The sequence below is a fragment of the Carassius gibelio genome, chromosome B15 (genome assembly GCF_023724105.1).
Source record: "Carassius gibelio isolate Cgi1373 ecotype wild population from Czech Republic chromosome B15, carGib1.2-hapl.c, whole genome shotgun sequence".
NCBI lineage: Eukaryota > Metazoa > Chordata > Actinopteri > Cypriniformes > Cyprinidae > Carassius > Carassius gibelio.
The window spans coordinates 21,136,193-21,424,550 of NC_068410.1; the positions used below are offsets into that span (position 1 = coordinate 21,136,193).

General features: G+C 40.4%; 3 protein-coding genes and 1 long non-coding RNA gene across 16 annotated transcripts; 2 read left to right on the forward strand and 2 right to left on the reverse strand.

Annotated features, from left to right (window-relative positions):
* Positions 1-24,072: 24,072 nt before the first annotated feature.
* LOC127972824 (E3 SUMO-protein ligase ZBED1-like) lies at positions 24,073-26,758 on the forward strand. Its single transcript, XM_052576646.1, has 2 exons — positions 24,073-25,069; positions 25,246-26,758. Exons 1-2 carry the CDS (start codon positions 24,095-24,097, stop codon positions 26,140-26,142), a joined length of 1,872 nt encoding a protein of 623 aa, XP_052432606.1. The 5' UTR covers positions 24,073-24,094; the 3' UTR covers positions 26,143-26,758.
* A 33,906-nt stretch (positions 26,759-60,664) lies between these two features.
* Positions 60,665-133,304, reverse strand: limk1a (LIM domain kinase 1a). Of its 4 annotated transcripts, XM_052576640.1 has the most exons (16): positions 132,942-133,304; positions 125,249-125,348; positions 87,926-88,064; positions 76,613-76,722; positions 73,836-74,033; positions 73,272-73,377; positions 71,363-71,550; positions 70,920-71,106; positions 67,190-67,276; positions 66,567-66,698; positions 66,320-66,379; positions 65,826-65,891; positions 65,086-65,254; positions 64,796-64,851; positions 64,549-64,706; positions 60,665-63,446 (listed from the first exon to the last, which is right to left on the reverse strand). In XM_052576640.1, exons 1-16 carry the CDS (start codon positions 132,997-132,999, stop codon positions 63,293-63,295), a joined length of 1,968 nt encoding a protein of 655 aa, XP_052432600.1. In that variant the 5' UTR covers positions 133,000-133,304; the 3' UTR covers positions 60,665-63,292. The 4 variants fall into 4 exon arrangements, with proteins under 4 accessions (XP_052432600.1, XP_052432602.1, XP_052432601.1 ...); XM_052576642.1 differs by lacking the exons at positions 125,249-125,348; positions 132,942-133,304 and adding an exon at positions 108,493-108,625; XM_052576641.1 differs by lacking the exons at positions 125,249-125,348; positions 132,942-133,304 and adding an exon at positions 96,887-97,049.
* Positions 133,305-137,106: 3,802 nt separating this feature from the next.
* Positions 137,107-202,454, reverse strand: elna (elastin a). Of its 10 annotated transcripts, XM_052576631.1 has the most exons (51): positions 202,113-202,453; positions 191,617-191,694; positions 190,911-190,949; positions 190,338-190,403; positions 178,113-178,193; positions 178,011-178,031; positions 177,939-177,980; positions 177,811-177,837; positions 176,440-176,481; positions 176,238-176,333; positions 176,091-176,138; positions 175,403-175,465; positions 175,281-175,316; positions 175,059-175,130; positions 174,075-174,113; positions 173,893-173,976; positions 171,907-171,957; positions 171,674-171,745; positions 171,489-171,545; positions 170,904-170,948; positions 165,630-165,698; positions 165,491-165,535; positions 164,061-164,147; positions 163,929-163,964; positions 163,762-163,827; positions 162,813-162,878; positions 162,630-162,662; positions 160,982-161,059; positions 160,834-160,866; positions 160,493-160,576; positions 160,301-160,333; positions 160,082-160,135; positions 157,718-157,774; positions 154,681-154,713; positions 153,825-153,884; positions 153,603-153,635; positions 152,750-152,833; positions 152,627-152,659; positions 152,355-152,489; positions 152,227-152,268; positions 148,037-148,063; positions 147,919-147,939; positions 146,982-147,011; positions 146,818-146,895; positions 146,282-146,338; positions 142,180-142,236; positions 141,861-141,896; positions 141,129-141,176; positions 140,044-140,076; positions 139,517-139,573; positions 137,107-139,041 (listed from the first exon to the last, which is right to left on the reverse strand). In XM_052576631.1, the coding sequence occupies exons 1-51, from the start codon at positions 202,186-202,188 to the stop codon at positions 138,995-138,997; spliced, it is 2,787 nt and encodes a 928-aa protein (XP_052432591.1). In that variant the 5' UTR covers positions 202,189-202,453; the 3' UTR covers positions 137,107-138,994. The 10 variants fall into 10 exon arrangements, with proteins under 10 accessions (XP_052432591.1, XP_052432588.1, XP_052432589.1 ...); XM_052576628.1 differs by having other exon boundaries at positions 177,939-178,031; positions 190,338-190,400; positions 202,113-202,454; XM_052576629.1 differs by having other exon boundaries at positions 171,489-171,536; positions 177,939-178,031; positions 202,113-202,454.
* Positions 202,455-212,469: 10,015 nt separating this feature from the next.
* Positions 212,470-215,416, forward strand: LOC127972844 (uncharacterized). Its single transcript, XR_008157208.1, has 2 exons — positions 212,470-215,184; positions 215,286-215,416. It is a non-coding gene; the product is annotated as an uncharacterized LOC127972844 (long non-coding RNA).
* The last annotated feature ends 72,942 nt before the right edge of the window (positions 215,417-288,358 follow it).

Sequence of the window (288,358 nt, forward strand, 5' to 3'; positions counted from 1 at the left end):
CTGCTCAGCCACGCGTGAAGACTTCAGCGCTGTGAGTGAAGAGAGCTGATCTCAGACCAGAAGTCACACACTAACCCTCTCAAAGAGCACTATTCAAGCAGCTCAAAGACAAACCACAGCTGAAATCATTCACTAGGGCCATACTCATCATTTATGTGATGAAAAGAATCACATTTATATTAATCAGTCTCATTAAAATGTGAGTTAAATAATTGTTTATAAAGCTATCCCATACTAGAATGCTCCCATCACATCTGAAGGACTGAAGATGGGATGTTAGACAGACACAAACAACCACACATCTGCAGCGTGCCGTCCATCACAATACTCTCATCTCACTTTTACTGTTCGCTCAGGATGCTGTCTGCAAGGTTCTGAATGATAAAATACTATCTTGAAGTTATACGCAGTTGACCTCATAAAGAATGTTTCCTAAATGTCAATTAGTGTAAGATCCACCTGAGCAATCAATTAGTCTCTGCTGAGTCAAACCTCAGAGAAGATGGGTGTCACTGAAGAGATGTGCTGCTGACCGACTGTGTGTTTGCAGAGAGCTGTAGGTGTGAGTGTGTGTGTGATAGCAGCTGAGTGTGTGTCAATAGAGCTGTTGTGTACATCAGCAGTTCTTTGTGTGTGTGTGTGAGAGTGTGTGTGTGAGAGTGTGTGTGTGAGAGTGTGTGTGTGTGAGTGTGTGTGTGAGAGTGTGTGTGTGTGAGTGTGTGTGTGTGTGAGTGTGCCAAAGAGGTCAGGGCTGGTGGTTCAGACTCCAGTGAAAGTCCAGCACATGTGCACTAATATCAAGATGATACTAGGGCTGCCCTCGACTAAGGAATTTTCTGGTCAACTAGTAGTCTTTCATTTTAAGCATTAGTTGACTAATCACACGCTTATTAATAAACCATTTAAATCATTATAATGAGTCTTTAATTGCCTACATTGGCTAATAAGCATTGCCACAGTGCACCAGCAGAAGTAATTTTTATGAACGTGTCAGGGAAAAACAGTAAGGAGGATGCATTTACATTTTTATAATTCACTGATAGACAAGTGCTTTCTTTGTTCTCAGTTAAAGAGATCATCTCCGCAGTAGTGATGCGCCTGTGGGCATGTTTCTCATGGATTACACTGAGAATATTGGTTGTCCACTTGAAATGGTTCATTTGACATTTAACTCTCTATAGATATATCTTTCATGTCTGTAAAGCAAAGATATAAACAGAGTTTTGCACTCAATTTGACAGAGACCGAGGCGGCATAAAGCACATCCAGTGTTTTTCATTATTTTACAAAAGCGCAATTTTGTTATTGTGAGTGTGCACAAAAAAACACAGAGTCTTTACAGATTTAAAAGATCTATTACTTTTATCAGTATGACCAAAAATGGAGTATTTTAAGAGCAAGTGAGCGCACCGGCACCTATTAGAGGGCAGCCGTAAATGATACACAACATAAACGAGAGCAAATATCAAAGTGACAAATATACTTGCAAGCTGATAATAATAATAATAATAATAATAATAATAACAATAATAATAATACAAATTATTCTGAAAAGCCATAAGTATTTTGCTATAATGAGATTATAGAAATGACATCAGATAACTTTCTACTCCACCAATTAACAGAAGTATCAACTTCTTAATTTATTTCTTACATACATACTTAAAATATTCTATGTATTCTTATCAGCTGATCATTACTTAAAAAAAACACAAATAATTATGAATTTAAAAAAAAAGTGGATCAGTGTCTTAATCAGACTAGAATCTCTTTATCACATCCACATCTGATGAAATCAAAACAAAACATCCTCAGAGCTTGACTAAACCATCTGCAGACTTCTGTAGCTGCAGTCAGAAACCAGCTCCTGCTATTCAGTGTAGACTCGTCTCTGTCTCTGGAACTGCATTGTGCAAATGCCAAGTCAACATCCACAGATTCAAATAAGTGTGCAGACATACCTCAGAATCGCTGTTTACTTCAGAGTGTGCTGCCATTGTTACTGATGGAGAGTAAACGGCCAGTGTGTGCAGAGAGAGAGAGAGAGAGATGACCCACTGACTGTCTACCGCTCACTGCAGCTCATTTGCATAGCCACACCTACAATATTTGCACATCTTCTGACACTGCTGCATCTCATTTGCATAGACACACCCCCACCACATGCTGTCAGTCATATATATGAAGCCCATCACAGACTCATCCAGGACCTCACAGAATATCTGAAAAACCAGCAGCTAGAAACAGAAAAGTGTTCATTCCTCTCTGCAGTCTCTCGCATGTCTTGAGTCATGATGTCCTGCTAGAGGCTTTAAACCACGTTAAACAGCCACTGTGTCCCTGCAAAGCCTGAACACTCACTCACACTCTCACATTTCATACTTCATTTTGGCATTTTTCAGCTTAAATCCATGGAAAAAGATATGTATTATTAAATAATTTCCATGGCATCTAAGCAAATACCTTGATTCTCAATGTAATAAACACGACTACCATGCGAAACAGACTATCAGTAAGCATAACGTTCTTACAGTTTTTTACAATCACTTAGAAACTAAAAGTGATACTTGAGGCCCACTTAGTTTAACCATTCACTCATTTACCACATCTTTAGACCAAGTCTGCAAAACTATAAGCACATTACATGCTTTAAACTCTGTGTGATATTGTAAAACAAACTTTTAGCAAAACTCTAAACAGTTCTCTACATTACACACACCATTCGAAACTAACAGCTGTTTTGTTGAATTGGTGGGCTGAATGACATCACCATTGAGAACCGGTACCCTTTACCACTGATGTCATCAGCCTTCGAGATCCTGAAGGGGGCAAGGATTTTCACAAAGTTAGATCTCCGTAATGCATATCACTTAGTGCGCATTAAGGAGTGGGAAGAATGGAAGACAGTGTTTAATACTCTGTTGGGGCACTTTGAATATCTGGTTTTACCATTCGGGCTGGTAAACACCCTAGCTGTTTTTCAAGCACTTGTAAATGATGAATTGAGAGACATGCTCAACATTTTCTTCTTTCTGTACCTGGATGATATCCCCATTTTCTCCCCATCTCTCCAGGTACACACCCAACATGTGCATCGCGTATTACAGTGGTTATTTGAGAATCGCCTCTGTGTTAAAGCCGAGAAATTAGCTTTCCATGTCAAGTCAGTTACTTTCCTTGGTTTGGTCATGTCTGTGGAGGGCATAAACATGGAGCCCGCAAAAGGTTAAGGCGGTCACTGACTGGCCTGCTCCTGATTCTTGCTCGGTGCTTTAGCGTTTTTTGGGGTTTGCGAACTTTTATCGTCGGTTTATAAAAAAATTCAGTAAGGTTGCTGCCCCTTTGACTGCGCTCACATCCGTAAAGTCTCATTTTACCTGGTTATAGGCCGCTCAATATGCATTTGAGCGTCTTAAGAGATTGTTCACATCCGCTCCCATTCTGATTTCACCTGATCCTAAGAATCAGTTTATCGTCGAGGTAGATGCGTCTAACGTCGGGGTGGGAGTGGTTCTCTCACAACGCTCTGCTCTTTATCAGAAGGTTCACCCACTACTCGCATCGACTCTTGTCTGCCGAACGTAATTATGATGTGGGTAACCGGGAACTTCTATCCATTCGACTGGCCCTGGAGGAGTGGCACCATTGGCTAGAGGGATCCTCCAGTCCGTTTATTGTCTGGACTGATCACTGAAATCTAGAGTATATCCGCTCCGCCAAGAGGCTTAACTCTAGACAGGCTCGCTGGGCTCTTTTTTTCCCGTCTGTTTCAATTTCATTATCTCTTACTATCCCAGGTCAAATATCATTAAGCCTGACGCTCTTTCTCGCCAGTCGTCCTCCTCCGAGGGTCACCCCACCACAAAGTTTCATCTAAATTGGCCCTGTTTTCCTGTTCTGTGTTCACCAAGACGGCCTGTGATCAGCAAGCAGCATGTGTTGCATTTATTCTCTTTATTTCAATAAATCATTAACCAGCTTTCACTTTTTGGACTATTTCAAACTGTGACAAAAATGGCCTGGCTATGTGTCATGATATTTTGCACAACCGTTAAACTGATGATGCATATCCATTGTAGATTTTATAAATTAGTGGGTTTGACTCTGACTGGGGGAAAGGGGAAAATACACTGTGATCTGACCAAATGGCAATTCTTTATGTGTGTATATATTGTGACACATTTCCTGATCATCAGGACCATCATCAGCGTCGCCCTGGAAACACACGAGGAACACCTGGAAACCTCGTCACAGGCTGATTGGTCACGGCCGCTGACAATCAAGCGCCACCGACACACAAGTGAGTGATCACTCCAGGAGACTGGATGCTAACGCTATTCTCCATTGTTCCTCCATGGAGAGCCTGTGACTGAACAGCACCCCACGGATGGACACGCCGCACTCGGAACACTACCACTGATCACACGCCTCTCCTCGAGAAACAGGTCTCTTCCCCGTGTATGCACATTGGTGTCCTAGTAGCTCCAGGAAGGTTGCCACCAGAGACATGAGCTGCCGGACCCGTGGTCCAGATGAGAACCGCACCCGTTTACACAGCTATCAGGTCAGGATGCCAGGCCGTCTATCCCCATCAAACACCTGTTAATAAAAGTCATTTTCTCCTCCCGTATATATATTATCATTAACTTTTTATTTTGTATGTAGCTGCATCTCTTCCAGCAAAATTATATATATATATATACACACACACACACAATACATAAAAAATATTTTAAAGGTCTAGTAGTCATTATCTTAATCACTTGGTCCCCCCCCCATTGGCTGGTGCCCCAGTACATTACAAGTGCATTATTCTCTATGAAAGCAAAATAATAGAGCAAGTTATTCCAGTAGCATGGAACTTTATGGTATAACACTGCCTTACAATAACAAATCTGAACAAAGAATATCAAAATTGACATTAAGACAAACACAAAAATAGGACTGATGAAACATCTGCATTTACATATACAGAAACATCATGACTTACCTTTTGTTATTTTGAAAAAAAAAAGCCTGGCAATATATGTCACAGTACTCTGACTCAGAATGGACCTTTGTCCAGCCTCTCTAAAGGACAAGATATGAATGATTACATGTTCTATAATTGTTGCCTGAATTAAATTTGAAACTTGAGTTGTATTTTCTACTTTTACAGTAATGCAGCTCCTCCACCATGTATGCAGACTTCTTTCTCTGGCCCTCTGCCAGCTCTCTTACTCTCCTTTCAAGCCTTTGGTGTCTTTTATCCATGTAGTGTCAAATTCACATTCTGCAGTAAGTAACAGCTAACAAGCCAATAGTGTCATTCTACAGTTAAAGTCAGTTCAGTATTGATTCAGTTCAGTTGCATACCGCCGGTAAAAATTCATCAGTCATACTGTATATACAGTTTATATCAACAATAACTACACAGACAGCAGAGACACACTGAGCCTGTGGCAAACCATTCAGACCATCACTGACTACAAGTCCCCTCCACAGGCCTGTGATAACGGCACATCCCTCCCGGATGCACTCAACCACTTTTATTCACAATTTTACATGCAGAATGACACACCTGCACAAAAACTGCCCATATCTCCCAACAACCAGGTGCTCCGTCTGTCTCCAGCTGATGTAAAGAAGACACAAGGCTGCAGGTCCTGATGACATACATGGCCTTGTACTGAGAGACTGTGCTGCAAAGCTGACAGATGTCCTAACAGATATCCTCAACAACCCCATTGAGCCAGGCAGTCGTCCCCACATGTCTCAAATCCACAGCAATCATACTGATACCAAAGAAATCACCTGTGTCCTGTCTAAACGACTATCGTCCCATAGCACTGACTCCAATCATGATGAAGTTCTTTGAGAGGTTAGTCATGCACAACATCAAAACCAACCTCCCCAACACACTCGATCTGTTCCAGTGCAATTTCCTCCACCCTCCACCTGGGTGTTACCCACCTAGAGAATAAAGACTCCTATGTTAGAATGCTGTTCATCGACTTCGACTCAGCATTCAACACAATAATTCCACAACAGCTCATTAATAAACAAAACCTGCTGGGCCTAAATACCTCCCTCTGTAACTGGATCCTGGACATTCTAACTGGAAGACCTCAGTCAGCCACAACCCCATGAGCACTTCACACTGAGCACAGGTGCCCCACAAGGCTATGTGCTCAGCCCGCTGCTCTTCATGCAGCTGACCCACGACTGCACTGCTAATTTCAGCTCCAACCACATCAAGTTTGCGGATGACACAACGGTGGTAGGTCTCATCAGCAACAACGATGAAATGCACTACAGAGAAAAACAGACTTCCGGGAGCTGTTCTTGCAGCGACTTGCTGAGCTGCGTGTGTGCCTCAATTGTGTACGTTGGTTTCTGTCTTGTTTTAAATATTTTTTATTGTTCTAAATTCATTCTTATCACTTTCTAAGAAAATGATAAGTCTGTGGAAGTTGGTGCTCCTTATGTTACTGCTGATCAACTGGGGAAATGCGACCATCTTGGTGAATGGCGGAGTTTCTGTGGAGAGCGTGCTAGTGTTGACCAGGGAGTTCCTGATAGGTCTGCATTTTTTAATGCTGGATTTGTCGACCCTGCCTGGGCGTTTTCCGAAAAAATTCTCCAGTCTTTTGCAAACACTCAGGAATCGAAAAGGAAAACTAGGAGGAAACGCGGGAAGCGAGGTGGAGTTCGACGCAGACTAAAGAGAGCTCAAAGATTCATCCCGTTGCCTGGAGTACTCCCAAGCAATGTACGCTCGCTTCGCTATAAACTTAATGAACTACAAGCCAATGTGAGTTTTATTCACGAATACAGAAACAGTCACATGATGGTATTCACCGAATCTTGGCTGGATGATTCAGTTGACAATAGTACTTTAAAGATTGAAGGTTTTGGAACACCTATTCGACTTGATAGAGACAAACATACAACAGGCAAAAGTCGAGGAGGAGGTGTGTGTGTTTATATTAAGGAAAGCTGGTGTAAAACAGCAATGGTGAGTTTTAAAATTTGTAATTCAGATATCGAACTCATTGCAATATCTCTACGTCCTTTTTACCTCCCTCGTGAGTTCCCTCAGCTGTTTTTTATTGTGGTATATACTCACCCACGCGCCAACTTTGATGTGGCTTTTGAGACTGTTGAAAATACCCTAGAGAAACTTGATAATTTATCCCCAGATGCTTCCAAATTTGTTTTAGGGGATCTTAACAATTGTATTATGGACAAATATCTAAAACGCTATGATCAATATGTTTGTTACCTGCGCTACTCGCGGTGATAAAGTCTTGGATAGATGTTACAGTCCCATCCCGGGAGCGTATCGGTCTCTGTCTTTACCTCCTCTTGGTTCAGCTGATCACAATATGATTTTACTGACTTCTGGATACATTCCCATTGTGAAGCAAGTGAAGTTTTGAAGGGGTGTTTAGATTGCACCGATTGAAATATGTTTTTGAATACATCTTCTGATTTGAACGATCAGGTGGTTACCATTTCTAAATATATCACTTTCTGTGTTGATTCTGTTATACCTACGAAAAAGATAACCCTGTATCCTAATAATAATCCTTTGATCACGTAGGAGTTAAAATGCATATTGAACAAGAAGAAAAGAATATTTTTTGTAGGGACCAATGAGGAGAAAAAAAACAGATAAATAGGGAAGTAAAAAGAGCAATAAAAATCGCTAAAAATAATTATAAAATAAGATTGAGGATGTGTTCATGCAAGGTAATCTTAAAGCTGCCTGGAAAGGAATTAAGAGTATGGCTGCAGTGAGTACATTAGTACCAAAGATCCACATTCCAAGTGGAAACATTGACAATGATTTAATTCTATCTAATGAGTTTAATTACTTTTTTTCTCATTTGGATACATCCTCGGTCATTGATGAGGTAACCATTTTTAAAAAGACCTTGAGTAATTCTAATAATTTTAAAATTAATTAATCTAATATATCAAGACAGCCGAAGGCCACACCGCTTAACAAGGCCCCAGGTCCAGATGGTATATGTAGTAGAACACTGAAATACTGCGCTGACCATCTCAGTGAAGTTTCAATCGTCATTAGATCAATGGCACCTGATTTGTGAAAAAGTTCAATTATTGTACAGATACCTAAAAAAAACTAAACCAAGTTCCTTGAAAGATTACCGTCCAATCGCCTTGACCTCCTTAGTTATGAAGATTTTTGAAAAAGAGATCAAGAGGTATATAATGACAGTTGCTGGACCACTTTTAGATCCGCTGCAGTTTGCATATCGCGCTGGAAGAGGCGTAGATGATGCAAAACTGTTCTTGATAAATACTCTTAGTCGTCATCTGGAAAACAGCGGAGCTTTTGCGTGGTTTTGTTTGTAGATTTTTCATCTGCATTTAATCTTTTGCAACCTGTAACTTTGGGGCAAAAACCTATCAGTCAGTTTAATTTTAATCATGGATTAGTTTTATGGATTATGAACTTTTTATCAGACAGACAACAAAGGGTTAGGATTAGTGAGGTGTTATCAGATGTTGTAAATATCTCCTCTGGTACCCCACAAGGGTGTGTGCTCTCTCCTATTTTGTTTATATTATATACAAATGACTGTCAGAGTTTGCAAGATAATAGTTACTTGGTAAAATATGCAGATGATACGGTGTTGCTCTCCTTGCTTTCACATTCAGATCAGGAATATGGCTCTGTTTTGTACAATTTCATCTCTTGGTGCAGTAATATGAAACTAGATCTGAATGTCTCAAAAACTAAAGAGATGATTAATAATTTTAGCAGGAGGACATTAGCACTTCAAACGATAGTCATTTAATGGCACACATGTAGAAGAAGTAGAACAATATAAGTACCTGGGTATGGTTTTTGACAAGTTAAAGTTTGATCACAATTCTGAGGCAATCATCAAAAAGTCACATCAAAGATTGTTTGTGCTGAGAAAACTCAATTCTTTAAATGTACATAGAGTTGTTCTTAAGTCTTTTTACAATTCATTTGTTGAAAGTATTTTGTCCTTTTCTTTTATTTGTTGGTTTTCTTCATTGTCTATAAAAAAAAATTGGTTGCAAGGTAATGTTAGCACATGCTCTAAAATCATGGGTGTCCCCTTAAGAAGCCTTACTTCCTATTATGAACAGCAGATGATAAGGATGGCTCACAAAATATTAGGAGATAGTACTCACCTGCTGCACTTGGACTTTGAGTGGATGCCCCTGGGGCGACGTTTAAGAGTAATTAAATGCTCTACTAATCATTATAAATTTACTTTTGTGCCTGAAGCAATACGGTTATGTGACACACATAGGTGACTTTATTTTTATTTTTTATTTTTTATGTGTTGTAATTGTATATGTCAAGTGTTTTATGTAACACTTGACATGTATAACACCATGTAAGCTTAAATGTATTACCCCACGAGTATCAATGAAGCTCTAAACTAAAAAAAAACTAAAACACTAACAACCTGTCCCTCAATGTGGAGAAGACAAAGGAGGTTGTGATGGACTTCAGGAGAAACTCTGTTGACCACCCCCCACTGACCATCGACAGCTCGACTGTGGAGAGAGTCATTTTTTGGGGTGCACATCACAGAGGATCTCACCTGGACCAATGACACCATATCACTCTTCAAGAAGACACAACAGCAGCGACACTTTCTCTGCCGGCTGAAAAGAGCAAGTCTCCCTCCACCCATCCTCACCACATTCTACAGGGGCACCATAGAGAGTGTGCTGACCAGCTGCATCACTGTCTGGTACAGGAACTAAGACCCAGGAAGTAACACCCTCCATCATCGGTGCCCCTCTTCCCTCCATCCTGGACATTTTCCTTACACAATGCTCCAGCAAAACCAACAGTATCATGAAGGACCTCACCCATCCCTCCCACAGTCTCTTCTCAGACTGATCAACAGCTTTTTCCCCAGACTGTGAGAGCCCTGAACTCTTATCACCCCACCTTCCTCTGAAACCCCACACAAACCCCCCTACCTCCTGAAACATGGACCATCTCACCTCCTCCACCCCCCAACACTACAGCATCACAGAAAAACTGCTGGAAACATTATTGTGTGTGTGTGTGTGTGTGTTTGTGCGTGTAATTTGAGATGTGCTACACACAGGTGAGTGGACCTGTACAAACCATCTTTAGTAACACACTCTCCTCTATGTGCACTAGACACTTTTCACACACACTGCTGTGTGTACATAATCCCAAAAAAGACTCTGTAATATGTGTGTGTTTACACATGCGCTGCTAATCACCCTGCACTGTTCCCCAGCCAGCTGCTTGACTTATTCTCTTTGCACATGTACAGTATTACGCAAAGCATTCGTATAGTCTTTTGTTTTAGGACATGTATAGGTGAACATTTATATATAGTATATTTATAGTCAAAATATGTCAGTAAGTTAGTTGTGTATAGGTTTATACTGTTTTACTTCATGTCTGTATTTAAGTAGCACCGTGGTCCTGTGAAACACGATATTTCATTCCACTGTATGATCACACATGTAGCAGAATGACAATAAAGCTCAACTTGAACTTAAACTTGAGCATATGTACAGTATGTGCGAGTGCTGTGACAAACTCCTGTTCTTTAATGCACTCTGAACAATAAAAGACACTCGAGAGCATGGTTTTACAGTTTTCACATCGATGTGTAGTTTGTCATTTATATGGTTTATTATTATTTTATGTTTGTGTGTAGAGTTACTATGCAAAAATGAACATTTAGAACAGTTTTCCAATAATTGTTTGCTTTTGCAAGATGTGTGTGTGTTTTGTGTTTAGACTTTTTTGAGAAATGGAGCCATAGTTTCAAAAACTGTGTGTAAACATTTAGAAAAACTGTAATAAATGATTTGATCTGTTTTGGGTGAGAAATGTGCTGCACACTAGCTCTGCAGTCTCAGAGAGGTTTGTGAAGCTCAGGGTTTGCGGTCAGTCGTCTGTGGTGATCGAGGCGTCTCTGACCGCAGTACCAAGCAAAGCCTGGTGCCGCTGCTGATCACGTCACACACACATCTGAGCCAGATACACACACACACACATGACAACCCTCAAACATCTCACATCTGCAGGAACACTCTCACACTGACCGCATCTGCTGAGAACAGAAAAGCATTCTGTCTCCATAACAGATGATAATCTCAGGACGATCATCTCACAGGATTAAGTCTGTCAGTGACAGATGTATACGTACACACACAAAGCTTTTATATTTATGTAAAGCTATTTAGTTCCATGGCACATCACAGCCCTGTAATATTCCTATCTAACACTGAACCAGCACAGCACTGATCTGGAGAAAGAAAAAGACTAACAGACAACAGAGATTAAATATTCATTTCACCACTATCTGAACAATTTCCAACAGATGTAATGGCCAACAACTAAAGGGAAAAGACACAGACAGACACACTTTCTGAAGGAAAGGTCCTCAAACAGTCAAACACAGCTCTGATCAGTGTTTATAATGTGAGGTGAGGTGTGTGTGTGCACTGGATGGACTGTGGATGTGTCTGGGCTCAGGATGATGATGTCACACACGGGTGCTGATGATGGGACCGAGCATCGCCCTCTGCTGGCTGCAGATCTACACACAAACACACTATACTGGCTATATGAGCTCATATCACAGACACTTTTATTGATATATTTGGTTTGGGACTTTTATATAATAAGGTATTATCTTTCCCATCCACTAACTCTAGGCATAAATCTAACCTTCTCAAAACCCTATGTGCACTTTTAGATATTTTGTACTATAGCCAATATACAGCTATATCTTTCCATGCACCTATTTTATGAACATTTGGGGATATCACATTAAAACTGGATGGAAATGCCAAGATGTACATAATTTCTACAAATGAGCATAAAAAAAAAAAAAAACTTTTGCAGACAATTAAGTAGAATAAACTTTATATCCGATAAGAAAAAAAATTGCATAAAATAGGTTGGAAACACATTTACCAAATAGACTCCTCCATACACACTAAAAAAGTCAGTAACACTTTCTATGAAGCCTGTATTTACAACACTTTATAAGGGTATTATAATAAATGCATAATGGCATTATAAATTGAGGCATTATAATAAATGCATAATGCATCATAAAAACCTTACAATATGTTATATCATCTCATGAATAATCATAATGCCATCTAGCTCTCATTAGAGTATTAGAGTATCAATTCAATTCCAACAGAATGGTTGAATCTAGTATGGTAAAATAAGTTGGTGTACTTGCAAAGACACTTATAGTCAGTTTATCTGTTGGTTGACCATCTAAATAAAGTGTTAGCATGTATTTACAGTAGCAGAGATGCTAATACTCTAATGACCGCTAGTTGTTATGTAGCTGCTGAGTTACTTACAGTATCAACAGCTGTCTAAAGGGTGCCATCAAAATAATCAAACTGATATTACAATAAAAATACAATAAAAATAGCTCAGTCATATTACACATTGATCTGATCTGATATCTGATCTTATGGCTGTCTAAAAGAGAGAGAAAAAAAGTTATTATGAATATTATTATTACTACTACTAAGAAGTGGACTTTGACCAATTTAAGTAAAGTAGCATCAGAAAAATGAAATATGAAATATAATACATTTTAAAAGTTGATGCAATGTGTCCATACTCTTAAAAGCTATAACCACAAAAAAAAAAAAAAAATTATAATATATTAAAACTGCTCTTATGAATATTCATGAGATGATACAACATATTATAAGGTTTTTTATAATGCCTTAAGAATACCCTTATAATGTGTTATACATACAGGCTTCACAGGAAAGTCATGTGGACAGGATAACTGGACTAACAGCATCTCAAATGTTGATTTGTGTTTCTGAAATGCCTGAACAAAGTCTGTCATCAAAGTATTTCTGAATAATTGTCTCACATGACTGCGTTCCCAAACAGAAAGCAGTGGCTGCATTCATAACAATATATGAAAATGATTATAATCATTGGCTTCTTCTACTTTTCTTGGTGATATTCAGTGTATGTTTTTCAGGAAGTGATGATTTTGTTTTCTTTGACTCGTTGGATGGTGCTTTATTTGAAATACTTCATTTTAGCAGTTAGATTAATCTCACACTCACCACACTATTTCTATGATAACACTTAACAAATCATTAGGTCTATGTGTTATTTGATCTGTTGCATACTGTAAATGAATGAACGTATTACATTAAATGGATATTTGTTTTAACACGGTATGTGAGAGCCCATTTCTCCAGGATATTCTGATCTCAGGTCCAAATACAATCCCTTAGTCCAGTAACAGTGTATGTCTCCTCAATTAATCATTCCTGACGAGTTACACGCCACAGCTTACTAGCATGTGAGCAATAACAGTGATATTGATGCTTGATTTAAATGCCTTCCACAGCAGAATCTCCTCATTAGATTGCATCTGTTTTCCTCAAAAGCACAAATAAGCAAACATATCAAAGTGTGTTCAATAGTTCCCACAGAGGTCTGAAAAACATCCCACATGCCGCAGACTGCACTCTCTCAAGAACTGACTGGCGCTGCCAAAGTACCTTTCCCAGACTTCCTGTCGCATTCAATTAGAGTCTTTATCTACAAGTCTTGTGAGTTCCTGTTCAGACTGGATGCAGATCTGCAGATGAAGCACTTCCCACAGCGGGAGGAAGGCCAGACGAGGTGCGGAGAGATGCTGTTATCATGCCTCCAGCACCTGTGGCTTTGACCCCTCGTTCACATCCATCTGCAGGCTAAAACAAATGAACATTATAGGCACTTGTGCATGCGGATTTATGGATCAGAAAGGCAGCGCTGACTTTTGCTGCTTTGTTTTGTGACAAGGAAATGAGCAAACACATTACACTTCAGGTCCTTGTACAATTATATCTGCTTAAGCTCAAAGAAATGAAACCAGTTAAAGTGACAGCTCACCCGGAAATGATCATGCTGCCAATTGACTCTTTTCTTCTGTGGAACACAAAAAGAAATCAGCAGCTGTGTGTCTATATTTATTTGTGGTGTTTTAATGTCACTTTTTGAGCAAGACAACTTCCCTGGTCTCTGCATGGTTTTATCATATAAAACAAGATCAGCGTGAACATTACTCATACATATTTTTATGAACTACACCTTTAACTAGGGGTGTGCCGGTTTCAGAATTGGTGATGACGGTTATGACGTGAGTCAAATGTGACGGTTCATAACATAACCGTCGGGGGGGCGGGGGGGCGGATAGCGTGTTTCATTTTGTTTCATATTGTCTCGCCACCATGCTAGTGGATCTGCCGTAGAGTCAATTGGTTGATCTTGGAGATAGCGGGTTAACTCCGTTTCAGCGCGCGCTCTGATCGGTAAAGGGGCAGAGATTTCAGACCTCCGTTTATTAAGGAGATCTGTCACAAAACTCATCATCCGCGCCAAAGTTTTTTGAGCAAATTTCAAAGCCGCACCCGCCCGCCATCCTCTGATTGCTTTGCCGTCTATGCTTTGCTGATGCGAGCCGCAAAAAAAAAAAAAAAAGCCATTGTCTGTTCTAGAAAGGATGCAGCAAAGATATTTAATGCTAGAGTATGAGGCATAGGCCTACGCTGAGTTTCATTTACAATGAGATCTAGTTCAGTGCAGTGCAGTGCAAGTGAACGCGGCGCGCTGGTGCTTCCATGTCACGGTTATCATTGTCTGCTATATTTGCTTTTTATTTATTAAAATACATGCAATTGGTTGATGAAACATCTATTAAAATTAAGATAAAATTTGTTCAAAACGAAATTCGTTTTTAAGAAAGGTTTTCTACAAAGCAAAATTTAATGAAGTGAATATCATGTCTGACCATTTACAAAACTTCATTAAGTGATAAAAACCATGTCTCCCGATATATTGCGCATCTGATGATCCTATCTAAAAAATGAAAATAATTTTTGATAAAAAATGTTTGTAAAAAATATTTTAGTGACACGGTTTGGCGGTTATAGAGTTCTAATGACGGTGTTCAACTATAACCGCCGGTCTCACGGTTATATACTAACCGTCACACCCCTACCTTTAACAAATACACAATCAGCTCCTGGAAGAAGTACGGTCAGCAGGGGAGGACAGTCACATCAACTGACCAAAATCAATGGTACATGAACAATATTTAACAATGTTCAGACCCATACACAGCAAATAGCAGCATTCCCACAGTCAACAGCCATGACTTGACTATTTGTTCATTTCTGTTGATGTTAAACGTTATACGGTTAATTAATTAGGTGGGAGTTTGTTAAAGTCTGAGAGTTTGAGGTGAGGGCAGATCATCTTGTGATTGTACAGACTGTCCTTTTGATATACTTAATAATTAGACATTTTTTGCATTCAATGAGAGAGATCCAAACGTCTTTTTCTCTTTATGTGAAAGCATAGCAGACGAACAGGATGGCCTGAGACCGAGCGTACAGTTATACTACAATCATAAAATCATCAAGTTTTAGTGAGGAATACTCAGAAGACGTGAATGGCACGATTACTTCTCACATAAAGAATAATGTGTCGGTCTTCAATGGTTCTTACACACAGTTCTCTGTGCCAACACAAGGGGTGGAGACACCTGAGACACAAACAACAGTTGTCCCACAACGACAGAGGAAAGTGGAAGGATCTGCTTGCTGCATTGTGAAAGAGCTTTAGTCGCTCTAATGGTGGTCTAATTCCAGCGCATGAGGTTCATTACCTACAGAATAGCCTGTCCAAACGACTACAGTGTGTGATGGATCAAAACAACAGTTCATTCATTTCCTCCTCATGAGTCGCCCGTCCTGGCTGCACGAGTGTTCGAGAGCTTCAAAGATTTAGTGATATGCTCATGCAAAGCGTTCAGAAACACATGACCACATGCCATTTGTAGTGTGTTTCTGTTCTTCTTAACACATTCCAGCATCTATGGCTATATTCATGGTGAGAACAGTTAATCCAGACACAGGTCTATCTAACGGTGCTTTTCCACGGCATGGTACGACTCGTCTGGGGTCGGTTTGTATCCACTGCAGTTTAGTAACACTTTAGAGCGGGTGGGATTATTCACGTGGTTATCGTTCTGCGCCTCTATTGCTGCGACTCGTGATGAACTTGTTCATTAAGCTCTCACTGGATCCGCACCTCTGCTATCAATAAGAGGAACATCTGTATTCTTCACCAGACAATGAAACAGACAGTTTTGGGTTGTTGACGAAGGTGCACCCGTTCAGAACAGTAGCGTTCGATCCTTCACTGGCTGTGCTGAATTAAATCTAGCCGTTCAGTTGTGTCTCTGTCACTAGTTCAGAGAAGATTCTCTCCGGCCAATCCGTGATCAGAGTTTACACCTCATGTTTGGTAATGGTACAGTTCACCTAGAACCTCAACCGAGGTGGTACTGAAAAAATGACCAGGTATCGTACCCAGCAGAAAACCCCGCAGAAGTGAACCGTACTGTACCATGCAGTGTAAAAGCACCATTATACACAAGTTAGGGGAGGACCAATGTAGAAGCTTCAGTTCACCAGAGTACCCAGAGTAAACACCACTGACACTGGGAGAACATGCAAACTCATCCCTGCCCGAGCTCAAACCACGGACCTTCTAGCTGTGAGAAAACAGTGCTGACCACCAGGCCACTGTCCCTCCCCGAGAGCTGCCGTGTAAACACTGATGCATCTCTGACCGTGAGTCCTGACGCGTCCCACTGGACTGACAGACTGTCTGAACTGACCGCTTGTGATCCAACCACCCTGAAGAAGTGAATCCAGGGCCATAGTCACTCTCTGGATCTCATAAACCTCACAAGTGAGCTGTTCACATATTTGAAGAAAACATTTGAAATGTGCATTTCACAACAGCAGGATCTCACACCTCCCTACAGTGTCTCCTCTGAACGATTATCCAGTTAAGCCATTAGAGCGCGCTGACTGCCAAACGACACACAGACTGTACATCTCAGTGTGTCAGTGACCAGAGTCTCCAGAGCTTAAACACACCTGAACCAGTTCCTCAAGGTCTTCAGGATCACCAGGATATTCCAGGCAGGTGTGCTGAAGCAGGACTGAACACCCCGAAATAAAAAAGCCTTTCTGGCTACACACATAACAGAAGAAGCTTCAGAGAGTTGTCTTGAGCGTGTACTCATCAAGACTGTGACTTATTAATATGAAGATATGGTGTTAACAGCTGCTGTGTGTATTTTTCTGCAAAAGTAATCGTGCCGAACAATTGTACAATTATTAACTTTTACCAAACATTTACAGCCATGCATTTGGGAAGACGGTTCATTGCATTCAAGGTACACATATGATCTGTTTTTGCTTTCCCTGAGAATCGAACCCATGATTTTGGCATTGCTTATGTGATGCTCTTTGAGCTACAGAAAGACAAACAGGTTTCCCCAAACATTCCTACCACACCAAAGGCTGATTTCAGTAATCTTGAGCATGTCAACCTATCGGTAATACCAATAGCAGTTGGAAAAAACAGCACAGGTCAACTGTAAGCTCAGTGCTAAAACTGGAAGGGTTTGGTTTGAGTCAGTATGTGGTGAGATACAGTGTTGCCACAGTTACTTTGAAAAAGTAACTTAGTTACTTTACAGATTACTTGATTTTAAAAGTAATAATTACTTTACAAGTTACTTTATTAGTTACAATCAGCAGCTGCCGACAAAATAAAAATGACAACCAGTTTTGCCAACACTCACTTTATTGCAAGTGTATTTTTAACAGTAACATCCACAATCTATCTCCTGACAAAGTTGAACTTAAAAACTATTTCCTGAAAAAAATACATGTTTTTACAAAAAATAAAGGCAGCCTTTCTTGACTTAACATTAATACATTATTTAATAAAAAATATTAGATTTCTCTCCATCACTGAATACTCCTCCATGTAAGAATAAAAAAGCTGTTCTGTGAGGCAGCGCGGCATTGACAGTGGTAGGGATCTTGTTTATTATGGCATGAAATGAAGGCGAGTCAACCGTATTTAATGGCATTTCCTCCACAACAAACTGCACAACCAACTTCTTCAACTCTCCCCCACTTACTGGTTTTGCGCCGAAGTCCAGCTTTTGTGTGTGACTTGCTCTATAAATTTGACTATGCAGTGCTGCGAATCCAAATGATTTTTCAAATTCGATGTAGTGTTTTTGTAGTTAGATAACACATTGTCACCGCCAGCACAGAGTGTACAACGGACCTTAATGTTGTCTTCTAGCTGACACAAACTCAAAATAGTGACTGTATCTCCATCTAGAAAACGCGCATCTCTTGCCTCCCTCCATTGTTTACGTTTGTGTGGCTGCGTGGCACATACACATGACGTGAACTTCATGAATGCTGAAAACGTGACTTGAAAAAGTGACTTCACTCCCTGAGATGCAAGAAGAAATAAATATATATTTTTATTAAGGAAAATGAAAAAAAAAAAAAAAAAATAGTAACGCACTGTGACTTGGTTAAGTAACTTTAATCTGATTACTGGTTTGGAAATACTAATGCGTTAGATTACTCGTTACTGAAAAAAGTGTTCAGATTAGAATAACAGATTAGCGTTACCGGCATCACTGGTGAGATATGAGCCAATATGGCCAGCTCCCTGCCCGGTGTGTGACTGATGTGAAGGCTAAGATTGTGAACCACACAACATTACTTGAGATTCAGAGGCTCATCAGATCTCATCACGTGCCAAACATTATTTCAATTTTTACTGAGAGACCAGGACAAGACTACAGGGAGAGCAGATGGGGAAACAGCGGTATTACAAACACTTCACATGCATCTTTATCTAAAAATACTGAAACATCACACACAAGTGCAAACATTTGCATATATAACATGGCCGTGCCCCATTAGAGAAAATGTGATGGTCATTTCCTGTAGCAGGAAGACACGGACTGCTTTAATAAGAGCATTAGACTCTCCCTGAGGATGTGATTTAACAATCAGAGACAACGGCCTGTCCTTTTCCGTCCGCTGTACAATCACTGAAGACATCAGCCTTCAAGGAAAAGTTCACCTAGAAATGAAATGTGCATTTCCCCTTATGTAAGGCAAACCCTACTACTTTTCCCATGGGAGACAAAAAAAAAAAAAAGCTGAAACTTAAAATCTGTAGTGCATGTGGAATGCAGCGCACAGTTCTTGTTTGAGAAGTAGACGTAAAATAATCTGTTTTTCAGAAACACAAAAGAAATATGAGCACTGCAGCCAGATGGGAAGACCGACTGACTGAAGTGAAGTGTATAAGGCATTAGACAGGTCTTCTAGCAGCCGTCTTAAAAAACTAAAAGAGTGCATGTCACACCACCACCAATTAGCACTGGCTACCAATAGCCACTTCCATACCATTATAATATATATATATATATATATATATATATATATATATATATATATATATATATATATATATATAAAATTAATACTTGACCCTATAACATTTTCCAGTACTATGCCTTTAAAACTATACCTTTAACAACTCATGTGTGTCTTTGCAAATAAATGTGAAGGAAACCTTTGCAAGAAGAGCACTGTGAAATAAACACAGCATGCATCTGTTCCAGCAGTATGAACAGGGCCTGTTGCTAAACATGCAGTTATTACTACTACAATGACTCAACACTTTTCAAAGTCTTTAATTTGTCCTGCTGGTGCATCTGCCCTCAATTTTCCCTATTAATTATAGCCATTTAAAATTACAGTATAATTGAAAGCCATTATTTTAAATATTTAATATGAAATATATAACAACTTTTAATTTAAGTGATTTTAAAACAATCTTCACAAAAACTATATTATATATGCATAACGATACAGACTCATCATTATTCAAGCTATAAACGTTAATCAGAGACTAGAACAGTCCAAGGATTTCACTTTTTCTTTTGTTTTACTTCCATGACAGACTTCAGCAGGTTTCACTTTAAAATCTGTCACGTACGGTGATACAAGAAGCACGGGAGAGATGCAAATGCAGGTAAAAGGTTTATTGAGGGGCAATCCAAAAAGCATAAACAGTCCAGGCAGGGTCAAAACCAGAAAATCCCAAAACAAAACCAGAACACACAGGAAGAGCAGACTCTGGAAGATATCATTCATACGACAATGACTCCGTGCCAAAGACTCAGACGGACCGGGTATAAATACACAGAAGGATAATGGGGAAACTGGAGACAGGTGGGGAACAATCAATTAACTAAAACAAGGAGGAAGGTGACCAAATAAGGGAACAGGAAGTGATAAGATGACAGACACCGTGGGAACGGAGGACACCTAGTGGACACCCAGGGAACACAACCCAGACACTGTGACAAAAATCATTATCAAGACTTTATAACTCATCTAAGACCACATTTACAGGGTAACTCATCATAACCGTGTATTTAGACATAATTATGTGTGTGTGTTAGTCCGTCTGATGCGGCTCAGCATCAGACTTTCAAACTATACTTCACTGCAGTGTTTAGGCGGTTTAACCCCAGGCATGTGTCGCTTCTGACAGAACAGATAATCACGCTGCTCGTCTTCAGAACATATCCTTTTTATTTTCTTATGTCAGAAGGAGTGAATCTCTTTAAAAACTCACTTCATTGCACCGTTAAATAATTAGTAAAAGTTGTACCCACCAAATGGCACCTGACACGGTTACATGGACTCGCCAATGCTTTACTCACATTTGGAGCTGGTGAGTGTTAATTTCAGGTCCTGAGTATGAATAAAAGTGCTATATGAGGGCAGATATCAGCAGCAGTTAGCGCTGAAGCACTCAGATCAAACTAGCACTTGTCTCATCTGAACACATGAACACACTCACACAGAAACATCTCAGATGAGGAGCTTTGCACAAATCTGCACAAACAGTTCAGAATAAAGTAGTTCTTTGTGACTGTTTGCATAATAAAAAAAAAAGAAAAAAAAAAGTGGTCAAATACTTTTGTGTTTTGCTCATGTCAGGCTTAGGATCATATGAATTACACTGAATTCAGTTTTTTTTGCGTTTAATGTTTTGTTTAAAGAAAGGGCTTTTGCGATCTCTCTGTAAAACAGATGACACTTGCTTTGAAATGATGTCATATTACAACATAAAACATTAAAATGTGTTTAAATACTTGAGTCACTGTGAATGTACACTTTAGAGGATGCAGTGCCTTATACAGCTGAAACTACTTGACTTAGAACGAACGTTTGTGTTATTTATTAAACAGAGCACTAGTGGACTGTACTGGAATTACAGATTTATTTAGAGTTCTAAGACAAATTATCTACAGCATGTTAATACTTAAAGAATGCCAAGAAATATCAAATTGCATAAAATGTGTCATTTGTAATGAAAGAATAAAATATATAGATAGCCTATGTGATTTAGCTCATGTTATACCTTCTCCATCCAGAGAGAGAGAGAGAGATAGAGAGAGAGAGAGAGAGAGAGAGAGAGAGAGAGAGAGAGAGGAAGAGAGAGAGAGAGAGAGAGAGAGATTATTTTATTTGTTTTATTTTTTTTTGTTATTTGTTGTTGTCTTTTACTTGTTTCTCATTTGAAGAAAAAAAGGAGAAAGTATACATATACTTAATTATTTTACGAATCTGTTTTTGTTTTATGTATTATATAATTGTTTATTCCTTATTCATGTAATGTACAATGCTTTGGCAATACTGTGCAAGTCATGCCAATAAAGCTCATTTGAATTTGAATTTGAGAGAGAGAGAGAGAGAGAGAGAGAGAGAGAGAGAGAGAGAGAGAGAGAGAGAGAGAGAGAGAGAGAGAGAGAGAGAGAGAGAGAGAGAGAGAGAGAGAGAGGCTGTGTTAGTTATAAAGAGTCAGGTTCAGTCTTGGCTGAGTCTGCTCTGTTAGCACTGATAATGATTGTGGCCATGGTCTTGGAGCTGGCATTTCTGTCCATAAACTCATTGACTTTAGTTTTTAGTCTTTAGTTTTTCTTGTAGGGTTAGGGTTAGAAACATAAGTAGTGAAAACGTATCTACTCCTCTTTCTCTCTCTCTGTTAATCTCTCTCGTCCTGGTGAGATTCTCCCTTTATATAATGATGCTGTATCTAATGTCTTAGAGGCTCTGGCCAATCTAAAGACCAAGACACATATTTATCAACCTTCTTAAAGTGCTGAGAATTCATGAAACTTACTCCTACTTTCAAACTGAAGTATAAAAGCAAGTGATCAGTTTTCTTAAATTGCTAACTTGATGTAAGAGTCACCTCCTCTCCCAGTGATTGAAGAGAGCTCGAGAGGTGTCTGGAGTGATCAGGAGCTCTCAGTGTGTGATGGTGAGGAGACAGATGCACTAAACCTTCAGGAAAGAAGGAATGGTCTTCAAATGTTTGATGGCGAGCAGTTCATTTTCTCAGTTATTATAACAGCAGCTACAGAAAACGACCAAAGCTATCTACTACGCCTGGGACAATCAATTCATGCATCGCAATTTGTGATAGATTTAAGATTTTCAGAATGCATCGTGATTCTCTCTCCAGTCGATTCTGAGCTTAGTTTTTAACAGCACACTCAAGAAGAAGTACATGTTCGTGCACATCGGCTTTTATGCTTTTATGATGTGAGATTGATGTAAACACAGCCCACTGTAGTCCGCTTCAACCTCTTCAGAACTCATGAGTGATTATTTTAGGTTCAGGTGGTGCGTAAGGAACTTAAAGCAAGCAGGATATGGCTATTTCTAAAGCACGCAGGGCAATCTGCTGTTAAAAACCGAGCTCAGAATCGATTAGACAGAATCACGATGCCTTCAGGAAATCTGAGAATAGATGGAAACTCTTGTCAATGCTTGTGTTTATACGTTACCAGTTCCTGAAGCGGCTCTGCATCACTAAAGATAGGAGCATACAAATAATAATCGTCTTGCCTTCATCAAAGGCACTAGCAACAGCCGATCTCTCGATACTGTCTTCTATCAGCACAACCCTTGAGGTTATGATGGAGCTCCATTTCCTTGCCGTAATGCATTCTCTTCAATTCTATATTGTCAAATGTGTTTTGAATGTAAGGAACTTCACTATTCAATGTGAATTTATCTGAGCATATTCTTAAATAAGGAAATCTACTCCGTGATTGGTCAACGTTGTCACTAAAAGTCCTGTTTGTGGCACAGAAAAGTGTTGTGAATCATCTCTAAGACTGACACTTAAGATTCAGTCCTACTATTCTGAACAGAAAATCAGAATAGAAAAATTTGTAATGAAATAGAAAAAAAAAATCTGATGACGTATTTTCTTCTTCTTCTGAATAGCCACAAGTATGTAAAAGAGTGTAATGTTTTTTATGAGTCAGATTCATTGTTTATGTTGAAAAGTTCATCCAGCCACTCTGTAAGCACAACACTTTCCTCCGGACAGACAGAAGTATGTAGGGTTTGGATTGACTCTGTCTCACTGTAAACTTATAGTCCATAAAAATGCACTTCTAGCCAATGTGACATGCATGGTTATGACATGACTGTTAAATCCAAACAGCCAGTACTTCTTTAGCAGCTCAGCATGGCATTATACGACAGAGCTGCTGCGGCTTCAGCTCGTGTGTGGGGTTAAAGCTGGATTTGACTCACTGATCAGTGTGCATTCATCCTCTGCTGTTTAAATCATCAGCTCTGACTGCAGTGTCACAGTGTCCTGCAGCAGAGATTCAACATTAGAGAACAGACCCCTCATGTCTGGAGTCTCCAGTGTCCCGCTTAGGGTTGGGCGATGTCCCTTAAATTGGCAGTTGACGATGTTTACAGTAAAACATCGGGATGGACGATGATATCGTCAGGGGGGGGGGGGGGATTTTAATTTTTCGTTATTATATAATTATTATTCGTTATTTTACTTTATTACTTTATTTATTTTATTTCCCAACTAATGACTCATTCGCGATTTCCAATAGGTTGCACATAAGGGGGACAAAGTAGCGTCCTACACTTAAGAAGAGTTGTGCAATTTTTAATATGTTTTTAATATATCTTTTTACATAAATATTTTTTTTTCTTTTTAAAAACTATAATTTCGTCATCCGGGCTTTCCAATAGGTTTCACGTGAGGGGGGGGGGGGGGGGGGAGTAGCGTCCTTCCACTTAAAGAGTTGATACAATGGCGTTGGTATTGGTTGCTAAAAAAGGTACTACTTCGCCTATATGGCATTTTTTTGGATTTAGACCTGATGAGAGAGGGCAGCCAAGGGACCTGACTGAAGCTGTGTGCAAGATCTGCTCATGTGTCATCCGCGCAAAAGATGGGCAGACGACCAATCTTCATGACCACTTGCGTGTTCGCCATCCAGCAGAATATGCCACTTTGCCTGCACGTGCTGGACCTAGCAAAAAAGCTAGCCAGGGTCAGCAGACGATAACTGGGGCTTTTGCAAAAGGCACTAAATATAAAACCGACAGTGACAGATGGAGGCAGTTGACAGATGCGGTAACTCGCTTCCTGGCCAAAGAAATGGTTTCGTTCAATACAGTAGAGAAGCCGTCCTTCAAGGCCATGCTGCATACCTTTGATAAACAGTATGAGCTGCCAGGTCGGAAATATTTCTCAAAGACGGCTATCCCAAACCTTTTCAACGAGGTTAGAAGTAACATCATGAAAGGGCTGGGTGATGTAGAATATTTGGCCCTGACAACGGACATGTGGTCCAGCTGTAATATGATGCCCTACATGTCAGTGACAGCGCATTATATAAATAAAGAGTGGACACTGCAGTCCAAATGCTTACAAACTTGTTTCATGCCCGAGAGCCATACAGCAGATAATTTGGAAGAAGCACTGCGCGAGGCAATAAATGACTGGAAACTACAAGAGAAACAAATTGCCTGTATAACTACCGACAATGGGGCGAATATTGTTGCAGCCATCCGGCAGTTGAAATGGCCATGGTTAAGTTGCTTTGGGCACAACTTGAACCTGGCCATAAACAACTCGCTTGCGCAACAGAGGGCCAGCACAGACCGAGCTTTCGGGGTTTGCCGGGCAGTCAACACTGCGTTTTCGCACAGCTGGCTAAGGCGACGTGAACTGCAGAAAGCACAAGTGGAAATGAAACTCCCTGAGCACTCACTGATCACGGTAATTTTTTTAAAACCGTTATCTAACAACGAACAAATTATTTAAAAACTATTTAAAAAATGTAAAAAACAATATATATATATATATATATATATATATATATAAAAAACAAAAAAAACATGATCGTTTAAATTATTTATTATTTATTTTATTATTTACTGCGTCTTTACTGACAGGACTGTGCAACACGATGGGGCTCAAAACAGCAAATGGTGGAGAGAATTCTGGAGCAGGAGCAAGCCATCAAACGTGTGTTAACCCAAGACAAAAGCCGCCGCCCACTCCCCCAGCTGACATGGCAAGACATGACTGTTCTGGAATCTGTGAACAACGCGCTGAAGCCAGTAGCGGACTTCACGGACATTCTCTCTGGAGAAAATTACGTAACGGTGTCCTCACTGCTGCCCATGTTGGCCCATTTAGAAGGTGTGCTGGAGGAGTCAGTTGATGATTCCAAACTGACAGCCGACCTGAAGCGTGTCATCCTGGAGCAGATGGAAGGCAGATATGGTGATGACACCATCCAGAGGATGATGCGTAAAGCAACGCTGCTTGACCCAAGGTACCGAGGGGACCATATGAAACCTCCAGAACTTCATTCTACAAAATCTGAAATAATGGAAGAGACTGTGAGAGAGATTGATCTGTCGCTGCCAAGGCCAACACCAGGTCCCTCACATGCTGGAGAAGATGTAGAGGAACCAGATGCCGGCGTCGCCACCGTGCCTAAGAAAAAAAAGTGGTCTTTAGGCAGCCTTCTTGCGAAGAGAGCAGCCACAGCAGCTGCAGCCAAGCCCACTGATGAGCAAAAGGTCGAGTCAGAAATGACCATTTACCTGCAGGAAATGGCCATCGATGGGGAAGAGGACCCACTGACTTGGTGGAAAACGAACGAAAAAAGGTTTCCGTTCATGGCCAGATTAGCACGGAAATATCTGTGCATATGTGCTACCAGTACTCCTTCAGAGCGGGTCTTCAGCACAGCGGGGAGTGTAGTTACTCCAATTCGCAGCTTATTGAAACCAGACAAAGTGAACATGTTGGTATTTCTGGCCAGAAACATCGAAATTTAAACATGGTATATGTATGTAAATCCCGCGTTTCGGTCTGATTGTCGTTCCCGTTTCTTGTTCTTTGTTGTTCTTCTGTGTTTTAATAAATTTGTGTTATCTGAATTACCTTCATTCTTTCGTTTGATTTGACATCATGGCCAAGGAAAATTGTCTTTAAAGGTATTTATTAACCAGACAAAAGTTAATTGACGTTCGCTGAATTCTGTGTTTAAACTGCCGCTTCAGTGCAGTAAAGCCACACATCTATGTAACAATGAGCACGATCTCCCGAGAACACTACAATAGGATACTTATAATTCATTAATAAGGCCTGTTTTCTTGTGCAAAATACAAATTTAAAATAAATGTACGGTGTTTAACATGCAAAAAAAGACAAGATTCTAACAATGTCAAGATCAAATGCCTCACATTTTCACATACTAACACACGTCACGTCTATGGCATAGACTACAGTGAGTATTTAAAATAGCATATATGCATTAGTAATATTCTCAATTTAATTTACAGAGCAATTCCTGCAAAGATTTTAGATTAACTATAGTCTATAGATGAAACTAGGATTAGTGTGTGTATTTTTTACAGTCTATGGTGTCGACTCGCAGCGGGGCGGGGGTGGGGGCGTGGCATCACGATGGTGTCTCTCCATCGTGATGTCAGTCAGCCATCACGATGGACGATGATATCGTCCATCAGCACAACCCTAGACTCCCGCTCCGTGGTCTGAACCAATCACAGTCAACCCATCAATCTTCATAAATCCTCCTGAATGTGCAAAGCCTGAGCCATTAGACTGAGCAAGTCTCCTGCACTTCAGACACTTCACAAAAAATATTCTGGATCATTTTCAGCCTGAATGTACCACATCTACACCATGCTGTCAGCCGCCAAAGGCAATAAATAAAGCTAGCAAAAATTAAAACACGTTTTCCCAATGGAAGTCTATGGGACAAGCTGACCGATGTGTAGACCAAAGGTTTTTAAACCGTTTTTAAACGAAGCTCCACCAAATATGATGCAAGGTTCAATATTAAAGCAGATAAATTATTGTTGAACTATTACCTGGCACATTTAGGTTGACAGTGGATCTGGCTAAAGATACACTCTTAGATGTGTATTTATCTAGAAGGATTCACAATAAGGGGAAGTTGTGGCCTAATGGTTAGAGGGTTGGACTCCCAATCGAAGGGTTGTGGGTTCTAGTCTCGGGCCGGACGGAATCAGGGGGTGGGGGTAGTGCATGAACAGTTCTCTCTCCACCTTCAATACCACGACTTAGGTGCCCTTGAGCAAGGCATCGAACCCCCAACTGCTCCCCGGGCGCCGCAGCATAAATGGCTGCCCACTGCTCCGGGTGTGTGCTCACAGTGTGTGTGTGTGTGTTCACTGCTCTGTGTGTGTGCATTTCGGATGGGTTAAATGCAGAGCACAAATTCTGAGTATGGGTCACCATACTTGGCTGAATGTCACTTCACTTCACTTCACAATAAATAAAATATTTGATATCAGTCTTTAGTAGAATCAATGATTTCATTACATTGTTAATTCAATTGCTATTATAAGCTCCCAGGTTATTGTTTTTAGTCCGATTTTCCACAGAGCCCAGGCTGCTCTCGTGCTTCATCTTTGCATTTCTGCTCATTAAAGTCAAAGTGAAATAAAAATTGACTTCATACGCATACTATTCAAAGAATAATGCAACCAATTTACAAATACAGGCACTTTTAATTACTCAATCAATAAAATCAAGACCCGAGCCTCATTCTTTGATAAATGTCACATTATCAAAAAACATTATACTCAAACACATTTGCCCACACTAAATTCTTCAGATTTCACCCAAAGCAGTGCAGCAAATATTGAAGGAGTTTGTATATTTCCTCTGGGTCTGTTCACGCCATGTTTAGACACACACATCTGCGTCGACATCATGGCATCAGCTGAGAAAGAGCACGGCACGACCGCGACAGACAGAGATCACAGTCTCAGCATCACAGCGCCCAGACGCTCCTCAACACTCAGACGTCTCAGCAGACAGACGCACGGATCCACTTACCATCCCACAGACGCTGATACACTCGCTCGGCTCAGCTCGAGATGAATGGAGTCTCACACACACACACACACACACACACGCCTGCAGGAGAAAGCCACAGCGCTCTGAGAGACCAGACGTGCCCGGCACAGTAGAGCTCAGGAAATACCATGAGATGCAGATCAACGGAGGATATGGAAACTGAAGGGAGGCTCTCCACCGGGAAAAACACCAAGAGATTTCAGCACAGCAGCTTAAAGACCACTAATCTCATCTATTTCTGAGTGAAGCGAGATCCGGTGGAAAAACTGATCTATGATGATATCAACCAGAACCTTGTCCTATAACCATTGTAAAATAAATAGGATTGAATCGAGTGACAGAAGTGAAATGCTGTTGGTTTGAGCTGATGCACACAGAACTGGACAGCTCTCTCTCAGCCTAGCCAGATTTAAACAGATTATATTCGATTCCAGGAGCACGAAGGTATGGTTGTGTTTGTAGACTAAGCGGCACTTATTCATGAATCAAACCATTGATGGGTCACTGTACACGGTCCTCCTGTCTCTAACTTGTCTCTCAAACTTTAGAAGAGATCTACAGCACCAAACACAAAAGCTGCAGGAAACACTCGTGAAGTCCCGTCACAAAGGAATCATTTAGTGTCAGCATGTATCGACATGCAAACAAATGCCTCGCTCAGTTAATGTGCTCTCATGAAAGTGCTCTGAACATATGAGACGGGGCTATATTCATGTGCGAAGGTTACGTTTGATACGGCAGATTCTTCTTCGGCAGACAGACTGAACCTGTTTCACTCCAACACATCCAGTAATGATCCTGATGTGGAATCACAGTTTACTGGCTGCAGTCGGCAAAGATTGTACAACTAATAGAGAAGGTGCCACATTAAAGTATTAAAGATCCCCAATCTGATGTTTCATGTACACAGCAGTATTTATTTTTGTTGAAACAAAAATCCTGAAAGGCTTTACTTGTTTAATTGAGGTAATACAGTTTGTGAGTTATGCAGCCTGGGCAGGATGCCATCAATATTTTGACAATACACTGTATTTCTGGAGAACCCTGTACATTTTAAATACACAAACCTACAGACGTGGACAAAAACAAAACCCTACAGAAACCTTTTTATATGATGTTGTCTTATTCAAAATACATGCACAATGAACGGAGTCATTAATGTAAAAAGCACACACTTACATATTTTAGCAACTACTGGAAGCTCTTTTCCTGGGAACAGTCTTGACTAAACGGCGTTTATCGTTGCCAAATGCAATAAATATGATGCCAATCAAAGATCGTAGTCTGGATATGGAAGGAGCATTTAAAAGGACATTTGAGCACCAGCAGGGCTTTAACTTCCCGTAGGACCGATCGCCGAGTGACATTTCACACCAGCAGTTTCACACGGCTGCTTAATTACAGGTTAATGGGTTCATTAGTTAACAAAAACACATCTAAACCAAGCATTAACACGCTAGACTCAGAGAATTTCTGTCTAAAACTCACTGTTCCTCAATGCTAGGGTTAGTGAGTGTTTGCCAGGTGGTTGGGATGAGCTTACTTCATTATGTCTGGAGCTTGGATGAATGAGTTATGCACCATTGTTGAATGATTAGGCTTTGAAAATCCCTAATAATCCTGATAAAGAGCAACAGAAAGCATTCTGCTCACCTCAGGTGCCTTCGGTGTTTGAGCACTCATTTCTCAGTTTGACCTGTCTGTACACCTACAGACATTTAATTGAGGCACTAGACACTAAATAATAATTATAGTTGAGATAAACACTGATAATTTATAAGCACTTTAAGCATCTTTGAGAATATTAATAATGCAGAATATCTCGAGGTTGTGTATGTAACCATGGTTCCCCGAAGGGAACGAGACGCTGCATTGAACGCTTTGGGAATGCCCCCAGCGAGACTCCATACTAAAGCATATGTGAAATCAGTCACACTAATAGAGAAGCGAGACGTCATGAGCAGGGTGATGTGAGCAACCGGGAAGCATAAAGCCCCATCTGACTAATGTGTGTTAGCTTCTGCAGACACAAACACCTGTGGGGACGCTGGGAGTATGGCAGGGGAACGCAGCATCTCATTTCCTTCGGGGGATCCAGGGTTACATACGTAACCTCGAGACGTTCCTCTTCAGGAACTCAAGTTGTGTCGGACGCTTTGGGATTGCATATACCCACTGTGCCTGTAACACTGTAACGTCTGCAGTCACAGGAAGTAGGAGGCGGGAACTAAACATTTAAATAAAACTAATGACAAAATAAACACAAAAAATGAGACAGCCACTTGCGGACGACTGTGGAGCACAAACATAATCAAAACACAAAATAAAATCCAGGCCTGCTCCTCTCTCATCTTGCACTGCCATCACTCCTCCTTTTATCCTTCCGGAGCTCCTCCATGGGACTCAAGACCGGTGAGTTGCACAGGTGTCGCTCATTATCACTTTCACTCTCACGGTCCACTCCACTCATCACAGCGTCATACCATCAAGAACCTGTCTAATGTGTGCCTGGTGAGCACATCAAGATGAGAGAATGTGCATCCGTGACAAAACAGTCCTCGGACTAATTTAAGACACAATCTGTTTGATAGTAAGCGTCTTGAAACAAAATCGTTTGATTGAATTGTCTTGATGAAGACACAGATCTATGATCAGACACAACCCCCCATCCTTATTCGAAGCAATGAAGCAATGGCTGTAGGACTCTGATTCTCTTGAGAGAGGAGGAACATGTTCTATGGCCTCGTTCCTCAACAGAGTTTCTAGCTCTTGTTCCAATGCCAGAGTAATGTAGGAAAAGGTGGATGAGAACCGAACTGGGTTCTGTAACCTTTCTCTACAATGTGTACCGTACCATGTGCCGTACCATCCATACCGTCTCCAGGCGGCAGCTGGGAAATTTGGACACTGGAGCTCACAGAGTCCTGAAGGACCGTGGGTGGCAGGGGTATCAGTGAAGCCCCCTGAGAGCACTGAGGAGGATCAGGCACCATGTTTTAAGGTGTGTTCCTCTCCTCCCCAGGGTGGGCTGCCCTCAGGGTCCTGACGATGGTATAGTCTGGACCACTTGGTCGAGGTCCTCTGAGACATAATAACGGTTTCTGCTTCAAGGATCCCGACCGAGAGTGACGCCCCACCCCCTTGTCTTTCTGGGTTTGGGTACGGGTCTCAATACTGTTTTTGGGTCTGACGATATGAGCAGCTGTACAGAAGGGATTGCTCCTAGTCAGCAGTCCTAAAGACCTGGGAACTGGGAGGGAAGAAGAGCTGGACTGCCACCTGAAACCTCTCGATGACAGTATCTACTATGTCACTGAAGAGGCCAGAAGGCAATGGCGGAGCATCCAGCAGGAAGAGTCTGTCCTTGTCTTGTAACTAAGACAGAATCAACCACAGATGTCACTCCGTAGCTCGATGCGACAGGTCTGTGGCCCGATGTAGTTCAGCGACTATGTCGGACTCCTCCTCCAGGTCCAGGTCTTTCAGCAGGTCGGCCTGGTATGCCTGAAACACCTCCATAGTGTGCAGACAGACACACTTACACTTACTTACACGTAAACCTGCCATCGTTTAAGCTTTCCCAACCAGGCTGGATGTTCATTTTACTGGCCTGGTGGGAAGCTTCGGGGGCAATGTCCTCACAATTGTCCCTTTGCCAAATGAAGCTTTGTGCTTGTGTATCTGACCGTTCACATTCAGCGCAAATACAAATATTCCAAAATACTGTTCCATCAGAGGCAGGTGCACTGATGTTTGGTTTACTGTAATACCAATAGTGTTTAAGTTAGTATTAAAGTACCAACATACCGAACCGTGACATATGTGTACCGTTCCACCCATAATGGTTATACAAATGGTAATCACTACGCCAAAAAACAAAAACAAACAAAAAAACACACGGTATATTACACTTTTACTGTAATAAAACCTTGGTTAAAGGAGCTGTATGTAAGAAATCTATTTCAATTCATCATAAAATGGCCCTGATGTGTCACTAGACATTAAGAAATGTTCATTTAAAATACTTATACCACTGACAACAGTAGTCCGGCCAGGATATTGTCATTTAAAAAGTGGACTTGCAGCCCTCAACTGATGTTGATGTTGTCATTTTGTGTTTCGGCCTGACGCGCCTCCCTCCTCCTATCTAACAATCATGAAGTCAGTAGTGTTTCGGGATCCGTGTTGCCAGCTTTGCTGTAACCTACCCTAACTCCAGCCGGATAAAAATGTCTAATGTTACCAAATCAAAAAGACCTCGTTATAATTCAGAAATTCGTCGTGACAAAGTATGAAATAAAACCAGAATTTGTATTGGAGATGCTTTTGGAAGATGGAGACGGCTGAAAACGGAGAAGAATTTGAACATAGATGCCAACATTGCTAATTTTCTACTGGACAGGAGAGATTCATCTATGCTTGTGTAGCGGTTGTTCCTCTGCGTTGTGTTATTTTGATGTTTGTAATAAAATTCTCCACACAAATCTGGTCGTGACAAAGGTGATTTAATTGCAATGCCTCTCCTCTCTCTCCTCTCTGTGTGGCAGAACACACAAACAAACAAGCACTTTTCAGCAACGTTTCTCTTTTGCCTCTCCTCTCTAATGACATTGCAGGAAAGAGGATGAACACACACTTTACAACACGCATACACATTATATATTATAATAATAATACAAAGTGTATATAAGAATAATTGTGTTAATTAACTAACATGTTATCCTTATATAAAATACTTCAGAACATCATCACAGTCTTTTTGGTTGTCAATTAACATACCTGTGTGGCAAAACACACACGCAAACAAGCACTTTTCAGCACTGTTTCTCTTTTGCCTGTTAACCACAAAATACAATGTTAAATAATACAAAATACAAGTACACCCGGTAATCATCACAAAACACACTGATGCATTGTCCATTATATCAATAAATATACCTATAATTATACATGCACTTCTATATATTTTATTTAAACAGTGTTAGCCACTTAGCCGCTAACACATCTCTTACGCATGACACACACACACACACACACCAGGTCGCCATTTCATGTACTATGCTATTCACCCATTACAGCACTCAAATAAACTTTGTTTAACAGATTGATAACTCAAACTAATAGTCAACTATAACATCACATGGAATACTTTTTCCACAATTGATCTTTTAAACAAGAAATGAACACCTATAAAACAATTTATCATCAGATGATCGGAGCTCATGAAGCCGTACCTCTCCTCTCTAATGACATTGCAGGAAAGAGGATGAACTTCAATTGCGCTGTGATTTGAACCTCTTACCTGCGCATGACATCAGAGCGCACAATAAGAGCGCACAACAGCCTTTCAAAATAAAGTACCCCCTAACAAACGATTATTAAAACAAATAATAACATAAAATAAATGTATAATCTGGTGTAACAACATAACCCTGCTACACTTGGCTAACTTGTACTTGATGTCAATGTACATTTCATATATTCATGACAGTTGAACAAAGTTATGCATGTTTCTGTAAAGTAACATAACGTTAGCTCACATGGACGTAAGCTAACATTAGCAATGCATTACAGGAGCCCGTTTCTCTGTCATTATGCTGAGACGCTGAGGAAAACAACATTAGCATGCCCATTATGGCAATTTGAAACGTAATTGAGACAGTGGCCTAATGTTACCTCAGTGAAAATGATTCATCATTTGTTCTTCACGTATATCGTGGACTAAGTTACACATGCTGCAAGTTGACCTGTATTACCATTGCTAATTTGGTGACAGGCTTGTGCTTGTACTTACATTAATGACAGATAAATAACGTTACAAGTTAGACTAACAGTTACCGTTCTGTCTGTCACATACGAGCATACATTTTTACGATTATATTTAACTAATGATAATTAGTACATTTTTAAAATACATAATTACTTATCAAACTATCTCTCATGAAGAATAAACATAATTAACAGAAAAAAAACTTACTGTGTACGTCTGTTCGTCACCTGCCATTGGAAGCTCATTGAAGCAGCAGTCGGGGGGGGGGGGGGGGGGGGGGGGCATACACTGCTCTACAGTATTATTATAGTGACTGCAGTACCAGTCCTACATACAGCTCCTTTAATTTTCGTAAGCATGGGTGGGGACCCCCGTTGTGGTCTGTTTCTGTATTTGGTTGAGTTGTGAGAATTTACAGCACATGTGATGTCAATCTGATGAAGATGTTTTCTTAATTTGCTGGTATTTTTTTCTGTTTCATGTATTTTCTTAAGTTGCAGCGTGTTGAGTTCTCTTGGCCACTGTATATTTCTGACAAAAACAATGAGAATGTCATTTACAGTGAAAACTAATTCATTTGACTACAAAGAAAGGTCAAATCCTGCAGATGTATTTTTAGAGGATGTTCACTACAGTCAGCTGAGGGAGGGAGAGCGGATGTGTGGCGAGGAGCTACTGAAGGAAGTGATGTCAGATAGAGGTGTGAAGGAGTATACAGAGGTTGGAAGACGAGAGCGAATGATGTGAAGACAGTAATCAGACACGTGTGACGGAGGAAAACTAATTTATTCAAACTGCGCAGCATCTTCATGAGTAGACCAACTCCAGTCCAGCTGTGAACGCTGCGAGAGCAACAGCTGAGACGGTTTCAGATTCAGTCCAGATAAATGAACTGAGATTGAAACACATCAGCTGGGTTTGAACAGCACACTGAGAAATGCATCAGCTGCAGGAAATAAAACGTCTGCAATTCACCACATCACAGGAGAATATATTTCATGACCACTTGCAAAGGCTGAATTTTTCGAGGTGACCTCCGTCTGAATTCTCAGGCTAACTCTAAAAATAGACCAGAAATCTCCCATGATGCAATGCCTCACTCTGACCAGCCTGGTTCAAAAGGAAAACAATGCTGCATCCTCTCAACCGGTCCAACACTTGACACCACCTCAGACTGAGCTCCGGTCCACAGCATCAGGGCCAGGTCTTGTGTGTCAATCCATCGCTTCTGACAGAAGACACAGACCATTTCCTCCAACATCCAGTGATCCCTGAGGAGAACTTGACTTTAATAAGTCAATAACAGTTCTATTGGTGGTTAAATTGAGGTCCCAGTGTGGTGCATGAGATCCAGAGATCCATGTGTCAAACAATGTGGAAGGAAAAGAAAGCCTTGATTTTGTCCAGAGGAATGAGGTAATGCTGTAAAGTGTCTGTTTGAGCCCAGAGCAGAGTCTGTTTGCAGTGGATTGTGGGGGATTCACCCTCCTCCTGAAGCACATCGAGGCTGATCTCCTCTTATTCCAGATGTTTGTTGTTATTGCCATAACCTTTATAACATTAGTCAGCATGAAATGACCGCTCTATCTATTGATAACGGATGTAACGCTACATAAACATGAGGCTTCGGTACGTTCCTCAGTTCTGACCTCACAGTTCGACATGGTTTCGGGTAAAAATACTAAACACGATTTTTCTTTTTTACATTAAAGTTTTACTAAACAAATTGCTCTTTCCTTAAATTAAATTAGAATTTTATTTTTAATCTTCCTCCTTTTCTTAACTAGGGAGCCCTCTTACATTAGGCCAACTATAAGGTTACAGTTTACAACAAAGCCTACATTTAAATCTAATTTATGGCATTTAATTTTAATGATAATCAACACTCAAATAAAAATAAAAGAAAAATAAATTGTATGCAAACGTAAAATGCACTCAATGCAATTTTTAAATTAACTTCTAAATTATACAATTTGTTTTTAAAATATAATCATTTACACAGTGTCTGTCATAACTTGTTTCATAACAGACTTATTAAAACATGCATTAATTAAGACATCACTAACAGGTAAACTATAATGGGTATTTTATAAACTATAATGGGTATGTAGTGTAATATTTCGAGTAACACTCTCCTCTTGACTTGATTTCTCTAGTGAACTATCGAGCCGTGGACACTGATGACTAGCCTGAGCTAAATGAAATGTTACGGGACATCTAGTTTCCAAGCTGATTTACTGAAACCCTGACTGAGTGATTACATGAGGCTTGACATGTCCATTCATCTTTATTCACCCCTAATTGCTAATATTTGAGAAAATCTTCAAAGACAAACACATTAAACACAAAGTCATCTTTAAGATAGAACGTTTAAAAGAAATATCCTTTTATTTTTATTTTTTTTACTAAGCACAAGTCACAGGGACTGTTCAATAAAAAATGTGGTCCATTTAAACTTAATGCTGAAAAAAATCTGAGGAAAAAAACTAAACACATAAAGTGTCATAAGCTTAAATAAAATGAAGTGTGTGTTTGCTTACAGCGGTGCATCTGAGATTTCCTGGCATTTCATTCAGGACACACACACACACACACACTAATCAAGGCACAGTACACAGAAAAATAATTAAAAAGATCACACTCTGTATTGTTTGGATGGGTGACGTGTGGCTCGACATCTTATTCCACACAGTTCCTCTATGTGAGATATTCACCTGATAGGGTCATTAACTACAACTGTTAGCAAGTTAATGTTTTTTGAGGTTTGGCTAATGCCCAAGTAAACCTGAGGGAAGAAGTGTAAGAGAACAGGCAGAGAACCTCAAAATCATGATCCTCCATTTCTGAAACTCACTTACAGATTCTGCATCTAACAAACCAAAGAAAACCCTCTTCACATCTACACAACACACTGACATTCACTGCCGCTAAAGACCCACGAGCTGACAAGAGTGATGAGAAAAACAACCAAAACAAGAAGTCAAACATGATTAATCAAAGCGTTTTCACTGCAACAACCTGCTGCTGATCAGCTAGAGATGATCAAATACAGAAGACCAGAGAGAATAAACTCTACATCAGTGTAGTCTCCTCTTCATCAGACTTACTTCAGCAGGAGAAGGCTGCAGCATCATCTGTCCTCGGTGAATCACGCAGCTTCACGAGCTGACGTTTGTAAAGTGTTCTGTTAGCGTACAGTGCCACACCAGCCTGGAGCTCAACCAAATCACGACGGGCTCGTTCCCAAACACACACGGATCTTCAGCGTCTGCAGCGCAGCGTGACCAGGGTGCTCAAAGTTCTCCGAGAGTCACGGTGCTACTGCATGAGTGTTCTGGCTGTTTCCAGGGTGTTGGTAGACTCTTTCCATTCATGTGGCATGAAGACATATCTCTCACGAGTAGGTCAGGGATATATCTATAGCAGTTATAAACCGTAGTGTTAGTTGTGTGTTTCTGGGATGTCCATACAGTACAAATCAATAAGAGTCAAGAGCATCTACAGTCTCTCTCTGCTCTGCTGAGAGCTTGAAACACACGCTGCTCAGTGTACTCCTCTGTTTCCCACTGGTTCAGTCCCGTCTGCATCACACACACACACACACACACACACACACACACACACACACACACACAGCCGGTCATGCATCTGGACATCTGTTAGGTGACCGAACCTCGTCTGTATAGCTGTAAGGAAATGTTTGATTCATGAGGTCGGGAGTCTCATATCCGGAAGTGTGATATCTTCTTTATAAGGATCTCTATATCTTTGGTTCTTCAGGGTCAAGGTCAAGTGCCCCCCCCCCCCCTTTTTTTTTTTTTTTGTCTATGAAGCTTCTGGGAGCCTTGACGCAAAACCAGAAATGTGATAAAGCCTGATAAAGTTGTTTCACCTACAAGCAAAGGCTTTGGTTTGACCCAAATCACAAGTAAAGACACAACACAAGACCGTGTCGATCATCAGACACAGTGGTGCCAGCCTCATGCACATCTCTGATGATCCTGTCTCAGTTTAACACAGATGTGAAAGCTCTACCCCTCCACCACCAAGATGGTTCCTCCCTCCACCAATTAGAAAGCTTCTTCTCTCCGTCTTCTTTATCACCGCAGGATGTTTCTCCCCCTCCAACCACCCCACCACCACCAGGACGGTCCCTCTAAAAACTTCACGGGGGTCGGCTGCGCCCCTGCCTTCATCTTCAGGCAGGAAATGCTGAATCCATACCCTCGGATAGCGAGTTACAGATGGGGCCTACGCCAAATACTTATCCTTTATATATAGCTTGCTGGGTCATTAATAAATGGATGATTGTTACAATATCTTCTCTGAGTCTTTCTGGTAGAACTGTGTTTAGAGAGAAGATTCGTTTTCCAGTAAAAACTGCAGGAGTGAATATAAAGGTCCTGTATATCAAGCATAAGATGTGATGATTGACAGTGAGGTTGAGTTTCAGCAGACACAGATATTTCTCGTATTCTGTGTGTGTGTGTGCGTGTGTGTGTGTGTGTGTGTAAGGTGACAGGAAGGGAAGCACTTTGATATCTGGATGAAAAACACATGTTGGGTCTCTCGCACACACGCACACACACACACACACACACACACACACACGTTTGTTTTTGTGTAAAGTGTGTTCATCCCATAGGTGTAATGGTTTTTATTCTGTAGAAACTGTATATTCTATGTCCCTTCACCAACCCTACACCTAACCCTAACCCTCACAGGAAACTTTGTGCATTTTTACTTTCTCAAAAAAACTCATTCTGTATGATTTATAAGTGTTTTGAAAAATGGGGACATGGGTTATGTCCTCATAAGTCACCCTCTCCTTGTAATACCTGTGTCATACCCATGTCATTATACACACACACACACACACACACACACACACGCACGCACGCACGCACACACACACACACACACACACACACACACACACACACACAGACACACACACACACACAGACACACACACACACACACACACAGGTGACACTTTTCTCTCGTTCATAAAGGCAAACATTTTTCTTGGAAGTTTAGAGTTATGTTTTCAAAAATGCAAAAACGAGTGATGATTTATAGTAAACGAATGGAACAGTACATTCCCACGACAAACAGCCCAGTATAACACAATTCATCTAATGCTGCTAAAGTCAATGTTTGATCAAACTGCCAGAAATCACTACTGTTGAAATGTGTAAAACACTGTTGAGAGGCATGCAGTGTATGCTGTGCAGACCGTACACTACTGATCCATTGCTAGCAGCGTTTATCAAACAGTCTGTAACTGACCTGACTGAATGTTTCTCTGATATGAGCTGAAAAAGAGACACTCAACAGAATGGCCCTGCTGCTCTTTTCTACACAACAGAAGTGAATGCAGACAGAAGGTACACAAATGCAGTAGCGTGTACAACTTGTGTGATATCCTGAAGCCGTATGGTAGCTTTGTGTGAGAAACAGATCCCTGTGTGTCTCTATTTTCAGAAATAATGACACAGAAAGTTCCTGTATGTATTTAGAGAACCTAAAGTACAGTGCATGCATCATATGATGATTTTACATACGGCAAAACCTCTGCTTCCCCAGTGGGCACCTTTAAATAGATTAATATCAGTTTGACGTCAAATGTTAGTCAAGACTCAATCAAGATGCTTTATAACATCATTTTAAGAAATTTCTTCCAGTGGTATAGGTGAAAATATGAAGTTAATACACTGAAATTGGTCAATGTGTTTGAATTTCAGTTTACACCAAATCAATGTCATATTGACATCAATGATTTGTGTTTTTGATTGATATTTATTGCTTAATATGACTTATTCAGCCTGATTAAGTTTATGTAGCATTTTGTTTTTCACTGGGGCATCGGACAGCATTGATTTCAAACATGTGCCAAAATCAAAATGACATCAGACACATGGGGCCGCATTTATAAAGTGTGTGTAGGCACAGATTTGCTCTTCAAGTGTGCATATGGTCTTCTCTGAGCAGACGTATGCTCTTTTCCTTGTCGGAGTATTGCAGGTTTCTGAAAAAGTAAGCTGTTCTTGCAGCTTGGTGATCGAAATGAAAGGATTTGGATGATGACTGGTGATCTTTTACATGTTAAAGACATTAACTAGTAGTCATTTACAAGACAAATTCAAATAAACGATCTTCCGCCTATCTTTCATTCATTCTTTTTTCTGGTGGATCGCTTCATTCTGTTTGTGACACTGTATGCTGCAAAACCATGCCGTGTTTTTACTACCAAGACGCAGTTTCCGACTGTGAGTTATTCCATAAGGGACGCAAACAGTTCTGTCGCTGAAGAAATGAAATGTAAACAAAGGAATTATGATCCATATTACAACGTTATTGCTTCGTTGGACTAAACGTGCTTCATGAGATGTTGTTCAGTGGACCCTTCCCTTCCAAACTGAACCGGGATTTACAGCTGTGGATGTGTTTATGACTCGTTATTACCACGGATCTGGTATGTACAGCGTTTCTAATGTTCATGTTTTGATGTGTATTGGCCGGCAGCCATATCACTCTGGAGCCCAAGACCGGTTGCCCACTGAAGCTAAGCAGGGCTGAGCCTGGTCAGTACCTGGATGGGAGACCTCCTGAGAAACTAGGTTGCTGCTGGAAGAGGTGCTAGTGAGGCCAGCAGGGGGCGCTCACCCTGTGGTCTGTGTGGGTCATAGCGCCCCAATGTAGAGATGGGGACACTATACTGTCAACAAGCACCGTCCTTCGGATGAGACGTTAAACCGAGGTCCTGACTCTCTGTGGTCAGTAAAAATCCCAGGATGTCTATCGTAAAGAGTAGAGGTGTGACCTCGGCATCCTGGCTAAATTCGCCCATTGGCCTCTGACCATCATGGCCTCCTAACAATCCCAATATCCGCTGATTGGCTTCATCACTCTGTCTCCTCTCCACCAGTAAGCTGGTGTGGGGTGGGCGTTCTGGCGCACTATGGCTGCCGTCGCATCATCCAGGTGGAAGCTGCACACTGGTGGTGGATGAGGAGATAACCCCTGACTATGTAAGCGCTTTGAGTGCCTAGAAAAGTGCTATATAAATGTAAGGAATTATTATTATTATTATTATTACTGCTTACACAAATGTAGCAAATACAGTCTTTATAAGCTTTCCATTGAAAAACAGCGATCTGTCGTCGATGCTTGAGGCTTAGATTAAATTTGTCCCGTTTCATTTAATCTATTCATAATCACTGACACGTGCGAGTGGTGAGGCTTTGAGGACGAGGACGTCTTTGTGCTGGCTTACCAAAAAATCCTCAAAGGTGAAACCTGTGTATTTTTATGGAAAAAGAAGTATCTTTGAACTATCTTTGATAGTACTTTAAAGTTCCAGCAGAACACAGAGGTCATTATTAAGAAAGTGCATCAAAGAATGTATGTTCTTAGGAAACTGAAGGTACCCCTTGAAGGTTTACTCTGAAGTTTCAGAAACATTAAATGTTCATCTTATAGATATTAATTCACTTTTGTTCTAGAGGCTATACTTTTTCACAATTTAAAATGTAACATTTTGTTTTAATTTTTTTATTTTGTAATTTCGAAAGGGAACTCCACGCTGCGTCCTCTAGAGGGTGATGGGGAATGCCTCCACATGCGTTTGACTCACGTGAGAGAAGGATGCGCTCTCTGTTTGCATTCGTGGAACTATGAGAGCAGAGGTCTGTACTCGATTTCTTTGTCAGAGTTTGCACGAGTGTGTTCACCTCAATGGAGTTGAACAAGCTTAATGCGATGCATTGGTGGTGGTTTCTGTTCTTGCCTGATTCTTGAGGGAATTTAGCAACTGAACGGAGTGTGCTTGGCTCTCAAAGGAGAAACAGCCACGCTGTGAGATGTGGTCATGCTGAGAATGCCTTGTATGCTTGATTCTTTTTGAGAATTGTGTGTCTCTCACCCACGTGACCTTGCGGCGCCGAGGGAGTTAATCAGACCGATCACAGGGATTGGAGGCAGGGCATGGAAGGAATCTGACAAGGAGTGCTTTCTCTTTCAGAGTTCCCTTTTTTGTTTTATTATTTATTATTTTACAGAACAGGAATTGTGTATAATGTGGAATACCAATTGTAGTTCAAAAACCTCTGATATCTACATTATTGGTGAAGAAGGCTCCTGACTTGGTGTAATATCAAGTTTTTTGAGTTGTTAAGCTCTTGTTTGAGCCTCCTCATCCTCTCAGCCCAGGTATGTGTATTTAGGTGGAGCATGGTTTCTGCTCCTCTCGCTTAGAGAATTATGCTGAGCATTCTGCTCCTTAGTATTTTTGTTTTGCAACTTTTTTCAGGTTGTGAGGTTTTTTTTGAGCCTCTCAGTCCAACAGTACTGAAGCCTCTGTTCTTCAGAGCTCCGTCTTTGGCAGTAATATGAGTTTGAAGGCTCTTTCTAGTTTTTTAGCTAGGTCTCCTCTTGCTTTAGGGAGTCGTTATACTGAGATCTCTACTTTTAAGAGCTCCTAAACTAGGACTGAGTGTTGTTAAGTTTCCTCTCGTTTAAGAGAGTCATCCTGCTGAAGCCTCTGCTCTTCAAATCTCTGTCTTTGGCAGAAATATGGGTCTGTAGGCTCTTTCTTTTTGAGCCTAACTAACTGCCTCTGGCGCTGAGTGTAGATAGGCCTCCTCTCGCTTTAGATAGTCGTTATGTTGAGACCTCCACTCTTAAGAGTTCCCCTACCAGGGTTGAGCGTTGTTAGGTTTCTGTTTGTTGAAGAGAGTCATCCTGCTGAAGCCTCCGCTCTCCAGAGCTCCGTTTAGGCAGTACTATTGGTACTATTGGTAATTTGAGTGTAGCCAGGTCTCCTCTTGGTTTAGAGAGTCATTATGCTGAGACCTCCATTCTTAAGAGTTCCATAATTTGGTGGGTGAGCTAGTCTATGATGTTGACAAGCTTTGAGCCTGCCTGTAGAGCTTTATATCTGGCCAAAGCAATTTCCCAGGGGCAGGGATGATGTTCCTTGAGTCTTTGACTTATGCAATCAAGTTATTTGGGCACTCATCCCTCAGCATGGAGGCGTCGGTATACTGTTCTCCTAGCACCCCCAAAAGAAGCAGCGTGGAGCTCCCTTTCGAAAGGCAAGGCCTCAGGTTACGCATGTAACCTGCCCTGCCATGCTTCAGGCATTCCTCCCCTCCTTCTGACAAAGAAGTGGATTGCGTATTCTGCAGTTGCTCTTTTATACCCGCAGTCTATTTATAGTTTACGTCTTCGGCTGCTGCCTTCCAATATCAAGTTTATTGTCGTTTTTACACTCATGTTTCAGACACCGGTCACGCTGGAGGCATTCCCCATCACCCTCTAGAGGTCGCAGCATTTTTAATTATTTATTTTTGTATTGTGATATCTCATGTTTGTATTAACCCTTGTGCGTTGTTGGGGACGTTTTTCAAAAACTCAACGGTACACTGTGGACAAATTCACTACCCTTGAAAACATCCACTAAATTAATCCACTCTCTCTTTCTCACACACACATACACACTCAATACAATATGCTGTTATACTCCATATAGCTTCATATACAAGTCAGAAACTAAGCTTTTTTTGCACAGGCCTATCTAAATGGTTAATGGTCCCACCTAGTGATCAACTGTAAAATTAACAAATTTTACCTCTTCCCAAAAGGGAAAACCACAAACAATCAAGAATGCATGATTACATGGTGTCATGGCTTTGCAATCAAAAAATGTCATTATAATGGAAGTCAATGGGGCAAAAACAGCCACCAACAACAAATTAGGGAGAAAGAATTAAAATATAATGCTGCACAAAAACTAAAACTGCATCAAAGCCAATGTTGCTACTAATCTTTGACATGCCCAAGACTGTTTTAAAAAGTAAACAAACAAAAAAAAAATCCAGCCACAATTACTTTTATATTGAAAAGAAGTCATTTTGTGTGTTTTTCCCCCCAAATCAGTGACATCATTTATGAACTTGGCAATTAAAGAGTTAAAATCTTGGATTTTTAAGAAAACATTTGTTAGTTTTGATCAGGACTGAGGTTGATTAACAGATTTATGCAAACAAAAACAAAAATATGAATCTGATATATTTTACAGCAGTTTAACTGAGTGGATGTTTTCATGCCGAACAACTCTAAAGGGTAGTGAATTTGAACAATCCACAAGGGTTAAGTTGTTATACAATGCTGCTACCCTATATTAATTGCCCCTTGTGGGATTAATAATGTTGTTAATTTAACTTATGAAATATTACTATGTTATTAATTATATTTATACGTACACTCACACGAGCATGAAAGTGATGAGCTCATTCTGGGAGGGAGGCAGAGCTGGAGGGGGAACAGTGTTAGGTGGTTTGTAATCTGTAATAGTTGGTATGCCTTGCCACATACGCCGGGCTGACTGAACTAATAACTGACTGAACCAGTTGTATTTATTTAGACAGTGACTATCTGGTGTAAATGCATGGAAGAGAATCAGAGAACATCATGCATTCTCCCTCTCTCCCTCTTTCACACACACACACACACACACACTGAGAGCAGTGTTACTTCATCAACATCCAGACAGATGTTAAAGTAATGAGAGTCAGCCAGAGGAAACACACAAAGTCTGCATGAATGTCTTTAAGTTCATTAAGTGTCTCAGTGTGGCTCCACATTCCACACACAGGTCAGTTGGAGGCTCTTGGTCAGATGAGATGAACACTAGCTAAAGCACCTCTCCTTATGTTTGACGTCTCACTGGCCTGTTGTTCCAGTCTCTATAGTGCCGAACACATCCACCGAGCAGATTGTGGATCTTCAGAACATCTAGTTCTGAACTGCACTGTTAATAAAATGATCCATTATACACTGGTGTTTTTTATCTTACTGTTGTTAAGGAGCTGTATTAATGATGTGTTTGTGTCGGTCTGGCAGCAGTCATTAGCGCTGGTAAGTAACTGTATAATGCTGAACACATTAATGGGGCTCTCGGGCCCCAGTGTCTTTCAGGGTTTGGGCAGTGATCTAGGCCTGTCGTCCAGTGTTACATCCAGCCGGTTTACTGCTTCCTGTCTGTGCCGGGCACATCTGGAGGCGTTTAGGGCACAGCTGCAGCTCCACACCCCGCCATAAAGTGTCCATGGAAATGGAATTGTAGTAAAAGGCAATGGCATACTTCTGGGCTTACGGGGTAATCTGTGCATGCTGAACAGTAGATCAGCAACATTATGAAGATTAGCTTTGACAATCTGAAACTCATTCTTAACCACATGTCCAGCCTCATCTAACAGGAGCCCTGATGCAGCGCTCGGAGCCTGCCGGATCCCCTGGGGTCGCACAGAGCCATGAGAACCAGGCCGGAGACTATTTATAGAAAAACCTCTGTAAGGCCAGCTTCTTTGGGTGTCATTCTAGAACACAAGACCCGGGCCGAGCCAGAGAGACCATGGCTGGAACATCCCGTACAGTCAACTAATCCATTTGCATTATTAGGATGTAATGTATTATCATCTCATATAAGGAGCTGAAGTACATCTCATTAACCCAGTTGCAGGACAATTCATATTATGTGATACACATTCAAATAAAGTGAAGATGAGTTGTCGTTATGGTTTTGAATGATGTCTACAATGTGACAAAGTAACAGCATTGTTATTTACTGAAGGCAGCACAAACTAGAGTGTTTAAGGAAGGACTGTTAATAAGATCTTTCTGTCTGTTCCTCACCTATCAAACTACATCACGGCTTATATTTCACTTAGTATTTACATTTCAAACATTTCATAGACGGAGCTAGAGTTCACGAGGTGCACAATGAGAAGTGTATGAGTAACTGCTGTTGTGAACTACACAGAAGCTTCCTAATAAAAGTGTGGAGGTTCAGTGATGAGCTCGTCTGCACGAAATGACAAAACATTATCAAACTGTGACAAATGAATGCACTGCTAAGCAAAATCTCACTCAATATGTAACTGGAATTCAGATCATATTTTGGGATTGTGGTAGCAGAATAGTTTAATTTGATTTATTACCTTTCTGTAGCTGTTAGGAAAGAAAAATAGTTTTGTTAATTACAGCAACTAAACAAAGGTCCACACACACACACACACACACACACACACAAGTACAGTGCCCTCCATACGTATTGGAACAGTAAAGACAAAATCATTCTGTTTGCTGTGGAGTCAAGAAATATATAAATATGATTCAAAGATGAATATGAGACAAAACTACAGAATGTCACATTTTATTATTGGGTGATTGAACACAAAAGATGTTTTACCAGCTAAGAAGATCAGCCTATTTTTACAAAAACTGCTTCTACGGGAACATAAAGTAAGATACAAGGTAATGGAACCTTTTATACATTGTCGTGTATCTTTAGAAATATATAATGGACACACGGAGTCTTTAAACGCCTCAGATGTAAAGTTATTCGCTGTCAAAGTGACGCCAAAACGAATGGGAGTCAATGGGAATGCTAACACAAGTGAAGTTCTGCTACAAGATGGCGGCACAAAGCCGGCTTCAACTTCCGGTCGACTTCCTTCCCGCCTGGTTTCATCCATTGCTTCTGCATTCTAAGTCTTGCATTCGACAATGACACACACAATCCAGGATGAAGACGAGGAAGCCGACTCTCGAAAAAAAAGCAAGCAATTTGGTATGGAAGCAGATTAGTCTCAAATATAATTCACGCAAAAAACACGATTCACACATGCGTAGACAATTTCACATGCATGAAACCTAATTCACGTACACACAAAAAAAAAAAATCACGTGCGTGAAAAAAAAATATATTCACAAAAAGCAATTCACATGCACAAAATAAAATTATATATTTATAAAATATGTTTCACAAATGCAAAACACCAATTTGTAGATATACAACTGTGCACAAAAAACTTTGAATGTTTAAAATGGGGGTGCGCCAACCCAGTTGGGACATAGAAGTGGGTGCACAGGAAAAAACCGCTGCACTATAACATAACGGTTATGGAAATTAGAACGACATTGAATTAAATTGCAATGAAGTCACAAACGATCCACATCATTAAAGAGAATAAGAAATATATAAAATAAATAAAAACGAGGATCAATCTGAAATTTTTCAAGTGCGACAATAAAATTAGCCTACACACGATCCACAACATAATTAAGTTGCAAAGAGCATAGGCTCAAACGTAAAATAAAATGAAAGAGGATGCATCTGGAAGTTTTCAAGTGTAGCGCAAAAGTCGCTCAGCCTGCAGCGAGAGAGGGATTTCCTCAAGGTTTTTATTTGCTCATTTTCTTTCTCTATTCTCTTCGTCTCTGTTGCCTCCAAATCCTCACTCTCTCTTGACCCCTCTCCTCCTGACTAACAAATTTATCATAAGATGTCCGACTTGACAGTTTCTCTGATTTCAGCCAGTTAAGCATATTTATAATATATATTATGGAATGAATGAAACAAGTTGGCACGCATATTAACCTGCAATACATAAAAGAAGAACAGTGTTGAAGACAGCATCTCTCTTTTACGTTTCCATAGAAAACTAATAAATTATAGTTTTTTATTTAAAATAAAAGCGATTACAAAGGAAATATTTACTGTTCATGTTTTTCTATTCTAAATCCCATTAAACAAAAAAAAAAACAGACCGCCATTACATTTTTCCTCTCGCAACACACTTTGGGAATCCCTGAACTAAACGATCATGAAGTCGCTGAAGAATATACTGCTTTAGATATTCCTCAATTATAAGAAGAGAAAGATGCATTTCAATGTACAGACAATATATTTACAAATTAAACAACGTTTCTAAATATCTGATGTTGTTTATCTTGATCGAACTACATTGCTTCGACTTAGTGGTTAACAATGACTAGGCTACATGTTTTAAAATGGGTTACTGTAAGAAAGTACACACTGACCTAACAGACATCAATTTCTAAAACAAGATTATTTAGAATTATAATTTCACAACTCTCAAAATGTTACTTTTGTCTTTACAGGTCTTTCTTTTTACTATCCTGATTGCAGTTTAATTTATAATTACTGTAACTGTCCTGTTACAACTGTATTTTTTTCTAACTAGTTTTCTAATTGAATGTGTAAACGATAAACTAAATAAACTAAACTCTTACCCGTGCTTCCCGTTCTTCATTCGCCATGCTGTATTACTGATGTAAAGGCTTACTTTCCGTTCTAATTAATCATATTGCACAAAAGGTGCGCAGAATCCTGCTCCTTGAATGCACTCAGTGGCTTATGATATGATTGGTTGAATGGTAAGCTCGCATCTGATTGGTTAAAGAGTACGACAGACCCACGTGGGAAGAGAGCTCTGCCAGGAAAGTCTCAAAAACACACACACACAAATCCGAGTGGATTCGTAGTAAATGACGATTCGTACATTCAAACACTCGTACATTTGAAACATTTAAAGGTTTTTGTGCACAGTTGTATATCTACTAATTGTTTTTTGCATTTGTGAAATGTATTTTATAAATCTATAATTTTATTTTGTGCATGTGAATTGCTTTTTGTGAATATGTATTTTTTTCACGCACGTGATTTTTTTTTTTTTTTTTTTTTTTGTGTACGTGAATTAGGTTTCATGCATGTGAAATTGTCTACGCATGTGTGAATCGTGTTTTTTGCGTGAATTATATTTGAGACTAATCTGCTTCTATAATTTGGATGCTATAAAAATTGAAAGTCAATTAGAACTAAAGGACTAACAAAGGGCATGGAGAAATCAAGAGTTTGGAAAGTTCGGTGACATCAGCAACCAACGACGACCTGATCGGCTGAGAAAAACAACAGCAGTTGATGACAGACAGATCATAAAAGCTGTGAAAATTAACCCTAAAATGTAAAATCAACAACAACCTACGCAATATCGCGTTCATTATCCGAGATGAATCGCCTTCGATAATTAATAATAATAATAATCAATCATTATTTAATCCTCCTGAGGATCTATAAATGCTCAACTCCAGTAACCGCTGTCAAAAAAGATCATATAATTTCACTCCATCTCACATTAACCTGGGGAAGAAGCAGTGCTTCAGTCTGACACTGCACTTGCAGCAAGAGTCTCAGCTACAGTGATGTGAGTGAAAGTCTTGCTCATAAAGCCTGCTCTAGAGATGCTTTTTCTGTGTGGTATTTAAAGCCGAGGCAGTAGTGGGCACGCAGGTCTGAGAGGTTCTGCGAGGAGGATGTTTGAGGACAGAGAAACACACAGACTGTGAGCGTGTGCGAGTCAGCAGGCCAGCTAAACACCAAATCTAGGCATCAAACACACACAGCTGTACAGTAGGCACATATCTGCGGTCAGAAGCGGCATGAGATGACATCATAACCTCAGAGTTGACTTCTCTGCCTCTTTCTGTTCATTGCACTAGAAGCACCGCACCCAGGAGAGACGAGCAGAGGCACAACCATCACCAACATCATCACAAAGAGAGAAACTGCAGATGCTGTGAGTAGCATGTTATTCTGGAGCGGCCTGTGGTGGGCTGGAAAACAAACTGCTGTATTCACAGACAGTATTCACAGTCTGTGAGTCTTCCGTCAGCACTACTAGTGAAACTACAACACTAGTGAAGGAAGTCTGTTCCTAGTGCATGGATCACTTTTATGGTATTTTTATGCTGTATGAGGGCAACCAAACAATACACTGTTTCTGTTCAAGGGCTGAGCTATTCCTTCAGCTATCTGATGTGGAGTCCTCCGTGATCTGAAGATCTGAGCTCTGTGTGCAGCTGATTCAGGGGTTTGAGGTGAAGCATCTGAAACTGCATCCGCAGAAGGCTGATATGAACCAATGCAAATAAAGCAGACACTCTTGACACCAAACACACGGTTTGTCTGCTCTTTAGCCACATATCAACATGTTCAAATACAGCTGCAGAGCCACGAGTCACTCGATGGCCCAGAGCATGCTGGGAAACAGAAGAGCGGATGAAGATCAGTGAGCTCATCCAGATCATCCGGCAGCATTCCACAGAACCGGATGGGAATGTTTGCAACAGTAAAACCAGTGACCCAACTCTCTCTTGAGCAACAGCAGGAATGAGAAACTGCTCAGACTTTATTCACAGCATGAGAACTCATCTCTCATCAGAAGAATGACCGTGACATCCCATGATTCATAGCGTGAGAAAAACTGCTTTTACTGCAGCACACAGCATATACCGAACACAGATAACCTCCAACATCCGCACAACAACTGCTGATGGATGGTTTGTTATTGTCTGTATTTCTGCAGCAGGACAGGTCATGTGACAGCACTGTGACCCGTCTGCATTGAGCTCCTTCATCATGTGTAGGACAGTCAGGAAATCAGCAACACTTCACTTAAAGCCTTCATGTATAATGCATCATGAAGGTTATTATTGTGCATTGTAATGCATTATATCTACCAGGCAAAATATTTAGAACAGTAAGATTTTTTATCTTTTTTTTTAAAGTGTCTTCTGCTCACCAAGCTTGCATTTATTTGGTACAAAGTACAGCAAATATGATATGATTTTTGCTATTTAAAAGAACTGTTTTCTATTTGAACATTTTAAATGTATTTTATTCCTGTGATTTCAAAGCTGAATTTTTAGCATCATTAATCCAGTCACATGATCTTCAGAAATTATTCTAATATTCTGATTTGCTGCCCAAAAGTTATTATTATTATTATTATTATTATTATTATTATATTGAAAACAGGTGACTATCTTTTTTTCAGGGTTTTTTGATGAATAGCAAGTTCAGAAGAACAGCATTCATCTTTTATGAAAAATGTAAAGCATCCTTGCTAAATACAAGTACAGATACAGATACAGATAGCTTTATTAATCCCCAAAGGGCAATTCAGTTTCTACAGTACACCGTCTAGACATACAACCATTCACACAGCCATAGTATGTATATAACAAGGGTAACATGATAGGGTCCGGCTCCAAGGACAATTTATAATTAAAAAGAAATCAAAGCAGAATAAAAAATAATAATAAAAAAAAGAAACAGAACAGATCAGTCCATAATTATTTGCTCAGCTCAATGTTTAACAGCATAATTGCTGAAGGAATAAATGATCTCCCATAACGGTTTGTCTTTCTAGGGGGCTGCAAGTAAGACCGACCTGATGGCATTAGAACAAATTCATCACCCAAAATATGATGTTGGTTCAACAGACTTTTTACTTTTTGAAGAACACGTTTCTCCCACAGAGAATTTAGGTCGCACATTTGGATTTAAAGCATCCTGCTCATTCTGAAATCTGAATTTATTTAGAGAAATAAATGACTATATACAGTACGGATTTAAAGACACAAAGCTTTATTTCCCATATAGTAAGTTAAGCCTTTCATTTACAGAGCAATATTAACAGCATAATTGTATTATCCATTGTAATATATTCAAATCCATTTCCGATACTAATATGTTCATGTTTAACAATTCCTGAAAAATTATGTTCATAAAGAAATAGGCTATATTTTGTGTGGGATCAGTTACCTGTGTCGTCAGTGCGCAGGAGACACACCCACCTAAACGATTTGAAAATATAGCTTATACTGCCCCAAAAGACCGTAAACACTGCAGATAACATCTGAAGTAAAGATGAATTTACATACACATAACATAAAAACAAATCCCATTTGACTCAAGTCATTTTAGGACAGCGGTTTGAATGTAACGCATTGGTGCTCTCTGCTGGTAGGGATTAGTAAGATGGCGGATCGAACACTTCCGGTGGCTTCACTGTCTGTTGGCAGTTTAGAACGCGATGAGCGATCCAGTTATATATATATAGATCAGTGGTTTGAACCCCTTTCGCCTTCAGAACTGCCTTAATTCTACGTGGCATTGATTCAACAAGGTGCTGAAAGTATTCTTTAGAAATGTTGGTCCATATTGATAGGATAGCATCTTGCAGTTGATGGAGATTTGTGGGATGCACATCCAGGGCACGAAGCTCCCGTTCCACCACATCCCAAAGATGCTCTATTGGGTTGAGATCTGGTGACTGTGGGGGCCATTTTAGTACAGTGAACTCATTGTCATGTTCAAGAAACCAATTTGAAATGATTTGAGCTTTGTGACATGGTGCATTATCCTGCTGGAAGTAGCCATCAGAGGATGGTACATGGTGGTTATAAAGGGAAGGACATGGTCAGAAACAATGCTCATGTAGGCCGTGGCATTTAAACTATGCCCAATTGGCACTAAGGGGCCTAAAGTGTGCCAAGAAAACACCCCCCCCCCCCCACATCATTACACCACCACCAGCCTGCACAGTGGTAACAAGGCATGATGGATCCATGTTCTCATTCTGTTTACGCCAAATTCTGACTCTACCATCTGAATGTCTCAACAGAAATCGAGACTCATCAGACCAGGCAACATTTTTCCAGTCTTCAACTGTCCAATTTTGGTGAGCTCGTGCAAATTGCTCTTCTATCAGCTTGAATCAGTCGGCCCATTCTCCTCTGACCTCTAGCATCAACAAGGCATTTTCCTCCACAGGACTGCCACATACTGGATGTTTTTCCCTTTTCACACCATTCTTTGTAAACCCTAGAAATGGTTGTGCGTGAAAATCCCAGTAACTGAGAAGACAACCATAACTGTCACCAACAACCATGCCATGCTCAAAACTGCTTAAATCACCTTTCTTTCCCATTCTGACATTCAGTTTGGAGTTCAGGAGATAGTCTTGACCAGGACCACACCCATAAATGCATTGAAGCAACTGCCTTGTGATTGGTTGATTACCCTATTTTCCGGACTATAAGTCACACTTTTTTTCATAGTTTGGCTGGTCCTGCGACTTATAGCCAGGTGCGACTTATTTATCAAAATTAGTTTGACATGAACTGAGAGATATGAACCGAGAGAAATGAACCAATATAAAACATTACCATCTACAACCGTGAGAGGGCGCTCTATGCTGCTCAGTGCTCCTGTAGTCTACACTGAAGACATAGAGCGCCCTCTCACGGCTGTAGACGGTAATGTTTTCTCTTGGTGCTTGGGTCTAAATAAATGCGACTTATAGTCCAGTGTGACTTATATATGTTTTTTTCCTCATCATTATGTATTTTTGGACTGATGCGACTTATACTCAGGTGCGACTTATAGTCCGAAAAATACGGTAGATAATTGCATTAATGAGAAATTGAACAGGTGTTCCTAATAATCCTTTAGGTGAGTGTATTTCACAATATCACTGCTTTGGCTGTATTTTGGACCTAATAAATGCTTGGTGAACAGAATTCTTTAAAAAACATTAACAATCTGACTGTTCAAAAACTTTTGACTAGTTGTCTAATTATAACCAAATTTAAAATGCATAGTGTAGCAATGAATTGATAAGTGTTATAATATATTAACTGTGGTTACAATTGTTCACAAGATTGTGCGAGACTGTCCTCCAACAAAAAACGACGTAGAGGTCGTTTGTGCGAGCACCTTATTACGACCTATGTTTACGTTTTTCAAGTTAAGCACCCTCTAGTGAGTGTAAAAATAATGACAGTATCGTGTTGCGTCTGTCATCAAGAAATTATGTATAATGTCATTACCAATCAAAATGTGCGTTTATTTAAATGGAATGTGTGACTTTTTACACTGATCTCACAGTAATTTGTACATATTTTACTAGGTGGCTTATTCACTGGAATGACCACACCTAACCCCGCCCCTAAACCTATCCCTCACAGAAATCATGCAAAATTATGATCTATAGAGCATATACATTTTATGAGCACATGCGTTCTTTGGGATCGAACCCATTATCGCATGATTACATATAGTTGTATAATTCAATACTCTACCAACTGAGTTACACAAAACTTTTGACACAATTGAAGTATACGCTCTGATGGGTCGTATTTCAGGGATTTTGACAAATGACCTATACGAGCGTATTGGTTGGAGGACAGGTTGGATTATGCAATGCATTCTAAGGTGCATTAAAAGACATAATTAATGTATTATACTACTTACTACTTTTAGTCCATGTGGCTCAATGGTAGAGCACTGTGTTAGCAAAAGGTTGTGGGTCCAATTCCCAGGGAACACATATACTGGTAAAAAAATTAAGGAAAAATAATAATAATAATAATCATAATATATATATATATATATATATATATATATATATATATATATATATATATATATATATATATATATATATAATTATTATTATTATTTTTCCTTTATTTTTATATATAGCCTGAATGCACTGTAAGTCACTTTGGATAAAAGCATCCGCTAAATGCATAAATGTAGATGTACTTGTATAATGCATTATACACAAAGGCTTTAAGTTCTTAACATTTGCATTTGGCCTCCCCAGTTTGGTTACGATGGTGAATACAAGTAAACAGCCTGCGTGCGGTATGCAGTACAGTATGAGCAGGATTCTCCATCATAAATCAGTTCTGCAGCTTACCTCATCATCTGATCAGCGGCAGGGTTCGAGCGGGAGGATGGATCCGACAGCACCAGCAGAGAGAGAGACAGAGAGAGAGAGAGAGAGAGAGAGAGAGAGAGAGAGAGAGAGAGAACACACTTCAGTGTCAAACTCACTCTAAATAAAAAAACAAAAAACAGACACAATAATACTGGAGTCAAACTGAGTGTGAGGCTGGAGCACTAAGTCTGCATTGCTGTGATGTGATGATGGACATGCTGTCACGGTGTCTGGTCTGTGTTTCCCTGGGTCTCCACTAGTGGTCTCACTACCCCATAGGCACCTCACCGCAGGCACTGCCATTCCCACAAGGCCTTGTCCCTTCATCACAGTAATTGCACACCTGTTAATTGCACTCAGGTGTCTATGGGGAAGTGAGACCACTAGTGGAGACACAGGGAAACAGAGACTAGACACCGTGACACATGCAAATGGCAGATTAGTTTTCCTTACACAAGCTGATCGTATTTGCTAGAACATTCACAGATGCACAACATATTCTCTTCCCGAGCTTATAGAGCGTCTTTTACACTACTTCAATGTTACTTCTCAATGTTACCCAGAAAACAGGATACAGGTTTAACTCTTTTGAAATACTTCTGCTAAATGTTACTCTGTCAGACATGCAAAAGAAATCTAATGTATCTCTTGCTCTGGCTACTGTGTATAGACCACCAGGGCCGTATACAGAATTCCTGAAAGAATTTGCAGATTTCCTCTCAGACCTTCTAGTTACAGTTGATAAGGCGCTAATCATGGGAGATTTTAATATTCACGTTGATAATGCAAATGATACATTAGGACTTGCGTTTACTGACCAAATAAACTCCTTTGGAGTCAAGCAAAATGTCACCGGGCCCACTCATCGTTTTAATCATACACTAGATTTAATTATATCGCATGGAATCGATCTTACTGCTATAGATATTGTACCTCAAAGTGATGATATTACAGACCATTTCCTTGTATCGTGCATGCTGCGTATAACTGATATTAACTATATGTCTCAGCGTTATCGTCTGGGCAGAACTATTGTTCCAGCTATAGACAGGCTCTAAAAACTGCCAGGGCAGAGCATATTCACAAACTCATAGAAAATAACCAAAACAATCCAAGGTTTTTATTTAGCATAGTGGCTAAGTTAACAAATTACCAGACGCCACCTGATTCAAATATTCCACCAACGTTAAATAGTAATGACTTTATGAATTTCTTCACTGATAAAATAGATAACATTAGAAATACAATACCGAATGTAGATTCTACAACATCTAACACTTCAGTTTCGTCCATCGCACCCAAAGATAAACTGCAGTGCTTTACAACCATAGGACAGGAAGAGCTAAATAAACTTATCACTGTGTTTATTAGATCCTGTACCCACTAAATTACTGAAAGAGCTGTTACCTGTAGCCGAAGAACCGCTTCTCAATATCATTAACTCGTCGTTATCTTTAGGTCAAGAGCAGGCTCTAAGATGGTTTAGATCCTACCTGTCCGATCGCTACCATTTTGTTAATTCATCTAATTTATCATCAGTAAAATATGGAGTGCCACAAGGATCCGTCCTAGGTCCCCTTCTATTTTCAATATACATGTTGCCCCTTGGTAATATTATTAGAAAATACGGGATTAGCTTCCACTGTTATGCTGATGATACTCAGCTATATATCTCAACGAGACCAGATGAAACTTCCCAATTATCTAAGCTAACAGAGTGTGTTAAAAATGTAAAAGATTGGATGACAAATAATTTTCTCCAATTAAATTCGGATAAGACAGAGATATTAATTATTGGAGCTAAAAACACTACACAGAATCTTGTAGATTACAATCTGCAACTAGACGGATGTACTGTTACTTCCTCTACAGTCAGAAATCTGGGTGTTATATTAGACAGCAATTTGTCTTTTGAAAATCATATTTCCAATGTTACAAAAACTGCATTCTTCCATCTTAGAAACACTGCCAAGCTACGAAACATGTTATCTGTTTCTGATGCAGAAAAGCTAGTTCATGCATTCATGACCTCTAGACTGGACTATTGTAATGCACTTCTAGGTGCTTGTCCTGCTTCTTCAATAAACAAGCTACAGGTCGTCCAAAATGCAGCAGCTAGAGTCCTTACCAGGTCAAGAAAATATGATCATATTACCCCAATTTTACAGTCTCTGCACTGGCTACCAATTAAGTTCTGTATCAGTTACAAATTATCATTACTTACCTATAAGGCCCTAAATGGTTTAGCTCCAGCGTACCTAACTAGCCTCCTACCATGCTACAACCCATCACGCTCCCTAAGGTCACAAAACGCTAACCCTGAATCAACAACAGAACCAACTAATATTGCTACAAGTGTGACTGCATCATATAATAATTGCTGTTAATAATGTTCATCGTGTTGCATCAGCTCTTATTCTATACAATAACTGGGTGATAAACAGCACAATTCATCATGCAGTTACCCTTGATTACTTCTGAAAGCTTCTCTTTTGAACCCTCCAGCAGGCTTTCTCTTCTGTTTCTACACCGCTGCTGTCTGCATGTGTCTGTGTGTGAATCTGCAGTCAGATGATGCTGAGCTCCACTCATCGATGACACACTTCTGTATCTGAAATCTAAGCAGAGATGTGTTTGAGCTGCCCCTCAGAGATGAACCCAGTCCAGCAGGAGAATGGCTCATGGGGTCAGTGCATTCATGAGTTGTGTGTCCGTGTGAGTGTTGTGATGATGACTGTGCTCAGAAGTGAACTCTAGCGTACTGCATCAGCTGCATTACTCTAAACACTGCTGCTAGTGAGTAAAACACTGTACACATTCTGCAATGAACACATTCAAACAGCAGTGAAAGTGTGGGATGCAGCATCTCATATGGTGATGTCACAATGCAGATACAGTACATGTGATATAACAACAATCTATTGTGAACAGAGTCACTGCAAACGTGTTGTTTGTGCAGGAGGCATGGATCCTGCTGGACAGAGCGGCTTACAGCAGCGTGACTGCAGATGGTCAACACTCTTCTCTCCACAGGATCATGATGTAACACCTCTCCTCTCCTCTCCTCTCCTCTCCTCTTATCAACCAGAGCTGCTGGAATCTCCTCCAGCTCCAGTGATAGAGAGTACAGTAAGAGCTGATCATGTGCCTCAGATCATCATTTAATTCATTAAGATTATCATCATTTAATTTTAAATCACAGCCACCATAAAACCAGTCTTTAGCACCTCTTTTTAAATCAAATCTTTTCATAGCTATGACAGGAAACACTGATATCTCACATTGCCTTCTTGAAAACAAAGCATATAAACCCAAATAGGAAATAAAACAGTTATTGAATGAGCATGCGTCCTAAACTTCTGAAATATTGGTGTCTGATATTTTAGAGCAATTAAAAAAAGTAATTATTTAAATCTGTATAGTTGTGAAAATATTCAGATGTGAAGATATGTAATCATTAACATTTTCATAAATAACTAATTTAATTACACTTGGGTTTTTTTCGCATTTATCGCCACTGATTACAAGTTACATTTATTTTATAATTAAATTACATAATTCTATTACATGTAACTTACTCCCCTACACTGATAAACGATACCCTGAGAGCGTATCAAATGGCTTCCCCTGTGTGAATCACTAGACGGTGTACATGAATTCAGGCTCCAGTAAGTGGCTCACTACGCATCAGGACACTTAATGCTGTTAAAGGGAACATAGTAAACTAAGATGCTCCCTGCTATCATTGTGCATTTTGGGAGAACCCCATAATGCCATGGGAGTTGAGGAGCTGCCAACACAAACAAAACAAAACAAAACAAAAACAAGGTGAGAGTCCAGTGAAAGAACAATAGCTCATGGCTGATGAAATATGTCTAGGAATATATTGACAGTCAACACCTGCATACCTGCAGATCACACATCACTCATACACTACACACTCTCTCAGTCTCTCAGCGCTTCAGCTGTGTAATAACTAGTCTCTCAGCGCTTCAGCTGTGTAATAACTAGTCTCTCAGCGCTTCAGCTGTGTAATAACTAGTCTCTCAGCGCTTCAGCTGTGTAATAACTAGTCTCTCAGCGCTTCAGCTGTGTAATAACTAGTCTCTCAATGCTTCACCTGTGTAATAACTAGTCTCTCAGTGATTCAGCTGTGTAATAACTAGTCTCTCAGTGCTTCACTGTGTAATAACTAGTCTCTCAGACCTCTGTGTAATAACTCCCTCAGTGTAATAACTCCCTCAGTGCTTCACCTGTGTTATAACAAGTCTCTCAGACTTCACCTGTGTAATAACTAGTCCCTCAGTGCTTCACCTGTGTTATAACTAGTCTGTTCAGATTTCACCTGTGTAATAACTAGTCTCTCAGCACTTCACCGGTGTAATAACTAGTCCCTCAGTGCTTCGCCTGTGTTATAACTAGTCTCTCAGACTTCACCTCTGTTATAACTAGTCTCTCAGACTTCACCTGTGTTATAACTAGTCTCTCAGACTTCACCTGTGTAATAACTAGTCTCTCAGCACTTCACCTGTGTTATAACTAGTCTCTCAGACTTCACCTGTGTAATAACTAGTCTCTCAGCACTTCACCTGTGTTATAACTAGTCTCTCAAACTTCACCTGTGTAATAACTAGTCTCTCAGCACTTCAGCTGTGTTATAACTAGTCTCTCAGACTTCACCTGAGTAATAACTAGTCTCTGAGACATCACCTGAGTAATAACTAGTCTCTCAGTGCTTCACCTGTGTAATAACTAGTCTCTGAGACTTCACCTGTGTAATAACTAGTCTCTCAGTGCTTCACCTGTGTAATAACTAGTCTCTGAGACTTCACCTGTGTAATAACTAGTCTCTCAGACTTCACCTGTGTAATAACTAGTTTGTTCAGACATCACCTGTGTAATAACTAGTCTCTCAGTGCTTCACCTGTGTAATAACTAGTCTCTGAGACTTCACCTGTGTAATAACTAGTCTCTCAGTGCTTCACCTGTGTAATAACTAGTCTCTGAGACTTCACCTGTGTAATAACTAGTCTCTCAGACTTCACCTGTGTAATAACTAGTTTGTTCAGACTTCACCTGTGTAATAACTAGTCTCTCAGTGCTTCACCTGTGTAATAACTAGTCAATCAAACTAGTCTCTCAGACTTCACTAGCAGCTCTGACCTGACAGTGGAGAGGTGAGGTGTTTGACCACAGATCCTCGCTGTGTTATGGTTATTACACGGACAGATAACGGTAGCCATGCCAACACTTAGTGCTTTTAAAGTAAATGCATCAGAAACAGTTCCGCACTTTTACCGGTTTCAGTCACACTCAGTTAGGTTTGCTGGTGAAGAGCATCAGCTCGGCTCACTGTGTGCAGTTTCTCCCGCAGGAAAGCGACGCGATAACGCCGAGTTTGAGACAGAGAAGCGTCACTCACCGTGGCTGAAGAGCACAGTCCTCAACCGGCGGCTGACAGTCGAGTTTTCCATCGCTCTCAATCCGAAAGACCCTTCCGTCCACCTAGAGACTCCTCTCCGGGGAATCCAGCTCCTGGAGCTGCAGCGCTAGCGCGGACAGACGGCTGGAGTCTGCGCAGAGCGCGTCACCGAGCGCTTTAAACCCAGCACCGCGGAAGGCGTGACGTCATGCGCGCCGTCAAAACAATCGCACATGGGCGAGCCAAGATTCTTTTGGAATGTAAAATGTTAAAAGGCCTGGCCAAATCTTTACACATTGTGTATTATGAATGAACAACGTTAAAGAAGCACATTTTAAAATACTTCACAAAATTTACTCATTGCTAATTTCATGGACATTGATGATTCGCGTTTTCTGTTACGCACACGAGGAAGACTTGTCTTTTATAATTGTGATTTGACTTTCAGATTTTAGTAATGCCTTTTTTTATTTGTGCAAACAAATGTTCTCTTTTTAAATTATGTTATTTGTACTTATTCACACACACACAAGCAAAATTATTATGTTGAGAACGTTTATATTGCACGGTAAATATGCTATTCATAAACAAAAATTTGCGAAATGCATACCACAATGTATTTTTATTTATTTTTTTTTATTAGAAAAGGAATCTTTGAAAAATTATCTAATGCAAATGAATAACAAAAATGCAAATGAATAACTGTCTTCAGATCAATAAATGACATTGTACTGCCACTGTAGCCAAAAGTGAATTATCTCATTAGTGGACAGCTTGTGTTGAGTTCGTGTGAGAGACAGTGACGAGGCGAGAGACAGCAGGAGCATCACTTTATTCTGTCCTGAATCACCTCCATCAGGGACAGTGCCTTTAAAGTGCAGAGTCATTTTCACAGCTTCAGTAAAACATTAAATCCCCGGAAACCATAAACCTAAAACATCAAACTGAACACGGAAACAAGGAACATGAAGTATCCAGAGCACAAAAGGAAAGCTCACTGGAACAGGTGAGCGATGACGTCATGAACTCGTCGATGGCAAGGCTAGCGTTAAACAAAGGCACAGCGATGTGGAGAGGTAAAGCATGGCTTCCAGAAGGAAAGCTGCAGCATTCTGTCATTTCTCTCTGATGTGTATGAGTTTGTGAACAGATATGAAGCGTGACATGACGTGACCTTCTTGGACATCAGCAGGACCCTGAGCTGGACGTATGTGTGTGTCCAGCCGTAGACTCACCACAGAAACACTTACACACTCAGCATCAACTCTGTAATGACCTTCACAGTATGGCTTTGAGTTAATGCCAATACTGAGATTGTTGTTTCCCAATATAATCAACAGGGCTCCAAAATTAAGAGTTCACCCAAAAATGAAAATTCTGTCTTTAATTACTCATCCTCATGTCATTCCAAACACACAAGACCTTCGTTCCCCTTCAGAACACAAATGAAGATGTTTTTGATGATCTCGTGAGCTCTCTGACCGTCCGTAGACAGCAAGGATCCTTACATGATCAAGGTCCAGTAACAGCAAGGAATCAGTACGAAGATGTACGGATATCTTACGGGTTTGGAACGACATGAGGGTGATCAATGACAGAATAATCTTTTTTGGGGTGAACTAACCCTTTAAGCCTATTTATTATCCTAATAAAGCAAGCCGGTGTTTGTCTGTAAGAGGCTAGAGGTCAGCTAGACTGATGCACACAGCTCAATATCTACGGAGTCAATATAACGCCTTATATATACGCAAAAAAATAAAGTTTTGCAAACAAAATTAAAGTATTGAGGAAAATACATTTTCTTTTTGCAAATAAAAATAATGAATTCCAAAACATAAACGAAACAGTGCGAAAGCAATGATTTTTCAATACATATTTTCCATGGTCATATCTATTAATTTATCAGCAGCGCTGCTTTTATTTTGTGAGTCAGTCTAGTTTAAGCTTGCGATGACATTTTCCCTTTGCGCTTCACTTTTCTGCACGTCTCTCTTTGTGGCACTGTTTTGAAGTGGGGGCGGAGTCAAGGGACGGGGGCGTGTACAACATGCCTCCCTGGAAGTGACATCATCGGCCCGAGGCGCAGCTCACTGATCCAGGTCCTGTCATGATGAGCAGAGACTAAAATGTGTATTGTTTCATTTGGTTAACTTCAAGTGTCTGTTTAAAATCTCTTAACTTGTGGCAGGACGCCAGCGCACAGAAGCTTAATTTTTGCATGTCAGGAAAATATGTATTGCAAAATCACTGCTTTCGTTTATGTTTTGCAATTCTTAATTTTTGTTTGCAAAACTTTATTTTCTTTTGCAAAACTTTTTTGCGTATATATATAAGGCATTATATTGACTCCATAGATATGTGTTTAGACAGTCAGATCCACACTGATAGTGAACACATCATCTAATGACGGCTCTGAGGAGGATCAGAAGCTCATTCATACAGTCACCAAACACAGCAGCCGCTGTCACACATAGTGCAAATCAAAGCATTTCAGCATCTTAGAAAAGAGAAAATAGTGGTTCTATTCAACAAGAGTTGTTTTGACTTTTTTCTGTCTGTACAAGTGCTTTCCTGGTGGTCCTCCTTTGTGTTTTCTTAAAAACATCTGTTGATCTGTAAGAGAACAGCTGGATCAGTAGAGGAGGACGTGACAGTGACACACGCAGCGCTTCCAGAGAAGAGATTTACACCACTCTCACACTCACTCACACACTCACACACACACACACACTCTCACACACACACACACACACTCTCACACTCACACACACTCACACTCACACACACTCTCACACACACACACACTCTCACACACACACACACACGCACGACGCTCCGTCCCAGACGTGTGTCTAAAATCAGGCTCTCTTTCAAACACAGGCCTGGGAACAAACTCCTCCAGATCAGTCCAACAGTACCGAGCGCTCTGATTGGCTGAGATCACTGCAAACCACAGGAAGTCCTGTCAACTCGACCACATTCATCCCCAAATCAAGAGAGAGAAATCAGGAATCTGATTTTGCACAAGAACATGAAGCCTGTGAAGATCTTTGAGAGAAATCACCATCAAATACATTCATTATAACAAATACTAACTTGCTGCATATTTAATTTACAATTTAAGAAAATAAACCATCATTAAAAGAAAAGGCTTCATTGTTTTCTGCAAAAGAGATATATAGATGTATTTTAGATTTGTGGGTAAGAGGAGAGTCCCATGAAGCTTAGAGTCGAGCTGTGAGGCTTCACGTGTTGGAGACGGACAGGATCTTCCTGATCTTCTCATGAGGACATACATCTCAGCAATATAATGTCTGCACATTTACAATATATCTCTATTTACACAAGCGAGGACTGTAAGTGTGATGTACCCGATGAAAACCCTGATGATGCACAGGTCTCCTGGAGCGTGAGCACATGGAGAACATCACAGCGCTTCTGTGTCACTCTGGGAGCGTGTGGAGGCTGCTCTTGCTGCTCGAGTGTTTCTGGCAGAAGTCCTGATGAATGAGCTCCAGCTCGGACACCAGGTGAAGACCCATCTCCAGGTGCATCTTCAGGTTCTCCAGCCACGACTCCAGCTTCACAAACGCAGGCCTGCACAGAGACTGACACAGTTTCACTCTTCTGGTATTGGTCAAATCAACAGTAGATCTTGTTTATACGGCTGTCGATTCAACACGTTTCTAGGGACACACACAATTATCCGAAAGGTTATCGGAATCGGCCGATAAAGACTGTATCGATTTAACCATCTGTAACAGCCAATCTGAAAAAGACATGCAGATATGTCTTGCAGATGGGGAGCTCTGGTGTGCTCAGGGTGTGCTAGCGATTACATCAGACTGATCAGATTCACTGTTCTGCATCGCTGCATGTATCTGGGAAAGCAGTACAGAACGACGACAGACTCAACAGTGTCTAGCGCCTACAGTAAAGTGTTTAATTTACTGAGGCATGCAGTCAGCCTAACTGTAATAACATTTAAGGAAAATAAACAAATAAAGTCTGAATAAATAAAGCAGTACTGATGGCATTACATCAAGAGTCAGTTTTGAGGCCAGAAGCTATAACATAATGTACTGTCATAAAAAAAAAGAAAATGTATAAGATAAAGTTGATAAAGTTTATTACTTCTAACTAGTAAGTTTTTCAATATTTCAGTATTTACCTAGTTATTTTCTAAAGTCCCATTAATAACCATTTGTTATCATTGTTTATGCAAAGCTGAATGAAAATATTCCTTTGCTACCTTACCTTGTCATGTCTATACAATGCTTTTCTGATGTGACAAGGATTGTTGTTATTATTGCTGTCAAACGATTAATCACATCCAAAATAAACGTTTTTGTTTACATAATATATGTGTATACTATGTATACTTATATATATATATATATATATATATATATATATATATATATATATGTATGTATAAATACAAACACATGTATGTACATATTTAAGAAAAATATGTTATGTTTATATATTAAATATGTATTATGTACACAGGACACACACATATATTATATCGTTTGACAGTGATCATTTTAAGTGATCTTTGATCTTTTTTCAGACAGAGTTGATGTGACTAGCAGTGAAATAATCAGCACATCATGTGATTGATAGATTAGGAGTCTGACGGATTTGACAGCTCTATCAGTTTATATTAGTGTCCTGATGCGCTGGATCATCTCACCGTTTCTCAGCGTCCAGATCGCAGCAGAGCACGGCCATGGGGAAGAAAGCGCTCGGGCAGTCAGACGGGCAGTGATCCGCCAAAAACTCTGTCACGTTCAGCCCGAAGTCCATGGCGCGGGGCAAGCAGTCGGGATCGGCGTTGACTCGGCCGATGATCTGAGCCGGAGAGGAGAGAGCACACACTGCTTCACAGCGGTCCTCAGGAAACACACACACACACACACTTCCAGCAGGCACACACTCACCTCACACAGCATGATGCCAAACGAGAAGATGTCCACCTTCTCATCGTAGCTCTTCCCTGAGAAACACACGGACACTTATCAACCTACAAGTTCAGCTTCATCAAACGGAAATAAATAACATGTTTGTTTTGAAATTAAATGAAATGAGGTGTGCACTTACATTCAAAGTGCAAATAAAGTTTTCATTTACTTTTACATTTAGGAGACAAACATGATTTGAAACATAGGATTCATCCTAAACAGCACAAGAGCGTTCTGTGAGAACATGCTGATTAATGACAGTCTCTGACCGTGGATCATCTCGGGGGCCATCCAGTAGGGGTTTCCCACCACAGTGTATCTCTTTCTCCTGTCAGGTTTCCTCACGCCCGGGATCTGTCCTGACATCAGCTTGTCCTGATTCTTGTCCTCCACCATGAGTCGGGACAGTCCGAAATCAGCCACCACAACACTGTTATTCTGTCAATCAACAACCAACACAATGACTGAGACTATAAGAGCAGAGCACAGGACATGAGAGAACTGACTTCACACACACACACACACACACACACACACACTCTCTCTCACACACACACACACACACACACACTCTCTCTCACACACACACACATACACACACACACACACACACCCACACGCACGCACACACACACACACACACACACACACACACTCTCTCTCACACACACACACACACACACACACACTCTCTCTCACACACACACACACACACACACACTCTCTCTCACACACACACACATACACACACACACACACACCCACACACACACACACACACACACACACACACTCTCTCTCACACACACACACCCACACACACACTCTCTCTCACACACACACACACACACACACACACACACACACTCTCTCTCACACACACACACACACACACTCTCTCTCACACACACACACACACACACACACACACACACACATGCGCACACACACACACCCGCACACACACACACACACACACGCACACACACACACGCACACACACACTGACCTCTCTGACCAGGCAGTTGTGTGAGTTGAGGTCTCGGTGGATGATGTTCATGGAGTGCAGATACGCCTGCAGCACAGAAGGAACTGATGAGAACATGCTGCCGATCACATTACATTCACCACACTGACTTCTGTCTGATTGTGTGATTCAAATTTTAAGTAGTTAAGTTCAATATTGTTTTAATCAAAGTTTTTTCAGTGTTTGTTAGTTTTTGTATGTTTTAAGTTTAGCTTTTAGCATTTTATAATACATTGTAATACATATAGCAATTCATAATTTATAGTTTATTTCATGTTTTTGTAAACATGCTAATGTTTTAATGTAGCTTTACTTTTAATTAATACAAAAACAAAAAATATAAATAAAAAAGTTTGAGGTTTTTCACCCTTTGAGATCATTACACATGAATGTAAAATAATTAGTGAAGTATTGGAGAAAAGGTTTAAAAGTCATGTGATGTGGGCTGAGTGTCCAGATGAGGGCAGCACACTCACCATCCCAGAGGAGATGTCCTTAGCAAAACTGACTCTCTGTTTCCACGGATAACCGCTGTCCTGCACAGAGCAGACACATTCACGTTCAGAAAGACAATATTCATGCTCACACTTGTACAACAGTACAGCACGACAGCATTCATGTGCACGGGACTGTGAGTGTCCTGAACCTGAGACATTATCACTTTAAACAAACTCGTGAGCATAGAGTTCACACACACACACACACACACACACACACACACACCATATTCTTGATGATGTCTCTCAGCGTTCCTCCTCTGATGTACTCAGTGATGAAGTTGAGCCGCTTGTCTTTGTAGAGGACACCGATGAACTTCAGTACATTCGGATGATCCAAACATCTCATGACCTTCACCTGAACACACAGAGCAATAATCACAGACACATCTGAGATAACAGAGCGTGAACTAAGCTTACACAAATCACACACACACACACACACACACACACACACACATGAATGCAGTGCATGGAAGCTCTAATACAGACAAGTCTTCGCTAGTGTCTCTGTGCTCCTCTGGGGAAGCTGAAGGTGCTGACACTCACCAGACTCCTACAGACTCATTCTCCTCGTGTGACCCCTGAGCATGCTGGGGAAATCATGTGTAGTGTGTGTGCATTATAGTATATTTTTATTTAATGCCATGTCAGCATCTTAGGCTACTTTTATGGCAAAACATATATATAAGGATAACAAACACAATAAATACCAGCAAACAAAGAAAAACTAGTTTTTAAAACAATTTTTTACATTAACATATGGTAGAAATTCTAAAACTTTCTCTGGCAAAATTATATTAAATAACTCTTTAAGTGAGTTGTGTGTGTGCTTTAGTGTGTCATCACCTCTTTGAGGAAGGTCCACTGTGTTTCCTCGTCGAATCGAATGAGTTCCTTCATCACCATCACCTCTCCTGTCTCTCTGTGAGTCACCTGACAACACACACACACACACACACAACAGCTCTCATACTCATTCTGTACTTGATCCCGCTGCCTCTGCCACAGTCTGCTGTGTAGAGCCGAGTACACAGTATGCTGGCAGTGTATACTGTATACTGTATACGACCTGCTGACATTAACACTAGTGTGTGAAGCAGTGCATCATGCAGCGAAGAGTGTTCCACTGCTGCAGTGTTCACACATCATTCATTGAGAATGATTCATTGATCTATCATTCTTTAAGTTTTTTTCATGTTACTTTGTATTTAACTGAATTTGGTAGACAAGTGGTCAATTGTAAAGACCGCAACTGTGGGTATTTGGACAGGCCCCAAGTGTCCTATACACGTCTTGAAAAAGTGGCGCCAAAGCATACTGATCACCCCCTGGTGGCTGGCTGCTGTTTAGCTCATAAACCCCGCCTTCTCCATGTAAACAAATGGAATGTAGGACAAATTGTAATTGAAATTTCACTTCAAATAAATGTTCGTTAATCTAATGAATTTGCTTTTAGCTAGTTATTTGATGATTTGAAAAATGATTCACTACTGCGCAGACTCTGGCTCTAAACTAAACGATTCACTACTGCACAGACTCTGGCTCTAAACGATTCACTACTGCGCAGACTCTGGCTCTAAACTAAATGATTCACTACTGCGCAGACTCTGGCTCTAAACTAAACGATTCACTACTGTGCAGACTCAGGCTCTAAACGATTCACTACTGCGCCGACTCAGGCTCTAAACTAAATGATTCACTACTGCGCAGACTCAGGCTCTAAACGATTCACTACTGCGCCGACTCAGGCTCTAAACGATTCACTACTGCGCAGACTCTGGCTCTAAACGATTCACTACTGCGCCGACTCAGGCTCTAAACGATTCACTACTGCGCAGACTCTGGCTCTAAACTAAACGATTCACTACTGCGCAGACTCTGGCTCTAAACGATTCACTACTGTGCAGACTCTGGCTTTAAACGATTCACTACTGTGCAGACTCTGGCTCTAAACTATTCAATACTGCGCAGACTCTGGCTCTAAACTAAACGATTCACTACTGTGCAGACTCTGGCTCTAAACTATTCACTACTGCGCAGACTCTGGCTCTAAACTAAATGATTCACTACTGCACAGACTCTGGCTCTAAACTAAACGATTCACTACTGCGCAGACTCTGGCTCTAAACTATTCACTACTGCGCAGACTCTGGCTCTAAACTAAATGATTCACTACTGCGCAGACTCAGGCTCTAAACGATTCACTACTGCGCAGACTCTGGCTTTAAACGATTCACTACTGCACAGACTCAGGCTTTAAACGATTCACTACTGCGCAGACTCTGGCTCTAAACTAAACGATTCACTACTGCGCAGACTCTGGCTCTAAACGATTCACTACTGCACAGACTCTGGCTCTAAACTATTCACTACTGCGCAGACTCTGGCTCTAAACGATTCACTACTGCACAGACTCAGGCTCTAAACGATTCACTACTGCGCAGACTCTGACTCTAAACGATTCACTACTGCGCAGACTCTGACTCTAAACTAAATGATTTACTACTGCGCAGACTCTGACTCTAAACGATTCACTACTGCACAGACTCAGGCTCTAAACGATTCACTACTGCACAGACTCTGGCTCTAAACTAAACTATTCACTACTGCGCAGACTCTGGCTCTAAACGATTCACTACTGCACAGACTCTGGCTCTAAACTAAACGATTCACTACTGTGCAGACTCTGACTCTAAACTATTCACTACTGCACAGACTCTGACTCTAAACTATTCACTACTGTGCAGACTCTGGCTCTAAACTATTCACTACTGTGCAGACTCTGGCTCTAAACTATTCACTACTGCGCAGACTCTGGCTCTAAACTAAATGATTCACTACTGCACAGACTCTGGCTCTAAACGATTCACTACTGCGCAGACTGGCTCTAAACGATTCACTACTGCACAGACTCAGGCTCTAAACGATTCACTACTGCGCAGACTCTGGCTCTAAACAATTCACTACTGCACAGACTCTGGCTCTAAACGATTCACTACTGCGCAGACTGGCTCTAAACGATTCACTACTGCACAGACTCAGGCTCTAAACGATTCACTACTGCACAGACTCAGGCTCTAAACGATTCACTACTGCGCAGACTCTGACTCTAAACAATTCACTACTGCGCAGACTCTCGTTCTAAACTAAATGATTTACTACTGCGCAGACTCTGACTCTAAACGATTCACTACTGCACAGACTCAGGCTCTAAACGATTCACTACTGCACAGACTCTGGCTCTAAACTAAACGATTCACTACTGTGCAGACTCTGACTCTAAACTATTCACTACTGTGCAGACTCTGGCTCTAAACTATTCACTACTGCACAGACTCTGGCTCTAAACTAAACGATTCACTACTGCACAGACTCAGGCTCTAAACGATTCACTACTGCACAGACTCTGGCTCTAAACTAAACGATTCACTACTGTGCAGACTCTGACTCTAAACTATTCACTACTGTGCAGACTCTGGCTCTAAACTATTCACTACTGCGCAGACTCTGGCTCTAAACTAAATGATTCACTACTGCGCAGACTCTGGCTCTAAACGATTCACTACTGCGCAGACTCTGGCTCTAAACGATTCACTACTGCGCAGACTGGCTCTAAACGATTCACTACTGTACAGATTCTGGCTCTAAACTATTCACTACTGCGCAGACTCAGGCTCTAAACGATTCACTACTGCGCAGACTCAGGCTCTAAACAATTCACTACTGCGCAGATTCAGGCTCTAAACGATTCACTACTGCACAGACTCTGGCTCTAAACGATTCACTACTGCGCAGACTCTGGCTTTAAATTACATAATTTGTGCAATTTAACAGCAGCCATATCTGGGGGATTGTGGCTTTTCTACAGTATATTGGACAGAGAGAGAGAGAGAGTGTGTGTGTGTGTGTGTGTAGTGAGGACATAGTGATAGAGTCTGTTTAGGAAGAACAGAAAGAGTGTGTGTGTGTAGTGAGGTGTTTTTCGGACTATAAGTCTCACTTGAGTATAAGTCGCATCAGTCCAAAAAAACGTCATGACGAGGAAAAAAACATATATAAGTCGCATTTATTTAAAACCAAGAGAAAACATTACCGTCTACAGCCACGAGAGGGCGATCTATGTCTTCAGTGTAGACTAAAGGAGCACTGAGCAGAATAGAGCGCCCTCTGGCGACTGTAGACGGTAATGTTTTCTATTGGTTCATTTGTCTTAGTTCATTTCTCTTGGTTCATGTCAAATTAATTTTGATAAAGTCGCACCTGACTATAAGTCGCAGGACCAGCCAAACTATGAAAAAAAGTGTGACTTATAGTCCGGAAAATACGGTAACCATATTTTGGGGACAAATTTGTACCTAGAAGTGAGCTAAATCTGACAAAATCTCCAAAAACCTCCCTAATAGAGATGTCCTCATTGGTAAAACTGTTATAAACAGTTTTCTTTCAATAATAAAAATGTAGTATTCTGTGAGGGGTAGGTTAGGTGTAGGATGATAGAAAATACAGATTGTACAGTTTAAAAACCATTACACCTATGGAGAGTCCCCGTTTAGAGTGTGTGTGTGAGCACGCTCACCTTTATGGCCTGTCCGAAGCAGCCTGCACCCAGGACCTCTCCGTGGATCAGGTCCGAGGCTCTGAATATTCGGTGTGTGCGGCTGGACACAACGCGCAGCGACTCGGAGCGGCCGATGTCTTTCCTCAGAGACACTGGAGACGGAGTGTTACTGGAGCACGGAGATTTATCAATACTGTAGCTGCGCCTGTGCAAACACACATCGACTGAGTTCAAATCAGCCTCAAATAACTTAAGTAGAATAACATGCATCTCAACAGCCGATGACAACTAAATGGAGCGAACACACACTGAGACGGTGATGCAGCACAAGAGACTGTGTAGCTGTTAGCATGCTGTTATTCAGTGTGGAGTTACATGCCAAAGTTTGGATACTTCTTTAAACACTAACAATCGATTCCTGACATAACAAACACACAACAAAAGCATGGTGTTTTACTGACGTGATGATCCGCGTGCGCAGGTTGTTAATGTCCTGGCTGGGGGGCCGTGTGATGGGTGTGATGGGACTGGGTCCCTCAGATGGGGGTGTTGGCCTGTCCACCTGGTCCTCCGAGGGGCCGTGATCATGAGGGTCATGTTCAATGGTCAGCTGCAGCAGACGACTGGTCTCTTGGATCAGCAGATCAATCTGACACACACACACACACACATCAGGCTTTGAGTCAAACACAATGTCATGAAGGCCAGAAACATGAATAAATTCATGAATTTCAGTCTGTATACAGTTAAATTACAGGTGCATCTCAAAAAATGTGGATATCATGGAAATGCTTTTTTTGTGTGTCATTTAATAAAAAAAAAAAAGCAAACTTTCCTATATTCTAGATTCATTGCAGACACACAGAAATATTTCAAAAGTTTTTGTTTTTTTATTCTAATGGTTAAGACTTCCAGCTTAGGAAAATGTAAAATTCAGTATCTCAAAATATTTTAATATTCCATTTTGAGCTAGATTAGTGTGATTCATTTTGAGTATAAATACTGGGTACCTCTCGGGCTAGTTTAGAACATGCAACTACAATTATGGGAAAGACTAATGAAAACTGACAAAATTCAGTATCTCCAAAAATGTGAATATTTTCTCAAAGATCAATCAAAAAATTTTTCGAGATCTCCAAAGCAGGTTTAATTATGCACTCTTGTATGAATGATTGCTTCAGTGTGGTGTCGAGGAGATCAGTCTGTGGCACTGCTGAGGAGTTTTTGGAGCCCTGGTTTATTTGATAGTGTATTGTTTGTCAGATGTTACTTCTCTTCCTCTTCACAATACCCCATAGACTCACTGTGAGGTTCATGTCAGGTGAGCTGGCTGGCCAATCAAGCACAGTAATATCATGGTCAGCAAACCACTTGGAAGTGTTTTTTTTTTCTCACTGTGGACAGGTGATAAAGTCCTGCTGGATTTACTTGTCAGCAGATGGAAGCATTAAGTGCTCCAAAATCTCCTGGTAGATGGCTGCATTGACTCTGGACTTGATAGAACACAATGAACCAACACCAGCAGACACCACCGCACCCAAATCATCTCTGACTTCAGAAACTTCACACTTTGGATTCTGTGCCTCTCCAGTTTTCCTCCAGACTCCAGACCTTGATTTCCAAATGAAATGCTAAATTTGCTTTCATCTGAAAAGAGGACTGTGGACCACTGAGCAACAGTCCAGTTCTTTTACTCCTCACCCCAGGTGAAATGCTTCAGATGTTTTTCTTCTGGTTCAGGAGTGTCTTGGTTCTAGAAATGTGACAGCTGTAGCTCTTTTCCTGAAGACGTCTGAGTGTGGAGACTCTTGATGCGCTGACTCTGGGTTCAGTCCACTGCTTGTGAAGCTCTCCCAAGTTCTTGAATCTGCTTTTCCTGACAATCTTCCCAAGGCTGAAGTCATCCCTGTTCCTTATTCACCTTTTCCTACCACACTTTTTCCTTTCAGTCAACTTTATGTGAATATATTTCGATACAGCACTCTGTGAACAGCAGCTCTTTCAGCGATGACCTTCTGTGGCTTACTCTCCTTGTGGAGGGTTATGATGATTGTCTTCTGGACAGCTGTCAGGTCACTAGTCTTTCCCATAATTGTGGTTTCATCTTCTAAACTATCCCAGGTGTTACCCAGCATTTATACTCAAAATTAATCAAACTAATCAAGTTCAAAATGGAATATTCAATTTTTTTTGGAGATACTGAATTTTTTTTTTTTTCATTAGCTGTAAGTCATAACCATCAGAAATAAAACAAAAAATTCTTTAAATATTTCAATGATATTCATGATATACCAATTTTTTTGAGGTGCACCTGTTGCTCTACAGAATAAACACATCAGTGTGAATCATTTACACAAGGGTTTTATTCACCTCGTCCAGAGGAACGTTCTGGATTGGGGTTCCATTGATCTCCAGGATCCGGTCGCCAACATGAATAGAGTTCTTGACGTCTGGACTGATGCACTCTGTGTCCACCCTGAACACACGGACAACACCACACAAGGACATGAAGGAACACACAATTACACGAAACACAAGACTGGCCAGACTCCTGCTCATCGCTTGTATCTTCAGTCTGGATACTGGCAGATCATCATCAGTCTTTATTTTCCACTTATTCAAATAGTTTTCTCTATCCCGATTAATTCTACACAATAATCTAAATATCAAACACATCTGATATGAGTTATCAGACATAACTATATTTTACTCCTAATTACTGATCTGAAAATGTATCAGTGTTGTTCTCATTAGAGTAAATGATCAGCAAAGAGCTACATGATCCTGATCATCAGGTTCTTACACCTACACAGTTACCTACAAATCAGAGCAGAATCTCTCACTCATCAGTTTTCTCATGTTCTGCACACTTAAATATTGTAATGTTCTGTTTGTGAGCAAATCTCAGCCGAGCGTCTGCGTTTTCACACTCACTGGGAGACTCTGACAGTGTGTGTGTGTTCGGGGCTGAAGCCGTTGGGACTGGAGTCCTGATTGACGGACACAGAAAAGCCTCGTTTCCCATCAGTGGAGGCTGGAATGGACACTAGAGTGACCGTGTGAGGAATCCTGGAGCACGGCGAGTCAGGCAGGGTGACCGGGGTCAGGATCGTCTGGTGATAACAGTGTCCACTAGAGGGAGACACATCAGACAGAGTTCATGCACCATCCTCACACACACTCTCTCCATCACAACATCACAAAACAGAGACCTGGATCAAACCAGAGGACACTGCTACACCTGCAGCACTCTCCAATAATTTCTCATTTTCCCACTCTCCCCGTTTGACTGGAAGAGGTGGAGGTACTGGTCTGCTCATCTCTAATGATTGGAAATTTAATCCTTTACCATCTTTGAGTATCAACAGCTCAGTTTAATCTCATTCAGTTACTGTTACCTACCCTCTTAAAATACATTTTGTAGTTGTCTATCGACCCCCAGGACCACTGGGTAACTTTTTGGATGAATTAGATGTGTTGCTCTCAACCTTTTCTGAGGATGGTACTCCCCTAGTTATGATTGGAGACTTCAGCATCCATCTAGATTAACCTCTGTTTGCTGATTTCCACACTCTGCTTGCCTCTTTTGATCTCAACCGAGTGTCCAACCAGTGCTACTGATACTTTCTGCTCCACTCTTTCATCTTGTTTAGACACTGTTTGCCCCTTATCTATTTGTCCCTTATCTTCCAGGCCAGCCCGTAACACCCCTTCTGCCCCTTGGTTATCTGATGCTCTACACAAACACCGTTCTAAGCTTAGAGCTGATGAAAGGGTGTGGCGCAAGTCCAAAAATACTACTGACCTTAATGTGTATCAGTCACTCATCTCTTCCTTCTCTGTTAATGTCTCCTCTCCTAAAAGGACATACTACTAGGGGTGCTCCGATCATGATCGGCCGATCGTTAATGCGCATCTCGTCAGTAAAGCCGGTTCTCTAATCAGCAATTAATTCCATAAGGTGCGTGATTTCACATAGAGCAGCTGTTACTACACAGAGCCGTTGTTAACTGAGAAGATGCTCCAAAAAACGCTGAAAATGAAGTGGATTTGCGCATCTTCTCTATTAACAACCGCTCTGTGTAGTAACAGCTGCTCTATGTGAAATCACGCACCTGATGGAATTAACCGCTGATTAGAGAACCTGCTTTACTGATGAGATGCCCATAACGATCGGCCGATCGTGATCGGAGCACCCCTACATACTACCATAACAAAATTAACAATTCATCTAACTCTTGCATACTTTTTAAAACATTTTCCTCAGTTCTTTGTCCTCCTCCTCCTCTCCTGCTTCATCTCTAATAGCTGAACATTTACATCCTTCTCTTCACTCTCTGAGGCAGAAGTCTCCAAACTCATCCTTTCTAATAATCCTACTACTAACTATTAGATAGGTCCGTCAAAGTATCTTGGAAAGGTGAGGTGTCCAAGTCACAACATCTAACTACTGGGGTGCCTCAGGGCTCAGTTCTTGGACCACTTCTCTTCTCTGTCTACATGGCATTATTAGGTTCTGTCATTCAGAAACATGGCTTTTCATACCACTGCTATGCTGATGACACTCAACTCTACCTCTCATTCCATCCTGATGATCCGACGGTAGCTATTCGCATCTCAGCTTGTCTAACAGACATTTCTTCCTGGATGATGGACCATCACCTTCAACTCAACCTTGCCAAGACAGAACTGCTTGTGATTCCAGCAAACCCATCGTTTCATCACAATTTCACCATCAAGTTAGGCACATCAACCATAACCCCTTCAAGAACAGCTAGAAGCCTTGGAGTTATGATTGATGATCAGCTGATTATATCATTGCTATTTTGTTGTTTTTGATTGCTTCCACTGTCCTCATTTGTTAGTCGCTTTGGATAAAAGCATCAGCTGCTTTCACATTGGGACATTTCAGTCATGAAAAAGTTGATAAGGGCTAACTTCTGGGATGCACACTTAATTTAAAAAACAGCAGGTTCATTTTTGTTTGCTAATGCTACATTAGGGAACATGTTCATTATCAACTAAATTTTTTTCCTCAGTAAACTATTAATTTGTTGCTTATTGATAGTAAGGTAGTTGTTGTAGTAGTCATGTTTAGGCATGGGCTAGGGTTAATAGGGTCATATATTAATATGTGGTTTAATCAACAGTCAACATGCTAGCACTATGCATGCTAATGTGCAACAAGTCCTTAGAGAACCCTAATCTAAAGTGTTACAGTTTTTAAAATAAGTTTTGGAAAGCAAAGGTGAAATTAAAGCCAGATGTCCTCATATATTACACCAAACCTCACAACAACATTTACTAGATTTACTGGTGATTTATTAATATGCTGTTCTGGCTCAAATCATATTCATACATCATGCTATGTGGACAAAAAAATATTACATATATATATATATATATATATAATTATTATTTATTACTTTTTTTTGCAGAATTGCCAGTTAGCAAGAACAACAGCAAAAACTCTAAAAAGCATGTTTTATTGAGCAGCTGATTGACTGCTCATTGTTCTTCCCTTCCATTAGAAGGTTTATGGACACACTTCTGAAGTCACTCCGCTGGGAAACATTAGCGATGGCATGTTATGAAGATAAACAGCATCTTCTGCTCTACATCACAAATACTAATAACCCTTAATGCACACGCTCAAGTCAAGAACAAGACCTGGAGCCATTTGTGATGAGAATAATGTGAGGGTCACTCACCAGTAGAGTTTGGATCGCTCCACCAGAGCATACGTGTCTCCATCACCGATGAACGCCCGGCAGCTCAGACAGGTGAAGCATTCTGGGTGATACTTCTGTTCTCCGGCGACCTGGAGCACACAGACAGAGATCAGAGACGCTTCTGTGTGTCCACACACATTCACACACATTACTGGATGAATCATTCATTCATTCTGTTCTGCTCGTCACATATCAGTGATGGGGCAGAAAGATCAGTTATACACCAGAGGTTCTGAATGATTGTGCATGTCTTCATATGCTTGAGAATAGTAAAATGCTGAACTCTGTTGTTATTCACAGTAATCATTTAAACATTAGATATTAATCTAGTCATGTTTAACACTTCATCAGTGATCCTCTCCATCACAGACGTCTCTTCATGTTCAGATTTACACATTAAAGAAGAGAGACATCTGAAACAAATGAGAGTCCAGACTGAGAGTAGCTGAAGATGGTCTAATAATCTCAAGTGCTTTAGTGATCATAAAACAGAAAATGGCAGAAAGTCAGACAGACTAGTCATTGTTTTCATACAATGACCCCCAAAAAAGATCATTAAATAATGATGACTTCAGTAATGTTATATGAACATTATATCCAGTGTCTTTTCTCTTCATCATGTCACATCTACCCTTCAGAAGAACACTATTAACAGTATTGGATGTCCAGTCACGTGACATCCCACTGCTTCCTCGTTTCTGTAGCTGCTGCAGACCCTCAGCCAACACACACCGACACACACCAAACCTGGTCTGAACACACACAGCTACACACCGACACACACCAAACCTGGTCTGAACACACACAGCTACACACCGACACACACCAAACCTGGTCTGAACACACACAGCTACACACACCGACACACACCAAACCTGGTCTGAACACACACAGCTACACACACCGACACACACCAAACCTAGTCTGAACACACACAGCTACACACACCGACACACACCAAACCTGGTCTGAACACACACAGCTACACACACCGACACACACCAAACCTGGTCTGAACACACACAGCTACACACCGACACACACCAAACCTGGTCTGAACACACACAGCTACACACACCGACACACACCAAACCTGGTCTGAACACACACAGCTACACACCGACACACACCAAACCTGGTCTGAACACACACAGCTACACACCGACACACACCAAACCTGGTCTGAACACACACAGCTACACACCGACACACACCAAACCTGGTCTGAACACACACAGCTACACACACCGACACACACCAAACCTGGTCTGAACACACACAGCTACACACCGACACACACCAAACCTGGTCTGAACACACACAGCTACACACCGACACACACCAAACCTGGTCTGAACACACAGCTACACACACCGACACACACCAAACCTGGTCTGAACACACACAGCTACACACACCGACACACACCAAACCTGGTCTGAACACACACAGCTACACACACCGACACACACCAAACCTGGTCTGAACACACACAGCTACACACACCGACACACACCAAACCTGGTCTGAACACACACAGCTACACACACCGACACACACCAAACCTGGTCTGAACACACACAGCTACACACACCGACACACACCAAACCTGGTCTGAACACACACAGCTACACACCGACACACACCAAACCTGGTCTGAACACACACAGCTACACACACCGACACACACCAAACCTGGTCTGAACACACACAGCTACACACACAGACACACACCAAACCTGGTCTGAACACACACAGCTACACACACCGACACACACCAAACCTGGTCTGAACACACACAGCTACACACACCGACACACACCAAACCTGGTCTGAACACACACAGCTACACACACCGACACACACCAAACCTGGTCTGAACACACACAGCTACACACCGACACACACCAAACCTGGTCTGAACACACACAGCTACACACACCGACACACACCAAACCTGGTCTGAACACACACAGCTACACACACCGACACACACCAAACCTGGTCTGAACACACACAGCTACACACACCGACACACACCAAACCTGGTCTGAACACACACAGCTACACACACCGACACACACCAAACCTGGTCTGAACACACACAGCTACACACACCGACACACACCAAACCTGGTCTGAACACACACAGCTACACACACCGACACACACCAAACCTGGTCTGAACACACACAGCTACACACCGACACACACCAAACCTGGTCTGAACACACACAGCTACACACACCGACACACACCAAACCTGGTCTGAACACACACAGCTACACACACCGACACACACCAAACCTGGTCTGAACACACACAGCTACACACACCGACACACACCAAACCTGGTCTGAACACACACAGCTACACACACCGACACACACCAAACCTGGTCTGAACACACACAGCTACACACACCGACACACACCAAACCTGGTCTGAACACACACAGCTACACACACCGACACACACCAAACCTGGTCTGAACACACACCAAACCTGGTCTGAACACACACAGCTACACACCGACACACACCAAACCTGGTCTGAACACACACAGCTACACACCGACACACACCAAACCTGGTCTGAACACACACAGCTACACACACCGACACACACCAAACCTGGTCTGAACACACACAGCTACACACCGACACACACCAAACCTGGTCTGAACACACACAGCTACACACCGACACACACCAAACCTGGTCTGAACACACACAGCTACACACCGACACACACCAAACCTGGTCTGAACACACAGCTACACACACCGACACACACCAAACCTGGTCTGAACACACACAGCTACACACACCGACACACACCAAACCTGGTCTGAACACACACAGCTACACACACCGACACACACCAAACCTGGTCTGAACACACACAGCTACACACACCGACATACACCAAACCTGGTCTGAACACACACAGCTACACACACCGACACACACCAAACCTGGTCTGAACACACACAGCTACACACCGACACACACCAAACCTGGTCTGAACACACACAGCTACACACACCGACACACACCAAACCTGGTCTGAACACACACAGCTACACACACCGACACACACCAAACCTGGTCTGAACACACACAGCTACACACACCGACACACACCAAACCTGGTCTGAACACACACAGCTACACACACCGACACACACCAAACCTGGTCTGAACACACACAGCTACACACCGACACACACCAAACCTGGTCTGAACACACACAGCTACACACACCGACACACACCAAACCTGGTCTGAACACACACAGCTACACACCGACACACACCAAACCTGGTCTGAACACACACAGCTACACACCGACACACACCAAACCTGGTCTGAACACACACAGCTACACACACCGACACACACCAAACCTGGTCTGAACACACACAGCTACACACACCGACACACACCAAACCTGGTCTGAACACACACAGCTACACACACCGACACACACCAAACCTGGTCTGAACACACACAGCTACACACCGATACACACCAAACCTGGTCTGAACACACACAGCTACACACCGACACACACCAAACCTGGTCTGAACACACACAGCTACACACACCGACACACACCAAACCTGGTCTGAACACACACAGCTACACACCGACACACACCAAACCTGGTCTGAACACACACAGCTACACACACCGACACACACCAAACCTGGTCTGAACACACACAGCTACACACCGACACACACCAAACCTGGTCTGAACACACACAGCTACACACCGACACACACCAAACCTGGTCTGAACACACACAGCTACACACCGACACACACCAAACCTGGTCTGAACACACACAGCTACACAACCAATACCCACACAACTACACGAAGCTCCTCTGTAGAGTCACACGCTTTATATTGACTTCTGATGCAGTCACTGACAGTATTTTCTAAACAAATCAGCAAAAATCCCCCATCTCCCTCACGTTGTGACTTCACACAAGGACAGTTTCTAGAAGATTCGGCAGTGCATGTGATCAACATGAGATCTTCTGTTGTGTCACTGACGGATGATTCGCTTCAGGACAGAAGACATGACACACAGCTGGAGAAAACAGAGCCTGGAAACATTTCCCAGCAAACAGGATCTGAACCAATCACTCTGATTATAAACCATATAATGTCATCCTCTACTAACACATGTCGACTCATGCTTTATGTTGCCTGTGTTACTGTATGCTTGTTACCAACTGGGCTAAAATGACAAATGTGGGAAGAGTGGTTTCAAAAGTGATGTTCAAAGTGAGAAAGACTGGAATTCACCACCTTAGGGTCACGCTCACTTCCCTTTGGCAGCTGTTCATGTATCAGCAACACACTTTAATGACATCACTGCTCTGGGGAAATCCTCCGAGCATGCTATCATTAGGGAGGAATGAACACGACACTGGATCAGAGCCGAAACCATGCTAGATGATGTGAATCATGATAAAGCACTGAACCTGTCAAACCTGCAGTGTGTCTGTACAACATCCCATCATGCATCATGCAGAGCAGTTCTACACAGCACAATACACAGTTTTTCCTGCCAGATTACAAAATCTCTGAACCTGCTTCTAATGTCACGGGTTTGATGCTGAACTGATGGTTTCTGAGTCTGTGCTGTTAGTGACCCGGAGTCGTGACCCGGTTAACTAGTCAAGGATGACTAGCTCTCAGACTACTCCACTGCACATCATTATTATTAATTATTAGAAGACTCAATGAATGTTCTCATTAGGTCGTGAATTAAAGGACACAGAACGGATCCAACAGAACATAATGTGAGAATGACCATTTGATCTGAATGTGATCAGATGCTTCAAGCCTAATGAATTACGATGAAATGAATTCAAGAGGGAGAACTACGAAAGGCAGCCTCATCCAGACACATGCTTGAATATTATGATGTTTGTTAGATCCACCTGAATTAGTCTTTTACATCACAATGAAAGGTGAAGCGTGTGCTTACCTTCTTGTCTCTCCTCCAGAGTCTCAGACAGCAGAAGCCCCAGTAAAACACATCACTGATCATGACCTCCAGCCACAGATCATTCTAGAGAATACAGCACACAACAAAAGCTCATCCCAGAAGCTCGGTCACTCCCTCTGTCTCTCTGTGAGCCGGTGACTTCATCACTTCCTCCCGACACACACTCACACACACACACACACACACACACACACACCTCCCCCTCTCCGTCTCAGGAAAGACCCAGTCCTCTGTAGTGCCTTGATCCAAACCCTGAGTATCTCTCACAGATCTGCTGGCAGTGAGCTGGTAAAGCAGGCTTGACTGAACCTGAAATAACCTTCCAATCAGACTGGTCCCAGAACAGTGCGTCGAGACACCAAACATCTCAGATAACGACACAAACACACCCTCATTCTGCAGAATACTACAGCAATGTTCTCAGGAATCAAGATGCCATGAACGGCTCGGTGATAAGACGTGAAGCTGGTGTGGAATGAGGAAAGCCACTTCTCCTAACAGAACAACACACACATTGTTTCTCATTACAAATGAAAGAACTTAGTCATGATGGGAGTCTGGAAGAGATGTGTGTGGACCTACAGTGAGCTCACAGAACCACGAGTAAACATGAGAAACTGATCACACTGAGCAAAGGCTGATGGGATCACGGCTCGGAGGCTGTTGTGTGTCAGCGCTGAGAAAGATCCGCTCATCAGTGTCATGTGAGGGATGTCATTACAGAGAGATGAAGCTCGTAACTGAATGATCTGAAACATTCTTCATGGGCAGAAACTTTGTCTGAAGTTAGCATGTTGCAAACAATGCAATAGTTTTGTAGGCATATATATATATATATATATATATATATATATATATATATATATATATATTCTTTTATTTTTTTATTGCACAAGTCATACATAACTTCATTAATTCATTCATTCATTACGTACATGAACGAACAGGACAGGAAGAAGAAAATCTTATGGTACCTGTCGCTTATTTGTGCACATCAAAAAACAAAAAAAATCTACTTTATAAATGGATCAACCCCAATCCTCACCCCAAACACCAAGTATTTTCAGTAATACCTGTCTTTACGCTTAATTATCATAGTTTTAAGCGTGTTAGTCATCATTTTTCTTATAACATTCCTGTATTTTTTTCTTATACAAATTCTTAAATTTACAAACACTTTTGCAGCACTTCAGTTCATAGTCCAAGGTGTTCCATAGTTTAACTCCGTACATAGACAAACACATCTGTTTTTGTGTAGTACGTGCAAAAAGAGTTTTAAAATAATATTGCCTTCTATGGCCATCTTCCTCTGATACAAGAGTAAATACATTTTGTAAGACCATAGGCAAAACTCTCTGTTTAGCTTTCCACATAAAAATCAAAATCTTCAAGTCAACCAAATCTTTGAATTTTAGAAGTCCAGAATTTACAAATAAACTATTTGTGTTTTCTCTCTAGCCTGTCTTGATAATCCTTAATGCTTTCTTCTGTAACAAAAACAGAGATCTTGTGTTAGTAGAGTATGTATTACCCCAGACTTCTCTGCAGTATCCAGAATACGGGAGTATTAGTGAAATGTACAACATAAGCAATGAAAAACAGTCTAAAACATCTTTAACCTGATACAAGACCCCAATACTTTTACAAACTTTATTCTTAATATAAAGTATGTGATCTTTCCAATTCAATTTATCATTCAAAATAACACCTAAGAATTTTATCTAAATAAATCATTCAATATCATTTCCTTTAATTGCTATTCTTACATTTCCATTCTTTTTGCAATTACCAAAAATCATGTATTTTGTTTTCTCCCAATTTAAACATAATTTGTTTTTGTCAAACCACTTCTTAACTTTTCCATTTCTGAATGTATATTTTCTGTAATTTCTGACAAATTACTTATAGAATAAAAAAAAAGTTGGTATCATCGGCAAACATCAAAAATTTAATACTTTAGAAACTTCGCAGAGGTCATTAAAGAACAAAAGAAATAGTAATGGGCCTAAAACGGATCCTTGTGGAACTCCAGATATTATATCTTTTAAATCAGATCTTTGACCATTAATTTGAACAAACTGCTGTCGATTGTTAAGATAACTTTTGAGGCATTGATGAGCTGGACCCCTAATGTCATAGTTGTATGATTTTGACAATAGCAAACTGTGATTTATAGTGTTAAGCTTTGCTTAAGTCGATGAAGACGTCCACTGTGTGTTGCTTATTCTCAGTTGCAAATGTTATTTTTTCTATGAGTTGAATTAATGCCAAAGCTTTTGCTCTAAAGCCATATTGTTTTTCAGTAATTAATTTATGTTTTTCTTAAAAAAATTTTTTTGATTTTGAGCAAACCACTTTTCAAGGATTTTTGAAAACTGAGAGAGCAATGATACTGGTTTGTAGTTGTTAATATGATGTACATCTCCATTTTTGAAAAGTGGAACGACACCCGAATGTATAGACAAATTAAAAATAAAAGTCAGTGGATTAATAATACAGTCAGTGGTCCTTTTTACAATGGCCATTTCAAGTCCATCATTATCAGTAGAAGTTTTATTTTCACATTTACTAACAATAGATGGAATTTCATTTTCCTGAACCTCACCCAGGAACATGGACTGCATTCTACTTTCCATTCTACAAGTAACATTTTGACTTTGGTTAGATATGTCAATTGATTTGGCAATATGTTCCCCAATATTGATAAAAAAATAGTTAAATTCATGAATGAAAATAGTTCCAAACAAAGCCACAGCAGAAGTGTTTTGCATCTCTAAGTGTTTCTTAACTGAATCAGTAGCTGTGTGAATGAATCGGTTGAGTGAAGGACTTAATGACTCTCCACTTGAAGTCAATTTTAGGTTTACATTAAAGTATATAGAACCCTGCTTCCTGGCAAGCTGAAGCTCTGGTGCATGCAGTATGGACTACTTCCACGTCTACTGTGGCCACTAACCCTCTATGAAGTCCCGCTCTCAAAGGTGGAAAAACTGGAGAGGCTGGTCAGCTCATATGTAAGGAAGTGGCTTGGCCTTTCCAGGTGCCTCAGCAGTATTGGACTTTATGGTAAAGGGATGCTACACCTGCCCATTTCCAGTCTGGTAGAGGAGTACAAGTGTGCCAAAGTTAGACTGGAGATGATGCTACTGGATTCAAACGATCCATTTGTAGCCCCCCGGGAGGAAGTGGACCCCGCTGGTTGCAACTGAGCAGGCAAAGGCAGCACTCAGACACAAAGACATCGTGGGGCGAGTGCAGGAGGGGAGGAGTGGTCTTGGACTTGGGGACAGTACACCAGTGTGGAGCAAGGCTTCTCCATCTCAGAGACGCAACATGGTGGTCCAGGAGGTACGTCGGGAGGAGGAAGCAAGAAGGTGCGCCCAAGCTGTGGCTCAGGCAAAGCAAGGGCAGTGCATGGCATGGGAAGGGGTGGAGAAGAGGAAGATCTCCTGGAAAGAGCTGTGGGAGATGGAGGCATTCAGGGCAAGCTTTACCATCAGGGCTGCCTACGATGTCCTTCCTTCTCCCGCACACCTAAAACAATGGTATGCTGAAGACCTCTCGTGCCCTTTATGCCCAGTCTAGCAACGCGGAAGCACATCTTAGTGGGATGCAAGACCAGCCTCACACAAGGCTGTTACACCTGGCGGCACAAACAGGTGCTAAAGTGTCTTGCACTAGTGTTAGAAAGCCAACGGACAAGCGTGAATGCCCTTCCTCCCCCGTCACCCCAGTGGCATCCAACACCATTTGTTCGGGAGGGTGAGGGTCAAGCCAACCTCACCACCATAAGATCAGACTCTGGTCAGCTGGGCAGAGCACGGGACCGGAAGCTGCTGGCAGACTTGAGCAAGAAACTCTGCTTCCCAGCTGAAATCACAGCCACCAACCTGCGACCAGACCTTGTTCTGTGGTCAGCTTCGCTCAAGCTTGTTTACATCATCGAGCTCACCGTGCCCTGGGAGGGGGCAGTGGAAGAGGCTTATGAACGCAAAAGGTTGAGGTACGCTGAACTTGCAACCGATGCGCAACAATAAGGCTGGAATGTGAAATTACGCCCAGTGGAAGTAGCCTGCGGAGGGTTCGTAGCCACCTCAACATCCAGGCTACTCAGGAAGATGGGAGTGTGAGCAAAGGCCCACCGACAGGCAGTCAAAGACCTCTCTGCGGCTGCGGAAAAGGGAAGCCAGTGGCTATGGGTAAAGAGAAAAGACTCCGCCTGGGTCTTCAAGTGAGTTGATGGCACCTAGGGAGTGAACCTGGGATGCTGGGATTCACTGCTGAACCCTCTGGAGGTGTCGTGGGCCTATCAGTGAAACACCAAGGAAGGAAGGCACCCACTTGACAACCCAAAGGGTGCCATCACTCAATTGACCATCCCACAGAGTCTCATCGGAGCCTCAAGAATGCATTAAGGGATATCAACATCAAGTCTTATACAACAGATCTCAGATTACCATACATGTCCTGTTTTAGCTTTTATAGCCTCATTTCTGTTTCTATGAAATAATAAGTTCTATATTATTTTTACTTAAGCATCACTTCTCAAGTTCTAAACTGCCCTGTTTGTGGCTTGATGCGGAGCAAAATATTGCTCCTTTTCTTGACAGTAGTCTACAGACCCCTAATGAAGATGTGTGTGTGGCAGGAAGAGTTGATTATTGGACTGCCCTGCCTGAGGCGGTCTGACTCAGATGCTTTAAATATAAAAACACAGACCACAGGCTCTGCTATCTGCGTTATAGCTCTGTTAGGTGCACACTCACAGCCAGAAACCATCTGAGCAAAACCAAACTGGTCAAACTCTGGTTTTGTCGAGTGTCATCAGCGAGCAGCAGAGGAAGCACAGTGTGAGAGCGAGCAGACGACAGCGTGTGTGTGTGTGAGAAAGAGAGAGAGAGAGAGGTTATCTGCACCTGTACTTCATGAGCCAAGTGTGTGGCTGAACGCTGGCTAGAAATCCAGCACAGAGAGACACACCGACAGACAGACAGACCAGAGTGATACACATTTAGATTTGACATCTTTAAGCTGTTTTGCATCTGTGTCACAGACACATGAAGAGTGTGCTGTCACAATATTACTATCACGTGCGTGTCATGTTATAGAAAGCTTTGCATTACATTTCTCTGCTTGTCATATGTAGATGTTGAAAATACAAACAAATAAAAAAAGAAAAACACAAACTATTATCTCATTTTGTGTAACTTTTCAGGCTGTAAAATAAGTTGTGATTAACTTTGATCAACACCAAGACTGACCTGAAGAATCTGAAACTGGTTTAAGGTTCTGCCTGTATGAATGCTTTCTTGTGAATGAATGATATGCATCTGTCACCATCACCCTCAGGGGGAAATGCTGCTCATGTTATCATTTCATTTCATTTGCTGAAAAAATAGTAACGTTCATTCTGATTTCTGAAGTTTCTTTTTAAAATCCAAAACATCAGAGACAGGTTTGAATTCATACAAAAGTGTATACTATTTAAGAATGCTGTGCTGCAAAAATAGAAAACAAATGTTCAACATACATTCAAATTTTGGATGCAGTTAGGTTTGGTTTCAGTAAATTTGTAAATATTGTAATTATTATTATTTTTATTTTTATTTTTAAGAAAAAAAAAATTGTACACCTTAATGTACAGTTTATGTCTCTGGATCTGTATATATATATATATATATATATATATATATATATATATATATATATATATATGACACACACACACACACACACACTATACACTTTGACACATTTTGACTACGGAAACCAACCTGCAACTCCTGTGGAACATTTTGATTATATTGTAAAATGAGATGATTTGTGCATGTAAATAAAAGTTTTAAAACTTAATGAAAATGCAAATGTAAACAGAGCAGATGAAACCTTACATTAAGTTACAGATGTGCTATGCCAAAACTGGATGCAAAAGAGTTAACATGTGAAGAACCAGACACAATGAAGGAATTCAGACATAAATGATTCACATGATTCTTGTCACATAAACAGCTCTCGCTCTTGTAGAAACGCTAACACAGCCAGCAGTGAATGCATTAAAACAATGTGTTCATGAGCTCTGCGTCTGAATTATAGATAGCAGCTCCTCACGAGCGCACACAGGAGTGCTGTTGATCTGCTCATGTGTGAATGGAGAATCAGTGCAGAGCCGTGTAACTGGAGCCGCTGTAGGACAGACGGACGGACAGCAGGACTGTGGGTGAGGAGAGACACACAGATTGGGTTTCTGACCGTTTGGACTCACCATGATGAGTCCAGTGCTGATGGGCTCTGAACAGCCATGACACAGCTCTCCGAATTTAGCCCAGTAGTCCTTCTTACAGAAGAGACGGCCGTCCTTCTCATAGTACCAGTGTGAGAGAGACGCACCGCACTCACAGCACCTGCAGATCAAACACAAGAAGAGCTCAATCACTGAAGAACACTCATCTGTTCTCTCTCTCGTGCTTCATTACTTCTCTAAACATGGCACACGAGGTTGTGCGTCTGCTCTTGTCTGATGGAAGCGACTCGAGTATGAATGCTAGTATGCAACATATCAGACCACATGGGCCCAACCGAAATGAGCATCATCCAATTGAATTCTGAGGCTTGAATCATGTAATAGAGTATGAGAGGTTGTATTTTGATGTGAATAAACAGTTATCACACACAAGAGATGCACAAAGCTGCACTTTACTACAGTAAGTAAATATTTAGGACTCCAACTGAAAACATTATGCGTATCAAATTGATCGGTGTTATTCAGCTGTTAGTGACAGATCCACATTTTCTGTTTAATACTCAAACGATGAAGCAAACCAGGAAAGAGCATGTTGATACTCGCAGAGATGAGAGGAGAAACCTAAACACAGCAGCATCAGCGTGACGTCAGATCATCCATCATGTGTGTGTGTGTGTGTGTGTGTGTGTGCCTCACTGTCCTCTGTGTGTGTGAGGATTGATCTGATGACCATCTGCTGCTCAATGACCGTGAGCCTCTGGACAGAGACTGTGTTACAGAGCGAGTGAGTGCTGAATCAAGACATCCACTAGATCTGGAGGAGACCACAGTGAAGAAGAGGCTTTACCTACTCACATGCACACCACAGGACCTGAAGGAGCACACGGCCGGTTCAAGCAAGGCAAAAGAGAAATGTTATCCACCAGATACTAACACTCAGTGTTTAAATAATATTTCATAATAACACATCATCTATACACTTCTAGGTGTTTTTGAATGAGAGCGAAGTGTTTGTCAATGAATACCTCTCCATTAGTCAGATGAGAAGAGGAAAACACAGGGGATGCTGGGTAATCCATGCCATGATCCCGGGGCTCTGTTATCAGCACTAATGATGAAAGTGGAGACGGAGCGGATGCTGTGACACAGCACATCTCCTTCATCCAGCGTCAGAGCAGCCTCTGTCCTAGCTCATAGATCTAACAGCACCATGACTGAGGTTACTGGGTATTACTGGGATCTTTTCCTCCACAGAAACATCTGGATGTGGAATCTGTGTTTTACAGTAGGGTTTCATTTGACCGTACCATGGTAATTATGTCATGGTAACACAATGTTGAGTTATTAAGCACATATTAACAGCACATTAGCTCTGTGTGAAACAGAAGCAGAGACATATCTCTGATAAAAGGCCATTCAAAATGGAAATGTAACAGATTCATGTTTTGTTAGTTTACAATGTATTTAACTGATGTGACTGAGTGTATGATTATTCCAGCGATTGAATAATCTTCCTAAACCTTCATTTCAAACTTTAATTTAAAGCAAATGCTTAAATTCATGCAAAGCCGACAGTAATTATAGATGTTCTCCATTTGAAAACATCTCTCCATGTGTTTTGCTGATTGGTGCTGCTGTTATAACAATCTATGCTTTTATTACTGTGATATAAAGATTGATATAAAGATGAAATTTAACAAGAAGTACAACATGAAATACATATTTGTTATTGGACATATAAACACAAGTGATCAGAAAAAACAAACAAATACAGGTCAATATTGATCGATTTCTTCAGCAAAATATAGATGTGATTAATTGAATGTGTTTCATTCCACGGGTCTCATTAACATTTATAAATTAATGAATTTAAAACCATAAATCAATGAATACCAACCCTAACAAGCTTACAATAAGAGTTTGTCATTTTACTGTTTAATACACCCAGACCGATACAATCTTAGTAAGAGTGACTGATGACTTCTTCTGAAAATATTCAGTTGTATGAGAATGAAAGTGTGACTCAATACTGCAAGTCTATAAATCAAAGCCAGTCATTTCTGACATCCTAAGACACCTCGAGACATAACAGCTAGAATTCCTCAGATTCAGCACACATGAGCATAAATCACACAAGCCCTATACAAACACTGATAGTAGTAATTCTGTGGGCTTCTTACACACTCAGCCGGTCGTACTCGGAATAACAAGAAGCATCTAAAAGATACAAGTTGAAAACTTTACATCACATTACAAAAGGTTTCTCTATTGAGGAAAAAAGAACAATGTAAATAAAACGCCAATTATTATATAATAATACACTGCAATATTATGATTGAAAATTACATTGTGTATTGAGTCCTCTAGTAATATAAGTTGTATTAGTAATATTCTAATTATTTAATGAGAAGAATATTCTCAGAGAACACAATGCTACAGATTTGTGTCTTTTATTATTAAAATGTGATGGGATATAAAAGTCTGATCGAGTCATAAGCAGTTATTATCTGTCTGTTTCTGATCAATGGCACAATAATCTGAAATAAGCCAATTGCTATGAATCCTGGGAGATTCATGAGGAAACTTTTCAGTGTTTTTAAACCCCACTGTTCTCTACAGGAGCACACTGATGACATCACGAGTGTGTACTGTGATGTCATCCTGGGGGCGGAGCATCAGAGGAGCACACTGATGACATCACGAGTGTGCGCTGTGATGTCATACTGAAGGCGGAGCATCAGAGGAGCACACTGATGACATCACGAGTGTGCGCTGTGATGTCATACTGAAGGCGGAGCATCAGAGGAGCACACTGATGACATCACGAGTGTGCGCTGTGATGTCATCCTGGGGGCGGAGCATCATAGGAGCACACTGATGACATCACGAGTGTGTGCTGTGATGTCATACTGAAGGCAGAGCATCAGAGGAGCACACTGATGACATCACGATTGTGAGCTGTGATGTCATCCTGGGGGCGGAGCATTAGAGGAGCACACTGATGACATCACGATTGTGAGCTGTGATGTCATCCTTGGGGCGGAGCATCAGAGGAGCACACTGATGACATCACGAGTGTGCGCTGTGATGTCATACTGAAGGCGGAGCATCAGAGGAGATGGCTGTGGCTCAAATCCAGTATCACAGTATAATTCATTCTGTATCAGAGTAACAGTGCAGATCATTATGTGCTTTAGCTTGAAATGGAAACAAAACCATGTGCAAATGCAATCTAGTGAAAGAGAAAAGTGCTTCATCTGAAATGATCTTTTGGATGTTCAGAGTCTTCTGATCAGATGAATGCTGAAGCATGCTTCATAAAGCTTGACTGTAAGAACAGAGCATGTTTGGTGATTTGACTGCTGTTTTCTCACGGTGTCTCTTTAACAGCATTAGATGTGTTTTGCATTTCGGGGGTGTCTTCTGGGAATGGGTTTGCATGCCAGTGCTTTCTTTGTGCTTACTAAGCCCTTCCCAGAATGCATTGCTCCGGTTCTCATTCTGTCAGTCTGGAGGAAGAATGAAGTGCCCTCACAAGTTCAGCCAAGATCTGGATCAGATCCCACAGAAGACAAACAATCCTCAGCAGACAGGAGGAGGAGGAGTATTTAACAGAGGAGGGTAACAGAGCCATCTGAGCGCTTCTAACCAGCATAATGAACTCTGATGCATGCAGAGTTTATCAGCGCGAGACAGACAGACAGACAGACACAGCGGACAGGACACGTCAGATCCAGCATGACACGAGCTTATCGCCACAACACAGGCCTTTACACAGAGATTCAGCGTCTGTTTTTAGAGATGCAGACACCAGCTCTGTAGGACACGCAGTGTTGCCAACTTTTGTTGCTAAATTTAGCAACTGTTCAGACTACTTTAGCTAATTTTCTTCCAAAAGCACCTACCAATAAATTTTGCAATTTTTTTAACATTTATTTAACTTTAAGCAACTTTTGATAAGTGACTCGGACAATAAAAAGGCACACATTTTCCATCCAAACACAAAAAGAGGAAAGCACAGATGCCTAGCACCTAGTGAACAGAGTTAGCTGCTGTTAGCAACTGTTCAACTGAATAACAACAACAATAACAACAATTTAATAATTAAAATGTCAAGAAATGTTCATTTATGATGCACTTTGTTCGTAGCTTAATATTCACGTTGATAATACAAATGATGCATTAGGACCTATGCATTTACTGACCTCATAAACTCTTTTGGAGTCAAGCAAAATGTCACTGGGCCCACTCATCGTTTTAATCATACACTAGATTTAATTATATCACATGGTATCGATCTTACTGCTATAGATATTGTATCTCAAAGTGATGATTTTACAGACCATTTCCTCGTATCGTGCATGCTGCGTATCACTGATATTAACTATATGTCTCAGCGTTTCCATCTGAGCAGAACTATTGTTCCAGCCACCAAAGACAGATTCGCAACTAACCTGCCTGATCTATCTCAACTGCTATTTGTACCCAAAAATACACATGAACTAGACGAAATTACTGACAACATGGGCACTATTCTCTCTAATACATTAGAAGCTGTTGCCCCCATCAAATTGAAAAAGGTTAGAGAAAAACGTACTGTACCATGGTATAACAGTAATACTCACTCTCTCAAGAAAGTAACTCGTAATCTTGAACGCAAATGGAGAAAAACTAACTTAGAAGTTTTTAGGATTGCATGGAAAAACAGTATGTCCAGCTATAGACAGGCTCTAAAAACTGCTAGGGCAGAGCATATACACAAACTCATTGAAAATAACCAAAACAATCCAAGGTTTTTATTTAGCACAGTGGCTAAGTTAACAAATTACCAGATGCCATCTGATTCAAATATTCCACCAACGTTAAATAGTAATGACTTCATGAATTTCTTCACTGATAAAATAGATAACATTAGAAATACAATTGTGAATGTAGATTCTACCTCGTCTAACACTTCAGTTTCATCCATCGCACCCAAAGATAAACTGCAGTGCTTTACAACTATAGGACAGGAAGAGCTAAATAAACTTATCACTGTATCTAAACCAACAACATGTTTATTAGATCCTGTACCCACTAAATTACTGAAAGAGTTGTTACCTGTAGCCGAAGAACCGCTTCTCAATATCATTAACTCGTCGTTATCTTTAGGTCACGTCCCAAAACCATTCAAGCTGGCGGTTATCAAGCCTCTTATTAAGAAACCAAAACTAGATCCTAGTGTACTGGCAAATTATAGGCCTATTTCAAATCTTCCATTTATGTCAAAATTTTTTGAAAAAGTTGTGTCTGCTCAATTGAGCACCTTCCTACATAAAAATGATCTGTATGAAGAATTTCAGTCAGGTTTTAGGCCCCACCATAGCACAGAAACTGCACTTGTTAAAATTACAAATGACCTGCTCCTTGCGTCAGACCAAGGCTGCATCTCATTTCTAGTCTTACTTGATCTTAGTGCTGCGTTCGACACCATAGATCCTGACATACTCATAGATCGATTACAAAACTATACAGGTATTCAAGGGCAGGCTCTAAGATGGTTTAGATCCTACCTGTCCGATCGCTACCATTTTATTTACTTAAATGGGAGTCATCTAATTAATCACCAGTAAATATGGAGTGCCACAAGGATCCGTCCTAGGTCCCCTTCTATTTTCAATATACATGTTGCCCCTTGGTAATATTATTAGAAAATACAGAATTAGCTTCCACTGTTATGCTGATGATACTCAACTATATATCTCAACGAGACCAGATGAAACTTCCCAATTATCTAAGCTAACAGAGTGTGTTAAAAATGTAAAAGATTGGATGACCAATAATTTTCTCCAATTAAATTCGGATAAGACAGATATTAATTATTGGACCAAAAAACACTACACAGAATCTTGTAGATTACAATCTGCAACTAGACGGATGTACTGTTACTTCCTCTACAGTCAGAAATCTGGGTGTTATATTAGACAGCAATTTGTCTTTTGAAAATCATATTTCCCATGTTACAAAAACTGCATTCTTCCATCTTAGAAACATTGCCAAGCTACGAAACATGTTATCTGTTTCTGATGCAGAAAAGCTAGTTCATGCATTCATGACCTCTAGACTGGACTATTGTAACGCACTTCTAGGTGGTTGTCCTGCATCTTCAATAAACAAGCTACAGGTCGTCCAAAATGCAGCAGCTAGAGTCCTTATGAGGTCAAGAAAATATGATCATATTACCCCAATTTTACAGTCTCTGCACTGGCTACCTATTAAGTTCAGTTATCAGTTACAAATTATCATTACTTACCTATAAGGCCCTAAATGGTTTAGCTCCAGCGTACCTAACTAGTCTTCTACCACGTTACAACCCATCACGCACCCTAAGGTCACAAAACGCTGGACTTTTGGTCGTTCCTAGGATAGCAAAGTCCACTAAAGGAGGTAGAGCTTTCTCACATTTGGCTCCCAAACTCTGGAATAGCCTTCCTGATAATGTTCGGGGTTCAGACACACTCTCTCTGTTTAAATCTAGATTAAAAACACATCTCAAGCATTCGAATAATTTATCTCTTAAATTGTGAGTGTAGTTGTATCTGATCAAATGCACATTCTTATTCTTCAGCTTGGATTAAATTAATTAATTTTACTCTGTTGGATCAGCAGCTATGCTAATGATGTCTCTATGTGTTTCTCTGTTTCTGCTGGATCTTCATCCCGTGGTAACTAGGATTTACACAAGCTCCAGTCTGGATCCAGAACACCTGAGAAGAGATGATGCTGACCCTCAGAGGACCTCAGATGATGCTGACCCTGAATCAACAACAGAACTAACAATTATTGCTACAAGTGTGATTGCATCATATATTAATTATTAATAATATTAATAATGTTCATCATCTGGCTGACTACGACATAAATTTTTCAACAAATCCTGTCATACGTGCACAAACTGACAGTCACCACTTATAAGCTATTACTAAACATTGTAGAAACATAATTTTCTGTAAAGTTGCTTTATAACGATTTGTATTGTAAAAAGCGCTATACAAATAAACTTGAATAAACTTGAACATTATCCATTGTAACCCTGCAACACAATGCATAACTTAAAATGCAGGTAAAAATAAGAAACAGAAAATTATTTTATATTTACAGAGAAGACTGTGAATTGTTGAGAATGTGTTATATTACTAGTTTACTAGCTATTGAAAAAAACTTAAATTGCAATCATTAAAAAAAAAGTGTTCAATAATTCAATGTATTTAAAAATAAAGTTATGTTTTAATATTATATCAAGCATATTATTTTATAAAAAAATCTAAATTACCATTTATAAAATATATATTTGTCGATATTTGATGTAGTGACACAATTTTGCGTCGTGATTACACAATGAAATGACATCATCACAGAAAGATGTCACAATGTCATTTAGCAACTTTTATCAACAAATCGACCTTCCTCTAGCAGCTTTCTCTGAGGACATGAGCAGTGGATTCTGTAATGAAGTGTTGTGTAACCGTTGTGCTGTCAAGACAAATCAGGACTTGTTAGCAGTTACACTACAAATGGTTTGACTGAACAGATTTCTGTAAATCGAGACTAACTACAACAACTACACTGGGCACAGAAAGAGAGTCTACACACCCCTGTTAAAACTGCTGTCTTTAGATTTAAAACATAAAAGTAAATGTAAAAGTGTACTGTATCATACGGATAGATACAAAACAAATAATAATATAACGTGTATATATATGTATCTATCTATGTCCCAAAAGTTACATTTGCTTTCATCAGATCACAAAACATTTTGCCCAGTGACCAAGAAACTCTCTCTATATATTTTTATTATTATTATTATTTTTTTTTTTTGAGTAATGCATTCATCTGCCACACTCCAATTAATATGAATAAAATCACAGCCTATCACATGAAGTGACCTAACATTAGCATGGGAAATGCATAATCCGAATAACAGTGTCAAAAGGCAATTATTTGCATTGTTTATTGGTTGAGCGCTGCTAAGATTGTAACAAGCGCTCTACAAACTACAGCCCTCACACATCTGACACAATGAGAAACACTCACACACTCCTGCTGCTGTTTCATAAAGCAATGCATAACACAACTTAAATGATGCCTGTGTCATACATTTTCATTCTTACTCCCACATAATGACACGTTAATGGACCATACTTGTTTCAGAACACACACACACACGCACTCACACACACACACACACATTCACACACACATACCTCATCCACGACCTCTGCACTTAATATGCATTTGTAAAGCAGATTTCAAAATGAATATGTATCTATCCTTGCTAATTAACTTGTAGCTTGTAAAACAATACTTATTAGTATTTAGTAAATGTGATCAGTATTCATGAGTTACTGCTAACAGTTAACAGAGCTGTAAGTCTGACTATGTCTCCCACCGCTGATGCTGCATGGCAGAAAGCAAACGCTGACCGCTGACCGAACCTTCTGTAGTTGAGCAGTCATGAAAGAGAGAGCAGGATGAGAAAGCACACTGCGGAGCAAGCTAGTGGTCAGAACTATTCACACACAACCAGATCTGACTGAAACACTGTTTGCTGGAAGAAAAACTGAAGTGAAACTACAGGCGACACACACCCTTCAGAACAGATCACAAACCACTCCAACAGAAAGACTCACTAACAACCACTGATACAGTATGCTTTCTGACACAAATAATAAAGAGATCATTATTAAGACCAGGGGTGTCAAACTCAGTTCCTGGAGTGCCGGAGCCCAGCAGAGTTTAGATTCAACCCTAATTTAACACACCTGCTCCAACTAATCAAGTCCTTCAGGCTTACTGGAAAGCTACGTAGAATGTGTTTTGAAGCAGGGTTGGAACAAAACTCTGCAGGGCTCCGGCCCTCCAGGAATTGAGTCTGACACCCCTGATTTAGACATTTCCTTACTACAGCTGTCCACTAAGCAGAGGTGCGAGTGAAGGGCTTACGCTGTGCCAGAGATGCGGCGGTACCGCCGGCTCCTGCAGGAGATCATCTGCACCTTCTGCTGCGCTGCTGGAGGATCACTCATTTCTGAGCGTCTCTGCTCATCTCTACAGTCAACCACACGCCTCTGTCACTTCCTGTGACCTCATGACCCCAGCTCTCTCCGTACTTCCCTTCCACTTCCTGTCTGACTGACACTCACTAAGATCACTAATTTATGGCACACTTTGTTTTGTTTTTTTTAACTTTAGGTTAGTTTTGTGTTTTGGTTAGTTTTGTTTTATTTAGTTTTGTGTTTATTTTTTTGTTGTTTTTCCCTCCATTTAAATAAATGTCGATTTTATATATCTCTCTTTGTGTGGAACTTATAATCATTCTACACAATCTAATAAATACAGACTACTTCATTACAAAGAAAAATGAACAAATATGAAAAAAAACATATGTATATTCATAGGATAAACTAGGTTAGTGGATAATTTGGCAGCAAAAGTTATTCCAGAAAAATCAGTGCACAATAATTTTCCATACATTTAGTGAAAGAAAAAAAAAATGTGGGGAACAAATAAAAGTGTTGCACTAAATATTGTAAAATGTTACACATTGTTATTTGTATTATAAAATCCATGAATGTATTTATATATAGGCCTAAGGATTTACCATAAAAGCAACAACATATGATGGATTCGATAGGACAAAACAAATACAGTTCGGCATGAAGCACTTACAATATGCACATCTGGTGTGCAGAATGATCCTCTTTTTTTGAAGCAACACGGCATCAAAGCACGCATCGCTTTGCATTAAAAAGTGCAAAGCACAAAGGCAAAATATATTGATGCATAGTGTAATATATTTGTGCAACAGTTATTGAGCCTTTCTATAAACAGTTTTAAATTTCAGTTACTGTGCGCGTTGAAAACGTTAGTTTAGTTTAGTTTTGTGTTTTTAGTTTAGTTTTTTAAGTTTTGTGTTGTTTACTTTAGTTTTTTAAGTTTTGTGTTGTTTACTTTAGTTTTGTGTTTTGTTTATTTTACTTTAGTTTTGTTTATTTTACTTTAGTTATTTGTTTAGTTTTGTGATTTGTTTAGTTTAGTCTTTTGTTTTGTTTAGTTTAGTTTCGTGTTTCTTTTTTACTTTAGTGTTTTTTTGTAATGATCAGACCACTGGCGAGCATAGCGAAGAACCCAAGTGCTATGGCGTTATTTCCCTGTCAAATGTCGAGAGTACATTATTGTAGCGCGAAAGTACATTAATATAATGCGCGAGCGTCAATCTCTCTGCTCGCGTGCGGAATATAATGTGCGGAGCGCGAATCTCTCTGCTTGAGGAACTCGGCGCACGCTCTCAGATACACGTTGCTCTTGTAAGAATTTTCTCTGGGCTCGCTCAGGTTTCTCTGTACTCTTCTCTTCAATTTCTTTCTCTTGGCTCTTGGCATAAAAGCTGTCAAAACGGCAACAACCAATCAGAAATAGGCTTCAACGACTGACCGATGAAAACGCGATATCGTACATGGAATCTTATTGGTTGATACTTAACTGCACATGGAACACATGGAATAAGTTCACTGAAGTTCAATCAATACCTGAGATCGTGAATTCGGTGGATCCATCTCGGCTAGTCTTGATTGAACATCAGTGAATTTATTCCATGTTATGATTGATGATCAACTGACTTTCTCAGACCAAATAAAACTGTCCGATCCTGCAAATTTGCGTTATTCAACATCAAGAAGATCAGGCCCTTTCTCTCGGAACATGCTGCACAACTCCTTGTTCAAGCTCTTGTTCTTTCCAGGCTGGACTATTGCAATGCCCTCTTGGCAGGTCTTCCAGTCAGTTCTATCAAACCTTTACAATTAATTCAATTGATTCATTTTTTATTTTCCAAAAATAATACACGTAACACCTCTGTTTATCAATTTGCACTGACTTCCAGTAGCTGCTCGAATAAAATTCAAGGCATTGATGTTTGCATACAAAACTACCACTGACTCTGCACCCATTTACCTAAATTCGTTACTTCAGACTTATGTGCCTCTAGAAGCTTACATTTTTCAAGTGAACACTCACTATTCTAAATTTCATTTATTATGCAATTGTGTGTGTATGTATATGTGTATGTATATACAGTATTGTTCAAAATAATAGCAGTACAATGTGACTAACCAGAATAATCAAGGTTTTTAGTATATTTTTTATTGCTACGTGGGAAACAAGTTACCAGTAGGTTCAGTAGATTGTCAGAAAACAAACAAGACCCAGCATTCATGATATGCACGCTCTTAAGGCTGTGCAATTGGGCAATTAGTTGAAAGGGGTGTGTTCAAAAAAATAGCAGTGTCTACCTTTGACTGTACAAACTCAAAACTATTTTGTACAAACATTTTTTTTTTCTGGGATTTAGCAATCCTGTGAATCACTAAACTAATATTTAGTTGTATGACCACAGTTTTTTAAAACTGCTTGACATCTGTGTGGCATGGAGTCAACCAACTTGTGGCACCTCTCAGCTGTTATTCCACTCCATGATTCTTTAACAACATTCCACAATTCATTCACATTTCTTGGTTTTGCTTCAGAAACAGCATTTTTGATATCACCCCACAAGTTCTCAATTGGATTAAGGTCTGGAGATTGGGCTGGCCACTCCATAACATTAATTTTGTTGGTTTGGAACCAAGACTTTGCCCGTTTACTAGTGTGTTTTGGGTCATTGTCTTGTTGAAACAACCATTTCAAGGGCATGTCCTCTTCAGCATAGGGCAACATGACCTCTTCAAGTATTTTAACATATGCAAACTGATCCATGATCCCTGGTATGCGATAAATAGGCCCAACACCATAGTAGGAGAAACATGCCCATATCATGATGCTTGCACCTCCATGCTTCACTGTCTTCACTGTGTACTGTGGCTTGAATTCAGAGTTTGGGGGTCGTCTCACAAACTGCCTGTGGCCCTTGGACCCAAAAAGAACAATTTTACTCTCATCAGTCCACAAAATGTTCCTCCATTTCTCTTTAGGCCAGTTGATGTGTTCTTTGGCAAATTGTAACCTCTTCTGCACATGCCTTTTTTTTAACAGAGGGACTTTGCGGGGGATTCTTGAAAATAGATTAGCTTCACACAGACGTCTTCTAACTGTCACAGTACTTACAGGTAACTCCAGACTGTCTTTGATCATCCTGGAGGTGATCATTGGCTGAGCCTTTGCCATTCTGGTTATTCTTCTATCCATTTTGATGGTTGTCTTCCGTTTTCTTCCACGTCTCTCTGGTTTTGCTCTCCATTTTAAGGCATTGGAGATCATTTTAGCTGAACAGCCTATCATTTTTGGCACCTCTTTATAGGTTTTCCCCTCTCTAATCAACTTTTTAATCAAAGTACGCTGTTCTTCTGAACAATGTCTTGAACGACCCATTTTCCTCAGCTTTCAAATGCATGTTCAACAAGTGTTGGCTTCATCCTTAAATAGGGGCCACCTGATTGACACCTGTTTCTTCACAAAATGAAAAAAAGCACTGAGAGCACAACAGACTTCACTGATCAGAGCGAGAGCGTCGCCAAATGTCACAAAAGAAGTGTATTTTTGGTTGCCAGGGCAAGACAACCCTGCACAGATTACCAAAGAAAAAACTGCATTAAGGGACCAGTGGATGGAGTTTATTTTTACAGAGCATCAACGGAGTTGTGCAAGTGTTTGTATTTGTTCCCTGCATTTCGAAGATGCTTGTTTTACAAACAAGGCCCAGTTTGACGACGGATTTGCACATCGTTTATTTCTTAAGGAAGATGCAGTCCCAACGAAAAATGGTCACGATCGTGTGTTGGAACCACAGGCGGTGAGTAAAACTGCTTCAAATATCTCTGTGTTGTTAACTTAGCTATCGGCGCGTAAGCACATCAAGTAAACAACATGCGATGTTGTCATCAAACTGAACTTTCCACATGTACAGCTTAAAAAAAAAAAAAAAAAAGACTACATAAAGTGGAACTTAGTCATTTTCCAAAACCGCTAAGCAAATATATACAGTTTCAGTACATACCACATAGAGACGCCTTTGCTGATGCTGCTCTTGTTAAATTTCAGCCTCTGGATCTGTGTCACAGCTTCCAAACGCTCTCAACGCAAAAGCCTACTCGCGCTCGTGATTCTTTAGCTCCGCCCACACGTCACGTCTCTAGGCGCTCGTGTTTTTCCGGGAAAAATCGGTACAGACTATCTTTCTCTTATGAATATAATAAAACTAAAGACTTTTTGTAGTTATGAAGGATGCAGTACTACTCTATAGGTACTCAAGATTAACAGGAGATTGAGTGAAAACGAGCATTTCACCCCCCCTTTAAATCAATCAGTGATGCTACACTGGATGCGACACAAGATGACATGACATGTCAAATCCCAGAGAGAAAACCACCTCATCCTATGTACGAGGCACTGACACAGAGTTCAAATGTTCAGAAACTCGACAAACCTGTTGCAACATATTGTCACATCTGGTGCAGAAACGGTTAATTGAAATAGGAATCGTTGCCACATTTATTGTTAAAACCTTTAATTTATCACTGTCTCATTTGTATTTGGCCAGTTTGGAAAAAGCCTCACCAAATCCAACCAGACAGGTGTTTGAAATCATGGGAACATGAAGACACTTGTACAAAACATGGGTGGGTGACATGAATCGAGATGGCTCCAGATCAGCGATATAGTATTTGGTTTCCCAACCAGGTCCATCACCCAACACAAAATCAATTTACAGAACGCATAAACTGTATTTTCCTGCGCTTAAACCTGCCAATCTATAGGAAACGCTGTGTGTGTATGTGGCATTTGAGGTAATTAGAAAATTACTATAGACTAAATAAAACAATTTGCAACTACTACAGTTATTACACTTGTATACAAAACATCTCAGGTTACCAATGTAACCATGGTTCCCTGTGTAGGGAAGGAGACACTGCGTCCTCTAGGGGGCGCTATGGGGAACACCTCGCCGTGAGCCGTGTCTGAAGAATACTTTGAAAAAACACCAACTTGTTGGCCGGCGACAGCCTCTGACATCACTACCGGCTCGACAATAAACAGGCTCTGCGAGAACACGTCATTCTTTTCTTCGTCTGAAGCTTGCGTCCGAAACATGACAGGGAGCTAGAGGACGCAGTGTCTTGTTCCCTACTCAGGGAACCATAGTTACATTCGTAATCTGAGACATTCCCTTTCAAGGGAACATCAAACTACATCCTCTAGGGGCTGCTATGGGGAACAGTATACCCACGGCACCAATCTGAGGGCAGTGCAGGTCAGAATCACAGCAAACACTAAGTACCAACTCTACCATTTCCATGGGAGTTGCCCCTGGTACGTTTAGACGGCTGTCTGTGACAGTACCCCTTACAGCCAAAGCCCTAAGCTACATACCCAACTTAATTGTTAGGGCCTCGGCCCAGGGTAGAGTTGAAGGCTTGGAATCAAGAAAGATTCCTTTAAAGGGATGCAGCTAAGAACCTAGCATTTTATACTAAGTCTTGCCTGTCAGACAGGGGCTACCGCTTGCTTTAGCATAAGCTTGCTGAAGGAGCTGTCTCAACAGATCCCTAGTAGCAACACACAGTTTAGATAGGTATGCTAAGATACATAGGTGGAGTGGCTCCCAAGATGAACGCGGCTTTTACTAAGTCAAGAAAGGGCAGACGGCAAACGTGCAGAGCACTCACCATATAGGATTTTAGAAAGAATGCAGAATACTAACGTGCAAACTTACTACAGTGTGGATTACAGAAAGTGTGCAAAGACTACACGTGCACACTTACCATAGCATGGATTCTCAAATACTGTTCTAAGGAGAGGCTCTCGTGGCACTCTGATAGAGAAGCTCATAGATGGAATGTTGCATCTCAAAACAGTAATGATTGATAGACATCAACTTGATCTGTGGAAATAATGCTGGAGTGCTCTGGGGAAAAAGCAGGGAACTCAGTCTCATATGAGAAGAGAACTCAGAATTCAGAGTAGCGCACTCATAGGTGACCCTTCTTGGAAAAGGGGAGTGCTGCTAAACTACCACGAGAATTGCTCAAATAGCCTCTCATGTTGAGGGGAAGCGATGCTTGAAGTGTACAAACAAGTACACACTGGCTGAATGGAGCCCAAGGAACCAAGGTCTAATCATCTCAAGAAAGGGAACGAGGCGGAGGACGTAACCCCTTACTGTACAGGATTTCAGAAAGTGTGCAGAGTCTTGCGTACACATTTACCACTTATGTGGATTTCAGAAAGTGTGCAAAGTGTTCACACGCACACTGACCACCAAAAGGTTCCTAAGCATCGCAGAGGCGTTGAACTGCACGGGAGAGGCAAGCTCAAATTGTACAAACCTCTGGTGAGGGTAGCATCACCTGAGGCAGCATATACAACAAGACTTCTGTTACAGCCACCTCTACTTCCCGCTGGATGCGACAGCACTACTAAGTGGCTGGGAGACCCCTCAGGGTGACCTGGCCTGACATCCATGAAATTCCCTGCAGTGCTGTGCCATGCCTGATGATCAAGGATGATCCCGCAGAAACCTGCATAGGAGACTATTAACCCTTTGAAGTCGATTAACGCATATATGCGTTTTGAGTCATTTTCTCCTGGTTAACCCCGAAAATAACTTAAATTACACTCTCAGTTTTAATCGTACAGATAAGAGCAATACGTCAATCGAATCTGTAAAGGGTCTACTTTTTTTGGATACAGACATAATAACAAAACACCTTTGTGCACTTATAAAATAAAGATAACAAATGAAGATCCGCTGATCTTCATTTACAAACACGTCATTAAAATGAACTGTAACTCCGTGAATACTCAACGAAGAGATATGAGAGAGATATCTATAGAAAGCCTGAAATGTCTACTTTTAAACTAAACAAGTGCTGCCGAAAACAAATATTCTGTGATAAAGTAATCCATATGAAAACAACTCAATGTCTATTTTTCATGTCTCCCTTCATTATATCTAATGTGACCACGCCCCCGCGCTTAACGCGCTATTCAGATTCAAACAGAAGCGCGCGACTTGAATACAACCACACAGAAGAAAAAGCAGCCAGACTGTTCCTCGAGTTTTTATTTTATTTGACTGTTTGCTTCGTGATGAGAGGAATAAGACATAAATCACCCCAAAAAGATGTGATGTGGTTGAGGATTTGAGAAATGGATTTCCTCAGAAAAAAGAATGAAGCACTTTATTCAGCAGAGATCATAAACATGAGTAAGTCTCTTTTTATTTAATTGTATTAGTTTTCACATAACGTGTAAACATTTTACTAGTTAGACTTTTTCTAAATACTTTTTCCAAACTATAATTCCTGACTAAATGTATAATCAAGTGAAACATTATGAAGTTTCAATAACAATATACAATACTATACCATTCAAAAGCTTGATGTAAATAATATAAATGTGACAAATAGAGATAACTCTAACAAATTTAAAAACAATGCAGTTCTTTCGATTTATTCCCCCTAAAAAAACCTGAAAAATATTCTCAGTTCTTTTCAACATTAATAATAATGATGATGATAATAATAAATGTTTTTTTTTTTGTTTTTTTTTTTGGTAGAAAATAAGATTGTTAAAAGGATTTCTGAAGGATTGTGTAACTGAAGGATGCTAAAAAAATAGTTTGAAAGTAAGCTTTGATTGTCCCTAATAAACTGTTTAACTGCTCCCCCAAGTGGATATTAAGTTATGTTGTGGGATAATTAAATATATTCTTAATAAACTACAAACATAAAATTATATAGATTTATTTTATTCTCACATTCTTTCTTGTAACTCCTCACTCACAGTGGCACAGCTGAATGAGAGGCTCATTATGCAGCTCATAATGCGGCTCATTATGCAGCTCATTATGCAGCTCATTATGCAGGGCTTTGTCTTCTCAGGTGTAAATCAATGATATTCATGATAGTTGACACCTACTCGCCTATGACTTTTACCAACAAAAAGTGTCTTAGAAAATTTAAATCAACATATTGTTTTCTGTGAATGAGTAAACAACATGATTTTCACATAATTTAGAAAGAAAAATTCTAGGCTACAAGCTCCAGTTGTCAACAGTCCCGGGAACCAATGTTATGTATGTGTTTTATGGCCTTATTCAAGTGATTTAACATTTTTTGTTTTTCACTAACCATGCATAACATTTTTGTGTACACACATGCATTTCACATATTATTATAGCCCAGTTTGTGCTGATTACACTGATATTAGACTTTACCCATTTAGATATTTATAAGAAACGGAAAAAAGCACAAATGTCAGGGCATGACAAAACTTCTCCAGGCCCCAAAAATACCCTTAGACTCCAGAGGGTTAAGAGAGAGGTTCCACCTAACCTTGATCAGGTGGAGAGCTGGTGGTTACAGGGGAGGAGGGGAGGAGCGCAAGTCACGACACTAGCCTTCTGTGTCCATCTTTGATCCTCAGATCGAGACAGGCCAGGACCCTAATGTTGTTTGGGTTCAGACCTGGACCTTCGTGGAAAGAAGGATCTGAAAGCAGCAGAGTGCGCCTTCGTCTCCCTGAACTCCTCGATCACCATCTCAACGGAAATAACTGAAAGTTTAGAAGGCAAAACCTGAGCATCGAGAAGAAAGCCTTTTCTTTCTTCTGATGTCTGCCAGGTTCATCCACAGATGTCTCTCCGCCACCACCATGCCTGCTTGGTAGCATGTAGAGAGACCCGTGGTGTGGCACAGCTCTGATCTGGGGAAAGACCCTCGCCTCAATCCAGGTCTCTTAGCAGATCAGTCTGATATGCTTGAAGCACCACCATCAGGGGTAATAAAGCCACAGCCTGACCTGCTGCTGCATACGCCTTGCCATTTAAGCGAGATGTATTTCTTGAAGGGCTTAGATGGCAAGGAGGGAGATTAAGAGAGGATGTCTCCCCACAGAAAGAAAGCTCTTTCTACAGGGGGCATCTTCTCATAGCCGGTTTCGCGCATCGCCTCGATGTCGGCACAACATAACACAATTATGCCAAAACTGATGGATGCGAGAAGAAAACAGTCTCTTTCATTTCTTTTCGATCTCTGTATGGATATCAGGCAGAAATGGAAGGCTCACCTGAGCTGGAGGGCTATGGTCAGAAAGATAACGCTCGTCGAGGCGGCCTCACAGCGTCTCCTTGTTAGCGCACTTTCATGGCAAGTCCAACTTTGCCGTGGCACGATCCATAACCTCCAACAGCTCTACATATGCAGGGCAGGAGAATTGAGAAGGTTCAGCCTCAGCTTCATCACCATCCTCAAATAACTCCTGCTTTGGTCAATTTGGTCTGGGTAAAAACCCAGTTGAGCACTAACCTCAGTATCAGATAGTGTTAAAGATATAACATCATCCTCCCAAGGCTCTCTCTCGTCTGCCGCCAGCGTGAAAGGGAAAGTCCCTTTCTAAACAATTAAGACAGAGCCACCTGTAATCTCACGAGCTCATTCTCCTCCGTGCCTCAGTAGCAGCAGGTCCTGAACTGTGGGAAGCAGATGACTGCCTTTTTTTTTTGCTCGGAAAAAGAGACCAACGAGAACGGAGCTTTCTCATTGAAAAAAAAAAAAAAATGCACGCAGATTGCATGCTCTTCACCCAAACAAATGACGCAAATATCGTTTGTGTCATCGGGTGTCAAATAACGCTGACACGGATGCACACATTGTCTAAACGCTTGCTAGTAGTCGCCATGATAGACAGAGAAAGATCACTCAGATGCAGATGAAGACGAAGAAGAGAGTGGCATGTTCTCCCGGTGCCTGTTTATAGTCGCACTGGTAGTGACGTCAGGGGCTGTCATCTGGCCAATACATTGGTGTTTTTTCAATGTATGCTTCAGACAGGGGTCACGGCGAGGTGTTCCCCATAGCACCCCCTAGAGGATGCAGTTCGACGTTCTCTTGAAAGGGAACTTTGTATTATGCTTATTATAGAGTGCATGATGTCACGTGCACTACCGGGCAGTAGACAACCGTGATGATCACGGCAACCGTCACAGCCTTATTGTTTAGTTTGCTTTAGTTTTGCGCTTTATTTTGGACAGTGTACCATTGACAAAGTTTTATTTTTATTTTTTTTGTAGAATGGTAATACAAGTCATTTGTGTATGAACAAATTTACAAATCCCAAAAAGTTGTATAAGACTTAACCAAATTATATCAGCTAATTCAAAGAACCTTCTGTATCAGAGATTTCTACTAGTATTGGGCGTTATGGTGATTTTTCAAATCGTAATATCGTCAGCCCGTGAGATCGTCGATACACAATATTATCGTGCATGGGTGGAGCAAGAAAGAGATTCTTTGATCATGTCATAGAATAACTATTTGGTGTTTTATACTGCGCAGGTGTGCGAGAGAGAGCTTATGGAATCACCAATAATCCAAAAAATATACTTTCAAACATACTGATAAACTAATGTTGAATATAAAAATACTATTTAAAACAGCTTGTTTATATATAGTCTGAGGAAACTGTCATATAACCGTCCTGTGACAAATCTGCCACATCTGCACACGGGAGTTATCAGTCTCAATGTTCTGCAATATCAGTCAACTGTAAAAATCAATAGTAGATTTAATTTAAAGTCCAACAGTTTAACCCTAACATTGGACATAAACGAACACGTTAAATATAAAGTATTCAAAACAGGTAAGTTGATATATTTGGAGTAGAGTTGAACTGCATCAGTCATACAGCGCTCCAGACTGTGTGCTTTATGACGAGACCGATGCACCGCCACATAAACAAATATAAGATTTATTGGTGAAATAGCTGGGCAGTTTGATAGCCGTATTATAATAGTTTATCTAATAAATATAAAAATAATAATTATTATTATTAACATTTAATACATTAATATGAGAATGAGCCTAATATCATCTTGACTATCGACAGAGACGTCTGCTTACATCGATATCTTTGACTATCGTTGATACACGATACTATCGTCTATCGGCACAACCCTAATTTCTACAGCATATAATGCTATAGTGTAACTACAGCTATTGTCACAATACACTTCACATTTTCTGTTCGCTACAATTTTAGTATTCTGGTTATGATTTGGTTTGGTGATCTAAATATTTATCTATAAAATTGTAAAAATTTTACTTTATTATTGATGACATTAATGATAGGATTGCTACATATTCTAAATTTCTACAGCTTTTTAATAACTAATGATGTTTAATTTTAAAATAAAAACTCAAATCACTGCATCAGCAAAATATCAACCAAATGACATACTTTACATAAATACAGTACAAACAATTTTACAAAGAAAGCACTTGATAAAAATAAGTATGTTACTGTTAAAAGATAAAAACAACAGACATATTGTTTAAAAAGTACTGTGCTGTAATAAACATGCGATGAACTACACCTGTGGTTACTGAGGGGAACTAACATAATACTTCCACTAAAATCATCAATGCAATAACAGTCGCATAGTTTTAAGTGTGGGTTAAGAATACAGTAACTTTTAACTGTATGTCAACAAACCATGGTTCTACCATATGACATATACATTTGTTGTTGTGGTTATCCAGTCAAACTCGTCCTACCTTCTTCTGCGATGCTGGAACGACATCAGAGTTGTTTTGTGTGGATCAATCACACTAATCTTTCTGGACAGAGTGAAATCCAGCCTGGCTGCTGAAGGAGATGTGTGTGAATGACAGTAAGTTCCTCACGCAGGTTTCGTCTGATCTGACCTGCACTGAAACACTAAGCACCCGCCTGTACTTCCCCAGTCACCACGGACCTGAGATCAGCTGCTAGTATCTGCTAGGATTATGAATCTAGCCCCAGCTCACCTCTGTCAATGCAGAGGGAAAACTCTACTAACGCTTGCTAAATCAAATGTGATGAGAGAGAAAGACAGGGTGGCACAAAATCAAGAAATACAATCATAAATGGGTTAAAGACATTTAAATATTCACATCAATAGGAATTTTACAAAAGAGATTTTATTTTTTTGCCCTTGATCCAAATATAGAAATACACACAGCTCCAGCAGATGTTCTCCAGTACAGAGCTGCTGACTCACTGCACGCCTCCAGGAGAAAACAAACCCATGACAACTGGATCGGCAGTAACAGGGTCTCTGATATTCTCACGCCACTTTCCCAGCAGCATGGATGGAAACTCAATTCATTTACATGCTGTGTTTAACTATACCCATTACCACAGAGCAGCATTACAGAGCAGATTTGGATGAAACCCTTTTGGGAACAAAAACAAGGCAAGGAAAACTCCCTGAAAGAAAGCTCAGGAGGAAGCAGGGCTCTGAGGGGAAAGCTGTTGCCCTGAGTTTGGCCAGAAACATCATGTCATTGGAAAACACTGGAAGTATTCTAGCTGTAATGTGTTTCGCAACTACTACATGTGGAGTTGATTTAAGTTGAGAGGTTATTGCTATAAATAATGAACTGGACTGATGTAATTTTTGGGGGGAAGAAATGACACAGTGTGTATAGTACAGATGCTCTAATAAAGCTATGAGCTAGTCCACCATCATTACTATTGCTCCTGCTAGGGTTAGGGATTTGAACAAAACTCCAATCCCAAGAAACATTAGATCAGTCAGCAAACACCCTAGATACCATCAATAGTATAAAGCATAAGAACTACTCAGAATGGTTTTATTATCATTTAAGCTATAAATTATACAGGGTTCCAAAAAAAAAAAATTGAGTTAGGAGCCATTGGCTCCTAGAAGAAAAAAACGTAGGCGCAGAATTAACCTCCTTGAAGTTGGGACCCCATAAAAATAAATAATCACCAAAACTATGCCATTCGTTTGTGCTACATTTGTGCTGGTTTGGTGTTTGAGATATTAAACATTCTTTTTTGACCGTGTGATGTCACTCTCCACCCCATGTTGCCCAAATCGCTCCAAACCAGCACAGTTTGTTTGTGCTCGATTTGTTCCCGTTTGTGCCGTTAAATCAAACACTGTATCTATTTTCCTTCCATAGATATAACCAAAATATTTTCAGAGGCCGTGACGTCACTTTCCACCCTAGTGCATCTAAATCGCACAAAACGTGCCATTTGTTTGTGCTTGATTTGTGCTTTTAAAAGAAATCCTGTAACTATGACCGCTTCTTTTATATAAAAATAACATTTATACGAACAGTGACGTAACTCTCCACCCCATGCAATCTAAATCATTCCAAAATGGTGCCATTTGTTTGTGCTCGATTAGTGCTGGTGTATGCCATTCAAATTTACATTGTATCTTCTTCCTGTCCTCAAAAATAACAAATACAAAACGGGCCAGTGAAGCCGCAAAGCCAGGGTGAAGCCGAGGATCCGGAGGGCCAAGGCGGAGCAGAAGGCTCATGCGACCAAGGCGGAGGCGGGGCCCTGGAAGACCACTGCAGAGCCGGAGTGACTGAGGATGGAGGTTGAACCAGAGGGAATGAGGAGCCTGACAGAGCCGGAGGGATGGAGTGATGAGGTGAAGCCAGAGGAATGGAGTCCCAAGGCAGCGGATGGTCGACGACTGACCAAGGTGGAGCCAGAGGGACGAGGGAGCCCGGTGGAGCAGGTGGGATGCCAGGCCACGGTGGAGAAGAGGGAGCTAAGAGCCAAGGCGGAGCCGCTGGGTCGAAAGGATCGAGGAGGAGTCCATGGCTTGGAGGCTGGAGGCGGAGACAGGGAATCCACATGCCAAGGCGGATCTGGAGACTGGAAGTCCTGCGGTGAACCATCGTGCCCAGATGGCGTGGACTGAGGGTGAGCTGCGGGACTGACTGGGACCAGCAGAGATGAGGTCGAGGAACTGGCTGGTCTAGGAGGAGAAGAGAGAGGAAGGATGGGAGGAAACACAGGTGGATCAGGGCTGGACAGGGCCAGCAGAGAGAAAGGAGATATGGAGCTGGATTGAACCAGCGGAAGTGGAGCAGGGGAACTGGCAGGTCTAGGAGGTGGGAGAGGGAGGCTGAGAGGGAATACAGGAGATTCAGGGCTGGGTGGAACCAGCGGAGAAACAAAATTCAGGGCTGAGCGTAACGAGCGGAGAAACAGAAAATTCAGGGCTGGGCGGAACCAGCGGAGAAACAGAAAATTCAGGGCTGGGCGGAACCAACGGAAATGGATCAGAGGAACTGACTGGAGGAGGTGGGAGTAGGTATACAGGAGGATCAGGGCTGGATGGAACCAGCGGAGAAACAGGAAATTCAGGGCTGGGCGGAACCAGCGGAGAAACAGAAAATTCAGGGCTGGGCGGAACCAACGGAAATGGATCAGATCTCCATTAAAACTCCCACGATGCACGGTGTTGCCGGCTCACACACCTGGGGCCTCATGTACAAAGACTTGCGTTGAATTCATACTAAAACATTGCGTACGGACAAAGCTGTAAATGTGCGTACGCACAAAAAAAAACAGATGTATGAATCTCTGCGTACGAAGGATTCCACGCATATTCTCTTTGTACATCCCAATTAACGTAAAATTTAGCGCACATGCACGAGCACAACGCCCCACCCAGTCTCCTCCCCTAATTAAATCAATTTAAATATGGTAATGAGTCCACTTTGGCAAAAGATAGCAGTAAGAAAATGGCTAAGGCAAGCGGCAAGAAACGAAACTTTACTGAAAGTGAATTGGAGGTGCTACTATCGGAGGTAGAGACTAGAAAACATATTTTATTTGGAACGTTGTCCTCTGGAATTAATAACAAAAGGAAAAAATATGAGTGGGAGAGTTTGGCTGAAGCCGTCAATGCAGTGGGATCTGAAAGTCGCACTGTAAATGAGCTTAAAAAGAAATGGTCTGATATAAAGGTGGACGTTAAACGGAGAACTGCTGCGCACCGACAAAGTGTGGGCAGGACAGGCAGTGGTAAAGGGGTCGATGAACTTACACCCTTTGAGCAGAGAGTTGCCTCAATTATGGGTGACACTTTACTCTCTGGAGTAGTATCTTCTGCTGTGGGAGACTCCGATTTACAGGATTGCGACGAAGGGAACCAATTTCTCATTTGTTTTTACTTTGGTACATATAGCGTACCTATATTTCATTGTCAAATGCATTCAGTGTAGCGAACCAAAAGTATACACCAGAGATTTTACGGATCCATTTCATTTATTGCAAATGTGTGTGCCCCTTAAAAATGGAACGTACTTAAATTACAGTTAACATTTGCATTTTTATTTAGACCCATATGGCGCAACAGCCGAAACATCCACTTCCCAGGAGGGGCACTCGGAGTCCGCCCCTCCTGAGCAGCCAGCGCCCACTGTGCCCAGCGTTTCCAGTGCTCTCCCCAGTGCTGACGCCCGTCCGTCTGGTCGCGTCTTGACACATGCTGTTTTGGAGTCACAACAGCAAATCATTATGGCCATCGGGGAAATTAACAGTCACCTGAAAAATATCACTGACGCACTCACAGACATAAGCCACTCATTAAAGGAATTGGTCAAAAAGTGAACTTTTGTCTCTGATTACCATTTATATTGTCGCAATCACATGTTGGCGGGCATGAACGGCTTGTTGGTTGGGCTGCACATAAATTGGTCCTGGGTCGGGGTCATCTGGCGGTGCTGCCACCTCACCAAGTGGTATGCCATGCCTATGCGCGACATTGTGCAGCACACCACAGGCCAGCACAATGCGGCACACCTTGTCAGGGCGGTATAACAACATCCCCCCAGTCCTGTCAAGGCAGCGCCACCGACATTTCAGCTGCCCAATCGCCCGCTCTACAACTGAACGAGTGCGAGAATGGGCATTATTGTATCTGCGCTCTCGGTCAGTTTGTGGGTTGGTGAGGGGGGTTAAAAGCCACGTCTTTAGTGGATAACCGCGGTCTCCTGAAGGGTTAATTAATAATTATATGCAAAAAAAAAAAAATTACAATTAGATAGGATCATAACTTTAAAGGCACTTACCAAGAAGCCACCCATCACGCACCCTGCCAGCTTGGAGCCTCATCCCAACCATGCTGTTTGTAAGGATGTATGAATCATGGGTTGACCCAGGCCACCTTGCCACAATATTTGTTAGGCGCATTTGTGCATCACATATTATCTGCACATTTATTGAATGGAAATGTTTCCGATTCACATATGCAAATTCTTCTTCAGATGGCGCCTTTATAGCAATGTGTGTGCAGTCGATCGCTCCGATAACATTAGGAAAACCGGCTATCGCTGCAAATTGCATTTTAATGTTTGGCTGGTCAAATGCATCATATGGGAACCTGATATACCTGGCAGAAATCCTCTCGGGGACCGTTCGCTGGTAGGCGTGCCTTACACCGCGGTCAGTGAAGTGGGTATGGCACACCGAACGGTCCAGTTGCTCCAGGCATAGGAGTCGGACTGCTGGAATAGCCATTCCGGGAGAGGGAGGAAAACAAAAATCAAAAAGAAAGAAAAACGCCGCTAGCTAAACTGTTTAGGTCTGTGATTCTGTTACAACTGGGGTGTTTGCTAGCGTAAAAATAAAGCACTCAAGGAGGGTCTTAATCAAAAAAGGGGTTTACTGAACATCGATGGAGATAACATAGACAATATACAACACTAATACATTGACAAACATCAGGATACAACATCAACTGAACTCACATTACATCAGGTTAATCACGGACGAAGAAGAACTAAACAGACAGGGTATTTAAGCACAAAGGAGGTACTGAGGGAACTGGAGACAGGTGGGGATCAATCAATTAACAAAACAACAGGAAAGACCAAATAAGGAAACAAAAGTCCATGAACGTAACAGCAGCATCATTCTGTTCTTTTGGTGTTTGATTTGTGCCATTAGAACATCAAACATCTAGGCCTATTCCCCACAAATATTCATTAATATTAATAATATTAATTAGGCCATATAGCCTAGCCTAATTCCAGGTGATCTCCACACCAAATGCTATGTTTTTTTTTTGCTTGATTTGTGCGTGAAAATCCTGGTTGTAACTAAAATTACTCTTAAATAGGCCTATTTAAAAGGGAAGAAAACAGGAGCACTTAATATGCCATTAGATATATAGATTATGTTAACTTTTTCCTGTCCCCCTTACAAACTATTATTTATCGCATTGCATAATAAGACAAAAAGGACATAATGGACTGTGCTCAAAGATATAATGTAAAAAAAAAGACCACAAAAAAAATTACAGATAGGCCCACTGTAGATACATATAAAAGAGGTAAAATGTTTAATTAATATTTTGCAATCAAAAACCTCTAAGCACAAACGAACAGAGCCGTTGGCATGGACTGAGAGCTTTCTAAATTTGCATAGTTTTATTCCTAGGGAAAATATGTTTAGTATTCTAATGGCACGAATCGAGCACAAAGTGAATTAGAATGATTTAAACTCGCAGTAAAAAAATAAACACACACACACAAAAAACAAATTCAACTTAATGCTGCCTTGAAATTTAAGCTTAGTCAACTATGAAATATGAAGTTAGTAAAACTTGGAGCTGACTAAACTTAAAATTGTAAGGCAGCACGAGCACTTTTTACTTGAACTTGTAATGCTTCTGTTATATTTAAGAAGAGGTCATGGATGTTTCTTTTAACGGCACAAATCGAGCACAAACGAACGGCACGTTTGGAATGATTTAGATTGCATGGGGTGGAGAGTTACGTCACTGTTCGTAAAAAGGTTATTTTTAAATAAAAGAAGCGGTCATAGTTACAGGGTTTCTTTCAACAGCACAAACCAGCACAAATCAGCACAAAAGAAAGACACCTGTTTTGTGTGATTTAGACGAACTGGGGTGGAGAGTGATGTCATGGCCTATGAAAATATTTTGGTTATATCTACGGAAGGAAAATAGATACAGTGTTTGATTTAACGGCACAAACGGGCACACATTGAGCACAAACAAACGGTGCTGCTTTGGAGAGATTTGGGCAACATGGGGCGGAGAGTGACGTCACACGGTCAAAAAATGAATGTTTAATATCTCAAACACCAAATCAGCACAAACGTTCAATTTTGCGGCACAAATCAGCACAAACATAGCACAAATGAATGGCATTGTTTTGGTGATTATTTCTTTTTATGGGGTGCCAACTTCACGGAGGTGCAGAATTATTTTTTAGGTGGCACAGAATAAACGTGTTTTATTTTATTTTTATTACTTTATTCATTTACATTTCAACATTTCAATCATACTTTCATGTGTTGGTCTCATCTTTTCTTAACTTTATCAACATTTTAATCCATCTTGTAGATGACCTGGGAGCTAAGGTTCACTTACAGTGGGAACTAAATGTCTTTTCCAACTTGAAATATACAGTCACACATTGTTTATTACACAGAATCTGTACCAATATCATGGACCATGAGCATCACTTGGCCACTGAGAGTAGTTTGGGCTCCTCCTCAATGCTTCCTCTAAATGTTGTCCTACACTCTTTAAAGTAAAGGTGCTTCACGATGACTTAATGGTTTCATAAAGAACCTTTAACATCTGAAGAACCTTTCAAAAGTGAAAGTGTAAAAGTGACGTGACATACAGCCAAGATATTGTGCTCTGTATTTAACCCATCCAAAGTGTGCACACACACACACACCCGGAGCAGTGTTCATCATTTATGCTGCTGCGCCCGGGGAGCAGTTGTGGGTTCAGTGTCTTGCTCAAGTCGTGGTATTGCCAGCCCGAGACTCGAACCCACAACCCTAGGGTTTACGTTTCACAAAAAGTTATTTGTGGTGAAAGAAGGTTCTTCAGATTATAAAAAGTTGAGAAAGAGATGGCTCTTTAAAAAAAAACTTTTAGGGCTGCACAATAAATCTCGAGCAAAATGTGTATTACGTTGCAATGTTTACAAGCTTTTCAATTTCGACACTGAATGAGCTTTTACACAAGACATTTCAGTAAGTTGTAATGTAGGCTCTCTTATAAAATATCCTACCTTTTGATGTTAATTCATGTTCAATATGTACTATTGTAGTAAAGACAAAGATGAAATGGGTTACTTGCCGCTTGAACTGATGCGTTAAAGCAATCAAACCTTCCGCACTAAAAGCGGCAAAAACAAAACTGATATTTGGTTTATTAAAAAGTAATAAAGCACAAAGCTTTCTGCGATTACTGGACGGCAAGTGCACTTGAAATAATGAAGTTCAGGCAATAACAGCACACAGCATAGACCAGGGGTGGTGAACGCTGGTCCAGCAATTAGGGTTGGAGCTGAACTCTGCTGGGCTGTCGCTTTTTCACCCCTGGCATATACTAAGAGCTTATTAAGAAGAAGCCTTATTATTATAAATGAGAATTGTTAATGATAATGCCAATACCCACACAGCTGACAGCTTTACTTGTTGTAGTTTGTTCAAGTTGTGCACGAAATAGGCTTTTGTGCTCTTTCACCTCTTACGTCTCCATCATTTCTCTCTCTCTCTCTCTCTCGCGTGCTCTGCACATCTGAGCTGTGTTAATCAGGTGTGTGTCAGTGCTGCAGATAAGAGGACTGTATGAAACTCTCTCTTCCATTAAAACTTTGATGTGCATCTTCTCAGTTTAATACGTGAACAAAACAAAAGATGTGACCACAAAACAATGACGAAAAAAGCATTACATGCTAATTTTTTAAGTGATAACGTAAATACATACACCTAGTCACCAGTGGCGTCTTCAACAAAAACTTCACTCGCAATTTAATCTTTTTTTGTCACAAATGTGAGCATTTTAGTTGCAGTTTGGAGCCCTGTTATAAGTGACCTGTTGTTTGGATGAAGACAGTCTGCTCCTGCAGTATAGCCACAGCAGTGTGATGGACGCTGTATTCAACTGTGATATGAATGACAGCCTTCTTATCTTCCATGACTTAAAACCTCACCAGAACTATACCTTAGACCAGTTAAACAAAACACTGAACTGATATTTAAAGTGAGAACTGAAACAGAAAAGTGGGGGGGAAATTATTAAATCCATGTTTGCATATATTTCCTGTGTAGGTACTTGAATACACCTGGCCAGGGTTTGGCTCAGATATAAGCTCCTGATGACACAGATGGGAACAGAGCGACCTCTGTCCTCGACCTCCACCTCTCTCTGCTCATGGATGAGGTCACAGATGTGAAAACTCCACAGTCCTCTCTTTCTCTTGGACCTGATGTCCAGTTCTTGGTCGTGCCACTTTCCAAACCCAGTGGAAATACTTTTGCTGACTCCACAGAACAAGGGATGTGCCTGATAAAACACCACAGGATGGATGTGTCTCTGGAGCTAAACCATTTTATTAGTTCATGTTCTCTATACCTTATTCTGCTTAACCAACCCCTCACCATTAACTCTTTCCCTGCCACTGACAAGTTTTTACGGATTTCCATGTTTTCACTGTTATACACCTAGGGGCACTATTACACATCTTCTGAAAGAGTACAACACCTTTCGAAATAAAAACACATGTGAACAGGACGGAGAATAAAGAGAATAATAAATTGACAAAATGAACAAACACATCTGACAAGCCTCCAGCCATAACTCTCACTAGGGCAGTGCTATATACTAGAGATTATGATCTATCACAGTTACACACTCACCTCCAGCTGCTGTGTGCCGAGATCATGACTATATAACACTTGCACACATGAGCTTGAGATTTGTTTTCTTTTCTGCTTGTTTTATGCTTATGTATTTTTTTTTTTTTTTTGTGATAGCTACTGACACTTGTGACAAGAATTATAAAAATTCAATTGTATAAAAAAATTATATCATAAACTTAAATTAAATTAAATTAAAACTCAAAAGCAAAAATAACTACATTGTGATATATATGGTTATATTTTGGTCCTATCACCTACCTCAACTCTCAAAACCTGGTGATGAACAAAGTTATTGACCAACATGGACTTTGATCCAGAAACAAATCCTACTTAGTGGAATAATAAGGATCATGACACAAGTTTACAGAGCCAGACAAATTCACACAAACAGATTAAATGCATTTGTGATGCTTTATTAAACTTTGTCAAGTACTCTGATGTCTTTAACTGCTGTTTGTTCAGATATTTGCAATAACTGAAAGAATGAAATCAAGAGAGCGAATGAAGGAAGTAAATTCCCCTAAAATATCATTTGATCTAATCTGGAAACTCTGGCTCACTTGCGCTGGTCTCTCAGCTGACAGGCGGCACGCAGGCCACAAGAATCACCTCTTACACACACAGCTAATCAGCCCACATCGATGCATTTATTCCCTGGAGATCAGAGCTGATGATTAAGCAGCCTAACGATCACGCAGTGATTCGAGTCCTATTGCAATCACTAAACACCGGTCCAGCCCTCTGCTCATTCTAAGCGGACCTGGCCTGAAACAAGAACTGATCATCCATCCGCTGGATTAGAGTGTGACGGAAATAACCGGCTCTCACACAGGGAAGACGAGGTCTGCAGATCTGTGCGGTTCAGCGCTGTAGGGAAGTTCAGCTTCTGCTTTGTGACGCAGTGACACACCAGAAAACAAGTAAAGCTGCTGTTGTGAAGGAAGCGGTGACACGGACCTCCGAATATCAGCATGAGCTCTGATCCAGACAACCACAACCTGACCAGTACTGCTCATATACACGTTATCTGCTTTCAGTAGGGATGTGGGTCACATTCAAATCGATTGAGATACTAAACAAATCACAATTCAATTGGGGTAGTTTATATAAATGTATATCTGAGGGAAAATTAATGTCTTTAGAAAGATTAGAAAAAGTTATTTTTTTTCTTTTCATCTGTATAATGCATATTAAAGTGCAGCACTGCTTTGTTTACAGTGATAACCAAGGAAACGCTTTAAGCTCCGCCCGCTGCGGTGTTCATAAGTGCTTTGTTTACAGCAGTAACCAAGGAAACGCTTTAAGCTCCACCCACTGCGGTGTTCATAAGTGCCTTGTTTAGAGCGGTAACCAAGGAAACGCTTAAAGCTCCACCCGCTTCGGTGTTCATAAGTGCCTTGTTTACAGAGGTAACCAAGGAAACGCTTAAAGCTCCACCCGCTGCGGTGTTCATAAGTGAATTTTTTATAGAGGTAACCAAGGAAACGCTTTAAGCTCCACCCGCTTTGCTGTTCATAAGTGCCTTGTTTACAGCGGTAACCAAGGAAACGCTTTAAGCTCCACCCGCTGCGGTGTTCATAAGTGTCTTGTTTACAGCGGTAACCAAGGAAACGCTTAAAGCTCCACCCGCTGCGGTTTTCATAAGTGCCTTCTTTACAGTGGTAACCAAGGAAACGCTTTAAGCTCCACCCGCTGCAGTGTTCATAAGTGCCTTGTTTACAGTGGTAACCAAGGAAAGCTTTAAGCTCCACCCGCTGCAGTGTTCATAAGTGCCTTATTTACAGCGGTAACCAAGGAAAACTTTAAGCTCAACCCGCTTCGGTGTTCATAAGTGCCTTGTTTACAGCGGTAACCAAGGAAACGCTTTAAGCTCCACCCGCTGCAGTGTTCATAAGTGCCTTGTTTACAGCGGTAACCAAGGAAACGCATTAAGCTCCACCTGCTGCGGTGTTCATAAGTGGCTTGTTTACAGCGGTAACCAAGGAAACGATTTAAGCTCCACCTGTTTCGGTGTTCATAAGTGACTTGTTTACAGCGATAACCAAGGAAATGCTTAAAGCTCCACCCGCTGCGGTGTTCATAAGTGAATTTTTTATAGAGGTAACCAAGGAAACGCTTTAAGCTCCACCCGCTTCGGTGTTCATAAGTGCCTTGTTTACAGCGGTAACCAAGGAAATGCTTTAAGCTCCACCCGCTTCGGTGTTCATAAGTGCCTTGTTTACAGCGGTAACCAAGGAAACGCTTTAAGCTCCACCCGCTGCGGTGTTCATAAGTGCCTTGTTTACAGCGGTAACCAAGGAAACGCTTTAAGCTCTACCCGCTGCGGTGTTCATAAGTGAATTTTTTATAGAGGTAACCAAGGAAACGCTTTAAGCTCCACCCGCTTCGCTGTTCATAAGTGCCTTGTTTACAGCGGTAACCAAGGAAACGCTTTAAGCTCTACCCGCTGCGGTGTTCATAAGTGAATTTTTTATAGAGGTAACCAAGGAAACGCTTTAAGCTCCACCCGCTTCGCTGTTCATAAGTGCCTTGTTTACAGCGGTAACCAAGGAAACGCTTTAAGCTCCACCCGCTGCGGTGTTCATAAGTGTCTTGTTTACAGTGGTAACCAAGGAAACGCTTAAAGCTCCACCCGCTGCGGATTTCATAAGTGCCTTGTTGACAGTGGTAACCAAGGAAATGCTTTAAGCTCCACCCGCTGCAGTGTTCATAAGTGCCTTGTTTACAGTGGTAACCAAGGAAACACTTTAAGCTCCACCCGCTGCAGTGTTCATAAGTGCCTTATTTACAGCGGTAACCAAGGAAAACTTTAAGCTCAACCCGCTTCGGTGTTCATAAGTGCCTTGTTTACAGCGGTAACCAAGGAAACGCATTAAGCTCCACCTGCTGCGGTGTTCATAAGTGTCTTGTTTACAGCGGTAACCAAGGAAACGATTTAAGCTCCACCTGTTTCGGTGTTCATAAGTGGCTTGTTTACAGCGATAACCAAGGAAATGCTTAAAGCTCCACCCGCTGCGGTGTTCATAAGTGAATTTTTTATAGAGGTAACCAAGGAAACACTTTAAGCTCCACCCGCTTCGGTGTTCATAAGTGCCTTGTTTACAGCGGTAACCAAGGAAACGCTTTAAGCTCTACCCGCTGCGGTGTTCATAAGTGTCTTGTTTACAGCGGTAACCAAGGAAACGATTTAAGCTACACCCGTCTTGGTGTTCATAAGTGCCTTGTTTACAGTGGTAACCAAGGAAACGCTTTAAGCTCCACCCGCTGCAGTGTTCATAAGTGCCTTATTTACAGCGGTAACCAAGGAAAACTTTAAGCTCCACCCGCTTCGGTGTTCATAAGTGCCTTGTTTACAGCGGTAACCAAGGAAACGCTTTAAGCTCCACATGCTGCTGTGTTCATAATTGTCTTGTTTACAGCGGTAACCAAGGAAACGCTTTAAGCTCCACCCGTTTTGGTGTTCATAAGTGCCTTATTTACAGCAGTAACCAAGGAAAACTTTAAGCTCCACCCGCTTCGGTGTTCATAAGTGCCTTGTTTACAGCAGTAACCAAGGAAACGCTTTAAGCTCCACCTGCTGCGGTGTTCATAAGTGTCTTGTTTACAGCGGTAACCAAGGAAACGCTTTAAGCTCCACCCGCTTCGGTGTTCATAAGTGCCTTGTTTACAGCGGTAACCAAGGAAACGCTTAAAGCTCCACCTGCTGCGGTGTTCATAAGTGCTTTGTTTACAGTGGTAACCAAGGAAACACTTTTAGCTCCACCTGCTGGCAGAGAGTGGATCTGTGTCTCGGTCAGCTCGTCTGCTGTTTCATGCAGATATTTATTTATCTATAGTTTCACAAAACTCAAGTCAAACCATTCTGTTTTTGTTTCAAATTTCAAAATGATATTCTAATTTAGATTAAAAACTGCTCACGTCGCATGAATGCAGCATCTTTGTTTGGATCATGATTAAAAGCAGTGGTTGCCTCTCATTGTAAATGGAAAGAGCACCGACAAAGCCTTATTTTATATATATATATTATATATGAAAATATTTATTTTATTTGTATTTTTGATTTGGGGCTTGTTTTAAAATTTCATTTAGTAGTTAACATTTACATTATATATATATTTTTTTATTATCTAGCAGATGACTTTTATCCAAAACGACTTACAAATGAGCACAATAGAAGCAATCAAAACAAACTAACAAAGTGCTATATTAATAGTAGTAATTATTATAGTGTTATATTTCAATTTCACAAAGACATGTGCAGCATTTTATACAAGCAATAATAAAAGGACACACTTTAATTTATAATGTCTTAAATATCATTTTGTTAAAAAAATTAAAAATTGTGAATCGAATCGTGAGTTGAGTGAATCGTTACATCCCTAGCTTTCAATCAAAATGACTGATTTCAAATGTGATTATTTCATATACATTATTGTTGTCAAAAGTACCAGTACTATGGTACCAAATCAGAACTAAAATACTGAAGACATAACTCATTAGCGGTTGATGAGCGTCTGCTTTCAGACACTCTCGTGAGTATTTGTGTGAGTGCCCTGCATCAAAGGTTTCTATTTTCAACATGTTTCTGCAGCATTCAATCACAGACATGTTTGTTGAGTGTGTGATTGCAGTTAAGCGTCTTAATGTTTTTTTGATTATGATGGAAGTTTTCAGTCAGTCAGTGACCTTGAACTGTGGCTGAACTGAACTGAAGTGATATTAATTGTTGTAGTTTTTTGGCTTGGTTTCTGAGTATAACCCTATTTTTCTGATGTAAAATAGATCTGTGCATTAAGTATTGCAGTGTAAGTGCAAGAGGCCTGCCGCTTGTTCTGTATAATGAGATTCTTTGTTGTTTTATCACTTTCATTTGATCTTTTTAATGCAATGTAATAAAACAATATCTGAAGGATACGTGTTTTAATGTACTATTTAATAACATTTGATGTTATATATTTTTTTATTTTCAAACAGTTAAATTAAATAACACACATAATTACAACAAAATGAAATACATGATACATGAACATTTTTATCTGGCTGTTAAGTGTTCCCATCGTATGAAACACGGTTTCCCAACAAACTTCTGAAATCCTGTGCAGATATTGCTTAAAGCCAGCAAATCAGATTGCTGCAAGCAGGACTTTTCCTGTCATAGCCCAATATTAGCATAAAGAACACAACTCATTTCAATGAGTGATTCACACGAGGCTTTGAGATGAGGATTGTGTAAATATGAGTGGGTTGTGAGTGTTTCGCAATGTGCAGGTTTGACACATGAACACAGCAGAACATGGAGACGAGTCTGGTGTCTGAGACATGAAGGAGTCCTCAGATCAGGAGAGAACCTGAGCTACATCTACAGACCTTTCAATTGGGTCAGCTAGCAACTGCCCAACACACCCTTACAGTGTTTTCCTCCACTGCCGCTGATGATGAAACACACTTCCACATTGCTGACAAGAATTGCGTAACTGAATGTTTTTCCCAATCTCAGATCGCTTTTCATCTGGCCAGATGGAGGCCTGGACACACCACCTGGGATCATGTGACACACAAATCTTCCAGTTACTGGTAGAAGGAACAGATCAGAACAGAACATTGCCCTGGCGGATTATAGGGAAAGAAACAATTACACAGCAAAAAGCCACAAACAAGAGGTGAACACAGAAAACAAAGACAAAAGCAGCTCTGTTCAACACTCAGAGCCGCTTGTCTGTCCTGTAAGCATCTAACTTCCTCTGCTAGGGCAAGAAATGAGTCGATCACTGTTTGTTTGGCTCTGAGGAACAATGTCCACTCTGTACCTTAGTAACTGAGGGATTTAAGAAAGGTTCAGCAAAGTAACACTGTTCTGTTCTGCCTACATACTGACTGAAGACAAGAAAACTAGAATACACTAACAATGGCTCTCATTCACACGGAGCATGAATACTCGTGAAACCTGTGTACCGATGTTTTCACGGAGAAATCAGGAGTCACTAAAACATTTTCAGTCTAAAATATATTCGAAATTTAGGATAAATATAGGAACAGCTAAATGCACACATATGCAGCTCGTAATAATCTAATCTACAGGATAAGATATGCATTTAATATAGGTTTCATCTAAGGATAATAGTTATGTCTGGTAAAATGTATGTTTCATCATATACAGTGCAAGAGTAAGTAAAGCTGTGTTAGCCTATAGCTGGAGCTGTGAGGATCTGTACAGCCGGCTAATGAAAGCTGTTTTATGGTGCATGACCTGGCTCTCTGCATTGCTCAAAGATCTGGTGAGAGCACGTCTGTAGACCGCGGGCATCATGTGAGGATCTTTGACGAGAGTGACCAAAGTCTGTAAGAAAAGACATGATCTGGGCATATTTAAAGGGATAGTTCACACCAAAATGAAAATCTGCTTACCCTCAGGGCATCCAAGACACAGGTGACTGTTTCTTCAGCAGAACACAAACTGAGATTTTTAACTCAAACTGATGCAGACACAAAACGATCGCTCTGTGTAAGAATCTGAACAGTATTTATATAGTTTTTTACCTCTGATTCACACAGTGTCTGAGCTATTATGAACTCTAATGATGGGTATTCTCAGCAGCGTCTTCTTCTTGATTTATGGTGGATCACAGACTTATTAGTGCATTACTGCCACCTATCTCTCAAATGGACCATTGACACTCCTAATTAAGATCGTAGATATGAGTGTCAATCAGAAGTTCTAACAGCTCAGACATTGTGTGAATCAGAGGTTAAAAAAAACTATATAAATAATGTTCAGTTTCTTGCACAGACCAATGGTTTTGTGTCTTTACACATCAGTGTATCATCACGAGTCACAAGGTTTAATTTGGATTTGTTTGTGTAAGGTTTTTTATTATTATTTTATTGTTTTAGCCGTGATTCCCATCAACTTCCATTATTAGGATGACAGACTGCAACGGTTTGAGTTAACAATCTCAGTTTGTGTTCCATTAAAGAAACAAAGTCACCTACATCTTGGATGCCCTGAGGGTAAACATCACATTTTCATTTTTGGGTGAACTATCCCTTTAATGCAAATGACTGACAAAAAGCATGCAGCCTGATTCAGAACACTCCAGATTCACTAACATTAGAACGGCTTAAGAACTAATTCATGTGATGTGAATTAGGCGGAAGTCTGAATGTGTGTATAAATACAAATAATCTATGCCAATATTAGCACACGAGACCCAATGTCTAACTCTAATAAGCAAACAAATTTCTATTCATTTTCATTCATTTTGAGAGACATGGTATCAAATGCTATGATTATGTTCCTGTGGCTCAGTGGCAGAACATTGTGTTAGCAGTGCAAAAGGTTGTGGGTTCAATTCCCAGGGAACACACATACTGGTTAAAAAAGCCTGATTAGCCTGACTGCACTGTAAGTTGCTTTGGATAAAAGCGTCTGCTAAATGTAATCAAATTAAATGTTTTTCCTCTTGAATGGCATGAATAATCATCATTTCTCTTGACTTGTCCACCATCTTGGATGATTTTTGGAGCATGCAAAAGGATCTGCTCTCATTAGGGTCATCTGTTGGTCAATCAGACTTCACTGTATACGGCCCAGAAGAAAAACTCATTTAGAAAGGCCATTCATTTTATTTTCATCTCATCATTTGGACCCTAACTCAGAATCTGGGTGAAGTAAATGCCTTGTCTTGGTGGTGTAGATCATGTAGCAGTAGTCCTACTTAAAAAAGCATTTCAGGAAGCAATGCAACAGTTTTGGTGACATGCAAACTCCAGGTCAGAAGAAGGCCGTCACGCTCTTACCTGAAACACAGCGTGTGCCAGTCCTTGTCCAGAGCCTGTAGGTACTGCTCATCACAGATGTGCTGTCTGCAGCCCGCACACTCCGGCAACCTGCCACCGGCTGCACACACACACACACACACACACACACACAACACACACTCGCATCAGCTCGTCCTCATATACAGCTCCAAACAGAAGCACTGCAGGATCCATCGGCCAATGCTGCTGATCATTTCAAAACGCTCAAATATTCAATGATGAATTAGTCTAAACTAAATATAGTATTACCCTAATAATCTTGTTCGACTTCTCTTTCTTTTACACTTATGGAACTCAATGGGATCCATCAACTGTTTGGTTACAGACATTCTTCAAAATATATTTTGTGTTCAACAGAAGAAAAACAGGTTTGGCAGAATTTGAGGGTGAGAACAGGATTTGTCATGTTTGGGTGCAAGATTCTAGCCTGAATCGAGCAACAGAGGCACATCAATAATATACATAGCCGTTTAACTTTTATACAATATTATTTTATTATTATTATTATTCTATAACTTTTAGCTGATGCTGTGATACATCAACGAGTCTGCCATGTAACTCAACGTGAGAGCTGTTTCTTCTGGATAAAAACACAATAAAGTTTAAATTTAAAAAGTGATTTCAGAGGTTTGAGATCTACATGCAGTTAAAAATAACTCTGCCTCCAGTTCTTTAGTTAGGTTTGGAAAATTATCCAATTTTGTAAAAAATTATGAAAGCTCACAATTGTCTCACTTTTCGGTTTACAGTTGTATATAAATGTGATGTAAGTCGAATCTACACTAAATTAAGTTGTTTTATTGCTTTCTCTGTTTTCAACCCCAATATTTGAGCTTTTCTTGTACTTCAGGTCAGAACACAGCTCATTCCCTTTGGAATAAAAAAATCTAAATACATTTTTAAACACTGATCGTTCGCCATGATTGAGAAAACTGAATACAACCAGCGCATACAAATCAAAAAGGGACACACTAGTAGTCTGCTTTTTATTTTGATAGCAGTCTATAGCTACAGAAAAACTCCAAATAACACATGGAACTGATGAGCCTTCATGGATCTTACAGTGATCACATATTATTCACTGAAAAATAGAGCAAAAGTGATATTAAAAAGCATATGTAGAACAACAAAAAAGTGAGTACAACATTACAATAACACAAGTGATATTAGAGCTGCAGTTATGTTTTAGGACTAGGTGAAGCAATCCCATTTTTTAAGACTTGAGGTATGAGTGGTGACGATGCATCCATCGGTGTAATTTCCTCACTGTGATGGTGGTTGAGTGGGATGAGAATGGGGGTTTTAGCTTCATCGGGGTGTTACGTCCATAGGGACATAATTTATTTTGTCTTTTGATTACATTAACCATTGGATTTACTGTGTGTGTAGTTTGTGATCTTGTTTCTTTCACTCCTCCTTCCTCTCTCTGCTTGGCAGGCTAATGAGTGCCACCTGTCTCCTGTTTAGCTCATTAGCTGGAGTATAAAGGAACCTCCAAGAGCTGCAGTCCAGGGTGAGAGGCTGAGGCGTTCCATCCTTGCAACTGCCATCTTCTAGTTCCAGTGTTGGGATTTTAAGCTCTTGTTTAAACTCTTGTCTACTTAAGTGTTTGTTGATTGCTTCACCTATAGTGTTAAAGTGAAGTTATTGAGAGTTGCAGAGTGTCTGTCATTTTTAGTGTAACTGCTTAAGTGGAAGTGGAATATTTTTCTTGTAGGGAGGTGGATGTCATTTATTTTAGAAACTACCCTTTTTCTCCTGTGTTTGAGTTAGAGAGGAAGTCAGGGAAGTATCTCTTGTGCTTTTTCTTTCTCTTTTTGTTTGGTAGGTAAGTTAACACTGAAAACCTTAGTCAGAGGAAACTTTTTGTTTATTGTTTTGGCCTTTCCCCTCCTGAAGCCGTATATATATTTTTCCATTCTGTTAAATAAAATACCTCTGGTTGTTTGCTCAAACTGTTGTTACTGAGCTTTCTTGTGTGTCAGCCCTGGAACTTGGAGACTACAGTTCTCTCAGTCTCTCTCCACCGTTTATTTGTTACCCCCCTTTTCACCCCTAGATCTCTGTTTTTAAAGGGGTACGTAACAAGTGGGGGCTCGTCCGCCCGTTATTTTATTTTTATGACTGCGTTGATTCGGTGAGTACAATTACTCTTTTCTCTTAAACATCTAGTTCTCGCTGTCTTTGCTTTAGAGGGGGAGAGAGAGTCTCTGTGGACGTAGAAATGGAGTTTGATTTGTTGGCGTTTACTCTGTCTCCCTCCACAAAGATCTTTCAGAAATGTAGAAAAAAAGATCTAATTTTGATTGCAGAATTCTTTAACATCGAGATAGTAAAAGAAGAGAAAAAGCAAGTCATTAAGGATTATTTGTTTAAGCAGCTCGTATACAATGGTATTTTACCAGAAGCTGACGAACACCCTGCGGTTGTGACGAATGCGGTGGCTGAAGGGTTTGCTTCTGGTGTAAATCCTACTGAAAGTGCAAGCTTTGATCCGGCCTTATCGATTCGTCTAAAGGAATTAGACCTTGAAGTTAAAAAGGTGGGCAACCTCCTTCTCTGGTGTTTCAATGATAGGCCCATGACACCTCCAGAGGGCTCATCGGCAGCACCTGGCATCCCAGGTGTGCCCCCCTGTGCTTTCAACCCCTCAATGCCTCAGGTAATATTAGGGGCCCAGTTGGAGTCTCCCCTTTTTACCCAAAGCCATCGACTTGCTTCTTCTGCTGCACCTGAGAGGGCTTTGATGGTTAGGCGTAGGGTTTGACCTTGCACTCACAATTCCTTAAGCAGCCTGATGGTTGACTTGCCCACGAAGCCTCTGCAGCCGACTTCCACTGGGCAGACCTTGGATTTCAGTCTCGAGCCCTTCCAAGCTGGCCGCCATCCGATGTTGTTTGGACTTTGGCTATCTTTGAACCTTCTCGGATGAACTCTCTTGTATATGAGGGATGAGATGATGGAGGAGGCAGGGCATTGGTCTGTAACCGTCTGCACTCCAAGGTAGCTGCTAGACATTTCAGGACATGGTTGTGCCTCCAGGTATAGCGGCCTTGTGACAAGCTTGTCTTACATCCAACCAGAATGTGTTTAAGGCTTGCAGGGTATGGACAGAGGGGGCATGTCGGGTCTTCTCCATTCCATTGGTTGAGGTTTGAGGGGGAAGGCAGGACGTCATACGTTGCACGTAAGATGAAGCTGATGTGAAATGCTTCCATGCCCATCAGCTCCCTCCAGGATAACTTTCTCCTCTCAACTCCCTCCCATCTTGTCCATTGTCCTTACTTGGCTTGTGAGATAGCCTATACACACCTTGTTGCCTGCTCGTGCCGTCGCACCTCCTCAACAACCAGCCGTCGGCGCTGAGCTGCCCTTTGCCACAATGATCTACTGTCTCCAAGGCCAAGGCCTCCTCTCCCCTGTTGCACATTACCAATGATGTCTCTGTGCCTGAGGTCTGACTTTGCCTGGTGAGTAGCTGCCGCTGGGTTCCATTTCCTTCAAGTCACCAGTGTAGGAGCTGTTCTGGAAACACATGGGTCACGGGACTCTGTTAGTGTCATTTCCAGCCTTACTTTGGAGCACTTGAATTCTTCTGCGAGGCTGGAAACAGGAATCTCCAAGATGCCTCTTCCATACAGTCCGATGTTAGTAAAGCATCTAGGGAGCCTCAGCCACTTTTTAGCAAATGAGCTGATCACCCTCTCCAGCTTTTCTACCTTTGATATTGGGACCTCATAGATGGTAAGAGGCCACATCAGCCTGGGTAATAACCCAAATTGAAGGCACCACAGCTTTAGCCTGCCAGGGAGCTTGGTCTTGTTAATACTCTCAAGGCCGCATATGGTGTCCTTCGTAAGCAGGTCAACTTGCTCTGTGTCCTTGAGGGTGGCATGGTACCAGCGTCCAAGACTCTTGACTGGCTTCTCTGCCACTGTTGGTATAGGCTCCTTGCCCACATAGAACCGTTGTTCTGACAGCTTCCCCTTGACGACTGAGATGCTCCTGGACTTGCTTGGCTTTATTTCCATCCGGGCCCACTGGATGTTCTCCTGAAGCTTGTTCAGCAACCGCCTAGCACAAACCTTGGTTGTGGTGAGGATGGTCATATCGTCCATGTAAGCCCTGATGGGAGGGAGACAAAGACCAGATTTGAGCTTCTGACCTCCTACTACCCACCGAGATGCGTGGATGATGACCTCCATAGCCATCGTGAATGCTAGAGGTGAGATGGTGCATCCCGCCATTATTCCTATTTCCACTCGTTGCCATGCTGTGGTACACTCATCAGTTGTCAGGCATAGTTGTAGGTCTTGAAAATAAGATTTAACAAGGCGGGTGATTACTTCCGGGATGCTGAAATAGTGGAATGCAGTCCACAGGAGATTATGAGGAACTGATCCGAAGGCGTTTGCAAGGTCCAAGAACACAACATGGAGATCTCTTCCATCATTTTTGGCGGTTTGGATTTGATTTCTTATCATGTTTAAATGCTCTAAGCATCCAGAGAAGCCTGGAATCCCTGCTTTCTGCACCATAGTATCAATGAAGTGGTTCTTTTCCAGGTACGCTGTCAGCCTGCGAGCTACTACACTGAAGAAGATTTTGCCTTTGTTCAGGAGGCTGATTTGGCGGAACTGGCTGATATCCACAGAATCCTTTTCCTTCGGGATTAGGATGCCTCCTGCTCTCCTCCATGCAGTTGGAATTGCTTGTTTCTTCCACACTACTTTTCACTTTCACAATTAATTTAATTTCTAATCATGATTACAATTACAGATGCCACAATTACGTAATCGTTCAAAGCAGCAATTAATCGATCAAAGTCCACTGATGTCATTCTGTGTGCTTAACATGATTTCTCTTTCTACATGTTATCTTAAGGGTTTTTACCATTATTTTCATTTTAGTTTTAGTATAACATTATAATAACATTCATATTTTTAACATACCAATCTGATGTATAGTTGACATTTGTGGCTTAATACTATACTGTAGAAAACCACTAAAGGTTTTTCAGTTTTCTTGTTTATTTTCATATAAAATATGAAATGCAGCTGCTTCAAACAATGTTATAAACATCATTGAATGTAAATTGCAATAATTGTAATTAATAATCAAAGGGCTGTAAAAAAAAATCAATAAATAAAAAAAATAAAAATCGAATATTCATTGAATTTAAAATAAAAATTCATATTTGAATGCAAAAATGTTGCATTCGAATTTTAGGTGTGCGTTAAGGAGGCAGCTTTAAGGCCCGTCCCGGGTTTACTTCACATTACGGGTTCTGTTCCGTCTCACACAGTTTCATCCGCACAGCTTTCGGAAGGCTTTTCAGAATAATGTTTTTGTTAACCTATACAGTTGAAGCAACTAGATGCAGCGCTGCTGCGATGTTCAATCAAAATATCGCGGAAAAAGAGAATGTGGAGATCTTGTTTACGTCAAAACTGAAACCAAACCATTCACACAAAATGCATATTCCACGCACTTTCTAGAGAGAGACGTCTTCTATTACCCTTGGACTCGCGTCTCACACAACAGAGCCACATGTTTAGAAACCATGTAAATTTAAGGTGGGTTTAGTTTCTTTCAAAAACATTTCTTGAGACTTCATGTTGGGTTTTCCCCATCCTACTGCATCTCATGTTAAAATTAAAACTGTACTCTGTGTGATTGGCTTTCACCCCTTTGAATTAAACTATGCATGCATACATGGTGCTGTTTTGTTTATAGTTCTTTAAGCTACTTAATTATAATTGGTTTATAAACATTATTTTAAATATTATGCACTTTTTCTCACAGTCATATTTTCTTATGCTTTGCATAAATGTGCATCAGTAATATTTTGCCCAATGCACCTTCTTGTGGCATCAGAAGAGAAGCCAAAAGCTTTTATTCAACCTAACTAAAATTATGCAATTTAAATTAGAATATAATTCAAATTTTGATAATATTTAATTGCAAATTCGAATTTAGTTTTTCAGCCCTTTTGACAGCCCTAACGGCATGTGAGTACTAACCTAAGTGATCTTTCATACTGTAATTTGCTTAAACTATGAAATACACACAAGTTTATGTAAAAAAATACAAAAGTTACAAAAACAGTGTTGGTTATGTCTGTGAAGTTAAACAGCCGGGAAATAAATCACACTTATATTAGATCTGTGTGGCAGCAGCATAATATATAGGACCTGTGCAGCTCTCTACACTGTTAATATCAACTATAGTATAATATAGTTACTATAAGTCAAACTATAGAATAAAAACTAAATAGAATAAAAACTAAATCACTCACTGCTCTTGACTGAATAACTTCTGTAGCTTTAATAAGAAGACATTTCTTACTTAAATGCTGCGTCTTCATAAATGCTGTAGTGTGAAGATAAACATGGTGGATGGTGTATGGCTCACTCATGATTTATGTGGATTAAAAAGGAGCAGGTGTTTTATATCATTATAGGATGGTTGTGTACACACTGCCAACACACATTTATGTTCAGACAACATATAACAGTGAATTTCCCATAACATGCACCCTGTAATAACACTGAACAAACTACTAACATTTAAATGAGGAGTGTCATCATTTCTTTATAATGCTGTTAATACTGAATGATCAAACAAACAGTCCTATATTCATAAGTGACATTGTGATCATTTGTGCCTGCATTTAGTGATCTGTTCTCTGCATGTGTGTGATTCATGTATGAGCTGGAGGTGTGTATGGACTGTGATGGACGTGTGTTTATGACAGATCCATGTGTCTGTCACACACACACACACACACACATTGTTTTTTATGGTTTATGGGGAGCCTCCATAGGCATAAGGGTGTTTTTTACCATACAAACTGTATTTTCTATGACCCTAAACCAACTCAACCCTAAAACAACACCATTTAGTAAGTGTTTAAACCTTCTGAATTACAGGAGCACATGCAGTGTCCTCATAAACCACATACAGCGGCTAATCCCTCTGTCATACCCATGTTAATATACAAATGTGTGTCCCCAAAAACCACCCAAACCAGTGAACACACACACAGAGAGAGAGAGAGAGAGAGAGAGAGTTTGCTGTAAAACCACACACACATTTACATGAGGGCAGATGCATCCAGGATAAGATCACACTAAATATGCAAAATATAAACAAAATACTAACATGGCACTTTGGACATGTAACACAGTAGTAATGGGTTTTGAACAAGTCTTTTGGAACAGCATGCCATTATGATACTATAGTATATTTTAGTTACTCTAGTATCACAGTGATATTACACATTCCCAGACTTTCTCATCCATGAATTTACAAAACTTTTCTTTGACTTTTCCAGTCTTTTGAGTATATAGATTTGTACTAATAGATGTAGTCTAAATTATTACACCATCTTCATTAAGACGCTCGACAGACAACGTTTCAGAAAGTTTGACCTGAAAACACTAGATATTAAGTTTTTTTTGTTATGTACTAAACACCATGGTACTCATCCATAAACATGGTGTTGGTACATGATAATGGTATGCAGCAGCTCAGAGCTTCCCTCTGAGGATCTCTGGAGCCCGGGTGAGTGAGTGAGTGCTTCCCGCAGTGCTGCAGCAGTGGACACATGTGCTTCTGCTTCCTCACAGGACACCAGCAGCAGCAGTATACACGAGAGAGACGCACTAACCTTCCTCCTCTCCCATGCGTTCGTCCTTCCACGAGCAGCAGAGCAGCATCAACCTCATTCACGCGCCGCGACAGAAGCTCTCCGCTGCGGTCAGACGCGCTGGAGAAACGCGGCGCTGCACCTGCGCTACTACGGCGAAGGCGCGCTCATGAATATTACACGCGTCGCGTCGCGTCACGCTGCTGTCTGATTAGCTGACGGCGTTGAGTCGGTAAGTAGGCGGGAGTCCGCTGGCGAAGCTTTGAGTGTAGTTTCAGTTTTAGTTACGCGCCTGGGCGCTTCCCGGGCCTTTGCCATAGTGGGACACCTCCAGACAGAGACCGTCACCGGGAACCGGGCCACATGAACACCGTCCCTGGAAAACACTGGCGCATGCGCTTGCGCTGTCGCTCTGATACTCTGTGACGCCGATTAACAGAAAGGGAAGTCAAATTTAAAGAGCGCTTTCAAATTAATATATGTACGACTATATATATATATATATATATATATATATATATATATATATATATATATATTAATTGGAAGTTACAATTATTGAATTTTTGACTGTGAAAATGTAATATAAAGAAAAAAAAATAAAGCTAAATAGACTTCAAAGAAAGAATGTAGGGCCCGTATGTCATTAAAATCTGTGTTAAAGTGTAATTTATTTCTGTGATGCAAGCTGTATTTTCAGCATCATTACTTCCTTCAGTTTCACATCCTTCAGAAATCATTCTGATATGATGATTATCTGATTATCAATATTTAAAACATATGAATACATTTTTCAGTATTCTTTGATGAACAGAAGGATCCAAAGATCAGCATTTATATGAAATAAAAAAGCTTTTGCAACATTATACACTATATCATTCAAAAGCTTAGTCAGAATAATGTATAGGCCTATTCTTTGGAAGAAAAAAAATTATGGAAATGAATACTTTTATTTAGCAATGATTCTTTAAATTGATCAAAAGTCATTTCTTTCATAAAAATGCTGTCCTTCTGAATGTTCTATTCATCAAAGAAACCTGAAAAACATTATCATAATTATTAATTATCATTATCATAATTAAAGTTTTTTTTTTTTTTTTTTGAGCAGCAAATCAGAATATGATAATTATTTCTGAAGGATCGTGTGACTGGAGTAATGATGCAAAAAAAATCAGATTTGAAATCTCAATAAATTACATTTTGAAATATATTCAAATAGAAAACAGTTATTTTAAATAGTCTAGTAAAATATTTCAAAATTTCACTGATTTACTGTACTTTGGGTCAAATAAATGCAGGCTGAGACTTCTTTATAAAACATTAACAAGCTTACTGTTCAAAAACTTCTGACTGGTTGTGAATAGGCAACTTTAATTTTACTCTAACTTCAAGCTTTGATTTGGCTTAGAAATCTATAACTGCTGGACAATAACACATAATAATGATTTGATTATAACTAAAAACACTTTTTTATCACATAATAAGGCAGAATAGTTTCTTCTACTGTAATAAATGCTATGTCAATTAGCACTGCATTTTTCATATACTTTATTTATCAGCTGTTGGAGATTATTTGAAAAAACATATTGTCGCAATCGTATTTGTCAGGGTTTGGGTAGAGGGATGAGGCGAGGACTCAGTGATGCAGAGAGAAGGACTCTTAAAAACTGCCCTGTAGGGAAAAAACAGACAAAACCTGACTGGCACGGGTAGGCAAGGCAAGATGTGCACAGACACGCAGATTAGTTTTTGGTGGCTGCATGCTATCTTGTGTGAACACGTGGTTTATGAGCTTGCTCATTAGCTGCGTGTTTATGTCTAATTCAAGCACATGGCTTGTGATTGTTTTGCTGGCCATGTGCTTGTTTTTGTTTTGTGTGTGCACATGGCTTTTGTCTTAGTTCCGATGTGCCATGTGCTCTCCTCAATTGTCTTGACCCCACCCATCTCGTTACCTGATTATTGATGTAATTTCCCCACATGTGTTCCCTCGTTACCCTCCTCATTAGTTCCCTATTTATTGTCCTTGTGTTTGCAGTCTGGTTGCTAGTTCATCGTTGAATATTTGTCTTTGCTTATCGTGCCTTGCCTTGCCTTGCCTTGCCTTGCCTTGCGAGTCCAAATTTGTCTGTTTCCCCTACGGGATAGTTTTTATTTGTTTGTTTTATTATTACTATTAAAGAGCACTTCTCTCTGCATCGAGTCCTCGCCTCATCCCTCTACCCGAACCCTGACAGTGTGTTTGTGTTTCCGAAAGTGTCTGTTTTTCTGTGAAAACAACTGTTCATACAGTGATAGCTGGACACTTTTGTCCATATTAGGAATTTCCTGGTATGAATTTCTGCACGAGAGCGCCCTCTGGTTTTGAGTATGAAGAAACACACACTGTTTGAGAGTTTACCGCTGAGCGATGTTCATCTCGTCTTCTGGGTCCGAATAAAATAAAACAGGTAATGCGCAGACTATACTATCTCATTGAGTTTAAATCTATATATATTCACACCAGCTCTTGAAAACCTCTATGTGAACACACTTGACCAAAAAAGTGCGTCCCCCACATAATCTACGCCCCTGATATTAGGTGTTTTAGTTATTTGCTTGTTTATGTTGTATTGAGTGTTGTGGAGTAACTAGTCTCGGCCTGAAGGGGCGGTCACACGGCACTTTTCCTTTCTTTGACTTTCATTCATGCGCATGCGATGCATCAGACCGGAAACGGAAGATTATGTGAAAAATTTTGCATTTCACTGCATTCCACAGTTCAAGTTTGGTGAACTTTGACCTGCCAATTAGCATCATGTGAAAGCATAGGGACCAGTAGAAGATTGATTCATCACTGCGTGACCTTTCTGTACAGAAATTCAAAAATGGAGGAAGCGCTACTTTTAGCCGTAGTGCAGCATCCAATTTTATATAATACATCTTTAAAAGATTATAAAAATAAAATAAAAAATAAACTGCACGTTGAAAGTCTTCAAACGTCACGGACCATTGGCTAAACGTCTGATGCATATGGCACACAAAGTGGAAACACTTCAGGAATGTCGAAGTCTTCATCGCATTGGTTGAATTCTACAGGATTTCTGTGAGACGTGTGAGTCGCGTTCTTTAATGTTCCACCTGGAAACAAAATGGGCTTGTTTGAGATGCGCCTCGCCTGAATTGTAGGCGAGAGTAGGTGGCTACAGTAAGGGGAGGGTTATATAAATAAATAAATGGTCAATCTAATTCTTAGGATAAAGAGAAAATGTATCCGTTGACATACTCAGCCAATGAGCATAAAGCTGTGTCGTGAGTCATTCGTTTCCCATCGTGCTTTGGATCAGTGCAGTCGGTGGAGAGCAACTGCACTCGACTGCTCAATCCAACACAGCCACCTCCCCATCGCCAGAGAGCAAGGCAGACGTAACTCAGACACTTTTCTAAGAACCACACCAGTTTGTTACTGTGGCAACATGTCCATGCCTCGAAACATGACGATCAACAAAATGAACTGTGATTGGTTGTTTGGCATGTCAGTCAAACGGCCTCATGGGCGGGCCTTGGCTCATTAAAGCTGACATGAATGGTATGGCTACGCCAGATTATGGAGTAACTAGTTACATGTAACAGAATTAGTTAACTTAATTACAAAACAAATGTAACTCTAATCAGTTACACCTAATGAGATAAAAATATGTAATTAAACTACAGTTACTTATGAAAATGTTAATGATTACGAAGGGGCTTGCATCTGAATATTTTCACACATATACATATTTAGTTGATTTCTTTCAGAAATTGCATTGTCTGCTCTAAAATATGAGACGCCGATGTCTCAGGAGTCTAGGACACATGCTTATTCAATAACTTTAATTTTTCTATTTGGGTTTATGTGTATGCTTTATTTTTTTAGGATGAACTGTTTTCCCCAAGGCACTGTAACCATATTCCCAACACTGGTTGTTTGGTATGTTGTTTATACAATGTCCAGTCTTTGATCAGAAATGTTGTAAAATACTCCGTAAACACACCCCGTGACCTCGTTACTTCAGTATTACTGTTGCTGTGTGTGTATGTTATGAAATCTGTGTGTGGTAATGGTTTTATTAATACAATAATCCACATGAAGCTGTGATTTAGAAGAGATGGCCCAACATTCACATTCACAGTGTGTTTTACACAATCATGCACACCAAGAACGCCATTTTTAATTTAAAATATTTTATTTAATTTTTCCCTAGAGCAGGTAAAATGCCAGGATTTCCGGGAACTAGTCAGAATATAGGTTGTGGAAAAAGTGCAACAGCCCCGCCCCTTTATTTAAATAAGATGGAAATCCCGAGGCATGATAGAGGAGACCTGGTAGGGCTCACAGGCAGGTCAAATACAGCACCAGGTACATTAATACATGATAAAGTGTCTCTCCAGATGGATCGAAAAACAGTATCAACCAAGTATTGCAAAAACTGACACATTATATGTTTGAGAATACATTGGCTGGTGAGGATTTCGGGACACACACACACACACTGAGGAGATTTACAAACATCGCCTACACACACACACACTCACATCTTAAAATAGCACACACAGTTTTGCAAGTTCCACAGTGACTACATTGCAGAAGCTATTTTAAACAAAGAAGTTATTGTGATATGATGTGTACAAACTCGATAATTGGTCATGTCAAGTTCAAATGGTGCAAAACATACAACATAAGGCAAAGTAACCTGTTGTTAAATGATCCAACCTATGGTAAGCGTATGATATACATATGATATATATAAACTAATTCTATGTGAATACACAGCGATTAAAGAAACACATTCTTGGTCAAATGATGGAAGCACCTGTATTCCCCAGGTCTGGGGGAAAACATAAGCACATCTTTTAATCTTCCAGGTTTTAACATACATAATGTACACGTCAGAACTATGATTACTATTTTACAGAGTTACTTTCAGTTTGTTTCCTTCACCGGACAGATACCAAAACAGATGACTGATATTAGACATAAGCTGTCATTCACTTCTGCTTGTTCTCAGCATAATCAGAGCAGAGCTCTTCATACTTCACACAGTACACAAGAATGAATGCTGTCAGACGTTCTGCCATCCACGAAGCTCTCTTAGCATAATATGTGTTGTTTCTATAGCTGTAATACACATTCACGCACACATCATTGCAGCCTGTTTTTCAAGCGTCTCAAACCAGGAGATCAGATCTGAATCAAAGACGCTCACTGGTGCTTCATGAAAGCCTAATCATCTAGAGGGTGACTCTCTCTCACAAAACATGTCAAGAACACGTCACGAAAAAGAAAAATCAATTATCATTTCGTGAGGAAAATGTAGAAGTTAGAAATAAATTCAATACAAAAGTATGTATACATCATGAAAGTATTACTGCCTTTAAAATAAAACTTTTTTATTAAAGTAATAGAATAACATTGGCATTGAGAATGACTCAAAATTACAAAAAAAAAATCACTAGATTTTTGGTGGGAAAAGTGTTTAATTGAAAGAATCGGTGCTCTTAAAACAGGATTAATTTTCTTTACTCAAAATATCATTTCTTTGTGTGTGTGTGTGTGAGAGAGAGTCACCCGTAAAGCACTGTAATCATAAAGCTGCTGAAGGGTTAAACTAACAGGCAAACTGAGCCTAAGCACAGCCAGATGTGAAGTATTTCAGCAGAATGACAGGACGCTTTCATTCACGAGTCGGCGAGGACACTGGAGGATGTGAAAGAGTCTAGCGCGCCAGATCGTGACTAAAAGCAAAAGAGCTTCAGGTGGTGTCAGAAACATCCACAAATAAGAGGTGGTGGTTAAAACGTTTGCAGTTACACAACAGCATTGCCAGCTAATCAACCCGGTTATAATAGGAAACAGTACGGTGATGGGATGTGCCATTAGGATTAGAATTATCTTCACAGAACACTAGATGTTCGGGGATCTGGATTTGTTACAAATGCAATCAGTACAAAACACTTGTGCATGTTGGGGTTTTTTGTTTGAGTATCAAAAGTACATTCTGGAGCATGCAGTAGCACCATGTTTCTTGAGGTCACTTCACATCTCAAGAGATCCTTTACTTTCTCCTCCTCCCGCAGTATTTTCCTTGGCAGCCGGCTCCTCCTGCAGAACAACACCACACACAACACCTCAGCATACATTGATTACTATAACATCTCTACTTCATTTGTCTGAATGAAGGTAAATGAAAGTCAGCTGGGTGTGAAATGGCGTGTTGGTGTTATTTGGGTGATGGGTGATGGGTGATGACAGTTTTCAGTTTTGGGTGAGCTATCCCTTGAAACGTGAAATAAAACACACTGCTGTTCAACAACAACAACAACAAAAAAAAGATTTTATCCATCATAAATTCACCTGATTCATTTCAGAATCAAGTCTGAACTCAATGAGGAAAGATCCTCCAGAGCATCTCGACTGCTTTATACTTTTATAGACTCACATGTGCTCATACATCCAAACTTCTGAAGTAGGCCAGTGTTTGTGTGATTTAGGATCAGGACGTTTAGTTGAGGACATCAGAAATGAGAGCAGTGATTATGAGAACTGTGATTATGTGGCGGTGGGATTAATCTCATACCTCGATAACCTGCTCCCAGGAATCCCGTCAGTCCACCTCCGTATTTGGCTGCTTTGGCTGAGGAAAGAAGCACACATGAAATACACATTATACAAGACCTGACCAACTTTGTACCTTGACTGCAATGGAAATTGCATTGGTTAAGAAAAATTCTGCCAAAATGCATACAGTAAATATATATAAAAAAATAATGCTGGATGTGTTAATACTAGTAATCTTCTGCTTTATTCAAATGAACCATCAAAACATAGTTAGCACTAACTGTACAGTTTCAGAACTGATTTACAGGGATTCCTGCTGTAGATGCCCCATCTCTGAAATGAAAGTGTCTGAACTGTATGGACCACCTTTATGATACTCGTTTTACTTTCAGTTAGCTGCTTGGAGATTCTTGATTGGTTCAGTTCATCCCTTTATTAAATATAATATATACACTCTAGAGTTAAGGAGACTGAATGGGCTCAGCAGCTATTGCTCATTCTGCTGTTTCTTCCAGTGATGGTGTTAAGGGTTTTAAGAGTGTTTACCTTGTTGTGGTGACAGTCCTGCTCCATATCCTCCTAAAACACAAGAAATCATTGTATTGTGATGAGCTGTTCAAACCACATGAGTGACTGGGTGAAATGTGGCGTTGTGTCTAATTAAGGAAAACTGTGTGAAATAGATGCCTGCAGGAACGGAGTAAACCATCAGACAGCATCCGGATTACTGTTTGTTCCAGCAGGAGATTTATGACCAGCTGTGACCAAGAGCATCTGGACAGAAGTAATAATGAACCCACCGAGCAGCTCCACGCACTGATTATATAATAACAAACACATGATAGCGTGTGGTATGACAGCGGCTTGAGCGTCAGTATTAGCAAGCACCGAGACTCACATTATAGTTAGAATGCAAATATACTTTACATGATTTTTGCACTTCAAGCCAACATTTTCATAGCGAGAGGATTTCAACAGTTAAAGTGTGTTTGTGCATGAAAAATATCCAAAGTCATTCTCTATGTATATCAATAAGCACTGATTCTGAGCTCCCTCAGACATCTTGACTGTAGTCCTGAGTTTTCTTTCATGAATGTACTCATCAGTGTATCCCACCTTTAAATGAATCCCACTCAAGGCATATGCTAAAAAACAGTGGGCAGGTCCTGGTTGATTTATGTTAGTAGTGTGTTGTCACCATTTCACAGATCTCATACACTGACACACAAGAAGCTGTTTATGTTCACAAACATAACCGACTGTCTGTATTTATCCAAAGTCTGTGTGTTTTTCACATAACCTTGCGTGTTTTTGACAGTTGATGCAAAACATGCACAAGCCCCGCCCTCTTCTGAAAAAAAGGGCATTTGGGAGCAGCACCTCATGTGCATTTAAATACAAACACACAAAAACATCATATTTATGCTTCCCCCCCAAACATTTCCAACATGGAATAATAATTGTTCTGTGGTGTACTTTGAGCTGAAGCTGCACAGACACTTTCTGGGAACCCTTGAGACATCATCAAATTTACAATGGGCCTCGAAAAGCTAAATTAACCACACAGGGGCTGAAATCTATAAGGGTATACAATATGAATTTAGTCTTGGATTATTTCTATAAAACGATACCTGGATATGCTTGTGGATATCCTCCATATCCTCCTGGAGCTACACCACCTGTAGGAAGAAAAGAGACAGATTTAAATCTGTTAGCCGTTGTCAATAAACAGGATTATTATACATTATAACTTGTAATCAAAGTACAAAGGCTTCAGTATCTTGGCAAATGAAAGCACAGATTGAGATCACTTTGATCTCTTCTGAAATGCCATTGGACACAAATTTAAGAGTAAGTTAGTCTTTTTCTCAGGAGAAATGTCTTTTATTGTGACTGTATTGTGAATATATATATATATATATTTATCATTAATGTGGATTGTCCAAGATTAAAATAAATAAATAAAGAAAAATAAATACAGCAAGTATTGTGACAGATGGTTTTGGTTGGCTTTGCTGTGTATCTGCATAAGCAGAGAAGCCAAACAAGGAAGATGTTTTGAAAGAATGGTGCTTGAGAGAACACAGTGACACCAAATCATTCCTCAGCGGAACAATACAAACCCATGATCTCACTGTATCGTGTGTGTGTGTGTGTGTGTGTGTGTGTGTGTGTGAGAGAGAGAGAGTGTGATTACACAAGTGTGTTACTGCTATGAGTGTGAATGTACATGTGTCGTGGGCAGGACAGAGAAATTTGTAAAATAACACCAACATGTAGACATATATTCAAGAATATGAATCGATGCCAATTCAGATCTGAGTGAAGCAATCATTCTTTGTCCAGTTGATACTGGGCCTCACCTGGCTGTGCGTATCCCGTACCCAAAGAGCCATAGCCTGTAGATAGAGTTAGATGTTAAACACTCAGCACAATCATAGCTCACAAAATTTGGAGGAAGACAATAAAAACCCACAAAGTTAGATGCATTTCCCCAAATCCTCTACACTTCCCCAGCAGAGAAGGTGTGCTGTTAATTGAAGCTTCAGTGTTAATCTATGGCCATGGGCAGTACATTTGTTCTTGGGGAAAATCTTTGAAAATGAATTTAGCAATGCTTTTGAAGTACAATGTGGAGTCGTGTTGCAGAGCATTAGTATTTTGAATGCTTTCTTTTACTACCTGGTTTAGGTGGTTTAGCACCAGCTCCCACACCAACACCTGCTGGATACCCTCCACCTGCAACAAGATGATCGTATGTCTTTAACAACAGCCCACGAGGAAAGCTATTTCAATAGTATATTCAGTATTTTGATAGAAAATGGTGTGTGTCATGTTACAGAGTCAACTCATGATCATTCATATTCATATATATATATATATATATATATATATATATATACAGTATTGTTCAAAATAATAGCAGTACAATGTGACTAACCAGAATAATCAAGGTTTTTAGTATATTTTTTATTGCTACGTGGCAAACAAGTTACCAGTAGGTTCAGTAGATTCTCAGAAAACAAATGAGACCCAGCATTCATGATATGCACGCTCTTAAGGCTGTGCAATTGGGCAATTAGTTGAATTAGTTGAAAGGGGTGTGTTCAAAAAAATAGCAGTGTCTACCTTTGACTGTACAAACTCAAAACTATTTTGTACAAACATTTTTTTTTTCTGGGATTTAGCAATCCTGTGAATCACTAAACTAATATTTAGTTGTATGACCACAGTTTTTTAAAACTGCTTGACATCTGTGTGGCATGGAGTCAACCAACTTGTGGCACCTCTCAGCTGTTATTCCACTCCATGATTCTTTAACAACATTCCACAATTCATTCACATTTCTTGGTTTTGCTTCAGAAACAGCATTTTTGATATCACCCCACAAGTTCTCAATTGGATTAAGGTCTGGAGATTGGGCTGGCCACTCCATAACATTAATTTTGTTGGTTTGGAACCAAGACTTTGCCCGTTTACTAGTGTGTTTTGGGTCATTGTCTTGTTGAAACAACCATTTCAAGGGCATGTCCTCTTCAGCATAGGGCAACATGACCTCTTCAAGTATTTTAACATATGCAAACTGATCCATGATCCCTGGTATGCGATAAATAGGCCCAACACCATAGTAGGAGAAACATGCCCATATCATGATGCTTGCACCTCCATGCTTCACTGTCTTCACTGTGTACTGTGGCTTGAATTCAGAGTTTGGGGGTCGTCTCACAAACTGCCTGTGGCCCTTGGACCCAAAAAGAACAATTTTACTCTCATCAGTCCACAAAATGTTCCTCCATTTCTCTTTAGGCCAGTTGATGTGTTCTTTGGCAAATTGTAACCTCTTCTGCATATGCCTTTTTTTTAACAGAGGGACTTTGCGGGGGATTCTTGAAAATAGATTAGCTTCACACAGACGTCTTCTAACTGTCACAGTACTTACAGGTAACTCCAGACTGTCTTTGATCATCCTGGAGGTGATCATTGGCTGAGCCTTTGCCATTCTGGTTATTCTTCTATCCATTTTGATGGTTGTCTTCCGTTTTCTTCCACGTCTCTCTGGTTTTGCTCTCCATTTTAAGGCATTGGAGATCATTTTAGCTGAACAGCCTATCATTTTTTGCACCTCTTTATAGGTTTTCCCCTCTCTAATCAACTTTTTAATCAAACTACGCTGTTCTTCTGAACAATGTCTTGAACGACCCATTTTCCTCAGCTTTCAAATGCATGTTCAACAAGTGTTGGCTTCATCCTTAAATAGGGGCCACCAATTCACACCTGTTTCTTCACAAAATTGATGACCTCAGTGATTGAATGCCACACTGCTATTTTTTTGAACACACCCCTTTCAACTAATTCAACTAATTGCCCAATTGCACAGCCTTAAGAGCGTGCATATCATGAATGCTGGGTCTCATTTGTTTTCTGAGAATCTACTGAACCTACTGGTAACTTGTTTGCCACGTAGCAATAAAAAAATATACGAAAAACCTTGATTATTCTGGTTAGTCACATTGTACTGCTATTATTTTGAACAATACTGTATATATATATATATATATATATATATATATATATATATATATATATATATATATATGACACACACATGCCATTTTATTAGGTACACCATGCTTGTACCGGGTTGGACCCCTTTTTGCCAATTCTTTGTGGCATAGATTCAACAAGGTGTTGGAAACATTCCTCAGAGATTTTGGTCCATAGTGACATGATAGCTTCACGCAGTTGCTGCAGATTTGTCGGCTGCACATCCATGATGTGAATCTACTGTTCATCCACATCCCAAAGCTGCTCTACTGGATTGAGTTCTGGTGACTGTGGAGGCCATTTGAGTAAAGTGAACTCATCGTCATGTTCAAGAAACCAGTCTGAGATGATTTGAGCTTAGGTAGGCCGTGGCGTTTAAACTATGGTCAATTGGTACTAAGTGTGCCTCCTCAAAGACATGGCGTGCGTGCTCTTCACCCAAACAAATAATGCAAAGATCGCATGTGTCATCGGGTGTCAAATAACTCCGACACAGATGCGCACATTGTCTAAACACTTACTAGTAGTTGCCACGATATACAGACAAAGATCACTCTTACTCTATTGGGGAAGTCGTGGCCTAATGGTTAGAGTTGGACTCGCAATCGAAGGGTTGTGGGTTCTAGTCTCGGGCCGGCAGGAATTGTGGGTGGGGGGAGTGCATGTACAGTTCTCTCTCCACCTTCAATACCACGACTTAGGTGCCCTTGAGCAAGGCACCGAACCCCCAACTTCTCCCCGGGCGCCGACGCATAAATGATGAACACTGCTCCGGGTGTGTGTTCACAGTGTGTGTGTGTTCACTGCTCTGTGTGTGTGCACTTCGGATGGGTTAAATGCAGAGCACAAACTCTGAGTATGGGTCACCACACTTGGCTGAATGTCACTTCACTTACCAGTTCTTTCATATGCACACTTCAAACAGAACAGTCAGTGAAGACGAAGAACAGAATGACGTGTTCTCCCGGTGCCGGTTTATGGTCATGACGGTAGTGACGTCAGAGGCTGTAGCCGGCCAACAAGTTGGTGTTTTTTCAACGTATGCTTCAGACACGGGACACAACGAGGTGTTTCCCATAGCGGCCCCTAGAGGACGCAGTTCGAAGTTCCCTTGAAAGGGAACTACACTATTACACCAGCCTGAACCGTTGAGACAAGGCAGGATGGATCCATGCTTTCATGTTCAATACGAGAAATTCTGACCCTACCATCTTAATGTCGCAGCAGAAATCAATACTCATCAAACCAGGCAGTGTTTTTTCCAATCTTCTATTGTCCAATTTTGGTCAGCCTGTGTGAATTGTAGCCTCTGTTTCCAGTTCTTATCTGACACGAGCGGCACCTGGTGTGGTCTTCTGCTGCTGTAGCCCATCTGCTTCAAGATTTGACGTTTTGTGCGTTCGGAGATGGTATTCTGCATACCTTGGTTGAAACGAGTGGTTACTTAAGTTACTGTTGTTTTTCTATCATCTCCAACCAGTCTGCCCTTTCTCCTCTGACCTCTGATACTCGGCATTTTCATCCACACAACTGCTGCTCACTGGATATTTTCAGACCATTCTCTGTAGACCCTAGAGATGGCTGTGTGTGAAAATCCCAGTAGATCAGCAGTTTCTGAAATACTCAGACCAGCCCGTCTGGCACCAACAACCATTCCATGTTCAAAGTCACTTAAATCCCCTTTCTTCCCCATTCTGATGCTTGTTTTGAACTTGAGCAAGTCGTCCTTCACCACATCTAGATGCCTAAATGCATTGAGTTGCTGCCATGTGATTGGCTGATTAGCAATTTGTGTTACCAAGCAATTGAACAGGTCTGCTGTCCTTTGGATTATCTTAAAAAGGAAGTCTAAATTACACTGGCTATTCTTTGGGACTGGGGTGCCTCAGGGTTTGAGGCTTGGCTCACTCCTCCTCCCAATATACACAATTTCAGAGATCTCTTTTTACCCTCATAGAAACATTTGGTTGGAGAAAAACTTTGCAGGACTGATGTTGGCCAACTCTGTAGTGCAGAGCACTGGTTATTCATTCTCCCCACCTACAATGCCTGCTGGACCTGAGACTTGAACCTGCAACCTTAGGTTACAAGTTTGACTCTCTATCCATTAAACCATGACTCAAGTCATGAGGGCAGTCTTTTTGTATTCGCTGGGAACCCATCACCATAGTTTTGTACTTTTCAAGCTACAGGAACACTGCTAAATGATCAAGTAATTTGGTATTGCATTACATCTCACCTGCTCCTGGTATGAGTCCTGCCCCTACACCTGCAACACCGCCTGCTCCTCCAACACCTGGACCAAACACACACACAAACACACAAACACACACACACACACACACACTGGGTCTAGGAGGGTGCTTTGAGTCAGAACCTTATTTAACAAATCTAAGTTTGCTTAAGCGTGATTTTCTAAACAAAGTCCAGGCTAAGACATTATTACAACTGGGATATCATTTCATATCTGCTTATAACAGTCAAGATAAGATTTTGATCAATTAATTCTAATATCTGAATATCTTAGTGTATGTGAACTTCGTTAATGTTGCCCAAGTAATATGGGTATATTTCAGATGTGGCCAAAGTTGGTCCTGGAGAGCCATAGTCCTACAGTTTTGCTCCAATCTGGATAAAAATTCACCTGCCTGCAGCTTTCTAATAACTGTTAGATTTTGATTAGCTTGTTCAGGTGTGTTTGATTAAGGTTGGAGTGAAACTCTCCATGACCAATGTTGACCACCCCGGTACAGTATATATGATATAGGATCTTACCAGGGGCTTTCAGAGGTTTGGCTCCAGGTAACACACCAGTTCCAATTCCAGCAGCTCCAGTGCTACCAGGAAATGGGCCTAAAACAACAGGATCAAGAAACATTCAGCATGATTTTTACATAGGTAAGTGTTTTTGTCTTTAATGATGGACTAATAATACTTACCATATCCATATGGGTAAACCCCACCAGGACCTGTAAACACACAAGTGTACTTTACAATTAAATATAGATCAAATATAGGTGCCTATCAAGGGGAATGGTCATACTTGAGCATTTCCACAAAATGTTCATTTGTTCGTTTGTTGTTTCTGTGTAGACTGTGTAGAGCAGTGCTTAGGTTTTGGTGCATGTGGATATCTATTCCACTTTTCATATGGAAGAACTTACACTTCCTGAGTTTCCCAGTGGGAGATTGTATACAGTTCTTTATTGTCACAGGACTATATTTATCTGTTACAACTATGCTTGCTTGAGTGTATACATCAGACTTTTACCCTTACACTGAAAATATTGTGGAGGATGATGCTTTAATGTCAGATGGATCATGGTACTCTAGACTGCATTATGACATTCATGTATTTACACAGTACAAAATATAGCATGGTTTTACCATAGTAGCGGTCTAAATATATAAAAGGTTAGTGTGGAGTTGGCATTATCTGGCCGGTGTTTTTTTCCCCCATGTTATGAGGACAGAGAACTTCGTCACAAGTGATTTTACCGTGCCCCCAAGTGGTAAAACTAAGTAATGAATACATTTAAAATATTACTGTGGATTATTTTATGAACATTTTGTCCTTTCCCTGTAGTGACTATATTATGAAAGGGTCTCTATGAACGACTGTAGAGCTTTGGACTGTGAATTTGATCTTTGATTGATTTGATTTTGATTATTTTAAATGGGTAATTCCAAGTAAACTGGGCAAATTTAAGTTAGTCAGGAAGTAGCTGGGTTTTAACAGGAAATTATACACTATGTTAAAGGAAGTCTATTCAACTTCTCTCACATCTCAGGATGAATGAGATATCTGAACACCTGGACATATAATTCTAGGTAAGTCACACCTCCAGTGTCTAATGTTGTAGACTGAGGACTTACCAGCTCCAGGTTTAGGAACACCTGAATTCAAACACAGAGAACACAGATGTGTGAGCTGCTGGACACATACTTACTGATGCTGGTAAACTGCATGCATACTATCTCTATTTGTACTCACCAGCACTAGGCACTCTTTGTGCACCACCTGAGTAATAGAACATGTCATGGTTATCAGCATCTATAGTCAGATGAATGCACAAACACAGCCCAACAATGAATACAACCCCTAGTGTGACCAGCAGTGACCCCATCTGGGTCATTCTCAGGAAACGCTATCTTTCCAACTCCATGATGAATGACTGATATAATAACATCGCAGATTATAAAGTTTTGATAGATCTAATCTCAAGTGTGTACTGGGTAATGTGTTAGGAATGAAAGGATGCCATATCGTTTGATGAAAATTATCAGCCTACAAAGGGCTGAATTCAAAAACCACCCCAAAAGACAAAGACAAAAAATTCAGCAGTCTAGTCCTACTCCTCCATGAACTGCCTGCATACTCTCTCCACATGAGGCCGGTGTCGGTCGACTTGTGCTACTCTGTCAGATTAAAAGAGTGGGTAGTGCAATTCAACAACAATGCTACTGTAAAGTTATGGTTTATTAACTTCTACACCTACTACACCCTAAACCTACCCTTAAAGTAATGCAAATACAGTAATTATGTGTTATATTCACAGTTGTAGCTACAAGGGATTCAGCTACAGGAAACCAGCAATAAAATGTAATTTAAAAAAAAATCTACCTATTACCTATTACCTACCTATTGTTTTATTAAAGTCCACAACTACACTAACCCTAAACCTAATCTTACAGTAATGCAGATACATTAAATATTGTTGTTAAGCGTAGGAAAAACCCAGGACCCAATGCACCACTGTAGGGTCTGACAATGGGTCCAAGGATTTCCAATACCTGATGGCAGTCAGGGTGCCATGGTCTAGCCTGCAGAGGTCTGTGCATCCCTCCATGGATATGCCTCCCCAGACAAATCACTGACCCACCACCAAACCAGTCATGCTGAATGATGTTTCAGGCAGCGTAAAGTTCTCCACAGCTTCTCCAGACCCTTTCACGTCTGTCACATGTGCTCAGGGTAAAGCTGCTCTCTTCTGTGTAAGCCACAGAGCACCAGTAGTGGACCTGCCAGTTCTGATAAAGCCAATCGAGCTCCATGTTACCGGGCAGTGAGCATAGGGCCCAATAGAGGACGTCAGCCCTCAGTCCACCCTTATGACGTCTGTTTCTGATTGTTTGGTCAGAAACATTCACACCAGTGGCCTGCTGGAAGTCATTTTGTAGGGCTCTAGCAGTGCTCACCCTGTTCATCCTTTAAACAAAGAAGCAGACAGCAGTCCTGCTGATGGTTTGAGGACCTTCTACGGCCCTGTCCAGTTCTCCTAGAGTCACTTCCTGTCTCCTGGAATCTCCTCCTCCAAACCTTCTGGTAATGGCACGTATTGATGGGTCATTCTGGAGGAGTTGGACTGCCTGTGCAACCTCTGTAGGGTCCAGCTATCCTCATGCTACCAGTAATGACCACTGACCCTAGCCAAATGCAAAACTAGTGAATAAAAGCCAGAAAGATGAGTAGGGAAAAAATGTCAGTGGTCTAACCTATAAAACCATTCCTGTTTTGGGGGTTTTCTCATTGTTGCCCATCTAGTGCACCTGTTGTTAATTCCATGAACACCAAAGCAGCTGAAACTAATTAACTGACCAGATCAATATCCCAGGAGTTTAAATGACTTGATGCTATACTCGGATTAAAAAGTGTTCCTTTAATTCTTTTGAGCAGTTTATTAAGCTGCAATTCCTAATGAAATGACTTGTCAACTCTGCATGATTTACCCCTAAAATGCCAGTTATTACCCACACAGTTAATTTTTGTCCCTGCTTGGAACTGATCATGTTCTTTCTTAGCACCATTCTTTACAGAGAAAAATCCTGCTACAGGTACAGAGTGTCAGTAACAGGTCTGAGAAAATACAGATTGGCAATCTCAAGTGCAGATAGCAGGAAAGGTTAAAGGGAAAATGAAGCAGCATTAAAGTTTAATGGTAATGAGTTCCAATACATTTAGACAAGACATTTCTACATGCCACAGTAGATCTTACTTGGCTCAAGGACCTTACCATATGCTACAATAGGTGTTGGTCCTGCCAAGAAACAACATGTTCCACCTTCAACTCTTGCAGTTTAAAGACAAGCAGCATAAAGATGACTAGCTCAGAGGCCAGCGGAGGCAGAAACCAGAGGCCGCTGCCATAACAGGGTGCATTGTGGGATGAAGGAAACAAGCTATCGATTGTTATAGGTTTCTAGGGCTCAATTTAACAGATGGGCAGAAAAGGAATATACCAACAACAGGACAGGTGAAGACAATCAGTTACAGAGAGAAGAGAGGCTTATACAAATGATCAGCAAACAGATACAGTAATATTATTATCCGTAAAAGTTGCCATTTTATCGTCAAAACCAATGTGAATATACTGTGTCAAAAAAAAAAAAAAAAAAAATGACAACACCTAGACAAGCTAGAAACATATTTGGGCATCATAGGCACATATCTGATATAAAACCACCTGAGATCCTTGCTACTGAAATCTTGCTAAGATACTTAATTTTAGCCAAAAAGACTCTATCTCCACTAGTTATGGCTAGCTATCTCTCACCTGCTTCAGCAATACTCCTGGAGATGATGGTTATTACCATCCAGACAGTGTAGAGCTTCATCTAGATGCGTTGGTAAAGGCTATGTCGTGGCTGGTTAGGCTAGTGCATCCCTGCACACTGTGGTGGAATTGCTCATAGAAACAGAATGAGGTGTGGGCTGAACCCCTGAGGCAGGTAAAGACCTACGTTGGCCTGCAGACCTTGCCCTGCATGCCAACAAGTAGATTACCAGATGTACTGGCCATTCATTGGGGGACTCATTATGATGCCCATTCTCCCAGTGTTTGGCTAAACCTGCGACATCTAGTGCACTGGAAGGCAGCAGATTGTTGTATGTGGTTGTTATCAAAAGTTGTTTAATCAAAAGAAGTGCTATCTCTTTTGAGCAAAGGAGTCCAGCTTCTGTAGCCACTATTCTGCATGCTTTTCTATGATAGTACTGCTCCTGGGAGTTCTAGTAAGTGTAAGGCAGATGGGAGTAGACCTAACGTTCCTCCTAGTAGGCCCTCCAGGGGAGTTTCCATCCTCAACTGCAGGGATTAGTTCAATTCCCTAGCCTGAACAGTTAAAGTTATGATTTTGGCCTTTGGTGGTAAACCCCATATTAAATTCTAGTCTAGTCTATTTTTTATTGTTAAAGCTCCCTCTTCTAGGAAAGTGTATGTTCTGAAGTATTTCGCATCATAGTGTAAGAAGCGTCATTTGGATTAAGTCCATTGCCTGGAATTCCTCCAAGAGAAACTTTCCACATGTGCAGATCAACAGTATTTTATTGGGGAGATACTCCCTAATTTCCCATGGTTTATATGGGATCAGATAGTTGAGGGCTTTCTGCCCAGCGGGAACTCCTTCTTGGACCTATCCTAAAAATATTGGACCCTCTTTGATCCTCAAGAGTCAGTGTCGGATGATTGCCCTAGGGCAGGTGTACTGAATCCTGTTCCTAAGGATCTGCCTACCTGCAGAGTTCAGTTTCAACCCTACTCCAATACACTTGTCTGCAATTATCAAGTCCTTTTTGCAGAATGGAATAATTGGTATACAGTTGCCACTGGTGTCAACTCATGACGCAACGCTGAATTCCTATTTCCTGAGTAGGGAATGAGATGCTGCGTCTCATTGTCATACTTCAGGCAGGCCTGTGCATCTTCCATCAGATAATCTGAAGACGTGATGTTTGAGATGGCCTTTTATGGTGTAGGTGATGCAGTGCACTATGTCAGCTGACCTCTTAATGTGATTGCACACATTCTTCAGACACGGTTATGCCGAGGGCATTCCCCATAGTGTTATCGCATGATGCAGCATCTTGTTCCCCATTCAGGGAACCAGGGTTACATATGTAACATTTTGTATAAGGCACATTTTAAGGGGATGTGACTAAGTAAATGTGTATTTCTTTTCTTTCGTCTATGAAATAATTGGATATGCTTGATTTTGCTTGAACTGACCCCGATTTAATCACCATTATTTGTCTGTACTGTAACTGTTTTCAGAAAACTGTTTAAAAAATCTGTACATTATTTGAATGAGCAACTACTTTCTTTCTTTGGCAACAAACTGAGTACATTACAATTAGGAGTGCATAGAGATTGCTAATTTATCAAACAGAATCAGTTTTGCATTTACCCGGTACAGCAGTCCCTCCAGGAGCCAGCGTTGGAAGCTTTGCTGTGGAACAAATACATTAGCTTAAATCAAACATGACATACTAGGTGCTTTCCAGGTATTTGGTGGATTAAGCCTATTTGTTTTACCTGGTTTTCCACTTGGTGCAACGGGCAGACCAGTACCTCCAGGAACACCGATGCCAGTGCCGCCCGGTACAACCACCAAGTCACCACCAGGTGTTGCTCCAGGAGCTGCTATTCCAGTTCCAGTGATCCCAGTGCCTAGCAAACAATGGGAAGATGTGCACCAGGTCAATTCCATTATGCATCTTTACCTTCTTAAAAGGCAGGTAAACACAGGTTTAGATGGACCAGCCTGTTAAGTATCGTATGAAGCTAATATATATAAACTACTGTACCAGTTTTAGGAGGTTTGACTCCCCCGGGATATCCTGAAAAGATTGAAAGGAGTCTTATTGATTGCTGGTGATTATTATCTCACACTGATAGTGACATGTTTGTTGGTCAGTTGAACCAAGTACCTCCAACCCCAGCTCCTGGTATCAGTCCCGTCCCAGTTCCAGGCAGTGGTGCTCCTGCGGAACCAGGTACTGTACCTGCACCTCCTGCAGGCAACCCATGTCACCAATCATAGCATTACCTCATAGTTTGCACTAACATCTCTTTTTCTACAGTTTATTATGATTCTTTTGAAAAAAATGTACAGGCAGCTGCCATGACTAGTTATTTTGGTAACCCTTTAGATTAGGGGATACATATGCACTATTAAGAATTTTCCCTCAAACTTTCAATTTGCTGCTTACTGACCGTAAGTAATGTACTGTTTATAGGTATGGGGTGATTTAAGGGAATTAGAATATGGTCATGCATTACCATGTGCTTTATAGAGTCAATATGCAAGTAATACACATGCTAATAAACGACTACTTAGTAAATTATGTTCCATAATCTAAAGTGTTATCATAATTTTATTGTAATCAAAAAGAATGGTCAGTATTTTCTATTAAATATTTAGAATTTTGCTAGTCAACTTTTTTTTCTATAATGAAATTAACTTATTGAAGTTCATAAAAATACTTTAATAAAGCTATTGGCATTATGTAACTGTATATTCTCACGAATGGTTACTTGCATATCTACATACTTCAATACGAAATAAGTTTTAACCATTTTAATTTGCTCTTAATAGGCAGTGTCCTAAATTACTCATATATTTATATCATGAGTAGGCTGTACACACCTAGAGTGAATATGATTTAAGACATTTTTCAAAAGTCCTATTAGTTTCTTTTGGCGTAAATAGAAGTATGAAAAACCTAAATAAATACAAAATATTAAAATACCTTTTTAGGTAGACATACAAAATTTTCTCACCATATTTCGGAGGTTTAACTCCTGCTGGATACCCTGCAATACCATAAAATCATTTAAGAGAATGAATCTTTTAGATCACAATTTATGATTTATAATGCTTACTTGATTTTTATGAGAATTCAGTGAAAGACTTTTAGGAATAAAGCACAAGTGAACTGTAATTTTAATCAAAATATATCTTGAATAAATGGCGAGACTGTATACTGTATGTAAAAAAAATACCTCCAGGTACACCTCCAGGTACTCCACCTGGGACTCCACCTGGGACTCCACCTGGGACACCTGCCCATGGATGAGATTTGGCATTAAAATAATGAAGAAACAGAACAGAAGTAGTGACAGATCTGTATTTGTGTAATGCACATCCAAGTGTAGTGATGATAAAATAAAAGCATGGTTTGGTCATATGCCTTGGTTGTTGACTGGATGTTGATTTGTGAGTGGGGCTCTCAAAAAAAAATAAAAAAATAAAAATTCCAATAAAATTGGGTTGAAAGAGATGAGAGCTTGCAGGATTGGGGTTTATGAGAAATCCCGCATACTTCGCTAGAGAGAAGATTGTTGATTTCCAGTTAAGATAGTGGTTCTCATATCCTGGTCCTAGGAACCTACTGCTCTACACATTTTTTATGTATTTTTTATTTGACACATTCAGTTCAGTTCATGAAACTCTCTCCTAATGAGATGATGATCAGAATCAGTTGTTCATTAACGAAGACATAACAAATGTTCAGATTGATGGGTCTGGATTTGAGTTATGACATTTTGATTAAAAATAAATCAATTTTGTTTTTAATTTGAGAATATGTCAATCATTCACAAGAAGGTCTATAAATTGCATTTAGAAAACAGATAGGGGAAATTTTCATTTCATGCCAACTTTTATTTCAGTTTAGAGCAGGGGTGGGCAAGAGTTTAGTGCCAACCCTGTCGAACACACCTAGTTAATCAGGGTGTTCAGGATTATTGGAAAATAACTGGCAGGCTTGTTGGAGCAGGGCTGGAACTGAAGTCAACAGGAAATATATTATTCAATATATTAAAACTCCTATATGCTATAAAAATGAAAATAATTTACCATATTTAGGTGGTTTTGCCCCAGTCCCGTATCCTGTGAAAATATGAAATCTGCCTTTACTTTCAGTAAAAAGCATCTATGCAAATACACATTTGAGAAAAAGTATCAATCATTCTGTTACTGGCGAGAAATCATCCACTTATTTCTGCTGGATCAACCTGGGACCAGTTCTTCGCTACTGTCTGAACATCATGGGAATTGAACTCTGCTGGTTGTAGTTCTATTGTACCTCATATGTTTATCTTTACAGAATATTTTAGAGTGAAGGAGTTTCTGAGTCGCATCAGTTAACTACTGGTGTACCTCAGGGTCTGGTTCTTAGCCCCCTCCACTTCTGGATATACACAACTACACTGGCACCTATCATCCAGATAATTTTTTTTCTTCCACTGGTTTACTCAAAAGATAAAGACATGCAGTCTTCTTTACTTGCCTCAGTCTGGATTCAACTACACCATCTCTAAAGGCCCGATATACTTCACACAAAGTTAGTTTTTGTTCTTCATTTGGGGGCAAAAATAAATTGGAAAAGGCTAAGCGACATATACTGTATACTGTTTCCGAATTTTCCAATTCCAATAGATCAATGTAAACAAGACTTGCAACACTCGCGTCAGCTGTTTCAAACTGCCTAAATGTACTCAAAACTAATTTCTTTTCAGCCTGATTTCATTTAAAACTATGTCATATCAGTTCATGCTTCAAATTATTTTGAAGTATATCGGGGCTTTAACTAGTGCTCCAACGACACCAACTCCAGTTGAAGTTTCTGGTCTTCCTGGCAAGTCCAGTGCAACACCATCATTATTCATCTAGGCTCATCAACAATATTAAGTTTATGCATTTAGCAGACGCTTTAATCCAAAGCGACTTACATTGCATTCAAGCTAAAAATTTTCTCATAACAAGTGTTCATTGGGATTTGAACCCCCAACCTTGCACTTGCTAGAACAGTGCGTCACCACTTGAGCTACAGGAACATCAATATGTATATATGTATATAGTAGCTTTACTACAAAAGAAAGATCAGACACTTTCTATCTGAAGATAGAAATCTATGCAGCAGAGCATTTGAAGTTCAGTGAACCAAAGAGAGAGGCTACATGTTACACAAGTTTAGAACACAGCAAGAATTACATCACACCATGTTGTTGTCTAATCAGGGTTAATGTTGTAGTGTACTGGCTGAATATTTGGAAATGTAATAATTTATAGAGCCCGACCGATATATCGGCCGGCCGATATTATCGGCCGATATGAGCTAATTGCATTTAAATCGGCATCGGCGTTTATAACGGCCGATGAAACATGAGAAACAGTCTCATATTCTTCACTCATGTTATGAGTGTTGCATAGTTTGCCCACCAGAGGGCGGTCTGCAGCTCCAGAGTTGCAACAGCGCCAGAAATCCACAAAGAAGAAAGCGATCAGCCAAGCCACCCAGGTGAGTCTGTCGTTCGTCATGTGAAATGATTGTAGATTTAGTTCATACACTGTATATAAAAACGGTGTGGTAGTTCTAGTTAACGGTCCTATCATTATCACTTCTAAATATTCTGTAACATCACTTACAGCCGCTAATGCATTGCTATATTAGATTAGCCACAAAGCTAATACCATGTTTATCAGTGGAAGAGCGCGAACGTTAATAAGAGGTCGAACTATAAAGTTAGCGTTTAGTGCTTATTCTATTGCGGTGTGTTTCCCACATAATGACCGCGTAATGGGCCTTTCACACAGGACGCGGTATGCACAGCGCTTGGCCGCTGGGTTTAGCGTTGCCCTTCAGATACAACGCGATTTGCCCTGCTCTGCGCTATGGCGTAGGCGGAGTTTTAAAAACTTTTAGCGGGAGCTCTTTCATAGTCTGTTGTTCCTCTTTTCGGTCAGCAGCAAACATGTATCTGTCCCGTTGTAAGAAGCGAGCGATAGCGCTAGTCCTGCTGATGAGAATTAAGAGAGAAGCAAGGAAGAAGAGGCTACCCTCAGGCCCAGGGAACAATTTGGTGAATTCAGGCTGGTTACGTTACTCTAACGCTAATATAGCTTCCTTTTTAGCAGGCCCCTTAAATGCTTGCTATTAACTTGTTTGAAGGTGGTTCTTCTCAAAATTGACAGCGGTGTGTTCATGGCACTAACGTTAACCATTTTGATTCAGACTGCACAAAGAGAAGAGGAGAAGATATACGGGTCCGTTGTGAATGTGTCTGTGAGAGCAAATATAGTGTAGTTACAGTAACTACAGTAGGTGCGTCAGAAATGATTAAATCAGAGGGGACATGTAAATAAATGTGAGCTGAACAAGCGCTTTTTTCTTTTCTTTTTTTTTCTTACATATTGTTTCAAAGCAGCTTTACAGACATAACAGGAAAATGTTGAAATAATATTGTTAAATATAAGGAGGTTAATACCTATTGCTTGACAAATAAAAAAAAATATATATATTTCTCATTTTTGCCTATGTAGGAGATCCCTGTTTATTATTATTATAATTCTAATGATGACATGAGTAATGATACATGGTGATATTATTAATACACATGCTTATTCTTTCTATGTCTCTCTTTCTGCCCTACAGATGGCTGAAAAAGGTGAATGATGTAGCAGCAAAAGTGTGGGACTACTTCTGCAAATACTTTAACTTTAACTTTAGTATTATAATTTATTTACAGTACACACAGACTGTTAAAATCAGCTTCAACTGGAAGAAAGTAAAAGTGTTAAATGTTTAAAATCAGACTGTTTTTTGATCGTTAAAAAATATATACTTTTGATGTGCAATTGTTTAGTGATTGAGACCGTAATCTAAGGCTTTTTTTTACATAAATCCCTTCTGGAAAATGGTTTATACAGCCCACATACATAGAACAGGCAGATATTTTGCCATTGAATGTTATGTAAGTGCAGCTTATAGGAAATGGGTCTAATATCCAGTTTATTTTCAAAATCAAAATATCGGCTTATAAATCGGCTCTTTTCGAGTTAATATCCGCATCGGCCCCCAAAAATCCATATCGGTCGGGCTCTAATAATTTACCTCCATATCCAGTTCCTATTCCAACTCCACTTGGGACTCCACCAGCTCCACCCAAACCTGATGACAAAATAACACAAGGAAGGACATGCAATCATAACTTGTATCTTCTGGAGCAATGAAATATAATTAAATGTTGCAGGGCATTAAAGTGCCACATGTTTTGGAGTGGAAATGAAAACATGTTCAGCAGAATTATCTGATTTCATATTTTATGCAGTCAAAGACTCTTTTAAAAAGGTCAATTCTTTAACTGGCACACACACACACAAATTATTGTAAAATGTTAGTAAACAAAACTTTTATAAAATAAATGTATTGATAAATCAATTCCAAATCTCAAGTCTATGTAATTTCTTCTCTAGGATTTGTATGTCTACCAATTTTTACTAGTCAGACTAATAATAAAATATGAAAAGAAAGCAAAACAAAAATAATAGAATTAAGATGATGGAAACATCATGAAATTTAAAACAATAATTCAGACTAAAAAATAATAATATTAATTTAATAATTAATATCAAGTTACTCATATGCCTGAGAAAAAAAAAGTTTTAAGAGAAGATTTAAATGTAAAAAGTATAGGGGGAAATCTAAAATGGACAAAGGTAGGGAATTCCAGAGCTTAGGACCAAGAACTGAGAAAGCTCTGTCGCCTTTGGATTTAAGTCGAGATTTTGGAACATTTAATATCATCTGAGTAGAGGATCTGATTGTTCTCACTGGACAATATGAGTGGAGAAGGTCTGAAATATATTAAGGGGCAAGACCATGAGTTATTTAAATACAAATACTAAAACCTTAAAATCAACTCTGAATCGAACAGGTATATCCAATGAAGTGATGATAACACAGGTGTAATATGTTCTCTCTTTTTGTCCCTGTTAAAAAACGAGCCGCAGCATTCTGTACCAGTTGTAATCGCGAGAGAGAGGACTGATTTATTCCAGCATAAAGAGCATTACAGTAGTCCAGCCTGGTTGAAATAAATGCATGAATAACAGTCTCCAAATCACTAAAGCCAAGAAAATTTTTCAGCTTGCGAAGTCCCCTAAGCTGCAGAAAACTGGCTCCAACTACAGAGTTAATTTGTTTATCAAATATTAATTCAGGATCAACTGTAACGACCAGATTTTTTACTTTTATCACAGATGCTATCTTGAAGGGGTCCTAGGGTAGAACTTCAATTATTTAAAAGGTGTGAAGGGCCAAACAACATAACATCAGTCTTCTTCTGATTCAATTGAAGGAAATTATTGTCCATCCAAGCTTAATGTCCTCTAAACAAGCTAGAAGAGAGGAAACTGAATCAGTACCTGATTTTAATGGAAAATAGAGCTGAGTGTCATCAGCATAAATGTGATATGAAACTTTATGGGCCTCAAAAATGGAACGAAGAGGGAGTAAAGTATAAGGAAAATAAGGTTGGACCCAGAATTGAGCCCTGTGGCACCCCACAAGTGACAGGAACTGAGCTTGATGAAAATTCTCCAATTTCCACCGCAAAATTCCTGTTTGCGAGATATGATGCAAACCAATCTAGTGCACCATCACGAATGCCAGCTTCATTGTCCAATCTCTTTAACAAGATACGATGATCCACAGTATCAAGTCCAATAATAGAAGAATAGTGCAGGGTCTGCGGATAGTAAGAGGTCATCTACTACCCTCAAAAGTGCAGATTCAGTGCTGTGTTTAGCTCTGAAGCCAGACTGAAAAGGATCCAGAATATTGTTAGAGATTAAATAGGGGGAAATTTGATTTAGTACACAGTTTTCCAAATTTTTGTGCAAAAATGTAAGTTTCGAAATGGGCCTATAGTTATAAAAATCAGAAGGATCGAGATTATCTTTTTTGAGCAAAGGATGGACCACAGCCTGTTTAAGGCTGTTTATACAAAAAGTGTTGCCAGTACTTTCACAACAGCAAGCTTATTTTGAGTAAAGCAACATATTAATAAGACAAACATGCTTGGTCATGGTTTCAGTCCATTGAACATGAGCTTCAAACATTCTAAACCAATCTGTTTCAAGGAACATGTTTTCAGTACAAAAATGAATTTATGTCTTCAACGACGAAAGTAATTTAACAGGCTTTTTGATTTGGGGTTGCAACATATTCTTCAAATATTAAACAGAAAATATTTTGTAAATGGCTAGGCAAAATCAAAAACAGTGTAAACCAGGAAAAAATACTGAAGTAATAAAAAAGAAAGAAATTAAATGAAAACACTGTTTTCTAAAACTAAATTCAAAATCAATTATGTCTTTTGTTTAAAAAAAAAGAAGCATATTTACTCACGATATAAACTGTTATAAGCTGTTATAGTCACTATAGCTCTGCTCATTGACAGGCATTTTTGCTTACCTGTTCCAGGCACAACACCAGTCCCACCTGGTAAACCACCACCAGCACCCAAACCTAGACAAAGAATTTGTATTTAGAGGAGTATATTCAAGGTCACTAATATATATATATATATATATATATATATATATATATATATATATATATATATATATATATATATATATATATATCTTGCTTATATCTATAGATCTATATATAATCAATTAATAAATATACCATATTTTAGAGCCTTGGCACCAGCAGGGTATCCTTAAACAGAAATATGAACAGTTGAGCAAGGAAAATGTTGATGCATTTTAATCCAAAATTTCAAAAAGAGGTTTAAAAGGATCAGCATATCTAAAATGTAATTTAATATTTTGCCTTTTGCATGTCTTCATGCTTTTATGCAGAATGAATCAGTGATACCTCCTGCTCCAGTTATTGGTACTCCTCCTGGTACTCCTCCTGGTACTCCTCCGGGGACCCCCAAACCTGTTCCTCCAGGCACTCCTGAGGCCACAATAGCATAATCTTTGACTGTACAATACCCTAACAACAATCCTGTATTTAAGTGCATCTTAATAAGACATTTATTATTATTATTATTATTATTATTATTATTATTATTATTATTATTATTATTATAAAGCTCTATAACAAAATTCCAATGCAAATGCCAAAATGAATAGCATGAATAATTGGATTTATCTTACATACTGTAGCATTACCAATGCACCTAAATCATAGAAAAAAAGTCAGTCCCATACCATATTTAGGGGGTTTCGCACCAGCTCCTAGCCCTAAAAACATTTATCACTATTACTAAACATCAACACAAACTATCATGAGAAACAAAATTAGTTTTACTGACAAACAACATTTGTGAGAAATGGAGACAGTTGAACATATACAGACCTCCAGCCCCAGGCACAGCTCCAGGAACCCCTCCGAGCCCAGCAACAGAACCGTAGCCTGGGACAACACCGGCCCCTCCTACAGACATGATGTGCAGCTAATCAGTATCAATATATTTCTTTAGATTTGTATTTATTAATTACAAAGATGTGCAGTAAAAATTATCGGAAAGTGCTATTTTAGAATAAAACTACTTCTGGGTTATTTATTTGACCCAAATGCTGGGTTCAGCTTGGATCATGTCATTGGGTTATTTTTTTATATTTTTACCAAGGTTCTGGGTCATTTTTAACACTGGGTTATTTTTGTCTAACTAATCGCTGGTTGAGCCTGTCTCAGATGAAACAATGCAGCTGATGAGTTACAGTCAGAAAGGGATTTTTGTGTCCTCCAGGAGATAGTGGTTCTCAGCACCACCCCCACTGATTTGGTGCACTATTTCCAGAAAATAAAGATTTGTATACATTTTATTTCCTTTATAAACTCTTTAATGTGGTGTAAATTATATCATTTTACACAACGCAACATATGGACGAGATGTCAGCTGTGTCAACAGTGGTTGTTTTGTGCTGGAAATGCCTTTTACTTGCATAAGATAAATGGATTTTCTTCATTATAATACAAAATGTAATTTAATATTACATTAAAATATGTTCTCTAGTCTCAGTACTGTTTGTTTAATGGGCAGGTTTTGGAGTCAATCATGTCATCTCTCAGCTACGAGTGAATCGCAAGGCCCCAGTCTAAAGTTCACTGTTCCCCCGCAAACAGCAGCCTTTCACCGTATTAGATGTTGGCAACACACCGGCAAAAGAATTAGCACGGTAAAATCTCAGTAAAAAGCAATTACAGAGTACAGATAAATATGCTTAATTAAAATGCTACTTTTAAATGTGGCTTTTTTATTTCTAAAATGCTTGTTAAACAAGTTTAAATGTATTTAATATCGCAAACTGTATTCACCCATATAAATTCAGTTTGTCTTGTGGGTGTTCTTGCTTGATAATAAATAAATATATTTTGATTATTGCTGTTGCCTATAGTAATTCTGTGCGTGATTTTTAATTTCTAGCCCATTTTAAGCCAGCAATATAGTAATTTTTAAACAAAAAATTCCTTAAATTGAACAACCCAGCATGGTGGGAATAACATTTAACCCAACCAGCTAGGTCAAAATAACCCAGTATGTGTGTCCTGTCCAATATTTACCCAGTGCTGGGTTGCCGAATGACCCAAGCTGGGTTCTTTTTAACCCAGCATTTTTTTGAGTGTACTACCTATCTCAAATACTCCACGTCTACTGATAATTTTTATTTAATATATAGTTATACTCTCCTTATCTTTCTCTTTGAAAAATACCATGGCAAACTATGTTTTTTTTCATAAATAATATAACATCAAAGAACACGTTTGCAAGACTAGAACACTAACAGCTCCCAGCACCAAGTTCCTGCTATTGTCCAGGCTTCCAAGCCCACTAAAACTTGTACTGTACATCTAATGTCTGAAGCGAAATGTCACGCACCTATAAACAATAACTGGAAGAGAATTGCAAGCAAAGGGGTATACCCCCCTTTTTTTGTTTTCATGTTCATCCACACTACATTATTAAATTCCATTTACACCTGAAATGTGTAAAAGCTCTTACCATATTTAGGAGGCTTCACTCCACCTGGATATACTAAAAGATAATTTGTAAAGTTATTTCTATATTTATTATTTAATGAACTTTGTCCAAAAGATTAAAACTTCATTATTAGCAACATTCTAGCATTTTGAAATGAACTGTAGGTTTCATCAAATGCAATATTAAATGTAGTGTAAAACTCACCTCCAGCCCCTGGTGATGTTCCAGGAATTCCACCGGCTCCCCCCACTACTCCACCGACTGGGGCACCTTTTCGAAACATTTTAATAAATTAAGCAGCAAACCAATTTACTAATTATCCCTGGGATATTAAAATCCATTCAGTCAGTTCTGAGTGACTTGATCTTGAGGGCATCTAGTATGTATGTATGTATATTGGCCAATTTGGGAACCAAGAAGCACCATCATAGGCAGAAAAGATTGCATTACCAAAATGTAAAATTGATGTTTAGGTGCATGTACATGTGAAATCAGATACATCTGAAATCTGATGACAAAGCACAGTGTACAGTTGTACTCATGGCCACTTTTCCATTGTCAGGTCAGTGCGATCCATGGCTAACAGTGTGCCAGCGTTTCCATTGTTTTAATGGCTTTATATTTTTCCCACAATTTCTTTAACTTATCCAAAACTTGCATCATAGTGCGCTGGATACTTAGCTTTGCAAATTCAGCAGCAATGTATTTTTTTTACGTCTTCATTTCTGCAGATGCTGTCAAACTAGCGTTGTACATTGTCCTCGGCCCAAATGCTTAGAAGAGCGCTGGTATCTTCCTCAGACCAGTACTGGCGATTCTCCGTTTTCAGTTTAGTTCAAGTCCTTTGCATGATCCATTACAGTGAAATGCGCATCTTGCCGCAGACACTCTTATCTGACAACTTGCTTACCGGAGAGAAACTTTCACCCTCTTTGGCCCCAAGGTATTTGGCGGGCCAAAAAAACCCCGCCTTTGACCCCAAGGAAGCCCCAACGAGGCACAATCAAGCCCCGGAAGTGACAGTGGAAACACGACTGGCCCTGACACACACTAGCACATTTGCTTACCCGACAGTGGAAACACAGCTGTGGATATTTTGTTAAGTGGCTTATAAATGCCACAATAAGTGATTTGATTGTGTGTTCCCACTCACCTCCAGCTCCAGGGTACAGTCCTCCAACACCAGGAACAAAACCAGTTCCAGCTGCCCCACCCAAACCTAGGAGATTGAGGAAGAATATATTAAACATTGCTTTATAAATGTGGTCTTAGAATAAACTATATAAATCTCTGTGAAATTCCACCACAAAGAAATCTTACCATATTTAGCTGCTTTAGCTTGAGCAGGAGTAAGCCCTTAGAAAAATAAATAAATAAATGGTTTTGAGATTCCATGATCATTATAATGTTTTAATGTTCTTTTAGATATTTTTTACAGACAGTTTTTTTAACCTCCTGCAGGATAAACCCCTCCAGCTCCTGGCACAATCCCAGCACCACCAGGACCAATCCCAGCTCCACCAGGAACTACTCCTGCACCTGAAACAAGGTAGGCCATGATCTCTCAGTTTTACATTTCCAATGCTATATGTCAAAGTATAGTCCTGCTCCTGGAGGACCACTGTCCTGGGCCGGGTTTCCCGATAACGATGTATCTTAGCTCTTAAGAGCGTTTTCTACGTGCAAACTTACGAACGATCGCAGCAATTCCACGAGCGTTTCCCAAAAATGCACTTAACATGAACGCGCGAGAACGCGCTCTACGTGCTACTTACGAGTCGCTGTCCATTTGCTAAGTGCTGAAATTTAACCTTATATATACCAAATACCTTATACGTATTCTGAACGTTTAACCTAATAATTGTCATCTGTTTTGGATTACCAATAAAGACAATCAAGTCTTTATAAAGCACCTACATACAGGCGGAGACACTGACAAAATGGCTGAACAAAAATCAAACAAGAAAAGATACCTTTCAAAAGGATGAAATTAATGTCCTCTTAGAGGAGATAGAGAAAAACAAAGATGTGATTTTAACCAGATTTAAAGGACACCATACTAATAAAGAAAAACAAAACATCTGGGAGGACATTGCTACCGAACTAACTGCAACCAGGGGTGTTCAAAGGTCAGGGAAGGAGGTCCGCAAGAAGTGGCAGGATTTTGCAAGCCTGGCAACAAGGAAGAGGGCACTGCAGAGGACTGCAATTGAAAAAACAGGTGGTGGGACCCTAACTCAACCTGAGCCTGAGCCTGAACCTGAGTCAGGTCCTTCATGCTCAGAGGAACCATCAGTTTCATCTGCCATCTCCGAGCACCTACCATCTCCTAGTCCTCCAAAAAACCCTCCCAGGCCACAGCCTCCATCTTCAGTTCATTCAGTTCTTTTGTTCATTCATTTAATTTAGATGTGTTTTTTATCTTGTTTTCCCCTTTTTTTATTTCATTTATAAATTCATGTAAACACAAAAACGAGTACAATAAAGTGTACAATAATACAATCAAAATATTATTATATTACTCGCGTTGCAGTGTGTTAAATCTAGATAAAAGTGTAATCTGCCGGTTGTCCTGCAGGTGTCCTCATAAATCTGTCTTCTTACGATGCACTTGGGGATGTACGATTACTCCAGAGCACTCGTAGATCTACGAAGATTTTCAAGTGCTACTTAAGCTACGATGCTTTTGGGAAACAGACCGTAATATTAAGATCAATCGTACGATCGTTTTTACGATCAACTTAGGCTTACGATGCTTTTGGGAAACGCAGCCCTGAAGAGTTTAGTTCCAACCCAGTCTGTAATTTTCTAGCAGAAAATTCAGAAATTCTAATCATGTCATATCTGAATAAGAAGTATCCTAAATATGTATAAATGCCTACCGTATTTAGCAGCTTTTGCCTGAGCAGGGGAGAGTGCACCAGGACCTTGATACATGGGAAAACACAAAACATTTATAAGTGGTGAATCATTCTAATAAAGTGACTGTCATTTAACACTACTGGACACAATTTATCTCACCCCCTGCCCCAGGAAAGAGTCCCCCTGCACCTGGTACACCACCAATACCAGTAAAACCAGGACCAGCACCTAGTGGAAGAAGGTTTGCTATCAGATTGAGATTATTGGTTGACATTGTCAAAATCATACTCTAGATTTAATACTGCCACATGGAATTTATGTTAAATGGAATTTCAATTCTGCAGCAGAGCGATGATATCTCAGATCATTATCTAGTCTTATGTGTACTCTATATAGCTAAAGCTGTAAATTGAACTACTTGTTACAAATATAGTAGAACCATCACTTGACATTGCACCATAGATCCCCTGGGAATCAATTCCACTCATTCTCTACAATAGGAAAGAATGAATTGTATAAACTTGTTAATTCATCTAAACAAAGGAAACTCAAATGTGGCCCACGAGATCCACTTTCCTGCAAAGTTTAGCTCCAACCCTAATCAAACACACCTGAGAATGCTAATCAGTGTCTTCAAGATCATTAGAAAACACAGGTAGTTGAGTTTTATCAGGGTTGGAGCTAAAGTCTGTAGAACATTGGCCCTCCAGGACAGGATTTGAGGAACCCTGATCTAAACCAACGACATTCATGTTACATCCTGTTCTATCCAGGATTCTAAAAGAGGTGCTTCCAGAAGCCATAGACCCTAACAATTTGTCATTGTCATTAGGATGTTTTCCAAAAACCTCAAAACTGTCTATTATTAAGCCTCTTGACTTGACTTAATAAAGGGCAGCTTGAAGAGGGACAGGAAGGTGAGGAGGATGAACTAATACTGACATAACAATAACAGGGACATAACCAAATATGGGCACAAGGAATTAACTAATGAATGAGAGACAGAGACAGAAACAGGGTTGATGAACACATGAGGAATGAAAAACATAATAAAATGTCCAAAGGGGTGTGACAGTTCACCCCCCTCCCAGAAGGCGTGACCTCACACCGTAGGAACAACAAATGGAGGGATGGAGGGGGACTTAGGAGAAGGGAAAAAAAGATTGGATGTGGGATGATGACAGGGTATGGTAAAGGGCTGGCAGGAAGGCCAGCAGGAAGACGGTACAGATGGAGGTTTGGGCAAAAGTTGGACTCCCAGGAGAAGTGAAGTGAAAGTGACATTCAGCCAAGTATGGTGACCCATACTCAGAATTTGTGCTCTGCATTTAACCCATCCGAAATGCACACACACAGAGCAGTGAACACACACACACACTGTGAGCACACACCCGGAGCAGTGGGCAGCCATTTATGCTGCGGCGCCCGGGGAGCAGTTGGGGGTTCGATGCCTTGCTCAAGGGCACCTAAGTTGTGGTATTAAAGGTGGAGAGAGAGCTGTTCATGCACTACCCCCACCCACATTTCCGTCCAGCCCGAGACTCGAACTCACAACCCTTCGATTGGGAGTCCGACACTCTAACCATTAGGCCACGACTAATAGAGGAGGGAGTTAGGATTTATGGTGGAGCCACTTGGTCGCAGAGCCGAGGGGGAATCCAGAACTCAGAGGCTGGAGGCAGAGAAAAGGGATCCACCAGTCCCGACGCAGACTGGCAGACCTGCGGCGAATCGAGCGCACAAATGGTTGGCTGAGAGTGAGCAAAGGGGCTGACAGGAACCAGCGGTGGCAGATGCTGAAGCAGCAGGGTTAACAGGAAGAGACATGAAAGTGTGGGTGGTGGTAATTTGTGAGCCCCCGTTTTTTCAAGGATGGTGTGTGCTGACCACACACACCAGATAGTGATTCCCAGCACAGGGAGCGCGGCGGACAAGGGAAAGACCTCTGCGGTCCATGTCCTATTGGCAGACAGTTAAGGGCAGACTGAGAGTTCACAGATGACCTCAATAGCCAGGACCGACAGAGGGTTCAGGGCAGACTGATGTTTCAGGGCAGGTAGAGAGTTTAGACTTAGGCAAGAGAAGAAGGGGCATGTCTGCATATATATCCCAATAACAGTCCATTGAGCTCAGATCACCCTCAGCCATGGTGCAGGGTGGTGAGGGACAGGCAAGTGAGGAGGATCAACTAATAATGACATAAGAAGAAAAGGAACATGACCAAATATGGGCACAAGGAACTTTAATAATGAATGAGAGACAGAAACAAGGTCAACACATGAGGGATGAAAAACACAACTAAACGTCAAAAGGGGTGTGACACCTTCCTAGAGAAAAATGGTATCTTTGAGGTTTTCCGGTCTGGATTTAGAATTTATCATAGTACTGAGACTGCTCTCCAGTGCTTAATTCGTAAATTGCGAGGTTCCGGAACAAACAGGGGTAGCGGATCCGGCACGTGATTACAGAAGGGAGAGGTAATGGAGCATTCGCGCAATCACATTGGTGGACCAATTCAATTCAAGTTTTCAATTCAAGTTTATTTGTATAGCGCTTTTTACAAAACAAATCGTTACAAAGCAACTTTACAGAAAATTATGTTTCTACAATATTTAGTAGTAGCTAGTAGTTTGTGCACATTTGACAGGATTTTAGAAAAACTAAAAAATAATAATAATACAAGACGTAGTCAGCTAGACGATGAACTATCAATATTATTAATTAAGTTATTATATGATTAAGTCACACATTTAGGAATTTAGGACCAGTTTAAGTCATTAACCACATGCATCAGTTGCTTTAAGTGTCTGTAAGTTCATGAATAGCATGGAAATGTCATGCAATTTTAAAACAATTTCCAGGCCTGAAAAGGTTTAGAAAAAGTTGTGGAATTTTATTTGACAAATCTCTGTGTAATAGAGTTATATTTAATGAGGTCCTAAATTTCGGTGGGGGACTGTGTGTAATTATATTGCCTGGTTTTAATAATTCCTCCAGCTTTCAAGATTATAATGAGGGAAATTCCTGCATTTATTCAATATAGCATGTAGGTTAGAATACTAAAATAAATCTATAAGATTAAATCAAACATTCGTAACCAGCCTTCGAATCCATGAACTCTCTCAGAGTGCGCTTCAAATCAGCGCATCTTGTCTACACTACAGCGACCTGCTGCATGAGACACAAGACTTTTACTTAAATTTCGGGACAGTTGACAGAACTGTCACTTGACTAATAGGGTCATTGTTGCATTGTCACAGAAATTTATAATTTGCACACCTTTTAAGTATTCTAAACCATTTGGTAGACGCTCGCTCCAGAGGCTGTATTCAGGGCCATAGTTGGGGTTAGCGGGGCCTCAGTGCAGTTTGTACCAGTGGGCTCTCTTTGAAAGGGTTTAATTTCTATGTTCGTTGTATTTATTTATTTGTGCTGTTTACACAATGTTGAAGTTTTTTTTTTTATTCAGGTTTGTAGGTGTTCAGGTACAGAACCCAAATAATCAATTGTAAAATAGGACAGCATAGTCTTTACCGTAAAAATGAAATACTGTATATAGCAAACCAAAATTTATTCAGACACCTTCAACATTTCTCACATTATCACAGTATATAGTTTAGAAAATGGTAATAAAATACTGAGTATGAGTTGTGTCTGTGTCTGTGTCAGAACAAATTCATTTTGATAATACCATATAACTTTGACAGGAATGTAATAAATTACAATTAACCAAAAATTCAGACAACTGTTAGTATGACAATATTTACACAACTATCAGCACTTTGTTGACCAATTACCAAGCAATGCTTAATTTTGTTCAGTCTGTGGTGTAAAAGGGTCACATTGGCAATTAAAGAAAAAAATACTTAAGCAAAACATGGTCAGGTCAAAGTGTACATTTGTCAATGTGAATAATTTTTGGTCAAAATTTTTTATTTTTACTGGTATTACTCTCTCCATTTATTTTACACTATAGTGCCCTGCTCCCACTAGTACAAAATAAATAAAATATATTTGGTCTCTGAATAATTTCTGGTTTGACAGTGGAATGTGGACTGGGAGCTGAAGTGAGACCTGTCTCCTCCAGGCTGTGCACAGCGCATCAATCTGAATGGAAATGGGGTGAAGTTACAAGGTTTCGCTGAGAGCTTGAGGATCCAATGGTGTTCCGAAATTTACTGACAAGCTCTTTTTAATACTTATAATTGGTTAAATATTTGTAAAACCCTCTGACTTAAAATAACAATGAATTATAATAGAGATATGAAGTTTGGATAGTTTGTTTTACGGCACACCTGACTGAGCTAGGTTATGGCAATTGCCATAATCTGGCCAACGGAAATGCCGCCCCTGGAAGAAGGGGATCCACCAAAATGAGGTGCCGGATCGGATTTTGAAGGAGCCAAATCCGGATCCAGCTTGTTCCGGCACAAATTAAGCCCTGCTGCTCTCATTAGAGTTACAAATGACCTCCTCTTATCATCCAAACATGGTTTTATCACAGTATCAGTGATACTGGATCTCAGTAGTGCTGCATTCGACAATATCTACCACAACATTATCTAGGAAATGCATTGGCATGGTTAAAATCATGCTTATCTAACCATCATCAGTTCATAGCAGTGAATGAAGAGGTATCATACCATTTACAAGTGCAGTATGGAGTACATCAAGGCTCAGTACTAGGACCTTGATTTTCACGCTTTACATGTTAGGTTATGCTGATGATAGTCAGCTCTAGATTTCTTTGTGGCCTGACAAAACATATCAATTTGCAAAACTAGCAGAATTAATAGTTGACAAAAAACTGGATGACTAGTAATTTCTTACTGCTAAATTCTCAAAAAAAAAAAGTAATTTTTGGGCCAAAAACCTCCACATGTAGTGACCTACTGAGAATACTGTCTAACACTTGATAGCTGCTCTGTTAATTCCTTAATTCATGATCAGTTAGGAACCTAGGTGTGCTATTTGATAAAACTCTTTCCTTCAAAAGCCATGTCTCTAACATTTGTAAAAGCACATTTTTCCATCTCAAAAATATATCTAAATTAAAATGCTCTCTGTTTCAAATGCAGAAACATTAATTCATGCGTTCATGAACTCAGGGTAAGATTACTTTAATGCTTTATGGGTAGTTGTTCTGAAAGTTGCGATATTTGCCAAGTATGTTAACCCATACTCAGAATTGGTGCACTGCATTTAAACCATCCAAGCCAAATTGAGTGTTTACAGTTGTCCTTTTGTATTATTACACACATTTCCCCCCTATTTTGATACTGTAAAGTTGCTTTGACAAACTGTATCGTTAAAAGCACTATATAAATAAAGGTGACTTGACTTTACTATGTAATACAGTCAACAAGCCTGAATCGCCCATTAGTCAGTTATGAGACCCATAATAAAAGCAAGATAAGCAGTCAGTGTACTCACCATATTTAGCTGCTTTAGCTTGAGCTGGGGTAAGAACACCCACACCTGTTCAGAGAGGATAAATCCAAATTTTGCTTATAGAAAACACAAAAAGCATCAATAATATCACAGGCCATTGAATGTCACATCTCATGGCCCATGTGCATTGACCTCAAACCTATCGCAACATGTCTTTGCATGCAATGTTTGATTGTACAATTGCTCTGGTAGCTTATGTTATTCCCAAATTCCTTGTAGTTTCTAAGATCCTATAGATTTCTAAAAGGAACTGCACATATGGATAAAATGTATACTTGAATTAATTTCAAGTGTCAGCACAATGAGTAAATGCAGGACAAATTAGTCGCATTGGTTGGATTTACATTTTGAAGCTTTTAACAAACAAAAAGTGTGGTCTGTCCTCAACAACATCCCTAATTGTTGTTGTGTTTGTTTAGTTATTTTGGGGTGGGGGGGGGGGGGGTGACATTTGTGTTCCACACTTTTGAATGGAATATGGGTGAGTAAATTATTTTCTTTAAAAAAACAAACAAACAATATCTGATTGCAGCTCCTAAACCATTCTGTAGTAAAATTATTTTTTACCTCCTGCTCCTGGGTAAACTCCACCAGCACCACCTGTTCCAACACCACCTAAACCAGCTCCAACACACAAGAAAATATATAGACGCTAAACTAACCACTTGAGAAAATGACTTACTTTTCAGTATGGACAATTTATATATGTTAATTGTGGTTTTAGGGGATTTCAAAGGAAAATGCATCCTTACCTCCTATACCAGGGTAAAGTCCACCAGCACCACCCAGAAAAGATCCAGCCCCACCTAAACCGGCTCCAGTACCTGAAGAAATGGGCACAAACAATGAACTTCTAATATTGGCTCTTAGGAAAACAAAAAACAAAAACAACAGTTATGCACAAACAACTGAAGTACAATGTTTATTTCTTTGTTCTTTGGAAAAAGCATGTGGACTTCAAAATCATTTAATTAATTATTATTACCATATTTAGCAGCTTTGGCTTGTGCAGCAGATGCCCCTAATGTCCCAACACCTATGAACAGAGACAGCAGATCAGCTACTTGTCATGTATTTGCGGTGCATGTGTGTGCATGCTGTTTGCAGCCATGGAAAATGACAGTTATTTCAGTATTTTTGCAACTTTTTTAGGGTAAACCTCATGAAGTCAAGAGCATGTGTGGGTTTTATTTCACCACACAATCTGACTACATACAGGTGATGGTCATATAATTAGAATACCATCAAAAGGTTGATTTATTTAATTAATTCCATTCAAAAAGTGAAACTTGTATATTATATTCATTCATTACACACAGACTGATATATTTCAAATGTTTATTTCTTTTAATTTTGACGTTATAACTGACAACTAAGGAAAATCCAAAATTCAGTGTCTCAGAAAATTAGAATATTGTGAAAAGGTTCAATATTGAAGACACCTGGTGCCACACTCTAATCAGGTAATTAACTCAAAACACCTGCACAGCCTTTAAATGATCTCTCAGTTTAGTTCTGTAGGCTACACAATCATGGGGTAGACTGCTGCAAAAGAGGCTGGCTGTTCACAGAGCTCTGTGTCCAAGCACATTAATAGAGAGGTGAAGGGAAGGTAAAGATGTGGTAGAAAAGAAAAAAAAGTGTACAAGCAATTGGGATAACCACACCCTGGAGAGGATTGTGAGACAAAACCCACTCAAAAATGTGGGGGAGATTCACAAAGAGTGGACTGCAGTTGGAGTCAGTGCTTCAAGAACCTCTACACACAGACGTCTGCAAGACATGGTTTCAGCTTCACATTCCTTGTGTCAAGTCACTCTTGAACAACAGACAGCATCAGAAGCGTCTCGCTTCAGAAAGGACTGCACTGCTGCTGAGTGCTCCACAGTTATGTTCTCTGATGAAAGTAAATTGTGCATTTCCTTTGGAAATCAGGGTCCCAGAGTCTGGAGGAAGAGAGGAGAGGCACACAATCCACGTTGCTTGAGGTCCAGTGTAAAGTTTCCACAGTCAGTGATGGTTTGGGCTGCCATGTCATCTGCTGGTGTTGGTCCACTGTGTTTTCTGAGGTCAAAGGTCAACACAGCCATATACCAGGGAATTTTAGAGCACTTCATGCTTCCTGCTGCTGACCAACTTTATGGAGATGCAGATTTCATTTAACAACAGGACTCTGCACCAGCACACAGTGCCAAAGCTTCCAGTACCTAGTTTAAGGACCATGGTATCCCTGTTCTTAATTGGTCAGCAAACTCACCTGACCTTATCCCCATAGAAAATCTATGGGGTATTGTGAAGAGAAAGATGTGATATGCCAGACCCAAGAATGCAGAAGAGCTGAAGGCCACTATCAGAGCAACCTGGTCTCTCATAACATCTGAGCAGTGCCACAGACTGATCCACTCCATGCCACGCCGCATTGCTGCAGTCATTCAGACAAAAGAGCCACAACTAAGTATTGAGTGCTGTACATGTTCATACTTTACATGTTCATACTTTTCAGTTGGATTTCTAAAAATCCTTTCTTTGTATTAGTCTTAAGTAATATTCTAATTTTCTGAGATACTGAATTTTGGATTTTCCTTAGTTGTCAGTTATAATCATCAAAATTAAAAGAAATAACCATTTTAAATCTGTCAGTCTGTGTGTAATGAATGAATATAATATACAAGTTTTACTTTTTGAATGGAATTAGTGAAATAATTCAACTTTATGGTGATATTCTAATTATATGACCAGCACCTGTACATAAGAAATTCAGTTTTTGCATTAATATTGAGTACATTATCTTTGTAAGAATTAAAAATATCTATCCATCTATCTATCTATCTATCTATCTATCTATCTATCTATCTATCTATCTATCTATCTATCTATCTATCGCTAAAACATGATGTGTTCTTTACATGCTTTTTTTAGATCCAAAGTGTATTATAAATGATTTAAATATGGTGGCTCTGACATAACACACCAGTCCCTGTTGGATAACCGGGCTTGGAGCCAGCACCAATGTTCCCACCAGGGAGTCCAGCACCTCCACCGAAACCACCATAACCTTTGGTATAGCAGGTGAGAATCAGCACTCAAGCTCATACACATCACACACAAGGTATTCAGCACATGCATGTGATCGAGGTCATCACTGTAGCCTACCATAAGGAAGTTTACCACCAGTGTAGGGTAACCCAGCACCTGTTAGGACAAGTCATGACATAAGACTTATTGAGACATACTAAAGTTATACCAAAAATATACGGTGTCAACAAAAATGTTGTATCCTGCAAATATTATAGCTTTTCACAACAGGAGAGTTTGGCGAGAACTACAATAACACATGGCCAGTTTTTGAACAATGAGCACATTCAGATAAAATGCTCAAGATAAAACTGCAAAATATTAGATGATAAATATGCCTCTGAATGATTTCCATTGACGTACGAGCTCACTTTCAAATAACCTGTAAAGCGTTAAACCATTGAAGTTGACCATGCATTTTTATCAACATTATATCCTACTTTTATCCGAACAAATATGCAAGTTTGGAAAAGCTTTCTTCCACTAGAGGCTCACATATTAATACCGCAATCCATTTCTCCTAATTTCACTGGATGTATTCCTAGTCCATGATTAAGGTTGATAACGCGCCGATAAGAGAGACATGAAAATATGTATTAAATTTCAAGCTTCAAACGGAAAAATTTATGAAAATATTTTCAGTTGTGACTATGAAAGCTATGACTATGAACTTTGTCAAGGCACTTTCCCAAGTGAGATGTCAGTTTCCAGAGAGCACATCATCCATCTGAGGTTAGTGCACGAAACAAATTAATGGAGCACTTCAACTGCTGAACCTCTATGTAGAAGGAATCACACAACGTTTCGGTGCACTGGAGAGCAATTTACCACATAAATGGATGACTAGCGAAGTCTATACACTGATCCAATATAGCAAAATTTGATTTGGAGCATTTGATGAAAGACATTCATACTTTCTTAATTCTGTCAACCTTATATTGTATTGCTTAATAGCTGCAAAACCACAAATGCAATCAGCCGGAAAATGCTTCTTTTCTAGGCGTGGCAGAGCTAGGCTGAGCACGATTTGTGCAGTATGATCAAAAGAATCAAATGATCCACCTGAGGTTTTGGGAGATTTGAGAGGGTATCCGTGAAATACTCCTTGTTGCAATGGTCCATATCCACGCCCACCTATAACAAAAGGATTGTTAGTTTGGATGTCAACAGACAGTGTATACTTTTTGAACACAGGTGTTGTTCAGATTTGCTGATACTTCCACACTATCCAGATATCATTATTAATATTCTGTTCACATGGTTGCTGTATGCTCTTGTACTAACCACCACCTGGTACCAGACCCTGTCCTCCACCAGCAGCTATAGGAAACATTCAGTCAGTCATAAATATATGATAGAGTTTATTTCACTGCAATGGCTGATGTCATTTACATCGAGAGCTTCACCTGATTTAGGTTTGAGTCCAGTTCCTGTGGCTACACCAGGAAGAACACCTCGCCCATTGAAGCCTGTAATCATTTAAATCCAAATGATCAAGACCAAATGAAGGCCATGTGTGCAATTTGAATTTGGGGTTTTATCCTAATGACTGATTAGCAGGCCTGCACTAAATCTGTGAGCACAGAAAGAAATCATGCATGTTCTACACATACCTTTGTTTATAAGATTTCTTGGCTAATTTGATAACAGACCAAATTTATTCTATGCACGTATGTGCAATATACATTTCATGCATCATTTCTGCCCGTTTCTGCTAACATTAGAGTCTTCTATGGCGTGCGTTCTACTTTAGGTCAACTGCTGTTATGGAGGAGTCAATCTTGGTGAGAAAGTCAAAGAAATTAAAGTTAAATTCAACAGTCTTTAACAAGCTATGTGAATAATCCATTACACACTATGAAGGTAACTCTACCGCCCCCTTGAGTGTGCCAAGAATTTGTAGGTTTGCATTCTTGCACATAGTATGTTTCTGGCCTAAGCTCAGTTGAACATATTTTGCCACTAGCAGATTCATTTCACAGAATTCGGCATATGTTCCTCTCAATATGCACTATAAATGCAAAAAATGTTAACAAAGCCCTTGTGGGATTGGTGATCATATTACTGTACATAAACAGGGGAAAATTAACAAACCTTGTCCAGGAACAAGTCCTCCTTGATAAGGTCCAGGCACTCCCACTCCTGCAAAAAAAAAAGAAAAAAAAAAAAGATTTACAAATATTGATTTATAATCATGATTATTTCCATGTTTAGATACCAACTTCAGACCCCCACACTCACCCGGCACTGGAGCTTTTCCGGGCTTCGCGGCTTTTGCTCCAGGTCCAACCCCACCAGGGCCCAGTCCTTGTACACCAGTCTGAGGAATGCCAAGGCCTAACAAACAATTGAAAGGTCAGACTACCTTAGACGAGTCTATCACTGCTGGCTAATCATTTAAGTTAACTCATGACAGTATTTACTAAATCTACATTCACTGCACCTGGGAGGCCAGAACCATGGCCAATTCCTCCTGCTCCTGGCCCTGAACGAAAACCCAACAAAACATTCATTCAGATCACTAGACACATCGGGCCTCATTCATGAAACTTGCGCAAATGTATGAGTAAATGATGAGTAATTTGCGCCTGTAAAACAGACCTTCCCGAAAACTCTCCCCTTGATTCACAACTGCTTCATATATGTCCGATTTGTTAGTTAAACATGTGTATGTTAATGAATTGCAATAATTTGTAAAAAGAGGTCTTGTGCACGCTCATTCACAATTAGCATAATCCCAGCCTATGAATTACATGTCGTGTCCAGGAACTATTGGAATATTTTGGTCTACTTTCTCAGGTTTGGCTCCAGTATATTGCATAATTACAAAATAGACTAGGATATATTCCTAACAATAAATTTTCAAAAATGAAAATAACCACCAAAGAGTTTTTAGCCAGCTGAAAAAAAAAATGTTAAATGCTCTTCTTAAAATGGCCAGCTGGTGGCGCTTGAGAACACACGTATTTTTAGCTGCTATATGGAATATAGAAAGGGGGCAAGGGCAAATTAACTATTAATAATTATCAAGGCAGTGAATAAAACTTACTGCCATCAGTTTTGGCATAAAGAAAACAGAACATTTTACACACCATTTTCACGTGGTAGGGAGCAGGTGTACATTTCCTTCACATCAACAAACATTCTGAAAATATGAACATTTTCATGAATTCGAAAGTTCATGTCAGAACAGCTTTATGAAGGATTTACAGAAAAATTTGTTCTGCCCATGTTTCATGAATGAGGCCCAATGGGTACAAATCTGGCCTGCAGATATTCCTTTACACTTCCTTATTGATTTAGTTTGCCTCACTTGCTCCCTCCCTCTGACATGAAACAAGTCATCTTATCTGATTTCAGTGCCTAGAAGCTGATGTTTCAGGCTGTTCATTTATTTGTTTAACCCTTTTCCAACTGATTTCAAACACAGAAGAACAGACATTGCATGCTGCTTTTAGATTGTGCCAAGGGCATGCTGAAATAATGTGCTGGCTTTCAGTACATGAACACCACCAGCGGGGTCCCAGAGGGGACACATTTGTTGATTTGGCTCATGATCTAAGGCTCCTTAATTCAACTTCGAGCCAACTGGATTACCATGAAAAGAGCCATAGCCGCATGAATACCAACAGAGTAAGCTATTTGAAAGGTGTTATAAAGGGACTTGTATGTTTTTATTGTATGAATGTTTCCTCTGAAAATGAGGTCAGATCCCCACCTACCTTTTCCGTTTCTATTCTTTTCGAAAGACGTTTTATTCACAAAGTGTTTTTACAATGGAAACAATGGACTCAGAAATATGTGTATTACGTACCTCCTTTAGCAGGCTTTCCACCAGCACCTGAATAAAGAGAATCAGACTTAGAAGATAGCCGTGTAGTTTTTGTTACGTAGCCACAAAGAATATGCAAATCATTAATAGGCTTGTTGAATGAATGGCACCTCCAGGTAGACCTCCTCCAGGTAGACCTCCTCCAGGTAGACCTCCTCCAGGTAGACCTCCTCCAGGAAGACCTCCTCCAGGTAGCCCAGCACCTAAAGAGAAGTCCTTATGGTTACATGTAATTACTTGACTGCATATTAAACACAGCTGACTATTCACTGGATTATGAGCACCTGGTTTAGCCGGTTTCAGACCTCCAGCCACTGGGTAAAATCTTCCAGCACCACCATATCCGCCATAAGGCCCATAACCACCTACAGTAGAAGAGACATACAGCAACAAATTCAGAAAACCTGCATGTCAGGCTTGGAAATTTACTGGCATTAAAAGTGCCAGCAATTTTAACATGGTTAACATCAGGATATTAAAGGACAATGTAACTTTTGGACAATGGTCACTCTTAATTTTGATAGCCCACTTTAGCATTCTACTGACTACTAGTAACTTTACAACTACATGTCAACTAGCAGTTATTAGAGTATCAGTAGACCGTCTGCTTATTATCTGCTGACACTTTATTTCAAAGTCCACCAAAAGACTATAAGTAACTTTCAAGTATGTCAACTTATTCTACTAACCCTAACAAAAAGTAGAGAGAAGACAAGGAAATTATAGGTAGCATTGGAGCCTAGATCTGTGGTAGCCTCTAATCAATGTAGTGAATGTGCTGAAAATACAGTGACTATTGTGACCATGAGTATGCCTCTCTAGAGCATTGAATCCATGATTCTGGATAGTGGGTTAACAAGTTAGGAGTGATATCTAGATATCTAGTGATACATCTAGTGATTTAGCAATGATTCTGGGAGGGGCTGGATGGGAAAGAGAACAAAAGACAATGCATTTTTAAAGAGATGGAAAGTGATGGCTCAGAGACTACAGTGGATCGTTTTGGCTAAGTAAATGATTGATTGAAAATTATTGCTACATTGTGTCCTCCTTCAACAAGGAAACCCTAAAGAAATAAGGTCATGAAGTTTGCATCCATGTTTTATGGTAGAGGGAGGAATATAATAATGGAAAGGAAGTGCAGTAAAATGCTTTGCTTGTAAGTCTTTCTTTTGCCTTGTTGCCATTATAAATCTGAGTAGCTTTAAAAGCCTCTAAATTCTGGTGTTCGAACTTCTGACACAAGAGAGAGAGATTCAACTTTTTATAGTAGCTCATGGCAAATGGAGTTTACACACTCGTGCTTTCCAAGCATAGTTTGTGGAGGGTGACAGACAACAGATCATTAACTTGGAAAAAAATCCACATTGCTCTGCAGAACAATGCCACAATTGTACAGAGCTGATGACATTCCTGTTATGGAACAGATTGTCTACATTTGGCTCCAACTTTTTGGATCAGTTTAGTCTAATATAGTCTAAAAAAGGTAATCTCAGCCTCAAGCAACATCAACAACCCACAGACAATGTCAACCGAGTGAAATCATCAGTTCCAATGTGACTTAGTGCTACACTAAAATGTTTTTGCTGGAAAAGATGCTTTGTCTTGAGCATCTGGTTTGACCCCCTTGATGTGGGGATCTACACAGGCAGGCACACAACATAGCTGCATCCCATTCACACAACACCCAGGATCACATGATGTTTTGAAAAGTCACATGACCAATTAGGAAGTGATAAGTGTCTGCTGGTTGTAGGCAGATTCTCTTTGTGTTGGTGCTGGACACTGTTGTGCACGTTGGGCTTCCTTTTCATGGTAATTTCTAGAAGTGCGTGTCTACTCTTCATGGAGGACACAGGCTTCTGCATGGAGTTTTAAAATTAGTTGTTATCACCTCATTGTGACCTGAGCTGCTGGGCTGCATCGCAACCGAATGTTCACCTTTGTCTTCATATGACAATAAGCTGTGGGACAGTTGAGCATACTGAAAAGGACCAGGCCAGCCACTGTTTTCTTGTGATTAATATGCATTTTTTTATTGTTTGTGTGATGTGATTTTACCTCTGGCCCTACCACCCATGTGCCCTACCTGTAGTAGCATTGTTCCTTTAACTTCTGGTGCTATCAATGCTAGTGGTTCTCCTCCCTAAATATGTCTTCTGCTTAGGCTATCCCTGTACAAGGCCGGATCCACACTGATGCTTTCCCCAATCTTACCAAGGGACCACATTGTTAGAGACGTTGGTTTGGGGTATATATATAACCATAACACGGTGTGAGATTTTTGTTGTGGTATCTGAAGATCTTGAATGTGTGGTGCTTGTGGTGTTGCATGCTTCTTCTGGTGCTGGGTTGCTGTCTCCTATTTCTTTTTGTCTCACCAGGGTCCACCTGAGCAGGGGTTTCGCATTGGCTGATCCGACCTTACTAGACTGAGGAGAATCCACCAATTGTATAGCAGTATTTAAGAGCCATTTTAATAACTTTTCCACACTTTTTGTACTAAATTGTAATAAATTTGAAATACATTTATATATCTGCCCCTTGTCAACTGTCCCTTTGCAGGGAAAATATAGAGTTAGCTACACTACATTAAGGGAAGACTTGTGGGTCCTCCTGCCCCTCATCAGGGGGTGGCGAAGTCAGACCGTAAAGAAGATTTACTGCTTGACGGGTACCACACATTAATACTAGCCAGCAAACATTTCCAGGACCTGCGGATCAGTTATGCACATCCGCTTAAGTGAATCTGACGTGGACATCCAGAAACATTGAATTTCTTCTGCTTTAACCTTTTGGTGGTAGACCTACTTGAGTGTGTTTATGGACACCCTGAAATTGATCTAGACATGCCCCTGGTGATCACAGGATTTTTTTATGATGTCATCACCACCATGCTGTTCGGAGCATGCAGAGTACTCCTATCATATACGGTTTAAAGTCTCTGTGTGTTACATATTTTCCTCTTGGCTGTTTACTCTTATGCTGCTGGCTGTTGTGTAATTGATCAGGTTCAACCTTCATGCCTACTTAATTATCAGTGCAATATATTGTCAAATCACATATTTTGTGAACGGACTCTTGAAGAAAAAGAAAAAAAAACAAGTTGTATTTATGACTGGGAACCTCCGGGATAATTTTGATACCCAAGATTTCAAGTTGGGTGGACCACAGGCTTTAAACATGGCAGATAACAGAACTATTGCTGTAGTGACTATTAAGTTTATGTTGTCTATACGGTAATGTATATTTATGTATATAAATAAGTATATGATTCATATTGTGTTTTTCTTCACAGTAGAAGAACATTTATTTGCCTGAAATTCCAGGATCATCAGCAAGGTGACTTATTGGATAGCACAATCAGTGTATATAATAACTGATTAAAGTTGGATAATTCAATTACTATGGCATACATCAAGACGACAAGCCTAAGAATACATGAACTGACACTGCTGTGCAAGTATCTGAATGAGCGCTTCACCAGACAGTCCATTATTGTTGTATCAGTTATTTCTAACATAGGCTCATTAGAAAAACATGCTTCTTGCAGAACTTCTAAAACATACCTACACTGATCATACAAACAATTCAGTGCAGTTTCCAGCTGAATTAAAAGAGTTTCACACAAATCATGATTACAGAGGCAGATAATCCATTAATGAGATTAATTTTTGCAAAGTTCTTTACACAATACTACTGTACGTTATGACCTCATAATGCTTTTAACCAAAGCCTTTTAAAATTTGTATCACATAATTGTATCCATATGTGAGGCTTTTATGATGTGGTAAGCTCGCTCAATAGATCATCTAGTATAGCATTGTACTTGCAATGTGGAGCGCACGGGCATGAGTCCCATGAAAAACAAGTCACATTGAAAGAGCTCAAAAAGTAAAAGGGGTTTGATTGCTCTGTTTGTGTCACATAGGCTCTTGTTAACTCTAATGGTTAGATTCAGGGAAGGGTTTAGTGTAGGTGTGAATGTGACCCCTACAAAAACCACCAATAAAATGTTTCCATATTCATGTTCATCTGATCTGGAGAAAATTGAATGCTCTTTTAGTGCCATTCAAAGGAAATTTTGTTCCAAAAGTGCCAATAAACATGTAAGAAGTAACATAATGTCATTAGAAAGTAACAGAAGTGTTTTTCAAATGAGCCTGGGACAATTATTTAAGAAAAACTTGCTTCTAAACAGCTCGTAATAACAAAAAAGTACACTGGTCACATTAGTTTTCAGTCAGCTGGACATATCTAAGTGGACAAATCTGGCCCAGAACAAGCTGTAAAATAGGCCAGACTTGATGATAAAAGTTGGGCTACGTGACACTATTGAAAGTCCCCGCTAGCACATCTGAGGCTCAAGAAATGTGGAATGCTCTTGGACTAATTGTGGCTAATTTGCTTTTACTAATTTCCTAACTCAAATCTTTAGATGGAGCTGTTGATCCATTCGTTTCTTAGTGCATCTAATCTTTACTAATATATCAATTAGAGCGACGCTCAGACGCCCAGACAGGTGCGTCTGCCATTAGATAATGATATACTCCCCTGGTTTCCCGGTGTCAGACAGCAAACCTCCCTCAAGCACTTTGTCAGCAACACAGCTATTCCCGATGAACGTGAAGACAGTCCGGGTCACATGGAATATATTAGTCATCTCACTCTCCCTCTTTCCACAAAGCCCTGAGTGTATGAAGGTTATCGAAACATAACTCTACCCACTCACAAAAACTTACAGAGGAGGACAGAAGAAGAAGCATATACTTTTTTTAATGGATTGTAGACAAAACCACCACTGTAAATTTAAGCTGGATGCCATTTGTCAAACGATGTGATTTGTCAAATATGAAACATGCAGTATAGGTTAAAATGTTAGATGGGGCGATTTTTGAAGAACTTAAGGTTCAGTTATTTTGAAGTCATCACTTTTATTGTGAAATACTGTTCAGTCCTTTTGAGTATCCCTACCAAATAGTGACAGCTTGTTAGTAGTGTCAGAAAAACAATGAATAGTATGTTAGGATCAGGTTTCCAGCTGTTGCTTGTCACAGTAAACTGCTCTAATTGTAAATGTAAATGTGTTAATTTTTCATCTGCACCACCCTGATTCACTAGCTGATCATGCACCACACTGATCCATGCTTGCTATGTTGCATGCCAAATGACCATCAGTTGTGCATACACAAAAACCTGCACGAAATGTTAACATGCAACAGATATAGCTATTATACTAATCTAAAACAGAGCAGCTGGATACATTACAGCAAGACTGCATTTAGATTTTCACCAGCCAGTGCAGAAATACTAGGCAAAATGAAAGGAACTTCAGAACTTTGTATGGATGTATGTGGATGATGAATGTGAATTCATTTCCACTGATTTCTGCGAACATTGAATAGTCATTTGTTATATAAGACAAGTTGTTTGGTACTGTTCAGCATTCTAGCAGATAGTGGAAAGATGCCATCTCTTTGTCATCATAAAAGATGAAAAAGGTAGTGCAGCTCTCTCTCCTGTGATGTCTGAAGGAGTTTTTTTCAAGCAACAACTAGGCATGGTAACATTTGGAGATTATAACCGATTTATCAAGTATGAAATGATCAAGACAGCAGCAAACCTTCAATTTTCAAAGCATGCGGCCATCCAATCTGTCTTGAGCTCAGGCATGCGTTTATAGAGCTGGTGCCAGTCATGTGAATGACTGGTGTAAACACATTCCATATGAGAAAGAAACATTCATCAATGATTCATTTTTGAATTAAAGCACCATTTGAGCAGAGTCCAGATGAGAGCTGGACTTTTAAAACCATTTTAACAACATCAGATAGAGGGAGCCAGGAGTATGGAGCAGAAGTAAAGCTTAATCCACACCCACAAACCCCCCTCCGTCCCTCTGCCGGTCCTCACTGGAGCAGCTGGACAAGCTTGAAGATTTAATTTAAGAGAGCAGAGAATTCCGTGGCCCTCATCCATGTAACTGACGGCAACTGCAGTGAACCGACTACAACATCATGGAATTCAAATGACACGGAGGTCCTGTGAGATTATGGGAAGGATCTCAGGCCCAGTCATTTCCACTGACCTGTGAGCTTGAGATACCTTGTGAACCCTACAGCAAGTAAAAGGCCATTTACCAAATTAAAGACATGCATAGAGCTTTCCTTTCAGCATGAAAAAACTGAAAAAGAGATGGTCCAAAGATGACATCAACAACTACTCACCGAGTGATTCGCTATAGACCTTGATGCTCAGTTAAGTAACCAGCATGAAATTTTGGGGCAAGCTGTTTCAGCTACAGACAGAAATAGATTGCTGGCTGGCAGGGGGTCCACCTATAGCTAATGTCACCATGTGTATTAATTTTCAAGCATAGTCCAGCTATTAAATTGAAATAACAGCAAAAGAGGTCTGATGCAGGATTTAATTATAGCAAGACTTAACTAAAACGTTGATGCGGTTCTACAAGCTCTGGCATTTCCTTAGGAAATGCAAATGTAGTTATTGATATGCTGTTGTTTTTCCCTTCATTGGACTTGAAAGCAAAATATTACCAGATGTCCCCTACTGTGTCCAGTATCATTTTGGACGATTGTTCCTCCCAAAGGGAGCAGGTGTTTGCGCAGCAAAGACAGTAATGCACTGCCATGTGAATGGATCCAATGTACATGCGATTGCGAAACAATCCATTGTAACAATGTCTGCAAGTTCTCATTACCCCAGCGAGATTTTCTAAAACATGACTCATATGTCACAGAGGAAAAGCCATATCTGCTACTAAAATAGTTTTATTATTGCTCTGTTTACTGTCATATAATTGAAAGTGTACCTGAATATCTCATAAACTGTGGCTATGTAGGTTTATGGTAACTATGGTAACAGTTTTTGGTGAACGTGTACGACTTTGACATAACACGCTTGCAAGCTGTATAATCGAAATCACTGATGACAACCCAACACTGACATCATAGCTTTATTTCAAGATATCGTTTGTCACAAACAGCAATGCATGCTTATGAAATGTTTATGTAGGTTTTATGACAGAGTGCACCGGGGTGAAACACCATCTGCTTCTGTCAAGTTTTGTTACTCGTGCGCTTCCAGAAATATGCCACAAACTCCTTCAGTCTGTATCATCCCCCTAGGCAGAAGGTGAACATATCTGCAGTCTGAGCTGGCACAGATGCTTGATCATTTATTTATATTATTTATCACATCTCAAAGAACTGTATTGTGCAAATCAAAGTAAAAAATGTCAATGCGAGAGCCGACTGTGGCGGTCTGATCAGTTGGCGATGCGTGAAACATCTACCAGATGGCTCGCATATGCATGGAGTTTGTGCACACTGAATACTTTTCTGACAAGTCAGGGCTGAGATATGATACGACTGATAAACAGAGCTCACATAAGCTCTACACTCTTGCTCCTGACAGACCTCAGGGATATCAGAGTACTTTTGTGTTGACTAAACCCTGCTCTAAAGGGCCCTAGAGATCTTAATGGGCTGGTTCAGGTGTGTTTGCATAGGGTTAGAGCTGAACTCTGCAGGAAGGTAGATCTCCAGGATCGGGCATACATTCTAGTACAGTTGTTTCCATCCTGAATCAGATCATCAGCTCATGAGCAGAGAATCGAAGACTCAATGGTTAGGGGCTCCAGGAATGAGATTAGGAACCAGTGCACTACAATGTGTGTGAACTGTATGTCCCTTACAGAACAATACTGTGACAGGACTATGGTACAGTTATGGTATCGGATGGTAATACAGGGGTTCTTTGACCAACAAAACTTCACAGTAGTATTATGTATGCTCAAAACATGGTACATTTCCAAAAAACAAAGTACTGCTGCAAGTAAATATGTTTTATCAGGTGTTCTGTGTATCCATCCTTGACAGGGGCAAGTTTAAAGTTATGGGAAAAGCATTGTCAAGAGTAAGTCTTTGAAACTGTGTTTGGGAAATAACTTCCTTGCATGTTTACATTATGGCTTTTTCCTTCGCTTAATTTATTGCATCCACATTGCATTGAGAAAAGAAGTCCAAATCTGATACAATAAAGATCTGTTGCCTTCTTCCCCTCTTTCATTTATTTATTTATGTCCATGTTTCCTCTGTTATTTATTTCCAGCATCACACATCTCTTCTTCCAGTAAGGATGCATCTTTGTGTTTTATGGCTGCATGTGTCACCGAATGGTTCTTAATTCAGGAAGTGAACAAAGATGAAAAGACTTCTTGTTTTATGCTCAATCATACTCTAAAAGTAGAACGCTGTTATGATGATGACCACATTGTGGTGGACAGCATTTTTTGGAAGAGCGCTCCTCCAAAGCAGTTGTGCAAGACTTGTGAAACGAAACACAATCGTCTGCATCTTGAAAATGTTTGCCTCTGACAACGTAAACAGACAAGCATCTCTTCAGAGGTGAGAACAAATTCTAAAGACTTGTTTGCAAATTTTGCCTTCTGAGCATATTGCCCGCACATTGGGACGAGCACAGGAAGTGATGCTTGCCTCCCGGGGGAGTTGAAGAATGTCAGCGTCAACTCGGGGACATGAAGATCGACCATTATTCACAAGCAGAGGCCAGAAGCGAGCAGTTCGAGGACAGGTCTGAGCCAAATAATGAATAGCACATGTGCTTCACAAGACTCTCTGGCTCTTCCCAGCTCATCTGCCTGGCCCACACCCTTCATTCTCTCTGCGTTCACCCCTCACTCCCTTTCAAGTCTAAAACAAATTGGCTCCTCTCACTGAGACAACAAAGAAAAGCATGTGGAAAGCAAAACCTGACATACTTTCTATGGGTTGTGCTGCTCTGGTTTATGTACAGATCAAAACAAAGTCTGCTTTTGTGATCAGGTGACTAAATAAAATGCAGCTGACTGTTTATCCATTGCAGAATTAATCCCATAAATTCAATGTAAAAAAATCCTTGTGAGCCAAATCTTTCCTCATCACCTCCAATCTAGCCATGATGTTTATGAGATCGATCTCACGCACATGTGAAACAAAGAAAATTGTCCATGGTCTCACGACATGCAAGCTAACCATTTGTGTCAAGAAGCTGGCCAACATTTGTGCAAAATAAGGATTTTTGTGGGCGTTGGCAGCGGCAAGCGACACAGAATCCACCTGTGCTTCAGGCACCAGGACTAGCAGATGATTTCCAAAAGTCCTCCCCAATTTCAACAGTTCATCACAGCAATGATGACAAGCCTCACAATTAGCTTTGTTTTACAAGGGCTTGCAGAAGCCAAGTTTGTGACTCACATCGCTCGTCTCAGCCATCACCTTGCTTTAATTTAACACCAGGTATCTTTTTGCAGTTAAGGTTTCCAACATCGATATTTTTAAACGCTATCTGCGATGGTTTATAAGTGATCCCAAAAGTTATTGTGTACAAGGAGACTTGGGTACAACTATAAACCATGGTGTTGTGCTATCAGGCATTTGAATCGTGAACATATAATTTGCCTTTTGATAGCAATTACTATGACATTACAAAATGGTTATAACTTCTTACAGTAGAGCAGAAGGCTAAGGGCAATCAAATGGTTTTTCATTAATTCTATAATCTATACTATGAAGTATAGTTTTACTGAAATAAATAGGTAATTATATCAGAAATATAAATTAAAAAAAATATACAGTTGTGAGCCATAAAAACAAAAGAAAAGAATATGATTAATGAATAAGTAAAACCATTAACAGCTATAGCCAAAGCGGCTTTCAGTGAATTTCAAATAGAAGTCTAAATGCTAAAATAAAATAAAAATACTAAATATATTTTAGAAAATTATGATAGTCCACCAGAATAAAGTAAATATTACAGGATATATATATGTTTTTATATAGTAAACATTTTTATTTTTACATTATTATTTTTTTAAAGAGCACTTCTTTGGAGGGGGACTTTAAATAAAAATGATTGACTGCTTTATTATTTATGATACTATAGTCATGTTTTTGTCATGGGATTTGTCTGCTGTCATTGTGGTGTTATGTTGGTGGTCAAGATCACTGCATACCAGAAACAAAATCCAGTCGCATGATGTCATAGACTGTGTTCATCAAATAAATCACCAATCCGATCACTTCATGCAAACCCTTAGAACCAAAAGATGTTGTTCGAGTCATGCTCTACACTTGTAATGGACTGATCGAAGGCAGGGGTTTAGAGGTATACAGGATTTATTGAAACCGGTACGCAAGTGACAGAGGGATAGTAGGTGGATGGAGGATGAGAGAACTTTCAAACAGAATGTATTCTTGCCAGATGGGGGTGACCAGAGTTGGCGGTTGTGAGCACACACCTCGGTGATGGGGAGTAAGGGTGGTATCGGAGGACAGGTGGATAGCTGGAGGCACTGGAAGGAAATGGAGGATTGCTGGAGAGAAGTGAAGTACAAGAGGTTAATTCTGAAGGAGTCAATACTAGTGACTTGGCAGAGGATTGATCCGCTGATAGTCACGAGATCCAACCAAGAGGGTGAGTGAGGAGTGTGCATTTATGTGGAGGTGAGCTGATGGGTTGATGGTGAACAGGTGCTGGTGATTGGTTGATTGGAAGGTGTACAGGTGCAGGAGATGAGTGTTTGAGTTGAGTGCACGGTGGATGAAGAGCCTGACTGACTTATGACAACACTATAGTGTTTTATAATAATGACCAAACTAATTTGTTTTTATTTTGTGTGAAATGATCTACAGACATTTATTTTGATTGGTACTGTAGCAAAGCACATGTATTTTGGTCATATGGATGTTATTTGCAGTGTGTAATTTTCTCAGATTCACCTGTGGATGGAGGCACAGCTAACCAATCGAATATCTATAGATGTATTCTAATACTGCAGTCATAACTATTGTTTCAAGTTGCTTGGCTGCATGTGTCTGTCTTCTTAAGATTGATTTTGGACATTCTAAAACAAATTTACCATGGTCCAGTAAGAATGTGTAGAGTTTTTTTTTTTTTTTTTTTTTTAATGAATGAACGGCTGATAGAATTCTGTGCAAATCTAAGTGTCTTTCTACAGAGCTCTGCTGGTACAGATTGTGCATGACCTGAGTGATATACAGGAACACATATCCATGAGCCATTCTAAATTTGGTCAACTGAACTGCAGGGACCGAGTCTATTCAGACATTGCCTTACAGCCAATCTAATCTTAAATAGGTTCATTCATCTTATCTGTGGACTGCGTTCATGCTAGGTTGTGTTTCGTGCATCAGCTAGATGCGAGGCCTGGGGTCTAAATGCGTCTGCTTCCCCTCAGAACTGCTAAGTATTTTTACCTCAAAGATGAAAAGCGAAAGATTAGACTATTATCTCCTGCTTCACTCCAGCAATCACAGCCAAAGACAACTTCCACTGCAAAATCTGATATCGGGGAGTTTAAAAGCTCTTTCAGAGTGAAAAGGTCTTTCTCAGAGGAGCCAGTGAGCTGCTCCAAAATTTATTGAGCCTGGCTACATTTGTTTAATTCCTTATCTCTCCAAACATGTCGCTGGAATCCACACTGCGTTAGGAAATTCAATTATACCCGAATGGTGCTAATGCACCAATACTGCTCGGTTTGACAGAGAAAGCAACAATATTTATATTACAGTATCAGAATGGGTCCAGTTGCACTTGGTAGGCGCCACGATTTCCACTTATTGTATTCCAGTAACACATTCAGAGCTGCTGCCCCATTGTTTGAGTAGCGCTGATGTAAGTTTACACTCATTAATTCAGCTCGTGGACAAGGGTGCTGGGATAAAAATTATAATTTCACCAAGAAAGGATATTCCATTGCAAAACCTGGTGACCCGATGGATGTAAAACTGGAAATCTGAGAACTGTGGTAATATTCTCATTTATTTCACATCAGATATTCTAGTATGCTTATACTGATGAACTCTGGGCATTGGGACTAATGCTCTATTGAGATCTCTTGAGTCATTGCGAAAATTCTCAGTGGGCTTACCTGGTTTAGGAGGTTGTCCTCTAGTTGATTGGGGGGGGGGGTGATTTTTTTCCAGTTCCAATTCATCGGTATATTTTTTGGTTATACTGATAGCATTTGTTTGGTTTATTTTTCAAATAAATGCTGTTCTTTTTAACGTTCTATTCATCTGTGAATCTTGACAAATAAAATGTGTCATGATTTCCACAAAAATATTGGGCAGCACAACTGTTTTCAACATTGATAAATATCAGAAATGTTTCTTGAGCAGCAAATCAGCATATTCGGATGATTCCTGAAGATCATGTGACACTGAAGACTGCAGTAATGATGCTGAAAATACAGCTTTGATCACAGAAATCAATTATATATTAACATTTACAATGAAACTCCCCTTTTTGGATAGTTAGTGATGCAAAATCCATGATATTACACTGACATACTACATTTTATATTTGTAATTGCTGTGAAATGGGACATCTTTTTATTGCTTTGCTAATTAAGTAAATGCATGCAAATGAATGTACATGTATGGATGACCTTGAAGAGCTCTTACCAGTTCCATAACCTCCAGCCCCTAATGCTCCTGTCTGAGTCCCAGCAGAACCTCCATATCCTCCTGCTGAACAAGAGATTGCTTCATTAGCATCCATCTCATGCTTATCACATGCTATATCAAAGACTCCTCTAGCAGCACACATTACTCATTTGCAAATGGCAAGATGTGACTTCGCCAAATGTCACACAGGTGGTCTTTGACTTTTATGGCAGTTTTATAAGCAATGACAGCTCACTTTTACTGACACAGCCTGCCAGCCAACACATGCAACTTGACTGTACCATAGCTCTTACGTTTGACAAAGGATAACAAGACACTATTGTTAACCTCTTTGCTGAACAACAGGTTTATAATATAGTAGTAAGCTAGATTGGAACTGAAATAAAAAGCTATTGAACATTTGTCAAATTTATTAGTGCCAACTTTTTTGGATGTTTGGATGGTTGACTGGTTGATTGAATGAATGAATAGGTGAGTAAAGGAGCAGATGAAAAATTAGTCAGTGAGGTCTGAAGATGGGAAACAATACATGATTCTGATCTCAGTGGACTCAAATCAAAATGATCTTACCTGCTGCTTTTGCTGCTTTGTATTGGGACGCCCCAGCACCTGTTAAAACCAGTAAAGTTAGAGCACTCTCAGCGCAGAGGTGTTCACATCTTGTCAAGTGTAAGATAAAGATGGTTCAGCTTTACTCTCAGACATCACAAAGCGTGAGAAATGTATCTAGTCTTTGGAAGACTTTCAAGAGTTTTATTTGAGACTCCTAGTAGCAAGCAAACAAAAGATTGACTTTCAAGTATGCATAACGTAAATCGCATCAGACTGTTGTATGTGAAATATAGCAGAATCTGATTTTACCAAGTGAGACATGTTCCTGGGACAACATCTTTGTTGACCCTGGAACAACATTGTGATTAACCAATCAGATTTGAAGAACCAGTTTATAGATTTTGTGAAGTTTACGCTTACAAGCAATGTTAGGTGCTTCTACATCAGTGTCATTCATTTATCATTTCCTCTGATTTTAAGGATTACTCATGGTTAGGGTTAGGTTTAGGTGTAGGGATATGGTCAAGAATATATTTTTGGAGTAAAATGTTGTTCCAGGGTCAACAAAATATGTTGATCTAGGAACACATCTAACTCAGCAAAATCAGGACATGCGTGAAATATATTCTGAGCTCTGATTGAAATCAGCTATCATGGCCAGTGTCATTTCTTCATTTGGTATAAATGAAAGCGGTGAGCGGATCATGGGTGTTATTGGTTATACCTGGGAAGAATCCAGCACCTGGTAGCAATCCAGCACCTCCTGGTCCTGCTCCAGCTGAACCCGGTGGCACATACACCCCTGAAACAGAAAAACACGCATCGTGAGGATCTCTTTCATGTTTCCCAACCCAAACTCTAACAGATATGCAAGGAGAAGAAATCTGATTCTGAAAACACGGAAGACTTTTTCAGGCATTTCTCTGGACATCTAGCTGAAGTCAGTAACTCCTCATGAGTTCAGGAATCGCACACAGCCTTCAAGTGAAGTCTTTGAAATCAACTCATTTTCATTTCATTTTTATCTACAGTTTTTTTTTTCTTGACAAAACAGGATGCTTTCAAGCACTAATACAGCTGAATGGGTTTGCGTTATGTTTGAAACTGATGTTTTGTCATCCTTGTCCTTATAAATCAGCTACATGAGTGGTATTTTACATTCATGCATTAAGCAGATGCATTCATCTAAAGCCACTTACAAAGCAATATGTCTACACAATATCAGGATCATTAAAATACTAGATTAGAAAGCAAGCTAGAGAAGAGGAGAAATGCTGAGAGAAAAGTTGAAAGTGCTTTTTCCTGAAAGCTTTGTCCTTAGTTTTCATCAGCAGTATACTAAATGTGTACAAACTAAATATTATGCACAGTCAACTTCATCACAAAGTTACTTTGATTCTGAAACTAATTTGTTAACCTGGACTAATTAAGTGCAAAAACAAATACAAACTTTATCTGCAAATACATGGATGAGTTTGTGTTTATTGTTCATTATATTTATTGAAATATTAATAACATAAGATGTCAATTTTGTGATGTCATGAATGTTTTTGAAAGGCGCTACAGTAATTGCATTTATAATTTGACATTTTATGCATGATAGATCAACATGGTAATTATTCATTTCATCAGCATATCAGTAAAGAAAGGTTAGTCTCATGTAGTGGGCTGTTTTACATGGGCTCGGGACAGGCTCATGATGGGTGGGCCGGTGGGTCCAATGCTTTACGACTGCTAACAGCCTCCCAGGAGGTCTTGTTAGCCCAGGCATCAATTAGCTACATTTCGAAGCCAGATCCGGTTTGATGGAGAATGTGAAAAGCCCTTCCAAGGACAAAGATTTGTAATAGTTTTTGCATGTTCCTCGAAGGCCATTTAATCAAATCCACATGTCCCAGCTTCTTTGGTGTTTATTAGAAGCAATGCAGTAAACATGGACTTTTATTATGGAGTTGCACGAATAACCTGTCATTATTCAGTAAAGGATTATAAATGCTTTATTTCATTATTGTTATTATTTTGTGGTCTGCAAAAAATAAAAAAAAATAAAAAGAAGAAAAAAAATAAGAAGAAGGCCACTCAAGGTCAGCGTTGTCATGTGAAAGAGAAAGCCACACATGGGAAGAATCACTCACAGTCGGCAGATCAGAGATTGAAACTACAAGAGCAAGCTGTGAACTGCCCTGGCATTGACTTGCAGATGAGGCAGTGAAGAAATGGAACAAAGATCTTTAATACGCTAGTGGAAAGTTTACATATACTGTCTTCTTGCCAAAACCTTCACACGCTTAGCTAGGACAGAACATTATCGCACAGCTTCAAAACACAATTAGGAGTGACAAAAATGTTTAGTCTGAGGCAGGCTACACTTTTGCTGTTGAAGAAGAAACAAAATAAATACAAAATTCAGCTTACAAGCTGGGTTTTCATTTACCTTCAAAGTGGTGCAAGTTTGTGCGCTATGTGTGTCTTTATAACTTACTACTGATATCAGTAACAGTAAACTGAACTTTATCACATTAAGGGGAACACTTCCTTAATAACATTAATATGCATAGAGGCAAATGCAAAAAGCGATGAGATCAAAATAGATTTATATTATCCTTTGATGTTATATGAACTTACTGTGCTGGTATGACATCTTCTAGGCATAGCAAATAAATATTGGACATTTTCTATGATTGCTACTGTACATTAATTTTCCTGAGATTTTAAGGCAAATTAAATTGTTTTCTTAAAATGACTTTTTTTTGCATTTAAAACTAGGGATGAAGGAATAATTCTTTATTACATTTGTTTTGAAAAAAAAACTTAGTATGCTATTACAGTATACAGTAGTCTATGATAATGTGGGCATATGAAATCCTCATATTTAATTCACTTTATAGTGAAAATGTTGTTGTTTTAAGTCAAGTAAAGTTATCTGAAGAATTAGCGTCTAATGTAACTGAAGCACATGTCAGATATTCGAAAGGGGGAAAGTGTTGATGCTTGTCAGACAATGGGCTGTGTTTGAGTGCAGTGGAACATTTGAGCGAACGCACGGCGTGACACTGATCTGCTCTGAAAACATAACCACCTCTTGGCTGATTGGTGAGTGCAGAGAGAAGCTCCACCCCCTGAACACATTCTGGACAGAAAGTGACCGTTCACCGGGGTAACCGAGCCTCGTATCAGCATTGAACAGAGGATTTCCTGTCTCTGTTGGAGTGGTGAGAGCAGATTTTGTTCTTAGATACCTCACTTATAACAGTGCTACATAAATACAGACATACAACAATAAAGTAAAACACTATAAACCTATACACAACTAACCTACTGACAGATTTTGACTATAAATATACTATATATAAAAGTTTACCTATACAGTACATAAACTAAAAAATACAAACTATACGAATGCTTCACATAAATACTGTACCTATACTCATCTAACCTTATTATGTCTCTTTCCAAGGAAACCTGGATTACCACATGATCAAATTCAAATATGCTTTAACTACGCTGTTTAAATGTACCTTTAGCTGATTATCTAGACAAACACAGCTCATATTTTCCACTTTCTCACACGCTTAAATAAGTCCAGTAGCTCCTAACATTTAGTCAGTCATGCTTTGCTTTCGTCCAATAGTTAATGACTTTAGACCTACTTATTGCATTCAATGTTTTTGTGGATTTGAACAAAAAGCTATTATGAATGCTATAGGAATCCAAGCTGCTAGTAGATCCAGAAGTTGGCACCAGGACGGTTTTGTGTTTACAGAAGAAAAAGCGTGATATTTATGCCTGCAGTCTTAGTCCAGTGCAACTGCTGTTTTACCCTTTCATTAAGGCCCTTCATTAAGGCACTGATATATTAAGGAATCTCTAAGCTATGATTTTTAGGACAAATAAATTATATCAGTGACGTAATTCATAATGTTATAAATGAATAAATGCCATAAAGCTTTGAATGGTGGTTTAATTCACACAGGGAATCATTAAGGCTGTTTTGGTGACTTGTTTGGCAAATAAATGACTGGTATTAAATTAACACATTCTCTATGTGGGACGACTTGATTCCCATCCAGGTAACGGCTAATTAACACATTAATGAAGGCATGACTCAGAGCACCAACGCTTCATTGCAAATGATTGACAGTTTCAGCTTACAGCGTTGTTTGGAACATATGAGTTTGTTGATGAAAATTTTAAGTATATTGATTAATACTTTTTTTAAGACTTAATTTTTTTTTTTTTTATTAATTCCTTAATTTAAATGCAATACTGTGTCAAATCTGAAATCTGAAAGAGATTTGACATGACTAACTGATTAAATACTGACATGAAAATAACATAGTGACAGAAATAAACACTTATTTTTGAACTTCTGTCTAGATTGCACGCAGAAGTCACTATGAACAATCACTACAATTGATCAATTAAAAAACTAATACAACAAATGATTTAGTGAACATACATACAGAATAAGCTGCAAGCCTTGTAAATGAGCATGTGAGCCTGACATCTTGAGGATTAAATATACTGATTGTGTAGCTTTATTTTCATATACATTAATAATTTTGAACTCAAAGACTGCTTGCTTTGCTGAGCATGTGGTAGGTAAACCTACATTTTGTCACATCTTGACACTAGATTCCTATCTTGAAGAATATAAACAGGAGGATGATGAATGGCTGAAAGATGTGAGCCGGAGAATTAGAAAAGTAAATCTCTGTGATGGGAAACACCCTTCCCTGCTTTTCTTCTCCTGGGCACAAGCCGAGCTGCAGTGCAGAGACAGCGTTAACTTTGAGGAATGCAAAGGCAAATAAACATATGATACACAGACTGTCCTACATTCTTCAAGTCGCTTAAAAATCAAGATGATTTGTCTCTATTCTCCCTTGGCTGAGAAGGTAAATGATACAGACAGAGATAAGCGCTCCCTTTTCTTTTTCCATATATCAGCACAAGCCTCCTCCAGAAAGATCTTTTCCAGCAAGATTAGAAAGGCTTGAATTTTGTAAACAGCATTAGCATTGGGCAGTGTTGGGGGTAACGCATTACAAGTAACACAAGTTACATAATCAGATTACTTTTTAAGTAACTAGTGAAGTAACGCATTAGTTTTTAATTTACAAGAGAATATCTGAGTTACTTTTTCAAATAAGTAACGGCAGTTAGTTTTTTTCCCCCATTTATTGATTGACAGCTCTCCTGTCCCCATGATGTGAGAAATCGGGAGTAAGATGTTACTTTAGTTCTAGAATAAATGTGAACATGTATTAATTAATCTCTCTTACACACACACGCACACACACATAACACAGAATAATCTGATTTAATTTTCCTCAAAATTAAACAATAAAACTCGGAAAATGACTCAAAGCTGCTATAATTAATACGGTAAATAATATAAGTATCCTTTATGTATTTAATCCCATTTTATAAACCAATTTGTTGTTGAGCTTCAATGGTCCAATTCAACCACACTTACAAGCAAAAATTACACAAGATTTATTCATTGATTTTTATATTAAAATCAAACAAGCGAGCCCAGCCCAGATTTAAAAAGTAACGCAAAAGTAATCTAACACATTACTTTCAATAAACAGTAACTAAGTAACGTTATTGGTTACTTTTTTAGGAAGGAAATATTGTAATGCATTACTTTTAAAAGTAACTTTCCCCAACACTGCCAGTGGGCTATGAAATTACAGCGATCTCGATGAAGCGACAGAAGCACACATTGCTTGGTTTGCTGTAATAGGAGTGGATTTGCTATTAGACATGCTTTACAGGTTTCATTTGGAAGAGAAACACCACAGGTTCCATAACTAGTAAAGGGTGAGCTGTTCCAACATTTCCAACCAAAATCATAATCATAATAATGAGGAATAGTGAAATAGAGGTTGCTGCTTATGAAAAACTTGTAAATGTGTCATACAAAAACATATTTAATGAACCATTTCTGGACACTTTGAATCAAGTCCTAAGAGAGATTATGTCATACTGTTCCCTAAAAGCCAAACTATACAGTTTTAACACAGTTCTGGTTTAATGTAATTTGAACATAGGCTGTCACTGAAAACATGAAATTTATTGTGAATTCTTATTTCTCGGATGTTGTCAACTTTGTTTTATTGCAGGCTAAATATCATATTTAAACATGCAAATGGAAAATAAAATGTATGCCCTCCTTTAATATATTTCTCTCAGAGTTTGTGAAAATGTCTCATCACAAGTATTATGAAGACCAGATATCAGATCAAGCCCTAACCCCATGACCAAGCACATTCCAGCCAGGAACCCTGTCCATATCCTCTCCCTACTAGAGTCTGTCTCTGACGTTGGCTGGTATGACAGCTATCCGGGATGGTTTAAGTGCAGGTCTTTGTTTAAATCTTGGCTCCGTCTTCTCTCAGTGGAAGCAGACAGGATTCTCACTTTGACATTTAGCCTCACTGGAATTTGTGGTTATAGAGCAAATAACATTCTAATGTGCTGTAACACTGGAATATCAGTTATATATAGTTTAGGACATAATAGCTGTGAACAGCTTTATCAGAAAAAAATGCTTTTATTGTAAATAAGACCACTGAAGCTGTCGTTAACCCACTTGAATTGCTGTTACCACCACTCTGAACAGAGATAAGCATGCTAAGCACTTCCATGCTTGTGTTTAAACAAAACCTAAATAAGACTGGTCCAAGAGCACTCTAAAGAGCCTGCTTTTAAATTGAAACTCACATTACATACTGTCCACAGCTTGCATTAAGCAGACTGGTCTTGTTATCTGGTGATTTCAAAGCAATGACATCCTGTGATGGGCCGGCGACTGCTAGTTATATGAGTGTGTGGCAAGTGAGCTGTGTTTCAAAATGCCAAAGATACAGGAGATAAACCTACAGATCTGTTAACGGCCTCAGACTGTGAATGAGAAGGAGGTATAAATTCATGTAGCTAAATGAAGCCGCTTATCTTTGCTAGCATTCCTACAGAGTCACTGCCAACACTGCAGGAGCCCAACAGAGCATGGAGTCGAGAGCTGAGGTCATAATATAACGCTCTACAAAGGCCTTCTTTCTCCAGGCCTGCTCTATTCTCGCTATACAAGGCCACTTAGAGCGTATCACATCAGTCAACAAGTACATGTGCTGGATAGCTAACTGGAGTGCAGGAAACAAGTGAGGTATTTCAGGCTACCAGAACCAGAGGTTCAGATGGGATGGGAAAGATACATATGTTGAACTATGGTTTTGTTCAGACCTGCTCTGCTACTTTCTGTGGTGTGCATCTGTTATCATGGCTGCAACAATAAATCGATGCAGAATCGATTCATGGATTGCATTAATTGTAGATTTTAACAGCAGCTGGTGCTCTAATCTAGTTTTTATCCAGACACTCAAAAGCTCATGAAGAAGAGTGCGTCTGTAATTTCACCTCAGCTCAGAAAGCCTTTATGACGCCAGACTGATGTAAACACAGCCCACTGTGAACACCCTTGTAATTTGCTTCAAACTTTTCTAATCTTATAAACGATTATTTTAGCTTCAAGTGGGTGTAAGGATTTGGAAACAAGCAGAGTACGGCTGTTTTTATAGCATGCAGCGCCATCTGCTGATCAAAACTAAGCTCAGAATCTAATTGAGAAAGAACCGCCATGTATTTGGAAAATCTCAGAATCTATATAATTTCTTCATTCGAGATGCAAAAATTTATTTTCTCAGCCCTATCTCCTTTAAAATCCTCACTATTTAGCTGGTCTCCAGCATATCCAGTAGATGCTGATGTCCTCAACAAGTACAGTTTTGCTGGTGGAAATTATGCCACCAGCTAGACCAGCACATAAACTGGCCTTGGTGCATGAAAAGCATCATATGCATTGTCTATCACAGGCATTACAGTGTTAACAACGGCTCCAGTCAGCAGACAGCATGGCAAACGCTCAGTTCAAATCAATCAACACGCCACCAGACATACCACAAGACATTAATTCCTTTCAGGCAAGCACAGCCGGCTCTGGAAAACAAGATCTCCAGGATGGAGTCCAGAGAGGCGCTCCCAGCACACATTTGCCTTAAAGCACCTCTGGAGGAGTCGCTAATCTGATTGAGAACTTGTGGACGGGGAGGGTGGGCAATTTATCATAATCCCATCTGACGGCAGAGGTGTGCCATCTGATCTGGGGGTGATTTCATACACCTTCAAGAAGAGCCAGCTGAATGTCAGTGAGGAGGAGACCTAATGGATTGAACTCCTCTGATGTTCTGAGCCAAAGACTTACGCCAAGTGGTGCCTTTTAAAATGTGCCCTCCTTATTTCAAGCTTTTGTGTGAGAAAAGAAAGGCTTCTTAATTCTTACAAGACCAGAAGGAGGCAAGACTTTGCTTTCCTTTCCTTTCATCTGGCCCTGGCTCTCCTCTCATAGCCCGCATGTCATTAATAGCGGTTGTCATAAAACAGCCTAATTATTTTGGCTGCAGGAGCAAAACCTGGAGCCCGTGTACCATGCATTGCTGTATTTGAAGCGTCTGCTCTAAAAGCCAACCAACAATGGGTTTGAAAAAAAAAAATACTGATTGGCTGTCATAAACTTAAACGTATGACAGACTTCTGAGTGATAAATTACCACAGTAGGGTATTGGAGAGTGAGAGAGAAAGCTGATACGTGATAATTGGTACTTCCACCGTGTGCTTTCCATTGTGTATGATGTGACTGCCAACTGCATCGGGAGGCTTACACAATCGATCAACAGTTTAGATACACTAGACATAATGCCAGCTCCAATAAAGCAAACAGACTCTGGGATCCCGCAAGGTCATTACTCAACAACATTTATTACATACTTTGTAACACTATATGGTTTAACATGAAGTCTCACAGTGGGTGCTCTTGAGCCCTTGAATATAGCTTTCATGGGGTCAAAGTAGTGCATGATGTGAGCCTTTTGGCTCCAAAATGACATTCCTTAAGCTCCGACATGGGCTGTTCCATGTATCAGAACTATCACCATTTTGCAGGAATGGAAGCAGAGAGACATTTAGGCTTTGCTTAAACCATCACAGTAACAGCAACCTGTCTGGTGGTATAGTAACTTCCCAAGGCCCTGAAATTCCCACCTGCCCCATAACTCACTCACACCATTACATAAAGCATTCCACCTGCACGAGCCATCCAAACAGACTCACAGACACTGAACTTTGAATTTCAGATGAAAATTTTGGTAGCTGTCCAATACGAACGTCTTTCGATAACAATGCACCCAGAAAGCAATGTGTTCAATGTGCACAGCACTGGAAAAAACATTTCTATGGGGTAATGGGAATTGACTTTAGATTCTTTTGTGTCAGTTTGTCTGAATGTTTGTATATGCGTTGTGCTACAAAGAGCATTGCCTTTTGCTTAGCATTGGCTTTGGAGACGAATTGATAAATGCATGCCAAGAGGATAAAATGTCATTTTAAAAACACTTTCCCCATTCATGGCCTTGATAGTTTACACTTTCGGCATACAAACATCACAGATGCCCTACAGACAGGCCTGCGTCGAACAGACCAGCAATTTGTCATGGAGCTTGAGATGTATGGAGGAAATAGCTGAGCTGTTTTATGGCCTCCAATACAATTCTTAAAATGAACATAGCAGACTGCTAAAATTAAGATGCGGGCCTGATGGCTTTTATGGGAAACATATCACAACTGTAAATCCTCACAGGCAACAAGAGCAGTATTTCTCCATAATATAAATTAATTCAGCATCAGTGAGACGAGCTGAGAGAGCTCTCTTTTAGGAGCAGCCTGGAAACAAATACATCAGCAAGTGCCGAAGAAAGTATTTTTGTGAAAATAAATAAATCATTGTGAAATACTCTGGCTTTGTTTGGAAACTGGGAACAGACCCCCACATCTTTTCCAATCACGACTAAACATTGCACAGACGCACATCCAAGAACATCAAAACAACTGCAATTTAATGATGGGGCCAAAAAAATAAGTTGGAGATTTTTTTATTTCTCCGTCTTCCGCACCACAGTTTGCCTTGCTACTTGCAAAGCCAGCTTCTGGCCAGGCACAACCAAAGACAGCAACCTAATGGGCACTTGTGCGTCTCACTGGACATCGATGTCCACCAGGAAGGTTTTTTATTTGTCAAGTCTACACAAGCTGACAGAAAGAGTCCATCTGTAGTCTTCATAAATTGAGTACACATGAGCTGTGTTTTCGATTAACAACAAACTCATCACAACTCTCCTCGCCAGCCAAGCAAAGCGCTCTACGATCGAGGGGAATGGCCTTCAAGAGGAACAGCTCTGACCACATTCATATTCCCAGTCGAGCACTCTGGCACAAGACTGTGGAGAACTTAAACTAACATCTGTAGCTGAGTTAAAGTTTATGATATTTAGTTATAAAATATCTGCAGTCCGCATTTGCTGGTTCATACTACAGTATTTGCAAGCTTGAAATCATTGAATTTGATTGCAAAAAATGCTGCAGTTTAACTTGATGGGGTGACCCACCTAAACAAGCATTTGAATGCATACAGTATTAACCACAAAAGTATATGAAGTGTATGTATATGATCCACAAAAGTTTAATATGAAGAATTAATTTCAACTAAAGCACCAGTTGAATCATATCATTATTTATTGACAGAAATGTCTTCTCAGCAATAAAACATAGTTCTTTTGGTCAGAAAATGACCTGGATGTTGTTAGGCAAAAGCAAAACGTACTCAAATGTGAATCATGTGAATGTCACCACACTGATTGTTTCTAGTTAATGTGGACCGGATTCCTAAGTAAACATGCATCATGGTAATGTTCAAGAACTGATGGATGCCTCTGAATTACTATAGATTTTTTTTTTTTTTTTCTGAGTTATGCATTGTAGGGTTTGTATAATATTGTTTTGTAATCATCCTTGTCATGTTAGCATGCCAGGCACAGGTACATGTAATGAGACTCATTATTCTGAATGCATGGCTGCTTGCATGTTATTAGTATCCTATCAAGTATCCTCCAGTGAAAATGCACAACTACAATCAGTAGTAAACATGACCACCTTTAGCGCTGGTCAATTGCACAAGTCCTCCAGCTTCACTTTCTGCATAGTGCACACTTCAGGTTTCTACAAAATGTGCAGAAAAAAGCACTTTGGAAGCCCACAGTGTCCCTGCTACACCAGTAATGCTTCTCAGGATCTCCTAAACGAAACATCAAAGTGCACACCTACCTCCTTGCAGCGAAGGACTCAGCTGTAAGATGAGGAAGAATCCGAGAAGGAGCAACGCCACCCTCCTGTTAGCCATCTCGCCCTAAAATGCACTGGGTCTCCCTGAATCAGCTGGTTTTATTCTCCAAGAGCTAATTACCACTTCAAAAATGTCAAAAAAAAAATGAAGAGGGGAGGAAAAAAGAAAATGATACTGGACACGACGTAATTAGGAAAGGGCAAAGCCTTTGGTTCGATGGATCATTGCACTTTTTTCTCTTCTATGTCTGGTGTTGCTGTTTTTATTCTGGTCACTCCTGCCAAAAAAGCTGAGTCCTGCCAGAGAAAGAAAGAGAGTGAGTGAGAGAGAGAGAAATAGAAAGAGACATGCAGGGAGGAAAGACAGGAGAGAGGGGAGGGAAGAGAAGGAAGAGAGAACAGGAGAGACAGGGAGAGCGAGAGACCTGCTTTCCCACTCTCTTGTCCAAGAGGAATTTCACTGTCTTGCCAGACATTTGCATGGACTTAAAGAGAACCTCACTTTTTTATAAGAGCAGAGGAATAAAACATAATCAGTACTAGGGTAATGATGTTCACTCCGTCGCTGGGTTTCTTCTTTACAACTGCTCACGCACATCACATCGATCCTCAAGTAGTTACAACACTTCTCATTCCTGTAATATGACGAGTCTTTTTTCTTTTTTCTTTTTCAAAGGCTGCTCAGTCAAGGGAAACTTCACCAATATTTGTCTAAAAGACTTGGGGGAAATGAAGCCCATTGTTCTGAGAAGGGCATGTCGAATGCTTTGAAATGCATCTGTTACACCTGCCAGGAGTAACTGTACTGACACTCATTACACATGAAAGTGTGACTGCTTGCATGTTGCCTCTAATAAAAGACCTTCATGAAGCATTTCAAAAATGCACACAAACTTGTTGCAAGCTGAAAACAAAATAAGACATTAATGGGTCAAGTAAAAAAGAAAGAAAAGAAGAGCAACTCTTGGTCAAAAGAGAAAAAATCTGGGCATTCTACAAGAAAGCAATCATTCTCATAAATATGAGCATTATGCACTCGTAATGAGTGAACAAGAGTAAACAGAAAAAGAGAAAATGGATGGGAGAGATGCTCTGGGATGGCCAAACTCAGTACAGCATGAGATCACTGCCAGCCTGAGCGTATGTGCTTCTTACTTACTTGTACCTTATACTTATTACAATTTCCCCGGGCGCCGCAGCATAAATGGCTGCCCACTGCTCCGGGTGTGTGCTCACAGTGTGTGTGTGTGTGTGTGTGTGTGTGTGTGTGTGTGTGTGTGTTCACTGCTCTGTGTGTGTGCATTTCGGATGGGTTAAATGCAGAGCACAAATTCTGAGTATGGGTCACCATACTTGGCTGAATGTAACTTCACCTTCACCTTCAAAGCAGGGATAGGCATCGTCGGTTCTGGAGTGCCATTGTTCTGCAGAATTTTGCTTTAATCCTAAATAAATGCATCTGAACAAGCTAATCAATGCCTTTAGGATCACTAAGGTTACAGGCAGGTGAGGTTTTTTGGGGGTTGGAGCTAAACTCTGCAGGACAGTGACACTCCAGTCGGTGTTGCCTATCTCTGATCTAAAGACATGTCGCTAGCAAAGACATACATACAGGACTCCAACCAGTTCAAGAAAACCTCTCAAAGAAAGCTGTATTCAAGCAACACACCGTGCTCTATGTGGCGCAAAACAGTATATGCAATGTTTATTATTTATTCCTTTAACTAAGATGATGACTTATTAGACTGTGACAATTAAGGCTGTTGGTCACAGGAAAAATCTTCATGGACTAGGTGATGTGCCTTAGTATCTTCCAAAAAATAAATAAATTGTAGCCTAAGTCCAAGTTTTGTTCGTTTTTTTTTCTCTCAATCTTCTTCAGGCCATCAAAGCATGGTGAGGATGATTTCCTCAAGGAAGCTTGGTCTCCACAGATTTTAATGGCTCTGGTGTAATTCTTCCCAGAAATTACGTAAGATGGAAAGAAGGGGGTCACACTGGAACTCTCGCTGCTAATGAAACATAGATAAAGACAGACAGACAGACAGAGAGTGGATTTCAGTTTTTAATCAGAAAGCCAAATAAATTTAAAGACACACACACACACACACGCACACACACACACACACACACACACACACACACACACACACACACACACACACACACACACACACACACACATATATATATATATATATATATATATATATATATATATATATATATTCCAATAGAACTTTAACTTAATGCCATTTCAGGACATTTATTTACATGTCTTCAGTAGATTTGCCCTTTGATCCTCACTGTTCACTCGACAGATCTTTAAAACCATTTTTGACCAATCAGTACAACCATGATTACCCTGTAATACATTTTACCAACTTCAGCTTGATTTACCCTTGTGAGAACCCCCATCTTTGCAATTGTGAGCACTTTTTCTGAAACTTTCTTTGCATCCTGCATAACTGCATTAGTCCTGTGTTTAGGTTAAGGATAATAACTTTTGCCTAATGAGCCCGTGTTAAGACACTAAGTGCATTTTTTGAAAGTCAAATACCTTTTTCTGCTTTTTTTGTCAGCTTTTCTATTTTAGCTCATGTCTGGTGCTTGCCCTTTCAGCATCTTGGGGATGCCAAAAGTCTTAGCATGTTTACGAATCCAAGGAGCATGTGAATATTATCCAGACCTGCATTTGTCAAATAGTTAAGCTGTTAAAACATTCAACAGTTCATTCAAAAAAGTCTGGACACATCTCAGAGTATTTGTGGTTATATCTTAAAAATAATAGGTCAAGTTTAGTTGACTCGTTGTATTACATACAGGATCACATAGCTTGCGGTATAAGCAAACATGACGCATCATTCCCGCATCTGCGCCCGCGTCCGCTCTTGCTCCCAACCTCTGAAACCCCAAGTATTTAGTCTGTGCCCTTTCTCACCTCCTGTTTGTGACTGAATATAAATTATCAACATAATTATTGGGTGACTTGCCTATACCTGGGGAAAGACATCAGCGCAGAGAAAAGAAAAATAAAAAAGCCCAAGATGAATCCCATGCATCACTTTCAGGTAGCTACATTAATCCTATGAAACTTTTTGGACTGTTGACATTAGTAACATGTTTTGATGTAGTTTCACCACCACCAACAACGCAATATTCTAGTTCTCATGACTTAATACAATGAGGCAATAATTATTGGTTAATTAATAATAATGTTATATGGGTTCATTGAAAAACACTGTTAAAATGCATAATGTAGCTAATACAAAATAAACAATTTGATTTATTACAAATGCTTGCAAAGGGCACCAATGGCCTGGTAATTGCTGCTGTTACACTTACTGTCACGGCACGGCAAAAAATGCCACGGAAGAAAAAGGGTCTGTGTCCAAATGCAGGGAAAAACTAATTTTAATAAACCAAAAGCCAACAAGGCAAAAACAAAACAGAAACAGATTAAACAGGGAAAAGAGCCATAGCAAAACACAATTAACAAGTAACATTTAACACAGCCAGACAGAGTGGTGCGTGAGACAAGAATATATAGTCTGTGATAAATGAGTCCGGGAGCAAGGGAGAAACACAGGTGGAGCAACTAAAACAATGATGAGGTAACTGTTTGGTCTCGGGGCTAATCACCTGCCTTTTTGGGGTTGTGAATATGTCTTGTGTGTTTGGATGGTTTGACAGCTCACCGCATCTGTCTGTTTGATTTGAGTTCCCCCCCACCCTCCTTGTTTCTCCGTTGTTAACCTTAATTGTTTGCCACCTGATCTCCATTTCTTCTAATTTAATTCTTATCCTGACTGTTTCTCCTGACAGAACAGTCTGACCACATTATAGATTCAGGGGGATCTAATCCACTTCGCTCGGCTCTCGTACAGCAGGGAGTTTTATTAGGTCAGCATGCCAGCCAGCTCAACACCACCTTGAAGGATGTGGATGCTCTTAGTGCCACTAACTCCTCACACAGGTTGATAGCCTTCAGCGAGAAGCGATGGGTCCGTTCTTCACACCGGCATGTCCCAACAATCCGCCAGTCTACGACGGCGGTCCAAATGCCTGTCAAGCGTTTCCCTCCCAGTGCTCGCTAGTGTTCTCTCTGCAGCCCCAGCAGATGAAGAGACCAAAGGCCTGTCGCAGGGGAGAAACTCAGTCACTGATTATGCCATCCAGTTCCAGGCGTTAGCCGCGGCGTGTGGCTGAAATGAGAGCGAGCTGCGTGCACGTTTTCTTGAGGGGCTGTACTTCACCATTGCAGATGAACTCGTGGCCATAGAGCTCCCGCGGGAATTGGATAATCTTGCACTCCGTGTAGAGGGCAGTCTCAGCCGCCGCCGCAAACTATGGCAAACTCCCTCTCCGTGGTACCACCTGGAGTCCTATTCATCTAGTGAAACCAGCCGTCAGCTCTCGAAGGAGGAGCCCATGCAATTGGGTCGTCTCTGGCTTATGCCACAACAGAAGCAGGAGCGTCTGTCGTTGGTGGCATGCCTATACTACACTTCGCCCTTCAGTGCCCGTTAAAAGCCAGGGCCCACCAGTGAGGCAGAGAGTCCTGGTGGCATGATTCTCAGTTCAAGCTCTCCAGCAGCACGCACTCAGCTGCCGTTCCAACTCTCTTTTCAGAGTCATTCACACACTGGACTCGCCCTTGTGAATTCAGGGGCTGAGTGGAACTTCCTCGATGCTGCTTCTGCTCACTGATGGAACATACCGCTTATTCCTCTGTTTAGTCCCGTATCGGTATGGTCATTAGCGGGCAGTCCCCTTACCACCATCACCCATGTCACACCCAAGATTAATCTTCACATTGCTGGCAACCATTGTGAGCAGATTGAACTGAATATCATTGATTCCCCGAAGGCTCATTTAATACTGGGACACCTGTGGTTACATAAGCACAATCCACACATTGACTGGGTTAGTAATTCAGTTTTAGCCTGGAGTCAGTCTTGTCACGTGTCGTGTTTGAGTGTTGCTTTTCCTCCTGTCTCTGTGTCTTGTGTTTCACAGGAGGATTCCTCTGATCTGACTGGTGTTACGGCGGAGTACCATGATCTTTGGGCGGTCTTCAGTAGGGCCCGAACTACCTCGCTACCTCCGCATCGCCCTTACGACTGTGCAATTGATCTTCTCCCGGGCTCTTCTCCTCCTAAGGGTCGTTTATATTCCCTTTCGGGTCCTGAGAGAGAGGCCATGGACAAGTACATACGTGAGACACTTCAGACTGGGCTCATCCGTCATTCCACCTTTCCCGCTGGTGCTGAGTTTTTCTTTGTTCAGAAGAAGGACGGCTCCCTGCGCCCCAGGTTTGATTACAAAGGTTTGAATGACATTACTATAAAGAACTACCTGTAATGTCTTCTGCTTTTTATTGTTGCAGGGAGCTCAGGTCTTCACCAAGTTAGACCTGCGCAATGCCTACCACTTGGTGCGCATTCGGGAGGTGGATGAGTGGAAGACGGCGTTTAACACCCCTTCAGGACACTATGAGTACTTGGTTCTTCCGTTTGGTCTTACCAATGCTCCAGCCATTTTCCAGGGACTCGTCAACAGCGAGTTGGGTGACATGATTAATCAATTTGTCTTTGTGTATTTGGATGATATGTTGATTTTCTCCCCCTCTCTCCAATTAAACACCCAGCATGTCAGACGGGTTCTCCAGCAGTTGCTATAAAACCAATTGTTTGTCAAGGCGGAGAAGTGCGAATTCCACGCTGAGTCTGTTGCATTACTTGGCCACATTATTTCTATGGGAGGGATCGAGCCTGATCCCACTAAGTTAGAAGCTGTCGCCCAGTGGCCGGTCCCTGATTCCTGTAAGGCTCTGCAGCGTTTCCTGGGTTTTGCCAACTTCTACCAGCGATACATTAGGAATTTTTGTCAGATCGCTGCACCGCTCACAGCCTTAACCTCCACTAAGGTGTCCTTCAGATGGATACGGGAGGCGCAGGTAGCCTTTGACATTTTAAAGTCCCATTTTGTCTCTGCACCTGTTCTGTTGGTTCCAGATTCTGAGACCCAGTTCATCGTCGAGGTTGATGCTTCAGACGTTGGGGTTGGCACAGTTCTGTCTCAGCGTTCCCTCCATGACGGGAAGGTCCACCCGTGTGCGTTCTTCTGTCATCGTCTCAGCCCTGCAGAACTTAACTACAACATCGGCAATAAAGAGCTGTTGGTGGTACGATTGGCCTTGGGTAAGTGGTCTCACTGGTTGGAGGGGTTGGTGCAGCCCTTCTTGGTCTGGACGGATCACAAGAACCTGGAATATATCCATTCGGCCCAGAGGCTGAGCTTGCGTCAGGCCCGATGGGCACTCTTCTTTGCCAGATTCAACTTCACCCTCTCGTACCGACCGGGATCTAAGAACACCAAAACTTGATGCCCTCTCTCGCCTGTTCGCGGCCCCAGGGAGGGAGTTTGCAGTCGAGGCCTTCTTCCTGAGGGGGTGGTGGTCGGGGCTCTTTCGTTCGGTATTGAGGAGCGGGTTGAGGAGGCCGGTCGAGGGGTGCAGGTGCCAGGAGATTTTTGTAAGCGATGGAGTTTTGTTTCCTTGATGCTTTCGCATCTGGCTTGCTTAAATGAGGGCACTTAGGCACTTATTTCCAGCAATATGGTCAACTTGATTGTACAGATACTATTTGAACTGGACTGAGCTTGACGATGACATCACTGAATCAATGATGAACTGATTTTAACAGAAAAATTTTGTGTTTAGGGTTGTCCTTTTGCATTAATACACACTATTTTCACATTTAAAACTGTAAAGCTTCTTTGACACAATCTCTATTGTTAAAAGCATTGTATAAAAAAGGTGACTTGACTTGACTTACAGGGATAAGGGAGCCCGGTGGAATCAGTGGGATGATGGGTCATTGTGAAGATGAGAGAGCAAGGAGCCATGACGGAGCCAATGGGTCGGAGGGCTGAGGTGGGGTCCAGGACTCAGAGGCTGGAGGCAGACACAGGGGATACTCAGACAGCAGTGACTGAGGACTGACAGGGCTGATGAATTGTCTGGTGTTAGGAGAGGAGACAGGATATGGAGGGGGAAGGGAAAACAGGAGCTGGGCTGAACCAGTAGAGAATCTGGAGATCTAGAAGACTCAGGAGATTCAGAGAGGGATGGAAGCAACAGTAACACAGAATATTCTGGGAGTGCTGGAGATGCAGGTAAATTGGGGATAACCTTGCCTGTCCTTTTTTTTATGTCCCTTAGTTCCTCATAATAAGCTCCAGAGGACAGGCTCAACTCAATCACAGTGGCGGGAGTGTGGCGAAGGCTTTCCTTCTAACTATCTAATGGTTAGTTCAACTCTCTAATCATTAGGCCATGACTTTCCTCTGTGAGACAGATGGAAACATTCAGTCCATTATTCTCCAGCACCCACTCCACAAATAGCTGCTCGCTGAGGCTGGTCCTAGAGAGAGCAATATCCTTGTTCTAGGAGGAGCTGGACAATGGAATATTCCTCCAGGATGAGAGAAACAAAACAAAGACATAAACAAAGAGAAATGCCACAAATTATTCACTTTTGATCCAGTATTCTGTAATGTACAGCTAGATAGAAAGCACACAATGAAGGAACATAATCCAAAGAGTACTTGAATAAAAAAGGAGAAAACACACAGTAAAAAACATCAATACAAACAAAACCGGACAGAGAATTGAGGACACAGGGAACATAATCAGGGAAAAACAGAACAGGTTTAGAGCTAATCAAAAACCATAGAAACTAACAACGGAAATCATGCAGAACGAAATGGGGAGACTGAAACAAAATTAAACAAAACAAACATGTAAAGTCCATTTCACACTGAGCACAATGCAATAAAGTAAAGCGAATCACTGATGACAGAGCGCAAAATGATCGATCACCTTCTGCTAATTCATGCCTGCAAGCTAGGTGGTGCTGACCAACAATTAATGTTAGATATTCGTCTTATACAGTATATGGTTTTAACATTGTCCGCTGCTCAATATACAGCATTAGATGATTTTATTAGATAATAAAGTTTGTTTCTATGCCAGAAATACAAACTATTCATAATGCTTACAAGAAAACACTTAAAATACAAACAGAAGAAGCATCAGGCAACAAAATATATATATGTATATATATGTTAATTATTAATGTTTTTGCTTAAAACCCACTTTAAACCATCATCAAGTGCTTGTAATAACTTGTGATCTGTACTTGATTTTAATTCTACAATAGGCAGACAAGCACTCTTTATACAATAACGCCATACTGCTTATTGTCATAAACATCCAATATTGTTTTAGAAAATATCATGAGCTGCACACAAAACATATACAGAAAATATATTGTCATAATCATATGTCTATTTGCTTTGATATTTCATGTGTAGAAATATATTTCACTCCAGATCACATAATGAAATTATATTAAGAACATGTGATAATAAATCTGTTCTAAGATAACAAAGATAACAATAACTCGCCATCCACTCTCTCCTCTCTTGGAATACTCATCTTCTTCTATTACACATTTGCATGCTTATTATTAACATGTTGGCATTTTATGAGTACTTATAAAGAAAATATTCTTCATGACCATATTCCACATCCCTAATCCACCCCATACCTATAAACTTAACAACTACCTTACTATTAATAAGCAGCAACTTATGAGTTTACTGAGGCAAAAGTCATAATAAATGGTTTGTTAATAGTGAGATTTGGACCTTAAAATTAAGTGTGAGCAAAAATTATTTGGCCACTATGCTTACTGGACAGCAACAATGAATGTTAAAAACTGCATTCTGCAAACAGCTAACTCATCTTGGAAATCAGCAAATCGTTATGGTTTTTTTTATAGTTGGTGTACCAAAGCAACTGCAAAGTAAAATTATAGTACCATCAACTGAAGTTTAAAAGTACTTTATTTCTCCCATCTAATGGTTCTGTGTATCAAAGTATCTTAAAAAACTGATGGTAGTCCTATAACTCGACAACATGGATGTCTGTCCATGCAGCTACACCAAAGGCGAAGATGGATGATATACAGGGAAATGCAGAGTTGCATGTTTTTCCACAGATATTACACACATATGATGGATCCAGGAGACACTACCACATAAAACAGGTGCGATCCAGTTTTTGTTCCAGTGAGCTCATACCGGAAATGTACTCTAATTTGGTCACTATAATAAAACATTAAGAAGTTTTTCCTCCTCAGCAGCTCTTTTCTCTGAGCCATTCTGTTCCTGATTAAATAGTCCTTCAGCCGACCATCTGATGTTCAAAAGTGTTTATCGAATAAACATACAATCAACAAACTCATTAGCACACCAGTCTTGCACAATGGTGCCATCCTGCTAAAAGTTTACAGTTTTCTTGGGTGCCTATGTTTTATTTTTGTGCAAACAGATTTTGAACAATTTTTATTTGTATGATAATCCAACTCTAACCAGTGCAAAATACAGTAAGTGAACTGAAACAATCAGGTCACACCATGGATTTTCAACTGGAATTTTGTCTGGACTATGAGCAGGACAGTACCAACATTTCTTCAAAGTACTTTCTGCTTTGGGCCACTGTCAAGAAAGAAAATGTGTCATTGGTTTAAGTGTAGATTTGCAGAACTAGATGACATCTTCTCTTTAGCGATTTGTCTGAATTTGACTTCTGGTTGCACTTGATGGAAACAAGTTTTCCAGTCCTTTCAGCTGAAAATGTTAGCCCAGAGCATCACACTGCCATCACCATGCTTGAATGCAGAGATGGTCTTATGCCATTTTGGGCATTTGGTTTGTACCAAACTTAATGCTGTGCTTTCAGGTCAGCTCATCAGACCATATTCTTCTTTTGCCAAAAGGTTTCAGGTTTTGTGTAAGGGTTCAAAAGCAAATTACCAGTATGACTTAATGTTAACCTTTCTCAGAAGTGGCTTCCTTCTATCAACTTCCCAAAGAGGCCAACTCCATTAAGTGCTGAATAGTTTGTTGATGTCTGGACAGCTTCTGCCATTTCAGCCAAAAAGCTCTGCAAATCTCTCAAAGTTTTAGACATCTTGTGCATCTTGCTATTGGTTTGGGTTTATGCCACTTTTTATGTCATAATATACTTTTTTTCTGCCCCAAACAATTGTATAATCTTCTCCATCAATTTGAATGTATTTTATAAGGCCTGTTAAGTTTATGACTCCCATTACTTATCAGTTAAAACATAGGGTAACACTTTAGAATAGGGAACACTTAAGCACTATATAAAAAGTGTTTCTGTTGATCATGAAAATGTTTCTGAAACATCTGTGTATTTGACAAATATTGCATTTAATTCACTTCATCTGTGATAAAGTATGCAAACACCGCTTGAGTGTTACTAATGAGAGCAGTGTCCAGCTTGATGGCTACATTTTCAACTCCACCCCTAACTGCAAGCGTCTACTCTCGCCGATCGCCATCTGTAGCTGTGCGTCAAGCTGTGCTTCTAGTCTATCTTCTCTTTGGTTGTCTTAGTCATGTTGTGCTTTTGTTCTTTGTTGTGCATTGATGTTGTAACCCGCTGTTTATGACCGAGATGGTCACATCACAAGGCTCAGCGTCTCTCCAGTTTTTGCAATTTTGCAGTATTATTCCTGCTCATCTTGGGTCTGTACGTACTGAACAGCTTTGCTTTAACATCATACACCCGACAGGAGCTTTTGGATATCAGTGAGGACTTTTCCAACAGTTTTATCACCAATCTTCTACTCATCCCTGAGATCGCTAGAACACCCGAGGCTACGCACTCTACCCAGCCGGGCGGAAGTGTTCTCAGGCGGCGTCGAGATCGTAAACAAAGGTGGGGGAACCGCGGAGGTCTCAGCAATTTCCTCGCTAATGTGCGGTCACTGGTGAACAAAATGGATGAGTTACGACTTCGCATCACCCACAGTAAGAGACTTTTGGACTGCAATGTCATGGTTTTCACAGAAACATAGCTACACAGCGACGTACCCAATAATGCTATTGAGCTAGCCGGATGCTACACGTTCCGGGCAGATATAAAAAAAATAAAAGAAATTAAAAACAGTGCTCCCCAAATTTCACCAGCATGTTTCCTGCCACACCAGAAGAGACAAAACTGCAAAAATAGGAGCACAGAGGATGCAGTATGCACAGTGCTGCACTCTGCATTCACACAACTTGACCATAACAACACGTATGTTAGGATGTTATTTGTTGACTTCAGTTCAGCATTTAACACTGTCATTCCCTCCAAGCTGACCACAAAACTCGGAGACCTGGACATTAACACCTCCCTCTGCAATTGGATTATGGACTTTCTGACCAAAAGGCCTCAGCATGTTCAGTCAGGCCACACCCACTCCACTACCATCACACTTAACACTGGCGTACCACAGGGCTGTGTGCTGAGCCCATTCCTCTACTCCCAGATGTCGTGAGTCTCGCCCCTCCCTAGTTTCCACCTCGAGGAGGTCCCAAGAACACCCCAATGACCAGACACACGAGAGAGAGTATAATTAAAACAACTTTATTTAAATTATTTAAAAAGGTGTGAAGGGAGGCCTTCCAGTCCCTGCACGCAGAGTAAAGAAGGCAAGTAATTCTGATGAATTTGGGTGGGGTGCGTACCTGACGCTGTTTGCCACAAGATTCTGGGTCCGCGGTTGGAAACACCTAAAAGGTCCACAGGTAAGTATGCAGGTGAATATATTGGGGTCTTGGCCTTCGGTGTATAGTTAAATATGCAAGAAAGATACACAATCCTTAACTTTGATTTTTGTCCAGGTAAACCCTACGGATGGAGTTTACAGGTGAGTATGCAAGGGCGACGCACTGGTATTTCACTCGGAGCGTACAGGTAAGTATGCAGAAGGACAACTGGGTCTTTACTTTGGACGTACAGGTGAGTATACAAGGGCAACTAGAGCTTGACTCTGGGCATACAAGTAAGTATACAAGGACAATACGCTGGCTCTTAGCTTTAGGCGTACAGAGAGGTATACAGGGGCAACTGGAGCTTGCTCTGGGCATGCAGGTGGGTATACAGTGACAATACTGAATGGATACAACTCACAGACCCTCGAAGAGGTGGACGTCAGGCTTAAGCACTTTTCAGCTCAGGAGTCTAGAGAGGGTGTATATTTCACGACAACTGTGGTCTTCCTCACCGGGGCAGACTTCCCAGACCAACACTCAACACGGTCACCTCCAACCGTGGAAACTCTCCCACGACGACTCAGAGCCTCAAGCTCAGACCTGTAGGACTGGTAACAGACAGACAGAGTTCCTTCACAAATTTACTTAGCTTCAGTGAATATATGGAAAAGGATGCACCACCTCACGATTTTGACCAAGAGTGGACAGGAGTACGGATTGAAGTTGCTGCACGTTGGGCCTTCCACGGCCTCAGCTGGTGCCACCACGCTGGGTGACTTCAGGTAGGTTTGTGCCACCGGGTATGTACCTCAGGAATGACTCGAACGCTTCCCTCTCCTCTCTTCCAGACAACGGACCAGAGATCTAGACAGGGGCGAACCTCTGAAAGCACTCCACAAACAGGTATTCATACACAAGGGCTACACAGCTGGATGTTCGTATAGCAGCCAAACACTTCTCTCAGTCGTCGTCCCCCACAATATGCACACTGTTCCTTACTTGCTATTGTTGACACGTCACCACTCGGCGGAGTAGGGGTCCAAAGCCACGAGCGGGCATGTATATAAAAGACGGTCGTCTCACAACACCGGTGCACGTTCTTCTCCACAGGATTTTCTCTCCCAGCCTAGAGGGTGATTGCTGACGACATGACACAGCACGACACTGCAGACTTCAAGTGTACACACAGCAAAGAAAAGGACTCACCCACTGCACTCCACACGCTCACAGTGAATTAGGGTCAAAACCACATAGGACCGGGGATTAGTTCCTGGACGTTGGGGGCACCGATGCAACAGACGGCCAGAGGAAACGTCACAGCCACGACAAGGCACCAGACTCCTTTTTTTGCTGGTCCCGGCTCACCCACCAATCCTATTACGATGGGGCCGCTCACACTGGTCACAACTCACAAGAGGTATATGGATATTCCACACTTGCAAAGTAACTGTTGACACGACGAATATTTCAGTGTACTCACACTTTCATTAACACTGGATCTTTCCACTTCTCTTCCAGATAACCGACATCCGACACAACTGGCAGCACGATCTCCTTCCTGCAATCCTAGCAGATCTTCAATGGGTGCTAACTTCACATCACACAATGCATCTGAACACAATGCTCCAATAAAGATATTCGTATACTCAGCCCTGTGTGTGTATCTCTCTTTGCCCAAACTCCACAGTACACCATACACTCTCTCTTCAAAAAATACAGTGGAGCGATTCTTAGGTCTCGCTTTGTGGTATCATCACTTTATTACATGTTTTTCAGAACATACTGCTCCACTCCATGCACATAAGAAGAAGGAGGGACCATGGAACTGGTCTGAAAAGTTCCAACATTCTCTAGTGCATGGGTGCCCAACCCTGCTCCTGGCGATCGACGTCCTGCAAAGTTTGGCTCCAACCCTAATCAAACACACCTGGGGGGTTGGGCTCCCCTGCTCTAGAGGATTTGAAAGATGTTACTTTACTTTCTTATTTAAAGTGAGTGGTTATTTTACTCCCAATCATAAGGTGGCATTAGAGAGTCATTATCAGTGAAGTTTCTCTAGATCAGAGAATAAGAGAAGTAGGAAGTTTGTGAAAGGACACTTTGGTAATGTAGACATTAGCAATGTACAGGGCATGATTAGAAAAATGGGAGGGATTCACCATTTTAACAGGATACCAGTTTTAATAAGTGGAAATAGACACGTGACTAGTAACAAAGAAAAGGCAGAGGTTTTGGCTGAAGCATTTTTGTAAGGTGCATAGTAATGATAACATTTCAGATGAAAGAGGCAAAAAAGAGAACAAAAATTTAGAGATAAGCTGTTGATCCACTGACAGATGGAGGTGGGCACAGACAGCTTAGTTAGTTTGGGCAGAAGAAGTTTTGGGATGATCGTTTTAAAGGGTTAGGGTCAGTTAGAATTTTTTGTAGCATCGGAAATACATTTTGGTCCAAAAATAGCAAAAACTATGAGTTTATTCAGCATTATCTTCTCTTCCAGGTCTGCTGTGAGCGCGTTCACAACACTGCAGTTTAGTGAAATCTGTTTCGCGAACGAATCATTCGATTTAACTGAACCAGTTCACCAAATTGAACTGAATCGTTTGAAATGGTTTGCGTCTTCAATAAGTATTAATCCACAAATGATTTAAGCTGTTAACTTTTTTAATGTGGCTGACACTCCCTCTGAGTTAAAACAAACCAATATCCTGGAGCAATTCATTTACTTAAGCTTCATTAGTCCATCTTTTTACAGTCCTTAATACAGGTTTAGCTGATTTAAGTTTCTGCCTGTAGGTCAGTATAGGATGAACCAAACAGTGATCAGAGCGCCCCAAAGCTGCTCGTGGAACAGAGTGATATCATCCTTTATTGTGGTGTAACAGTGATCCAATATATTCTGGTATATCTATATTCAGTATAGATATATTCATATCTCTGGTGGGACATGCGATGTGCTGTCTGTATTTTGGCAGTTCATTTGAAACCTTTTAAAGAATTTAAAACTTTATTAAATTCCCCAAGAATTATTAGAACAGAGTCCGGGTGTTGTTGTTCTGTCTCTGTGATCTGATCAGAGAGTTTCTGTAAAGCTGAGCTCATGTGCGCATGCGTAGGGATGTAAACATTCATCAGAATAAATTACTAAAACACAGCGAATAGAAAGTTAAGGTTAAGGAAGTTAAGGAAGAAACTTTCTAGATCTGAAAAAAGCACATTAGAGCTCTGCGCAGGACTGTTTACTTAAACCCGCACCCGCCCGCTCCCACTGAATGTATGACCACCGCCCGCTCCCACAACCTATGTGTTTCTCTCCCGCCCGCACCCGCAATGTTTGTGTCGACTCCCGCCCACTCCCGCGGACTTTAACTCAGAGCTTGTGAAAAATGTACAGATAGGTACTCAATATTCGTTCAAGTTAACATCCAGAATAACCGATTTTAAACATGATTGCATTTAAATAATATGAAGTAACCGATCCTAAACCAAAGTGCCACACATAAATTGTTTTTTTGTTTAGTTTTTTTTTTTTTATTAGCGTTATAGAACATTAACCATTAAAACAAAACCGAAACTAGCAGCACATCAGTTTTTTAAAATGCAGGCAAGGCCTACTGTATACACGCACCAAACGATTAACAAGAAAATAACTTTAATATTAAATAAACACAGATTATTTTGAAAATATGCTAGATATAATCTCAACAAAACAAATACAAAACAAAATACAATGCTTTAAAAAAAAATCTCACAAATTTCACATTCACAACAGCTCGCTTAACAGGCTATTGCAAAAAAAAAGAAAATAAATAATACTATATATATAAATAAATATATATATATATATATATATATATATATATATATATGCAGTATATATATATATATATATATATATATATATATATATATATATATATATATATATAAATTAAGCCTACTAGATACACTTTATGTCGAAATTCCTGGATAATTGTCTAAAATAATGCATGATGATAAATAGCAAACTTCCAAAACTTCATTTTATAAGGCTAATTAAAATGTATCCAATGTAATAATCTAACCTTAGCAAACATATCCTAAATAAAATGCAAAAACTGAAGAAGTGTATTTGATTTTCGATCACTTTATTTCCGTGAAAATAGCTGCCATTTTTGTGCAACAGATCATTCAAAATCCTTAAAACACAAACGTGCGCACACATACGGGATTAAATGTGCGTAGATCTTTAAACAATACACCTGGATTATTAAGCCTGTGAAAAGCACACACAAGATGCACTTCAAGTAAAGTAAAATAAAATGCACTTAAAGAAGGCTTGGATTATGAGCTGTTTTGACCGAGCGGAGCGGAATCTTCAGAAAGGCGCTCAGCACTCTAAAGGAAATATTACCACTCCGCTCGGATCACATGCTCTGGTGGGAATACTCAAAATAAAACACATTTTTTTCCATTAACAAATGAGAATTGTTTCCAGATGTTTGACTTGCCTTACTTTGATTTTGACACGTAAACAGCAGCTTTAAATTGACTACTAATTTCTACTACACACCACTGTTCTATATATAGTGTAAATGAATACCAAATACTTTTGCACTCTCTGTCTATATTATGAAAACTAGTAAATATAACCCTAATTTATATTTATTTTATTTTCCCTAATAGTAATGACAATAGTCTGTGTTTCTCTGTTCAAACATCAGCAATTGAGTAAGTGCATTAATTCAGCAATCACAATCGCAAACAATACAGTCGAGATCTCATGACAGAACACAGACCAGCTGAACGACACTTTCATTAGATTGCTAAATTCCAGCTTGTTAGTGTTTTCAGATCATCGTCGGCAGCACTTCCGCGATGAGGAGTAAGCACATGCTCATGGTTGCCAGATTGCTTAAAATAAGCAAACTAAGCCAGAAAATGTGTCCTTGTAACAGCGAAGCTCTGATTCAGGGATTTAAATCAGTTTCAGCAGATAACTCTTGTTATCTGGCAACTGCTCTCATAAAAGCTCTCGTAGTAGAGGCACGTAGAGCAGTCCACAGGGACATGCTCCTTTTTTGGAAGTTCTTTTGGGAAAGTATACTTGAATTTGAAATATTCAATATTCCCGATATTTTCACATTTTACATCGTCTTCAAATTATTCTGATATCATCGCTAATAGTCAATGTATCACCCATTCCTATGTAGCAATATCACTCTTAATATAGGTGAACAGAAGTCATATATTACATTTCCCTATGGGATCAGCCTAACCAAAGCAAAGTCAAAAGAGATTTTGCTTCATTAAAGAAGCCGAGTGTAGATGACAGCAAACCAATATCCCATACTGAGAACCATACAATATATGTACAGTACAGTGGTCTGGGCAGAGTCAGTCAATCACATTTCCTCCTAATAGATTAGATATTTCAAATACAATTTTTTGACCTACCAACTACCAACTATACACTTTAATTATTGAGTGAAATGATTCCTAATAGTTTATTGTGCAGGAAGATCTAAGTGCCTTTCTACAAATTGCTCGCTCCATAGCTTGGCCATCACAGATGAGATGAAGACCAGTAAAAGAGGGTGTTGAGTTCTGTCCACCCTACAGCTCTGCTTAAGCATTTGCCTTGACCTTCAAATCCTGTCTGCATATAAACCTCACATCTTTCTTCACCAGCTTTCACCCTCGATTCGTTTTCCCCACCCAAATTCTCACAGAACTCTTCATCTAGTTTAAGAAATACACACATGCTCATCATGCGCAAGGAAGACCTTACGACTACAATGCTTGGCAAAGCTAAGCCATATCAGAATGCTATTGGAATGCACTGAGACTGCCATGTTAGACAGATTTTTTTGTGCCACTTTTCTCAGTTCTTCAAATGCACAGGGCATGTCAGACCATGGAAACTGAGAATGTTTTGTTTAGAAGCAGTGAAGAAAAGGGCTTAGCTTATCTCTGTATGTCTGCAGCTGATTAGGAGAAATGTATCACTGTTTTGCTTGTGGAAAGGGTGTTGCTTGAGGGTTGTTAATGAAGTCAAAAAATGTCATAGAGGTTCTTAACTGTAGGGCTAGTTCACCCGAAAAAAAAAAAAAGAAGCAAATTCTGTAATGATTTCTGTATTCTGTTGTTATACTTGAGCACTAAAGTACAAAGTGAGAATTTATAAGAATCTTCACTCTGTTGAGTAGTTCATAGATTTATGTAATGAACAAGACACAATTTTAGTAATCCCCAACATTAGATAGCTGATTACTTATAAACTGCTGTTAATTCATCGTGTTGAGAATTTTGTTTTGCATGCTAAACATATAAAATTTTGTGTTACATAGATGGAAAGAAATTTGTGTTTAAAACAACTTGAATGTGAAAAGTAAATTACTGTACATGTTTTCAAACATCTCATAGTGAAAAACATCTCCAGCTCCACTACAGAGCTCTCAAATCCTTGACCTACTTCTCAGGCGTCTATACAAACTCTCATTTCTGATACTGTCCACACACTTGCTGGACAACGGCCAGATCAGCTCCCCGCTTTTTCACTGAATTATTCTCACATTTACCCACGCCAAGTCAGGGTGGGTCCCCATGTACAGCGAATGATTTGCCAGCAAGCCCTCTTATAACAATTGAGTCGGATTGGCCATCACTTTGGGAACCAATTAAGTGTCAAATCAATCACCATGAAATGCAGTACTTGGCTAGAATCCGAAAAATATTATTCAGCCATCACCTCAACTCGATCCACAGGGGCTGGCACTGCACTGGGATAATGGAGGAAATTTACAGCACAATCCCCTCTCAGTGGAAACATGAGGAATTATTCAGAAAGGAACAAAACTTCCTCCCTCTATGCTTTCTCTCAGCAGAGGAAATAGTATGCAAAGAGGGCTTATTGGATCAAATGTTGCATCTATATTTGGGTGATTTGGTGATTAGTGTGGATGTCTGGGGTGAGAGATCACTGAAATTACATTTGAATAAGCATGGATAACAAGAATAAATAAACAAATAACACTATCCTGAAAATCAAGGCTTTTACAAAGGGTAGGATTAATTGTGACACACGATATTTTACCATTTGAGTTCATAATAAAATCATGGGGAAAGAGAGAATAAGACATACGGTTCAAATTGTATAGCCATTTTTCTTTCTGCCGGCTCAAAAAAAAATAAAATAAAAAAGGGTCAACAGCTTTACAAGGCATTTCAGACAAATGCCAAGATGTTTAGTCAAACTATATGAGCTGGTGCCAGCTTGTAACCATTACTCTAGAAATCCCACATATTTATGGCCATCAGAAATGACATGGCAGTGATGTACTAACATACAGGCCTTATTCAGGATAGGGTTGTTTTTGGCATGTGCACAGGTATGCAGTCTTGGACATGTGAGGTATTAAGCATGAAATTATTGAAAGTTGTAGATAAGTTACAGAGGTCATGATGAAGTTAATTCACCAGAGACTGTCATTACACCAAAGTGGCCAATTTTTTTAGGCAATGTAAAAACGATTACTTGCTGTCCGTTGAGTCAGGCCCATATTTTACAAGTAAAAACAGCACAGTGTAATGATAGGAGTGGTTACACTATAGAAAATGTATTGTGTGATATCTGCTATTGGAGCTTTTAAAAGGCCTATTCAGACCAATTTGGTGCAGGGAATTTTCTAATATATATATATATATATATATATATGTGTATTATTATTAAAGATTCTACTTAAAAGTATTAAGCTTTAAGAGATTTAGTTTGGTGATGGACAGATAAAATTTGACTTAATATTGCAATTACAGTAAAAGGAAAACATTTACTTAGTTATATTAACAGTGCCGATAAATAAAAAAAAATCGGTGAAATATGAAATAATTGACAAATAATCACAAAATGTTCCAAAAGATGATTGTGTTCAAAAGAAGGGGAAAAAGAACCAAAAGAAATGTGTGCAAGAATTCCTCGGTAAACACCTTTGCTTGCACTGGCCCACACAAGCCATAACTCTGCCTCAGTGACAAGCCAAGTGGGAGTTAAAATGTGCAATGTGTCCAATAATGTAAGGCTTTGTTTTTTTTCTATAACTATATACAGTAAAAGCACAATAGATATGCTATTTTCAAGGCAAGCAGAAGTTGATCCATAACTATCTAGGATATCCGTTACACCTTAATTTCTCATTGGTTTCCAAACCAATAATTGAAAGCAATTTTCAATTGAATTAAATTCAAGTTTATTTCTATAGCGCTTTTTACAATACGGATCGTTACAAAGCAACTTTACAGAAAATTATGTTTCTACAATATTTAGTAGTAGTTTATGGTGGTGACTGTCAGTTACGTTTGACAGGATTTTTAGAAAAAATTAATACAAGACGTAGTCAGCTAGACGATGAACATTATTAATATTATTAATTAATAATTGATATATGATGCAGTCACACTTGTAGCAATATTTGTTAGTTCTGTTGTTGATTCAGGGTTAGCATCATCTGGGGTCCTCTGAGGGTCAGCATCATCTCTTCTCAGGTGTTCTGGATCCAGACTGTATAATAATATTACCAAGGGGAAACATGTATATTGGAAATAGAAGGGGACCTATGACAGATCCTTGTGGCATTCCATATTGTACTGATGATAAATGAGATGACAACCCATTTAAGTAAACAAAATGGTAGCCATAGGACAGGTAGGATCTAAACCATCTTAGAGCCTGCCCTTGAATGTTTTGTAATCTATCTATGAGTATGTCATGATCTATGGTGTTGAACGCAGCACTAAGATCAAGTAAGACTAGAAATGAGATGCAGCCCTGATTTGAGGCAAGGAGCAGGTCATTTGTAATTTTAACAAGTGCAGTTTCTGTGCTATGGTGGGGCCTGAAACCTGACTGAAATTCTTCATACAGATCATTTTTATGCAGGAAGGTGCTCAATTGAGTAGACACAACTTTTTCTAAAATGTTTGACATAAATGGAAGATTTGAAATAGGCCTATAATTTGCCAGTACACTAGGATCTAGTTTTGGTCTCTTAATTAAGAGGCTTGATAATCGCCAGCTTGAATGGTTTTGGGACGTGACCTAAAGATAACGACGAGTTTATGATATTGAGAAGCGGTTCTTCTGCTACAGGTAACAGCTCTTTCAGTAATTTAGTGGGTACAGGATCTAATAAACATGTTGTTGTTTTAGATACAGTGATAAGTTTATTTAGCTCTTCCTGTCCTATGGTTGTAAAGCACTGCAGTTTATCTTTGGGTGCGATGGATGAAACTGAAGTGTTAGATGTTGTAGAATCTACATTCGCTAATGTATTTCTAATGTTATCTATTTTATCAGTGAAGAAATTCATAAAGTCATTACTATTTAACGTTGGTGGAATATTTGAATCAGGTGGCGTCTGGTAATTTGTCATTTAAAGTGACAAAAAGTGAATGTGAAAGTGACGTGACATTCAGCCAAGTATGGTGACCCATACTCAGAATTTGTGCTCTGCATTTAACCCATTTGAAGTGTACACACACAGAGCAGTGAACACACACACACACACACTGTGAGCACACACCCGGAGCAGTGTTCATCATTTATGCTGCAGCGCCCGGGGAGCAGTTGGGGGTTCAATGCCTTGCTCAAGGGCACCTAAGTCGTGGTATTGAAGGTGGAGAGAGAACTGTAAATGCACTCCCCCCACCCACAATTCCTGCCAGCCCGGGACTTGAACAAAACGAACGTTTTAACGAATCCGAAAATTTACGCCAAAACCACTTTACACGCGATTTACACAAAAATTTGTTCTGCTCATGTTTCATGAATGAGACCCATTGTGTTTACTAACAAATTCACACCTTCGCCTGTTTAGACCAAGAAGCTTTAATATCTGGACAAAGCCATCCATAAATGTTTTGCCCTCCTGGTGTCTGCAACCATAAGAGCAGTACACAGCTACTTCTGAATAACTTTCAATGGAATATGATGTTTTTGGAAACATTGTGTGTAGGTATAGCATAGGGACTAACTGGGCCATGCTAACTGGCCAAACCTTGAACCTTCGGTTTAGACTGAGCTGTAATTTTATACAGTTGACTTTTCAGTGCAACCAACCGTGACAAGATTTTGACTTCTTTTCTGCTCTCCACTGCCAGATGTGTTCTCCGTAAGCCAGAGACCTCGTGAAATCAAACCATGGCTACATGCACAACAGCTAAGCATGCAAACTCATAAGAGACTAAACAATATGCAATCAACACTTTAGTCTTTCTTGTCACACGAAGAACAATCCATTCAGTGTAGCCAAAAATGTGTCTGAAGTTATGTTATGGTGTCATAACTTTACAGTTTGTGACCATCTGATGAATATTCTATCTCTGCTTTTTTCTCTTTCTTCTCATTTTCTGTATACTCAGTCAATGAGATCACCGCTACTTTTAGGAGAGAAAACATGTAGTCTTCGGCACAGAGAACTGTTCCCAGAAATCTGCAGGGGCTAATATGTTTCTGATTCTGCAGCCAAATAAATGTCACACTACTCTATTGATTAGCCTGAGAGAGTGGCCACAGGCTGATGCTTGGCACACTTCATTTTTTCTTTATGCTCTTTTCTATTAAAAACTATATGTTTGCGTTTGATGCATCTCCCCTTGAAGTGTTTTGTTCTTTTGCCAAAATATTGAAAATTGTCAAAAGATTTCAAGGTGGAACTTATATGCAAGGTCTCCAAGCAATACCCCTAAAAGTATTTGAGTAACACTTTATTTTACAGGTCTGTTCAGGCCAAGTCAAATTTACTTGGACAGTGCTTTTCACAGAACACATATTTTCAAAACAGCTACACAGAGAGTCATGGTGTCAGTAATGGAACATAGAGTGATTTTCAGGGCTGGACAATACAGAGATGATATACTGTAAATTATCCTTTGGCTTAAGATCCACTGTAGCTACATTGTGTTTATTATTTTGTCTAGCACAGACATCAGTGCCAAAGTATTTCAGGCAAATTAATTCATCCATTCATTTAACCAGGGTAAAAAAATTGACCTGGCCTGGAAGTGACCTGGGTAAGATGGAGTGCCACATTATAAGAAAAAGAACACAAAAAACACTGTATCAAAGTACAATTAAAAATATTTACAAGTTGATTCTTTCTATAACAGCTCATAGATCAAGAATCTAAGATTTCATTGACACTTGAATGAATGAATGAATGAATGAATGATGCATTTATATAGTGCTTTATTGTGTATTTTTTTGGACACCCAAAGCACTTTACAGTCATGTGGGGAGTCTCTCCTCAACCACCATCACTTAAGGTCTGCAACTTCAAGTTGTATTGTAAACAGTTCCAGTCATATGTTGCCACAAACTGAAAAGACAACCAAACTACCAAAAAAGAGCACAAGTCCTGTGTGCGAAGAGAACGGTGCCCTTTGAAAGAATTGGCTCACACTGGCCCGACAGTGGAAAAGTGGCTATTGTGTTCTGCCCACTAAGTAGCTTACAAGCCAAGAGATTGTTTCATTTTACAATCCAGTTTTTTTTTTTTCAGTCTAGTTTTTAATATACTAAAATCAGCAGAATTGAAAGTCTTGGACAGATTAGATAAAAGTGATACACAATAATGACCTTTATCAACCACCTCAGTGATATCTTTTATAACCCTAGTCTGTGGTCGTGCTGTGTTGCTCCCTACAGAGAGATTTAAAAACCTTTAAGACAAAATTCAGTTTAGAAATCGGCCTATAGTTACAGTTATTCATATTGGATGATTCTCCTCCTTTGAACATTCCTGTTTTCCATGTTGTTTTTCACGTCTATAATTTTAGGTACCTTAAACAATGATCCTGCAGCAAAAAAAAATGTTTATTAAAACAGTTCAGCATAGTTCCTTATTCCGAGATTTTGATGGTATTGTCCAATAAGCATAAGGGAAATCCTGCAGCATTTAATTTTTTATTTTTACACCGGAAAATAATCAAAATAGATTATGAGTAGTTTAATGAAAAAAAAAAAATCAGCTTTGGCTTTCCTTGTCATCATTGTACATCTATTACGTAATTGTCTAAAACAAAGCCATTCGAATTCAAGATTTAAAATCTTGTCCAAAAACCAATTGCCCAAAAAGTATAAATGCAAGTATAACAATTTTCAAATTCAATTGGTTGTCATTTTGGTGATGATTTTAAGAAATGTAGGATATGGATTTAATTTCAGTTAGCATTTAGCAATGTTAGTGAGCAAATAAGTCACTGTCATTTCACAGCCAACATATCAAGTGATGTCAAGTCAATAGAGACGTTGAGCAGTATGGCAGAGCAGGTTCTGATGCGTCGGTACCATCTTTCTGATGGCAGAATTGTGGCTTTACTTGCACACTGTGCAAGGAAAATAACCAGGATGGAGGGAAGAGGGACACTGATGATCTTTGAGGCTGAATTCACTGTGCGCTGTAGGGTCTTGCAGTCTCCGGCATGCAGTTCCCGTACCAGACAGTGATGCAGCTGGCCAACACACTCTCAATTGTGGCCCTGTAGAATGTGGTGAGGACAGGTTGAGAAAATCTTGCTTTCCAGCTGGGGCAGGAAGAGGAGGCACTGATGGGCCTCTTAGAGTGATGTGGTGTTGTTGGTCTAGGTGGGTAACTTTGTTATGTTTTACACCACCAGGAATTTAGAGCTGCTGACTCTCTCCTCAGTCAAGCCATCGATAGTTAGTGTTCAGTTCCTGTTGTACAGAGCTGCACTAAGTGGAACAGAGCAGGCACAAACCTAGAACAATGGTAAGAGAATTATTCAATTCTTTAATGTATGACATAATTAATAAACTACTGTATGATTTATAATATTAACATGCCCCATAGGTATGCCTTCATCATCTTTTCATATCTTGCTTTTATTCATAATATATAGGTGCCTATTTGATTAATCCTGGCAGAAAAAAAAGACAAAAACACAATCATATTGATTATGGCTCCATTCATTATGCATGCAACTTGTAATGATGGTGGAAATCATCTCTGGTTACGAATGTAACCATGGTTCCCTGAGTAGGGTACGAGACACTGCGTCCTCTAGTGGCCACTATGGGGAACACCTCATCGTAACATGTGTCTGAAGCATACATTGAAAAAACACCAACTTGTTGGCCGGCTACAGCCTCTGATGTCATTACCGGCACGACTATATAAAAGCACCGGGAGAACACGTAATTCACCTCTTTGTCTGAAGCTTGCATAAGAAGCATGGCAGGGAGCTAGAAGATGCAGGGAACCATGATTACATTTGTAACCTGAGACGTTCCCTTTCAAGGGAATTTCGAACTGCATCCTTTAGGGGTCACTATGGGGAACAGTATACCCACGCCGCCATGCTGAGGCGAGTGCAGGCCAGAATCATGGCTAGCACTAAACACCAACTCTACCATTTCCACAGGAGTTGCCCCTGGGATGTTTAGACTGCTGTCTGTGGCAGTACCCCTTACAGCCAAAGCCCTAAGCTACATACCCAAATTTATTGTTAATAATTTCGCTGAAAGAGCTGTCTAAAGTCTCTCTAGTAGCAACACCCTGTTTAGATTGATATCCTAGGATACATAGGTGGAGTGGCGCCAAAGATGAACGGGCTTTTACCAACTCAAGAAAGGGCACAGAGTAACCTCACAAAGCTCTCACCATATAGGATTTTAGAAAGAACACAGAATGCTAGCGTGTGGATTTCAGAAAGTGTGCAAAGACTTTACGTGCACACTGACCATAGCATGGATTTTCAAATGCTGTTCTAAGGAGGGGCTCTCTTGGCACTCTGATAGAGCAGGTCATAGATGGAAAAACAGTATGATTGAGAGTCATCAACTCGATCTATGGAAACAATATTGGAGCACTCTGGGAAAAACAGAGAACTCAGTTCTCAGTTTTTGGAAAAAGGGGTGTGCCGCTAAATAACCACAAGAATCACCCAAATAGCCTCTCATATTGAGGGAAGTGATGCTTCAATTGTAAAACCAAATACACAGTGGCTGAATGGAGCCCAAGGAACCAAGGTCTAATCATCTCAAGAAAGGGAACGAGGCAGAGCTCGAAACCCTTACCGTACAGGATTTCAGAAAGTGCGCAGAGTCTTGCATGCACACTTACCATCATGTGGTTTTGAGAAAGTACACAAAGCTTAGCGTGTGTACCTAAATGTTCCTAAGCATCGCAGAGGCACTGAATCGCACAGGAGAGGCAAGCTCAAATGGGGCAGGATATACAAGACTTCTGTAACTGCCACCTCCACTTCCCGCTAGATGCGACAGCACCACTAAGAGGCCAGGAGACACCTTAGTTTGACCTGGCCGGACATCCATGAAATTCCCTGCAGTGCTGTGCCAGGCCTGATGATCAAGGAGGTTCCCGCAGAAGCCTGTGATCTCAGCCACCTAATACCGGAACTGGTAATTGCTGGCAAGTGTTTAATAAACACTGTAATTGAGCACTGCAAAGGAAACTCAGAGAGTTTATTAGTAGACACATAACCACCAGCAATGTAATACACATAAGTATATACAGAGAGGGTTACATTCTCACCCACCCTTCTGCGCTGGAGCCCAACTCAAGGGGCACCTCCTTTTAGTTCAGACCATCAGTAAGGTGGTTGCTATGAACAAAAAAACAGCCAAAAACATTATAGATGTAGCATAGGGAAACTGTTATGCGAGAGGTTTCCACCTAACCTCAATCAGGTGGAGAACTGGTGGTTACAGGGGAATTAGGAAGGGGAGGATAAAAGCAGAAGTTAAAAATCCCTGAAGGGAACGAGTAGATTCCTCGGTATGAGATTCGGATGAGAAAGCTGCCTCGTCTGGATCACATCCATTCGGTTCTGCTTATTTACTTGTGACCCACGATTCCTCCTACCACTTGCTGCTGGGGGGAGAGGAGCGCGAGTCGCAACACTAGCCTTCTGTGCACCTCTTTGGTCCTCAGATTGAGACAGACCAGGACCCCAATGTTGTTCGGGGGCTTGGGCCTGGACCTTCGTGGAACGAAGGATCTGAAGGCAGCAGAGCGCGCCTTCATCTCCCTAAACTTCTCGATCACTGTCTCAAAGGAAATACCGATACATTCAGAAGGTGAAACCTGAGTTTTGAGAAGAAAGCCTTTTCTTTCTTCCCGATGTCTGCCAGGTTCATCCACAGATGGCCTGCTTGGTAGCATGGAGATAGGTCCGTGGGTGGCGCAGCTACCTGATCAGAGGCCCTTGCCCCCATCCAGGTCTCTTAGAAGATCAGCCTGATATGCTTGAAGCACCACCATCGTGTGTAACAAAGCCATCTAAGTATCAGATAGTGATCTAAGTATCAGATAGTGTTAAAGATATAACATCATCCTCCCGAGGCTCTCTCTCATCCGCCATAATTACGAGCGCAAAAGGGAAAATCCCTCTTTAAAACATTCAAACAGATACACCTGTCATCTCACGAGCTCATTCTCCTCCGTGCCTCAGCAGCAGCAGGTCCTTAACCACGGAAAGCAGATGGCTGCCTTTTTTTCCCCGGAAGAGAGATGAACGAGAGTGGAGCTTTTCTTCTTGAAAAAACGTTCACAATGCACGCAGATTGCCTCCTTAAAGACATCGAGTGCATGCTCTTCACCCAAACAAATGATGCAAAGATCGCATGTGTCATCGGGTGTCAAATAACTCAGACACAAATGCACACATTGTCTAAACACTTACTAGTAGTCGCCATGATATACAGAGAAAGATCGCTCTTAACAGTTCTTTCAGATGCAAGCTTCAAACAGAACAGTCAGTGAAGACGAAGAAGAGAATGGTGCATTCTCCTGGTGCTTGTTTATAGTCACGCCGGTAGTGACGTCAGAGGCTGTAGCCAGCCAACAAGTTGGTGTTTTTTCAATGTATGCTTCAGACCCATCCGAAATGCACACACACAGAGCAGTGAACACACACACACTGTGAGCACACACCCGAAGCAGTGGGCAGCCATTTATGCTGCGGCACCTGGGGAGCAGTTGGGGGTTCGATGCCTTGCTCAAGGGCACCTAAGTCGTGGTATTGAAGGTGGAGAGAGAGCTGTTCATGCACTACCCCCACCCACAATTCCATCCGGCCCGAGACTAGAACTCACAACCTTTCGATTGGGAGTCCAACTCACTGACCATTAAAACTATATCAAAGTTTCTTAAATTTAAGTGTGAATATTTACATGCTTACATTACACTGGTGAGGAAGAAATCATATTAAAGTCATATATATTTGGAATATTTAATCTACATTTTATATTGTAGTCTGTACAAATAAAACCAAATGAATCCATCCATCCAAGTTTTTTGTGTAAGGTCAGATACTTCTCTGGAAGACCAACTGAAGGATGGACTATGAAGAGGAGGAACTCATAGATGGACTGCAGAGACTGACACTGTCTAAATAAATGTTGAATAATTATACATACATGTAACGCGCATCAAAAAGTAAATATAAATATAAAAAAAAAAAAAATCTCTGCCACAAACATACAATAACAATAACAGTTACCATTGCATTGGCGGTTATTCCAACTTCTCTCCTCTTTGTAGCTGTCCTCACTCTGAACACACGAACCATGTGGAATACAGGTTCAATAACGTCCAAAAGACCATTAAATGGTTCTACTTCTCAAATCTAGATTGGATGACACGTGTTTTCAGAAAATACAGACCAAACAATGTAAAAAATTTGTTTGCCTACGCTGAACCTGAAGGATACTTTAAAAATGTATAATGTATTGACATACAAGTGGAAAAAAGCTAGGTCTGTAAAAAGGCTTTAGCTGTGGTTTTAGCTTATTCTCCCTTCTGTCATTCTAAACTGTTATGAATTTCTTCTGTGGGATCTAAATAGCTGACTGACGGTAAAATTATTTACAACATTTCTGTATGCCAATGAAGAAAGCAAGCCATATGAGTTTACAATGACATATGAGTATATGATGACAGCTTTATTTTTATTTTTGGTTGAATCATCTATTAACACTATTAACATTGTTAAATCACAGCGTCAAAAAATAAAGCATGCAATCGCTCTAAGGACACGCCGATAAGGCCATGAGAACAGGGTTAAACGAGACCAGCATTCTCGTGTAACTGTTTCAATGGGGGTTCGCTGTATTTAGCGGCAGAATATTAATGTCACTGGTGTTTATTTCTAAGGTTGATGTCACATTAACTGAGTGAGTGTTTCAGATGCACGCAGCTTCAAAAGCAGGCATTTATCGCTCTATGGCTCTAGGGTTATAAAAACGTGCCAAAAATGTATTTTATTTCTTCATCCAGATTTAAAGATTCGGTGGACCACATGAGACGTACTAAACCGATGTGGTGTTTACATGTGCTCATGCTTCGATTTTGGGAAGTAAGTGGCTACGATGACATGAAAATTATAAAAAAAAAAAAAAAAGGCATTAATATTTTAATAGCTGCTCGCACTTGCTTGGAATTGACAGACTAGTATTTCCCCGCCCAACATCTACTGAGTGCGCGTGTCCGCTACAGCGAGACAACTCCGCTCAATGCCATCGGGTGCACCGGGACATTCATGGTCCGGTTGAGTGAGAGCTAATTGCCGAAGCGAGGGAATTCTCCCCCACTTTAGGCAACGTTTCTAAATTACACCAAACTGCAAAAAAGTGTGAGGCGGTGCTACGCACTGCATTCGCCAGCTGAATGCAAGAGCAGAGTCTCCCACGCAGCGCTGCGTTTGCGCAACAATGTAAAGTGATAAACCACTTAATCCATTCAGATGTTACACCGATTTATTGATACTGTCAATATCTAATTGTGTGTGACACATGAGAACATTAAAGGTTCTGTAATGTTGCTGGCTGAAAACATCCAGAATAATGTTAATGGCATGAAGAGGAAACTAGAAAACACCAAGGCATGTCAATTCAGCAAGGGGAAATAACTGGAGCCTAAGACCTTCTTTAATGCAGCTCTGAAATAAATTGTATTATGATATAAAAAAGAGGTAAATTTAAATGGTAAAATACATGATTCTCACCAAGTTTTGTTAAAACATGAATCACGAGGGGGCAGCTTATGAATGCAGAGTTCTTTCAATGAGCTATCTTACAACATTTACAACTGGGTTTATGAATCTGTAATAATTCATACAATGACAGGCAAATTTTGGTCAAGTGTTTTCATTGAGCTATTCACTATCATAGGCTGCATCCGAAAACTGAAAAATGTTTTCAAATGCAGCCATAGTGTTGTTTCTAAGCTGAAAAGCAGTTAACTGTGCTTCACTTATTACATCAGCTTTCTGCTCTGGTCATGAGATTCCAGATTCCATTCTAATGTGTGTTATTGTATAACTGGAATTTTATTATCTTTGTCCACGATTTCCCAGTCTCTACTGTAATGTCAGTGTCTACTTATCACTGAATGCACAGCGTTGCCGACATCACGTTCCCATTCTGATGACCGACTATTGATGCGATTACATGGGTACAAGTAATCAGTTTAACATGTTTACATGGCAGGATTTTAATTTAGTTTGGTTATAGAAGGTTATCCTACGTCTCAACAGATTACCATATCGGTTTAGGCATTTTTATTCTGACAGAGGTGTTTCTTTGGAGCATTTTCATTCATACTGGACGCCATTCTAAGTTTCCGAAGGGTGCATGCTTCCCCTGCTGGACTACCACCCTCCATTATGCAATCTACAGTATTAATGCATATTACGTGTTCCTCATGCAGCAGCAAGGGGTCGTACGTATCACATGTTTGCTTAAAGGGGGGCTACAATGCTGTTTCATGGATTCAGAGTTGTTCAGTGTTAAAGAGATGGATTTTCATGCTAAACATGGCCAATTCAGATGAGTGGAGAAATCTTATTTCTGGGTGTTACAAGTTTCGGTAGTTTTCGATGATGGGTCTATGATGTAGACGATGGTGGAACTCCTTCTGAGCATTTCTCTTGGGAAAGCACGCCCATGCACATCTCGACCAGAGGATAGCGAGACCTCGCCCCTAAACATGCTTCATCAGGAAATCGTTGGCAGTGCTGCATAGGATTTGAGAATGTCTCCAAATAAGTGTGTTTTGGATGTGAGGGGAAAGTTTACCACGCTTCTCAAAAAACCTAGCGTTACATGGACCGTGGATGCAGTTGCTTTTCTGGGGCAGCAATGGAGTGTAGCAAGTGGTGTTCATGTTTCAGTGATGAATGTTTTATAAACAAGACCAGGTTGACGCTGGATTTGCACATCGTTTGCTATTAAAACATGGTGGAAGACCCCAGTCAGGTAAGTACAACTGCATCAGGTTCCGTCTTTTGTTGGAAGTCAGCACATAAGCGAATATGGTATGGAAACAACACAAATCAGTATTACAGCTCTGCCCACAACATGCCTACAGGAGCTTGGTTTTTCCAGAGAGAATCAGAAGCTGTATTTTTGTCTTACAGATATAACCTGGCTGTGGACTTTTGGAGATGGGGATTCGTACTGCTCTGTGGGTACTCGGGATTGGCATGAGATTTAAGCATTTTTAAGAAACATGCTTGTTGCACATCCTCAGTTGCTTAACTTGGGGTGACGCTTACCCCTTTGTGATTTTTACAGCATGGTAGATACATAAAATTGGATCATACTGCCATCATATCAGACTGCTGCTGCTAGGGGCGTATGCTTCCCCCTTTACAATCACAGTTGCTTAAGCATTTTAAGGACATACTTGTTGCACATTCTCTATTGCGTAACTTTGGATGAAGCTCCAACCCCCCACCTTAATGTGATTTTCAGCATGTTAGACTTAAATTGAATGATAAACAAACTTCCATCATATTAGGCTGCTGCTGCTGCTAGGGGTGTATGCTTCCCCCATACTGTTCTCTCAAATATTTTGCAAAAGCAGCTAAGCAACATGCTTGTTGTATGCTTCTCTCCGAGTTTGGGTGATGCTTCCCCCATAAATATAGTATCAAGCAACATTTCTCATTGCTAGCCATTCAAATCGCATCAGTTGTGTTGGGGAGTTTTGGCATATGGTGGTTTTGGGGGTTTGTCTTGCTGCTCTCCCCGCTCTGTCCGAGCATGGCTGCATGGACAGGCATGTGGAGTGTTCCCCAGAACATAACCATACCGCCAACACTAACTGTATGCAATTATCATTGTCTTTAAATATACTTGACGGAAGTAGTCCTGATTGAAATCGAGCATCGCGTTAGTTCAGTCAGGTCATGTTGGTCATGCTTGCATCAGCTGACAGTCAGCTGCTCCTGACGTGTACCAATCCAGTCTTGCCACCTATCAAATACAGTCTATTTAAATTCCCATTATTCAATGTCTTTCCATCACATTGCTGCTTGCAATTAACTCCCTCCTCCAACCCCAACTCCACCAACTGAACCTGTAATCCGATCTAACTTGTTCTTTTCTTTACAGTGTCTTCATTGGAAGCAGTCTCTATGACATTTTGTTTACAACTCATGTAATTCTGAATTGTAATTATGTATGCTTATTATGGTTCTGTTCTGTACCCCAGGGGGGTTTGTCTTGCTGCTCTCCCCGCTCTGTCCAAGCATGGCTGCATGGACAGGCGTGTGGAGTGTTGCCCAGAACATAACCATACCGCCAACACTAACTGTACGCAATTATAATTGTCATTAAATATACTTGACTGAAGTGGTCCTTATTGAATAATAATTAAAAAAAATCACAATAGGCCTACATTGTGCTCGGTAATGTAGTAAGGGTTTAGATCTTACCTAGTGTAGATATGCATGCTTTAGTCATTCTTGAAGAGGCGCCTGCAGACTGTATTATCAGAAGTGATGTTGAAATCCTTACATCTAATGTTACTACTCTGAATCCACTTATTTCGAGTTTCTTCATTCAGGGAAAAGGTGTGAAAAACCTTTGAGGAGCCTCACAAAATGGGACACAGCAATAAGTGTGTAAACCACTCACAGATATTTATGGAGCTCTTCATTAAATAATTATATTACTGTGGTATACTTAATTTGTTGTATTACAGAAAAAAAATTATATATATATTATTTCATAGTCATCGTTTACTGACAAAAGTTTGCAGCAGGTAATGCACTCACACTACGGCAGAATACAGAAAGGAAACTTTTATTCGCCCTGAGATTTCACAGGAAATACATAATCTATTACCCGTTTCTGTAGACCAATTGCCCCCTAGTGGTCAGGAGCATTTCCATTGTGTTATGAAAATGATTCCATTGTGTTTTGAGAATTCTGTTGTGTTGTGGCTTAATTCCGTTGGGTTGTGGCTTAATTCTGTTGTGTTGTGAGAATTCAATGTTGTGGCTTAATTCCGTTGTGTTGTGGCTAAATTCCGTTGTGTATTGAGAATTCCGTTGTCTTGTGGCTTAATCCCGTTGTGTTGTATGAATTCCATTGTGTTGTGTCTTAATTCCGTTGTGTTGTGAGAATTCCATTGTGTTGTGGCTTAATTACGTTGTGTTTTGAGAATTCCATTGTGTTGTGGCTTAATGTATTGGTATTGTGAGCTTATGTTTGCTTTTTTAGTTCCGTTGTGTTGTGTACTACTGGGCCACCATAACTTCCTCTCTGTAGAGCAGTTGTGTCATCTGTAAACTTGAATTCTGTTTGGAGCTTAACTTGACCGTGCAGTCGTGTGTTAGTAGTGTAACAGAAATGAGTCGAACCAGACAAATTAAAGAGTCTATCAAAGCTGTGTTTGAAACACGGAGCCGAATTCCTCAGGAAGTCATAAAACATTCTGTGCCACAAGTCCCAAGCAAGATGAGCAACCAACTTGTTAACACTCATTCATTCAAGTTTATTTGTATAGCGCTTTTTACAAAACAAATCGTTACAAAGCAACTTTACAGAAAATTATGTTTCTACAATATTTAGTAGTAGCTAGTAGTTTGTGCACATTTGACAGGTTTTTAGAAAGAAAAAAAATAATAATAATAATACAAGACGTAGTCAGCTAGACGATGAACTATCAATATTATTAATTAAGTTATTATATGATTCAGTCACACATTTAGCAATAATTGTTAGTTCTGTTTGTTGATTCAGGGTTAGCATCATCTGAGGTCCTCTGAGGGTCAGCGACCAAAAGTCCAGCGTTTTGTGACCTTAGGGTGCGTGATGGGTTGTAACGTGGTAGAAGGCTAGTTAGGTACGCAGGAGCTAAACCATTTAGGGCCTTATAGGTAAGTAATGATAATTTGTAACTGATACGGAACTTAATAGGTAGCCAGTGCAGAGACTGTAAAATTGGGGTAATATGATCATATTTTCTTGACCTGGTAAGGACTCTAGCTGCTGCATTTTGGACTACCTGTAGCTTGTTTATTGACGAAGCAGGACAACCACCTAGAAGTGCATTACAATAGTCCAGTCTAGAGGTCATGAATGCATGAACTAGCTTTTCTGCATCAGAAACAGATAACATGTTTCGTAGCTTGGCAATGTTTCTAAGATGGAAGAATGCAGTTTTTGTAACATTGGAAATATGATTTTCAAAAGACAAATTGCTGTCTAATATAACACCCAGATTTCTGACTGTAGAGGAAGTAACAGTACATCCGTCTAGTTGCAGATTGTAATCTACAAGATTCTGTATAGTGTTTTTTGGTCCAATAATTAATATATCTGTCTTATCCAAATTTTTTAATTTGTTAACTTAGCCACTGTGCTAAATAAAAACCTTGGATTGTTTTGGTTATTTTCAGTGAGTTTGTGTATATGCTCTGCCCTAGCAGTTTTTAGAGCCTGTCTATAGCTGGACATACCGTTTTTCCATGCAATTCTAAAAACTTCTAAGTTAGTTACTTTCTTGAGAGAGTGAGTATTACTGTTATACCATGGTACAGTACGTTTTTCTCTAACTTTTTTCAATTTGATCGGGGCAACAGCTTCTAATGTATTAGAGAAAATAGTGCCCATGTTGTCAGTAATTTCGTCTAATTCATGTATATTTTTGGGTACAAATAGCAGTTGAGATAGATAGAGATAGAGATAGACAGGTTATTTGCGAATCTTTCTTTGGTGGCTGGAACAACAGTTCTGCCCAGACGGCATCGTTGCGACATATAGTTAATATCAGTGATACGCAGCATGCACGATACAAGGAAATGGTCTGTAATATCATCACTTTGAGGTACAATATCTATAGCAGTAAGATCGATTCCATGTGATATAATTAAATCTAGTGTATGATTAAAACGATGAGTGGGCCCGGTGACATTTTGCTTGACTCCAAAGGAGTTTATTAGGTCAGTAAACGCAAGTCCTAATGTATCATTTCTGTATACGGCCCTGGTGGTCTATACACAGTAGCCAGAGCAAGAGATAAATAAGATTTCTTTTGCATGTCTGACAGAGTAACATTTAGCAGAAGTATTTCAAAAGAGTTAAACCTGTATCCTGTTTTCTGGGTAACATTGAGAATATCACTATATATTGTTGCAACACCCCCGCCACGACCAGTCTGACGGGGCTCATGCTTATAACAGTAGTTTGGTGGAGTAGACTCATTTAGACCAAAATAATCATTTGGTTTTAGCCAGGTTTCAGTCAAGCAGAGTAAATAAAAACTATTATCTGTGATCATTTCATTTACAATAACTGCTTTTGGTGTCTTTTGGCTTTTGGAGCCCAAACTTTAAAAAATTTTTTTGTTCATTTACTTTAAATTTTTTTGGTTTAATTACGATAAGATTTTTTCTAGATCCTACATTATATTTATATTTTGACCTCACTATTCGGGGAACAGACAGAGTCTTAATAGTTTTTACAGCGCAAGTACTTTTAGCATTTAAGCGGGTGGAACAAAACTCATCATAATGGTTATTTGAGAATTGTCTTACTAGTCACATGGAGCAAAGTGTCCTGGAGATGTTGTCAGAGAGAAGCTCCGCTCCGATTCTGCTGGGGTGTAATCCATCAGCGCGAAACAGTCTCGGACGCTCCCAGAAAAGATTCCAGTTATTAACAAATAGCAGTTTCTGTTCTTTACACCATGACAACAACCATTCATTTAAAGCAAAAAGTCTACTGAACCTTTCGTGTCCTCGTCGATACGTGGGCAGTGGTCCTGACACGTCGATCGTCGCCGCGGGTGTCGTGTTGCGAACCGTCTCGATCAGGCTCCTGAAGTCCCTCTTCAGCGTCTCCGTCTGCCGCAGCGTGGTGTCGTTAACCCCGGCGTGAAGCACGACTGCTCTGGGCCTCTCGTCGTCCTTCAGGATCGCGGGTATCTGCGCAGAAACATCGAGAACACGAGCACCAGGCAAACAATGAGTGTGCACTTTACCTTCGGCTAACGTAGCACTTACGTGTCGGACGATGGAGTCTCCGATGATCACAGCGTCGCGTCCTGTCTCGCGGAGGGGAGCGAAGCGGTTCTGGATGGAGATCTCGAAGGCAGGAGGGGGAGAAGTCGTCGCCCGGGACCCAGCTCGCGTACTCCGCTGTGGATGCACCCAGAGTCCATGGTGTCCCGGCGTCGCAGTGAAGGACATCTGGGAAGATCGCGTCCTGGGTGCACCGGGCCTGTGCAGAGAAACACACGGAGTAGACGTGGTGGGACTGTTAACAGCACGCTGTATACTTACCCCGGACTTGTGAGCGTCAGCCCGGGATGATTCCAGCGCGGCTCTCCGCTCCCTCAGCTGGGCCTGCCTCTGTTCCAGGTCGCGAATCTGCTTCCCCACGGCCTCGAGCTCGAGCTGCACAGAGTGGAGACATTCATCCGCCATTAAAGCAAGTAACAGTGAGTACAGCAGTGGTAATGTGTGTGAATAGAGTATTAGCAATGTAAGCGCAGTTAGCAGCAACCATGCTTGCTAATGCTAACTAGCTAAAAGCTAATAAAAGACCCGGGAGATCAAAATAATACTAGTGATAGCGAGGCGCTCTGATTGTTTTTGTTGTAGAATACAATAGAGGATATATTCACATGTTATATAAACGGAAAACGATGATGTATAAAATTGATTTTTAAGTTAAAAATAGTCAAAGAAAAGAATATAGTGACGGAGCTCAAACGCAGTACAGCCGTCAACAACAAACATGCACACAACACAACAGCTTTCAACATTAACACCACTAGAACAATTATTGACAATTTTAATTTGCAGAAGAGATTGTCAAATTTGTTGTTTATAATTGAAATGCAACGCTGGACATCACATGGAAACCCATGAGTTAAACACTTCCATTGACTTCCCACCCAGCAGAACCAGACTGAAATTCTTAAGGGGGAAGGGCTTTGTAGCCTCTGGTCTCTACAGAACATCCCTATGTCAGAGAATGACAAAGAAACTGTCTTTTGTACATATATATGGACCAAAATGAACTCCATAAGGACTTGAATCAGTCCATCGATTCACTCCATATTCATTTATGTGTAACCCACACATTTGACTATCATGTTATAATCACTTATTGTGTATGTTTCTTTTAATAACTATGGCATAGCTTAACGATTCATAATTATGTTTGGTATTTGTGTGATCGAATCTGCTTGCTTGAATTAGTACAGACACTAATTTATTTGTCCCATGTATCATATTCGTGTTATAGGAATCATGTCCAAAATTAGACCCTGCCAGAGCAGGAAAATTCGGACCACATGCTTGGTAAGATAAACATATGATTTATGATACCCCCGAGCCAAGACAATATCTGATTGGTCAAGACAACATTTGAGGTGTGGCCAACAGGCCAGTTTAAATACTTAGGACACCATAAAATTTTGCTTTTTAGTCTCTAGCTATCCTGCTGCTACTAGCCATGCTGTTTGTCATCACTATTCTTTGAGCGCGGTTGCAGCGTGCTTTAGCCTGCATGCCTGCTGCTACTTAGCCACGATGAGAAGGAACACAACCTTGTCTCGTCAAACTTTACTTCTTTTCTTTTCCGTTTGAGAGTTTCCTGTTCTGAGTTAAGTTTGTAACGTCGAGTTCAACTTCAACCAGCCACACACAGCACTCCATCTTCAGCCAACGTCCAACCACGGGCTCCCCAAGACGTCACTCCAGCGACTGAATTTCCAGCCAATCAACGACCTCGGGATAGCCCTTTCAACGGGACTCCTTTTTCACAGGAGACGCAAGTAACTTTACCTCCAGACTGTGACCTTTACTGGTGTATCTAATATAATTTTAACCTCATTGAGGAACTCAATGCGAGGTCTAATTACGTGATTGATGGTTGGTCATGTATATGCAATTTAACGTATTGCTGTAAACTTGAGATTCCATATTTCCATTCTCTTAAACTCCTCTTTCCCTAACTTTCGATAATCCTGCAACTTATGTGAATGTGTGAGTGCGTGCGTTTATGTGTTAGATTAGCTTATATGTCTTAGATTTGTCTAATAAAGCCTTATTCATATTGAAAAGAGAAGTATCTTGTGTTTTGTGCTTACAAGTTAATGTCTTAAACTGCAGATCTCGTTACTGTGCTAGTTGATAGTGTTTTCACTATACTTTGGAAATTAATATCCAGCGCAGATTTGATGCTAAACGGCTTGTTCAATGAATCGCAGGGTGTCTCAGTGATCAGCCGTGAAACAGTGATTCTGTTCACCTTTAAATTATTAAATGATTCCCTTTGAGCTAAATTGACCTGTTTCCATTACAGTAGTCTGAATAACAGTGAACTGAGAACACAGAGTCAAGTTGTGATCAGAATAGTAGTGCTCGAGGTGTTGTGGCCAACACAGAATGAAAGAGGTCTTCTAGTCTCCGTGCTTTAATGGGCTAAGGGTCAGGCTGGAGGAAAGGTGTACTGCATCGTCCATAGACTAGTTTGGACACTAAGCAAATTATAGCGGGCTTAGTGTGTTAAGTACTTATTATACAGTCAGTTATGTTGTCAGGTGTTGGTCAAGTCTTCTTGTGCAGCTGAAATTCAAATCATAGTGCATGGAAGTGGTTGTGTGCATCTAGAAGGGCAGTGTCATCATCACAGGCCTGTGACTGGAGCTGTTTCTTTAGTTTGACCTTCTATGACCAGGAAGGGACATTTTCATTTTGTTACAACATATTAATTCACAGAAATGTGTCAATGTGTTAATGTGCACACAAGTTAAATATGCAAACAAACCTGTGTGACCTTGGTAATATTATATACTGTCAAAAATAAATAAATAAATAAATTGAATTACAGGTTGATTGAACATGAATGAATTTCAGAGCAACTCAATGCAAGTTAGTAGTGTGTATGGCCCCTACATGCACTCTTGACAATGTCTATAGATGTGATCACAGGTCCAACTGCAGGACATCAAGCTCACACTTGTTAAGAGTGTTTCTGTAGTCTGTTTCTAAACTTTTAGTCAGAAAAATGCACACCAGTAGCCTGCTGGAACTCATTTTGAGTGCTCTGGCAGTGCTCCTCCTGTTCCTCCTTCCACAAAGGAGCTGTTACCGATCCTGCTAAGTTGTCCTCATCTACTCCATGCCATGCTTTTCTGGTGGAGGTTGGGGGTTTACTTGCATGTTAATATGGATTCCACTCTGCATAGACATCCTGTGTGAAATAGGAAATTAGCCTTTCATTTTTTTCCCTATACTCTGGCATGGTATAAGATGACGGCTCTGATGTCAGAGCCAGGCTCTCCAAGTGGCAAGGCATGCCTTCAAAACAATCAGAGGTGCTCATTAGCATGTGAGGATGCACAAAATCTGCCACGCCCTGACCATGCAGAAGCAATAATCTGAAACAGCAATTAATTAACAACAGCATAGCAGATTTAAGACCAAATGTTTTTTTTTTTTTTTTTTTTTTTATAAAAAGGACAACACACATTAAATCAATATTACTCGCTGAGGAGGAGCTTGTAATTCACCAAAAGATACACTTCCTGAAGACCCCAGAACATATGGAGGCAGGGAAGGGCTCAAACTGATGTTGTTTTTCTGATGTAAAACCCTAACTATGTTAACTATGTTGTAAATGGGTATAAAAAAAGTACTTACAGTAATGTATAGAACATTTAGTTTTAATGTGTAAAAAAATATATATTTACAGGACAAAACCAAAAAAACAAAAAAAAAACAATATACATAAGTACTTATCTTTTATTTACACATGAATATGCAAAACAAAGTTACAAAATGTACAGAAAGTACTCAGGCTCATTTACAATTAAATTACATTACAAAAATGAATAATGCATATAACTTATTTTATTTTTAACTTACATCACAAAAATAAACTACAGAAATTGTGTTGTTTCATTGACAATGTGACATTTAAAAAAAATATATATATATATATTGTAAGACTTTAATGTACCATTTTTTCCCACTGGTTTCTCTTGCCTAATACAGAATGGCTAATAAATAATGTATTTGTTAAGCATTCTCTCGTATTCTCTCCTCTGTATCTCTGGAGTTTGATGTCCTCCCTGAGCAGCTCCACCAGCTTCCACTCACTCCCTCACCAGTCGCAGAACACTTGCAACCGTAAGGCAGAGCAAATATAACCATGCCTGTTAATGTTGTAGAATTTTCCTTGTTCAAAATAAATTGCTAGAGGTTTTGAAGCTATTTTGCCATAGGTTACTCCCAAATTTCTTTTCTACACAGGTTTTTAAATAATAATAGTAGAATAATGTCTTCTTATCTATAGGCATAATTATATGTATTGAATTAAGATCACTGAAAATCTTCTACATCAGAGACAACAGCAATATGAATTTCAGCAAAAATCTCTCTATTAACTTGCTTACTTTGTATTTTTAAAGTATTATATTTGTGATGCTGTGACGCAATTGCACTTCACATACGCACTCCGGAGTCCATACACTTCAGTTAGTAAACACCTTGTTGTGTCGAAAGAGTACAGCAACTTTGAATTGCAGTTGTTTACATTGGAACTACATGAGCCTCTTTTGATTGCCGTAATATATCATACTTCAAAATACAATAGGGAATTTTTCAGATTTTACCGAAATATGATAAACTTTTGATATTAGGAGATTTTAACGTTCATGTTTGTTGTGCTGCTGACCTGTTAGCTAAGGAATTATCTAAAAGAATTGTCTCTTCAAGTCAATGTTCCCACCCATCATCAAGGGCACATACTTGATTTAGTGCTCTTTCATGGTTTTTCTCTCTGTGATCTTGAGGTGTGTAAGAAATAATTTTTTATTTTTTTTTTGATCATAAGTCCATTGTGTTTTCTATTCCTTTTGCATTTAATGCTTCTAAATCCAAGTACTTATGCTCTCCGGTCCGGTTTTTATTTACTTTTCATTAGCATTTCATGATGACCCTAAGGGGTCCTATTATGCTCTTTTGCAAAGTCTTGCTTTTGTTTTGGGGGTGTACTAGAACAGGCTCTATTACTAGGTTGTTTGAAAATCACATTATTTTTCACATAATTTACATTGTTACAATACCTCTAGAAATCTGTTGTATCTCTTGCTCTGGCTACAGTGTATAGACCACCGGGGTGGTTACAGAATTCCTATAAGAATTTGTAGATTTTCTCTCAGACCTTTTGGTTACAGTTTATAAAACGCACATTTTCAGAGATTTTAATATTCACATTGATAATACAAATTATGCATTAGGACTTGTTTACTGATCTAATCAACTCATCGTTTTAATCATAAACTAGATTTAATTATATCGCATGGAATCGATCTTACTGATATAGATATTGTACCTCAAAGTGATGATGTTACCGACCATTTCCTTGTATCGTGCATGCTGCGTATCACTGATATTAACTATATGTCTCAGCGTTACCGTCTGGGCAGAACTGTTGTTCCAGCCACCAAAGACAGATTGGCAAGTAATTTGCTTGATTTATCTCAACTGAAGTGTGCAAAGACTTCACGTGCACACTAACCATAGCCTGGATTTTCAAATAATGTTCTTAAGGAGGGGCTCTCATGGCACTCTGACAGAGCAGCTCATATATGGAGTGGTGCATCTCAAAACAGTATGATTGAGAGTCATCAACTCGATCTGTGGAAATAATGCTGGAGCGCTCTGGGGAAAAAAACAGAGATCTTAGTCTCATATGAGAGGAGAACTCAGAATTCAGAGTAGGGCACTCATAGGCAAACCTTCTTGGAAGAGGGGAATGCTATTAAACTACCAAGAGAATCGCCCCAAATAGCCCCTCATTTTGAGAGAAGCGATGCTTGAAGTGTATAAGCAAATACATACTGGCTGAATTGAGCCCAAAGAACCAAGGCCTCAAGAAACAGAACGAGGCAGAGCGCGTAACCCTTACCGTACAGGATTTTAGAAAGTGCGCAAACTGTTCACGTGCACACTGACCACCATGTGGTTTTCAGAAAGAACACAGAGGTTAGCGTACCTAAATGTTCCTAAGCATTGCAGAGGTGTTGAACCGCACGGGAGAGGCAAGCTCAAATTTTGCACACCTTTGGCGAGGGAGCATCACCTCAGGCAGCATATACAAGAAGACATCTGTAACTGCCACCTCCTCTTCCCGCTGGATGAGACAGCACAACTAAGTGGCCAGGAGACCCCTCAGGCTGACCTGGCCGGACATCCATGAAATTCCCTGCAGTGCTGTGCCAGGCCTGATGATCAAGGAGGCTCCTGCAGAAACCTGTGATCTCAGCTGCCTAATACTGGAACATTGAGCCCAGATGGCTGGTGCTGACGTGTGTTTCACTAGTTCACGCTTACATATAATTAGCTGAGGTATGGTATACTTGTCTGAGCTTACTATTTGCCATTTTGACCATGCAGTTGCACGAAAAGTGAAAAGTGAAAGTGAAGTGACATTCAGCCACACTGTGAGCACACACCCGGAGCAGTGGGCAGCCATTTATGCTGCGGCGCCCGGGGAGCAGTTGGGGGTTCGATGCCTTGCTCAAGGGCACCTAAGTCGTGGTATTGAAGGTGGAGAGAGAGCTGTTCGTGCACTATCCCCACCCACAATTCCGTCCGGCCCGAGACTAGAACTAACAACCCTTCGATTGGGAGTCCACCCTCTAACCATTAGGCCACGACTTCCCTTAAAAAAGTAATCTATGGAAAAGAGCCTATGGAACCACAAATAATCGGATGTACTGATAAACTGGCATTAAGTATAAAATACTATATTTAAATACTGCTAGTTCATGTAGTCGGCACTACTGTCATCTCGCTTGTCCTGTGAATTTTTATTTTTATTTTTTTAAATATACGATAGTAGATTCCATTTAAAGTCCAACGATTTAACCCGAATATGGACGTAAACTAATGCCTTAAATATAAGGTATTCAAAAACCGGTAAGTTCGTATATTTGGAGTGAGTTCGGTTTAAATGATGCCTTGGTCATACGCGCTCTGGACCACATGCCTCATGATAGGGCCGACGCGCCACCCCTGAAACCAGAATGAGATGCGTTCTAATGTAACTGTGGCATTAACTCTGTTAGTGAGAGCTCCTTTAAAAAAATGGCACGTATCGGATTACCTGTTAAAGTACGATGGAATACCTTATATCGGCAAACGATGTATGTCTATTTGTGGATGGAGACTTTTTTTGCCACCTACAGGCTCACATCATCCTTTGAGAGCACAGGCGAGCGTGAAATGCAGTGCTGAGATGGGATAACGGAGCGGTTTGATAGCCGAATTATGGTAGGCCGCCTAATGATTATTATAAAAAACGTTGGTTGGAGGATGGGCCTAATATCGTCTTGGCTATTGTCGATACATGATGCTATCACCGCAACCTCGGATGCATGGCATGCCTTTAAGCGGAGGTGATGTGTGATTTTTTTTATTTTTTATATAATATATATTTAGGTATAGGAAAGCCTCCTGCGGGAGCAGACACTGCTGCGGCAGTGGGGAGATACGGGAAAGGCTCCTGCGGGAGCAGACACTGCTGCAGCAGTGAGGAGGTACGGGAAAGGCTCCTGCGGGAGCAGACACTGCGCGGCAGTGAGGAGGTATAGGAAAGGCTCCTGCGGGAGCAGACACTGCTGCGGCAGTGGGGAGAACGGGAAAGGCTCCTGCGGGAGCAGACACTGCTGCAGAAGTGAGGAGGTACAGGAAAGGCTACTTGCTTCGGCTGCTGTAGATGTTGGCTGTGGGAAGAGTAAAAAGGGTTAGCAACATTTGATGGGGTAAGCTAAAAATGGTAGCCTACTGTGATACCAGCTTAGCAATTGGTTGCCTGATTTGACAATTCCTCAAGCCTTGTCCACCTTATTATGTTCCTGTCGGAAAAGCATCTTTCCTCTCATTTGGCCTTTGCTATCCTGCATCAAAACACGAGGGCAGATGCGTTTTAGATGAATTTTTGAGTGATCACGCCAGTGAATGGTGAAATAGGTCCCTAAATGATTTGGTCCTACCAGAAGACTTGCATGGAAATTAAAATTTAAAATTAAATTAATTATTTAGCAGACGCTTTTATCCGGAGACTTACAAGGTTTTTTTTCTTTTTCTTTTTTTTAATATATCATGGAACTTATGTCTGTATCATTTCGGTGAGGTTTAAACATGCGCGGTAAGGCCAATGTAATGCCTTGGCTTCGTGGTTAAAAGTGGCATCATCATCTGACGGAACGTTTGTATCTGTAGTCCAAATCTATGCGCGATCCACACTCCAGATCAGCGGGTGGCGGTAATGCACCTTTACGCTGGTTTGCCAAAACCACCATAAAACACTAGTAGAAGAAGACGGAACTATGTCATGACGTCGTTTAACAAACTTTAGCCGCGAACCTGCTTTCAGATGCAACACTTTGGATGCCAACTGCCGTAAAAATCCAAAGAAGAAAAATAAGAACCTGTTTTTAGTGTTTTCGGCTGGAAATGTATTGGTTAACGTTGCGCAGTCTGCACCGCTAGAGGAAGCGGCCTCAAACTGCCACTCGGCCGGAACACCGTGATGAAAGACTGAGCCGCGGTTAGAACTGTTCAGCCCAGGCTGGTTGGATTCTTTCTGCTGCAATCCAGCGCTCGACGAGAGCTTGGTCTCGGGCGGCACGATCGTGTATCGAGCGAGGCGAGCACGGAGCTTGCAGGGACTATTGGCCACGATGTGTGGCTTAGCGAGGAGAGGAGCTGTCGCGATGGCGCTTAATGCTGCTCAACGGCCTTGTTTGGCTTGGTAGAAATGATCTTGGGTCCGGCAAAAGCAGCAGGTCTTATAAATCCCTTTTGTAGCACTCTTCGTTGGTACGAAAATTGGGTCTGTGATAAGGTGACTGACGAAGCGAACCAGCATGCTGATAAACCGTCAATGGATAGAGGTAAGTCAGCGATATTTATACTATGGGATTGATTACTTGATTATGGTCCCCCTGTGTTGATTAGGCTAAGTATCTGACGCGCTCACGAGAACGCTGACTCATCTGGATCACATGTCTTTCTGCTTACCTCCTTGTGACCCACGTTTCCTCTTACCCCTGCTCACAGGTGGGGGAGGAGCACAAGTCGTGACACTAGCCGTTGGTGCATCTATTTGATCCTAAGTTTAAGACAGGCCAGGACCCCTATGTTGTTCAGGCTCAGACCTGGACCTTCGTGGAACGAAGGATCTGAAAGCAGCGGAGCGCGCCTTCATCTCCCTGAACCTCTCGATCACCGTCTCAACAGAAATACCAAAAAGTTCAGAAGGCGAAACCTAAGCATTGACTTCCCAATATCTGCCAGGTTTATCCACAGATGTCTCTCCGCTACCACCATGGCCACCATAGTCCTGCCAATGGAGGAGGTGGCCTGCTTGGTAGAATGGAGAGAGAACCGTGGTGTGGCACAGCTCGGCTACCTGCGGCTACTCTTTCTAGATCTCTTAGCAGATCAGTCTGATATGCTTGAAGCACCACTATCGTGTGTAATAAAAGCCACAGCCTGACCTGCTGCTGCGTATGCCTTGCCATTTAAGCCAGTTGTATTTCTTGAAAGGGCTTAGATGGCAAGGAGGGAGATTAAGAGATCTGTTTCCCCTGTAGAAAAAAGCTCTTTCTACGGGGGCATCCTCTCATAGCCGTTTTCGTACATCGACTCGATGTTGGCACATTTTTCTTTTTTTTACTCTTTTGCCGAAACCGATGGATGCGAGAAGAAAACAGCCTTTCATTTCTTTTCAATCTCTGTATGGAGATCAGGCAGAAATGGAAGGCTCACCTGAGCTGGAGGGCTATGGTCAGAAAGATAACGCTTATCGAGGCGGCCTCACGGCATCACTTTGTTAGTGCACTTTCATCGCAAGTCCAACTTTGCCGTGGCGCGATCCATAACCTCCAACAGCTCTACATACGCAGGTCAGGAGAATTGAGAAGGCTCAGCCTCAGCTTCTTCACCATCCACAAATATCTCCTGCTTTCCCTGGGTAACAACCCAACAGAGCACTAGCCTCAGTATCAGAAAGTGTTAAAGATATAACATCATCCTCCCGAGGCTCTCTCTCGTCTGCTGCCATTACGAGCGTGAAAGGGAAAGTCCCTCTCTAAACCATTCAGACAGAGCCACCTGAAATTGTCATGAGCTTATTCTCCTCCATGCCTCAGCAGCGGCGTGTCCTGAACCATGGGAAGCAGATGACTGCCTTTTTTTTCTTCTTTTTTTTTCTCTCAGAAAGAGAGACGAACGAGAGCGGAGCTTTTTCATTGAAAAAGCACTAACAATACACACAGATTGCATTTACATTTAATCATTTAGCAGACGATTTATTCCAAAGCGATTTACAAATAAGAACAATAGAAGCAGTCAGGTCAACAAGAGAACAACAACAGTATACAAGTCCCATGACAAGACTCAGGTAGTCTAAAATAGAATGCATATCCAGGTTTTTTTTTGTTTTTGTTTTTTTAAATAAATGAAAAGACAAGAAAAGGAACAGTGCTAGTATTAGTTGGATAAGTGCTGTCAAGAAAAATTAGTCTTTAGATGTTTCTTGAAAATGAGTAAAGAGCTGTATGAATTGAGATTGGGAGTTCATTCCACCAGCTGGGCAAAGTCCAGGAAAAGGTCCGTGAGAGTGATTTTGAAATTCTTTGGGATAGCACCACGAGGCATCATGCACTTGCAAAGCGCAAACTTCTGGAGGGCACATAAGATTTAACCAGTGAGTTTAGGTATGTTGGTGGCGTGCCAGTGGTCATCTTGTAGGCAAGCATCAGTACCTTGAATTTGATGCGAGCGGCTACTGGTAGGCAGTGTAACCTGATGTGGAGAGGAGTTACGTGAGCTTTTTTTGGCTCATTGAAGACAACCCGTGCTGCTGCATTCTGGATCAATTGCAGAGGCTTGACAGTACATGCAGGAAGGCCCGCCAGGAGAGCATTACAATTGTCCAGTCTGGAGAGAACAAGAACTTGGACAAGAAGTTGGGTGGCTTGCTCTGACAGGAAGGGTCTAATCTTCTAATGTTGTAGAAGGCAAACCTGCAGGACCGGGTCGTTGTAGCAATGTGGTCTGTGAAGCTTAACTGATGATCCAAAGGAGTAATGGTTGACGAACCCAGCTGTATAGAGAAGTTGTGATGAAGCAATGGGTCAGCTGGAATCACCAGGAGTACTGTCTTTGTAAGGTTAAGCTGAAGGTGATGGCCATTCATCCAGCTAGAAATGTCACTCAGACAGGCTGAGATGTGAGCAGCTACTGTCGGGTCATCTGGTTGGAATGAGAAGTAGAGTTGGGTGTCATCAATATAGCAGTGGTAAGAAAAGCCATGCTTCTGAATGACAGATCCTACTGACGTCATGTAGATGAAGAAGAGAAGTGGTCCAAGTACTGAGCCTTGAGGAACCCCAGTAGCAAGGTGTTGTGACTAAGAAACATCACCCCTCCAAGACACACTGAAGGATCTGTCAGAGAGGTAGGACTTAACCCACAGGAGTGCGTTTACAGAGATGCCCATCTTTCTGATGGTGGACAGGAAAATCTGGTGATTAACAGTGTCAAAACCAGCAGACAGATCCAGTAAGATGAGTACTGAGGATTTTGAAGCTGCTCTCGCTAGTCACAGGGCTTCAGTAACCAAGAGCAGAACAGTCTCAGTTGAGTGGCCACTTTTGAAGCCAGATTGGTTGCTGTCCAGGAGGTTGTTCTGTACAAGGAACATAGAAAGCTGGTTGAACACAGCTTGCTCAAGTGTCTTTGCAATGATTTTTTATTTTTTATTTTTTTATTAATTTAAATGAGTCCACCCCCCCAAGATTACTGTTATAAACATGAGCCACATCTAAAAGGCAAAGGGGGAGGTGTTGCTTCAATTTATGACAATGTTTTCAGGATTTCTCAGAGGGCAGGCTTCAAGTATAACTCGTTTGAAGTAATGGTGATTCATATAACATTATCCAGAGAAACAAATGTTAATGATAAATCCTGTTATGTTTGTACTGGCTACTGTATACAGGCCATCAGGGCTGCATACAGACTATGTTAAAGAGTTTGGTGATCCGAGTTAGTTCTGGATGCAGATAAAGTTTTAATAGTTGGTGATTTTAATATCCATGTTGATAATGAAAAAGATGCATTGGGATCAGCATTTATAGACATTCTGAACTCTGTTGGGGTAAGACAACACATTTCAGGACCTACTCATTGTCGAAATCATACTCTAGATTTAATACTGTCACATGGAATTGATGTTGATAGTGTTGAAATTATGCAGCCAAGTGATGATATCTCAGATCATTATTTAGTATTGTGCAAACTTCTTATAGCTAAAATTGTACAAGTTACAAGTTGTTACAAATTGTACACTTGTTACAAGTATAGAAGAACTATCACTTCTACCACAAAAGACTGCTTTTTAAGTTATCTTCCTGATGTATCCAAATTCCTTAGCATATCCAAAACCTCAGAACAACTTGATGATGTAACTGAAACTACAGACTCTCTCTTTTCTAGCACTTTAAATACAGTTGCTCCTTTACGCTTAAGGAAGGTTAAGGAAAACAGTTTGACACCATGGTATAATGAGCATACTCGCACCCTAAAGAGAGCAGCCCGAAAAATGGAGCGCAGCTGGAGGAAAACAAAACTAGAGGTATTTCATATTGCTTGGCGGGAAAATAACCTATCCTACAGAAAAGCATTAAAAACTGCTAGATCAGATTACTTTTATTCTCTTTTAGAAGAAAACAAACATAACCCCAGGTTTTATTCAATACAGACGCTAAATTAACGAAAAAATAAAGCCTCAACAAGTGTTGACATTTCCCAACATCACAGCAGTAATGACTTTATGAACTACTTTACGTCTAAAATCGATACTATTAGAGGTAAAATTGCAACCATTCAGCCGTCAGCTACAGTATCGCATCAGACTAGTACACTATAGACCCCCTGAGGAACAGTTCCACTCATTCTCTACTATAGGAGAGGAAGAGTTGTATAAACTTGTTAAATCATCTAAACCAACAACATGTATGTTAGACCCTATACCATCTAAGCTCCTAAAAGAGGTGCTTCCAGAAGTCATAAATCCTCTTTTGACTATTATTAATTCCTCATTGTCATTAGGATATGTCCCCAAAACCTTCAAACTGGCTGTTATTAAGCCTCTCATCAAAAAACCACAACTTGACCCCAAAGAACTAATTAATTATAGACCAATCTCGAATCTCCCGTTTCTGTCCAAGATACTAGAAAAGTTGCTATCGTCACAATTACATTCCTTCTTATAGAAAAATGGTATATGTGAGGATTTCCAGTCAGGATTTAGACCGTATCATAGTACTGAGACTGCTCTCCTTAGAGTTACAAATGACCTGCTCTTATCATCTGATCGTGATCTCTCTATTAGTTTTATTGGATCTTAGTGCTGCGTTTGACACAATTGACCACAACATTATTTTGCATAGACTTGAACAGTTTGTTGGCATTAATGGAAGTGCATTAGCATGGTTTAAATCGTACTTATATGACCGCAATTAGTTCGTAGCAGTGAATGAAGAGGTATCATATCGATCACAAGTGCAGTACTAGGGCCGCTACTCTTCACGCTCTTAATGTTACCCTTGGGAGATATAATCAGGAAACATGGTGTTAGCTTTCACTGTTATGCTGATGATACTCAGCTCTATATTTCTTTATTTCTGCTAAATTCAGAAAAAATCAGAGGTGTTAATTATAGGACCAAAAAACTTATAATAACCTAGAACACTGTCTAAGACTTGATGGTTGCTCTGTCAATTCTTCGTCATCAGTTAGGAACCTAGGTGTGCTATTTGATTGCAATCTTTCCTTATAAAGCCACGTTTCTAGCATTTGTAAAACTGCATTTTTCCATCTCAAAAATACATCTAAATTACGGCCTATGCTCTCAATGTCAAATGCAGAAATGTTAATCCATGCATTTATGACCTCAAGGTTAGATTATTGTAATGCTTTAGTGGGTGGTTGTTCTGCATGCTTAGTAAACGAACTACAGCAAGTCCAAAATGCAGCAGCAAGAGTTCTTACTAGAACCAGGAAGTATGATCATATTAGCCCGGTCCTGTCAACACTGCACTGGCTCCCTATCAAACATTGTATAGATTTTAAAATATTGCTTATTAATTATAAAGCCCTGAATGGTTTAGCACCTCAGTATTTGAATGAGCTCCTTTTACATTATAGTCCTCTACATCCGCTACGTTCTCAAAACTCAGGCAATTTGATAATACCTAGAATAACACAATCAACTGCGGGCGGCAGATCCTTTTCCTATTTGGTGCCTAAACTCTGGAATAACCTACCTAACATTGTTCGGGAGGCAGACACACTCTTGCAGTTTAAATCTAGATTAAAGACCCATCTCTTTAACCTGGTTTACACATAACATACTGATATGCTTTTAATATCCAAATCCATTAAAGTATTTTTAGGCTGCATTAATTAGGTAGACCGGAACCGGGAACACTTTCCATAACACCCTATGTACTTGCTATATCATTAGAAGAATGGCATCTATGCTAATATTTGTCTGTTTTTCTCTTATTCCGATGTCACTGTAGCCACCAGATCCAGTCTGTATCCAGATCAGAGGGTCACTGCAGTCACCCGGATCCAGTACTTATCCAGAACAGTTGGTGGATCAGCACCTAGTAAGGACAACTAGAGCCCCAGATACAGATCCCCTGTAATGACTTTGTCTCAGAGGACCACCAGGACAAGACCACAGGAAACAAATGATTCTTCTGCACAATCTGACTTTGCTGCAGCCTGGAATTGAACTACTGGTTTCATCTGGTCAGAGGAGAACTGGCCCCCCCAACAGTGGGCAAAAGTTGTCCAAGCAAGATGTTAAAGTGGAGAGAAGAGTGTCTGTAGCGCTATTTGTGTCCAGATCTCAAAAAACTGAGAGCATGCAGGAAGCGAGGATGAAACTGCAGGAGATAGGCGAGATGGAGAGAGTGAGTGTAGGTTCCGGCGAAAGGTGACCTGTGTTGGAGTATGAGCCACTTCAGGAGTAAGTGCTAGGTTAGAAGTAATGAGGAAGTGATCTGAGGTGTGCAGTGGAGCAACTGAAGACTTGTCCACAGAGCAACAGCGCATGTAGATGAGGTCCAGTTGATTGCCTGATTTGTGAGTCACTGTAGTAGGCACTTGTTTGAGATCAAATGAGGTGAGCAGAGATTGTCTACTCAAAGACTGAGACCCCACAGTATTAAGTTATTTCAGACATCTCCAACCTGTCTTTTATTGCAAAGATTTTGGCTCCCAAAACCCAAGAACACTTACCATAACACTTTGTACATCGATGTACATTGTTACAAGAATGGCCTCTACGCTAAAATTAGTCTTTTGCTTTCTTATTTCAAGGTCACCGCAGCCACCAGATGACCTTTACAGCCCTGAATGTCAGAGCAGATCAGGAGAATTAGATGAGGCCCAAAGATAGATCCCCAGTGAAGACCTTGTCTCCTAGACGGCCACTGGGACAAGACCACAGGAACCAGATGATGTTTCTGCATAATGTGAGTTTGCTGCACCCTGGAATTGAATTACTGGTTTTATCTGGCCAGAGGAGAAGTGGCCCCCTGAAATGAGTATGGTTTCTCCCAAAGTTTATTCTCCATTCTGTCACAGATGGAGTTTTTGTTCCTTGCCCCTGTTGCCTCTGGTTTACTTAGTTGGGGACACTTAATATCCAGCATCAACTAGATTGCACAGATACTATTTAAATGGAACTGAGCTTGATGATGACATCACTGAATTAAATGATGAACCGCCATTTACTGAAAATCGGGTGTTTATTATTGTCATGTTGCATTATAGACACACTGTTTTCCTATTTAATACTGTAAAGTTAATTTGACATATTCTGTATTGTTAAAAGTGGTTTATAAATAAAGGGGACTTGACACAGATGGCGGGCTGAGGGTGAGCAGAGGGTCTGCCAGGAGACAGCAATGGCAATAGTTAGGATTGGTGCAGTGGTGGTGGGAGAGGATGGCTGGGCAGGAGTTCAGGATGCTCAGGGGATTCATGCACAGTATATGCTGCCCACACACACCACAAGGCCACTCCCAACACTGGGAGTGCCAGTGACAGGGGGACGACCTCAGTGGTTGTTGTCCTACAAGCAGATATTTGAAGGCAGATAAACGGTTTAGGGCAGACAGACAGTTCAGGGCCGACAGATAGGTCAGACGAAGACCGGAGAAGAGGGGGCATGTCTGCATATATATTCCAATCAAAAATGGTGCAATGGGCGGAACTTCCCTCCGGGCTTTCACTGTCCACATCACTCTCCCCCGTGGTGAGCTCTGTAGCCAGCTCTCACACCTGGTCTGACATCACAGGCTCTGGCTCCAGGGGGATAGTCAGCTCTGTCACTCCATTATGTGCTGGGTCGTCGGTCGCAGCGGGCTGAGGCTCACCATCATTGGTGGGCTCGTGCTTTAGCTTCGAACAGCGGGGTAATTGTGGGCAGGGCTCTGGGTCTTGTTGTTCTCTCAGAGGACACTCTCTGGGAGGTAGGACATTTTCTGGGAGGTCCACGTTGCCCTGATCTGGGACAGGAATTTCAGTGTCTCATCGTGGGATGAGGACATGACGGTAAAATGAATAAATCCCAGGGTGAATGATACCTGATTTTCGCCACCCAATCTATACACACACACACACACACACACACACACAAAAACATACAAAACAAAATCAAACCGCGGGGATAACATGCAGCACACTTTAACTTCTTTGGTCTTGTATTCTGTCATGCTACGGTGAGATAAACACACAAAGAAGATGAATGCAAATAATCTTTAATAAATCCACACAAGGGTAAATCAGGCAGGAGACACACACAGGGATGTAGTAGACCGGACCGACACTAACTGAACGAGGATAATAGACAAGATACATCTGAACTAAGTGACATAATCAACGGGAGACAGAAACTAGGTCACACAGAGCACATGAGTGATGAAAACAAATCAAAAACAATCAAGGGGTGTGACACTCACCATATTGGAGAGAAATTATGAGCCACTTTGATCTCTAATCACGGGTCTTTGATGCATACAACTCCTCATGTGTTTGCATGATTAATTTAAAAGTAATTAACTAAACATATCTTTATAAAAGTTTAAAGTGTTGCTGCAGATGAAAGGTAACATTTGTATTATTATCAGGATAGATATAGATTATTTAAGACTCAAAACTCTTTCCCTTTCAGCATTTGGAAATCTTTGGCATACTTATTTCAACATAGTATGTTTTGGGACATACTAATTCTCTTTTGAATACTATTTGGGATGGATAGTATGCAAATTGGTATGCAGCTTATATATACAGTACAGTTTGGACACACCTTCTCATTCAAAGAGTTTTCTTTATTTTCATGACTAGGAAAATTGTAGATTCACACTGAAGGCAACAAAACTATGAATTAACACATGTGGAATTATATATGAAATTATATAGAGTATGATGGGGCTCTAGTTGTAGTAAATAAAGTGTGGGCCTATGTATTTAAAAATTGTGTCTAGTACTATATAAATTATAAAGGTTTAATTGGCAACTTTATTTTCAAACGACCTGACCGACCGCGACCCGAATGTCATTAAAAATATTTTATATGACTTGTAACCACGGGTAACAGCAGGCACCCACTCATTCTGGATCAACCCGCGCATCACTAATGCTTATACCCTCAGCAGATACCACCAAACTGAGGACAGTGACCGATCGAGAGTTGAAAACACATTTCTCCGAATTAACGAAAAGACGGTTCTCAATTAATCACTGTAAAACCTGGTGGACGTGTAGAACGTGTACTTCGAGTGAGTGTGAAAAAATGAGGATGTCGTCCAGATGCACAAATACAAAGATATTTAACATGTCACGCAAGACATCATTGACCAACGCCTGAAATACAGCAGGAGCGTGTTCCAGCCCGAAATGAAAAACGTGATATTCAAAGCTACCCATAGGGGTGTTAAACACGGTCTTCCATTTGTCTCCCTGCTTAATGTGGACGAGATGGTAAGCATTGCGCATGTCTAATTTGGTGAAGATCTTTGCGCCCTGCAAAATCTCAAAGGCTGACGACATAAGGGTTGATCATTATGTCTAGTATATATACTAGTTAGGCACTTTATGTCCACTTTTAGAACATTTTCTTCATTTTTATTGAAAAAAAAAAAAAAAAAAAAAAAATATATATATATATATATATATATATATATATATATATATATATATATATATATACAGTACAGACCAAAAGTTTGGAAACATTACTATTTTTAAAGTTTTTCAAATAAGTTTCTTCTGCTCATCAAGCCTGCATTTATTTGATCAAAAATACAGAAAAAAAATGTAATATTGTGATATATTATTACAATTTAAAATAATTGTCTTTACATTTATTATCATTTATTTCTGTGATACAAAGCTGAATTTTTAGGATCATTATCATAAGATCCTTTATAAATGATTCTAATATGATGATTCATTATCAAAGTTGGAAGCAGTTCTGCTGCTTAATGTTTTTTCAGAACATGTGATACTTTTTAGGATACTTTGATGAATAAAAAGTAAAAAAAATAATAATAATAAAAAGAAGCTATGTTTTTAAAATATAAATATTTTGTAATAACAATATACACTACTGGTCAGTAATTTGGGGTTAGTATTTTTTTTCTTTTCTTTTAATAAAATCAGTACTTTTATTCAACAAGGATGTGTTAAATTGATAAAAAGTCATAGTGAAGAAAATATATTACTATAATTTTTTTTTTTTTTTTTTTTTGGAATAAATGCAGTTCTTCTTAACCTTTTATTCATGAAATATATTAGACAGCAGAACTGTTTCCAACACTCATAATAAATCAGAATATTAGAATGATTTCTAAATGATCATGTGATAGACTGGATGTTACATGTGACACTGAATAATAATAATAATAATTCTTTACATTTATATAGCGCTTTTCTAGACACTCAAAGCGCTTACATAGTCAAGGGGTCCGCCAGTGTGCAGCATCCACCTGGATGATGCGACGGCAGCCATAGTGCGCCAGAACGCCCACCACACACCAGCTTACTGATGGAGAGGAGACAGAGTGATGAAGCCAATCAGCAGATATGGGGATTGTTAGGAGGCCATGATGGTCAGAGGCCATTGGGCGAATTTAGCCAGGATGCCGAGGTCACACCTCTACTCTTTACGAAAGACATCCTGGGATTTTTAATGACCACAGAGAGTCAAAGAGTCTGAAGTCTGGAGTAATGATGGTGAAAATTCAGCTTTGCATCACAGGAATAAATTATTTAAGTATATTCAAATAGAAAACTATTATATTAAGTTGTAATAATATTTCACAATATTACTGTTTTTTTTTCTGTATTTTTGATCAAATAAATGCAGGCTTGATGAGCAGAAGAAACTTCTTTCAAAAACATTAAAAATAGTAATGTTTCCAAACTTTTGGTCTGTACTGTATATATATATATATATATATATGTATAACTCAGTTCCAAAAAAGTTGGGACACTGTAAAAATTGTTAGTAAAAAAAAAGGAATGGAATAATTTACAAATCTCATCAACTTACATTTTATTCACAATAGAATATAGATTACATATCGAATGTTAATGTGTATATATATATATATATATATATATATATATTTATAGTCATGCATGAGTTATATTGCATTATTGTAATGTTACAAGCAGTTTGCACTATAATAATACTCTTATTACTAGTCTGTTAGATCGTCTTTTTTTAAACAAGGGTCTACACTCGTACCACAATATTCAAAATTGAGTACAGGTTGCCCTAAATAGTACACAGTATCTTTTAAGTTACAGTGTACATTATATAATACTGTACACAAGCAATTTATTTTAAATGACCAATGTAAACACATTTTTTTGTTGTTGTTGTTTTTTTTATTTTGTTTTTTTATTTTTATATCAGCTACAAAGAACATTCCCCCAAGTGGAAACTATACACCTTCATTAGTGGAACTGTGTGCTTTCAGAGGAGCAGAAATTACACAAACAGCTTTAAGTATAGATCTTTTGGTGCCATTTCAGGAGCAAGTATAAATAAAATAGGTAACAAGCAGACATTCTCCTTGATGCCTAGTTGGTTATGTCAGGTGTTATTAAAAAAAATTTCAAATAAAATGTGATACATTTTTTAGAAATGGTCCAAGACATTATTAAAGGAATGGCCTTGGCACTATCCAGTCTCAATAAACCACTGAAGGGATTCTGAGAGAGGTGTCTAGCAAGTATTGGACACGGATGAATGAAGCCTTGCGTCGGGAAGATGAAAGCTGACCACACAGAAAAGCAAGCAAACTCCCAGGCACATTTATAATGTACATCCTGATAGTATGCAAACGGAGCCAAAAATGTTTTGCTCTTCACAGAACAATGCAATACATCACAACCGAAAACCACAGCTAAATGTCAGTGAGCTATTGTCTGCGGAATGATCCTTCAACAAGTGAATTAATCTTAATCACTTTTGTAGCTCCACCTTAATGTCTTTACATTACCATATCAATGTTGTTTGTTAGCAAAATGGCCAAGCATACCCTGCACAGACCATTGTTTTTACTACAATTCAGAGTTCAAAGAAAGCAAACAGAAATGGACATTTTGCATTCGTAATATGTACCTGAAATCATCAAAAACCAGAGATGACAGAGAAAAGGCCTACAACACTGAAACAGAGCCAAGAAGAAATGCATTAAATCAAGTCAATTTACCTTTATTTCTATAGCACTTTTAACAATACAGATTGTGTCAAAGAAAACTTACAGTATCAAATAGAAAAATAGTGTGTCAATAATGCAAACGACAGTAGAAAACACTCAGTTTTCAGTTAAGGCACTGAAATCATTGAATTCAGTGATGTTATCATCCATCTCAGTCCTTTTTAAATAGTACAATCAAGTCTGAAAAATAAGTGTCTCCTACTAAGCAAGCCAGAGGAAGGCCAGTGGTCTTGCCCCGGTGGCTGTCAAGGAGACAATGTCTTTACAGGGGATTTGTCTCTGGTGCTCATCTAGTTGTCCTGGTCTCCGCTGTCTTTCAGGGATGTAGAGGTCCTTTCTAGGTGCTGATCCACCATCTGGTCTGGATACGTACTGGATCCGGGTGACTGCAGTGACCCTCTGATCTGGATACAGACTGGATTTGGTGGCTACGGTTACCTCGGTATAAGAGAGTAACAGACTTATATTAGCGTAGATGACATTCTTCTAACAATGTACATTTCAATCAGGACCACTTCCGTCAAGTATAGATGACAATTATAATTGCATACAGTTAGTGTTGGCAGTATGGTTATGTTCTGGGCAACAGTCCACACGCTTGTCCATGCAGCCATGCTTGGACAGAGCGGGGAGAGCAGCAAGACAAACCCCCTTGGGGTACAGAACAGAACCATTATAAGCATAATTACAATTCTCAATTACATGAGTTGTAAACAAAATGTGATAATGACTGCTTCCAATGAAGAGACTGTAAAGAAAGAACAAAGTTAGATTGGATTACAGGTTCAGTTGGTGGAGCTGGGGTTGGAGGAGGGAGTTAATTGCAAACAGCGATGCGATGAAAGAGACACTGAAGAATAGGAATTTAAATATGATGCAAGCATGACTAACGTGGCCTGACTGAACTAAAGCGATGCTCGATTGATGTACAAAGTGTTATGGGAAGTGTTCCTGGTTCCGGTTGACCTAATTAATGCAGGCTAACAATCCTTTAATGGATTTGAATATTATAAATGTATTAGTGTGTTATGTGTAAGCCAGGTTACAGAGATAGGCCTTTAATCTAGATTTAAACTGATAGAGTGTGTCTGCCTCCCGAAACAATGTTAGATAGGTTATTCGAGTTTAAGCACTAAATAGGGAAAGGATCTGCCATCTGCAGGTGATTTTGATTGTTTAGGTATTATCAAAATGCCAGTTTTGAGAATGAACTGGACGTGGAGGACTAGAGGTGCAATAAGAGCTCACTTAAATACTGAGGTGCTAAACCATTCAGGGCTTCATTCTGCATCTTCCCAACTTGGGCCTATTTACCAAGCCTGGCTCACTGCCCATTGTTTGTCCCCTCTGTGTTTTGTCCTCGGAACAGCACTTAAGCATGTGAACCACTGCCCAACTCCCAGCCAGAGCCTCATCTGCACCTTCACATCTAAGGAGGGGAGAAAATTCCCTCAGCACTTGTGAAAAGTCACACGCCAGGTCGGATGTTTGTTTAAACAAAGATCATATCAGATAAAAGGCTGGTGCTGCTTTCTCGGATATCACTTGGATATCACTCTCACGTCCTTTCTTCCCTTTGAGCAGGAGAGAGTTGATTTTTTTCAAATAAAGACTCCCCAAGCTCCTTATTAACATGAGGGATCGACTTCAGTCAAAATTCCAAAGGTGCTGTCGGTGTCGGTGACCTCCAGCTCTCTTGACCCCAGCCTGATCCCTGACAGCTCTGAGTTTTCTCAACAATTTCTTTGGGCTTTGTAATACACAGCATGGTGTGAATAATTAATTTGACATAAATTTTCAATTTTTCAGGGAGACGTTGACCTCAAAACAGAGGGTTACTCAAAGACATTTTGGGAAACTAACAGATCTAATGGAATACCGCTGTTTGTTTCCCTGTAGAGTTTCTCTCATACTGATGTAGTTTCCAGACACAAGTGTTCAGAGTAACCTACCTCTGAGCAATGTTCCACAAACCAGCCAATACAAACCAAACCTGAACATCTCAGAATACAGGCCACAGAGCTCAGAGCAAAAGATATTACATTAGACTAATACAACACAGGAACAATCCTCAGGACTGCTGTCATATTGATTTTGGAACCAACTATAACGAGACAGAGGTTTATTGTCTTAACAAGTGTTATGCTTTAAACAAACTGCACATGTCTAGTTTTTTTTGTTTGACTGCCTTTACAAAAGTTTTGAAAATGTGATTTTTTGTGTAACCATGCTGCACATTCCAGGCATCTTAAATGAAAAATTAGAGGCAAAGGCACAGCAAACTTTAATATTTAACAAAGGTAATCATCGGTTACCCTGCTTTTCTGTTTCACCTGTCCAGTGTAAATCTCATTAAACCTGTAAAGATTAGGTTTGTGTCATGTTCCACTACAAAAATTAAATAAATAATAATAATAATAATGGCAATGATCAACTCTCCAAACCTCTTGTCCTTTGTAGGGTTACTTGAGAATATCCCAGAAACACCCTTATTTACTTAAATATAGCCTGCTTTAGAGCCATTAAAGAGATGGTTCACATAATAGTGACAAATGGTGCCTTTAAAAAATTAAGGAGAGCTGGAACACAGATGAAGTTGATTTATTAGAAAACCAAAGAAAAATGCAAAACAGTAACCAATAAACTGTCTCAGGTTACGAATATAACCATAGTTCCCTGAGTAGGGAATGAGAGTGCGTCCTCTGGGGGTCGCTTTGGGGAAAACCTCATCGTGACCCGTGTCTGAAGCATATATTAAAAAACCACCAACTTGTTGGATAGTACGTCATTTACTTCTTCATCTGAAGCTTGCGTCCGAAGCATGGCAGGGAGCTAGAGGACACAGTGTCTCGTTCCCTACTCAGGGAACTTCGAACTGCGTCCTCTAGGGGTCGCTTTGGGGAACAGTATACCCACGCTGCCATGCTGAGGGGAGTGCAGGCCAGAATCATGGTGAGCACTAAGTACCAACTCTACCATTTCCATGGGAGTTGCCCCTGGGACGTTTAGACGGCTGTCTGTGACAGAACCCCTTACGGCCAAAGGCCTAAGCTACATACCCAACTTAATTGTTAGGGCCTTGGCCCAAGGTAGAGCTGATGGCATGAAATCAGGAAAGATTCCTTTAAAGGGATACGGCTAACAAACTAGCATTTCTACCAAGCCTTGCCCGTCACACAGGGGCTACCGCTAGCTTACTATGGAGGAATTATTGAGTCAGATTATAAACTAAAAGTCTAAAACTAAAAGTCTTAAACCAAAACTAAAAATCTAAATTTGAAATTTAAATTAAATTTAGTCCAAGTCGAAAATTAATTTGGTAATTAGGATTGGGCATTTGATTTTTAGGATAGGGCTTTTTCTATTTAGGATTGGGCATTTTCTATTTAGGGTTGGGCATTTGGTCATTTAGCCATTTTGGATTTAGGCTTGGGCATTTGAGGATTTAGGATTGGGAATTTGGTATTTAGGATTGGGCATTTGAAGATTGAGGAATAGGGCATTTGAGGATTGAGGATTGAGGAGTGTATGCAAATTAGGAGGCGTGGCCCAAATCCTGGAGGCTGGGTTTGAAATGGCTGGTGCGCAGAGGCACCTTATGGATAGCAGAGGGAGCTCCCAATGCTAAGGAGCACACTGTAATGAAAGTAATGTAATTGTAATGTAATTCTGTTTCTTTAATGAAACAGAGTGAGTGAGCGGCTTGAGCGAGGACTGTGTGGTAACTTCAAATTAATGACAGCTTTGTAATATTTGTGGCCTCAAACACAAAGTCACCAGTGAAAGGAGTGCTATCGTTCTGACGACGAGAAAGCAGCAGACAGTGCAGCAGGTAAGATGCTAACATTAGCTACTAGTTATAGAAGACGAAATTGCTAACATGCTTTAGTAGGGTATTATTATATTCGGACATGCTGTTTGTTTTTTAAACTGCAGTTAATCCCTCTGACCTTAGTAGATACACTCCTTTCGCATTTCCACTAGATGGTCTTGATTCAGGTTTTTTTTTTTTTTTGCTATATAGCCTGTATATATTTTATAAAGATTGTGAGAGAAAAAAAATAGGCTCATAGGTGACCCTTTTTTGGAAAAAGGGGAGCGCTGCTAAATTACCACGAGAATCACCCAAATAGCCCCTCATGTTGAGAGAAGCGATGCTTAAGGTGTATAAACAAAAACACATTGGCTGAATGGAGACCAAGGACCCTTATAGTACAGGATTTCAGAAAGATGGCAGTTTTGCGTGCAAACTTACCACTTGTGGATTTTAGAAGGTGCGCAAAGTGTTCACATGCACACTGACCACCATTTCTTTTTGAGAAAGTACACAAAGCTTAGCGTGTGTAGCCAAAGGTTCCTAAGCATTGCAGAGGCGCTGAATCACACGGGAGAGGCAAGCTCAATTTTACATGCCTCGGGTGAGGAGAGGATCACCTGATGCAGCATATACAACAAGACTTCTGTAACTGCCACCTCCACGTCCCGCTAGATGCGACAGCACCACCAAGCGGCCAGGAGACCCCTGGCCCACATCCATGAAATTCCATGCAGTGCTGTGCCAGGCCTGATGATCAAGGAGGCTTCCTCAGAAATCTGTGATCTCAGCCGCTTAATACCAGAACATGAAGCTGGATGGCTGGTGCTGGCGAGTGTTTAGTAAACACTGTAACTGAGCACTGCAAAGGAAACTCACAGAGTTTATAAGTAGACACGTAACCGCCAGCAATTTAATACACATAAGTATATACAGAGAGGGTTACATTTACTCACCCACCCTCCTGCGCTGGAGCCCCGCTGAAGGGGCACCTCCTTTTAGTCTGGACCATCAGTCAGGTGGTTGCTATGAACATAGAAACATAAAAACATAAAAACATTATAGGTCCAGCATAGGAGACTGCTATGCAAGGTTACAGGGGAATTAGGCATATATGCGTTATGAGGCTATTTTCTCCTGATAACCTCTTAGACTCCAGAGGGTTAAAGATCCCCAAAGGGAACGGCAAGATACCTCGGTATCACTCCGATTCGGACGAGAACGCTGCCTCCTCTAGATCACACCTCTTAGGTTCTGCATACCTCCTTCTGACCCAAGATTCCTCTTACCCCTGCCCGCAGGTGGGGGAGGAGTGCGAGTTTCGACACTAGCCTTCTGTGCCCATCTTTGATTCTCAGATCGAGACAGGCCAGGACCCTTATGTTGTTCGGGCTCTGACCTGGACCTTCGTGGAACGAAGGATCTGAAAGCAGCAGAGCGCGCCTTCCTCTCCCTGAACTTCCGAAAAAAGTTCAGAAGGCGAAACTTGAGCATCGAGAAGAAATCATTTTCTTTCCTCCCAATTTCTTCCAGGTTCATTCAAAGATGTCTCTCTGCTGCCACCATGGCCGCCATAGTACCGCCCATGGCAGAGGCGGCCTGCTTGGTAGCACGGAGAGAGATCCGTGGTGCGGCGCAGATCCGCTACCTGATCAGAAAAAGGCCCCTGCCTCAATCCAGGTCTCTTAGCAGATCAGTCTGAAATGCTTGAAGCACCAGCATTGTGTGTAATAAAGCAACAGCCTGACCTGCTACTGCGTTTGCCTTGCCATTTAAGTGAGATGATTTTCTGAAGGGGCTTAGATGGCAAGGAGGGAGATTAAGAGATGTTTCCCCTGCAGAAAGAAAAAACGTTCATAGATAAAACTTACTTATAAATTATTTATAAATATTTTAGCTCTTGTCGGCAGATTACTTTCATGCCAAAACCGATGGATGCGAGAATAAAATGCCATCTTTCATTTCTTTTTAATCTCTGTATGGAGATCATGCTGAAATGAAAGGCTCACCTGAGCTGGAGGGCTTGTGAAGGAGGAACTGGAAACAGATGCGAGTTAACAATTTAATGAAAATGAGACAAACAAACAAGAGTACAGTAACAATGCTGGGAAGACGACAATCCAAGATGGTGGGGAGATGGTGAGTAATCCAGGTGATGATGGTGAGGCGGCAGCAGGAGAGGTGGCACAGGAACTGCGGGGAATAGAGCCGAAGGTAAGTCTGATGCTGAGTGATGCGGTGGATGAGGTTCCGGGGAAGACACGGACATCCAAACGCATACAACACAGAAGCAAACAGACAGAGGTAGCAAAATTAAACAACGTTCTCACAAACACAAGACGTGAGACAAGCCAATATATATGGAGTGTGTAATGAGTGACAGCTGCTGCTGATGACAATTAACGGAGACGCCCACAAATTAATCAGTGCAGACGCGAAACTCACAGACTTCACCACAAAGTGCAAAAACCCAGAGATCACGGTTTACCAACCGTGACAGTACCCCCCCCCACACCCTCTAAGAACTCCTCTTGGAGTTCCCAGAAGGGCCTACCTGCTGATTGTAGTCATCAATAAGGGAGTGATCCAATATGTCCCTAGCAGGTACCCAACTCTTCTCCTCCGGACAGTAACCTTCCCAGTCCACCAGGTACTGGAATCCTCGTCCCCTTCGTCTAGAGTCCAGAATACGGTTTACTGAATAGGTCGGTTCCCCATATACGAGACGTGGCGGCGGGGGAACCGAAGTAGGCGGATTAATACGTGCATAAACACCGGTTTAATTTTGGACACATGAAAGGCGGGGTGTATCCTCCTGTATGCTGGAGTTAGTTTGAGGGGGACTGTCACCAGACTAATGATCTTGGGAGCTAATTTATTAGAAACGGAACGCAGAGGAAAGTTACCTGTAGAAAGCTACACCTTTTGACCCACGACGTAAACGGGAGGCTTTGACCGGTGGCGATCGGCCTTAGCCTTAGTGCACTCCCTCATCCGGAGCAGAGTCTCGCGGGCTCTGGTCCAGATGCGGTGGCACCTCTGGACAAACGCATGAGCGGAGGGGACCACGACTTCAGATTCCAGACTGGGAAAAACTGGTGGCTGGTACCCTAAACTACACTGAAACGGAGAAAGGCCCGTAGCTGACACTGGCAACGAATTGTGGGCATACTCCACCATAGAGAGTTGTTGACTCCAGGAAGAAGGATTTTTGGAGACCAAACATCGCAATGTCCTCTCTAAATCTTGGTTGGCTCGCTCAGATTGTCCGTTACTTTGGGGATGATAACCCGAAGACAAGCTAACTGACGCTCCTAGCAATTTACAAAACTCTTTCCAAAATCTGGATATAAATTGAGATTCCCTGTCAGAAACCACGTCTACCGGGAGTCCATGAAGCCGGAAGACGTGATCTAGGACAGTGACCACTGTCTCCTTGGCTGTAGGTAATTTGGGCAAGGGAATGAAATGTGCCGCCTTCGAGAACTAGTTAACTATGGTCAAAACGACCGTCATGCCATTAGAGGGCGGGATAGCGGTAACAAAATCTAGTGCGATGTGGGACCAGGGTCTCGAAGGGACAGACAGTGGTTGAAGAAGCCCATCAGGAGGCCGGTTAGATGACTTACCACTGGCGCAAACTGAGCAAGCCAAAACAAAATCGCAGACGTCACGAGCCATAAGGGCCACCAGAATCGTTGTTTAACCAACCCATTAGTTCGACTTATCCCTGGGTGACAAGCCACGTTAGAACAATGACCCCACTGGATGACCTCGGACCTTAACTCCTCCAGCACAAATAAACGATTCGGTGGACAACCGGGCGGAGGCGTTATCCCTTGCGAGGCTATCTTGACCTTCGACTCGACCTCCCAAACGAGTGCTGAGACCACTAATTTCTCAGGTAAAATACACTCAGGAGTCACCGGGCGGGCGGAGGGATCAAACAGACATGATAAAGAATCGGGTTTGATATTTTTGGAACCCGGGTGGTACGATAATGTAAACTCAAAGCGACTGAAAAAAAATGCCCACCTAGCCTGCCTGGAATTGAGTCTTTTGGCAGTTCTAATGTACTCTAAATTCTTATGATTGGTCCAAACAATGAAAGGTACCCCTGAGCCTTCCAGCCAGTGAAGCCACTCCTCTAACAACTCTCTGTTCCCAATGTCATAAATGCATTCAGCAGGAGATAATCGATGAGAAAAAAACATGCAAGGATGTACCTTATCGCCCGAAACAGCACGTTGGGACAACACTGCTCCTACCCCCACCTCTGACGCGTCTGGGAGAGGTCAAGGCTGTCAGAGGTGAGGCTAGTTGGCTGAAATTGTGAATGAAACGCGGATAGAAATTGGCGAACCCCAGAAACCGCTGTAGGGCCTTACGGGAATCTGGAGATGTCCAATCTATCACAGCCTTAATCTTGTCAGGGTCCATACGTATTCCCTGGGATGAGACGATATACCCTAGGAAGGGAACAGACTGTGCATGGAATACGCATTTCTCAACCTTGACAAAAAGCCCATTCTCAAGTAACCTCTGGAGCACTCGTCTGACGTGTTGTTCCTGGAGAGATTAAGAAAAAAATCAGTATGTCATCCAGGTAAACATATATAAACTGATCTACCATATCTCTCAACACGTCATTCAAGAGTGCTTGGAAAACCCCAGGCGAGTTGGAGAGCCCAAACGGCATCACCAAGTATTCAAAGTGCCCTCTGGGGGTATTAAAGGCGGTTTTCCATTCATCCCCCTTACTGATGCAGACCAGATGATAAGCATTACGTAAATCCAATTTTGTGAATACAGATTCTGCCTGTGACCTCTCGAAAGCTGAAGACATGAGTGGTAATAGATAGGTGTTCTTTATCGTAATGTTGTTCAGCTCTGGTAATCAATGCAAGGTCGCAGAGAACCATCCTTCTTACCCACAAAAAAGAATCCACTTTTTACCAACCGTGACAGGGTTATGGTCATTACAAGCGTGAAAGGGAAAGTCCCTCTTTAAACCATTCAGACAGATCCACCTGTATTCTCACCAGTGCCTCAGCACAGACAGGTCCTGAACCGCAGGAAGCAGATAGCTGCCTGTTTTCCCCTTTTCTTTCAGAAGAGAGACGAACGAAACCAGAGCTTTTTCCATTGAAAAAACACTCACAATGCACCAGATTGCCTCCTCAAAGACATCGCGTGCGTTCTCTTCACCAAAACAAATTACGCATAGATCGCGTGTGTCATCGGGTGTCAAATAACGCAGACACGCTTGCTAATTGTTGCCATGATAAACAGAGAATGATCGCCCTTACCGGTTCTTTCAGATGCACACTTCAAACAAAACAGTCAGTGAAGACGAAGAAGATGAATGACGTACTCACCCAGTGCTTATTTATAGTCGCGCCGTTAGTGACAAGTTGGTGTTTTTTCAATGTATGCTTCAGACATGGGTCACAACGGGGTGTTCCCCAAAGCGACCCCTAGAGGACACAAAGGGAACTAAAAATATAATACAAAGAAACTGTGAAACTAGAAAACACCAAAAACAAAACTAAATATGCCATCAGAACAACAAAAATGGACAAGACCAGACAATGACCAAATGAAAAACAAGAGCATTACACATGAAAATAACTAACAAGATACGCCTAGAAGTAATCAAGACAATCAACCAATGACAAGCTAAACAAAACAATGAAGAAAAGTAAAAAAGTGTTTGCTGAGCAGACAAACTGGTGTATGAAATTAAAGTACAGTGAGTCTTCAAGTCATGTAGAACAAACCAAAATTTTAGCAGTTATCCAGTCTTCAAAGAATTATATTTAAGAGCAGCAGCAGAGAGACACATTGGAGGGGGGTATTCCAAAATCAGGTTATGTGACATCCCGGGTATGTTTGAGGATTAGTGAACTGATAACTTCAGCTTTCGGTTTAAGGTTTCGGTTACTTTCAGGGTATGTTTGTAACCACAGTAACTTACTCTCTGAAGATAACCTGCTCCAGAGCAGCTTCTGTTCCAGGGTTAGTTCACTTCAGTGTTATTAGTGCACGTGTGATCTACTGACCAGCCTTCAGTGGACATGACGGATAGCGCACAGCATCATATAATTTTACATTTTATGTAATATAGCCTATTATATATAAATATATATATATATATATATATATATATTAACTAAGTTAACTAAGATTAATTAATTACAGAAAAAAAAATTCCCGCATTTTTTATAACTTATTTTTGCACCGCGGAACGTTTCTCACTGGATGAGTTTCGGCGGACCGATTATACTGAAGCACCAACTAGCATTCGCATATCACTGCAGCACATCGAGCCTCAAGTATCACCTCAACGCATAGCATATAGCAGCTAGCATGGACTTTACACTTTATGTTGAACTATGTATTATTTTGTTGGTGCAACAGTTTATGTTGAACTCTTTATTGTTTTGGCCAAGGTTATTGAGAGTTGGACTTAGTATGTTATGGCCTCTGAAGCAACAGAGAGATGTTTTCTAATAGTCAGTGTTTCCAATGTTCTTTATGTAATTGACAGTATTGTGTTTTACTTAAAAAAACACTTTACAGAAGGTTCCAGCACCTATAAGCTTCCTGAATTTCTGAAATGTACTATTTCTAAATTGTTTCTAAATATGCTATTGCTACACTTCATGGCAAAAATTGCACTGGTCTGCTAGACTTGGTTGAACAAAAATAAACAATATTTTGTTGCTTGAGCTCATGTATTCAGTCATTATTTAATGGTATACTATAAATCCATGTGAAAAAAAATTACTTTCTCACTGTTCTCAGGTCAAATATTTATCTGCAATTAAAATGCGATTAATTTAGATTAATTAATTACAAAGCCTCTAATTAATTAGATTAATTTTTTAAATCAAGTCCCGGCCCTAATATATATATATATATATATATATATATATATATATATGTGTGTGTGTGTGTGTGTGTGTGTGTGTGTGTGTGTGTGTGTGTGTGTGTGTGTGTGTGATAATGATGAAGCGCTAATAAGTAATAAGTAAGGTAATTTATTATGCTGATTTGGTTATTTACTTTAATGACATATATAACAGTTATCTGTATAAATGATAACACACTATAACAAGGTAATGTTTAATTTATTATATTACATTTTTATATCATCTCACACATGAATCAGCATTTTCTGTAATGTCTAAGATCTAAATCAGAATACATATCTTAATATATAATTAGCATCAATCAAACAATATAATTCATATTCAAGTATTAAAGATTAAACAAAAGAAGAAAAAAATAATTGCACAACTATCAATTAGATGGTGATATGCACTCAGCATGTAAACAACCATTTAACAAATGAAGAAAGAAACAGCATATCACAATTTTTCTTAGCATCAGTTTTTACAGTGACTCGTCAATTCAACGCTTTGTTGAGAATGTCTTGAGTCTAAACCAGGAACATACTGTCACGGTTCAGGAATTTGCCGTCGCTGTCTATGTTTGTGTTGGTGTAAGTATGTGGGCGGAGCCGCTGATCACTGGGCTGATCAGCACCTCAATCATGATTTATCCGCACGCCAGCTGCATAGGATGTGCGCTGACTATTTAGTCTTTCTGTTTTCACCTTGTCTTTTGTCAGATCGTTGTTTCGATGCTCCTGCCTGTTACTGCCTTTGTCAGTAGTATTGCTGCCTGTTCATTTGTCCTGCATGTCCGCCTTCACGTCTTCAACATCTCTTGGATTATTAGCGCCGTCAACTTCCTGATCTTTGTTGTCTTCACTCACCTCACAGGATTTTCACATTGTTTCACATCATCATCATCATCATCATCATCTCTGTTTCCTGCATTTACTAATAAACTCACTTTTCACTTGCTATTGAATCCATTTTATCATTTTATCACAGAACGATCTGACCTTTCACTATGGATTCAGCAAGCAACAGTGATCTCCAGGAGTTTTTATCATGCAGCAGCGCCGGCATGGATCATGGAACCGCGTCTGCCCACCCTCAGGGGGGTTACTCTGGTGAGCGAATTTCTGCAGAGCGTTTCTAACAAAGTGATCTATGTTTTTTGCCCTCCAGCCTCAGACTTTTAGCTCTGAGGAGTTGAAGGTGGCTTTCGTGTTAAAACTGCTCTCATGACGAGCGGCACTGTAGGGGATGGTGGTGTGGCAGAATCAACACCAATGCTGTTCCTCGTTTCAGACATTCAGAGGAGATGAAGCAAGTGTTTGACCGGGTGGTGGCAGGTAGGGAAGCGGCTCATCAACTGGCCGACCTCCATCAGGGCAGCCACTCGGTCAGCAAAAATTTCATAGACTTCCACACTCTGGGTTCCGAGTGCCACTGGAACGAGGAGGCGCAGTGGGACATGTTCCTGCATGGGTTGGCTGACCGCATCCAAAGGGAGATCTTCACCCTGGACATTCCCGGTAAGCCGGATGGACTAATTGAGCTGGCCTTGAGGTTGAACGCTCGTCTCAGTCGTCTAGAGCGACATTCTAGGACCTGTCTGCACCCAGGGAGCATCGAATGCCCTCAAGCCAGTGGTGGTGATGCGGTCAGCCCTGTCTTGGATCCCGAGCCCATGCAGCTGGGTTGAGCTTGGCTTTCCCAGGATGAGAGAGAGAGAGATGGAGATCCCGGGGTCTTTGCCTCTACTGCAGCGGAGCTGGACACTATTTGAACAATTGTCCGCTAAAAGATAGAGCCCGGCAGTAAATAGGGGGCTACTGACGGGCGGGATCTCTGTAGATAAGACCTCATCCTCTACTAAGGTGCCCTCAGAGTACCTCGACCTGAAGGAAGTGTTCAAGTCCCGTGCTGCTTCTCTTCCTCCACATCGTCGCTATGACTGTGCTATAGATTTACTCCCAGGTTACTCTCCACTTAAGGACAAGCTTTACTCACTTTCTGCTCCAGAAAGGGAGGCCATGAAGCAATATATTTCTGGTTCTCTAGCCTCCGGATTCATCCATCCTTCCTCTTCTCCTGCAGGGGTGGTATTCCTTTTTGTGGGGAAGAAGGATGGTCTCTGCGACCTTGTATTGATTACAGAGGGTTGAACAACATCACGGTAAAGAATACTTATCCAACTTCTATCGGCATTTCATTCGCAACTTCAGCCAACTAGCCGTGACTCTGACCGCCTTGACCTTGCCCAGAACGACATTCACGATTGCCACCGGTCAAAGCCTCCCGTATACGACATAGGTTTCTACCAAGAATGTTCCCCTCCGCTCCGTGTCTAGTAAGTTAGCTCCCAAATTCATCTGCCCATTTACTGTCACCAAGATCATTAGCCCGGTGACAGTCCACCTCAAACTTCCTCTGGCGTACAGGAGAATTCACCCCACCTTTCATGTCTCCAAATTGAAACCTGTTGTTCATTCGCACCTTAATCCACCAGCTCCGGTTCTCCCACTGGCGCGACTTGTAGATGGGGGAACTACGTATTTGGTTAATCGTATTCTGGACTCGAGATGGCGGGGACGCAGATTCCAGAACCTGATGGACTGGGAAGGTTACGGTCCGGAGGAGAGAAGTTGGGTTCCTGCTAGGGACATTCTGGATCACTCCTTTATTGATGATTACAATCAACAGGTAGGCTCGGCGGAGGCGCTCTTAGGGTGAGGTGTACTGTCACAGTTCATGAATTTGCCGTCTCTCTCTTTTCTGTGTTTGTGTTGGTGTGTGTAAGTGTCACTGGGCTGATCCGCACCTCAATCATGATTGATTAGCTTTAGAGGATCTGTGCTAACTATTTAGTCTCTCTGTTTTCACCTTGTCTTTTGTCAGATCGTTGTTTGGATGTTCCTGCCTGTTGCCGCCTGTCTCGGTACTATTGCTGCCTGTTTGTTTATCCTGCACATCTGCCTTCACGTCTTCAACATCTCTCTTTATTACTGCCGCCAACTTCTGGATATTTGTTGTCTTCACTCACCTCACAGGATCTTCACGTCCGGACTGGGCTGTACTACAGCTTCCCTGTGTCACTACGTGTTTGCTTTCTTGGACATTGTTTTGCATCATCATCATCTCGGTTTCCCGCAGTTACTAATAAACTCACTTTTACTTCCTATTGAATCCATTTCATCATTTCATCACACATACTCTTGAGTTGAATAAACTTACTCCTGGACGCGGTTTTTAAACCACAGGCTTCAAGTAAGCAAGGTTTGGGGTTAATCAACTGAAAGTTCAGGGTTTAGTTGATAGTACATTAAATGTGCTTTCTGGATTACACCCCAGATCTGTTCCTCAGCTGTATCATAATTTAGAAAAAAAAAAAAAAAAGCTCAGTACACATAATTGACAACAAACGAGCCAGAGACAATTATATAAAAAAAAAGTCAGCTTTATTGACAAATGGGCTATGGCAATGAGAAGTAACAATCAGAAGGTGAGTAAAATGGTAGATTTAAATGTTTCTGGGGTCTGTTTCAGAAAGGGGGTTAAGTGAAAACAGAGTTAACCCTGAATGAGAGAAACTATGGGTTTTCCATTTCAGAATGTGAGGTTTGTCAAACTCGAGCAATCAGGGTAAGTCAAGCCAGTTTCTGAAAGAGGGGTAACTTAAATTTAGAGTTAGTCACTATAGTAAATTACTCTATGGACTTAACCTGGTCGGAAGCAGGTTTTCTTCTGTAAACCCATAATTAATTTTAGTCTCCTCCCCCTTTATAAAAGTGCAAGCGATGTTGTCAAAAAATTAGCATATTGTGATAACAGTTGATTATTTTCCATAATGTAATGATAAAAATTAAACTTTCATATATTTTAGATTCATTGCACACCAACTGAAATATTTCAGCAGCACTAGACTGTTGCTCAGTGGTCCAAAGTACTTTTTTCGGATGAAAGCAAATTTTGCATGTCATTCGGAAATCAAGGTGCCAGAGTCCGGAGGAAAGGACTGGGGAGAAGGAAATGCCAAAATGCCTGAAGTCCAGTGTCAAGTACCCACAGTCAGTGATGGTCTGGGGTGCCATGTCAGCTGCTGGTGTTGGTCCACTGTGTTTTATCAAGGGCAGGGTCAATGCAGCTAGCTATCAGGAGATTTTGGAGCACTTCATGCTTCCATCTGCTGAAAAGCTTTATGGAGATGAAGATTTCGTTTTTCAGCACGACCTGGCACCTGCTCACAGTGCCAAAACCACTGGTAAATGGTTTACAGACCATGGTATTACTGTGCTCAATTGGCCTGCCAACTCTCCTGACCTGAACCCCATAGAGAATCTGTGGGATATTGTGAAAAGAAAGTTGAGAGACGCAAGACCCAACACTCTGGATGAACTTAAGGCCGCTATCGAAGCATCCTGGGCCTCCATAACACCTCAGCAGTGCCACAGGCTGATTGCCTCCATGCCACGCCGCATTGAAGCAGTCATTTCTGCAAAAGGATTCCCGACCAAGTATTGAGTGCATAACTGAACATAATTATTTGAAGGTTTACTTTTTTTGTATTAAAAACACTTTGTTTTTATGCGTGCCAGCTGGGGCTAGAGTTATGAACAAAGGCAGAGTTTCTGTGCATCTGGAGAGCGTCTGCACTGCGGATCATTTCAGAAAGATACAAGCTACAAAACCAGCATTAAATACTTTTTAAAATAAGATGAGCTCAAAACTCACTCTTAGTCAGCAGCGAGTGTTTGAAATAACTCGATCTGATGTGGATTATAATCACTAAACCAGGCAGAAATATTTATAAGTAATGTAAAGACTGTGCACACTAGGCATTACCACCATAGTAAATATGACCAATTGAAGAAATCAGCCATCAGCTTCTTATTCTCGATTACAATCGTGAATTTAGTAACATTTTCTATGTCATAAGTCTCATCTTGAGAGTTTAGCTCCACGTCGCCCATCATAAAAATATGATAATGTTTTTTGTTCGGGAGCTTTTATAAAAATAGAGATATTATCATTCATTCTAAATGTGACTACAGGCTACTGTGACTAAAAATAAACAGAAACAGACTCGACTGAATAAGCTGAATATTTTCATAAGCGTAAAAAAATAAATAAAAAAATAATAGAAATACATTTCTGTGTGACTAATTTTGAGTCCTGATAAATTAATTCATTACGATCAATGTATCACTTATTCTATAGTAAAACATTGATGCTTTTGAATTTAAATATTTAACAAAGCATGCAAACAAACGGACACTTTTATCATGTTCATTTTTTGATCACGCTAGTTTCAGTGACCTATTTCTTAGTTTTCAGATAACCTCTTTGTTGGTGAAATGATGGGGTTGGGTGATGTTGTTTGTACTTGGAAAAAAAAAATAAAGGTACTTAGTAAGAAAAGCATTTTGCAGTGTACATGAATGAATGAAGTTTTTAAATGATCACTTGCTCTTTAAGAAAAGGGGAGGATACTAAAAGAAACTCTGGGTTTACCAAAGAAAACCTGCTCCCAACAAGGTTAGGTTTTATAGAGTAAGTTAACATGATAACTGACTCTGAGTATAAGTTAGCTCTCGTTCAGAAACAGGCTTGACTTACCCTGCTTTCCTGGTTTGCCTCCCATTCTGAAATGGAAAATCTAAAGTTTCCCTCATTTCAGGGTTAACATAATCAGAGTTTTCACTTATCCTCTTTTCTGAAATGGACCCCAGGTCTCTTAGTTGATGATAACAGATGATTGTCTCTTGCAGGTAATCTGAAGGAGCGGTGGAGAATGGGAGAGGTGGAGCAAAGGAGCATTTGAGTGAGTAAACAGGTAAGCAGTGAGGCTTTGTTCGTTAATGCAGACTATAGTCCAGATGAAGAGGCAGTGAGGAGAGTGCAGGGATAAAGGGAGTGTAATGAGCTGAGACAGGTGCAGGCAATCAATATTCTGGTGATTGGGATCTGGTGTGCACTGGGGCAGATGGATGTGGTGACTGAGGCCCTGTCTACACAAACAGGTATTTTCATAACCGCAGCTTTTTTTACTGTTTGTACTGTTAACTCTTTAAAGTTTTAACTGTAAACTTTTTCTGGCTTCTGATTGGCCAATTTGGTTTTACAGTTGAGATTATATCGACACCTGTTGGCTTGGCATACTCTTGACAGTGCTTCATAGCATGCTTTTGTGTTTTCATTTTAAATGGAAGAAGGAAAAACTCAGTTTATAAAAATACCTGTTTATGTGGGGACATGGCCTGAGATTTCCTGAAATAAATATGGCACACCTGTCTTACTGAACTACTTTTATGATATGTTAATAATTATTTAATTGTTGTTATGGTTAGCTATGAAAATCATGTATATGGGCATTACTCATAAAGATCTCCTTTTGCATTTCATCAAAGTAAGAATGTAATAATACATTATGAGGTACACTTTGCAGATATACAGAGATATCTCAAGTAGCAGTTTAAGAGGCTTTGTGTCATCCTGCATTTTAGCAAAATTCTAGAGTACACAGTAAGTACAATAAGTGCAAAAACATGAAATAGTTTGAGCAGTTGTAGGTCGTTGAGTCAGTAATATGTTTTATCTTTTATGGCATCTTGTGGGCTGGATATGGTTTTGCATCTGGTAAAAACCATGTTGTAGAGTTCTTTTTTATAAAATATTTTAAATGCAAACAAACAAAATATTCTATATGGTACAGTATGTAGCATGCCATAAAAAATTATGGTAAAATAAAAAAATAGAAATAAAAACATGTTTGTTGTATTAAGAAAAACGTCACAATGCAAACTATTTTTGAAGTAGGCATTATTTCCCATTTCTGTTAGATTTTCCAACAAAAAAGAATGCACTCCTACAAAACTTTTGAACTCAAACTTGCTGTTCAATGGCTGTACCAATTCCAGAAACCTTTTCTCTCCCAGGAATTTTGAACACTCACAGCTTACACAAAATTCACAGGATTTAACAATAATTGTTTCAGTCCCACATTTGCATCCCTTCTAGCTTTAGGACATTGCAGTAGAAATACAAGCAGGTTTATCCTACACCTGGGAGCTCTCAGTGACCATTTTGTGTGATGAAGTCATATTGTGCAGCCTGAGGGAATCAGTCCTTCAACGGGTAATGAGTGAGAACAATGACTACTGTGCTTATGGATGCCAACCTCCGAAACTCCAGCAAGCAGCATGCCAGCTCCTCCTATAGAGAAGGCCTCTCTCTGTGAAACCCTTCTGAGAGACAGCCAAACACCAGCATGAGAAATTTTTAGGGACTTAAAATGAAAAACATAGAGTTCTTTTAGTTTTTAGTTTTTATTTTGCAAGAACAAGCCTGTTGGATATTAAGGAAAAGTAATGCACAACGCATTCCATACATAAATTGTCAAAATAGTGTTTCGTTCTGCTCTGGCCAGTTGAAACCAGCAGTTTATTCTAGGCTGCAAGAAAGTCAGATGCAGATGCAGTGCAGAGGACTCATCTGGTTCCTGAGGTCTTGTTTCCTTCCTTGGTCTCTGGGGCTCATCTGGTTGTCCTGGTTTTTGCTGACATTCAGGGCTGTCAAGGATGTCTCTAGGTGCTGATTCACCATCTGGGCTGGATATGGGTTGGATCCAGGTGACTGCAGTGACCTCAGAACAAGAAATAAACTAATTTTAGGATAGATGCCATTCTTCTAACAAGCACATCAGGTGTTATGGGAAGTGTTCTTTAACATATTTGACGTATAGAGAAGTGTTAGTGTGTTATGTGTACGCCAGATTAAATAGATGGGTTTTAATCAAGGTTTACACTGACAGAGTGTGTCTGCCTCCCAAACAGTTTTAGGTAGATTATTCAAGAGTTTTGGAGATAAATACTGAGGTAGAGGTGCTAAACCATTCAGGGCTTTATAGGTAATTAGCAAGATTTTAAAATGTTTACGATGTTTAATAAGGAGCCAGTGCAGTGCTGACAAAACTGAGCTAATATGGCCATACTTCTTGGTTCTAGTAAGAACACTAGCTGCTGCATTTTGAACCCTCTGGTGTTTGTTTATTGATTGTGCAGGGCCAACCACCCAATCAGTGTTGGGAGTAACGCATTACAAACGTAATGCATTACAGTAACATATTACTTTTTGCTGTAACGCAGTAGTGTAAGGCATTACTAATCAATTTTCAGTAATATTTTACTCGGTACATGTTCAGTAATGTTTGCGTTACAATGCACTTTTAGCCCAAAATGTAATTTTTCAAAGAGAAAAAAAAAAAAAAAAAAAAACTAAAGACCGCATGACATTAACGAATCGAAATATGAAGCAAATAAGTCATATTTCGTGTTTGTGGTCAGTCAATAGCTGCCTGTGGTGTTTGTTTTTTATTTAAATAATTTCTGCGTTTTATTTCTTTCCTAGTAGCCAGTTCAAAGCGGCTCGCGCTCGCCCCATTAGAAGCTCTGACAGAAAGGCTGTGTGTGAGGCTGACAGAGAGACGTGTTTGAGATGTGCTGTTTTCCTTAATGCATAACTTACATTGCACAGGTATATTCTCCATCTGTAAATGTAAAAAAAAAAACAATGGAAATATTACCATTTTGCTGTCAGAAGTGCACGAGCTTTTGCTTCAGCGATTATCCGCTAGTCGAGCGCAGCCGCGCATGCGCGCCAAACAGATGAGCTCAATGAAACAGGAGCGCAATAATTCTAATGTATTCATTTTGCTGAAATATTTATAGTTGGACATTAAATGTGACATGTAGAATTTTAAACCTATAAGTAAGTGTATTTGTATGATAGCACTAACTGTAAAGTGTAATGGGGTAATCAAAATAGCCTTTTTACTCAGTCTATGCTTTTTAACTTTAACTTCTGCTTTAATATATATATATATATATATATATATATATATATATATATATATATATATATATATATATATATATATATATATATATATATATATATATACATACATAAGATTGCAATGTTATGTTCCAATGTAATGAGATTTTAACCCTAATATATGCCTATATGCTTACATTCACTTTATTTGTTTAATCCAAATCCAAAATACCAAGATATAGACTACCTTATACCGCAAATCAGACAAAAAATAGAGAGATATTAATTTTTCCTCAGATCGCCCAGCCCTATACAGAAGTGTGGAGTTTTATTTCAAGTATTTTCCCTTTTTTTAAATAGCATAAAAACAAATAAATAGCAAAAATAAATAAATAATTCAATAAATAAACAGGTACGGTAAACTGCAAACCGTAAACTGTTTACTCCAAACACCCCCCCCCCTCCCCGCCCCAAAACTCCTCCCGCCACGCTGATGGTACTCAAAAACTTCACAAGGTTGGTTCTGCTGAAAGTAACTCTAAAGTAATACAGGGGTAATGTAACGCATTACAATTCTGAGACAGTAATATTGTAATGCAGGGAATTACTTTTAAATGACAGTAACAAGTAATATATAATGTATTACAGTTTGGAAGTAACTTGCACAACACTGCACCCAATGAAGCATTACAATAATCTAACCTTGAGGAAACTAATGCATAATTTAACATTTCTGCATTTGTCATTGAGTGCATAGGTTGTAATTTAAATATATTTTGAGATGGAAAAGTACCGCTTACAAATGCTATAGTAATGTGGCTTTCGAAGGAAAGACTGCTATCAAATAGCACACCTATGTTCCTAATTGATGACGAAAAATTAACAGAGCAGCCATCAAGCACTAGACAGTGTTCTAGGTTATTACATGCAAAGGGTATTCTGTCCTATAATGAACACCTCTTTATTATTATTATTATTATTATTATTATTATTATTATTATTATTATTATTATTATTTTATTAATATATATACATATATATATATTTTTTTCCAGAATTTAGCAGAAAGAAATTACTAGTAACTGTAACTGTTTTTTATATCAACTATGCATTCCGTTCATTTAGCAAACTGGTATGTTTTGTCTGGCTGAAAATAAATATAAAGCTCAGTATCATCAGCATAACAGTGAAAGCTAACACTATGTTTCCTAATAATATCTCTCAAGGGTAATATTTAAAGCGTGAATAGTAATGGTCCTCGTACTGAGCCTTGATGTACTCCATACTGCACTTGTAATTGTTATGATACCTCTTCATTCACTGCCACAAATTAATGGTGGTCGTAAAAGTACGATTTGAACCATGCTAATGCACTTTCTCTAATGCCAACATAATTTTCAGGTCTATACAAAAGAATGTTGTGGTCAATAGTGTCAAACGTGGCACTAAGAACTATGACTTCTCGAAACACCTTGTTTAGTATTATATGTTTTTTTTAGTATTTATATATGTTTGTACTTAGATGGGATAGGGTCCAACATGCATGCTGTTGGTTTAGATGGTTTATAGGGTGACCATATGCACCGTTCATATGGGACAAGTCCCAACCAGGATTTTAATAATGCCTAAAACATCCAGAGCAGTTTGACCAATAACAATGCAGGTATTGTACATAATCAACCAATTGTGGGGCTGCATGTGAGAAGGTGAGATCTAGAGGGAAGGATCAAAGTGATGCAAATATGTGCACGTGTTTGTTCATTCAATTGACTTGAAGCATTGCTGCGCATAAATCCCAAAAAAAAAACAAAGTGCGCCACAATGCTTCAAGTCAAACAAATGAACAAACACGTGAAAGTGATTCGAAAGCATAAGGAGACGTCTGCTCTGCTCTTTATAGCTCTCATGAATGTTACACAACGATCAAGCTGCACACTGCAAATAGCCAAAACCTGGATATTTTAGGCAATATTAAAATCCTGGCTGGGACGTGTCCTGTATGAACAGCGCATATGGTCACCCTAATGATTTAACAAGTTTATACAATTCTTCCTTTGTTCTAGAAGAAAATGAGCGGATGGGAGCGGAATATCTGATGTGATACCGTGGCTGATGGCTGCATTATTACTTTTATGTCTAATTTTAGTTAATTTTGTTGAAGGTAATTTTACCCCTTATAGTATCAATTTTGGAAGTAAAATGATACAATACCTATTACGGTGCTGTTGGGAAACGTTCTGTTTATTTTATTTTATTTTATTTAGCCACTGTTTTGAATAAATACTTGGGGTTGTGTTTGTTTTCTTTAAAAAGAGATTAAAAGTAATCAGATCCAACAGTTCTTAAGGCTTAGTTCTTGTGGGGAAGTCGTGGCCTAATGGTTAGAGAGTCGGACTCCCAATCGAAGGGTTGTGGGTTCTAGTCTCGGGCCGGACGGAATTGTGGGTGGGGGGAGTGCATGAACAGCTCTCTCTCCACCTTCAATACCATGACTTAGGTGCCCTTGAGCAAGGCATTGAACCCCCAACTGCTCCCCGGGCGCCGCAGCATAAATGGCTGCCCACTGCTCTGGGTGTGTGCTCACAGTGTGTGTGTGTTCACTGCTCTGTGTGTGTGCATTTCGGATGGGTTAAATGCAGAGCACAAATTCTGAGTATGGGTCACCATACTTGGCTGAATGTCACTTTCACTCTTTTCTGTAAGACAAAGTACTCTCCCACCATGCAACATGATATACCTCTAGTTTGGTTTGTTTTGAAATTATTGCTCTGCTGCAGAATTTAAATGCTGTTAACATCAATTCTATTTGACAATATATATATTTACAATGTATATACAATTTAGTGTATGATTTAGAAAATGAGTAGGTCCTGACTGGGTATGGAACGATACTAACAATAGTGTTAGAAGTGTTAGAAAGCACTTCTCCTTTGCTGAAATAATCCATCCACCTCACAGGTGTGGCATATCAAGATGCTGATTAGACAGCATGATTATTGCACAGGTGTGCCTTAGGCTGGCCACAATAAAAGGCCTGTCACGATCATTAGATGGAGTGCCCATGAACTTCAGTAGAGGGCACTCCAATCAGGACCATTCCATATCAACCACCAGATGTTACTCGGACTCTAGCACCTCTCATCTGTTGCACCACACCCGAACTACATTCCCCAAGAGTCACTGCATCACAATCACCCTGCCACACCTGCACATCATTCATCAGCCAATTTCCTTGCCACACCTGCAGCTCATTTACACACACATAAAAGCAGCACACTCACTCCCACTCTCTGCGAAGTCTTGTTTAGCCAGTCTGACATTTCCGAGCGTTTTCCTTGTGTTTGTTCATTTGGTACCCGACCTTGGGATTGTTTATACCGAATCTGATTCTCTGCTGCCTGCCCCCGACATCTGCTTGTTTCTGTTATCGATTCTGGTTATCCCTACATACCTGACGCCGTTACTGATCGCTGCCTGTCTTACCATTCTCTTCATTAAAGTTCTGCACATGGATCCGAACGTCTCTGTCTCATCATTACAGAAGACTTCGCCAAACCAGGATCCAGCAGCTTTATTAAACCCCAGACCAGGTATGGAGCCAGCTAAAAGTTCATTCAACCCTGTAGATGTGCTATGCTCCATTTTTTCAAGATGACAGACCAATTGAGCTCTTTGTGGAGGAATTTATTCAGTATAGTCACCTTTTGCCTGGGGATGAGGATCTGGTAAAGGACTGTTTCTGGAGTGGTCTTGACGCTAAGATAAGCTTGAGTTTACCAGAGGAAGACCCTAGCTGGACCGTGGGACAGTTTATTGACTTTGTATTGCAGTTTTGTGGCTCTCCCTTTACAGCTGAGGAGGTCACTTCTCCAAGGTATCCAGCTCCTATCCGTTCGGTGGTCCCTGTACCTGAGCTTCTGCACAAGATGGCCGCCAGCCCAGCGCCACTGCACAAGATGGCCACCAACCCAACGCCGCTGCACAAGATGGCCGCCAGCCCAGTGCCACTGCACAAGATGGCCCCCAGCCCAGCGCCGCTGCACAGGATGGCCGCCAGCCCAGTGCCACTGCACAAGATGGCCGCCAGCCCAGCGCCACTGCACAAGATGGCCACCAACCCAACGCCGCTGCACAAGATGGCCGCCAGCCCAGTGCCACTGCACAAGATGGCCCCCAGCCCAGCGCCGCTGCACAAGATGGCCGCCAGCCCAGTGCCACTGCACAAGATGGCCGCCAGCCCAGCGCCACTGCACAAGATGGCCACCAACCCAACGCCGCTGCACAAGATGGCCGCCAGCCCAGCGCCGCTGCACAAGATGGCCACCAACCCAACGCCGCTGCACAAGATGGCCGCCAGCCCAGTGCCACTGCACAAGATGGCCCCCAGCCCAGCGCCGCTGCACAAGATGGCCCCCAGCCCAGCACCGCTACACAAGATGGCAGCTTCAGTTGACTTTCCAGAGTCAAGCCAGGTCCCCGTCGACTTTCCAGAGTCAAGCCAGGTCCCTGTCAACTTTCCAAAGTCAAGTCAGGTCCCCACTAACACCCAAGAGTCAAGTGAAACAACAGTTAATCTTCTTGATTCTAGTCAGGTCACTGTTGATCATCCAAAGTCAGGTCAAGTCTCCACTGACCATCCAGAACAAGGTCAGGTCACCACTAACACCCAAGAGTCAAGTGAAACAACAGTTAAACTTCATGAGTCAAGTCAGGTCCCTGTTGATTTTCCAGAATCTAGTCAGGTCACCATTGATCAGGTCCTTGTTGATTTCCCAGAGTCTAGTCAGGTAACCGTTGATCAGGTCACCGTTGACCATCCAGAGTCAGGTCAAGTCTTCGTTGACCATCCAGAGTCAGGGTTAGTTACCGTTGACCTTCCATTGTCAGGGCTAGTTCCTGTTGACCTTCCAGAATCGAGTCAAATTCCAGTTGACTGTCCAGAGTCGAGTCAGGCTCCTGTTGACCATCCAGAGTCGAGTCACGTTCCAGTTGGTTCCCCAGAATCAAGTCAGATTCCTGTTGACCTTCAGAGTCGAGTCAGGTGCCCATTGACTTTCCAGAGTTGAGTCAGGTTCCGGTTGACCCTCCAGAGTCGAGTCAGGTGCTCGTGGACCCTCCAAAGTCGAGTCAGGTGCTCGTGGACCCTCCAAAGTCGAGTCAGGTGCTCATGGACCCTCCAGAGTCAGGGTTAGTGACCGTCGACCTTCTCTGTCTCATCATTACAAGGCCACTCTGAAATGTGCAATTTTACTCTATTGGGGGGTCCGGGAGGGGGGTTGAGTCTGAAAACCAGTCAGTATCGTGTGTGACCACTACGAACTGCAGTCAGGTTGAGACCCCGATGAGGATGACAAGCATGCAGATGAGCTTCCCTGAGACGGTTTCTGACAATTCGTCAGAAATTCTTTTGATATGCAAACAAATTGTTGCAGCAGCTTTCCGGATGGCTGGTCTCAGACAATCTTGGGCGGGAAGATGCTGGATGTGGATTATCTCGGCAAAGGAGAATTGCTCACTAACATCGATTAAGACAGATTTGTGAACAATATTTGAGAGAAATATGCCTTTTTGTGTGTGTACACAGAAAAAGTCTTAGATCTCTGAGTCCAGCTCATTAAAAATGGGGGCAAAAAAAATGTTGCATTTATAATTTTGTTCAGTATATTAACAATAATAGGCCTACTTAAACATTTACTTGTTTATTTAACATTACAAAAACACATCATTAGTGTTACTTGGCCAGGGATATTAAATCTGATACATGTGCTACCAAGGCCTAACCATATGTTACTGCTAGATTAAATGTGTCTCAACTAGACAATGCAAACAGCAAACTTAAGCAAAGAAGAGTGGTTAGATGTTAGTAGAGCATAAGTTGTTTGGCATTATTGAGGGTACTGAAATGGGCTGTAGGCAAAAAAAAATAATAATTCAACCCAACAAGTAGGGGTGTTCTGTTACGGGTATCATACAGAACAGTTCACATTCCAAATGGAAGTGATCATCCCTATCTCCTTGGAGTGGGGATTTTGGAGTGAGCTGGGCAAGGGCGTGCCATTATGTAGTAGTTTGGAATGCACTAGGCAAAGGGAGCGAGGTAATTTCCTCATTATCTTCAGCTGGCATGTTTCTGTGACGATGCAGTATGTTGTACATCAGCAGATTCACTGATTGACACCGGCAAAATTTTTTTATATATTTCAAAAACTTTTTTAATTGGTCAAGATGTTATCGATCGCACACAGGTAGAAGTTCACCAGGATGGTTAAGGACAACTGGTTCTTCTTCAGTGTCCTAACTGTGCATTCTGCATCTTCTGTGCTCCCATTGTTATGGTAGGCAAATAAGTATGGGTCTAGTGTAGGTGGGAGGCAGTTCTTGAGGTGTGCTAGGACCAGTCGCTCAAAGCACTTAATAACAATAGGTGTGAGTGCTACAGGGTGGTAGTCATTCAGGCACATTGGGGAGGAGTGTTTTGTCACTGGCACAATGAATGTGGACTTAAAGCACGTTGACACAGTTGCATGTTGATCCAAATCATGCAGTGTAGACATCTGTGGAGGTGAGTTTGATGGCTTGATAGGTTTGATGGGTGGTCTGCTGAGAGTGTGATCTTGGTGGCAGTCTCCTTGCTGTTACTGTTGAAGCAAACATAGAAATCATTTAGCTCGTTAAGGAAGGAGACGTCTGTGGCAGTTAGAGTGGAGTTGCTCAGCTTGTAGTTACTGATGACCTGGATGCCCTGCCACATGCGTCGGCGGTCAGAGTTCCCCTAACTTTAGCTTGTAGCAGTACTTAGACTTTTTGATACCCCCTCCTCAGGTAAGCCCTGGATTTGCTGAAGGCCTGAACATCATCTGATCTGAAGTCAGTATTGCAGGCTTTCAGCAGGAATCACACCTCCTTGTTCACCCATGGCTTCTGATTAGGGTAGGTTGTGTTCTGTTTTTCAGTTGTAACACTGTCAATGGTGGTGTTGATGTAATCCAGAACAGAGGAGGTATAGATATCAATGTCCGTGTGAGAGCCACAGGCAGCCTGAGAAGCAAACATACTCCAGTCAGTGTGTTGAAATCTGTCCTGAAGTAAACAGTCTGCTCCAGTTGGCCACACTTTGATGGGTCTCACTGATGGCTTCACACAGTGGATGAGGGGTGAACACTTAGGGGTGAGAAACAAAGAAAGGTGATCAGACTGTCCCAGGTGGCGAAGGGGGGCATGATGTAAGGATGTAAGGAAACATGTTGATGGAATTTAGGGAGCACTGTCTTTAAGTTGGAGTGATTAAAATCACCTGAGACATTAAAAGCAGTCTCCGGGTAAGCAGTCTGTTGTTTAATAAAGACTACATGCAGTTCATTCATAGCAAGCTTGGCATTAGCATCCAGTGCAATATAGACTGCATTTATAATGGTGGAAGTGAATTCCCACGGCAGATAAAAAGGTCTACACTTAACCATGAGAAATTCTAGCTTAGCAGTGTCTCCCAACAATGACAGAGTTTGTACACCAGGCTTTGTTAACATAAATGCAAAATCTGGCGCCTCTGGTTTTGCCGGAGTTATTTGCTGTCCTATCTTCCTGGAGCATATAGCATCCGGCTAGCTCAATAGCATTATTGGGTACATCACTGTGTAGCCGCGACATTGTTGATTTGTTCAGCAGTGACAACACATTAGCAAAGGAAATACTGGGTAAAGAGAGCTGGAGCGGTGTTAGCTTTAGCTTAGCTCTTAGACCACCATGCTTCAACCTTTGTTTACGATCTTGATGCTGCCTACGAGTACTTCCGCCTGGCAGGGTAGAGTGCGTAGCCTCGGGTGTTCTGGAAATCTCAGGGATGAGTCGAGGATTGGTGATAAAACTTGAGAGAAGCTGAACCTCGCGATGTGTACTCACCACCATCTTGGTCTAGTATCACACTCCCAATGGGGCTTTTGCCTGAGGAATATTATTCAAGACTTCTTGTCAACAGTCTTAGGTCCGAGTCCACCTTGTTGAGTCCAAGTTTTTAATCAATTGAGTTTAAGTGGCAGACATTTATTAATGTATTTACATATTTTATGTACTTTTTGATTATATTTTAAATAATTCATCTGTAAAGAAAACTGGTATAACTAGACCAGTTGGGGGTTGCCAGTGGGGGGACTAGTTCACCACAGATGTCCGGTAAGAGACATAAAGATGCAGGTTAAGTCTTTGATGCATTTATTTTCTTCACAACAATTCACAAATGTTGTAGATATTACATTGGTGTTGTTTCCATCTGGGTGTGGTCTTTAACAAAAGATATAACAACAAATTAGTATAAACAAATCAAGTAGGTAAATTCATACAAAGAAGGTAGCAATATACACTTAAATGAACAACCTACATAAGAATGTGTGATGACAACCAGTAATTGCATTTAAAGTACCTTAAACAATGAATATCAACTAAAATTCAGAAGGGTCACAGCTATCAAAAGCTGAAGTACATAAATAAACTTACTTGGTTCATCTAACATACGCACACAACACCAACACTTGAGAAAGCCTCGAGCACATTTGCTTTCACCTACTCGGTGCAGGCTATTTCTAGCAAACACTAATCATTGCCACCTGCTGGAAATGGGCGGAGCATAGTGTCTTTAGGTTGCTGCGATGACATCACATTCAAAACACTGGCTGATCACCAGAAAACTTCAAAATAAAAGCTTGTTTACAGCGGGCCTTTTTAACAGCCGCCCCCAGATTTCTAAAGAATGTGGAAATCTGTACATTATAAAAAGGCAAGTCAATTTCAATCTGGTATCGCAGGTAGCTGTACAACCTTTGCCACAGGTCGCACATAAGACTTGTCCTTAACTTTCACTTCAACAGTTCTGATTCTATTATCAAACCCAGGGAATACTTGAGAGATCTGACCAATGGGCCAGAGGGCCCTGGGAAATTGAGGGTCCACAATCATAACAGTAGTTCCCACCTTGATATCGGGTGACTCTCGCTGCCACTTGCTGCGAGTCTGAAGACCAGGCAAATAGAACTTGATAAACCGCTTCCAAAAGTGATCTGCTATAATTTGGCTATGGCGCCAACGACGTCGACTCAACAGTTCACTTTGGGGGTACATCACTTGAGGAAGGGACGAATCAGGCCGCCCCATAAGAAGCGAATTAGGAGTAATAGGATCTGGATCAGAGGCATTGGATGATGTATAACCCAGGGGTTTAGAATTTAGAATCCCTTCAATCTCGATGAGCACAGTTTGAAGGGTTTCCTCTGGTATTGGTTGAGTTCCCAGAGTGACCTGTAGAGCCTGTTTCAGGGAACGAATTTCCCTTTCCCAACACCCACCGAAATGTGGGGCATGAGGCGGGTTGAATCGAAAGATAATCTGCTGACTGGCAAGTTGTTCCTGAAGCTCCGGAACTAGTTCAGCATATGTCTGATGCAACTCCCTTTCCCCTCCTTTAAAATTAGTACCTTGATCACATAAAACCTCAAAAGGTTTCCCACGTCTGGCTATAAATCTTCTGAGGGCCATCAGGAAGGTTCTGCTTAGCACAGAGAAATACCCTTCAGCACCATCACATTCCTAATGTTGCAGACATTACATTGGTGTTTCCATTTGGGTGTGGTCTTTAACAAAAGATATAACAACAAATTAGTATAAACAAATCAATAAAGTAGGTAAATTCATACAAAGAAGGTAGCAATATACACTTAAATGAACAACCTACATAAGAATGTGTGATGACAACCAGTAATTGCATTTAAAGTACCTTAAACAATGAGTATCAACTAAAATTCAGAAGGGTCACAGCTATCAAAAGCTGAAGTACATAAATAAACTTACTTGGTTCATCTAACATACGCACACAACACCAACACTTGAGAAAGCCTCGAGCAC

Coding starts and splice junctions, on each gene's coding strand:
- LOC127972824 (XM_052576646.1), top strand. CDS start 24,095: ATGGCGTTGGTATTGGTTGCTAAAAAAGGTACTACTTCGCCTATATGG. Junction 25,070..25,245: donor CTGAGCACTCACTGATCACG/GTAATTTTTTTA, acceptor CTTTACTGACAG/GACTGTGCAACACGATGGGG.
- limk1a (XM_052576640.1), bottom strand. CDS start 132,999: ATGAGGTTGATGCTGCTCTGCTGCTCGTGGAAGGACGAACGCATGGGA. Junction 71,551..73,271: donor AGAACGTTCCTCTGGACGAG/GTGAATAAAACC, acceptor TGTGTGTGTCAG/ATTGATCTGCTGATCCAAGA. Junction 65,892..66,319: donor AGGACATCTCCTCTGGGATG/GTGAGTGTGCTG, acceptor TCTGTGCTGCAG/GCGTATCTGCACTCCATGAA.
- elna (XM_052576626.1), bottom strand. CDS start 202,188: ATGGCTAACAGGAGGGTGGCGTTGCTCCTTCTCGGATTCTTCCTCATC. Junction 170,949..171,488: donor AGTTTACCCAGGAGCAGGAG/GTAAAAAATAAT, acceptor CTCTCTGAACAG/GTGTGGGTGTTCTTACCCCA. Junction 152,269..152,354: donor TGCACCAAGTGGAAAACCAG/GTAAAACAAATA, acceptor TTTGTTCCACAG/CAAAGCTTCCAACGCTGGCT.